The 288,358-nt window shown below is 38.7% G+C and overlaps 3 protein-coding genes, 1 long non-coding RNA gene and 1 other non-coding gene across 13 annotated transcripts; 1 reads left to right on the top strand and 4 right to left on the bottom strand.

Annotated features, from left to right (window-relative positions):
- Window positions 1–20,827: 20,827 nt before the first annotated feature.
- LOC136792084 (uncharacterized) lies at window positions 20,828–39,565 on the bottom strand. The gene is made up of 3 exons (XR_010835246.1): window positions 39,452–39,565; window positions 23,122–23,248; window positions 20,828–20,868 (listed from the first exon to the last, which is right to left on the bottom strand). It is a non-coding gene; the product is annotated as an uncharacterized lncRNA (long non-coding RNA).
- Window positions 39,566–84,867: 45,302 nt separating this feature from the next.
- FAM161A (FAM161 centrosomal protein A) lies at window positions 84,868–113,583 on the bottom strand. 5 transcript variants are annotated; one of them, XM_059079261.2, is made up of 7 exons: window positions 113,284–113,583; window positions 97,780–98,018; window positions 94,394–95,557; window positions 93,883–94,050; window positions 92,170–92,269; window positions 85,899–86,053; window positions 84,868–85,439 (listed from the first exon to the last, which is right to left on the bottom strand). In XM_059079261.2, the coding sequence occupies exons 1-7, from the start codon at window positions 113,497–113,499 to the stop codon at window positions 85,304–85,306; spliced, it is 2,178 nt and encodes a 725-aa protein (XP_058935244.1). In that variant the 5' UTR covers window positions 113,500–113,583; the 3' UTR covers window positions 84,868–85,303. The 5 variants fall into 5 exon arrangements, with proteins under 5 accessions (XP_058935244.1, XP_066863646.1, XP_066863645.1 ...); XM_067007545.1 differs by lacking the exon at window positions 113,284–113,583 and adding an exon at window positions 112,853–112,947; XM_067007544.1 differs by lacking the exon at window positions 113,284–113,583 and adding an exon at window positions 112,160–112,204.
- LOC131766039 (U6 spliceosomal RNA) lies at window positions 109,242–109,348 on the bottom strand. Its single transcript, XR_009338342.1, has one exon. It is a non-coding gene; the product is annotated as a U6 spliceosomal RNA (small nuclear RNA).
- Window positions 113,584–115,720: 2,137 nt separating the features above from the next.
- CCT4 (chaperonin containing TCP1 subunit 4) lies at window positions 115,721–129,476 on the bottom strand. Its single transcript, XM_059079262.2, has 14 exons — window positions 129,071–129,476; window positions 125,530–125,582; window positions 124,964–125,053; window positions 123,734–123,842; window positions 122,984–123,126; window positions 121,577–121,698; window positions 121,099–121,231; window positions 119,958–120,097; window positions 118,828–118,924; window positions 118,636–118,746; window positions 118,411–118,541; window positions 118,037–118,271; window positions 116,160–116,273; window positions 115,721–115,932 (listed from the first exon to the last, which is right to left on the bottom strand). Exons 1-14 carry the CDS (start codon window positions 129,195–129,197, stop codon window positions 115,918–115,920), a joined length of 1,620 nt encoding a protein of 539 aa, XP_058935245.1. The 5' UTR covers window positions 129,198–129,476; the 3' UTR covers window positions 115,721–115,917.
- A 1,139-nt stretch (window positions 129,477–130,615) lies between these two features.
- COMMD1 (copper metabolism domain containing 1) lies at window positions 130,616–285,320 on the top strand. 5 transcript variants are annotated; one of them, XM_067007542.1, is made up of 4 exons: window positions 130,616–130,722; window positions 204,146–204,427; window positions 270,210–270,355; window positions 285,100–285,320. In XM_067007542.1, exons 1-4 carry the CDS (start codon window positions 130,633–130,635, stop codon window positions 285,152–285,154), a joined length of 573 nt encoding a protein of 190 aa, XP_066863643.1. In that variant the 5' UTR covers window positions 130,616–130,632; the 3' UTR covers window positions 285,155–285,320. The 5 variants fall into 5 exon arrangements, with proteins under 5 accessions (XP_066863643.1, XP_066863642.1, XP_066863641.1 ...); XM_067007541.1 differs by lacking the exons at window positions 130,616–130,722; window positions 270,210–270,355 and adding exons at window positions 141,555–141,770; window positions 276,303–276,367; XM_067007540.1 differs by lacking the exon at window positions 130,616–130,722 and adding an exon at window positions 141,555–141,770.
- The last annotated feature ends 3,038 nt before the right edge of the window (window positions 285,321–288,358 follow it).

Raw genomic sequence — 288,358 nt, 5'->3', positions numbered from 1 at the left:
AACTAATGAATAATAATTAATTTTAAAAATGAATGTTGAATGAGGATAAGGCATTTGGGACTAGGGAGTAGTATGAGATGGCTACAGAATTGGCAATGTCATTCATAATGTTATAATCATGTTTCAACTACAGTCTATAAGGTGATGACTCCTGCATCCTTACCTCCTGCCTTTACCTCTTTCATGAGTTTCAGACAAACATTTACAACAGCAAACCTAATGTTGACACCTGGATGTTCCAGAGGCACCTGCAGTGTTCGAGGTTGAAATCATTTTCCCACTAACCCTGTTCCTCCTCTCCTGCTGCTAATGCCACTCAGAACAGAATCATAGAAGTCATCTTGGACTTCATCCTTTCCCTCAGTCTTCACATTCAGTTTGTTAATAAAATGTTGTTATTTCTATTTCTTGAATAATTTTAGAATTTGGATTTTCCTCCCCTCTGGTTTCTTCCCTCTGGCCATTCTTCCTTACTATCCATCTTCTTTGTCATTGTTGATTTTTCTAAAATGCAAATTTAATCATGCTTCTCTCTTCCTTAGGGTTGTCTAATAGCTCTTTGCTGCTGTAGGATAAAACCCGTATTCCCTGGTTAACCTGGCTTACAACGTCTTCCACATCAGGTCCTGTCTACCTCGCATATCTCCCCACGAGGCTTGGAGATCCTGGTGGTGGGGATTATATTCTCTTCATCTTCACCATTCCAGTGCCTAACACAGTTTTAAGAATCCAATAAAGTTTTCCTAAATGAGTGAATGAAGAGATAAGACCTGAAATAGGCTTTGAAGTTTAGGCTGAGTGGATAAAATGTAGATAGAGGATCTAATCTGGATCCTTCAAACAATTATTGGGCTACTAAGTTGAGCTTATTGATCAAAGAGATTTCTTGTCATTAATTTTTGTATCTCCATAGCCTTCCAATGCTTAGCACATAATAGGTATTCAATAAATACTGGATTAACGAATAAATAAATTGATGAATGGCATTATGTATTTAGCCAAGTGAGCATTTCTTTCGGGAAATGTAATGCTCAATTAACTACAGAGCAAGTTATTTGGGGAAGAGATGAAAACTCCATTAATTCTTTGTGACAAGGCTACTATGCCGGCCACATACCTGAGCAAACAGACCAGGCCTGAAGAGCACATTTTTTATTGACCAGAATAGGGACCTGCTGTTGGAGAGGACACCTGTCTTCCTGAGGTCAGCAGCTCCAGCATTAGATTTAATAACTGTAACCAGATCTGGCTACAGGTGCTGCCAGAACAGGGATATCCCAAGGTGTTGTTACTGGATGCTAATTTTGGATAAATACCTCTTGGAGGCTTTAAGTCTTTCAAAATGAAGACTGTATGCTCTAAGAAGTCATAAATATTATTGGACTTTCCATTTTCAGTAGATAGTTCAACTCATATTTTTTATAGTTGGGACATGTAATGGACATGCTGACATTTTAATACTTATATTGAGGTTTAGAAGTCAAATATTTTACAAGGTCCTGGGAACTTGTTTGCAATATAGTGTGTTATGAAAAGTGACCCTTGTGCAATATGATCACTCCCTTCGGAGAACCTGCAAGTAAATTTAGTTAGTTAAAGCTTCTGCCAGCATGATTCTAGCCCAGAGAATAACAAGGATATCTTCAGTTGCCAGTTGCTCTTATCTGCTGCTTCTCCTGCTGCCTAATTTGGAGAAACTCCATTTTGCTACAGGTTCAAGTCTCTGGGTTATCTTACACCTGGACTGTTTTCCTCCATCTGTTTGTTTCTCTGGAGCTTTCGAGGAAACTCAGCGGTCCATGATATAGTGCCTTTTACTCAAAATACAACAGGGTAAGCTGGTTAAAATACCAATAGTCAAGACTTTGTGATGCTTTTTTTTCCCCCCTCGACAGGAGGGGTATTAATCGACCTTATTAGTTAAGTGAAGAGATTAAAATTTAATAATAACCTTGGCTAATCTTCCATCATTAAATTGGAATGTGGCTGAATGCTTTCTACTGTCATGCCAACATGAAATGGCTTTTCTTGCTTCCAGTTTAACTAGCTAGTAACTTCAACAAACAAAGCTTAAATCTTAAATTGAGATGGTTTCCTTTTGGCCCTCTGGGGCAGAAAATGGAGAAACAAAAAGGAAGGAGGCCAACTTATTCATCCTGGTCACCAAGAGGCTTGGAGCTTTAGGGAAAGGTTTCCCCAGAGATGATAGGATGTCATTTACAGTTCTCTAAAAAATTATTAATTTTTCAAAGGCAATTTTATTTTTAATGCTTCTGCAATCTCAGTGTAGTGGTTTTTTTATAGCCCTGAGCTAAGAGTTTAAACACACATCAAAATGTCAAAGTGGCCCTCTATACATCACCCCTTCCTGCTGTTTTAAAAATGGTTTCTTTAATTATTTTCAGACCTACAGCTTCATTTGAAAACAATTTGAAATGCCTCTGAGTAGTTACGAGCAAAGCTGCTCACCTGGTGTCCTCTCAACATTAGTCAGGAGCCAATGCAGTCTTGTTAGAGTTTGGTACCTATGAATATTCATGAGGGACAAGGTATCCTAGTGGTGAAAAGCACAAGCTCTGGAATCTGATAAGCTGGGTTTGAGTCCTGGGTCCACTGCTCACTAGTTATGAGACTTGTGCAAGTTACTTAAACTCTCATTGGTTAAAAGGGAACAATAATAGCCTCTACTGAGCATAACACAGTGCCTGGCACAATAGCAAGTGCTTGGTAAATCTTATTAGCAAAAATAATAATAATAAACAGCAGCAGCAGAAAAACATTATACCTACAAGATTTTGCACTGAGTTCTGAGGATACAACAATGTGTAAGATATGTGTTCCATCCTTCCCAGGCTGATTGGAGAGGAAAGGATACATATACACATATGTTTATTTAGACATATATAATAAGTTGAGATTCACAGCTATGAGTGGGTGAAGGGAAGGTTTGTTGAGGAAGAAATACAGGAGCTTTGCCTTGGAGGAAGGGCAGGATCCAGATATGCCGACTACAAGACTGGGAGCATTCTCAGGGCTGTCACAGTTGCATAATTGACTCTTCTTGTCAATCTCCTTGAGCATCTCAGGTACCTCAAGGCTAATTCATGGGGCCGGGAGGTAGGGGGACTTAAAAGGTCTTTGGCTGTTTTTGGTTTTTTTTAAACTGAATGTTTTCAGTTTGGTCATTTGAAAACAAAGATTTGTTGCTAGTTTAAAAAATACTTCTTTTCCTTAAGTAAAGGAAATATTTTGTACAATGAAGAACAGAAATAATCCTCTCCCACAACAAAATAAAAAATTATTTTTTATAGTAAAAATATTATACTTGCCTACCTTTCTTTGGAGGTACCATAAACAGATATGATACTTGGCCCTGAGATCCAATAAAAACTCTGGACTATCCAAGTTTATATACAGTTTAATAAATAATGCTTAAGGAAAAGTGTGTGGCCCAATTTAGTCCAGGGGAAATATGATAGTGACTTTGATGAGAGTGACGGCAACGAAAAGCAGGGAGAAGTGTATAGATTCAAGATCTTTATAGACAGCCTATTTTATACATGATATATTGTAAGGAGAACCAGCTAGTAAGTAATATTTTCCAAAAAACTCTTCTCTGGAGACAATAAAGGTATTTGGTGCTCTATTATAACCAGAAACTTAATCAAAAGATAGTTAAAAAAAAAAAATCCCAAACACTGACATGCTACTTGTAGAACTATTAGAATGTCTGCCTTGGAACCGTACTCATTCATTTATTCTTTTATTCCTTAAAAAAAATTAATTTATTACGTTTCCTTCTATGTGCCATGCAGTATGTGTTAGGTATCGCGTATATGGTTGTGAATAAAACAGATATGTTTCCTTCTCTCATGGAGTTGGAAGAAGACAGACAATAAAATATCACTGTATAATTATACAGGGCTTCCCTGGTGGCGCAGTTGTTGCGAGTCCGCCTGCCGATGCAGGGCACACGGGTTCGTGCCCCGGTCCGGGAATATCCCACATGCCGGGAGCGGCTGGGCCCATGAGCCATGACCACTGAGCCTGTGAGTCCGGAGCCTGTGCTCCGCAACGGGAGAGGCCGCAACGGTAAATGAGAGGCCCGTGTACCGGAAAAAAATAAATAAATAAAATAATTATACATTCATCCTTTTACTCCAATAACTAATTCTTGAGCACATATTATGTGTTGGGGAATATTTTGGGTTCTGGAGATATAATGATGAGCAAAAATAGACTTGTTCCTGCCTTCATGGAGCCTACATTCTTGAGGGGAGAGGCAACTTAAAGAGTTACTCTAAAGATGGTAAAGTTTTAACTATGTAAGAGCTATGAAGGAATATAGAATAAGGGAAATTTGACCTCACAAGGAGGAAGTGAAGAATGGATGGAGGGACTTCCCTGGTGGCACAGTGGATTGGAATCCACCTGCCAATGCAGGGAACATGGGTTCAATCCCTGGTCCGGGAAGATCCCACATGCCGCAGAGCAACTAAGCCCGTGTGCCACAACTACTGAGCCTGCGCTCTAGAGCCCGCGTGCCACAACTACTGAGCCCGTGCTCTGCAACAAGAGAAGCCGATGCACCTAGAGTCCGTGCACCACAACAAGAGAAGCCACTGCAAGGAGAAGCCCGTGCACCACAACGAAGAGTAGCCCCCACTCGCCACCACTAGAGAAAGCCCATGTGCAGCAATGAAGACCCAACGCAGCCAAAAATAAATAAAATTAAACCTTAAAAAAAAAAAAAGGATGGAGAACTGAAGGGTGAGGAAGAGTTAGCTGGCAAAAGGAGGGAGGGCAGAGCATTCCAGAAAGAGGAAAAAGCATGTTGCTGAGGCCGTGGTATGTCGTAGAGGCTGAAAGATGGTAAGTTTGGCTAGTAGAGGAAGATTAACCCATGAAGGAGACAGAGAGGGAGCAGCTGGAGGTGAAGGAGCAAACCCATAGAAGCCATGGGAAGACTGTTTCAAAAAGGAAGTCACAGAGTCAAATGCTGCTGGGAGGTTAAGTAACATGAGAACTGAAAGTGTCCCCTGGATTTCACAACATGCAGGTCATTGGTGAGTCCAGTGGAATGATGGGCCAGAAGCCAGAATGGAATGGTTTGAGAATGAGTCAAAGGTGAGGAAACATAGGGAGCAAGGTTATAGTTTAGGAATCACATTTGGTCATATGTAATGGAATCTGATGATAGTATCTTAACTAAATAGAGTTATTTTTCTCACATAACAAAAATGACAAAGGGTGACATTCAGGCTGGTGCAGTGCTCCATGATGTCATCAATATCCTAGAACCCTTCTTTCTGCTCTGTCATCCTCAGTATGGGCTTTTTTTCCATTGTGAATACAAGATGGCTGCTCACTCTCAAGCCAGTGCTACAGACAGAAGGAAGAAAGAAACATCAAGGGGAAAGGTCTGGTGTCTATACCAGGAAAGCAAACATTTTCTATAAATCCTCAGCTGACTTCAGCTTACATGTCATATGTCAGAGTTGTGTCATGTGGCCACTCCTAGCTGCAAGAGAGGCTAAGAAATATAACTCTTTAGCTTGACCCATTGCTGCTCTAAAAGAATCAGCTTCTGTGGAAGAATGGGCGACGGATATTGAGAAGGCAACCACTGCAGCTACATAGCACGTATAAATCACACGTTCATAAAGTTTGTCCATAAAGGGAAGGAGAAAATAAGATGATAGTTGGAGGGGGATGTGGGATTGAGTGACTTTTTTTAAAAAATGGGAATGACTGGAATGTATTTAAAACTTGATGAGAAGGGTCTAATCAAGAGAGAGAGTTTAATATATGTGAACAAAAAACTATAATTGACAGTGTAATGTTCCTTAAAAAGAAGGAGGGAATGGAATCTAAATGAGAAGAGGGATTAACATTAAAGAGCAATAAAGACAGGCTCTCTGTTGTAATGACAGGAAGGAGGAAAGTAGGCTAATATGTTTTATATTAAGAAATGGGGCTTCTACTTCCTCTATAATGTAGGAGGTGAGGTTTGCTATTTCCAAAGAGAAGATAGAAGAGAATGATCAGGGTTTTGAGAAGTTTGAGATGTTAAAGTTTGAAATACCTGTTTTAGAGCAAAACTGACTCAAGTATAAAGGGCACAAAGAAACTGCTATTAGGGAATGTTGTTCTCATGTGCCTTTCCTGAGAAATAGGTTAGAGAATGAGCTTCAGACAATCAGAATGAATAGAAAGACATCAACAAAAGGCCTGGTGTTGAGTATTAAATATACAATGACTTATAGAACTACCCATACCCATGCCCATGCTTAGGTGAATATCCTCCCATCCTCATGATTAACATAAACATCATTTATTCAACAAATATTTAATGAATATCCTCTACACGCTAGATAACTATGCATGTCATGTAGCATGCTAGGAGGAGTTGGGGTGGGTGAGAAATAGAGCCAGGGAGAGGGCAGCAGTGGGAAAGCAATTGTTAGAAATGGTGAATGTTCTCTTTTAAAAAAAAAAATTTTTTTTAGCATCTTTATTGGAGTATAAATGCTTTACAATGGTGTGTTAGTTTCTGCTTTATAACAAAGTGAATTAGCTATACATATACCTCCATATCTCCTTCCTCTTGCATCCCTATCCCACCCTTCTAGGTGGTCACAAAGCATCCAGCTGATCTCCCTGTGCTATGCGGCTGCTTCCCACTAGCTGTCTATTTTACATTTGGTAGTGCATACATGTCCATGCCACTCTCTTAACTTCGTCCCAGCTTACCCTTCCCCCTCCCCGTATCCTCAAGTCCATTCTCTATGTCTGCATCTTTGTTCCTGTCCTGCCCCTAGGTTTTTCAGAACCATTTTATTTTAGATTCCGTGTATATGTGTTAGCATACGGTATTTGTTTGTATCTTTCTGACTTACTTCACTGTGTATGACAGACTCTAGGTCCATCCACCTCACTACAAATAACTCAATTTCGTTTCTTTTCATGGCTGAGTAACATTCCATTGTATATATGTGGATGCTGTCTTAACTGGGGAGATTCATAGAAGTCTTAACATTCAGGCCTAGGACGAGTGGCTAAACTCCACCCAGGCCATGGCATGCAAGGGGTGGTCTGATATGAGGGATAAGAAAGGGGTGGTGGCATCTGACTTTGGAAGCTCCAGGCAATTGTCATGGTGCCAGGGGCAGACCTAGAGTCAGATCAATTGGAAATAAGGGCACCTGGAAGAGAGGTCCAGCTGTGAAGCTAGTGGGTGCAAAGTTAGAGGGTGGAATAGGTTTCAAAGTTAGAGGGTGGAATAGGTTTCAGCCTGTTTCCTTCTTGGCTGATTTCTCAAAATGCTAGCCTCAGGAGGCTGCAGGAACTTTAATGTTAGATTGCCCCAAAGTAAAGGAGCCTGAAAGACCGATGCAAGAAAATTTCATCTGAATAACGCTGTCCATGTCAAGAGCTAGGCTACCCTGCGTACGTATCTATCTTAGAATGCCTAGTGCAATAGGATATTACTTATTTCTGCATTCTACTTACCACTATGGATATTTCTATATTCTACTTATTACTATGGAGAGAATATATCATACTCAATTGGGCAGACAGTAATAATAACAACCACCGTTTATTGCACATACTGTCAATACATGTCAGACACTGTTCTAGATACATAATGGGCTGTATTTCATTTTATCCTTACAACAACCCTCTCAGTTAGCTATTACTGTTCCCATTTACAGAAGACGAAGCTGAGCCTGGTCCAATGAGTTTAAGTTATTTTGCCCAAGATCACACGACTGTAAATGGCCAAGCCAGGATTCTTGGCCCATGTGTGACTCCAAACCTACCATTATGTCACGCTGTTCTAGTATGGTGTTGAACCCTTAATGAATGTCACTTAAATGACGATTGAATTGGGCTGCTTCCTTAGTAAGCAAAACTGGGATCACAGCCCATTTCTCAGGATCTGTTGCTAAAAACCACAAGACCATACTGCCCTCTATCAGCTTCAGTGACATCAGCCACTGGTAATTTTCAGGATGAATAAGAATATCTGACATTTATATTGTGATATATACTTACAAAAACATTTTACTCAACCTTACCACATATATTATGAGCATGGAAGCCGACACGCTTATACACACAAAAATGAATGTAAAATTTTTAATGAATATGAATTCAATTTGTAGTAAAGTCTAGTTATACTCATTGTAGCATTCACTCTTCCATAACCTGCCACTTAAAGCTTTATTTCTACTTCTAGAGAAGTAAAAAACAGTGATTTAGGTTTTTCTAACTTTTGTCTGTTTCCTTTTCACTTATTTAATGGAAAATTTTAAAGATATACAAAAGTAGAGACAATAGAACCTCCAAGTATAACTCAGCTTCAACAATGATTATTTTTCCAGCAAGTATGATGACATGATTTCTGACAGTTATCTTTTGAATAATTTTTTTTTTTTTTTTTTTTTTTTTTTGTGGTATGCGGGCCGCGGGCCTCTCACTGTTGTGGCCTCTCTCACTGCGGAGCACAGGCTCCGGACGCACAGGCTCAGCGGCCATGGCTCAGGGGCCCAGCCGCTCTGCGGCATGTGGGATCCCCTCGGACCGGGGCACGAACCCGTGTCCCCTGCATCAGCAGGCGGACTCTCAACCACTGCGCCACCAGGGAAGCCCCTTAAATACTTTCTGATTTAATTACTGCTTCATTCAGATAATATCTTGGTCTTTCCATATTAATGGTATAATTTCTACCTTATACTAATTAATCATGGCTGATGTAATGGACTTTTGATATATTGTTAAATGTTATTGTTGGAGTTAGCTCACTATAGCCCACAAAGTATTTCTGTCTTAACCTGAGAATATGATTGTTTTGTGTTTTAAGTTTTGGCTTAGCTTGGGTATGACAATGAATTTGTTTGGTAACTGTTGGCCCTGTTGTGTTGGTCCATGTTTACCACACTGACCATCCGATCTTAACCCTCTTTCTGTTAACACAGAAACTGAGAAAAAACTTTATTCTATGCAAAGATAATCAGAATAGAAAATGCAGCTGCCTGAATAATGTCAGCGTGCATAATGTGTTTCACAGCTATTTGTAGTAGGTCCACTCAGAGTTATCTGATGCTTATAATCCCCAAAGTTCGATGCCAGTGTGGGCAGGTTGACTTTCCTGGTTCTGATCCTTAGCCAGCCTTCTTCACAATATGACAAAGTGGATCAGGTAAGAGAGCATGAATATTTCAATGAAAAACTATCCTCCTACTGGAAAAAACAAATGAAAACAATAACAACAATAAAACTATACTCAACTCCTGGAATTCTTGAGAGTGGAGCCTTTATATTGTATTTTTATATAAATATGATAAACATATTTCAAGTTTTTTCCCCAGGAATTTTAAGATTGATGTATTTTTTACCCTTCTAGCTAGAAGACAAATACTTCATTAAGATGTAGATTTATTAGAGAATTTTTCTTATATAAAAATTTCAAGTTAAATTCTGACCCTTTTCCAAGGCCTCAAATTATTTTAAAAATAGATTGATCACATATCTTTTTTTTTTTCTGTCATTTTTTCTTTCAGCAATAGTGGGCTGTCAAATCCCTAATAATCTGAAATTGGTTCAGTGTGATCTGATAGTACTATTTGCTCCCACACCTCTTTTTCTTCTGGTCACTTACTCTAAAGTAATTACAATTTTATAGATTCAGATTTAATGAATTGTATTTCAAGCTACCTGGTGAGCTATTTGTTTTAACCCATCCAGTTATATAGTTAATAATTTTTAGTATTTTCTTATAATTGCTTCTTTAAGGTAAGAATCTTGACAGTTATTCACCTTCCTAATCAAAACACTGTTTTACATTTTGATACATTCTTAATTAAATGAAAATATTTTCTATTTACAAGAGACACACAAAACAATATGTCAAAGTTAAAAATAAAGGAATGGAAAAAGATTCACTAGGAAAATGCTAATAAAAGGTGATATAACACTTTTATACTCATTATTCTACTTGGATATTATTTGGTATAGCACTGCATTGTAAATATATAACTTTTATGTACTAAGCAGTCTGAAGCAAACAGGTAATAGTGATGACTTCTTTAATCCTAATGTATCGTTCTTGCCTACCCCACCCCATTACCTGCAGGGTCCCCCACAATTCAGTAGGTGCCCAGTGCCAGTTTCTCCAGTGTTTTTATACTCACTCCCAATGAACTCTAGTTACATCCTTTCATGCCACTCTTTCAAAATCTAGCAATGAATAAACCAACTACACTTGCACCTGGAGCTCAACCAACTTCATAGTCAACAACCTTGATCCTTCCCCATGCCCAGTGATATCTCCACTTCAACTTAGCCTCTTGCAAGCCTGCCCACATCAAATTCTATCACAGGCCCAGCTCAGGCTGAATCTCTATCCAATGAGAAGCTTCCCACGGCCCTGGAGGTCTACCCATTCTGTAAAAACCTCCAGGACTCGACCTCTGGCCTTACAACACAGGCTCTGAGCTTTCCCTCCTCTGTGCATCATTTAAGGGCTGGCCCCACTGTGGTAGTCCTCCCTCCTTTTCTCATCAACCCAAAACAATTACATTTCCGCCCCCGGGTTTATTCCTTCTAAATACATACTATGCTGAATGTTATACTCTTATTCTGTTCTAGGCACTTGGTCACCAACACTAGTTGAAAAAAAAAAAAATTCTGTGGGGAGGGACAATATAGGGGTAGGGGATGAAGAGGTATAAACTATTGGTATAAAATAAGCAACAAGGATATATTGTACAATACAGGGAATATAGCCAATGTTTTATAATAACTATAAATGGAGTATAACTTTTAAAAATTGTGAATCATTATATTGTACACCTGTAACTTACATAATATTGTACATCAACTATACTTCAATTAAAAAATAAAATTAATTAATTAAAAAAATTCTGACCATGATCCACAGTAAAAAATATATTTTAGGGATTTCCCTGGTGGGGCAGTGGTTGAGAATTGCCTGCCAATGCAGGGAACACAGGTTCAAGCCCTGGTCCAGGAAGATCCCACATGCCGCAGAGCAACTAAGCCCATGTGCCACAACTACTGAGCCTGTGAGCCTAGAGCCCATGCTCTGCAGCAAGAGAAGCCACCGCAATGAGAAGCCAGTGCACCGCAATGAAGAACAGCCCCCCACTCGCCATGACTAGAGAAAGCCTGCACATAGCAATGAAGACCTAACACAGCCAAAAATAAATAAAATTTAAAAATATATATATATATATTTTACATTGTGACAAGGTGCATCAAAGTTTTCCCTAAGCAATACTTAGTTTCTTTACCATGTGGCAATGCAATCTGATATTTTCTTTTTTATTCTATTAAAAAAATTCAGCCACTAAATTGATTTCACTAACCACTAATGGGTCAAAACTCTCAGTTTGAAAACCCTTGATCTAAAGAGCCTCCCCACCGCCCCCCACTCCTAATCCCACCGCACCAGCTGCCACAAGACTCTTGGCACCTTTTTTATCAGAACAAGGTCAGGTAACATGAAGGCATATTTAAAACAATCACTGCTTAATTTCCTGGATATTCTAAAGAGGAATTCTTTTCCATTGAAGGACAGCAGTTTCTAGGCTATAAAAGAGGTACTTTTAGTGCTTGGAAATGGTGGAGATTTATTTAAAGCCTTCTTGAAAATATCCATGATCTGAAATCTTATTAAAGAACGCATGATTGAAAGTCAGGCAAACTGAGTCCTTGTTTCGCTCTGCCATTGAGCGTTAGGAGGTAAATCACTCAGCCTCTCGGAACCAAGGGGTCTCAATCTAGAGAATGATATGTAAATCTGATGATATATAAACCTTATAAATCTAATGATTCATTCACTCATTCATTTACTCATTCACTTCACAAATGCTTCATTAAGTATGTGCCAGGTAGGCCTCTCACTGTTCATCTGACAATTCAAACTGGGAAGGCCAATGTTATAAATTTATCACACATCACATGTGATCATATACCAGGGCTCCTTCACATCAAATCTATGCTTCATCAGGCACCACAGGGGAATAAGCTGCTTCATACAAGCATATTACCCAGAAAAATGATGATCATTTATATAAACCACTTAATAAAATCTCTCTAAAATGTATTAGAGATTATACTGTACCTAATTTCATTAATGGTTTAAAATAGTTAATTCTAATAGTAAGGAGCTTAATTTTAAGACTTATGAATTCTTATACAAGTTTAATTTAAAATGTCAAAAATGTTATATTTGCTCTAATTCCCTCTCTTTTCTTTTTCCTTCCCACCACATTTTTACTCTTTAAGTTTAACTGTCACAACACCAGGTGAGTTGGCACAATCAGTGGTTAAGAGAATTACTGAAAGCCATTCCTATACCAACATAGATAGCAATTGCTTAATTGTACACAAACATGATTGTGAACTACATAAAATACACATAAAACTCAGATTAAATATATCCTCCAACCCCCAATTCAGCATGATCCCAAAAATGTCCACAGCCACTCCAGTGCTCCATGATGTGAGGGTAAGTGTGATGGAGGAGGAGTTGGATTGAAGAGACAGCAGTCTTAACTGATTGTTAATTTTAAAAAGACTTATGGTCATGTGAACACATCATCATGGACCCCGACTCCCAAGGCTTTGGAAGGGGCTTGTACAAATGAAAGGGCCTGAAATTTAAGCTTCACTAGGTCATGGTAAACCTGCTTCCACAAGTATCAATCACTGAGTGAAAGTATGAATATGGTGAGCCAGTTATGACCCTGACTCTGTGGTTAAATGGGTTGGCGTTTGATTTTTAACTTCACTTTAACTAGTTTGTGACTGTGAGTAAGTTAATTTCTCCGTGCCTCTGTTTTTCAATCTGTGAAAAGAGGATAATATCTAATACATAGGGCTGTACTGAGATATTGAAAGATATTGACACAATATGTAAAGCACGTGGTTTGGTGCCTGGCAGATGGATAACACTAATGATACTTCCCTGGCAGTCCAGGGGTTAAGACTTTGCTGTCCAATACAAGGGGTGAAGTTTCGATACCTGGTTGGGGAGCTAATATCCCACATGCCTCACTAACAAAAATACAAAACATAAAACAGAAGCAATATTGTAATGAATTTACTAAAGACTTTAAAAAAAATGGTCCTCATAAAAAAATCTTTCAAAAAAAAGAATAGTTATACGATGATGATGATGATGACTACATTGACTATGATAAGGTGGTCAAAGGATGTTGAAGGGTATAATGCTTTTTGATTCTATAATAACTGTTTCCCAAACAACTGTGATTTTTTAATTCCTTTGGTTGACTTGGTTTTAGTTTCCAAAGTTTTGCAAGCTTCTGCAATAAAAGCTGATGAAAAATGACTTAAGGAATTTTCTCATTTAAACTAAGAAGCAGCATAAACAAAAAGGGCATTAAGGCAGAAAAAAAATGGCAAAACTTCGGGAAATATTTTCATATTCCTGGGATCCAGAGATACGACTAATTTTCATACTACTGTCAAGTTATTCCAAGACTCCTGACTTCCTTCAGCTCCCTCTCTGCTCTGTGGCCTCTTATCAGTCTTAGATCAGCTACAGCTGTTCTTTGCACAATTTTAGCTCTAATTTCCATGAGTTTTCCTATTCCATGCCCCTCTGTAAAATCTTTGTTTGTTTTTGTATAACTAAAGGTTATAGCAGCAGGGAAAAGTTTAGGATGGAAAAATATTCTGCCATCCACTTCTTGGCTCCATTTAGGGTCACTCTCTCACTCTTGTGTCAGTTTTACCAGTGTTTGGAAATGACTAGATGCTAGGCTCACACATCCAGGAGCATTAGGAACCTCCAAAGTGCTTGTTCATTGATCCAGAGACTCCTCATCCCCCCTCAATCAAAAGTAAAAGTTCTGTAGAAGGGAGAGTTGCAGATGTATATACACATAACTATATGGAACATCTGCAACAGTCATATATATATATGTTTGTATATATATATATATATTTTTTCAGTGTCCAGTGGACAAGAAAGTTTAGTGTTTTGAGAAGCTGAAGAAATGATATTATAAATGTTCCATCTCTAGAAGCAAAGATGAAAAATCTTTGCTTTGGGGAAGAGTTGCCAAAATGGAACCTGCAAAATGCAAATGACAAGCAGGAATCCATCAATTGCTCTTAGAGACATGGTGAGGATAAACTGCAGGCAATTGTAAAGCATCTGAAAGCTTAAAATGTTAAGCCTTTTATTCAGGGAAACAAATGTTAGCAAGACTATATGCTTTCCAGTAAGAGAGCTGGTTTTGTTTTTTGTTTTTCTAATTGCAACTGTAGACTGGAGTGTCCCTGAAAGTGATCTTCTTGGAAGATGTGTGCGTGTTTTTGTTAAAGCATTTGCTCATGGGAGATTGTAAGGTTAGACCGCAGGCAGGTTACTGTGCAGGTCTGAACTTGTCTTCTCCCCATGCTAGAAAAAAAGCCATGAAAAGGACTTAGAGCGTGTGAAATAATTAGAAAATGTATGTATTGGTCTCTGCCCTTGGTTCCCGGCACAAAGCTCCTAAAACTTGTAATTTTCTAACTGATAGGAGTGTCTTGTTCTAATGAGGCAGTGGTTGGTGGGCTCCTGGATGGGGGCTGGTCACCAGAAAGACCAAGCTGTGATTAGAAGCTTGGAACTTTCAGCTCCACCCCCTATCCTCTAGGAAGGGGAGAGAGGCTGGAAACTGAGTTAATAATCAGTCTTGCCTATGTGATGAAGCCACCACAGAAATCCCAAAAGTACAGGGAACTTCCAGGTGGTTGGACACATGGAGGATGGAGGTACCAGGAGGGTGGCATGCCTGGCAAGGACATGGAAGCTCTGTGTACCTTCCCCCATACCTTGCCTTATGCATCTCTTCCATCTGGATATTCATCTGTATCCTTTATCATATCCTTTTAAAATAAACTGGTAAACATGAGTTAAGTATTTCCTTGAGTTCTGTGAGCCATTGTAGCAAATTATCAAACCCAAGGAGTAGATTGTGAGATGTATAGCTGATCAGTCAGAAACACAGGTGACAACCTGGGACTTGCAATTGGCATCTGAAGGGGGGGGTGTCTTGTGGGACTGAGACCTTAAATTATGGGATCTGATACTATCTCCAATAGTGTCAGAATTGAGTTAAATTATGGGACACCTAGCTGGTGTGACAGAATTTCTAGATGTGTGGAAAACTCGCACATCTGGTGGCAGAAGTGAAGTGTGGTAGTAGTGTGAGAGTACAGGAGACACAGGAAGTATTTTTCCCTTACAGAGTGGTTTGGCCCAGTGTATAGACTACATTGCAGGGTGGGGTAGAAGATGTCCCACACGTGGCATTATTCAAGACTCAGTAATCAGCTTTGGAAATATTCTGTCATCCATGGTGATTGGTTTATCCTGGCCATATGGAGCCAGACTATATCTGAGAATATATAGAATCTATAAAGAACTCTCAAAACTCAATAATAAGAAAACAAACAATACAAACATTTTAAAAATGGGCAAAAGATTTGAAAAGATACTTCATAGAGAAGCTATAAAGATGGCAAATAAGCACATAAAAAGATATGCTACATCATTAGCCATTAGGGAAATATAAATTAAAATCATAGTGAGATTCCACTACCTTTATTAGAATGGCTAAAATAAAAGGCTGACCATACTATTAGCAAAGATATGAATCAACTAGAACTTTCATACATTGCTAGTGGGAATATAAAATGATACAACCACTTTGGAAGACCTGGCAATTTCTTAAAAATTAAATATATACCTACCATCTGACACAGTCATTCTACTTCCAAGTATTCAGCCAAAAGAAATGAAAGCATATGTTCATGCAAAGACTTATATGCAAATGTTCAATGCAGCTTTGTAATAGTTCCAAACTGGAAACAATCCAAATGTCTCTCAACAGTAGAATGGATAAGGAAATTGTAACATATCCATAAAATGGAATACTACTTAGCAAAGAAAAGAACAAACTATTGATACACACAAAATGGATGAATCCCAAAACAACTATGTTGAATAAAAAAAGCCAGACAAAAAGGAGTACATACTGTATGATTACATTTATAGAAAAATTATAGAAAATGCAAACTAATCTATACTGACAGAAGGCAGATCAGTGGTTTCCTTGGGATGGGAGTGAAGGCCAGAATGAGGAATTAACAAAGAGGCATGAGGAAATCTTTGAGTGTGATGGGTCTGTTCATTATCTTGATTTGGTGATGGTTTCTCAGGCTATACATAAGTCAAAACTTACCAAGTTGTATATTTTTTTTTTTTTTTTTTTTTTTTTGCGGTAGGCAGGCCTCTCACTGTCGTGGCCTCTCCCGTTGAGAAGCACAGGCTCCGGACGCGCAGGCTCAGCGGCCATGGCTCACGGCCCAGCCGCTCCGCAGCATGCGGGATCCTCCCGGACCGGGGCATGAACACGTGTGCCCTGCATCGGCAGGCGGACTCTCAACCACTGCGCCACCAGGGAAGCCCTCAAGTTGTACACTTTAAAAATGTACCAGGGAAGCCCTCAAGTTGTACACTTTAAAAATGTGCCTTGGACTTCCCTGGTGGCGCAGTGGTTGAGAGTCCACCTGCCGATGCAGGGGACACGGGCTGGTGCCCCAGTCCGGGAAGATACCGCATGCCGCGGAGCGGCTGGTCCCGTGAGCCATGGCCGCTGAGCCTGCGCATCCGGAGCCTGTGCTCCGCAACGGGAGAGGCTGCGACAGTGAGAGGCCCGCGTACCGCAAAAAAAAAAAAAAAAAAAAAAAAAAAGTGCCTTTATTGTATGTCAATAATATCTGACATTAAACCTGCTAAAAATAGCATATTTCTAACTTAACTTTCTTTTTAAAAAATATTTTTGAGGGACATATACATATAGTATAGTATTTACCTTCCTCCTAGCCAGATCCTACAAAAAGGCCCACAGCTGCTCCAGTACCACACTAGACAGGAGAGTCCAAAGGAGCAGAAGTGGTAGAAAGAGACAAAAGTCAACTGACTGCTATTAAAATATTTACAAATTTTATAAAATCATACACCCATTTGAATACACTGCCAGGGCTTCTCCCAGGGCCTTGGAGGAGGCCCATGCAAGTGATGGACTGATGGAGATGAAAAGCAACTCCTAAACGCTCCTAGGATTTGTGGGAGGTGGGGAGGAATGTGTGGATCCAGCAGAGGAACAGACTTCCCAACTCCAGGGGCTCAGAGCTGCAGTTTGGATATTAAGCTGTGTGGCCTTGTTCTGAGGTCACAAGCTAGTAAGGCCTGAGGACGTATCAATTACTCAAGGAATGAGGCAAGTTTTGAAAGGTCAGTGGCACCATCCTCTGGAGTTTATGCATGATCACCCAGCACAGACCTGCATAATTGCCCAGGAGATATACCAGTGTGCTTAGACACAGGAGTGTAAGACAAGACTTGCGGATTCTATTACTATGCTGCTTTGGCTACTATTTGCTGATTTGTGACTTGAGGCAGTGATATAATCTCTGGGTGTCTATTTCAACACTAGTAAAACAGAAAAACAAGAATTACCTATTTGTGGAATATACTGAGATCTTCCCATTGAATTAATTTTTATCCTTGTTCTGAAATCTGGCTGATCTCTTCTAATATCTAAAATTGCTTTTACAATTGGAAGAAAGAGAAATAGGGAAGCGAAAGAGAATTAGATAGCCTAGGCAGATGACCCTAGGTGGGGCAGCACTACCGCACTGGGCTGGGGCTGCTAACGTCTTCCCCTCACTCTAAGGAGCCTCACTGAGCCTTAGAAGGAGACTGCTGGTGAAGGGTCCTAAAACTTAAGCCTTATTTGCTTAAATCCACTTATACCACACACACACACAAAAAAAATCCACTTCTACCTAGAAGCTTTCTGTTACATTTTCCCCCCAATCTTTTGAAGTTACCATTTATTGGGCACTTAACTTTGTGCCAGCCATATATATGCTTGTCAAATTTTCTCAACCTTGTCAATATATTGGGTTGGCTAAAAAGTGTGTTCGGGTTTTTCTGTAAGATGTTATGGAAAAATCCTAATGAACTTTTTGGCCAACCCACTATTTGAATCACCTGGGAAGTCTGTATTTTTTTTTAATTTATTTTTTTAAATTGGGGTATGGTTACTCTACAATGCTGTGTTAGTTTCTGCTGTACAACGAAGTGAATCAGGTGTATGTATACATATATCCCCTCCCTCTTGGACCTCCCTCCCCCCACTCCAATCCCACCCATCTAGGTCACCACAGAGCACTGAGCTGAGCTCTCTGTGCTATACAGCAGGTTCCCACTATCTATTTTACACATGGTAATGAATATATCTCAATCCCAATCTCCCAGTTCATCCTACTCCCCTTCCCCCTGCAACCATGTCCACACATCTGTTCTCTATGTCTGCATCTCTATTCCTGCCCTGAAAATAGGTTCATCTGTACCATTTTTCTAGATTCCACATATATAATTAAAATATGATATTTGTTTTTCTCTTTCTGACTTACTTCACTCTGTATGACAGACTCGAGGTCCAACCATGTCTCTACAAATGACCCAATTTCATTCTTTTGTATGGCTGAGTAATATTCCATTGAATGTATGAACTACATCTTCTTTACCCATTTATCTGTTGATGGACATTTAGATTGCTTCCATGTCCTGGCTATTGTAAATACTGCTGCAATGAACATTGGTGCATGTGTCTTTTTGAATTATGGTTTTCTTTGGATACATGCCCAATAGTGGGATTGCTGGGTCATATGGTAGTTCTACTTTTAGTTTTTTAAGGAGCCTCCATACTGTTCTCCATAGTGGTTGTATCAATTTACATTCCTACCAACAGTGCAAGAGGGTTCCCTTTTCTCCACAACCCCTCCAGCATTTATTGTTTGTAGTTTTTTTGATGATGGCCATTCTGACCAGTGTGAGGTAATACCTCATTGTAGTTTTGATCTGCATTTCTCTAATAATTAGTGATGTTGAGCATCTTTTCATGTGCCTCTTGGCCATCTGTATGTCTTCTTTGTAGAAATGTCTATTTAGGTCTTGGGAAACTTTTAAAATATACCAACCTGGAACTAATTGAAACCAGATCTCTAGGGGTGGGGCTTGAGCATCTATAGTTTTTAAAAGCCCCCTGGATGATTCTAATATGCAATCAGGGTTGAAACTCTTGGCACACCATGCTACTTTACATATGTTAACTTCTTAAGTCCTTATACAAACCTGAGAGGTAGGTCTGATTATCCTTATGTGTAAATAAACTGCGGTTCAGAGAGGCTAAATATATTTCTCAAGATCAAATCTCAGAGTCATAATTCAAACCCAGATGGGTCTGACATCACAGAACATTTTGCTATACCAGTTCCCATCTTTATATGCCTCTATGAGAAAGAACAACCTTTTAATCCTAACTTTTGCCATTGGCAAAATATGGTGATGCATAAAATATCATGTAATTATTTTCATAGCAAATGTGACTTTCTTAACTCTAACCCTATAAGAAACAATAGAGTAAAGCCATATTCCAGAGTTTAGTTCTGAGTTGGTAGACTCCCTTATAGCCAACAACATTTCTGATTTTATATATATATATATATATATATATATATATATATATTTTTTTTTTTTTTTTTTTTTTTTTTTTTTTGCGGTACATGGGCCTCTCACTGCTGTGGCCTCTCCCGTTGCGGAGCACAGGCTCCGGATGCGCAGGCCCAGCGGCCATGGCTCACGGGCCCAGCCGCTCCGCAGCGCATGTGGGATCTTCCCAGACTGGGGCACGAACCCGTGTCCCCTACATTGGCAGGCGGACTCTCAACCACTGTGCCACCAGGGAAGCCCTCTGATTATATTTTTTGAAGAGAAGCTTATTGGTGATGAAAATCTTAGGTACCATCTAGAATTGGAATGGATCCTATATGGTGTGGTGTTGGAGGTCTAGGATACAAGGTCATTAGTAATAATCCAGAATACCCTGTACCTCAAGCCTACCCAGTCTCCCCCTCACATTAGTTCCTAAATCCTACATCTTCCTTTTCCTTGGATTCATCGTTCATTTGCTAGAGTACATCCCCAAATAATTATTTCAGTGAAGATCTGGGGGGCGAGGGGTAAAATTTCTGAATCTTTGGGTATGCGAAAATATTTTGTACTCTCACTTGAAAGCTAGTTTTTCTCAGTATCGTTTTTCCTCAGATCTTAGAAGATACTGTTATGTTGTCTTTCAGCAGTGTTGCCAGTGAGGAATCTGATGCCACACGGATTCTCATTGCTTTGAGCTTAACCTGTTTTTATTCCTTTGGAAGCCTTTAGGACTTTATCTTTATCCCTAGTGTTCTAAAATTTCACCATGACGAGTCTAAGTGTTGGTTCTGTTTCATTCATCTTGGTTAACATTTTCAATTTAAAGACTTGCATCTTTCTTAAACTCTGAGAAATAAACTTTTATCATTATTTTTTCCTCTGCATTCTCTCTTTCTCTCTTCCTAGTGCCTCTATTACATAAATATTGAACCTTCTAGATCTATTAACTTTTCTTTGTCTTTTTAATAAATTTATTTATTTATTTATTTATTTGGCTGTGTTGGGTCTTCATTTCCATGTGAGGGCTTTCTCTAGTTGTGAGCGGGGGCCACTCTTCATCGCGGTGCGCAGGCCTCTCACTGTCGCGACCTCTCTTGTTGCGGAGCACAGGCTCCAGACGCGCAGGCTCAGTAGCTGTGGCTCACGGGCCCAGTCGCTCCACAGCATGTGGGATCCTCCCAGACCAGGGCCTGAACCCGTGTCCTCTGCACCAGCAGGCAGACTCTCAACCACTGCGCCACCAGGGAAGCCCTCTTTGTCTTTTGAAATGAATAAGGGAAAATTCCTCAGCCTCTATCTTCCACTCATTAATTTATTCTTCAACTGTCTCTCTTCTATTAACAGATCATCTATAAACCCGCTTTTCTTGAGTGTTTAGTCCTTCTGTTTGTTGAGTTCAGTGCTTTTCTTATATGGGGTTGGTTTTTTACAAAATTTTAATGATTCTTATATCTGTTTATCTTTGTATCTGTTAATCCTTAGTTTCCTGCTCAATAAATTCAATATATGTTATACTAGCTTGCCTTTTTTTAACTAAAGGGAAGGGATATGCTACTAGGAAGAGAATCTTAATGACTTCTCTTCCAAGGTCATGAGCTCTCGGTGGTCAGGAGCTGGCTGAGGCAGCATGGCCCTCTCTCTCTGGCTTCAGTGTCCACAATTCTTCTTTAACCAATGAATAAGCATTGCTACCACTTGCTGTTTAGTGGAGGAGTGGGAGACAGTTGGTGGTCAACCAGCCTAGTTACTTCTTTTACATCCCCTCAGTTAATCACTTTTATGAATGTCCAGGGATTGTCCATCTTGCTTGTTTTATCCATTGAGTCTGGAGTTGGTATGATACCAAAGTCCTATCTGTATAACCATCTTCTCCTTAAGTTTTTGGACTGTGGTTTTTGTTTGTTTGTTTGTTTGTTTGTTTGTTTTTTAGTATTTATTTATTTGGCTCTGCTGGGTCTTAGTTGCGGCACGTGGGACCTTCATTGTGGCATGCAGGATCTTTTAGCTGCGGCACGTGAACTCTTAGTCACAGCATGTGAGATCTAGTTCCCTGACCAGGGATTGAACCTGGGCCCCTGGCATTGGGAGTGCAGAGTCTTAGCCACTGGACCACCAGGGAAGTCCCTGTGGTTTTATTTATTTTTGTTCCTAGATATATCTGATTCTGTCTTAGATCTCTTAGAAACGTCTCAATGTTTCTGATAAAGTTCTTTCTTGTATTTCCAAGTTGTTATAAGTTGATATGCACACACACACAGGGGTGTGTGTGTGTGTGTGTGTGTAGCATGTAGAAATGTAAAACAGTCCCATGGAAATAGTAGGTATCCAATAAATACTGTATATTTTGAATGCATGAAAGAATGAATGCATGTATGTATTTTGTGTGTTATACACACACATACACACACCTCTTTCTGGATTTTAGGTGAGAGGTGGGTGTCGATGAATGTTCTCAGACCACTATCCATAATTGTGAATTACTTTTAGATTTGGGCAGTGTGGAGAAGAGGCAAGTTATTTCTTTTCTGTGTTTAAATGAAAAACAAGTAGAATTGAGAAGGGAATAATGCCTTAGATAGCCAAGATAACTAATTTATCTAGACCAATTGGGAGTTATATTTTATTTATTACACATTTGTTTCGTAATTATATCTGAGTGCTTATGTATAAGACATGAGCTTGACGCTGTGGACAGATACCACTATATTTTTCTCGGTCTTTTTCTTCCCCTCTAGCTTACCTTGCCTCCGACAAACACAGCAGCCAGAATAAGGGCGTTTTAGACAGAAAGACCTTGATTAAAATCCTTTCGCTGGGCTTCCCTGGTGGTGCAGTGGTTAAGAATCCACCTGCCAATGCAGGGGACACGGGAAGATCCCACACGCCATGGAGCAACTAAGCCTGTGTGCCACAACTACTGAGCCCGCGTGCTACAACTACTGAAGCCCATGCACTGCAACGAGAAGCCACCACAATGAAGAGTAGCCCCTGCTCGCTGCAACTAGAGAAAGCCTGCATGCAGCAACGAAGACCCAATGCAGCCAAAAATAAATAATAAAAATAAAATAAATAAATTTATTTAAAAAAATCCTTTCTCTGTCACTTATCAGTTATAGAGCAAGTCTGCCTGAGCTTTAGTTTCCTTATTTAAACAACACAAAAATATCAACCTCATAGACTTGTATTAAATGTAATGACACATTCAAAATGCCTCACATAGTGGATAGTACATCCACAGTATAAGGTCGCAACAAACATTAGTAACCTTTCTACACTTCTACCCTTCCCTCCAAAAAGTTTACTGTCTCACATTTCTAACTGCAAACTTTTAAAATGGCATTCTGATTATCATTCAGTTCCTTATGTTTGCTTAACATAAGTTTATAAAATGTGTACTTTTGTATATTAAAAAATGATAAAATTGACAGTAGCTTTATCATATATCTCAGTGACTAAACTTTTCAATTTATTCATAAATCTATTCATTTTGCAAACATTTATTGAACACTTACTTTGAGTCAGACACCATGTTAATCTGTGAAGTAAGTTGACTCCTCGTGGTAGGACCAGGTCTAGGGTGAGGAAGCCTGGCGAGTGAGACATCTGCCCTTAATGCAAAATTTAAGGGATGCCAAAAAACTGAAAAATCAAGATAAATAATATTTAATGCAACATTTTAAAAATCAAAATTAAGGCAAAAAATCCATGATGAACCCATCAAGATTTTAAACAAGGATACAATTAGTTTTAATGATTTTTTTCTCTTATCTCAGGCTACAATATGGTTTACTGATCCTATTATTTTTGTCTGTACATCATCCCTACTTCCTTTGAGGAATGTATCCTCCTTCCCTCCAACTTGTTCGCCTGGTGAGATTATCAAGTAAACTCAGACCCCAAGGCCACACAGATGGACAAGTGAACCAAACCCAACCAAACAAGAGTATCTCATTCTCTTGACCATATTGATTGATCGAAAACAGAATAGGTGACCCAGCATGGCCCAATAAGTATCTTTCTGTAGGAATGAATGAGGTCAACACACAGAGGTAAGCAAAGCCAAGAGTTCTGGAGGGTGAGGGACACAGATAGAAAAAGAAATCTGGAGGATGATTTCATTTGAGCCAAACTATGAGAAGCCACATCCACCTCTTCACTTTCCAGGGACATGAGTCAAAAAATTCCCATTTGTGCTAAAGTTTATTTGAGTTGGGACTCTCTACACTTAAAAATAGAGGGATTCTGACTAACACAAATGTCTAAACAGTATTTCAAACTTTGAGGAGGATTGGTCATCATCCTAAGTTTAGAAAGAGTCTCAAAAGCAGTATGCCTTCAGTATTGTCCAGGGAGATGGTTGCCACAGATATAACCTTATAGTGAAAATGGAATCAGAAGATCCTTAAGATCAGCCAGTAATTCCCCTTGATCTAATTCCAAGCACACCAACAAGCCTTTGATTATAAATTGCCTTCTTAGGTAGAATTGCCTAGAAAGAGCATAATAAACGAACAAGTGTATCCAGTCTACTTGATAGTTATATTGTTCATTGTGAAGCAATAAGATGGCACCTAATGGGTCAATGTCCTAGAATCAGATCACTTTGGTGAATGCAAACGTTAATTTTTCTGAGTCTAGAAAGGTTTAGAGGCAACATAATCTAGTGGCTGAAATACAGACTCTTGAGCCAGACTGCTTGGATTTGAATCCTAGCATTGCCACTTACTAGTTGTGTGACTTTGGATAAGTTACTTAACTTACCTGTACCTTATTTTCTTATCTGTAAAATGGGGATATAATAGTGACTACCTCATAGCATTGTTAAATGAGAATTATATGAGTTAATCTTCATAAAGAAACTAAAACTTATAAATACTATAAAATAAAATAATGTTAAACTGAGAAAGAGACCTGGGATGTAATGTCCACCTTAAGCTGCAGCTACTCCAGGAAACTGGATAACTCTCCAGTACACAAAGAAGTTAGAACTTATTTCAACTATCCGCTTACATTTCTAACTGACCGGTTGGCTTCTAAGCTTCTAGAGGGCAGGGACTGTGCCTTACTCATCTTTGTATTTCTTTTTACTTCTAATGCCTGGGACTTGGCAAGCACAGGAGACAGGACCCTCTTCAAGGAATCCAAAGATTTGGATTTGAATCTTCACTCTACTACCTACTATTTATCCTGGAGCAATTTACTTAACTTCCCAGACCCTCAGTTCCTGCAGCAGTAAAGAGGATAATACCTCTTTCAACTAATATTGTGAGGATTAATGGAGATAATAATTTAGGGAAGTAGTATGTGTTCAATCAACGTGGGTTTCTTTCCAATACTAAAGTTTATAGTTATGTAAATATTTTCAATATTATTTAAATAAAAGAGAATCCACTAATCTAAGTGTTCCATAACAATGCCACTTTGCAGAGCTTATAAGATCTGCTATTAATATATGTGACAGAGGTTCTTTAAGGAAATACATAGAAAATAAACTTAAGTCTTTATTAAAGGAAATTATTTCACTTGCTGGATCCTTGGCCAGGACTTTTTTTTTTTTTTTTTTTTTTTTTTTGCGGTATGCGGGCCTCTCACTGTTGTGGCCTCTCCCGTTGCGGAGCACAGGCTCCGGACGCGCAGGCCTAGCGGCCATGGCTCACGGGCTCAGCCGCTCCGTGGCACGTGGGATCTTCCCGGACCAGGGCACGAACCCGTGTCTCCTGCATCGGCAGGCGGATTCTCAACCACTGCGCCACCAGGGAAGCCCTGGCCAGGACTTTTAAGTTTAAATGAGATAGAATCAGGTGAGATGAAAAAAAATTACTGGTTGATATACAAGTCATTTTAAATGACCTATATGGGACATATGGCAATACATTCAAATTTATTCATTCATTTATACATTCAAAAACTATTGTGATGGGCATTTATTATGAGCTGGGCACTTTGTTAGAGATTTACTCCTCATTTTCTATGTTGAGTCTGCACTAAACATAATTTGCATCTTCTTTTAGCTTTAGTTCTTAACAGATGACACTCTGGTCACTCCATAAACATTTTAAACAGCTTTTTAAGCTATATATGACAACATAATACTCAACGGTGAAAAGCTAAAAGCCTTCTGCTAAAATATGGAACAAGGCAAGGATGCCCACTGTCACCACTTTTATTCAACATAGTATTGGAAGTCCTAGCCATAGCAATCAGACAAGAAGAAATAAAAGTATCCAAATTGGAAGAGAAGAGGTAAAACTGTCATTATATGCAGATGACATGATACTATGTATAGAAAACCCTAAAGACTCCACACAAAAACTACTAGAACTGATAAACAAATTCAGCAAGGTAGCAGGATTCAAATTAACATACAGAAATCTGCTGCATTTCTTTACACCAACAATGAAATATCAGAAAGGGAAAGAAAAAAAATCCCTTTTAAAATCACATAAAAAAAACCAAACAAACTTAGGAACAAACTTGACCAAGGAGATGAAAGAACTATAAAACATTGATAAAGGAAATTGAAGATGATTCAAAGAAATGGAAAGATATCCCATGCTTTTGGATTGGAAAAATTAATATTGTTAAAATGGCCATACTACCCAAAGCAATCTACAGATTTAATGTGATCCCTATCAAATTATCCATGACATTTTTCACAGAATTAGAACAAATAACTCAAAAATTTATATGGAGCCTTAAAAGACACAGAATTGCCAAAGCAATCTTGAGGTAAAAGAGCAAAGCAGGAGGCATAACCCTCCCAGACTTGAAACAATACTACAAAGCTACAGTAATCAAAATAGAGTGGTATTGGCACAAAAACAGAAATATGGATCAATGGAATAGAACAGAGAGCCCAGAAATAAACCACATACCTGTGGTCAATTAATCTTTGACAAAGGAGTCAAGACTATACAACGGAGAAAAGACAGTCTCTTCAGCAAGTGGTGTTGAGAAAGCTGGGTAGCCACATGTAAATCAATAAAGTTGATTTACATGTGGCTGCCCTCACACCCTCACACCAGACACAAAAATAAACTCAAAATGACTTAAAGACTTAAACATAAGACATGACACCATAAAATTCCTAGAAGAGAACATACATAGGCAATACATTCCTAACATAAATCGCACCAATGTTTTGTTAGGTCATCCCCCAAGGCAATAGAAATAAAAGCAAAAATAAGCAAATAGGACCAAATCAAACTTATAAGCTTTTACACAGCAAAGGAAACAAACAAACAAAAAGACAACCTACAGAATGGGAGAAAATATTTGCAGAAGATGCGACTGACAAGGGCTTAATTTCCAAAATACACAAACAGCTCATACAACTCAATAACAACAACAACAAAAAAATTTAAAAATGGGCAGAAGACCTAAATAGACTTTTCTTCAAAGAAGACATACAAAAAAAAAAGACATACAGATGACCAACAGGCACATGAAAAGTTACTCAACGTTGCTAATTATTAGAAAAATGCCAATCAAAACTACAATGAGATACCATCTCACACTGGTCAGAATGGCCACCATTAAAAAGGTCTACAAATATGGGCTTCCCTGGTGGTGCACTGGTTGAGAGTCTGCCTGCCAATGCAGGGGACACGGGTTCGTGCCCTGGTCTGGGAAGATCCCACATGCCGTGGAGCGGCTGGGCCCATGAGCCATGGCCGCTGAGCCTGCGTTTCCGGAGCCTGTGCTCCACAACGGGAGAGGCCACAGCAGTGAGAGGCCCGTGTACCGCAAAAAAAAAAAAAAAAAAAAAAAAAAGTCTACAAATAGCAAATGCTGGAGAAGGTGTGGAGAAAAGGGAACCCTCCTACACTGTTGTTGGGAATGTAAATTGGTGCAGCTACTATGGAAAACAGTATGAAAGTTCCTTAAAAAAAACCTAAAAATCGATGCCATATGATCCAGCAATCCTACTCCTGGGCATACATCTGGAGAAAACTCTAATTCAAAAAGGTACATACACCTCAATGTTCATAGCAGCACTATTTACAATAGCCAAGACATGGAAGCAATCTAAATGCCCACTGACAGATGAATGGATAAAGAAGATGTGGTATATATACACAATGGAATACTGTTCAGCCATGAAAAAGAATGAAATAATGCCATTTACAGCAACATAGGTGGACCTAGAGATTATCATACTGAGTGAAGTAAGTCAGAAAGAGAAAGACAGATACCATATGATATCACTTATATGTGGAATCTAAAATATGACACAAATGAACTTCTTTACAAAACAGAAACAGACTCACAGACATAGAAAATAAACTTATGGTTAGCAAAGGGGAAAGGCAGTGGGGGAGGGATAAATTAGGAGTTTGGAATTAGCAGATACAAACTACTATATATAAAATAGATAAATATCAAGGCCCTACTGTATAGCACAGGGAACTATATTCAATATCCTGTAATAAACCGTAATGGAAAAGAAAAGGAAAAAGAATATGTACATATATGTATTAACTGAATCACTTCGCTGTACACCAGAAACTAACACAACATTGTAAATCAACTATACTTCAATTAAAAAAAAGATTAAACAGCTTTATTGAGGTATAAATGATTTACAATAAACTGCATGTTAAGTTTTGACATATGTATACATCTGTGAAACCAACACCGCCACCAAGATATTAAACATATCAAGCATACCCATCACTCCCAAAAGTTTCCATCAATTTTATGTGTGAACAAAAACCAAATCTTCAGACTCCAAGGCTGGTGCTGCTTCTCTTATACTTAAAGAAAGTTTGTGATTTTGTATGTTATTCATCCATATTGTGTGCTATTGTACATTTATGGAAAAGAACATAATTGAAGATAAAATATTTTATTTGTAGAAGCCCCAAACATATACTGCAGACTCCGTATAAAGTCTGTCATTTGGTAATGAGACATCTTGCCTGCTTCCTGATGAATCACCAGTTCACAGTCCTTCCAGAGACCTTGCCCTTGGATTATGGGAGGTAACCAGGTTTGTTGTGTCTTTATAATAACTTCCATTTTTGCTTTCTGCTTAGGCAAATTTAAGCGGTATTCTTGCAATTTGTTGTCTCAATTTCTTTCTCTTTATCTGCAAGGGTGGTGGTGAAGTTCCTGGGCTCCCGAGGCAGACTGCCTGGGTTTAAATCCTACCTCTCCCACTTACAAACTACAGAGCTTTGGACAGGTTACCTCTCTGCACAGAGCCTGGTAGTTTGACAGTAAATTCTTGGTAAATGTTACATATAACTATTTTCTCTGAAAACTGGTTATATACTATTCAGACCACACAGCAGAAATGTCCAAATCTTCTGTCTTATAGGATTGTCCCCTCCCCCATCTCTAGGTTTCACCTCTCTATATTTTAAGAGACTAGTCCATTAAAAGCAGAATTCCAGCCCACATAATGTTCTAAATTGGGAAACAATTACCAAAACTGAGTTCACTTCTATATTTCTTTCTGGAACCAAGGAATATTTTCATGTAAATCTACATTAAAGAGCTTTAGGAAATATATATATGTAAATATATGAAAGCACTAGATGTGAACTAGTTAGTTGCGAAAGAATTAATAGCTTTGCTTTAAAAAAATCAAATGAGGGCTTCCCTGGTGGTGCAGTGGTTGAGAGTCCGCCTGCTGATGCAGGGAACACGGGTTCGTGCCCCGGTCTGGGAAGATCCCACATGCCGCGGAGCGGCTGGGCCCGTGAGCCATGGCCGCTGAGCCTGCACATCCGGAGCCTGTGCCCCGCAACAGGAGAGGCCAAAACAGTGAGAGGCCCGCATACCACACACACACACACAAAAATCAAATCAGATGTACTTTTTGCTATTGCTCTGTAATAAACCCCTCATGTACATTATTTCATTTAATCCTCACGTCTCCACACTGAGGAGGAAGAGGAGGGGTTGGTCTTGCTGTCTTGTGTGGCCGAAGTGGAGGAGATGGAAGGAGAGGCAAGAGAGGCAGGCATGCTTGGTGTAATTTGAAGGAAATACATTGTAATTTCTGAATGACTTTTTTGCTTTATCATTTCTCTAAAATTGCTTTTATATGGTAGCAAACACCATTTGCTTTAGTTTCAGTGCCCATATCACAGAAGGGCCTAGGTTATAAAAGAAGTCAAAAGTAGTCTTGAATAATCAGAACCCTTCTGCCAGATTGTCTAATGTCAATGTTTCTGCCACTGCTTCTTCTACGTCTTCTTCCTCATTTCCTGGCCCTGGTTCAGAAGCACTCTTCTCCACCAAGTCATCTTCTGTTAATTCCTCTGGTGTGGTGTCTGTTAGCTCTTAGATTTCTCCAAGATCTGTATCTTGAAAATCTTCACCCACCATCCCCACCTTTTTTTTGCTGTGTATCCATAATCTCTTTCATGATCTCCTTGATTGGCTCTGTTGTAAATTCTGTGAAGTCATGCACAACATCTGGACACGGTTTTCTCCAGCACGAATTCATCATTTCAGGCTTGATGGCTTTCAAGGCTTTTTCTATAACAGTGATGGTATATTCAATGGTGTAATCCTTCCAGACTTTAATGATGTTCTTTCTCTTGGGGTTCTCTTCCATAGCATTGACAATCCTTTCCATAAAGTACCATGGCAATGAGGTTTAAAGGTCCTTATGACCCCTGATCTAGAGGTTGAATTAGAGACGTTGTGTTTGGGGGCAAGTGGCCACTTCGACACATTTGGTGTTGAACTCATGGGATTCAAAGTGGCCAAAGACATTGTCCAATATCAAAAGAAATTTAAAAGGCAATCACTTACTGGCAAGGTACTTCCTGACTTTAGGGACAAAGCATTGACGGAACCAATCCAGAAAAATGGTTCTGGTTGTCTAGGCCTTCTAGTTGTAAAACCAAAAGACTGGCAACTGGTGTTTATCTTTTCCCTTCAAAGCTCAGGAATTAGCAGCCTTATAGATAAGGGCAGTCCTGATCATAAACCTGACTGTATTTGCACAAAACAGTAGAGTTAGCCTATCCCTGCCTTAAATGCTTGCTTCTCTTCCTTACTAATAAATGTCCTTTGTGGCATTTTCCCTTCCAGAATAGGGCACTTTTGTCTGCATTAAAAACCTGTTCAGACAGATATCCTTTCTCCTCAATGATTCTCTTAATGGCATCTGGGAACTTTTCTGCTGTCTCTTGGTGAGCAGAAGCTTCTTCTCCTGTTATCTTGACATTTTAAAGCCAAACTTCTTTTTAAAATTATCAGACCATCCTTTGCTGGCATTAACTTTTCCAGCTTTAGATCCTTTACCTTCCTTTTGCTTTAAGTTGTCATATGGCTTCGTTTTTCTCTCGAATCATATAAGAGTCTATAGGTATGCCTTTCTTATAGCAATCCTGCACCCACATAAAAGCTGCATTTTCAATATGAGATAAAAAGGTATTTCGCCAAAAGTACAAATTGCACCAGCTACAAGTTTTCATAATTTTCCTTTTCTTTTTTAACAACGGTCTTTACTCTGGATTTATTTATCTTGAAATGGTGGGTAATCACAGTTGCAGACCTCAATCTATGCTACATATCAAGCAATTCAGTTTTTTCTTGTAATGTCATGACTTTGCTTCTTGGGAGAATTTCCAGGATCACTAGGAGCACTTCATATGGGTCCCTGGTGTTATTCAAAGTTTATGGCATTGCACTAAACACGATGAAAAATACTTGAAAACCATGAGAGATCACTTTTTACTGCAATATGCAATTTACTACGGAGACAAGTGCTCACATGGAGACGATTAGCGTCACACAGCACTGTACTCATACCACGCAACATTTGAGTTCATCATTATAGTAACAGGAGGTGGCTATGAAATTATTACAGTAGTACACTATGTGCTACAGTTAATTTTATGCAGTTATGATTTAATACTGCATCTTTATGTTTGTTTACCTTTTTCTCGACTGGGAATGGTGCCATGTGTGGTCTGTGTGTTTTGATAAATTTTAACTTTTTATAATAGATCTGTGTATATTTTATGGTAGTAAATGAGAAAATAGACTAGTATCTGCATACATTTTATGCATTCATGACATAACTAACTTCTTCTTTTTTAAATTTTTTTGTATTTCTAGGCTACTCAGTCTGTGAGTTACTTTCAGATTGTCACAAATCTCAAAAACTTTTTCCAATATATTTATTGAAAAAATATGTGTATAAATGGCCCTCACAATTCAATCCTAAGTTGTTCAAAGGTCAGCTGTATATATACATGCACACACACACACATATATATACACACAAAGGCATAGAACAAATCTCTTATTACTTAAAACAGACTACCAAAATCTGATATCAAATATTCTTTAAATAGTTATTTATTCACTTTCAATGACATTGTTTCACAGACACAAAATTTAAATGTTAGCTAACATAATCACTCTTTCTGGCATGTAATAGCTAATGAAGACACATTAACAAAGCAGTCGTGTCAAGTATTTTAAACTGTCCTTGAAAGGGTAGACACCAAGAGTTCTTCACGGACTCCCCATTGTTCTTAGGAAAGAGCTACTGACTCTTCTCTTTGCACTTCCTCTTCCCTGATCAAAGCTCTTCCAAAGAATTGTCTATACTTAATTTCCACTGACTCTCCTTTCTCTCTTGAGCCTACTTCAATCAGGTCTTCCTCCCACTGTGTCATCAAAACTGCACTTATCAGAATCACCAATGACCTCCATGCAGTTAAATTTCAAGGACAAATCTCAGCTCTTATCTCATTCCACCTATCAGTAGCATTTGACTTACTGGTTGGTTTCTTCTTCCTGAAAGTTTTTTCACTAGATCTCCAAGACGCCTCTCTCCTTGGTTCTCCTCCTACCTCAATGGCCATTATTTCTCTGCATTCTGCATTCTTTGTTGAGTTCTTCTTTATCTTCCTAACCTCTAAAAATTGGAGTGTCTAGGACTCCTTGTATAGACCTCTTCCTTATCTACATACACTCACTCATTGGAGTTCTCATCCAGTCCGTGACTTTAAATGTTATTTACATGTTATTGCCTCACAAATTCATACACCTAGCCCAACTCCTACACAAACTGCAGACAGGTATACATATCCAACAGGCTATTTGACGTCTCCATTTGGATGTCTACAGGCATCTCAACAAGCCCCAAACTAAACTGCTAATCTTCTGCCCTATTGCTCTTCTTTCATCTTCTCCATTTCATAAAAGTAGTAGCACCATTCTTCCACTTGCTCAGGCCCAAACCCTGGAATCATTCTTGACTTCTCTCCTTCTCTCACACCCCACATCCAGTCCATTAGAACATCTAGTCAGCTGTAAACTTATTCACACTACCAGTCACACTACTTCTCATTACCTTCTGCTCTGCCACCTTAGTCCAAACCTCTATCATCTCATGTCCCCTTCACTTGGTCAGTTTTTTATCTTGTGAAGCAATGCATTTAAAATGTAAGTTAGATTGTTACTTTTTCTGCTTAAAACTTTCCTATGGCTTCCCATTTTACTCAAAATGAAGTCTTTGTGACCTATAAGCCCCCTATGATGTTTCTACCACCAACACCTCCACCAACTCTCTGATCTCATTTCCTACTGCTCTCCCTCTTGCTCAATCCACAGTATCCAGAATAGTGTCCTTGCTGTTCCTCACAGATACCAAGCACACTATCTCAGGGCCTTTGTACTTCTAACATTCTACAAGTATTCCTAACGCTTTACCTTCCTTTGTAACCTAGGCCTTTCTTAACTATCCTGTATAAAATAAGTCCCCTCATCTCTCTTGATACCCTATCCTGATTTATTATTCTTAACACCTTTTTATTTTGAAATAATTGTAGATTCATATGCACTTGCAAGACATAATACAGAGAGATCCTGTGTACACTTTACTCAGTTTCCCCTAATGGTCACATTTTACAAAACTACAGTGCAATAGTGCAACTAGGATACTGACACTGATACAGCCAAGATACAGAACATTTCCACAGTTCTATCACCTCAGGGATTCCAACAACCCTCTAGCCTCTACTCCCTCCTTAACCCCTGACAACCGCTAATCTGTTCTCCATTTCTATAGTTTTGTTATTTCAAGAATGTTATATAAATGTAATCATACAGTATTAACCTTTTGGGATTGGCCTTTTCCACTTAGCATAATTCCCTGGAGATGCATCCAAGTTGTCTTGTAATGGCATTTTTTATCACCTGACATATATACATACATATTTATTTGCTTATTAGGATAAGTTCCCCTAGATCAGGGAATCTATTTTGTATACTGTACTTATAATGTAGGCATAAACATTTGTTGAATAAATGAAGTCCAAACTCTTTAACATGACCTATAAGATCCTAAATGAAGCATGCTTACCTTTCCAACCTCGTCTTTCATTTCCATGGCTCCTCCACCCTGCCACACCACTCCCATCCAGCTACACTAAATAGTGAATAACACCATTCAGTTACACTAAACACCTTGCCATTTATAGCAGATTGCCTATGTGCTCTGATGTGTTGTTTTTTTTTCCCACTTTTGCTGTTTAGAACTGTGGTTCTCAAACTTTAGTGTGCATCAGAATCACCCGGCTGATCAGGCTTATTAAAAGATTGCTAGGGACTTCCCTGGTGGTCCAGTGGTTAAGGCCCCCACTGCAGGGGGGGCATGGGTTCTATCCCTGGTTAAGGAACTAAGATCCCACAGGCTGCTTGGCGCAGCCCAAAACAAAACAAAATAAAATAACCCTTAAAAAAACCAAACAAATTGCTAGGCTCCACTCTCAAAGTTTTAAATTCAGTAGGTCTGGGATAAGTCCTGAGAATCTGCATTTCTGACAAATCCCCAGGTGATGCTGATGCTGCTGTTACATGAACCATACTTGGAAAATCATTGTGTTAGAACATTTTTGTATTTCCCTCCCCATTTCACTTGCCTAATTTCTTATTTAACCTTCAGTCCTTCCCTCACCCCAGAACATGGTGTTCCACGGCACACTGTACTTACTCTATCCCATCACTTATCACAGGATATTATAATGTCCTATTTATATGTGCCTCTCTCCCACCAGACTATATCCTCAGCACTTAGCACAGTCTGACAGAGTAGGCACTCAATATATACAATGACTGAAGAGGTTCCTTAATTTTGATACCTTAAAAGACTCAACTGAAACAATATCTTTACAGTCATATGTTATTTAGAAGGAAGTGCTTCTATGGGCTAAAAATAAAAGATGAAAACACACCAAGGATCCCTTCATCAATAGGCTTAAGGAAAAATAAGGCAATTTTTAATGTTCAGATTTTCTAGGAAGTGTTATTATTTATTACAATTCTTTTCAACCAGAACACCTCACACTGAAATAATGACTGACGACAAAGGTCAAGAATTCAAGTTAAGATACTTTACCCACTACTTTTTCAATAATTACTTCAAAGTCTGTATTTTGTTCTTCTAAAAGTGAACTCTCTTGCCTTCAGACTAAACACCACAAACCACAAGACTATCTAACATAGCCAGGACGTCAAAGAATGCTTTAACTGAACCTGGCCAGATGTTGAAATCAGAACATACTTGCTTGCACAGGTCTATAAACCATTATCTAAAATTCCAAATTCCAAAAAAGCTCTAGATACCTAAAAGTTTTTACCAAGTTTAAGGCAAACTTATTTAGCAGCAAAATCTGACCCAAACAGATATGTAGTTATTATGTTATATAGCTTTATCCAAATTAGTGTTAATACTAATGCATTTTTGTGGCATGAATATTAATATGTTTGATTCTAAGATGCTACTCCAGACCCCACTGAGGTGTTATAGAAAATAAGGTATATGCATATTCCTGTCTAAAATCCCAACAATTCTGAATTCTGAAACACATTTGGCCCAAAGGGATTGGATGAAGGATTATGTGCCTGTATTGAGTGAGATATCAATTTCTCTAATCCCTGTATTTTTGTCTACTGTATTTGAAATATTTATCTAAATAATGCCCCCTATTGTTTTCTCATTTTGTATCTGAAAAATTGGTCTTAATGAAAATAGCTTTTGGGAATTCCCTGGCGGTCCAGTAGTTAGGACTCTGTGCTCTCACTGCTGTGGGCCTAGGTTCAATCCCTGGTCAGGGAACTAAAATCCCACAAGCTTCACGGTGCGGCCAAAAAAAAAAAGCTTTCTTCATTTTATCTGTTATAACATTAGCTAAATATTGTTGGAAACTCAATGTTTCTATTCATATATGATACTTTCTTTTTAAATTAAGGAAATTCTATACTTCTTTGGGATCCTGTGGCTCACGCCCATCAGATGAATCATCATCATCCTCACATGAATCATCACCAGAACAACTGAAAGTATAGAACTAAAAAAAAAAATGTCTAGTGGAAACGTATCATTTTGAAACACATCTGAAAGGCTAATGTCACACTTACAAGCCACTGACATTTGGCAGACTCAACTGATGAAAGTAGAATTTTTGTAGATTAAAATGTAAAGCGGACAAAAGTAACAGATATTATCACTGTAAAGAGCAAAAAACACCTAAGATATATTTAGGAATGAACTGAACAAGAAATGTACAGGATCTATGAAGAAAATGCCACTGGGAAACATTAAAAGAAAACTTGGGTAAATAGAGGGCCACATATTTCTAGACTGCATATTTGGTTTCAAAAGGAAGAGGAATCGGGTGACTTTAAACTGAAAGAGAAGTTTATTTGAAGAGAGGTAACTTGTGCAGGTCCCCAGAAGCAGAAAGGGCAGTAAGACCTTAGTAGGGCAAACAAGGACCTGGAAAGCCCCAGAACGTCCCCACTACCCTCTTTGGGGACCACAGAGCTTCCTAATTCTGCTGCTCTCTGTGCATCTGCTGCTCTCTGCAGGCCTGCTTTCTCTGTACTACCTGCACGTGGGTCAAACATCTCTCCCTGCCTTACCCTTGTGTCATCACTTTCTAGGTCAAGAGCCCCAGGTAAGACTGATTGCAAATTTCTTGAGAGAATCTGATTGGACCAGTTTGAATCAGTTATCGACCTACTCCTGGTCCAAGCATCTATGGCAGGGGAAGGGAGAGGGTTAAGTGGCTATCTGCTTACTAACATGGGATAAGGATGCAGACTGGAACATGAGTGAGTGGTGCAGGCAAATTGAATGACATGTCCGTTATAGATGAGCAGATTCCACATTGTGGAGAGGCAATACAATACAGAGGTTAAGAGCACAGGCTCTGGGACCAAACTGCCTGAGTTTGACTTTGCCAACTTATTAGTTGCTTGACCTTCAACAAGTTATTCAATCTTTTTACGCTTCAGTTTCCTCATCTGTAAAATGAGGGTGATGATAATAGGGTTGTTGCATGGATTAAATGAATTAACACAAATAAAGCACTCAGTAAAAACCACATATTTTATTACTTTTATAAAGATGCCCATTTCCCCTAAATTAATCTATAAAATTAATGCAATTCAAATCAAAATCACAACTCTTAATTTGATAAAATAATTTTAAAGTTACTACGGAAGAAATATCTATGGAGAGAATGGTATAGGTAGAATGGGAAGAGCACATAGATTGATGCAAGTTATTGGTTATGTTCTAGACATTATATTGGTGGTTTGTTTCACATTATGTCCATATATGACAAAATTATTTTATATATATCAAATATATTTTTGAAAGACACTTTTTTTTTCTTGGTAAAACACCAGTAACACCACTTTTCCTATATCAATGATTCTGATTATTCCCTTTTTTCTATGCTTATGAGGGATAATGACTAACACAAACCCCAGTGTCTTTATTTTTAACATCTTGCTTTACAATGGTGTGTTAGTTTCTGCTGCATAACAAAGTGAATCAGCTATACATATACATATATCCCCATATCTCCTCCCTCTTTCAGCACCCTCCCACCCTCCCTATCCCACCCCTCTAGGTGGTCACAAAGCACCAAGCTGTTCTCCATGTGCTATGCGGCTGCTTCCCACTAGCTATCTATTTTACATTTGTTAGTGTATACATGTCCATGCCACTCTCTCACTTCGTCCCAGCTTACCCTTCCCCCTCCCCGTGTCCTCAAGTCCATTCTCTACAAAAAGACACTTCTTCAAGAAATACTCCAAAAAAGAAGACCATTAAGCAGGGATTTACCCTACCAGAAATCTTAAAATAATTTAAAAGTACATTAAAACAATAATATTATTGTCCAGTTAACAAATAAATCAATGGAACAGAAAATAAAGTACATATGGAAATTTAGTACTGTATAAAGGTAGAATTTCAAATCTACAGGGATGGCTGAGCATTCAATAAATGGTATAGGGCAACCATCAAGTCGTTTAGGGAAAAAAAAAAATTGAGCTAGATTCTTCCTTTCCTCCTCCTAAACAAATTTCAGAAGGATTAACTATTGAAATATTTTTAAGAAGATACCTAAAAATGTTAGAAGAAAATACACACTGGTAAGCATGATATTAAAGCTGGAAATGTAAATAAAGGAAAAGACCTACCTAAAAATGAAAAACTTCACAAGAACCCCATCACTTTAAACTTCTTACTCATTTGCACCTATTTATGGGTTCTGATTCAGATTAATTCTATATAAACAGTTTTTACATAATACAAAACTGAACATATATAATTTTATGGTATACATTTTATATAACCGTATCATGTACTTTTCTTGTACTCCTATTGTCTATCTAGCCCACGCATCATGTCAGGATAGTCCATTCTCTACTCTGCTTCTCTCTCCCCTTTTAAAATAACTTTCTTTAAAAGTTATAACCATGTACTTTTTCTTAAGTGAATTTTAGTATTGTTTTCTTGAGATCTATAAAGTATATATATATTTTTTGCATTTTAATTGAAACTGATAATATACAAATAACCTAGAGATGAACTGTATCCTTTGCTAATTGTATTAGTCCATCTGGCATCTATGTTCTTTTTGCTAGACGTCCCTTTTATTCTTCCAATAAAAGTTTTATTGGGTGGAAGTCATATAAAGAAAACAAAGGAAAGAAAAACTTCCTTCGCAAATAAACACCACAGGCTATATGTAAAGATAAATTTAAAAATTGAAAAATACTTGTGATTATGTTTCAGACAAAGGTTAATATTCCTAATTTACAAAAAGCTCCTGTAATTTAAAAAATGTAACTATTTCAAATAGGCAGAAATCATGAACTGGCAATTCACAGAAACAGACCCAATAAATATACAGATGTTCAGTTTTACACTTAGTCAACAAAATGCAAATTAAAACAAGACGATAAAGATGATAAAAGATTTTTTTTTAAAGGTGACAAAGATCACAAAGATTAACAATACTCGACCGGCAAAGAGAGGAAGACCCAGCTGTCATTCACTAGCTACTATGTTGGTGGAAAAATATTCAATACTTTTCAAGGGAAGAGTCTGGTAACAACATCTAGAATCTTACAAATGTGCATTCCCTTTGATCCAGTAATTATATTTGTATGAATTTATAGTAAGGAAATTATCAGGGATATGTACAGGTTTATGTATAAGAACACTCATCTACTTTTGCTTGCACAAGTAAAAAACTGTAAATACCCTAAAAGTCCAACAATTTAGGGATTGGTTGTACATATTATAACCATATAGCCACTAAATGCCATTACATCCACGTAGCCATTAAAAATGATTATGTAACCTACTTTAATTTATCTGGAAAGATATGAGACATTGTTTGGAGAATATAACATGCTCACATTTTCCTATTTTAAAAAAAGCTTTACGTGTATATATGGAAAAGCCTCCAAGTTTATACAGCACTATGTTAATACGGTTATTTCTGGGTGACGAAATCTTGGGTGAGTTTAAGTTTCTTTCATACAGGTTTATGTACTTACTACTGGACAGTTGCAGGGAGTAGGCATTTTTTTAAAAAGCAGTATTCTTCTTACAATCACAAAATACAAGGAAACTGTTAATTTGCGGAGAGAAACGGGCAACGGGTGAGTATCCCGCCGGAGCGCGGGCTGAGAGAAGCGGATGCCGGCCGGCCGAGCCTCGCCCTGCAGCTGCCGCGGGAGCACAGCCACCGGAAACACGCCACGCGAGACCTCGGGGATTATGGGTACGCACGGGCCCTACATTACCTCACAAGGAATAAACTGTTACGTTTAAAAGAAAAACCATCTCTTTCCTTTAACACAACATCATTAGCTCAGTCAAGGGATGTTTCTATACTGAAATGAGTGCGGGGGAGGTCGGGAGGGCGAAAGTTTTTCTTTAAAATTAAAGTCTTCCTTGTCTCCCCCTCCCCTCCACCAGCCTCTTCCCGTCACTCCGCAAGAGCTTCGAGGCCGCCCCGGGGAAGGCTGTTTCTATGGGTGACGACTTGCAGGAACACGGCGAGCTTAAATGCCGCGAGCCGACTATTGTGTGCTAATGCCGCCCGGAAAGGTGGACGGGGCGCGACGGAGCCCGGGGCGCGGAGGCGAGGCACGCTCTGACTGGCCCCCGGTTCCTCAGGCCGATGGAAGGGCGGGGCGGCGCGGCGCGCGGGCGGAGAGGGGTCCTCGCGCTCCTGCCGGTCTCCGTGGTGCCAGTGTGGGTGCTCCAGTCGGGGAACTGGGCGGAGCGAGGGAAGTTATGAAGGCCTGGCCTCGAGAATGTAGGCGGTTAATCTTTCTCACACGCGTAACTAGCAGGGCGCGTGAGTCAATCGAGGCTTTTCTCCGAGGCCGGGCCCGATGCAGGCGAGGAACTGCAGAGGAGGAGGGAGAGGCGAGGCCCAGACCGAAAGGTCGGGTCAGGTGCGGGCCGCTGCCTGCGTAGCGAAGGACGAGGAAGACCTGGGCGGGAAGGCGGGAGTGGAGGGGCCCACAGCCCCGAACCACCCCCCGCCCCCCCCGCTAGACCGCACTGATACAGCGAAGCTGATACGAGCGAGTAGACTATTAGGAGGTGAGGGGCCCGGCAGATGAGCAGGGCCACACCCTCGCGTTAACTCGTGAGGGTCACCGTCCTGGTTACTGGGAACTAGATAGACCTAAACTTGTGTTTGGGGTGGGGGGTTGATAACCAATTTTTGAACGACTGTCATTCAAGATAAATGGCCTTTGGGTTTAGGGTATCAGTAGGATATTTGGGTGGAAATGTTGATGTGAGGTCTTTTAAGGCAGTCTTTGTGAATTGCCTGTGGAAAGTGGTTCCCTGATTTGTCTTTAGAATACTAAAAACAGCCGGTAAATGGCGTTGTAAAATTCATTCCGTTCACTTTGGCTATTATCTAACTTTATGGTGATGAATTAGTAGCTTTTCTAAAAGTCGTTTGGAGCCCCAGAGAGTGGACAAGAATCACATAATGTTTCGAGAGAGTAATACCTACATGGGAGACCTGGCAGACGTGTAAGGCTTCCAGATTTCCAGACAATCTGGTGAATGACGTTTAAAGGAAGAATTGAGAGTGTGCTCATCTGTGAAACTCTTCAGCCTTAAGTACCTGTTTATCTTAAAACAAATTACAAAACTAAGTGATGGAAACTTTATGGTAGGTTATACTGACTCGTTGGCTACTATTTATTATAATTTTAAATTTCTCTTAATTTGTAGGTATCAGAGAGCCTTTTACTATTTTATTCCTGGAATATTGTTTTAAGTGAAAATTTTCATTTCAAACAACTGCAAAAAGAAGACTTTTTATATAATTACACATATTTTAAGGAAGATACTTATAGTTTAACATTATAAGTTTTTTTAAATAAAAAAAGTTCCAAAACATTAGATGTTTATTTGGGCACATTAGAAAATACAGATAAACAAAAAGAAGGGAAAAATCCATTAATCCCACTATCCAGAGTTAACTGTTGTTAATATTTTAATATCTTTCTGTTGTTTTCTCCTATCATATGTTTTATAAGCATAGAATCACTAAACAGTGTATTTGATAGAAACCAACCTGTGACTTTAGGGTTAGAGTATTAGAGACTTTCTCTTTGTTAGATATTTCTGTATTTGGATTATCATAGTGAGCAAGCATTACTTTTCTAATCAGAAAAAAACAAATTGAAAACTGCATCATTGATTTTAAAAATTCATAATTTTGGAAACATATTCCACAAAGTGACTTTTGATTTAATTTGAGAGGTGAAACATGTTATTTTGTTTCCCTGTGAAACCCCACTGAAGTAAGAAAATGTAAAACCCACAAAGACAGAGAGTGCTGAAGAGACAGTAGAGAATGAGAGGTATTAGTGTGTTCTACTGTAACAACTGTACAGAGCATCTCAGCGTCAAGCTGCCATAGTTTTGAACTGTGTCTTTGAGCATCTCGATTTATTTTGTGCATCTGTTAGCAAGATGTGTCCCCAAGGTAATTGTGTCTTCGCTTTATATCATTTCGGTCTAGGAAAGATTTCATGGGAATGCTCTCCTTTCGGATAATGGGGGAGGGAAACTTGTAATTCATACTTCAGAACTCCAGAAAGGCTCTGTAAAGGGAAATTTTATTTTTCTCTTCTAGTCTCAGTACTCCTGACACTAGGTATGTGGGGGTTTATCTCACACCAAGCAGTTCTCCAATTCTTGACAGACGCTGACTAGATGTCCTACACATTTAACTGAATTCTGACACTGTCCCCCTGGAGATAGCATCAGATCACAGAGGTTAAAATGTTATGGCTTATTTTATGTGTCAACTTGACTAGCATAAGGGATGCCCAGTTAGCTGGTAAAACATTATTTCTGGATGTGTCTGTGAGGGTGTTTCTGGAAGAGATTAGCGTTTGACTCATCAGACTGAGAAGAGATCTGCCCTCACCGATGTGGGTGGTCACCATCCAATCTGTTGGGAGCCCCAGTGGAACAAAAAGGCAAAGGAAAGGCAGATTCTCTCTTCTTGAGCTGGGGTGTCTATCTTCTGCCCTCACACAGTGGTGCTCCTTGTTCTCAGGTATTTAGAATCAAGCTGAATTATGCCACCAGCTTTCTGTTTTTCCAGCTTGCAGACAGCAAGCAGTGTATGGGACTTCTTGGCCTCCATAGCCATGTGAGCCAATTCTTGTCATAAAACTCCTCTTATATCTATCTATATACTATTGGTTCAGTTTCTCTGGAGAACCCTGACTCAAGACTACCCCCACTTCAGGTGCCAATTACAAGTCCAGGTTGCGACCTCTACTTCTGACCAACCAGCTATAAATTGACCTTCCCATGACTCCTTCCTCAGGTTCAAGAATTTCCTAGAATGGCTCCCAGAACTCGGAAATGTTTACTTACGTTGGTTGATTTACTATGAAAGAATACACTCAGTAACAGCCACATGGAAGAGATGCATATGGCAGGGTAGGGGGAAGGGGCACAGAGCTTCCATACCCTCTCTTTGTGCACCACCCTCCCAGAACCTCCACATGTTCACTAACCCAGAAGCTCACCAAATCTCCTGTTTAAGAATTTTTTATAGAGCTTAATCTCTAGTCCCCCCCTCCCTTTCCTAGCAATCTGTGGTTGGGGCTGAAAGTTCCAGCCCTCTAATCACCTGGTCTTTCTGGTGACCAGCCCCATCCTGAGGCCATCTAGGAGCTCTCCCCTAAATCACCTCATTAGCATAAAATCATATGTGCTCAAAAGGGGTACCTTCTGAGTAACAAAAGATACTATCAGTCAGGAAATTCCAAAGGTTTTAGGAGCTCTGTGTCAGGAACTGGGGACAAAGACCAGATATATGTCTTATTGTACCACAGGCTCATAAACTGGAAGTACCTCATCAATGGGAAGGTGTGGAAGGAAAGACCAGAGGATTGATTGAAAATCTGTACAAAGTAGTTAGACTTCTAGGTCACCATCCTTAGGACATGTAGCCAAGTTACTAGCTCACCCCTAGTCACTTCTGTGAAATACGAGGATTAGTTGGCGGAGAGTTTGAACCAGAGGGGACAAAATGGTCAGGTCCCTTAGCGCCCTCCCCAAGTTGACAGTAAAGTCCTTTAATTAATAAAATGTCCACATAAACAAATAGTCCAATCAACTTACCCTTTAATTATGAATGGAAAGCCAAGGATCACTAGACATTTAAAGAAATCCAAGATAAATACTGAGGTCCGAAACTATTCCTTTGAATATTTCCAGTGACTACCATTAAACCCAAAGGCTTAATTAGTCCACATTCACCTTTTTATCTCATTTGATGCTGATCACCCACTTTTTTCACCCTTCATCTTCATGATATAATATTATATCTTTTCTAATTTTTTTATTTTAACATTCTTCACTCTTCTTTAACTATGATTATCTGAGCTGATGTCCTAGACTTTCTTTTTCTTTCTACCCTTCTATGAGTTCATCCAACAGGCTGTCATGTCACATGATTAAACTCTGACCAACCTTCAAGTCTCATATTTTCAGGTTTTAGCTGAGTGTATACCTTTTATATGCCACATGAGTAAAAAAAACAAATCCAAACAGCTTTCCAGTATCCCACTTGAATAGGTTGTAGAGTAGATGCTCTCTTCTCTGATGCCATTAGGGCTGGTTAATTGGTTAATTAATTTTAAATCACTAAATCACTAAATCATTACAAAATTATATACACTGGCAGGGCCTGTTAGCTGCCTAAATAATTTTCATTCTTCCCTTCATCCTTACCAGTAAAACTGAGGTTTCATTCTGCGTAGGCAGTGTACTAACCGAAAGACATTTCTCAGCTTCCTCTGCAGTTAGAGCTGGTCAATGAGATATAAGTGGATTCTGTTGAGTGTGACTTCTGGGAAATAACTTTTTCATTCTTCTCCCTTTCCTCTTGCTTCCTATCTGGAATTCATTTATGATGGTCAGAGCCCTGGCAGCCATCTTATATGCCACTAGAGATGGCATAAAAGGAGCCTGATTGCTGATAACTTTGCTGCCAAACTCTCCCTATCTCAGGCCTTCCTTTCAGTGTGAAAATAAGACCTTGTGTGCCTTATTACACAATAAGTGTGGATCTTGGATATTAGTAGTCAAATGCAAATTCTAATTGACACATGTATACTTAAACATTTTATTTTAACTTAAGATGTATGAATAATTATCTTCTAATACTTTGATGTAGGGCCAAGACTTTTTGAATTTGGGTTCTGGTTGGAGTTCCTCAGATAACGTCTATAAACCATAGGCATAACACATTGCCTATTGTTGCAAGTGTTAATTTTTTTTCATGTGAAGAACTTAAGAATACTCACAGAGCAATGAGTGTAGAATTCTAAATTTCTACAGTTGTTTTCTTCTTTTGAACTTATTTTCATCTTTTAAACTTCTCTTGCCCTAACCTAATTTATAGTCATTGTATTAGTCTGCCTTCTGGCCCCCCAAATTCATGTCTTTCTTACATGCAAAATACATTCATTCTGTCCCAACAACCCCAAAAGTCTTATCTTGTTCCAGCATTAACTCTAAAATCTAAATTCCACAGTCTCATCTAAATATCATCTAACTCAGACATGGATGAGACTTGAGGTATGATTCGTCCTGAGGCAAAATTCCTCTCCAGCTGGGAACTTGAGAAACCAGCAGTCATGTGCTTCCAAAATACTGTAGTGGGACAGTTATAAGATAGACATTCCCATTCCAAAAGGGAGAAATAGAAAAGAAGAAAGAGGAATGAGGGGTCTCAAGCAAGTCCAAAACTTAGCAAGGCAAATCCCATTAGATCTTTTTTTTAATTAAAAAAAAGGAGATGTAATTGACATTGTATTAGTTTTAGGTGTACAACATAATGATTTGATATAAGTATATATTGTGAAATGATAACCACAATAAGTTTAGTTACCATTCGTCACCACACTTAGTTACAATTTTTTTTTTCCTCTGCTGAGAACTTTTAAGGTCTACTTTCTTAGCAACTTTCAAATATACAATACAGTATTAACTACAGTCATCATGCTGTACATTACATCCAGGACTTATTTATAATATAATACATTATATATATAATACATATATAATACATATAATATATATATTCCATTTATATATAATTATTATATAACTATATATAATTCCATTAGATCTTAAGGCTTGGGTCCAATGCTCTACAAGGACACCAGTCTGTGAAATCAAGGAGGGAGCAAGCTTGTACCCTGGGCTTGTGATGGGAGTGGCAGTGCTGATGATCTCTGAACCACTTTCAGGGTCATTCTTCCCTTTTCTTGAAGGATGAAGCATGTTTGCTGCAGCATAGCTCTTTCACCCAGGTGTGGATAATCCAGTAAGTCCAGCAGCCTTCCTTCATTTCCTCTCATTTTCTCTGTCCCCTTTCATTCTAACTGACCTTGTCTCTGCTGGTAGAGTCCCATCTCTATTCCTGGCCTGAGGTGGCTGATTAAATTCATGGTTCACATCCATATTAATCTCTTTACCAAATGGTTGTTCGGCCACATCCTTAGTGTTCTATTCAGGACAAGCTTTTTCATCTTTTGCAATATGGATAGGCTGAGAATTTTCCAAATGTTTAAGTTCTGCTTCCTTTGTGTTTAACAATTCCTTATTCAATTCATATGTCTCCTCTTGAATTTCACTATTAGTAGTCATGAGGACCCAGGCTGCACCTTCAACATTTTGCCTAGAAATCTCCTCAGCTAAATATCCAATTTCATTGTTCACAAATTCTGTCTTCCACAAAACATGAGGACACAATTCAAGTTCTTTGCCACTTTATGACAGGGATTGCCTTTTCTCCATCTTTCAATAACTGTTCCTCATTTCCTTCTGAGACCTCACCAGAATGACGTTTAATGTTCATATTTCTACGAACATTCTGTTCATGACTATTTATATATTCTCTAAGAAAATGGAGACTTTCTTTCCAGTTCTCCTTTTTATCTCTCTGAGCTCTCACGATAATTGTCTTTAATCTCTGTATTTCTACCAGCAATTCCTTCATGACAGTCCAGGCTTTTTGTAATATGTACCTCAAAAGTCTTCGAGCCTCTACCCATCATCCAGTTCCAAAGCCACTTCCACATATTTAGGTATTTGGTACAAAAGCAGCAGCCCACTTCTTTGTATCAAAGTCTGTATTCGTTTGCTTGGGCTGCCATAGTAGGATACTACAAACTGGGTGGCTTAACAAAAATTTATTTTCTCACTGGAGGAAATAGATCAGGCTGGAAGTCCTAGATCAGGGAAGCAGCGTAGTAAGTTTCCGGTGAGAACTCTTAGTGGTGTGCAGATGGCAGCATTTTTGCTATGTTCTCACATGGTGGGGAGAAGGAGAGGGAGAGAGAGAGAGAGAGAGAGCTCTCTGGTGTCTCTTGCTTTTTTTATAAGGACACTATTCCTACTGGATTAGGGCCCCCATCCTTATGACCTCAGTGAACCTTAATTGCCTCTGTGAAAGCCCTATCTCCAAACATAGTCACATTGGTGGCTGGGGCTTTGACATATGAATTTGGTACCCCACAAACATTTGTCACCACGCAAACATTTAGTTCATATAAGTTATTTTTGGTGATTCCCTTTCATTTTCATTTTCACAGAAATAATAATTTTTAGTTTATATTAGTTTCCTTTTCTGATATAAATAGAATTGTAATGTGTACTATGTGATAAGCCCTATGCTGAACCCTGAGAATTCAAAGATAAGTAACACATGTTTTCTGTCCTTGAAAATATCAGTATAGTAGTATAATACTTAAAGCTGCACCCAAGGCCTAACTATAGTGTATAAATAAAAATCACCAGGGTACTTGTTAAAAATGCTTATTCTCACTTTACCTCTGTGAACCTCCCTCAAAAAACTTATAATCCCAGTCTAATCATGAGAAAAAGTCAGACAAATTCCAGTAGAGGTGAATGATACAATATACCTGACCAGTATTCCTTAATACTGTGAAGGTCATCAAAAACAAGGCAAGTCTGAGAAAATGTCACAGCTAAGAGGAGCCCAAGGTGACACACCATCTAAATGTAACAAGGCATTCCAGATGGGATCCTTGAACATAAAAAGGACATTTGGTATAAACTAAGGAAATCTGAATAAACTGTGGACTTTAGTTAATAGTAATGTAACGATATTGGCTGATTAATTGTAAGGAATGTCCCATACTAATATAAGATGTTAATAATAATGGAAACTGTGTAGGGGGAAGGATAGGATATGGGACCTATCTGTACTATTGGCTCAGTTTTTCTATGATTCTAAAACAGTTCTAAAAAATAAAGTCTATTAATTAAAAAAAAATACTCCTGTGCTTCTCCCCTGGATTCAGTAATTTTAAGGAGGTTGCTGGGAATAATGGTTCTGCTCCCAATTCCAAACTGCTGGGGGGGATTTCCATACCACCATTGATTCCTGGATACCAGCTGGGTATCCTACAATTCAACTCAGTTCTGAAACTACCCAGAGATAGCATCTGATCCCAGAGGTCAAGGACTCAGTTCTACAAGACTGAACACTAATTCCACCATGGTGGCTCCACCCTCAGAATCTCATCTAAACGCAATTACCTCCCAAAGGCCCATCTCCAGATAACATCACATTGGGGATTAGAGCTTCAACATATGAAATTTGTGGGACACAAATAGTCAGCCCATAGCATCAAGCTTTCAAAATTTCCTAACTAGTACTTGAAAGAGACAAATACAGCTGAAGGTTGAGGATGAAACATATATATTCAATTTACACTAGTGACTCACAGTCATGTAATACAGTAGTTTCTAAATATCTTCTGAATCAGAATCTCTAAGCAGATACACAGGAATCTTTAAATAAACTCATAATGTGATATGGGATCCATTAGAATCATTTTCCTTGTGAGTCTAGAAGAGAATTGAAGGAGGTTTATTTGTTGACATTCTCTTTCTTCAAGTGACCAGATGTTAAAAAATTTTTTACGCTTTCATTTCAAACTTTATAATAGTATTATAGTTATGGAGAATAGAATGAAATTGTTGGGGTTATAATAGATAATTTAAATTGCTTTAAATTTATAAATTTATGTTAAGTATTTACTATAGTCCTGAATAAACTGTGACAGTTAGTCACTGTAGTTACCAGAGGACAATGCTTTCTTTCCTTCTGAGCAATGTGGTATGAGGATGTAAAGCTTATAACTTCTGAAGACTTTTTGCCATAAATAAGCTAACCTTATAATGAAGTTAACAGAGAAGGAAGCTAACCAGAAAAAGGGAAGGAAGTTGAGTCCATCATGACATCAAAATTCTCCTGAATCAAACTCTAAAGCTCCCTCTACCTCTGGTCTTTCCAGTTACATAAGCCTATATCTCTTTTATTATTTATGCTAATTTGAGTTTAGTTTCTGTTTCTTACAACATAAAGTTTTCTTAAGGATACAGTCCTGTCAAAGAATGCTTGTTGGCCCTCAGTATTCATTCTTCCCCTTTCAATGATAATAACTCTTAATTTCTAGGTGGGTATAGCTGCCCAGAATATAACTATATTTCCCAACTTTTCTTGTGACAAAGTGTGGCCCTGTGACTATATTCTGTCCTGAGAGGTATAAACTGAAGTGCTGTGTGCAATTTTCAGGAAGTGTCCTTAAAAGAGAGGAGCCATGTGCCTTCTCCTTTACCTTCCCTTATTCCTGTGATGGCTGGAGCTGTCACAATGAGCTAATAATCATGAGATAATCATGAAGTAATCAAAGTCATGCATGGCAGAGCATCATGAAAGAAGGAACCTGAGTTCCTGACACAGTGAACCACCATATCAACCTTGAACCTTTTACTTCCTACTTTATGTGAGAGCAAAATAGATATATATTATGTAGCTTACTGTTATTTTTGGTTTTGTCATTCATTGCTAAGCCAAATCCTAACTAACACTAAACCTTACATATGTTTCACCGTGTGTTCCCTTGTAAGTCAAATTCTTTGTGTGACTTAAGAATCATAAGTGAATCCCACACCAAAGTTCAGAGTTACTTGAATTTTTATGTGGCATTTTTGATGGGATAAATGAGAAATACTAGTAAATGTGTTACATTGCAAACAGAAACACACAAAAATGGAGGGATGAGCATGAATATATTTTTCTTCTAATACATTGAATGTGGGAGGCATAAACCCTCCAATTACTATAAGAGACAATTATGGATCCAGTAGTTCAAATTATGATATTAATACTTGTGCCCAGAGATTTCTCTGGTGGCACAGTGGGTAAGAATCCACCTGCCAATGCACAGGACATGGGTTTGAGACCTGGTCCAGGAAGATCCCACATTCCGTGGAGCAACTAAGCCCATGAGCCACAACTACTGAGCCCACGTGCCTAGAGCCCGTGCTTCTCTTGCTGCAACAAGAGAAGCCACTGCAATGAGAAGCCCATGCACGGCAATGAAGAGTAGCCCCCGCTCGCCACAACTAGAGAAAGCCTGAGAGCAGCAATGAAGATCCAGTGCAGCCAAAAATATAATAATAATAAAGGGCGTCTCAAACTCAGGGAAGAGAACCTTCCTCTCTGGTCAGAGGAGATGTGCTCCCAAAACTCTGAAGTAGGACAAAACCTTTGCCTTTTTAAAAACCTCTGTTCTCTCACTGCTTAGCCCCAGATACAGGCACCATCATAGGAAGTAAAGAGCTAAATGAGGTATATAAAACCCTAGCTTTCTGATCAGAGTATTGTAATAGGGAGTCCCATAGAACCGGAAAGAACCAAGGAGATTGAGTAGAGAGAGAGAGGAGCTCAGGAGAGCAGAAGTTGTTTATGACTTCTGGGCTAACCTCCAAGCTGTGCATGTGTGAATCTGACCCTCAGCATCATATCAAATGCTTTGAGAACTAAACTACAAGATAGACCACTGCCCAGGAATTTGACTGGCTACTGGGTGGCAAACATACAGGACAGATGCAAGTAATACTGTAACATCTTTGCAAAGACAACTGTTACTGAAATCATGACCTAGAAATTTGTCTTGGAACATACAGTCTAATCCCAGCCAGATAAATTGCCTACTAAAATAAAAATATCAACATTTTTATAGGACCCAGAGTCTCATAGCTTAGTATTCAAAATATCCAAGGTACAATCTAAAATCCAGCCTTCAAAAAACTAGGAAAATCTAAACTGGGAAAAGACAATCAAGAGACACCAATGATAAAATGACACAAATGTTGGAGTAATCTGACAAAGACTTTAGCTATTGTAAAAATATCCCAAAGACACTCTTGAAATGAATGGAAAGATAGCAAGTCTCAGCAAAGAAATAGAAGAATTCCACTTGTGGAAACTGGAGAAAAACACAATAACCAAATTTTAAAGCTCACCAGATGGCTTCAAGGACAGAATGGAGATGGCAGAAGAAAGAGTCAATGACCTTGAAGGTAGAGCAATAAAAATTAATGATCTAAGCAACAGAAAGCAAAAAGGGTAAACCCAAAGAAACCTACACCGAGAAACATCATAATCAAATTGCTTGAAATTAAAGGCAAAGAAAAACTTTTGAAAGAGATTTTTGTCCAGAAATCCAGAAGTGTGTGTGTGTTGGGGGTGGGGGGTGATATGCATTATACAGGGGAATAATTATTCAAAGGATGGTGGATTTTTCATTAAAAAACATAAAAGCCAGAGGAAGAACATTTTTAAAGTGCTGAAAGAAAAAACAAATTCAACTCAGAATTCTATATCCAGCTAAACAATCTGTTAGGATTAAGGTTAAAAAAAATTCTCAGGTAAATGAAAATAAAGAGAATTTGTTTCTAGCAGACTTGCTCTAAAAGCATTGCTAAAGCAAGTTTTTCAGGCAAAGGAAAATGATACTAAAAGGTAACTTAGAACATTGGGAATGAAGGAAGAGCAACAGAAATGGTAGATATAAAATTACTATTCTCCTCTTGTGTTCTTTAAAACATGTTTAATGGTTGAAAGCAAAAATTATAACAATATCTGATGGGGTTTTCATTGTATAGGGGTTTTATACATAAGACAACTACAACATACAATTGGGGTTATATGATGGTAATGTTTTTATAGTCCACTTATAGTAGTAATATATTGATTTTATGTAAGCAGTGAAAAGTATGTATATTATAATCCCTAGAGCAACCACTAAAAATCTGGACAAATAAATATAGTAAAAAAAATCTCAAAATATTAAAATGAAACACTAAAAAATGTACAAATAAAGAGCAAAAGAGGCAGGACAAGGGGAACAAAGGAATGAAAAACAAAGGGATCAAACAGAAAGCAAGTAGTAGAATGGTTGACCTTGGGCTTCCCTGGTGGTGCAGTGGTTGGGAGTCCGCCTGCCGATGCAGGGGACGTGGGTTCGTGCCCTGACCCAGGAGGATCCTGCATGCCGCGGAGTGGCTGGGCCTGTGGGCTGTGGCCACTGGGCCTGCGCATCCGGAGGCTGTGCTCCACGGCGGGAGGGCCCGCGGCGGTGGGAGGCCCGTGTACCGCAAAAAAAAAAAAAAAAAAAAAAAAAAAAAAGTTGACCTAAACTTAAATATATCAGTAATTACATCACATGTAAATGACCTATATATATACCAACTAAAAGACAAAGGTTGTCAAAATGGACCATAACAAAGAGTTATGACCCAACATATGCTGTATATGAGAAACTCGTTTCAAATATGATTTATTTATTAATGAGAATGAAAGATATATTTTAAAAACTCTAATCAAAAGAAAATTGGAATGGCTTTTAGAAAAAGAAAAGCAAAATAAGCCCAAAGCAAAAAGAAAGAAGGGAAAAATAAAGATAGGAGCATAAAAATCAATTAAATTGAAAACAGAAAAATAGAGAAAATCGATAATCAAAAAGCTGTTTCTTTGAAACAATCAATAAAATTGATAAAACTTTAGCAAGACTGACAAAAAAAGAGATGACACAAGTTACCAAGATCCAGACTGAAAGAGTCTACAGACTCTACAAACATTAAAAGGATAATAAGAGAATAGTATGAACAACTCTATACACATAAACTCAACAACTTTGATGAAATGTACCAATTCCTCAAAAACCAAATACTACCAAAACTCATCCAAGAAAAAGTGGAGAGGGACGAAAAAGCAACAAGCCTGAACTCATTTTATGAGGGCATCATTACCCTGATGCTAAAACCAAAGGCATTACAAGAAACGGAAACTACAGATCAATGTCCCTCATGAACTTAGACAGAAAAATCTTCAACAAAATATTTACAAATTGACTTCAGTAATATAAAAAAAGAATAATACATCATGACCAAGCAGGGTTTATTCTGGGAATGCAGGGCTGGCTCAGTATTGAAAAATTAATGTAATCTACCAATTTACTAGTCTAAAGAAGAAAAACAACATAACTGTTTAATTGATGCAGAAGAATATTTTGAAAAAACTAAATGTCAATTCATGATTTAAAAAAACCTCTCAGCAAACTAGGGATAAAAAGGACCCTCTTCAACACGATAAAGAGCATCTTCAAAAAAATGTACAGCTGACATCATACTTAATAAAGAAAGGCTGACTGCTTCCCCCTAAGATCAAGAACAAGGCAAGGCTATCTCTCTCACTACTCCTGGTCAACATTGTACTGGAAATCCTAGCCAGTGGAAACAAGAAAAATAAATTAAAGGTATACAGATTAGAAAGGAAGAAATTTGAAGATGATTGTATACAAAGAAAACCCCAAGGACTCTACCCCCCCACCAAATCTGCTAGAACTAGTGAGTTTAGCAAGGTTACAAGGTCAAGACACAAAAACCAGTTGTATTTCTATATATTAATAATGAATTGAAAAACCAAAAATTTAAAAATAATGTTTATAATAGCTCAAAAAAGTGAAATATTTAGGTATAAATTTATCAATACATAGTCTTATTGCTCTAAAGTGGCAAATATTTTAATTTCTCTCAGTTCCATTACATAAATGATTTTAGGATCATTGAATATTTATGTTTTTATATTCCATTTATGCTTTTCATATACATTTTCTTCTAAAGTGATTGAGTCATCATATTTATCATTTTAAGGGCTGCCCAATATTTTATCATATTGATACAGCAGCTTAATATAGCAAGAGGAATGTGAGCTTTTCAAACAAGACTGAATTCAAACTCTAGTTCCCCAGGGCTTCCCTGGTGGCACAGTGGTTAGGAATCCGCCTGCCCATGCAGGGGACACGGGTTCAAGCCCTGGTCCAGGAGGATCCCACATGCCGCGGAGCAACTGGGCCCGTGCGCCACAGCTGCTGAGCCTGCGCTCTGGAGCCCGCGAGCCACAACTGCTGAGGCCAGTGTGCCACAACTGCTGAGGCCCGCGCACCTGGAGCCTGTGCTCTGCAACAGGAGAAGCCACCACAGTGAGAAGCCTACGGCCCACAACGAGGGGTGGCCCCTGCTCGCTGCAACTAGAGAAAGCCTGCGTGCAGCAGCGAAGATCCAGTGCAGCCAAAACTTAAATAAATGAATAAATAAATAAATTAAAAACAAAACAAAACAAACAAACAAAAAAACTCTAGTTCCCCAAATACTAGCAGTGTGACTAGAGGTAGGTAATTTTTCTCAGCCTCAGTCATAGTAAAACTCCAAATTTTCAGGAGTATTAGAGTTAATAAAATGATATGTGTAAAATACCTGATACATGGTAGGTGCCCAACAAGGTAGCCATTATTAATACCATAATTTTAATCTTTCTCCTAATTTTAGACATTTATGATTGTTTCTTGGCAGAGTCTTTACTCTGGAGTCCAAGAATTATTATTGCTCCCTTTTTCAGGATCTTGATTTTCAGGCTTTTAAATCCCAAAACATTATGCCAGTTCATTAATAAATTGAGCAATAATTGTATTGGTTGCTTAGAATGCATTATCCTTAGTATTTTGCTGAAACCACATTAAGTGATTCTTGCTTTCTGTTTCTTTATTTTAAACACTGTATTCCATTCCCCTTCTGTTTACATCGATCATGAGTGATGTAACCTTGGTCACAAAGTATTCCAAAATCCCAATGCCAGTAGCTCATGTAGGAGGCATGGGAGCTGGGGGATAAATCATCTTATGAGTCATCCTATAGGTATAACCTCCAAGGAGGGGCTAGCAGTCCAAACAGAAAATCCCAGGAGACTCAGTGAATATGATTCCAATCGAGGAACAAGGGTAGTTAATAGAAGAGATTTTGAGACAGATAGTTTTCAGGTTTAGGAACAGGCCAGAGATATGGTGACAAGGAAGTCTATCCTGGTGACATAGGAAGCAACAAGTCACTGAAAGACAATGGGGAAAAAATCTCTGGAGAAAGTATTGGCAAGATTTACAAGTCTGGTGTTCAAGGTCAGGCTCCAGTGTCAGCAGGGAGCCAAATTTGAAAACCAGTAACCAGGACTGAAGGTTAGTCAAACTGATTTGCTACAACTTGAAAGAAAGCTACAGACTCATTTTTTTAAAAAAATAAATTTATTTATTTATTTATTTTTGGCTGCATTGGGTCTTCTTTGCTGCCCATGGGCTTTCTACTCTTCATTGTGGTGCATGGGCTTCTCATTGCAATGGCTTCTCTTGTTGCGGAGCATGGGCTCTAGGCATGAGGGCTTCAAGAGTTGCGGCACGCAGGCTTGGTAGTTGTGGCTCATGGGCTTGGTTGCTCCGCGGCATGTGGGATCTTCCCGGACCAGGGCTCAAACCTGTGTCCCCTGCATTGGCAGGCAGATTCTTAACCACTGTGCCACCAGGGAAGTCCCCAGACTCATTTTTCATAATAGCCCAGCATCTCAGTTTATCCACAGGATGGAAGTGCAGAGAGAGAAAACAGTGTACCTCCAGGATAAGCTTGAGGATTGGGAAGGTTTTAGTTATAAAATATGCCATAATCAAGGAAATACCTGCATAACATGAATGTTATTGTGTAGTTGAATTGCAATGTAGAATTATGTTTCTGAGATTTCTTGTTCAAAATCAATACCATCTGTATCTATCCGGATCCAGGAGACAGATGGTACTACAGACTGGGTAATTAAGGAGAATTTAACAAAGGCAAGGTTTAGAAAAAATAAGGAGAGATGGTGTGGACCCCCTTGCCAGGAATAGCAGAGAGCTATTACTTGAAGGGGTTAGGGGAGGGAATGGTTTCTAAACCCTTGAGGGAGAACTATGTTATGAGGGCCACCTGACAGGAGTAGAAATTTGGCAGAGGGAAAGAGCCAACCTATGGCTATGTGGTAGGGAGGGAGCCAGGAAAAATATCTTTTCTTCTGTCTCTTACCAATTTCCTACCAGTATCAGCCCCTTCCACATTGGCTGAAACCAAGTGGAAGCCAGAGGGCAATGGGGTCCAGTGATGCAGTCCATATAGGTCAGCCTCTCTGAGCATAAAGTAGGCTGGAGAATGAATCTGAAGGGGAAAATAGATTATCTATAGTGTGTAAATTTTCATTAAATTTAATCAAAGTATCACTTTCCAGACCTGAGTATTTCAGCTTTTTCAACCTTTATTTTGCCTCTGTTATCAGTCGCATCTTGGATTTTAGGCTTCCCTTTTTGGAGGGCATATGGCCCTCTGTCTATCAAAGTCACATACCCTGTGGAAGGGTCAAAGTGTAATCATCTCAGCCTCTGAGGTGCCATTCATTTCGATGATAGCCACAGCTGCCCCAGAAAAGGAAAGCTTGTTCCTATAAGTGGGACAAAGCCTGTAACTGGAGCTCTTAACTCCTTTAAGCATGGTTGCCTGTACTTTAGTTGAGGGTATAGGCAAGCCCTGCAAAGACCTGTGAGGAAACAGAAGCATAGCACTATGAGGCAGCCCTCCCCCAACTGGAAAAAGCGAGCATGTGGCAAACCTATCTGAGGGGGTTGTTATCATTCAGCCTTATTCTGCCCAACTAGGTAGAAGCTTCATTCAAATTTCCACTGGAGGGTAACTATCAGAAAAAATTAAAATTGGCCAAATGGAAGTAATACTCCATTGGCAGCTTTCTGCTGTTTTTTTTGTTTTTTCGTTTTGGTTTTGTTTTTACTTTTACCTTCTTGTTTTTTAACACTTTTGCCCTGGCAGAGTAAAAGATGTCCTTTTTTGCAAGATAAATTTTGGTATGGAGAGTTGATCTATAAAGAATAAGCTAAGTATGTTACTAATACATTTAAATTGCTGTTACCAATGCATTCTTTCATTAATATTAAAAACCAACAATTGTATGGTTGTAGAACAAATAATACCAGTGTAATGTAATTTCTTTATATTAATAGCCTATGTGCACGTTTTCAATGAACACAATATACAGCTTTTGTCATTCTTTTCCTTTTTTTCTATGTTATGCTTGTTCTGATTACATTTATTGAAATGTAAAAATAAAAGTCAACAGTTGATGCATAGTACATGAGAATTTAAAGAAAATCCTAAAGTGCTTCTGATACCTCTTGAACATTTTGAGTTGTTTGAAAAAATGTCTAAGAATTTTGATTTACAAAGATAGATTAATATTACAAAGGCAGATTAGAAATAGATAATCTTTAAGATACAGTCTTTCTAGTGATTTTAAGTAAGTTTAAGTAAGGGTAAATTTTTACAGTGCTTAGGAAAAGAATACATTTCTCAAATCGTAAATCAGAAAGATTTACAGCACTATTTAGTGAGTAAAAAATATTTTCATCCTTGAGTTAAGCAAACTGTCCCTATTTGATTAGTCATATTTAAAATCAAACTTGTTAGACAGCTCATTGCTAGACAATGAATCCAGGCTAGAACCTTTTTTGTACAAACAGTTGAATGATATCCAGAAGAAATCATTTTATCCAGAGGACAAAAACAGCATCATCACCCTTTCCATGCTGAGCATTTAATTTCTTTCCCTTTTATGTACTAGCAAAGAGGCAAAGGGGTATTTTACTTGCTGATACTAATGTATGAGTCAAGCTATATTTGAACTTTATATTATCTTCACATATTAATAAAAATCGTTAAAACTCATAGCAGATATTGTCATTTTGAAAAACATTAAATATCACGTCTTTACTTAGGTGGTTTTAAATTATACTATCCCTGTGCACTCAAATGTTTAGCACAAATAGCTCCATGGAGATGACAAAATGCAGCTCAAACACAATTCAATTCCTTTCTTCTCCAGTATGTGTGATCTGTTTCCATGGAAATTTCATGTTGACCAGGAATTGTAAAAATACTATATGCAAACATGTCTCGGAAGCAAACATTTTTGGAGAATAATTGTGATTTAATTTGAGTCACTCCATTAAAATTGTTCAAATAATAGAAAAGAAGACTGTTTTTTTTCTTTAGCAGAGACCATTCTGCAATTTCCCTTAGCTCAATATATTAGTCTAATAGAGTTGGAGATTATAAGGACTTGAATTTGCCTTTTGATGAGAGTAAAATTAGATTTTAATGATTTAGGTAAAAGTATTCATTTGAAAAAGATGACAGACATTATGAGCAAGGTATTGTTGGAGTGCTGAAAGAAATACAAAGATGTATACAACACACTATGGTATAAGATTAAGTGACTGCAGTAAAGCTGACAGTGTGCTTTGGTGTGCAGAGGTGGAAGGGAATGTTTCTAGTTAGAAAGATCAAGGAAATCTTCTTGGATGAAATGGCATTTGAACTGGATCTCGACCAATGAGAAAGTAAGGAGAAGGTCTTCCTGATGTGGGAAACCATCTGAGCAAAGGCACAGAAGTGGGAAAGCAGAGGGCATATATGGGGAATGCTAAGTCCAGCTGACTGAAGTGTAAATGAAACAGGGAGGTAAAATGAAAAGGTAGGCTGCAAATGAAAAGGTAGCTTTTGTAGGGCCTTGAATGCCATGCTAATTTGGATAGTATGCTCAATAGCAGTAGTGTTCATTTGGGCAATAATAATCTGTACTATCAACAATAGTTTAATATTGGGTAATGAGAAAGTAAGGAAGGGAATAGATCATTATTTTGAGAAGAGTGGCACTGAATGGAGTAAGAACAGCAAAGCAGTTTGAAGAACTAGCAGGCTAAAAAATGGTTTGAGAGATATACTAGCTTTAAAACATGTTCACAATTTTTTTTGAAATTCCTTTCTTTATGAGGTGGACACTCGGCAATAGAAATAAAAACAAAAGTAAACAGATGGGACCTAATCAAACTTATAAGCTCTTGCACAACAAAGGAAGCCATGAACAAAATGAAAAGACACCCTATGGAGAGGGAGAAAATATTTGCAAATGATGCGATTGACAAGGGCTTCATTTCCAAAATATACAAACAGCTCATATGACTCAATAACAAAAAAACAAAAAACTCAGTCAAAAAACGGGTAGAAGACCTAAATATACATTTCTCCAAAGAAGACATACAGGTGGCTCACAGGCACATGAAAAGATGTTCAACATCACTAATTATTAGAGAAATGCAAATCAAAACTACAAGGAGATATCAACTCACACCAGTCAGAATGGCCATCATCAAAAAGTCTACAAATAATAAATGCTGGAGAGTGTTTGGAGAAAAGGGAACCCTCCTACACTGTTGGTGGGAATGTAAATTGGTGCAGCCACTATGGAGAACAGTATGGAGTTTCCTTAAAAAACTAAAAATAGAGTTACCACATGATCTAGCAATCCCACTCCTGGGCATATATCCAGAAAAGATGAATACTAATTTGGAAAGATATGTGCACCAAAATGTTCATAGCAACACTGTTTACAATAGCCAAGACAGGGAAGCAACCTAAATGCCTATCGACAGATGAATGGATAAAGAAGATGTGGTGTAGATACACAATGGAATATTACTCAACCATAAAAGAGAATGAAGTAATGCCATTTGCAGGAACATGGATGGATCTAGAGATGATCATACTAAGTAAAGTAAGTCAGGCTAAGACAAATATATGATATCACTTATATGTGGAATCTAAAAAATAGTACAAATGAGCTTATTTACAAAACTGAAACAGACTCACAGACATAGAAAACAAACTTACAGTTACCGAAGGGGAAAGGGACAGGGGAAGGGATAAATTAGGATGTTGGGATTAGCAGATGTATACTACCATATATAAAATAGATAAACAATAAGGATTTACTGTATAGCACAGAGAACTATATTCAATATCTTATAATAAACAATAATGGAAAAGAATAGAAAAAAGAATATAAATACATACATATATACAAATCACTTTGCTGAACACCTGAAACTAACATAATATTGTAAATCAACTATACTTCAAAAAAATAAAATAAAAAAGAGGTGGAGACTAAATCTGCTCCTTTGAGTGTGGGCTAGATTTAGTGACTTGATTCTAGCAAACAGAATTAGGCAGAAGTGATAGTCTGCCACTTCTGAGATTAGGTCGTAAAAGGCATTGGCTTCCTTCTCAGATCTCTTGCCTTCTGGGAGCACTTGCTCTGGGGGAAGCCCCCTGGTGTGCTGTGAGGGAACTCAACCTTGGAAATGGATTCTGCAGCCCCAGCCAAGTTCTGGTTGACATCTTGATTGCAGTCTCCTGAGACTCCCAGGGCCAGAATGACCACCAGCTAAGCAGCTGATCTTATATTCTTGACCTACAGAAACTGTGAGATAATAAGTGTTTGTTGTTTTAATCTGCTAAATTTTGAGGTAATTTGTTATGCAGTAATAGATAACTGATGCAGGAGGTGTCAAAATAGGAGAGTCTTAAACATGTTTGCAGGTTGAGAAGAAGTAGCCAATGGAGACTGAGTGACTGCAGATTCCACAGGAGAGGGGAAATCATGGCTAGGTCAAATTCTGGAAGATGTATGTAGGGGAGAGGATCCTTAGGAAAGGGTGGAGAAATTATTTTTGGAAAGGAAGAATGAGGATCAGAAAAAAATTCAGATTGGAAGGATGGAAGGTGAAATCAAGCCAGATGTCCTTGATTCCTACAGCAAAGGGTGGCAGGTCACCCTCTGAGATGAAGGACCCTCTGGGACCAGGAGCTCCAGGAGAGTAGGAAAGATGGGAAGAGCTACTGTGAGACAGCACAAACAGAATCAGGTAAAGCAAAGAATATAATTCTCTCCAGCTGTGTGTAGCACTCTGGGAGAGTAAATTGAGAAAGCAGACAGCAGAGTTTACCTAAGATTGAAGATTGATAAGGCATATATGAAAAATCAAGTGGGCAAAGGATTCTAAGATGATGATGTAATTACAATGGCTGGGCATAAAGTCTAGAGCGGGTACAAGGGCACGTGAAACTATAAGAGGGTTAATAAACAGAGAATATGAAAGAGTGGGTCTTCTATAGCAACTATAACCTGTACCACACATTTCATATTTTATTTGTAAACTACTTAAATTATCATGTAACTTTTTTGGTGTGTGAGCCTAGTTGCCCCAGTGATATCATAAACTCTGAGTAGTGTTCATGGTTTATGCATTTTGTACCCCCTTAGCAACTAGCACATTGCTTCTTAGGGACTCATACATTTATGGAATTAATGAATAAAATCATTCTAGTATTCTGTGTATTCTCTACTGAGTTTCTTCTTCCTTCACAATAAGCATCTGACTGAGGCTGAAGATCTGCTCCTTTTAGAGAGTTCAATGTGTTCCAGCCTTGTCTCTAAGAGCCAGGATTTCTGGATGCTTTTAAGAAGCATTATATAGTGATAAGAAGGGGGACAATACATGGTTGGCTAAAAATAATAAGCCTCATTATGCCTATGTGAAGCAACTTGAAATAAACCTTGGATGATTTCAATCTGACAAAAATCAGAATAAAAGTGAAAAGGTTTCAGGGTAAAAAAAGAGAGATTAGCATTCTCCTGGAAAATCAGGGGAAGAAGAGCCCTCCGTGAAGAAGAATCTCACAGAAGCTTAGATCTGAAGTGGCTCCCCAGCCGTAGTGGACATTTATGTATTCTTTACCTGGTGCACTCTTCTTTCAATTGTTTTCCTGGAAACAGTAGGCTTGTTAAAGTCTGATAAAACTACTAAGAAAAAATTGCAAATAGGCTTCTAAACCACTGAACAGGGTCACTGATTGCAGTGATTCTAGGTTGTTCTTCATATCTTTACCACCTGCCCTTCTACTCACACCTCAACCCACCTTTCCCTCAGTTCAAGTTTTTCTATATCAGTTAATGAATTAACATTTTGAAATATATGGTGATAGAACCAAGAGTTTCAGTTCAGTTTTGGAAGCCACTACCTTCGTTGATGAGTTTGTTTATGTAATTCTTGGAATGTTTTATTCAAATATTGAAAGTCAAATATTTGAATATTTATTTATTTTTATTAAAATGAGGAGAATCCAAAAATGAATGCGCTGATTCCAGTGAGAGCAAATTTAGGTTTCATATACTTAGCACAATTTAGACAAAGATGGAAATTATTTGACTATCTAAAAGGACCAGAACTTAGCCACAATCAGATGTGCATTGTAAAGAAAAGAAACCAATGAAAGAACACGTATAGAGTGCTGGGACTAAATTACTGAAAATTGTGTCGAAATTGAGGTATAATTAGGGATTTTATAATAATTTTTAGGTCTTATATCATGTTAGTCCTACTTTCAGCCAAATAATATTTGAGGACAAAGAAAAAACTGTCTGTATTGTTTTGTGTTCCAGGAGGCCACATGGAGGTGCCACAGAGGCTAAGGTAAGCAGAGCTGCAGGCTTCCTACCTCTGTATCAGCTTCTGCCAAAATGAAGCTCATTTTCTGATTTACATTCTGGATTCTGAAAAAGATTTCTTTCAAAGAAAGAGTTCCCATGCAACAAAAGTCTGAAAATCACTGCCCTATCCTGATACAGTGTTTATATAAGAACATATATTGATTCGACCTTTTGGACTACTTGGCACTATCTGTTAAAATTTAAGCATTCATACTGTGTGACTCAGCAATTTTCCTCTAGCAATTGATCCTATACAAGTAATCACTCAAGGTTAAAAGGATATATGTACAGGATATTTACTGCAGCGTTGTTCATAATAGCAAAAGATTGAAAACAATGCAGATATTTATACATACGGAATTGGTTAGCATAATGATATTCATGTATTGGGATATTACACAGTCTTTTGAAAGAATGAGATAGAAAGATGTCCAAAATATATTAAGCAGAAAAAGCAAGTTATAAAACAGTATGGTTCCATTTGTAAGTCAAATAATGCCAGTAAAGAAAAGAAAACCATTGCCTTGACATATGCAAATAGATAGCTATTACTTTACTTTTTAAAATTATTACTAAAATTCATAGGTTTAATTGTTTTAGTTTCTGTATCATTGGCATGATCTTTTCTTCTTTAAGTACAAGGTTATCTTTATTCAACTTTGGAACTGTTTTCCATGATTGCTCTGTCTGAAACTAATTTCTTGTTCTGAAAAAGTGAGTAATTAAACTTATAGTATGATGGGTTTTAGAGAGTGAAAAAAATAACGTGTAAAGATTTTTTGTACTTTTACATATTAAGATTCTCAGCATCAACTTATGGAATTTTGTCACAAGATGTGACAAAAAAAAAGTTGAGCCCTCAAGCCCTCACAAACACAATATTTTAATCACATTCAAGAGAGTAATGATTTTTGTATGTTGGTGCAATAGGGATTTCCATAATTCATCTTTAAAAAGCTGTTCTCTCTTCATTTTTCAGTCATTAGTTGGGTAGGCCAAAGATAACAGATTTTGCTCATACAAACATATCACAAGGAATTGTGAAATCATGAGACTTTGTTGTTGTATGTGTGATAAAATCTTTTATGCATTAATTTTGAAGCATGGAAAAGTAAAAAGTGGATTTAACAGTGGAGGGCTTCCTTTCCTCCAGTTGACCTCAGCCTCAATACCTCCATCAGAACAATCCACAGAAAAAGCGTTGTTCAGGGGCTTCCCTGGTGGCGCAGTGGTTGAGAATCCGCCTGCTGATGCAGGGGACACGGGTTCGTGCCCCGGTCTGGGAAGATCCCACATGCTGCAGAGCGGCTGGGCCCGTGAGCCATGGCCGCTAAGCCTGCGCGTCCGGAGCCTGTGCTCCGCAATGGGAGAGGCCACAACAGTGAGAGGCCCGTGTATCACACACACAAAAAAAAAAACAGAGAAAAAGGGTTGTTCAGTACACTGGATGTTTCCATAGACATGTGGGACAGAAAATGTCAAGGTAAATTTTACAAATCAATGAAACCGACAGTGCCAAAAATAAAAACAGAGAAATGAAAATTATAAATTTCTTAAGTCTCATTCCAAATCCTAACAGTGCTTTGTAAGCCCTTTAGAGACAGTCCCCTAGAAAACAGATCACGGTTTTACTTGCCTTCTTCTAAGTAGGAAAATTGCTGTCTCACTCTATACTTTGTTGATCCCCAGAGAGATCACAATGGTGAGACCATGGAAGGCATAAGGAATACTCATCATCTGGAAAGCAACTTAAAGCATAGGTTTTCATGCAACAGAGCTCGGGCAAATTCACAACATCATAGACAAAGGAATGGGCTTAGCTAGGGACTTTACGAGCCAAGAGTCTGCACAGGGGTCGCACAAGGGGCAGGGTTCTCTGTTGGACATGTCATAAGTGAGCATTCCAGTGAAGGGGCATTCTCTCTCTTCTTCTTGTGCCCTCTCTTCTTCAAGACCAAAGTTGTAAACATCCTTGTCAGTGGGGTTCACACAGACTACTTGGTATCAGACTGTTTAGATGTCAACTGTCAAGAATTATCTGAGAGAGCCAGCTGCCTGGGTGTCCATGGGAAGTTGCAACCCCTCCTGATGGGAGGGAGGAAGCCACCTGTGCCAGAGAAAGGGAAATTTGGAAGAAATAGGGAGGCTGTTGGTCACAGTTGGTCTATTGTCCAGGCAACCCAGAGTGATCTCCTGGGGTCATCTACAGACATTCTATTTCACCCCTGGTACTGGTCTGACATCATCTTTTTACATAAAAAGACACAGAATTTAGGGCTCTGTTTTCATTAAAAATTTAAAATGCCTGTTTCTGCCACAGTTGTTTGTTTTTATTTTTATTTTCTTTGGCCGCGCAGTGGGATCTTAATTTCCCGACCAGGGATTGAACCTAGGCCCTCCTTAGTGAGAACTCAGAGTCCTAACCACTGGACCACCAGGGAATTCCCCACAATTGTCTGTAATCCTGAGAACCTTTTGTAGGCCTTTCGTTTTATGCCAATTTAAACAAAATTTAAATATTTTAAAAGTTGGCATTTAATTAAGAATTTTAAATATTCAGTGCCCTTCTGGCTTTGGCTCTGAATGGTTCTCCTTGGGGTTTTGTCACTTACTCATTGCCACCTGCTGGAGAAGAGAAGAAGTGCCGTTGAACACTTGCCTTTCCTGTAAAAGACCCGTTAACCCTTCTCAGCTGTGGAAATCATACCAAGTCCTCAAAGGAGTCGCCCCTTATTGCCCCAGGTGGAAGTCAGAGGAATGTGTGTGGTATGGACTCGGGAAGAAGAAGGTTCTCTGACCTTTCCATTCCTGAGTGTGACCTGCAACCTGCAGTCGCCCCTTCACCCGAGAGGATGGGAGTGAGTAACTTGATGAGCTGGGATAACAGCAGGTGAATTCACGGACTGGTCCTGAGAGCCAGGAGAAGCGCCAGTGGTGATAATACTGGCTGCTTCCATACCTACGCTGTTGGGATCAGAGCAGCTTTGATGCTCTGTGGACAGGTTAGGTTTACTTATTTAGGCTAATGTCAGATGACCTTAGAAATAAAAATTAGAGAAAGCTATTTTCAAGCCTGTTCTTATAGATAGATTAGGCTTAAACAAGAGATTTGAAAACTTGTTCCCCACAGACCACTAAAATTTTTCATGGCTCTATGAACACATCTAACTTTATGTTTCAAGAATATTACTAATGGAAATTATTTTTCCAGTCTGTCCACATCCCCATTGAGCTCCAGTTCAGGTAACCAGAGTGTGTGCCCTCACCCCAGAGTGTCTCTCACCCCAATCTGACAGGTCTCTGCCTCTGTTCTCAGCAACCTCCAATCCACTCTCTCTCTGCAACTAGAACGATCATTATAAAATGCAGACCATTTTATAAACCACTGCCCTGCTTTAGAATCCTTCAGTGGTTTTTGAAGTCCAGACCCTGGGGGCCACTCAGAGGCTGTCCTAGTCTCTTTTAATCCTTTCCTGTCATTCTCAGTTTTTGCTGTGTTAACCCACTTCCATTTCCCAAGCAGTATCCTCTCTCTCATTTCTGGGCCTTCATGCCCACATACACACTGCAGTCTCTTTTTTTGAGCAACTGGCTGACTTTTACTCATTTGTTAGGCCTCAGATACCTTTCACAAGAGGTGTCTGGCCTCCCAAAAGCTGGTGGGGCTCTGCTCCCCCTCCACGTCCTGGCCAGCCCCAGGAAAGCACCATCACACCGTCTGTGAGGAACCGTGTCCTCATCACCATCCCCTTTACACTGCAGGCTTCCTGAGGGTACGGACTGAGTCTTGTCTGCTTTTGTATTCCCATGCCTAGTACTGTGCCTGGCACATAATAGGTGTTAAATAAATATTGCATGAATAAATGAAAGAGTATATTTGAAGCACTTTTAACTCCCAAGAAAAAATATGTATGCTGTCAATTTTACAGGGTAAATAAGAATCAAAATCTTTCTTTAAAACTAAGTTTTCTGATTAAAAAAGAAATTCACAACTTACTCTCATAATTTTACTTAAAAAATAATGATGCAAGAAATAAAAATGTACCATGAATCCATTATAAATAAGATTCATGAGACTCATTCAAATCTGTCTTTCCCAAGACCTGACTTTATCAACAGAATATATTACTTAAGAATGAGATTTTTCACAAGACCAAAATACTATTACGAAAAATAAGGGTGAATTTACACACTGATTAAATTTGGCCGTATTTATGTAATCCATAATATTCATTCCCACTAAAGAAGCTATGAAAATACTTGAATAAACTTTTGAATAATTTTGAATAAAATTGTAGAATACTTGTTTCTTTTCAAGAGGCAAAAAACAGGACAAGTTTAAATTCTGGGCCTCCAAACCAAATTTCAGAAAGGCTTAATAGCATCCAAATGACCTTCTTGTTAGTGATGCCTATTTATTTGGGAGCCCATGTGGGCTCCCAAACACCCCAAATGCTATGGGGCTGCAGCTCTGCCTGTGAAACTGATGCAACTCCATGCACTGGCACATGGCAAGGACCCTGAGGTCACAGCCCGGTTTCACGATGTGGAGATACTCTAAGTGATGAATGGTAAGGATTTTATGTTCTGTTTGCAAATCATGCATGATGGGATCTCATAGTACAAGATATAAAACAATTTGTTCTCAAATATTGCTTTGCCACCTCGACTGCTCATTAACTTAATTTTGTGGGAGTTTCTTGATAGAAGACAAACACTTTTATGAATGAGTCACATATTATTACATTAATTCTTTTTTTGTGTGTGTGTGTGTGTGCTAGGAGGGCCTCTCACTGCTGTGGCCTCTCCCGTGGCGGAGCACAAGCTCTGGACGCGCAGGCTCAGCGGCCATTGCTCACGGGCCCAGCCGCTCCGCGGCATGTGGGATCTTCCTGGACCGGGGCACGAACCCGCCTCCCCTGCATCGGCAGGCGGATTCTCAACCACTGCGCCACCAGGGAAGCCCACATTAATTCTTTAGAAAATATAATTCTATTGTTATATATGAAAATGGTCATTGCTTTTCTTCATTTTCCAGAGATAAATATGTTTTCCCAGGAGGGCAAAGGACAAAAGCAGAAAGAAAAAATACCTCCTGGTATTCTCCTGGTGGGGACTTCCCTCAAGCTACAAGAATGTTAGCGTAGTAGCTTCATGACCGCCCCAGAAATATCAGGTCTAATTCCTGGAACCTGTAAATGTTACCTATTCTGGAAAAAGGGTCTTTGCAGATATGTTTTTTTCTCAGATTTCTTTTCAGAAAGGGGGGTTATCCTGAATTATCTGGTGGGCCTAAATGCCATCACAAACATTCTTTTTTTAAAATTTATATATTTTATTTATTTTTATTTTTGGCTGTGTTGGGTCTCCGTTGCTGCACGCGGGCTTTCTCTAGTTGCAGCGAGCAAGGGCTACCCTTCATTGCGGTGCGTGGGCTTCTCATTGCGGTGGCTTCTCTTGTTGTGGAGCACGGGCTCTAGGCGTGCAGGCTTCAGTAGTTGTGGTACGTGGGCTCAGTAGTTGTGGCACACGGGCTTAGTTGCTCTGTGGCATGTGGGATCTTCCCGGACCAGGGCTCGAACACGTGTCTCCTGCATTGGCAGGCAAATTCTTAACCACTGCACCACCAGGGAAGTCCTTTTTTTTAAACATACTGATTCACAATTTTTAAAATGTTTATTTATTTATTTATTTAGGCTGCTTTGGGTCTTCGTTGCTGCACACCGGCTTTCTCTAGTTTCAGCGAATGGGGGCTACCCTTCATTGCGGTGCGCGGGCTTCTCATTGCAGTGGCTTCTCTTGTTGTGGAGCACGGGCTCTAGGCACATGGGCTTCAGTAGTTGTGGCCTGTGGGCTCAGTAGTTGTGGCTCACTGGCTCTATAGTGCAGGCTCAGTAGTTGTGGCACACGGGCTTAGTTGCTCCATGGCATGTGGGATCTTCCCGGACCAGGGCTCGAACCTGTGTCCCCTGCACTGGCAGGTGGATTATTAACCACTGCACCACCAGGGAAGCCCCCATCACATATATTCTTGTAAGAGAGAGGCAGACAGAGATTTGACAGAGACATAGTGGAGGAGGTGAAGACGGAGGCAGAGATTGGAGTGATGTCACCACAGCAAGGAAGGCCAGTAGCCACCAGAAGTTGGAAGAGGCAAAGAATGAATCCTCCCCTAAAGCCACCAGAGCAAGAAGGCCCTGCTGACACCTTGATTTTGACCCAGTGACACTGATTTCATACTTCTGGCCTCCAGAACTGTGAGAGAATAAATTTTTGGTTTTTTAAGCCACCCAGTTTATAGTAATTTGTTACACAGCCACAGGAAACTGATACAACTAGGGTGATGTTAATATCCATTATAATGAGTTTATGGGGCAAAATGTTTATTTTAGTGGAATTTGATTACAATCTTGAGGATTCAGTCAATAAATATTTATCAAACACTTACTATGTGTCATGAGACTATAAGCTCCATTGGGCAAAGATTTTTGTTTTGTTCACTACTATATGCTCAGCATCTAGAACAGTGTTTGGCACATAGCATCTGCTCAGTAAATATTTTGGAATGATATTTGCTTGCCGCTCTTCTAGGCCCTAGGATACAGCAGTGAACAACGTAGATGACGTCTCTGCACTTGCGGAGCTTACATGCTAGTGGAGAAGAGATAATAAATACACAATAAATATATTACTTATGCCTAGTAATGATCAATGCTCTATGGGAAAAGCAGAGTGAAAGAGACTGGGAATGTGAGGTGGTGGCTTTTTAGAGTTAGAAAAGGCTTCTCTGAGGTGACATTCGAAGAGAGGCCTGAATGAGGTGAGAGAATGTCTGGTGACAATCTGGGGAAAGACTGTTCTAGGCATAGGGAAAGGCATGTGCAAAGGCACTGTGGTGGGAAGAGTCTTGGTATGTTGGAGGAACAGGAGAGCCAGCAAAACAGTCAGTGTGGGTTTGGAGTGGAATGTGTAACAGTGGGACTCTGGGAAATTAGATCAGAGAGGTGGGCAGGGCAGGAGGCAGATCATAAAGGACCTTGTTGGTTAGGACTTGAAGTAGGAGGGAAAAAAGCTATACCTAGTTCTCTACAAAGAATTTATAAGTGATCACAAATTTTCTGAACTTTAGTTAAGAGAAAAAGTTTCATGCATCTGCTTGTCTCCTCACCCTTCTTCCAGGCTCTAATTTTTAAGTTTGTTGTTTGGCTTAATGGGTGGGTGGTGAGTTTAGATTGTCTCTTCTAGTGGGAGCAGAGATCGGATTTACACAGGTTGTTGATGGTATTGTCTTTGAGTGAGTAGCACTGTTGTTCATCATGACACATTAAAGGTGCATGAAAGATTCTGCTCAGACCCTGCTTGGTGAGACAGGAATTAGAAAAGACTTGCTCTGTGGGATAAATTGTTTCCAGAATTCATTGCAAATAGAACATATGATTACTTGCAAAGGTTAAAATGACTTCCCTTATATAGAAAACAGTACTATACACAAGACTTTTCTCTATAGCTAAGTCATTCATGTCATAGTATTATTTTCATTACTCAGTACATTTTTTTAAAGTTCTAATGAGACAGGTTTTATTTTTTGGTTTCATTTGTTTTTTTGGCCATGCTGAGCAGCTTGTGGGATCTCAGTTCCCTGGCCAGGGATTGAACCCGGGCCATGGTAGTGAAAGCCCAGAATCCTAACCACTAGACCACCAGGGAACTCCAAGACAGGTTTTTTTTTTGTTCTGTTTTGTTTTGTTTTTTAAATCTACCCAGGCTCTTCATGGCAGTCCTGGCAAGGGTTAATATCTGTTTCTAGGAATCAGACATTTCTGCTTTCATGGATATATGCATTCCTTTTTTAAAAAATTGAATTTTGCAAAATCGTGCTCTAAAATCAACTGCACTTGGGGGAAATGCAGCTGGTGCAAACTGTTTAAATTCTATGCAATGTTGTAACCAGAGCACTACAAAAACAATTATAATTCTGATAAAAATATTAGCACATTCAATCTGCACGTGCATCTGCACCCACCTTCAGAGCATCAGTCTTGGCAGCACTAAGACCGAGGGCTCGCACTACCTCCTTTGAGATGTAGACACGTGACAGAATTACAGATCACTTTCATTGGGGGAAAAACATCTTCTGGAATTAAATGAATCATATGTACACCCAGCTTCTCAGCTGCCCTTCAGTTGCCTTTTGCCAGATAGCTTAATGTTGGGGGAAGACTGGTAGTTCTTGAAGCCACTAAATAGCCACTACCTGCACTAAAGGAAGGTATTTTTGCAGGATTTTCAGTTTTTTCCTCTAAGATCTTCATATAGTATTTCAAAATATTAATATGCTGTGAAAAATAGCATATAAACCAATGCAACTTCCATGTTATGCTGTCCTCGTAATCCTATGTGCCAATTGCATATGAGCTAACCATTGTCGCAGAAACACATCATAGAAGAATGAATTGTATTCATTAGGTTAGGAAGGGGAGGATTTTGTGTAGCAGTGGTCCTGTTATCAGTCTTCTTCTTGGAGCTTTAAAGAATGCAAAAATGGAAATGCTGAATGTGTCAGTCAGGCATTGCATCTGGATGCATGTAAATAGAAACCCAACTACCATGGCTTTACCAAATACAGATTTGTTTTTCACATGGTAGGAGTTGAAAACTGGGCAGTCCAGGCTGCTGCAGCTTCTCAAGGAAGTCAGGCCCAGGTCCCTCCTAGCTCTCCAGTCCTCCATCCTTAGGATGTTTCTTCCATCTTCATGCTGGCAAGATGGCTCCTCCACCGTCAAGCATCATGTCCATGAGTCAGGCCAGAAGGAGAGGGGAAGGGCAATGTGCATGTTCCCAGAAGCCCCACCAGCCCACTGTTAAGAGAATTGAGAACTGGCCAGAACTATGCTATATGGTACTGTGAATGAAAAATGTCGCCTGCCATATCAGGAAATAAAGGATGTTGCAGCCCTCAAGCCACTGCAGCCACCCACAGTTGTGCACCCTGAGGGGACTCAGGATGGGAAAGCACAGGAAACTGGCCCTAGACAGCTAAGGTGCCTATCAAAGGAATGATTTCAATAAACCCAGACTCTTGCAGCTTCCCATATACAGGAAAGTACTAAATTCATTAACCTGAGCTGTCTGGTTTTCTTTAATTGACAGTAATCTTTTGAAGTTCTGACTCCCTGGTCTTTGTTGTGAAAACTCCTGTATATCCTGGCTCCTCTCTGACCTCTTTGGAGCTGTCCCTCAGAGCATCTGAGAGGCCGCATCCTGGGCTCAAGTCCTCAGTTTTGTCTGCCAAATAAAACATCATTCTCAACTTGTAGGTTGTGCTTTTTTTTTTCAGTCGACAGTACCCACAAGAATAAGAGACGCTGAGAATTCAATATTTTAACCGGGCACTCTGTGCCCAGAATAGTTCTGTGAGTAAAGACAACAGGGAGAATGGCTATTGGGCCACCTGCAAGATCTGTGACACTGGAATAGTATGCACCTTAAGGATGCTAATTATAAATCTGATATTTTTTGAACTCTGGAATTTCTTAGGAGGATTTAGGATAGAAGCTCATAGGAAACATTGATTCTTCTCTGTGGAAGAATATTAAAGACCACCACTTCAAAAATTACTGGAATACATCCTGCAGACTCTCTTAAATTTTGTTAATAAAGGACTTAGAATAATGCTACCAGAAGGACTCTAGGAATGTAGTACCACTTTAAATTAAGAAACAAAGCAATAAACAGAAATGTGCATGATTTGCATTCTCTCCACAACTTTTTATTTGTGAAATGTATTAAACTGAATCAAAACACATAAGATGCAGAAATTTAACTTTCATCCAGAATAAAACTGCTGATATATTCTCTGGATAAAATTTGTTAATCCCTAAAAACTTGCTGTAAGATGAACTGTTCGTTACAGCATGTTCCCTTAAAACAAAAGCATTTGACTTCAGGAGAGCTAGGTTTGAGTGCCATTCCTTCTAGTTATTAGTTGTGACTGTGGGGACACAGTATCCATCTGGGATCCACTCCCATCTGCCCCCTTCCCAGTAACACCCCAATCTTGCTCAGGCATCCACCCTGCCCCATACACCCTAGCACTTTACGAGAAGCCAGCTCCATCCCCAGTGCCATGGGTAATCCCCTGCCTTTTCCCAGTGGTTTTGTCAGAAATGGGCATTAATCAGTATAAGTTAGGATTTCCATTATTACTGGCCAAACATATTCTAACTAATAGCACTAATGTTGGACAAATTACTTAACTGTCCAGTATCCCAGTGCTCTAATCTATAAAACAGAGGTGATTCTGTTTACCCTATCTACCCAACATACTCACTGTAAAAGTGTTTTTCTTTTTTTGCAAAATGGACTATATCCTAAGACGGTATTATGTCAAAAGAAAGAAAATTAAGTTGAGTAGCTTGGGGCATTTCCTATAAACCGTCAGATTATAGTTAAATTTGCAAATTATGGAAGCTATTTTCTTTCAAAAAACAACTATTTCAAATATATGCATTCAACGAGTATCATAGAATTAGCACCATTGTCAGTTTATCCGTTTATTCATTCAGTCTTTCAACCGGTATTTATTGAGCACCCACAATGCACCAGCCACTATAGTAGATGCTGGGGGTCCAGTAATTGGCAAAATGGTCACAGGCCCTGCCCTCAGGGAGCTGCAGCTGCCAGGAATGCTGCTGCAGCGCCCAAACACTTATAGACCCATCTCAGAGGCAATTTCTGAGCAAGGCAAGAACACCAGTCTCATTATATTACTGCTAGGCTTGTTTGTGAAACCAATGCCACTAGTTTGACTACTTATCTTATTCACTAGTCTTGTTGCCAAATTACTTTTGTCAGTTTTTGTGTGTGTGTGTGGTATGCAGGCCTCTCACTGCTGTGGCCTCTCCCGTTGCGGAGCACAGGCTCCAGACGCGCAGGCTCAGCGGCCATGGCTCAAGGGCCCAGCCGCTCCGCGGCATGTGGGGTCTTCCCGGACCGGGGCACGAACCCGTGTCCCCTACATCGGCAGGCGGATTCTCAACCACTGCGCCACCAGGGAAGCCCCTTTTGTCATTTTTTAAAAAGATTAACTTGTTCTCGAAGAAGAAATACTTGGCACCATTGAGGTACTCAAAAGAATACACCCTAAGCTCAGAAATCAATTTCAACCCAAAAGGATGAAACTGGTTCTACGTATGTTTGATCCACGGTGATTCAAAATATATTTAGAACCATTCTTTTGAAGGAGCCATCACTTTTTAAATAAATGCATGTTGAGGTTCTATTTTAAAACTCACCTCATTTTTAGCCCCAGCTTAAGAACTTGGCATTACCTTACAAAGAAGAGGCTTCAGATGTGGCAGTGACTGCAGTTGCTCCTTATGATTCTATCATTGTGATTGTGAAACCTTCACTTTAAACACCTGGGGAATGGGAACATGAACCATGACTTAAAATCAAATAAAAGACTAATGGTCTTAAAATGTTAATACTAATTCTCAGTTTTTATTTAGAAGTAAATCTAGGGAAAGAAAGTTTTATGAGTAATTGATATGAAAAAGGTTAAATTATGTGTATCTTTCACATGAAAGCAATCTTGCTTTCCATGTCTTTATTTGAAAGAATCAAATCTCACATTTGTCAGTTGAAATTCCTGCTAAATTATCTAAGATGATTTTCACATTCTTCTATGGAAATCAAATTTTGTGAGGTTGTAGAATTAATTTAGAAATGACAGTGGCATGTTCTTTCTTCCAGGAGAGCTTGCTAATTGGAGTTGAAGCATTAAATGTCCTCCTGAAAGCACTCAAGCTAATGAAGTAACCAAAACCCAAAGGACAAAAGATTAAGCAAAGCAAATTAGCAAATTCTTGAAACTCTTGAAATCCCAAGTTAAGAAAATAAAGAACCAGAAAAAGAAAAATTCAGAAAAAAGAAAAAAAAAGGCAGAATATGAGAATAACAGAATAGTTATTAAAGGAAGTTATTTTTGTTTAATAATATATTTAGTTTTTCAATTACATGCATGGCATAGATTATACTATAGTTTCAAAGTGTGTCTGTTCATTGTGTCTCTTCTCTCACTGCTTGAAAGGAGAACTTCCCATGCCTGGACCTTACATATGCAGGGCTGCAAACTGAGATGCCTCCTTGGCCAATCCCAGGGAGGGCTATCCAAACCTGCGGGTGGGGAGGCACAGGACACATGTCGCCATGAAAGCCAGCTGCCTCTGGCTTCACCCTTTGTTGCCAGGTGAAGTTGTTTGGGCCCAATGCTGCTAGACATTCCAGGTGTTCAGAAGACCACTGTCTTGGCTTGGGCTCCCCTCAAAGCAGGCCCTGAGACATGGATTTGGGTGCAAGTGTTTATTTGGGAGGTGATCCCAGGATGCTCATTGAAGGAGGGGGGCAGTTGCCATCTGGCAACCACTGCATGGAGAGAGAAGGAAAATTGCCTTATCTTTTCAAAAGAAGTATTTTGAGATTTTAGTTATTAACAGTAAACATATTTAAAGCTTCTTAGTAACTGTTTACAGGGAATGGAAAAAATTTTCTAGTTATGAGCGGAACCCAGGTTTTAAGGTAGGCTCTTTTTCTTTCTTTTAGGCATAGGATGTACTATCCAGGAAATTATAGCATTACTATACTTGGGATGCATGACAAGTAAAAGTTCAGGAAGGCTTGGAGGGGAAAGGTAAGTTGCTACTCCTGGGGGAGGGGAGGGGACCAAACCATTAAAATGAGACGTGAAAGGGAATTCCCTGGCAGTCCAGTGGTTAGGATTGGCACTTTCACTGCCAGGCTGGGTTCTAAGATCCTGCAAGCCCCAAGGTGCTGCCCAAAAAAAAAGCGTGAAGAGCACAACAGGGTAGATTGGTCTGGTGGGAGGCTGGATAATGCCTGATCACAATCTAATTGTAAATAAACGATATCATGTTGACTTCCTTTAAAATATAATTTTTTTTTTTGGCCACGCTGTGTGGCATGTGGGATCTTACCTCCCCAACCAGGAATCGAACCTGTGCCCCCTTCAGTGGGAGCGCGGAGTCTTAACCAATGGACCACAAGGGAAGTCCCATTAAATATGAATTTATAAATGGCTGATCCTCTGGTTCCTTTGTAAGAACCATGGTAACTCCTATATCCAGGTCTAAACTGTATAAAAATCGTGAAAACTCCCCAGGGTTGCAGAGACTGGTTAACCTTGTTAGTGTGCTGAATCTGAGGGCCGTTGCCTCTCCTTAGCTTCCTTCTCAGCATCTTCCGTGTTAAAAGACCCACCCAGGGCTTCCCTGGTGGCGCAGTGGTTGAGAGTCCACCAGCCAAAGCAGGGGACACGGGTTCGTGCCCCGGTCCGGGAAGATCCCACATGCCGCGGAGCTGCTGGGCCCGTGAGCCATGGCCGCTGAGCCTGCGCGTCCGGAGCCTGTGCTCCGCAACGGGAGGGGCCACGGCAGTGAGAGGCCCGCACACCATAAAAAAAAAAATAAATAAAATAAATAAAAGACCCACTCAACAGTAAATGTTTTACTTACCTCTGCCTTTGAGTTGTAAAATAATTCTTACAAGTGAATTAATGAGAAAACAATTAAGATGATTACAAAATGCTGGCACATATGAAGCAATGATCTCCATATCACTTTACCTGGAGAGTATAGGGAATGCTCTTCCCTGTCAGCTTATCACTCTTGGTCTCCAGGACACCACGGTCACCCCAGGACTGCACTGACGGCTCCTTGTCAGTGTCCTTTGCTGGCTCCTCTTCCTCTCCTTGACCTCTCAGCACTAGAGTGGGCCAGAGCTCAGGCTTCTGACCTCTTCTCTCTCCACACCCATTCTGTATGTGCTCGGATCCACGCTAACTACTTTACATACCTAGGTATATTTCCCCGACTCCCAAATGGAGTATCTCTAGCCCAGACCTCGGTTCTGAATTGCAGTCTCCTATCCCACTGCTAATTCAAAATCCCTCCTTGGAGTTCTCCAATAAGCAACTCAGACTTTGCATGTCCAAACCAGAGCCTTGATTCCCAGCCACCCCGATCTTAGTTTATAACTACAGTTATACAAATGAAAGATTCTTATTTTTACTTGCTGCTTTTAAACTCTCCTCCTTTCCCCTTTTCTTAAAATTCATACTATCCTAATGGTTCCAGAAGTGATGGCAGGTCAGAGAGCCTTCTGAGCTAGTCCAGCTACCCAGCTGGTCTGAGATAAGAAACTGGGGAAGTTGGAGAGCAGTAGAACTAACAGCGGAGCACAGAAGAACTAACAAGGAAATACTGGTTCAGAGTCTCTTTGTGAGAGAAAGAAAAACTGAGGCAAAATGCAATTTCTCTTCACTCCTATAAGAGTAAAACAAATTTACAAGATCTCATTAAAACAATGAGAGACAAGTTCTGAAAATTTCTTGGTGAGTAAGGAATAACAAAGAAAATGAATTGTATGGCACTCATTATTAATTATGTATATGTATGTCCATAATGTCATTGATATGACCTTTATTTAGTGAGCTTGTTACTGAGTCCAAACTCATACTGCTCACCCCACAACAGGCCAATAAACCAAGAGATGAGGTGCTGGGGCAAGGAATAGTGCCCTTATTCGGAAAGACAGCAGACCAAGAAGATGGTGGACTAGTGTCCCAAAGAACCATCTTACCTGACTTAGAATTCATGCACCTTTTATACTAGAAGGGGAGGGGGTGTGGCTGTTTGTTGTAAACTTCTTGGTGCAGGAATCCTTTGTTCTTGCAGCTGTCCATGTAGGCCTGGTCACAATGTTCCTATAAACCTCCAAGACAAATGTTATTCACTGTTCTGCAACTTTTTATCTTGAAATGATTGAAAAAGTGTTATACCTTTAAAGGTCAGAGCCTTGAGAATGGGCTATCATTTCCAGCTATAGGCAACATTCTTTTACAAAGGTGCAGAGCCAGCATGACTAAGCAGAGGCAACAGAGCACCAGGGTTAGAACTAAAGGAATAGGTCCAATAGGAAGTCAGGTTTGTTCTTCTCTGTTACAGGCTGTTTTATATTAGTGAACATTTTTTAAAATGTACTTTTTTGAGCTTCCCTGGTGGCACAGTGGTTAAGAATCTGCCTGCCAATGCAGGGGACATGGGTTCGATCCCTGGTCCGGGAAGATCCCACATGCCACAGAACAACTAAGCCTGTGTGCCACAACTACTGAGCCTGCGCTCTAGAGTCCATGCTCGGCAACAAGAGAAGCCACCACAAGGAGAAGCGTTCACACTGCACTGAAGACCCAATGCAGCCAAAAATAAAATAAATAAAATTTTTTTTAAATGTACTTTTTTCGGCTTCCTCCTGCCATATTTTTGTTCCTGCCTCCACATTCCTCATGAAGTGTTTCAGTTCGTCAGCCACATGTTCTCTTGGCATGGTTTTCAGGAACATAACTTTTAAGGTTGGCAAAAGGATACTGTACCACACCCTATCCATCTGAACATGACTATGATGCCACAATATCACTTATTTTCATAATAAAATGTACCATGCTTCTTTTTATTAATAATTCAAGATGAACAGAAATATTGTTATTTGTTTGAGTAGAGCTCCACTGTTGTTTTTCTTTAGAATGTTAATTTCCTATCTTACATTTCCTTCCTTATAGATAAATACAAGAAATATTTTTCTTCTTGGAAAAAGTGAGCATTCTTCAAAGACAAGTAAAAGATAGACCTCAGTGTACATGTTTAGCATAACAGGCACATGTAGTCTGTGAAAATTCAGAAATGTTACTTCTTTCCAAAGTATGTTTAATGATGGGTTGCATAGATCTCTTGAATTAGAAACTGTGTTTTCCTACATTTAATAAAAACTCAAATGGCTGAGGCTTAAACAAGATAACACTGAGTCTGGAGGTTGGCAGTTTCTGGTATTATTTCTGTGGCTCAAAGGTGCGAGGGCCAAAGTTTCTCAGATTTTTCTTGGCCTTTCTCTCATGATTATAAGATGAATGCTGTGACTCTAACCATCACATTCAAGTTCCAGGAAGGATGAAGGAGGAAAAGAGAAAAGGCAAAGACCAAAAGGCCAAGCCAGTCAAATCTTTCCTTTCTAAAGACCTTTCCTGAAAACCCCACTTACTTCTCTCTGGGCAGGATGGTATCACGTGACCTCCTAGCTGCAAGGAAATTGGGAAATACAGGTTTTTGTTTTTGTTTTTGTTTTCAGCTGGATATATTGCCACCTCCAGCAAAAGCAGGAAGGAAGAAAGGAAAAATAGTTACTGGTCAAACAACTGGCAGTCTCTACCACATCCTTTTCTTGGAAAAATATTACTTTATTTCAAGATCATGTCTGCAATCCAATAGTTATTTTTTAATTATAAAATCAATAAAGAAGAACCTTTACAAAATTGCCCCACTGCTGCTTTCAGTCCCTAATGGACTGAGTCATAAGTGCTGGTTTGAATTTCTCAATGGTATTATATTACTAAAGCTAGTCAGTTTTTCTTCTCTTGGGGGAATAGCTTCTAATGGAAAAATAAAAAGAACTTAAGACACTACATATGCAAAACTGTAGTGAGTGGGTCTTAAGATGATGTTTTTAAAGTATATTTTCATGGCTCATTTGTAATATAGCAGTTTTGGGGAAAAAATAACTACTAATACATTAGAAGTTAATCACCCTTATGACGACTTCAGTGCATAAGGTATAGTGGTAGGAGAACTGGCTTTGAAATTAGACACACCTGTATTTGCAATATGGGTAATTTAAAGTCTCTGAAGTGACCTGCCTGCTTTTGCCCTTGCCATTTACAGACCATTCTCACCCAGCTGCAGAAAGACACTAAGTGATGTCAGATCACATCACCCTTCTCAAAACCCCCAGTGGCTCCCCATCTCAGTCAAAGAAGCCGAAATCCTTACAATGGCCTCCAAGATCCTCTCCTTCTCTGTACCCACCTCCCCCAGCCATGTCTTTCTGACCTCATTCCTGTGTCTTTTCCTCCTCTTCTCTCTGTTCCAGCCACCCGGGCCTCCTTGCTGTTCCTCAAACCTCTGAGCACACTCCCCCCAGAGAACTCAGCACTGGCTCTTCTCTGCCTGTAGCCCTTCCCCCTTGATATCCACAGGGCCCACCCTCATCCTTTCAGGGCTTTTTTGAAGGTCACCTTTTCTAACCAGGTCCTTTAAATTAGCAGCACAAGCTTTCTCTCAACTCCCTTAATTTTCTGTATCAGCTGCATTTATCACCACCATCTTATTTCATTTCATTTCGGTGGTAGAAGGGGAGTAAAATCTTTACTCCTAGTCCAATATTTTCTTTTAAATTATTTTTCTAAATAATACGGTAAAAAAAAAATTCAAACAGTTCAAAAAGTACACAGGAAAAACTAAGTCTTGAGAATTTTCTGGGAAGATGGTAGTGGTAGCAGTCTAGTGTTTGAATCATCCTGTATCCTCCCATTTAATGACAAGAACAAAACTCAAAACCCTCAGCTAACATCTATAATAAAATCAGGCCATATAAAGAGCCACAGATTCCAAAATGAGAAAACAAGACCCTCGTGGTGTCAGGAAGAATATGAAAGGAAGTACAGAAGCCAAAGGCAATTTTGAAGGCCCTGGGAATCCGAGAACCCTAAAACAACCATCAGGTGTTCTGAGAATTGACAATTGAGCAGGCTGTTCTGAGAACAGTAGCAGAAATCAAGACAGACTCTGCAGGCTCCAATATGCAATTGAGTATGATGAGACTACAGAAAGGTCTGATAATGCTGATGTGGTCTGGGGTTCCTGAAATGACCAAAGCACCCTCCTCCCAAAAAAGTCCCACCTTCCCTGGTGGTCCAGTGGTAAAGAATCCGCCTTCCAATGCAAGGGAATGCAGGTTCGATCCCTGGTTCGGGAACTAAGATCCCACATGCTATGGGGCGACTAAGCCCACGCGCCACGAATACTGAGCCACACACCTCAACTAGAGAGTCTGTGTGCAGCAAACGATAGAGCCCACGCACTCCAGAGCCTGCGCACCACAACTAGAGAGAGAAAACCCACACACCACAACCAGAGAGAAGCCTGCATACCGCAATGAAAGATCCTGCGTGATGCAATGAAGATCCCACATACCACAACTAAGACACAGCCAAAAAATAAAAATAAATAAATAAAATAAATATTTTTTTAAAAGTCCCACTTTGAGGAGAAACTTCCATGAGTAGGGATAGTAGGGATAACAGAGGCAAAGGAAATAGGAGATACAGAAAAAAGGTGGTGGGTGAGCAACATAGAAAATCTCAGAAAGTTCAAGCCCATATTTTTTAAAAATCACATCATACAAACAACAGAGTTGAAAGCTGTTGGGGGAGGCCATCTGACCCAGGCCCTGAGAGTCCATGCACATTCTTGTTAGGTAGGCCAGAAGGCAACGTACTGACCACTCTTTACCTGGGCCATTTTCTCAGGGTTTTGTTTGCAGCAAGCAACCTTGAGGGGTGAAGTAATGTCTTCCCCACCTGTACCCCAAATTACAGTCTTGTTCCCAAATACTGTGAAAGTGGGGACTCCCCCAAGCTCAGTGTTTCCCTCCTATAACATAGCCCACTGGGTGTGAAGGTATCCATGGAGGTCCCTCTGCATCTCCAAGGAACTTGGGGGAAATAGGGAGCCAGCACAAATGAAGAACATGCTGACACTTCAACTACTGCTTTTACCATCAGTAACAAAGTCCTATGTCTTTGATATAGGAGTCTCATGTCTTCTGTCAACATCCATGAAACTGTGGCATGCTAACTTGTTAACTTATAAATATGGTAAAATCCTAGACCCTGCACAGTTCTTGACAGAGTCTAGAAAATCTGTCCTGGGTTGCTTCTCCCTTGTAGGAGTACAGTACAACTCATTGCACTTAAAATATGAGCAAAGAAAAAGGATCACAATTAAATCTCATTCAAAGTGTTTTTCTTGCTTGTTTTGTTTTGTTTTTTAAATAGGAGAACCAGAGAAGAATAATATCTGTTTGGACAGTGAAACCATATCAGAGAAACATACCCACAAAAGGAAAGAAAACTATAGCTATCATAATACTTCAGAATTAGCTAAAAGAAAATGATAAAAACTGTAAGGGGAAATGTAAATTACAATGTGAAAAACTCTGAAATAAAGTGATTTGAAAAAAGATTTTAAAAGAGGAGTAAAAAACCCAGGAAAGATCAGAAAGAAAAAGTCATCTGAAAAATGAAGACTAGAGTGAATAAATACAACAAATAATGTCTTAAAATGAGGAAAATGTGAGCAATAAAAAAGAACTGGAGGGACCTCCCTGGTGGTGTAGTGGTTAAGAATCCGCCTGCCAATGCAGGGGACATGGGCTAGAGCCCTGGTCCCGGAAGATCCCACATGCCTCAAAGCAACTAAGCCCGTGCACCACAACTACTGAGCCTGCACTCTAGAGCCCACAAGCCACAACTACTGAGCCCGCATGTCACAACTACTGAAGCCCACGTACCTAGAGCCCGTGCTCCACAACAAGAGAAGCCACCACAATGAGAAGCCTGCGCACCGCAACGAAGAGTGACCCCCGCTCGCTGCAACTAGAGAAAGCCCGTGTGCAGCAATGAAGACCCAACAGAGCCAAACATAAATAAATAAATAAATTTATAAAATAAATAAATAAATAAGCAACAAGGATATACTGTATAGCACAGGGAAATATAGCCATTATTTTGTAATAACTTTAAATGGAGTATAATCTATAAAAATATTGAATTATTACATTGTATACTGAAATGAGTATAATATTATAAATTGACTATAATTTTAAAAATAATAAATTAGTAGTAATATAAGTAGTAAATAAGTAGTTCAAATATTATTATTATTTTTTTTTACGGTATGTGGGCCTCTCACTGCTGTGGTCTCTCCTGTTGCGGAGCACAGGCTCCGGACGCGCAGGCTCAGTGGCCGTGGCTCACGGGCCTAGCCGCTCCACGGCATGTGGGATCTTCCCGGACTGGGGCACGAACCTATGTCCCCTGCATTGGCAGGCGGATTCTCAACCACCGTGCCACCAGGGAAGCCCCAAATATTATTTCTAACAAAATAATATTTAAATCATTTCATATCTCACTTAAATAAAAGAATGTTTAAAGTTACTTGAGTAATATCCTGTCCTCTGACACTATCACTTGAATACCCTAGTTTACAAAGAGCTTTTCCATATACGATTACACCAGTCCTTCCTACAGCCACCCAAGATGGGTACTATTCCCATTTTTAAAGAAAACTGAAGACTGGTCCTGAAAGCAAGTCCCACACACTGCCCATGAAACTGAGAAGAAACAGAACGGGGAGTAGATCCTTAGGAAGCAAGTTAACTTTTTTTTTTTTTTGCGGTATGCGGGCCTCTCACTGTTGTGGCCTCTCCCCCGTTGTGGAGCACAGTCTCTGGACGCGCAGGCTCAGCGGCCGTGGCTCACGGGCCCAAGCCGCTCCGCGGCATGTGGGATCTTCCCGGACCGGGGCACGAACCCGCGTCCCCTGCATCGGCAGGCGTACTCTCAACCACTGCACCACCAGGGAAGCCCGCAAGTTACGTTTTGAACGTTACAATTTGTGGATTGTGTTCACAGGTTCTCAATAAATTGGAAGGGAAATGTTTTTAATCCCTGTGTACTCATTTTGAAGTAATTATAAGTAAAATTAAAAACCATATTCATCTACTTACTCATCCAAGTCTTTATTAAATACCTACTGCATGTACAATCCTGTGCAAAATATTAAGGAATAAAAAGATGAATTTTTAAGTGGTGCCAACTCTCAAGGAGTTTACAATCTAATGATAGTGACAGTTTAACACAAACTTAGGAAAGGAGTTTATGATTGAACATTTGCTCTTGAGAAAAATCACCTCATTTTTAAATTTAAGGCATAAATTGCCAGTTGGAAAACACTGCTATTATATACACCTTTATTAGTTTATCATTTTTTGTTTTATGTTTTTAAACTTTTATTACCAAGCTTCATTTCCGATAAATCCTACTTGATGCTTTTCTCCTGTTTCCCACCGTCTTAAATTTATTTATTTATTTATTTATTTATTTATTTATTTATTTATTTATTTATTTATGGCTGTGTTGGGTCTTCGTTTCTGTGCGAGGGCTTTCTCCAGTTGTGGTAAGCGGAGGTCACTCTTCATCACGGTGAGCGGCCCTCTTCCTACGCGGTCTCTCTTGTTGCGGAGCACAGACTCCAGACACGCAGGCTCAGTAATTGTGGCTCACATGCCCAGTTGCTCCGCGGCATGTGGGATCTTCCCAGACTAGGGCTCGAACCCGTGTTCCCTGCATTGGCAGGCAGATTTTCAACCACTGCGCCACCAGGGAAGCCCCTAGTTCATCGTTTTTAAAGGAGGTTTATTGTTTTTAGGAAAAAAGAAGTCTTACCCAATTACATCTTTATGACTGGTTTGCATTTTTAAAACAAAAATTTGCTCAAAGAGCAAAATGATGGATTCATATAATCAAATTAACATCATGCACAGAAAGACAAGTGTGTCTGCAATAATGTGTAAAAAGTTGAGCACAACTGGGTCCCGTATTAAAGGGTCAAATCTGAATTACTCTGGAGACTTGCCTTGAACAAGTTATTATACACAATTTCATCATATATAAAACAGGGGTGATATTTAATTCCAATTAAGGTTAAAACTCAGATGCTATAATTATTTCCACCTGTCTTAATACACAGGGTTAAAAAAACAGTATAAAAACTTTTCTCATAATTTATGTATCAAAAATAAATTGTATTTTTGTTTGTTTGTTTGTTTTCTGTACGTGGGCCTTTCACTGCTGTGGCCTCTCCGGTTGTGGAGCAGAGGCTCCGGACGCGCAGGCTCAGCGGCCATGGCTCACGGGCCCAGCCGCTCCGCGGCATGTGGGATCCTCCCAGACAGGGGCACGAACCCGTATCCCCCGCATCGGCAGGCGGACTCTCAACCACTGCGCCACCAGGGAAGCCCTCAAAAATAAATTGGAATAAAAGTAGGGATAAAAGAGTAAAAGAGATGATGATGTGGCTAATTTAACAGTAACTCTCTCTTTGGCCTTGGAATTGCCACTTAGAGATTAATTTTTCTCCATTTAAAAATGGGCTTTGGGACTTCCCTGGCAGTCCAATGGTTAGGACTCTACCCTCCCAATGCAGGGGGCATGAGTTCAATCCCTGGTCGGGGAACTAAGATCCTACATGCTGCACAGCGTGGCCTAAATAAATAAATAATAAAATGGACTTTGAAGCATGTGCCCTCCCTGGGTTCTGCATACCTTTCACAACTGGCTTCTGACTGGTGCAGCAGGTCTGGTGTTGCTTTAAGGGTTGCAGACCAGGCTTGGGGTTTCTTTATCAGTCCAGTCCCATCAAACCTTTAGAAGCCTTCAGATGTATATTTATCCACACTCAATCTGATGTTAAACTTACCCAAATAACAACTTTTCTTCTTTTTCTTTTTTCTTTTTACATTTGAAAACTCTTGACTTTTATTCGTTGGCCTCTATATTCTGACATCCTCCGTTATTTAGCTTAATGGCAGCTCCCTAAGGGCATATGAAACTTGGATTTTTCAAAAAAAAACCCCACCCAGTAACTCTCAGTGCATAAATGAATGTAAATGTGCAAGTTATCTATTTTTTTCCTGTTTTATTACTTTTAAAAAATGGCTCAGATAAGAAACTTAAAATACCTAGTAAAATAAGTTTGAGGATTCATTTTGTGAGATGTACTGCAGAGAAAAAGAAGGAGCAAGTAGTATAATTTAAAAATATTTATTGATTCATGCTTTCCAGAACTTTTTTTCAAACCAAAGGCCGATACTCCCCTCTGCTCTCAATGCTAAGCAATTTTTTCCACCCAAAATGATAAAATTATGTATATTTTTATACCTAATCAGTTTGACAGCTGTGATTCTCAAACACTTTTTAAAAATAGAAGTAAGATCAAAGTTGCAAACAGACCATATGCAGTGATTTTAAAAACTGAATAGGCAAAGCCTGACTCTCACTGACCAAATGACCCATCAGCTGGATTTGGCCTTTTCAGGCTACACGAGGACTTTGCTCAAGAGACCTGCACGTATCAGACGGGTTCCCATGGAGGTCCTTAACACCACAAGTGCGGCTTCTGACACCCAATGCTGCCAACAACAGCAGGGGAACAGAGAGGAGACCCTGCCGACTGATTCAGTTTTATTCTTCAACACAATTCTCTTCTCCACTCTCTTCAGCTTTACCAGTTTCCTTGCAAGAATCTTGGCTGTTGGTATCAGTAAGATAATTTTCTTCCCCATTCTCTCTTTCTTCTATTTTTTCTTCTTCATTAAAGCTAGAGGAAGAAATTTATCAATCTTTCAAAGGAAAAATGATTTGGTTTAAAGGTAAACAAACCCTCTGTAATACACGCCATCCTGCAGTTAGTCTTCCTCAAGTGTATAAGCTCCGATTTATCAAGAGAAGTCTATAAAAGTACCAATTGGGAAAGATATTCTTCTGAGAAGTAATTTATTTCAAAACTTGATTGACTCAAACTTCATTTGAAAGCATGTTATTATTTTCATTATTTATGTCAGAAATTTAAATTATTTTACTTTAAAAACAAAATACTTCATCACCGTGTAATATTTTGAAGTGTCAAACATGTTAAAATGTCAGTATGTTTTACAATAGTTCACATGTATTCCATTAGGTAAAAGACCTTTTAAAATATTATAGAACAGAATTTTAGCTTTCTTGCAAGTAAGAATTTTTTCAAAGGTAGACCATCCAGACATCTTATATATGTTACCTTTCTTTATCTTCAGTGAAACTTTTCATCTCTTGATTGCTGAAGTACTCAAATATTTTTCCACTTTGGCCTTTTTTTGAAACAAACTCATCAGATATTCCTAGTGCTTTTAAGGTGTTAGAATAATGCTTTTCTGCTGCCATTCTTGCATTTTTCTATAGGAAAGACAAACCTTTTTAGATAAGAACAAAAGACTTTAAGTTTCCATTACAAATGTACGGGTTAAAAGTGAAAATTAAATTCAATAATCACAGTTGGTTGAGAAATATGCATACCCTCTGACCAGCAATTCCACTCCTAGGTATATGCCCAGAGAAACTCCTACATATCTGTCCAAGGAGACATACCAAAATGTTCAGAATAGTACTGTTTGTAACAACCCCAAACTGGAAACAACCTAAATATCTATCAGCAGTAGGATGGATAAATAAATTGTGGCATATTCATATAACAGACTAAAATACAGCAATGAAAATGAACTCTAGCTATATGCCACAACATGGACGGATCTCACAAGCAGCATACCACAGAAGAGTATACGTAGTATGATTCATTTACATAAAGTCCAAAAACAGGCAAAACTAAACTATGTTGTTTAGGGATAGGTACATCAGTGGTAAAACTGTAAAGAAGAACAAGGAAATGCTTATCTCAAAAGTTAGAAGGGTGGCTACCTCTAGGTGAGAAGGGTTTGATCTGGGAGGGGCACACAGGGTTGCTGGGGTACTGGCAATGCTCTAATGCTTTTAACCTGGGTAGTGGCCACATGAGTTTTGATCTATAATTATTCTTTACTTTATACTGTTTCATGACTGTTCAAGGATATCTGAAAAAAATCAGTAAGAAAATAAGTTCCTGTGATAGCTGTCAGAGAGTTCTTTATGTGTCTACTGTAAATTTTACTCTTTACAAGCCATATCTCTAATCCAACAAAGATGATAAATTCATCAATGTTGTTACCTTTATTCTGTAGAGGAAGCCAGGGATACAGCAAGAAAAACATGAATTTAGAACTGGGTTCAACTCTCCAGAATGTTACTTCCTGGCTTTGGGACCCGTGGGAGTTGTGATGACACTCTCATACCTAAAGTAAGTCAGTTGTCACAGTTCCTGAGACCACAGGATTTACAGAGACATAAGATGACTGGGGTTCTCATTAGTGCCTTGGCTTTAGTCCAATTTTATCTCCTATGAGTGGACATGAACTAGTATAGGGCCAAAAATCGTCATCTGGACCTCAAACTAAAGGAAAGTCCCGAGGAATGGCCCAGACCCAATGTACCAATGGCATCCCATCCTGGAAAGGGTGTGGAAGAGCACCCAGTCTCACCCCAAATTTAACAGATAAGTAAGATACTCCCTCCACTTTTGCTGAGGTTAAGCAGTTCGCTTAAGGTCACAGGATATAGTGAGAGGGAAAACCAAGTCTCTTAATCCTTTCCTGAGTTTTCTCCACTCCACCATGCTGCTTTCTAAGTGGTAGCGGTTATCCTGGAGTTTGAAGGTAGCCTAAAGCCTGACTTCAGCAAATCAGCGTCAGATATTTTCCTAACCCAGGGATTCCGGCATAAGGAAGGACCATGGAGTCTAGTGTTCCATGGGAGAAACCAAAATGGCAAAGACTGATTACAATGGATAAAACGATCACCAGTGCATTTCCTGACATGCTAGAAAAAAGAAGCACTCAAACTGCTCCTAAAATGCACCCACTGTGAATAATAATAATTTTTAGAAAAGTAAGTAAAGATGCAACCAGAGGCTATGAACACCAACAGACAAGACTTGGGGAACTGAAAGGCACAGCAAAGTGAGATGAGAACTATGCCCCAAAGACTGTAAAGCAGAATAAAGAAACCCCAAACGTAACCCAATGTGTTAAGAAAAATATATTCTAATTTTAAGCAAATGAAATATAAAAGATTTAAATGATACTAATCAATGTTAGTGCTTGTAAGCCCAAGCACTCACGGGAGGTAGAGGGTATATGGGGAGAGAGAACAGCATATGTGGGCCAAAGGTTGTGGAAGAAATATCAGCTATGAAACTAACCTATGTTTTCAATATTTAACATTTCTTTATGGGTTTAATTTCACACACACCACTTATTTTACCACATTTTCTCTGGTGCTTAGAAAGAGTGGGAATTCACAGCACGGTAAAACTGCTTGTTAATACTGAGACTCATCACTAGTAGTAGTGCTCTCAGCCTGGACTAATCCCAGGAAGAAACAGTTCAGTTTGGGTTCAACAAATGTTTTTCAACATCCCCTTTATGCCATACATTGTCTTAGGCTTTAAGTGCTAGGAATACAAAGATTTGACCAACACCTTTAAAAGTAACTAGCTGAGGGCTTCCCTGGTGGCGCAGTGGTTGAGAGTCCGCCTGCAGATGCAGGGGACTCGGGTTCGTGCCCCGGTCCGGGAAGATCCCACATGCCGCGGAGCGGCTGGGCCCGTGAGCCATGGCCGCTGAGCCTGCGCGTCCAGAGCCTGTGCTCCGCAACGGGAGAGGCCACAACAGTGAGAGGCCCGCGTACCGCGAAAAAAAAAAAAAGTAACTAGCTGAAAGAGAAGAGAGCATTGAACAGATTATTTCCACACAACATGTAGGAGCGAAGAGAGAGATGCACAAAAGGGTAATAAAAGAACACAGAGGAGGACGTCCCTGGTCCCTGGTGGCGCAGTGGTTAAGAATCCGTCTGCCAATGCAGGGGACTCGGGTTCAGTCCCTGGTCCGGGAAGATCCCACATGCCGCGGATCCACTAAGTCCGTGCGCCACAACTACTGAGCCCGCGCACCTAGAGCCCGTGCTCTGCAACAAGAGAAGCCACTGCAATGAGGAGCCCGTGCACCGCAACAAAGAGCAGCCCCTGCTTGTCACAACTAGAGAAAGCCCGTGCACAGCAACAAAGACCCAACGCAGCCAAAAATAAATAAATAAAAAGACTAAAATACTTCCTTTAAAAAAAAGAAAAAGAACAGAGGAAATGGCACACAACCCAACATGGGGAAACAATGCAAGAAGCGATTTTACAGTAAGCCTTGAAAGAGTAAGAGGAAAGATAGGAAGAAGCTCTAAGGGTGTTGAGAAACAGCATAAATAATGATTTCAAGTGTGAAACTAATAGTCTGGTATGGTCGGAAAGTAAAGGGTGTACAGAGTGGGGACTGGGGGCGTGCAGTGGTTGATGAACTAAAGAGGTCAACAGGGATCAGATAATAGAGGATTCTGTACACCATGCTAAGACTCGTGGACTTTCTCCCAGGAGAAAGTAGGACAGCTTAATGTTAAGTGTTTGGAAGCAGACTGACTTGGGTTCCAATCCTAGTTCCATTATTTACTAACTATAAACCTTATGAGTTACTTACTTTCTTTCAACTTCAGTTTCTTCCTCTGCAATACAGGAATACCCACCTTGCAGCATTGTTTGGAGAAGTCAATGTCAAGATCCCTTGATACCATTCAATGAAAATGAGAACGAATGGCATCAGTGAAATGGATGATTGCCACTGTTATCGGGGTTATTAACTACCTACTCAGGGTGCACGTGGTGGCAAGGGAATGGGAATAGCAAAGCCAAGACAGAATGCTTTGCCAAGACAGAATGCAAAGCAGGAAAACCAGTCAAACCATTATAACTCAGATAGGAAATAACAGAGGTTTCACCTAGCATTTCACATTAGAAATGGAGAAAGGTAGATGCAAAAGTTATTTAGAAAGGAACTTGTCACATCTCTCAGTGACAACTGAATGGAGAGAAAAAGAGGTTCCCAGTTATCTAAATTGCGGCCCAACAGAAACATGAACTCAAAGAGGAAGATCTAGTTTGGGGCAAGATGAATGTAAGACGCCTGTGGGAAACCTGGGTAGATACATCCAGACAAGTGGACATAAAACCTGCAGTTGGGTGCTGGAGATAACTACTTAGAGGCGAAAGTCAATCACTTTATGCTGAGTAACACAGAAGAGCTTAATATAATTTTTTTCCCCTAAAGTTGAAACTGAGATATGAAAAACAAAAAACCCATCCCTTAAAATGAAAAGCATTACATAAAATTATACCCAAATCAGTCAGTAAAGGGTTCCCATAACTTTGAGAGGCTGTAATATGTAGATTTACCCATAACACATGTCCTTTGTCCTCAGTGAGTCACTGACACAGGCGGTCCTATAAGGACACTCATCTGTCCCAGACACTTGCTGGCAGGAAGCTCCAAATGCAACAGCTTGAAATTCACAACACAGCACCTGTAACCTCCAGGGATTTTGTCCATTGTTAAAGCATGTCGCCCATAGGAGCCCCTCCCTTATGGATACAAAGGGGAAGAGCATCTGAAATTGACAAATCTCTCTTAAGGGAAAGACTGTAAAACTGAGTATAAATCTAGTAAAATCAGAATTCATTGTCCATAGGATCAAAGTATTTTTTCTGATAAAAAGGAAGTGCTTCTCACAGACATAGAAAACAAACTATGGTTACCAAATTGGGGGAGGAGGGATAAGTCAGGAAGTGAGATTAACAGATACACACTACTTTATATAAAACAGATAAACAACAAGGTCCTACTGTATAGCACAGGGAACTATATTCAATATCTTGTAATTACCTATAATGGAAAAGAATCTGAAAAAGAATATACATATACACACGCATATACATATATAACTGAATCACTTTGCTATATACCAGAAACTAAAACCACATTGTAAATCAACTATACTTCAATTTTTTTAAAAAGGAAGTCCTTTCGGTAATTGTAGATAAGACTAAAAATTATAGACTCACTTAAAAAAACTGATCAACAAAATGAAAAGGCAAAAAAAAAAAAAAGAAAAAAAAAGAAAAGGCAACCTAAAACAAATAATCAAACTTTAAAATGGGCAAGAGATCTGAATAGACATTTTTTCAAAGAGGATATTCAAATGACCAACAGGCACATGAAAAGGTGCTCAGCATCACTAACCATTAGGGAAATGAAATCAAAACCACAGTGAGATATCACCTCATACCTGTTACAATGGCTAGTCTCAAAAGACAAGACATAACAAATTCTGGTCAGGATGTAGAGAAAAGGGAACCCTTGTGTGCTGTTCATGGGAAAGTAAATTGGTGCAGCCATTACGGAAAACAGTATAGAGGTTCCTCAAAAACTTAAAAATAGAACTACTACACAGTCCAGCAATTCTACTCCCAGGTATTTATCTAAAGAAAATGAAATCACTATGTTGATTCACTGCAGCATTATAGACAATAGTTAAGATGTGGCAACAACCCAAATGGCCGTCAAAAGATGAATGGATAAAGAAAATGTGGAATCTATATATATATACACACACACACACAAACACACACACACACACACACACACACACACACACAATGGAATATTATTCGGCCATAAAAAAGGAAAACCTGCTATTTGTGACAATACAGATGGACCTTGAGGGCATTATGCTAAGGGAAGTAAGTCAGACAGAGAAGGACAAATACTATATGATCTGATTTATGCCTGGAATCTAAATACACACACACACAACTCATAGAAAAGGAGATCAGATTTGTGGTTACTGGAGGAATTGGATGAAGGTGTCAAAAGGTACAAACTTCCAGTTATAAGATAAATAAGTGCTGGGGGTGTGACGTACAGCATGGTGACTACAGCTAACACTGCTGTGTGGCATATTTGAAAGTTGCTAAGAGAGTAGGTCCTAAAAGTTCTCATCACAAGGAAAAGAAATTTTTTTGGTAACAATATGAGGTGATAGATGTTAACTAAACATACTGTAGCAATCATTTCCTAATATACGTATGTCATTATGCTGTATACCTTAAACTTATACCTGTTCTATGTCAATTTTATCCCAAGAAAACTGAAAAAAAAAACTGGCAGAAATAAATCTGATTCAATTAGCCATTTTGTTTCATTTTTTAATTTTTCAAAGACTTCCAAAACTCACCTTAATATTTGGCCAAGTTGGTAGTGAAAAAAGACTAGCCATTAAAAACAGGTTGTGAAATTATTATTTTGAAAATGATTCGATTAGCAGCATGTTCTTTATCAAGCTTACGAGCCTCATCAAGATTCAATGTTCAGATTTAAGCAAAACTACTTACTTGACTGATGTGATGAAGCTGTCACAGAAATAATACTGTCTCAGTAAATTATATAACACATAAGAAAAATGGACTATAAAAATTAGGAGATAGAGATGTTAAAAAAAAAAAGGAAAGAAGCTGACAATAGTTCTCAAATTCCAACAAACACAACCTGAGCAACTCTTTCAAATAGCAGTGGCCTGTTTTTTAATTTTTCTTCTCTTTCTTCTAGTTCTTGTCGGTATTCTCTCATCCTTTCTTTTTCACTCTTTCTAAAATCAAATAAAAGGAATGGAATTTTTAAAAGAAATAAGAACTTGCACATATAACATTTAGCGTAGATGACAAATCAGAAATTAAGTCATGAGCACAGTTTATCACTTTCTTTTCTAGACTGGTAAATTTTTATGGAATGGAAAGTAAAAATTCTAGGTTCTGAGAGCACACATTTTACATCCCGGGAACAGTCTGGGTACTTTGAGGTTCCTGAAATCTTCAAAGCATAATGGATTCAGTGGCTTCAAACTGGCTTGAGGAGATAAATGAATGTCCCCTTATCTCATTTATAAGTATTTATAAACCAAAAAAGTTTGGTCCAAATTTGGTATCTTCTCTTTAAGGAATTTCTTCTGAAAACAAGACCTTGCTCTTCTTTTTTCCCCTAAATGATATCTCCTATAGGTTGATGGCACAGTTAATTAAATGGGAGCAGGGCAGGGGAGAAATGGGGAGTATGGGAATACTGCATAGAGAGGAACAGGAAGCAAAATACATAAATTCACAGTAAGTATACTTACTATTTGAACCAGATCCTATAATAAATTAAATTATGCTACTTTCTCTATGTAAAATACACTAATTCTACCAAGATCATAAGACTTCATGGATTAGAAAAAATAATTATACCATAAAATGATAATTATGCTTAACTATACACAATTTAGCATTATGGAAAATCCCGTTTACTTTCTAAGGTTGACCAGTATATTTCTAACGAATATTTTGCTCAAGTTCATCAAATCAAGCTCCTTCTATCAATGAATTACATTGATACACATTATAAGGAATGTATACATAACATCTGTTACAAAGGAATATAATAATTATTATACATAATATACATTTTAAAAGGAACACTCAATTAAAAGCAAATATAGATTTGGGGGTACTTATAAATCAGATTAAAAATTAATAAATCATATTACTTACCCAGCTTTGAGGGAGATATTTTACTACTTAAACATGAACATTTTTATGTTGCAACATAAAAATGTTCCTCTGGAACACTGATTTTCAAACTTTGTACTGCAGAATTGCAGCATGTAATACATACTACTAAACCTTAACACACATGTTAACTGACACACCACATAACTGATGTTAACATCAATGTGTTAATTTGTGCTATCAAATTTCATGCAGACCTTAGAACAAAGCTCTCTGACATATCTGTTTATTGAAGAATATTCTGAGATTACATGGCAAGCTGTTAAAAAGAGCTTTATCTGTGTGAATCAAGATTTTTCTCAATATTGCACTGTGCAATAAGAAATAATAAGAAAAAGTTTAGATGCTGATGTAAGATTACAGCTGAACCATGGCCACAATATGTTTCTGTTCATCAACATGGCGTCATGGTCCTGGAGTCAGTATACATGTTGGTTCTCACCACAAAGTGAGTGAGTAAGTATGAGTGTGTGTGTGTGTGTGTGTGTGTGTGTGTGTGTGCGCGCGTGTAAGTTAACTATAAGTAACTGATAGTAACTTGAATCCAGAAACTGAAATACTAATACTATTATTAATTTGTTCATATATTGGGGGTCCACTGATTAAAAAAAAAGTTTGAAAACCAATGATCTGGAGGGTCAGGATTCTCTCATGATACCTGAGAGATTTTATTCTGGATTTAGACATTTGAGCTAAACTCTGATGTGAGTCATAAGCCTTAGCCCGGGTTGTCAAGAGTTTCTGCAATTCTTTCATTCTTTGCTTCTGCTTAGTTAGGATCCGATTTCTCTCTTCTTCCAACATTTTCTTTTCCTCAAGTGATCTCCTGAGGGCAACAAACTAAGGCTTAATTCACTTTAAGCCAATGAGAATGTTGTTTAGCAAAGACTTAACACGGGATAATTCAACTGTTGAAAAAAAGGGGCAACCTTCTGATAAGGATCTGAGTTGTAATTAGAAAATCAATAGGGTGACTGTAACCTTTTCTAGCCCCAAAGATTCATAAAATGGAAAATACATTCATTCCTTAGAAGAACACCCCCTGGCAAAATGTTCTATATTATATAGTAAAATATGTTACCAGATAAAATAACATCATATTTTCAAATTCCCAAATACAAAATCAATGGAGCAACCATGAGTCAATCAGTGCTGTATCAGTTATTCACCTTGTGGCTTGTTCTCTTCCCCTGGAGGACACCGTGGGCATGGGAGGGTTGCAGCTACAAGGCACAGGTTTTCCATTTGTACTTCTTACTGGTGACCTGCGCCTTGGAGACAGATAAGGCCAACGTGTTTCTTTTAAATTCTCTTCATCTGCTTCAATATCTGCCAAGATTTTCTCTCTTTTAGTGGATGCATGTGAGGCTGCATGAAGGTCAGATGGTTCACAGACTGTCAGGGATTTTGGACACTTCTGTTCTGAGTGATGTTTCTGATATCTCTCAGGAAGGTCTTCAGAATCAGCAGTCTGGCACCTAACCTTGTGTTTACACTTGGACTTTTCAGCCTGTTCAGGACACTTGGGCTTCCTTGTAGCATAACTTCTGTGAGCTGGACTACAAGGCAGAGGGGATGAATTCTGTAAAAAGTCTTGGGTTCTCTGCTGCGTCCTAATGTTTCTATAGAGCTCTTCTGTTAACTTGTCATTGATAGTTGTACCATAAGTAGATCGAGGTATCGGTCTGGCTTTAAATTGGTTTGTTTTCTTTTTAGACTTAAAAAAGTCTTTCAGCTGCTTTTCCCGAATTTGCTTCTGTTCCTCCCTTGCAATAAACTGAAACGGCTTTTGCGAGGCCAAAAGGGCTTCTTTGTTTTTCTCCTTCATAGACCTCCTCCGTTCTTCATTTTGCTTGACTATATCATGATAAAGGGGGAGAAAGACGAATGCAGGAACTGGGTTGGCTCGGAATTTTTTCTTACACTCTGATTCTTCTTCTTGTTTCTTGAGCAGTTTGCGTGCCATTTCAATATCTGATTTAGATTTCATGTTCTCTTCTTTTTTCTTCTGCTCTCTAATCATCATTTGAAAAGGCTCAGGTACTGTAATCTTTGGCACCCATTCTTTTGGCTTCTTTTTTTTTTTTTTGAGTGCTGGCAAGTCAGCATCTTCAACCTGAATATAATCTTCAACAGAGAAGTTTGTCCACATGTTGCTGATGAGCTCCTTAGCATAGGTCATCATTCTGCTTTTCTCAGAATACTCTTTTTCTACGTTGGGCAACTCATCTTCAGAGAAAGACACAATCAAGGAGGAAGACTGACCTAAATCAGGTTCTGAAATTGATGTCATTAATGAAACAGGATGATGAGAGCTCTTTTCTGATACAGACCTAAGTAAATGAGAAGAATAATTAGGTTACTCTTTCAGCTGCATGTGACCAAATATAAAAATTAAGAACTACATAATTTCTAAGATCAAGTCAAAATCAGTTAGAAAATAGGAGCTGGATAGGGCTTGTGGAAATTATCAATTTTTTTTTAGAACAGAGCCTGGGAGATGCCTATAAATGATCTAGTTTTACTCCCTCATTTTACAGGGCAGGAACCTAAGACAGCAGAGGCTCCTTGGGTCTAATCACTATTGAATTCTCCACACATTTTCCAGAGTCACCATCTTAAAACATATATCTGATCACATCACTCTCCTTCCTGAAACTTTCCCATGATTTGTCATTATTACAAAGTCTAGATTATAGGGACTTCCCTGGTGGCACAGTGGTTAAGAATCCGCCTGCCAATGCAGGGGACACGGGTTCGAGCCCTGGTCCGGGAAGATCCCATATGCCGCGGAGCAACTAAGCCTGTGAGCCACAACTACTGAAGCTTGTGTGCCACAACTACTGAGCCTGCGCTCTAGAGCCCATGAGTCACAACTACTGATCCCATGTGCCACAACTACTGAAGCCAACATGCCCTAGAGCCTGTGCTCCACAACAAGAGAAGCCACTGCAATGAGAAGCCCATGCACCGCAACGAAGACTAGCCCCTGCTCGCTGCAACTAGAGAAAGCCTGTGCGCAGCAATGAAGACCCAATGCAGCCCCCCCACATTTTATTAATTGAAAAAAGAAAAGTCTGGATTTTAAAGCCCTTCAAGACTAGCCCCTGCCTTCCTTTCCAGTTTCACCTCTTGCCTCTCCCTACCCCGTCACCATTCTTAAGTGAGATCCAATCACAGGGGGCTTCCCTGGTGGTGCAGTGGTTAAGAATCCACCTGCCAATGCAGGAGACACAGGTTTGAGCCCTGGTCTGGGAAGATCCCACATGCCATGGAGCAACTAAGCCTGTGTGCCACAACTACTGAGCCTGCACTCTAGAGCCCACGAGCCACAACTACTGAGCCTACGCATCTAGAGACTGTGCTCCGAAACAAGAGAAGCCACCACAATGAGAAGCCTGCGCAACGCAACGAAGAGTAGCCCCCACTCGCCGCAAATAGAGAAAGCCTGTGTGCAGCAATGAAGACCCAACGCAGCCAAAAAAAATAAATAAATAAAATCCAATCACAGGGGACTTCCCTGGTGGTCCAGTGGTTAAGAATCTGCCTTCCAATACAGGGGGATGCGAATTTGATCCCTGGTGGGGGAACTAAGACCCCACATGCCTCGGGGCAACTAAGCCTACGCACTGCAACTAGGGAACCCGTGCACCGCAACTACTGAGCTCACGAGCTCTGGAACCCCTGCGCCATACCTAGAAAAGCCTGCACACCTGCCACGAAGAAGAACCTGTGCGCCACAACGGAGACACAGCACAAGGAAAAAAAAGATCCAATCATGGGAAGTTCCTCACACACACGGTGATTTCTCACGGCACCATGCCTTGGCACACGTGGTTCCTGCTGCCTAGAAGGCCACTCCTTGCTTCCTACATCTGCTTCAGCTATTTCTCCTTCAAGACTGAACTCAGATACAACACTCGATGTGCCTGTATCCCTCCACTGACACCTTGACATGATCAACTGCTCTTCCTCTGTCTCCATGACACTCTGTTACACCATGTTGTGTGTTTGGATCTCAGCTAGTCTTTGACCTCCTTGAGGGCATCTTGATTTTGACTCCTCGGTGCCCAGACAAGGTCTGGCACACAGGAGATGCACAATCAGAGCTGACCAACTCAAGTTTCAAAAGAAGCAAGTTTATGGCAAAAATGACTATTTTGAAAACTTAAATCAGATCTATGTCTTAGCTCTGAACCTTCTGTACTATATCTTTACTGAGCTCATATTAATCCACATATTATAAAAAAAGGGCTTTTAAAGTTAAATTTTAATATTCATCATTTGAAAATGGCCCAGACTAAATATTCTGATACATGTCTAAGAATGGTGGGTCAGAGAGAAAAGAACAAAGGGCCACCAAATGACCCTCAAGGCAAGAAGCCACCTAATAGGTTGATAAGCCATCAAACAATCTGAATAAAATCTCAGCTCTGTATATCATTAAAAGCACAAAGGGATATTTGAGAGAAAATATTCTGAAATAATTTTGTTCTGCACTTTTAAGTATACATTTTACTTTACAGTCCACAAATAACATTATGTACAAACTTACCTGGAAGAGACACTAGCAGCTTCTTCCATGGTGATCGCTGGCTGAACTTCCTTTAAATTTAACTTATTCTGGTACATTTTCTCTAACTTTGCCATAGTTTCCATGTGGGCTGCCTTCAGCTCTTCTAGTTTCCTGAAGTACTCTTCATTAGAGTGGTAAATATCAGAAAAGTCCACAAAATCCTCACAGCTTATACGTTTTTGTTCATTTACCCCAGAAATGTTCGTGTTAAAATCAGCCTGGTAGGAGGAAAAAACCTGTTATATGATGTCTGGAATTGAAAGACAAATTAAGTTGACACCGGTTCCCAATGCTGCTTTTTAAAAAGTCCACTTAAGTAGGTTATATGTTACTTGTGGACTATGTACATGTAACAGATTATAAGTTACTTGTGGGCTATGCACATTTTCTCCTAATAACATTTTATGAAGAACAAGAGAGAGAGACCAAGTTGCCAGAAAATAAATGTTATTTAATACATTTTATAAAGGATGGTTAGATTCCCAGATCATGTACTAACCCATACACTATAGTAGGATCAAGCCAAACCACCCTTTATAAAGAGCCTCCTTCTGGAGGAGCTTCAAGATGGCAGAAGAGTAAGACGCAGAGATCACCTTCCTCCCCACAAATACATCAGAAATACATCTACATGTGTAATAGCTCCTACAGAACACCTATTGAACGCTGGCAGAAGGCCTCAGTCCTCCGAAAAGGCAAGAAACTCCCCAGGTACCTGGGTAGAGCAAAAGAAAAAAGAAAAAACAGAGACAAAAGAATAGGGACAGGACCTGCACCTCGGGGAGGGAGCTGTGAAGGAGGAAAAGTTTCCATACACTAGAAGTCCCTTCGCGGGTGGAGACTGCGGGTGGCGGAGGGGGGAGCTTCGGAGCCATGGAGGAGAGCGAGCAATAGGGGTGTGGAGGGCAAAGCGAAGAGATTCCCGCACAGAGGACAGATGCCGACCGGCACTCACCGGACCGAGAGGCTTGTCTGCTCACCCGCCGGGGTGGGCGGGGGCTGGGAGCTGAGGCTCGGGCTTCGGTCGGATCCCAGGGAGATGACTGGGGTTGGCAGCATGAACACAGCCTGAAGGGGTTAGTGCGCCACAGCTAGCTGGGAGGGAGTCTGGGAAAAAATCTGGAGCTGCCGAAGAGGCAAGAGACTTTTTCTTGCCTCTTTGTTTCCTGGTGCATGAGGAGAGGGGATTAAGAGCGCCCGCCGCTTAAAGGAGCTCCACAGACGGGCGCAAGCCACGCTCTGAGCGCGGACCCCAGAGACGGACATGAGATGCTAAGCCTGCTGCTGCCGCCACCAAGAAGCCTGTGTGCAAGCACACTTACCCATGCCTCCCCTCCCAGGAACCTGTGCAGCCCGCCACTGCCAGGGTCCCATGATCCAGGGACAACTTCCCCGAGAGAATGCATGGTGCGCCTCAGGCTGGTGCAACGTCACGCCGGCCTCTGCAGCAGCAAGCTCGCCCCACATCCATACCCCTCCCTCTCCCCAGCCTGAGTGAGCCAGAGCCCCCGAAGCAGCTGCTCCTTTAACCCTGTCCTGTCTGAGTGAAGAACAGACGCCCTCAGGCGACCGACACACAGAGGCGGGTCCAAATCCAAAGCTGAACACCGGGAGCTGTAAGAACAAAGAAGAGAAAGGAGAATCTCTCCCAGCAGCCTCAGGAGCAGCGGATTAAATCTCCACAATCAACCTGATGTACCCTGCATCTGTGGAATACCTGAATAGACAACGAATCATCCCAAATTGAGGAGGTGGACTTTGGGAGCAAAGATATATATATTTTTTAACCTTTTTCTCTTTTTGTGAGTGTGTAAGTGAATGCTTCTGTGTTTGATTTTGTCTTTATAGCTTTACTTTTACCATTTGTCCTAGGGTTCTGTCTTTCCATTTACTGTGTTTTTTTTTAAATTACTTAAAAAATTTTTTTTCTTAATAATCATTTTTTATCTTAATAACTTTATTTTACTTTATTTTATTTTATCTTCTTTCTCTCTTTCTTTCTATTTTTTCTCTCTTTTATTCTGAGCCGTGCGGATGAAAGGCTCTTGGTGCTCCAGCCAGGCATCAGGGCTGTGCCTCTGAGGTGGGAGAGCCAAGTTCAGGACACTGGTCCACAACAGACCTCCCAGTTCCACGTAATATCAAACGGCGAAAATCTCCCAGAGATCTCCATCTCAACGCCAAGACCCAGCTTCACTCAACGACCAGCAAACTACAGTGCTGGACACCCAATGCCAAACAACTAGCAAGAAAGGAACACATCCCCATCCATTAGCAGAGAGGCTGCCTGATATCATAATAAGGCCACAGACACTCCAAAACATACCACCAGACGTGGACCTGCCCACCAGAAAGACAAGATCCAGCTTCATCCACCAGAACAGAGGCACTAGTCCCCTCCACCAGGAAGCCTACACAACCTACTGAACCAACCTTAGCCACTGGGGACAGACACCAAAAACAACGGGAACTACGAACCTGCAGCCTGCGAAAAGGAGACCCCAAACACAGTAAGTTAAGCAAAATGAGAAGACAGAAAAATACACAGCAGATGGAAGGAGCAAGGCAAAAACCCACCAGACTTAACAAATGAAAGGAAATAGGCAGTCTACCTGAAAAAGAATTCAGAATAATGATAGTAAAGATGATCCAAAATCTTGGAAATAGAATAGAGAAATTACAAGAAATGTTTAACAAGGACCTAGAAGAACTAAAGAGCAAACAAACAGTGATGAACAACACAATAAATGAAATTAAAAATTCTCTAGAGGGGATCAATAGCAGAATGACTGAGGCAGAAGAACGGATAAGTGACCTGGAAGATAAAATAGTGGAAATAACTACTGCAGAGCAGAATAAAGAAAAAAGAATGAAAATAATTGAGGACAGTCTCAGACCTCTGGGACAATATTAAACATGCCAATATTTGAATTATAGGGGTCCCAGAAGAAAAAGAGAAAAAGAAAGGGACTGAGAAAATATTTGAAGAGATTATAGTTGAAGATTTCCCTAATATGGGAAAGGAAATAGTTAATCAAGTCCAGGAAGCACAGAGAGTCCCATACAGGATAAACACGCCAAGACGCATATTAATCAAACTATCAAAAATTAAATACAAAGAAAAAATATTAAAAGCAGCAAGGGAAAAACAACAAATAACACACAAGGGAATCCCCATAAGTTTAACAGCTGATCTTTCAGCAGAAACTCTACAAGCCAGAAGGAAGTGGCAGGACATATTTAAAGTGATGAAGGAGAAAAACCTACAACCAAGATTACTCTACCCAGCAAGGATCTCATTCAGATTTGATGGAGAAATTAAAACCTTTACAGACAAGCAAAATCTAAGAGAATTCAGCACCACCAAACAAGCTTTACAACAACTGCTAAAGGAACTTCTCTAGGCAGGAAACACAAGAGAAGAAAAAGACCTACAATAACAAACCCAAAACAATTAAGAAAATGGTAATAGGAATATACATATCGATAATTAGCTTAAATGTAAATGGATTAAATTTTCCAACCAAAAGGCATAGACTGGCTGAATGGATACACAAACAAGACCTGTATATATGCTGTCTACAAGACACCCACTTCAAACCTAGGGACACATACAGACTGAAAGTGAGGGGATGGAAAAAGATATTCCATGCAAATGGAAATCAAAATAAACCTAGAGTAGCAATTCTTATATCAGACAAAATAGACTTTAAAACAAAGACTATTACAAGAGAGAAAGAAGGACACTACATAATGATCAAAGGATCAATCCAAGAAGATATAATAATTGTAAATATTTATGCACCCAACATAGGAGCACCTCAATACATGAGGCAAATACTAACAGCCATAAAAGGGGAAATCGACAGTAACACAATCACAGTAGGGGACTGTAATACCCCACTTTCACCAATGGACAGATCATCCAAAATGAAAATAAATAAGGAAACACAAGCTTTAAATGATACATTAAACAAGATGCACTTAATTGACATTTATAGGACATTTCATCCAAAAACAACAGAATACACATTCTTCTCAAGTTCTCATGGAATATTCTCCAGGATAGATCATATCTTGGGTCACAAATCAAGCCTTGGTAAATTTTAGAAAATTGAACATACCAGGCATCTTTTCCGACCACAATGCTATGAGGTTAGATATCAATTACAGGAAGAAATCTGTAAAAAATACAAACACATGGAGGCTAAACAATACACTACTTAGTAACCAACAGATCACTGAAGAAATCAAAGAGAAAATCAAAAAATACCTAGAAACAAATGACAATGAAAACACGACAACCCAAAACCTTTGGGATGCAGCAAAAGCAGTTCTAAGAGGGAAGTTTATAGCAATACAATCCTACCTTAAAAAACATCTCAAATAAACAGACTAACCTTACACCTAAAGCAACTAGAGAAAGAAGAACAAAAAAAGCCAAAGTTAGCAGAAGGAAAGAAATCATAAAGATCAGATCAGAAATAAATGAAAAAGAAATGAAGGAAACGATAGCAAAGATCAATAAAACTAAAAGCTGGTTCTTTGAGCAGATAAACAAAATTGATAAACCATTAGCCAGCCTCATCAAGAATAAAAGGGAGAAGACTCAAATCAATAGAATTAGAAATGAAAAAGGAGAGAAATAACAACTGACACTGCAGAAATACAAAGGATCATCAGAGATTACTACAAGCAACTCTATGGCAATAAAATGGACAACCTGGAAGAAATGGACAAATTCTTAAAAATGCACAACCTTCTGAGACCGAACCAGAAAGAAATAGAATATATGAACAGTCCAATCACAAGCACTGAAATTGAAACTGTGATTAAAAATCTTCCAACAAACAAAAGCCCAGGACCAGATGGATTCACAGGAAAATTCTATTAAACATTTAGAGAAGAGCTAATACCTATCCTTCTCAAACTTCCAAAATATAGCAGAGGGAGGAACACTCCCAAGCTCACTATACAAGGCCACCATCACCCTGATACCAAAAGCAGACAAATATGTCACAAAGAAAGAAAACTACAGGTCAATATCGCTTATGAACATAGATGCAAAAATCCTCAACAAAACTAGCAAACAGAATCCAACAGCACATTAAAAGGATCATATACCATGATCAAGTGGGGTTTATCCCAGGAATGCAAGGATTCTTCAATATACGTAAATTAATCAATGTGATACACCATATTAACAAACTGAAGGAGAAAAACGATATGATCGTCTCAATAGATGCAGAAAAAGCTTTGACAAAATTCAACACCCATTTATGATAAAAACCCTCCAGAACGTAGGCATAGAGGGAACTTTCCTCAACATAATAAAGGCCACATATGACAAACCCACAGCCAACATCGTCCTCAATGGTGAAAAACTGAAACCATTTCCACTAAGATCAGGAACAAGACATGGTTGCCCATTCTCACCACTCTTATTCAACATAGTTTTGGAAGTTTTAGCCACAGCAATCAGAGAAGAAAAAGAAATAAAAGGAATCCAAATCGGAAAAGAAGAAGTAAAGCTGTCATGTTTGCAGGTGACATGATACTATACATAGAGAATCCTAGAGAAGCTACCAGAAAACTACTAGAGCTAATCAATGAATTTGGTAAAGTATCAGGATACAAAATTAATGCACAGAAATCTCTTGCATTCCTATACACTAATGATGAAATATCTGAAAGTGAAATTAAGGAAACACTCCCATTTACCATTGCAACAAAAAGAATAAAATACCTAGGAATAAACCTACCTAAGGAGACAAAAGACCTGTATGCAGGAAATTATAAGACACTGATGAAAGAAATTAAAGATGATACAAATAGATGGAGAGATATACCATGTTCTTGGATTGGAAGAATCAACATTGTGAAAATGACTCTACTGCCCAAAGCAATCTATAGATTCAATGCAATCCCTATCAAACTACTACTGGTATTTTTCACAGAACTAGAACAAAAAATTTCACAATTTGTATGGAAACACAAAAGACCCCGTATAGCCAAAGCAAGCTTGAGAAAGAAAAACGGAGCTGGAGGAATCAGGCTCCCTAACTTCAGACTATACTACAAAGCTACAGTAATCAAGATAGTATGGTACTGGCACAAAAACAGAAATATAGATCAATGGAACAGGATAGAAAGCCCAGATATAAACCCATGCACATATGTTCACCTTATCTTTGATAAAGGAGGCAGGAATATACAGTGGAGAAAAGATAGCCTCTTCAATAAGGGGTGCTGGGAAAACTGGACAGGTACATATAAAAGTATGAAATTAGAACACTCCCTAACACCATACACAAAAATAAACTCAAAATGGATTAAAGGCCTAAATGTAAGGCCAGACACTATCAAATTCTCAGAGGAAAACATAGGCAGAACACTCTATGACATAAAACACAGCAAGATCCTTTTTGATTCACCTCCTAGAGAAATGGAAATAAAAACAAAAATAAACAAATGGGACCTAATGAAACTTAAAAGCTTTTGCACAACAAAGGAAACCCATAAACAAGACAAAAAGACAACCCTCAGAACGGGAGAAAACATTTGCAAATGAAGCAACTGACAAAGAATTAATCTCCAAAATTTACAAGCAGTTCATGCAGCTCAATATCAAAAAAACAAACAACCCGGGCTTCCCTGGTGGCACAGTGGTTGAGACTCTGCTGATGCAGGGGACACGGGTTTGTGCCCTGGTCCGGGAGGATCCCACATGCCGTAGAGCGGCTGGGCCCGTGAGCCATGGCCGCTGAGCCTGCGCGTCTGGAGCCTGTGCTCCACAATGGGAGAGGCCACAACAGTGAGAGGCCCACGTACCGCAAAAAAAACAAAACAAAACAACCCAATCCAAAAATGGGCAGAAGAACTAAATAGACATTTCTCCAAAGAAGATATACAGATTGCCAACAAACACATGAAAGGATGCTCAACATCATTAATCATTAGAGAAATGCAAATCAAAACTACAATGAGATATCATCTCACACTGGTCAGAATGGCCATCATCAAAAAATCTACAAATAATAAATGCTGGAGAGGGTGTGGAGAAAAGGGAACCCTCTTGCACTGTTGGTGGGAATGTAAATTGATACAGTCACTATGGAGAACAGTATGGAGGTTCCTTAAAAAACTAAAAATAGAGCTACCATACAACCCAGCAATCCCACAACTGGGCATATACCCTGAGAAAACCATAATTCAAAAAGGGTCATGTACCAAAATGTTCATTGCTGCTCTATTTACAATAGCCAGGACATGGAAGCAACCTAAGTGTCCATCAACAGATGAATGGATAAAGAAGATGTGGCACATATATACAATAGAATATTACTCTGCCATAAAAAGAAATGAATTGAGTTATTTGTAGTGAGGTGGATGGACCTAGAGACTGTCATACAGAGTGAAGTAAGTCAGAAGGAGAAAAACAAATACCGTATGCTAACACATATATATGGAATCTAAGGGGAAAAAAAAGTCTGAGTGGGAGAGGGGAATAGGGCATATGGAGCACAGAGGAGGATGGGAAACAAGGTGAAAAAGGCAAGTCAAGAGCCCCAACCAAGGAACTTCCTTGGTGGTCCAGTGGTCGAGAATCTGCCTTCCAATGCAGGGGATGTGGGTTCGATCCCTGGTTGAACTAAGATCCCACATGCCATGGGGCAACTAAGCCTGGGCACCACAACTAGTAAGCCCACGTGCCACAACTACTGAGCCTGTGCCACACTACAACTAGAGAGAAGCACACGTGCCACAACGAAGAGCCTGTGCACTGCAACGAAAGATCCCGCGTGCTGCAACAAAGACCTGACACAGCCCTAAATAAATAAATAAAAAAAAAAAAAAAAAAAAAAAAGCCCCAACCAAGAGTACCAAGAGTCCAGGGGGCCAAGCCACAGGCAACAGGAGCCTTAAAGGATGTGAGCAGAGGAGAGGCATGGTCAGTAACACTCAGAAGGACTCTCTGGTAGCAAGTGAGGTGGAGTGAAGGGAAGCAAGGTTGGTGGCAATTGATGGGCTACTGCAAGGGTCCGAGTTAGAGGTATTAAGGGCAGAATTAGGGAACAGCACCAGGAACACGAGAAAGGAGGCTGCCTTGGGAGATTTAAGAAGCTGAATCATCAACTTGATAATAGCCTGGACTGTGGGCAAGAAATTGAAAGGTTTCTGTTTGGAGTGCTCTATGTCTAGGTAGATGATGGGGCTTCCATTCATTAATATAGGGGATATAGGGAGGAAGAGCATTTTGGGGAAAGGAAACTAATCTTTGTTTTAGACACACTAAGTGTGAGAGGATAGTAGGGCAGCCAAATGTACAGGAAACAGGGAAAATAGGTCTGGAGACCTGGTAAGAAGGCTGGGCTGGAGATGGAGATATGGCAGCCAGCAATGCACACAGAAGTGCAGGTGCAGCCTTGGGTGTGGATAAGGCTGCCTGTGGGCAGTGAGAGGCAAGAAGCTGAGGATGGAAATGTTGGCAAACACCAGCATCTAAATAAGCAGTGACAGGAGGACTAACATGAAATGGACAGTGGTTATGAGAGATACAAAGATCTAGTTGAAACTGAGCAGAAGCCTGTGGGGTCCTCCTGGGCACAGAAGTCTTTCTGTGTCCCCATTTCAAAGGGCAGATTCAAACAGTTACTAATTCAAGGAGTGAGGGAATGCAGAAACAAAGGAAAAGCAGTCAAGAAACAGTAGTGGAGGAAAGCGGAGCGTCCTGGCTTCTCCTCAAGGGATATATATAACAATCTGATATGAATCTCTGAGTTCTTCAACAGGAACTAAGACCCCCACCCAGGTGGAGGATGGTAACTTTAGGCTGAACCTAAGCACATGGACCCCAGACTGGCTGGAACCAGAAGGCTGATGACTGAGATTCCTGGAACACCACCCTGTTACCTCCCAATCAACCAATCAGAGGAAGGTTACACACTCTGCAGCCCTCCCCCCTAATTCTGCCTATAAAAACTCTTCCCTATCAGGGGAGTTTGGGCTTTTTGAGCACAAGCTTCCTATTCTCCTTGCTTGGGGCTGCAATAAACCTTTCTCTGCTCCAAACTCCACTACTTTGGTTTGTTTGGCTTCACTGTGCATTGGGCACACAAACTTGAGTTCAGCAACAAAGTGATAAGGGTATTTAAAAGAAGGGAGCTTTGGTTTGGTTTGAGTTTGGAAGATAAGGGAAGGCTTCCTAGAGGAGGTGATATTTGGGCTGAGTCAACAAATGGAAGAATCTGGAGGATCATGGAAAGTATTATATATGGGGAAAGAGGGAACAGCTACTCCAAAGGAAATGACGTTAGCAAAAGTGGCGGGGATGGGGGTGGTGGTGTGTGGTGGAAAGCAACGTGCACACAGCTGCAGGCTAAAAGGAAAGTAAAAATGCATAAAGCAATTTTGGGAAGCAAGCCTGGAAAGGGAGGTTAGGGCAAGCAGGCGGTGGTTTCTGTTTCTTGTCTACCACTGGCTCCTGACCACTCACGGGTCACCTGGTTTCAGCCCCTTTACAACCCTTTAAAGCTGAAAGGGTTGTATGAAAGTTAAGCAGCTTTTCAGTTTGGAGTGTTCTCGTGGCGTGGGTTAAAGATTACAGACGTGGTGTCAGCATTCTCATTCATGCCTAGGTTCTGCACTTCTTAGCCATGTGACGTGGGCCCTAGGCTTTTGAACTTCAGTTTTACGATACATAAAGTTATGTGAGGCAGGTGTTAAACCGTTGTCTCAGCTCCAGAGCCGTGCTATGTGATGCTGGGCTTGGGACTCTGCAAACCACATTTCCGCTTTGCCAGCTGCTTCCCGCTAGACTCTACTAACAGTGGGGCTACAGGGAGACTGCAAGGCTGGAGGAGGAAGCAGGGACTTATTCCTTCCTGTTAGTTCTCCATCTGCTAATCCGCTTGTACCGCCCCAGCAGGGATCCTTGTCCGTCTGGGCAGCAGGAGCTCGTTCTAGCAGAAGCAGCCGATTCCAGTTTGCAGTTTTTCTGAAGCTCAGAGGATCAGCAAGATCACCTCGAGGGCTTACTGTTCCCCCTCCCTGCCTCCAGATATCTGAACAGCCCACCTGCTCATTCCTTCAGACCTTCACTCAAAATGTCATCTCAGCAAGGCCTACATTGACTACCCTGTTTGAAATTACAACCTCTCCCCTGACTCACTGTCAGCCTCCCTTTACTGCTTTCTCTTATAAGTACTCACCACCAACTGATAACCTCTGCTGATTTGTGTACTGGATGCCTGCCCCCACCAAAAAGTGAGCATCACAAAAGCAAGCGTTTGTGTGCTTCGTTCAGTTGTGTCCCCAGTGCCTAGAAAAGTGCCTGGCCAATGGCAGATGCTCAATAAGTATTTGTTGGATGAGCGAATGTCCAGCTAAAACAATATTAAGTTTCTCCCAAGGGAAGAGGACAGGTATTCCCTCATAAAGACTGAATCAAAGAAATATTGGCTACTCAAGAGTGATATCCTACTGAGTATTAACGAAAGGGCTCATTTTCCAAAAACTACCATTGAAACAGAGTGGATATTCCAAAGACTCGCTTTTAGGCAAAAGCATCCACGTACTCTCCATTCATTCTTTTAGAACATTACTTAAAAGAAGGCCTTATAACAATCATTTTCACAGAAAGGATGAAGTTTATTTGAACCTGGAAAAACTGTTTGAAAAAGATAAAGAAGGATGAGTAGCTTCTGAAGAGATGCAGCAAACTATAATTATACTTATGCACTGACTTTTGCACAGTATCCATTCCATTTCAGCTTAATACTGGTAATACTAGCCTGAACTTTTTGGATAAACTGGTATCAGTGTTTTACCTAAAACAGATAAATGGTTAATAAGCAACTTCCAACTCTAATTTCATCTTAAATTGTCTCCACACAGAAGGAAACATTTAGTAGTTCAAATAATCTAGGCCAAGGACATTATTTTCCAAGAGCCTAAAATAGCACCCTTTCCCTTTAATTGTTGAGCTTTCTGTGGAATGTTGTTGTACATGCAGCCACTAGATTAGAGGATAATCTTCCCTAGATTGGCTTGACCCATTTAGATGACGTCTCCTTCCAACACATGTTGCTTCATTAGTAATCAGCACTCATAATTATTTGTGTTAGAGTCGATCTACTATCATCTACAATTATGGAATTTTTATTTAAAAAATTTTTTGCATTAAAGGGATTTGTAAGGAATGAGGCAGATCTAAATGTACATAAGAGAAAAAAAGCAAGTGGCAGAACAATATGTATCTATAAAATGCTACCATATATTAAAATATTTGTGTACACAGGAGACAGGAAAAAGCCCAGGATATATATCAGTTTCAAAACAGTGGCTACTGATGAGGAGGGAGGGGGAACCAGATTTTCTTTTTGAGAGAAGTGTTAAAAGGGCTTAAGCCTTATTTATAACATTCTTTTTAACATCTTTATAAAAATATGGAACACTTCACTAATTTGCGTGTCATCCTTGCACAGGAGCCGTGCTAATCTTCTCTGTATTGTTCCAATTTTAGTATATGTGCTGCCGAAGCAAGCACGATATAACATTTGAAATTTTAAAAGGAGAATGTGTTCATGTATTACTTCTATAATTAAAATGTAACTCAAAAAGAAAAAGAATGTTTTGTGAATATTAATACTAAATTTAAAAATGAACAATTTCTCATGGCTACTTGGTCTGCCTGGCACCTCCCGTGCTCCTTCTGGAAGTGGCTCTCACACTGCCCCAGAGATCCTGCCTACCTGTCCCTTGCTCTTCCACCTGCTCCCACCCCAACTCCCAACTGCCCATGATAATCCCTTTATTTCTTCAGTAAAAAAAAAAACCCATCAGAGGGAAGTTCCCTCATCTTCCCATCTACGAAACTGCCTGCCTTTGTGCCCCTTTGCTCTTTCCCTCCTGCTTCGGGGATGAAATGTCCTCCTCCTAGCAGCATTTGCCCCTTTCCCTTAGCATTGAAACCAATGAATTGGAAACTTCCACACCCCTGCAATAATTCTTCTACCACTGTAGCTGGTCTTAATCTCTTTTGCCCCCTTTTTCTCTACCTGACTGTTAAATGTCAAGGGTTTTAAGAGTTCTATACTAGGCCCCTTCTTTTCTTTCTCTGAACTCTCCCCTTAAGTGACTTAACCCAGTGCTTCAAAAATGCTGAAAACTCCCAGATGGAGATTCTTCATCCCACTCCCAACAGGACTACAGTTTCATAGGCCCAACTGCTTCCTACATCTTTCCACTTGGTAGTTTCACAGGTATCTCAAATTTACCATGTTCACAACGGAAACCTTGATTCCCACCCAGCCCCTGAATCTATTCCTCCCCAAGTTACCGACAATTCAGTAAATGACGTTATCTTCTATGCAGCTGGTCAAACCAGAAACGTGGGAAAGAGCATTCTTGACTTCTTCTTCCTTGGCCTTCACATCCAATCTAATCTAAGTCCTATGTAATCTGTCCACTTCTTGCCATCTCCCCTGGGCTCTAGGTCCAAGCCACCACTTCTGGCACCTGAATTACTGCAAGAGCCTCCTACCCAGTCTCCTTTCTTTGTCAAACCCTCCAATCATTCTCCACAAAGCCATCAGTCATCGTTTTAAAATGTAAATAGGAACATATCAGATCTCTTAAAAGTCTTCAAGGACCTCTCACTGCACCTGCAATAAACGCTAAACTCCTTACCTTGGTCTACAATGCCCTCCTTACCGCTCCAACCTCATCCTCTCCCCCTCCCCCTCTCTCTTCTCCAGTCCCATTGGCTTTCTTTCAGACCCTTAATCACACAAAACTCTCTCTCCTCCTATCTTTGGGCCTCTGAATATGCCATTCCCTCATCCTGGAATGCTTTTCCCACCACCACTCTTTAAATGGCTGTTCTTTCTCATCGATCAGGCATTGGCTTAAATGTTAACTCACTGAAATAGGTTCCTTCCTATTTCTTTTTTAAATTATAGTAACCTGTTCATTTCTTTCCTAACACTTCCTGTCTTATAATCATCTGACTGTTCATTTTTTATTGTCTAACTTCCCCATCAGAATGGAAGCACTGTGATGACATGAGCTATGCCTGCTTCATTCACTACTGAATAGTCTGTGACTGGCACTTAATAAATGCTCAATATTTGTAGAAAAAGAGAAGGCCATCCCATTAGGAAAGTCAGTGAAATTTTAACTGTGAATTATAGAATAGTGCTTTACCCATGTCATCATCAACCCCATAGCAAGGTCTATGAACTGATATCTCCAACCGAGGCTAAGAAATATGACTTAGTGCCCTATATGGGCACGGAGTCCTGCAAGGGGTGTGCATGGAGCTGGCGGTGGGGCATGGGTTGCTTTGGCAAACCAAAGGACTTAAAGGGGCCTACTGTGACAGTTGGTTCTCTAATCAATTTTTTTGTGGTGATTCTGGTAAGCTGAGTTTACTCCATCTTATAGATGACGAAGTTAAGACAAACTAACCTTTAAAAAACCAAGGTGGAGGGACTTCCCTAGTGGTGCAGTGGTTAAGACTCTGCGCTCCCAATGCAGGGGACACGGGTTCGAGCCCTGGTCTGGGAAGATCCCACATGCCGTGGAGCAACTAAGCCCATGCGCCACAACTACTGAGCCCACGTGCTGCAACTACTGAAGCCCGCGCACCTAGAGCCTGTGCTCTGCAACAAGAGAAGCCACCACAATGAGAAGCCCACACACCGCAACAAAGACCCAATGCAGCCAAAATAAATAAAACAAATAAATAGAAAAATAAAAAACCCAAGGTGGAGACCAAGCCAAACTGAAAAAGGCAAAGCTTGGCTCCTGCACTCTCTTTTTTAGCTTTTCAGTGCTTTGTCTGCCAACCCCATGTCCTCTGACCATCAGGCCTACTACAGTGGCAGCTTATCCAGATTTGCTTTTGGATCCTTCAAGTACACTGGTCTCAAAACAGTGTCAAACTCCAAACTTATCTTCCTTTTTTTTTTTTTTTTTCAGTAGGACCATGCCCCTTGGAAATTAGCTCATTAAACTAACCTCTCCTAAGGTGATGTTTCTCATACAAATCTGCAGTTTACCAGGGCACTCTGGAAGTATACCTGTGACTACAGAACTGACTGCTTCCTCCACCACAGCAAGCCAAAGTAGAACTTAATCTTTGTGAGAGTTGTTCAAATAACAGTCCCACTGGCAGTTATTATTATTACAAATTTATACAAACTGTCCTTTAGCTATGACATACTCTCTCATTTGGTTCTCTTAATAGCCCAGTGAGACAAGAAAGACAGACAGTTATAGTTCTTTTACAGATAAGGAAACTGAGATTGAAGGAAGTTACTTCTGAATATCAACTAGCAAATGAACAGATCCTAACCTGGGACTCCAAATCCTTTTTCTCCATTCAAATCTTTTTCCAACATCAGTTAGCCTCCATCGTTGGCTCCTGAAATTTGTGTTGAGGGGAAGCTTTATCATGAATGAATCTGGTCCTAGGTCACTGACCCTGGTTCATGTTCAGGGTCTCAATCTGCCTTACTCTGGATAACCTCAAGTAGTTTATCTGTTGGTAAAATACTGCCCATAAAAGGTGTTGCTACAGATTTTCTCATTAACAGTTTTAGTGTAGATTAAAGAGATTAGAATTCCAAAATATCCAGTAATTTCTATTAGCCCTAGACCACGATGATTTGAATCTGAGCAGCTTTGTACAAATGGTATCAAGAATCTTTAACTGGGGTTAAGGAGGTTTATGTCTGCAGATTGCTAGTTAAAATTCAAGGTTCCCATCTTTTAAGTGAATAGAGCAGATGGCAGACTTGACCCTCTACCTGGTAGACAGGTGGTCACAACACATTTGACAATGAAAATTGATCAGTGAAAAAGCTGTCTCACGCCACCCTTAAGAGCCGTGTGGAAACGTTGGAACCTCAGTAATTTGTTTCTCTGGAGGCTTAACTATATCTGTCTGATTTACCCAGCGAACTCTTGCTGGTTTTAAACATCATCTCTCATGTACTGTATTAAAATGCACTAATAACCAAGATATCAAGATGACAACAAAACACACCTGACAGCACAGCTGATTCACTTGCGTTTTATGGGTTATCCTCTATTGGATAGAACAGTTTTCCTCAAGTTGAAAAGAAAACGAAAAAAAAGAAAAGCAAATATCTATTCCCAACAGATGCTGGAGCAAAAGGAGTAAAGTTCTGTACTTTTCACTCTCTGGAAACAGACTAATTTCTTGGAGAGCATTTGCTCTCCAAGAAAGTTTTACAACAATCTCTTTAGATAAAATTAAAAGACTTTTTAAAGCCTTGTTTTTTGAGTATTTTCCGTGGGAGCACAGAGAACGTGGTGGGCCAGGCTCACTGGTAGGGAGGGATCTGGACAGGGCGCGCGTTTCCCAGACCGCGCCTCACCAGCGGGGTCGCCGACCAGCCTCCAGCTGCACCCCGCCGGGGCCTAGCCCCAGCCCACTTCCCGCCTCTGCATTACCGGCGCCCGCGCCGGCCCCGCTGCCTCTTCCTCCTCCTCCTCCTCCTCCTTCTCCTCCTGCTCCTCTTCCTCCTCCTCCAAGGCCGCCGCCGCCGCTGACAGGGACTGTATGGGGTCTTTGCGTTCGTAATGGGTGACCCGCGCTCCGGTGCTGGGATTGACCGGGGTTTGGAGACTGTTGGCCGCCAGCTTCGCTGCTCGGTGCGAGGCGGCCATCACCACGCCACCGAGGCCTGAGCGCCCGCGCTGGCCCGGGGCGTGGAAGCCGGCGCGGCCGTAAGCGCCCGAATGGCTCCTTGCTTGGGGAGGTGGTTACTAGGGGTCCGGTAACTAGGGACGCTACAGGTGCCGCAAGGGGCCAAACATCACTCAAAACCGGCGCACGCTGCGGGAGGCCCGAATTGAGGTCCTCCTGGATAGCGGGGATCAGTATTGAATCTTGGCTGGTTTCGAGGGTTGGTGGACAGAATAGGGCACTTCTTCCCCTCCTTCGCGCTTCACCGCCTAAACGCAGTCTTCTCACATTATACTAATGAAACGATACGTTTTGTGAGTGAAAAAGCGCGTTTTTATTCATTGAAATAACCTGTATGGAGAAGACGGCGGCGGCAGAGGAAAGCTGGGGATGTTATTACGTTGCGGTCTCAGGACTGGAAGGTTTGCATGCCGCTACCCAACATGGCTACCACGGAAGCCAGAGAATGGGAGTCCAGTATATTCTGCTCTGATTGACTTGAGAGCTAGCAGAAACCGACCAATCCGGAGGAAGCTGCTAGCTATCCCTCTCGGCTGACCAATAAAAGCCCAGAGTTTGGTGGAGCCTGGTCCACCCACCAGTGAATGACAGTGCAAGTGTATGAACCGCGTGTTTGCTTCTTGGGTTCCTCAGCTTTATAGTGGTGGGGGTCGGAAGGCGAGAGCGCCCAGCAGTAGCCACAGACAAGTGTCATCTCCATCTCACCCCCATCAATATCTCCCATCTGGGATGTGGGTGCTTCAAATGACGCCTTCCCTCTACACCACGCGCCTGAAAATGAGGCCTAGCCTTAAAATAGCAGGCGTGGTGCAGTCCAGCCACCTGCTACCTAAGCCCCTACCTCTTGAGGCTGAGGCTGCAGCAACCTTCCCCTCTCTATTCTTCAGCTCCCTCCCACTCCCTGCCCTACAACCTGCCACCGCCACCACAAAGGTAGAGTATGCAGCGCGATGTCTAGAACCCTTCTCTGAGATCTGAGCCCTTTATACCAAGTCTTTCTTGTTCGCTGGTCTGGAGTGTGAGCACTTGCAAATTCCCCTATTCCCGCACCTTCTTCAGGGTGCTCTGTTTTGGTTTTTTTTTTTTCTTTTTGCGGTACGCGGGCCTCTAGCTGTTGTGGCCTCTCCCGTTGCGGAGCACAGGCTCCGGACGCGCAGGCTCCAGGGGCCATGGCTCACGGACCCAACCGCTCCACGGGATGTGGGATCTTCCCGGACCGGGGCACGAACCCGCGTCCCCTGCATCGGCAGGCGGACTCTCAACCACTGCACCACCAGGGAAGCCCTAAAACAATTTTTTTAAACAGCAAGCTCCTAATACCCACTAAAATGATAATCACTGAATTATTAAATTCCAGACTATGCAAAGACTTATCTGAATTTTTAAAATTAACTACCGGAGTTGTCAGACACAACCTTAAAGCTGGTCTGCTGAAGTTCTCCAGATGTGAAGGAGCTCCCCCCAGCTGCTTTCATAACACTTTTGTGAAATACACAAAAGAAAGATGGTTGAGTGTGATACCAGATTAGAGGCCCAATTTGTGGTCCACCTTAAGGGTTTGGCCTTTCTGCAAAAGCAATCAGAAGTCATGAAAGCTTTTATAAAGGAATGCCTGACAAGTTTTAAAAAGATCACTGGCTATATATATAGTGTATGCAGAATTGACTGGAAGGTGGTTAAAACAAGGACGGACACTAGTTAGATTTTACACCATTCATGGTGTAAGACGATGCTTGTTGATCAGGGTAGAGGCAGTAAAGACGTTTTAAACCACTGGAAAAAGACTTACTAGTTATGAATCCTTTTTGTACAAATAAGATTTGCTACATTTTTATTTTTAGAAGGAATCCCAATTAACACAACAGTGGTTTTTCTTGGAGAAAGGGATTAGCATGAGAAACTTTCATTTTTCACTTTTCTTCTGTATTGTTAACTTTTCAAACAGCATATATATTATTGTAAGCAGGGATTTATCAGGGTGATGAGCTTATTGGGCCATTTTTCCTTCCCAATACTTCTGTCAGAAAACTTAAAAGTACCCAGGATTAAGCCCGTAAGAAGTTAACAGGTAAGTGCGAACTCTTCTATCCCTTCCTATACAGATTTCTCAAGATGATCAGAGGTAACAGAGGTTGTGAAGGCAGGGCAGTGGGGGTAATGCAGGAGCGCAATCAGTTAATCTGCCCTTTGAAACCATATATTTAATGTTTTCATCGAACTGTGTCAATACAATTTGAAGCAAATGCCAGCTGGAAGACCAGGCCCAGAAATTCATAAAGGAAACAATCTTCCAAACAACAAGGAATGCCAAGGTGCTCTTCCACTCCAGCTGCACTATTAGTGGCTATGATGATGCCAGTCAGCCAGTGTTATCCATGTTACCGACTGTTTACCTGAAAAGAGAAAAACTTAGATTTCAAAACCTGTAAGGAGAAAATTTTAAGGATGGAAGATGTTTAAGGTGGTTATCCAAATCTCCCTATTTTTATAGGTGAAAAAAGACTGGAAGTATGAACTGTTTTCACCCTGATGACTAGCAAACTAACAACATTTACTGCCCCCCACCCCAGCTCTTCAAAAATATGCCTTGTAGGGAAATTCACGACCTGTATATACTTACCACATCATCAATTTTCAGAATGCTCCGGACAGTTTCAGTTGCTAGAGTCAGTGCACTGACTGAAACCAACAGAGGCTGGACAACCAGTTCCTCCAGTATGTTGGAAATACCACCCTGCAAAACAGTACAAGTTGCTTTTAGTGTTTGTAACTGATACATATCACCAACTATACAGTTACCAGTAAACCTCAAGGCCTCTCAAGCTTAGTTTTCCCTTAGTCTAATCAAGAGTAAGATACTGTCTACTAAGCTATTCTCTATGCTGTAGCTTGTATTTCAACTAAAATTTGGAAAAATTGAATTCCAAGCCTAACTCTAAAACTCCTTGTAAGCATCTTTTAGTTAAAAATACCCTGGCAAAGGGCCTTCCCTGGTGGTGCAGTGGTTAAGAATCTGCCTGCCATTGCAGGGGACATGGGTTCAATCCCTGGTCCAGAAAGATCCCACACGCCGGCCTGTGCACTACAACTACTGAGACTGCACTCTAGAGCCCGCGAGCCACAACTACTGAGCCCACGAACTGCAATTGCTGAGGCCCACGCGCCTAGAGCCCATGCTGCGCAATGAGAAGCCACCGCAATGAGCCCGCGCACTGCAACAAAGAATAGCCTTCACTTGCCACAACTAGAGAAAGCCCACGTGCAGCAATGAAGACCCAACGCAGGCAAAAATAAATAAGTAAATAATAGATTTATTAAAAAATAAAGAGTATCCTGGCAAAAATTACGTAGATGATCATAGTTATTAAAAATTATGAGATTTGTTTGCTGTACACCTGAAACTAACACAATATTATATATCAACTATACTTCAATTAAAGAAAAAAGTTATAAGATTTTAAATCATCTGATTCCCAATTCTGAATTTGGCCATGTCTGCTCTACCCTGCCTTTACATCATTCTCACTTCCCACTTTTAGATTCCTACTGCCACTATCCTAGTCACCTTTATCCTAGGATTACTGGTGATGGTCCTAACAGGTGATCGATCCTGTCTCCATTCTTCCCTCCTTAGAATACTCTTTTCAGCACCTTAGCCTCTTGGTTAAAAAAACTTTAGTGGCTCCCAACTACTGGAATTAAAACACACAAAAAACTAACACCCATGCCTGTCTCAACAACTCAAAGGACTCCTCATTCTAGCTTTTATCTGATCTTTCCAATCGTAAAGTCCACTGTATGACCACCATATAACCTCTGCTCTAGACAAAATGAGTAACTTCTTGGTCCCTCTTAACTGTAAACCACTGCTTCCCCATCTGAAACTTTTTCATTCCCTACCAACCAAGGCTGCAGCTTCATGAAACTTTCCCTAACCAGGTAGTGCCCTCCTTTGAGTTCTGTAACCATTCAAAAAATATCATCTTGGATTGTCAATTTTTTCCCATTACATATTATTTGTCTTCTCAATAAAAGGAGACATAAAACATTAATACAAAAGGGGAAATTATTATTGTTCTATGTGTTTACCCTATACAACTACACTAGGCTGGTGCTCACAACAGCAGCAATGGTTGACTACACACCAGGCATCTTTATAACAACTTTCTAATTAGTAATCCATTTAATCCTTACAGGCCTATGAGGGAACTATTAATAGTCCCTGTTTTCACAACCAAGAAAACTGAAGCACAGACTAAGTAACTTGCTAAAAGTTGTACAACCATTAGATGGCAGACTTAATGAACAATACTTCTCACTTAAGGCATCATATTCATTCTCACTAGATGGCATACATTAATTAACCTGCAGGTCTTATACTTAAATCCAAGGTTAACTCTATTTTTAATTACAAAGCCTTTCATTTGACAATTATGAAGCTTTTAGTATTTTATAATAATCAACATTTTCTGCAGTAACTAAAGATTAAATTATTACCTTTCGGACATTAATGCCTGTAGTTTTTTCTCCTTGGGCATGCCTGTTTCTTAGTTCTGTTACTGTAGAAATGGGATTCAGGCCAGCATTTTCAGCTAGTGTAGATGGAATGACCTCCATAGCATCTGCAAAAGCACGAATGCAGTAGGATTCCATACCACTCAACGTTCGTGAGTATTCAGTTAACCGCAAGGCCAACTCTATTTCTGGAGCACCACCTCCTGCAATAAGAGCCCTGAAATTCACAAATATATTTTTAGCTTACTTTATCCAACAGAAAGCTATTTTTTAAATAATAACTTAGTATTTATACCTTAATAATAAAAATACGCAAGTTTTTATGTTCAAAATGTTACTTAGTAATTTAATGTTACCTCTTCTTCACTAAACAGCGAATAACACATAGGGCATCATGAATGGAACGCTCAGCTTCTTCAATCACCAATTTGTTAGAACCACGAACAACGATTGTAACTGTTTTTCCAGGGCTTGCACAGCCTGTAATCTTTAGTACACAAACTCCTAATTAGGTATTTGAAGGATTAAAACAAATAAAAAAAAAAAACAGGCAAATAGAAGCTTAATTTTAATACTGTTACCTTGATCAGTTTGCCAGAACCATTTAAGTTGACCTCCTCAGCTAACTCAGCCGATCCCAGCATGTCAACAGTGAACTGGTCAACATGAGCAACTGGTTTGGTTCCAATAGTCTGCAAAAAATAGTGATTCCACAAATTGAGAAGTCTGAATAGTGAACATTTTCACATATACAGATACTAACAATATTTTACCTTACAAATGAATTCAATGTCTTCTCTTTCAATATCCTTAACCACCATAATCTTCATTTTGTTCAGGAAATGTAATGCAAGATCACTAAGAGCATCTCTAAAATACAAAATCAGTGATTATGTCAATACTAGGTTAGAAAATAACTTTGCTGTTCAACTCCTTTTTTACGGTTTTAGTAATTTTACTGTTGTTTAAATAGCCAATGATTTAACAAATTATTTGTGAAGGAAGATGCTTTAAACAGCTTACCAAGTTTATGACCTCAAAATTCTTAAATAAGATTTCTAATGGATAATATTTAAAACGAACCCCAACGACACGATTTGTAAAACACACAATAAACATAATTATGTCATCGTTTTTCTTAATACTAAATAACTCTGATAATTAACAATCGATGCTTTATGAATTTAGAAATTAAGTATGATGTAATTCAAGACTCCACAAATTTATACTTTTACACAAATTACCTGGAATGATCTTCCTGACAACCCTTGATACTGAAGGGCAGATATTACTATCCGTGTTTTACAAATAAGCACACTGAGCTTTGAGAGCAGTTTATTCAAGGTTACTAGCTATTACATAACTTGTATTTAGAACCAGGTATTCCAACTCTTCATCAAGGTTTCTGTATCAAGAACATCCATAATACTTTCTGGCATAACATATTAATATAGTACATGAGAATGTGTCTACCTATTAGAAGAAAACACTGAAAACAAACAAAAAAGGGATCAGTTCAAACTTTGGAGAATTCTTCCAATCCATGGACTATCCAGCATTCCCCCCCAAAAGAACTTCTAAAATTTCAAGGCAAGCTATTGCATGGACCTTTAAATAAATGCCTCCAAAATTTTAGCTAGCTAATTAATTTTAGACTAAAGTTAGCTTTTTACTTGACAGTGAGGATCTTGGTCTAGAAGGATAATATATCCCACATTTAAATGATCATAACAGGAAGAGAACTCACTTTAGATCATTTACCAGAATACAACAATACCCTAAAATGCAGATTCATTCCAGATTTCTAGTGGTTTACCCACCTCAAATGTTTCTTAAAAAATTGCTAGAAGGGATCCTAAAATCAATTATCATTAAGAGGTGAACAAAATAAATAGCCCCACACCTTAGAATAGACTTCTGTATGAGAAGAACATTACATCCTGTTTTCTTAATTTGCTTCACTAAATTTAGAATATAGGCTCTCTCCTCTCGAAGCACTCGGTCCATCTGGACGTAGTCAGAAACCACTATTTGATTGTCCATCTGTTCAGAAAAAGGACATATTAATAATTTTCATTTTAAGAGTCCTTAAGCAAAAAAGTGAATTTTTAATGAAAATATTATATATAGTACACATTCTACCAAAATCATACAAGAAATTATATAGACACGCACAGAAAAAATTTAGAAAAAGGAATATACACAAAACTTAACTCAGATTTTTTACTTTCATCTATACAAACTGCTGTCTTATTTTTTACAAGTACATTTTTGGTGATCATAAAAAATAAGAATGATTATCCTATTTCGTGAATGTCAGTTCTTTTCATATAAATTTACGTATTACTGAAATATCAATAATTTCAGTTGTAACCTTTTTACTCTATGGATTGTTAAAAAAAACTGGTATGCTGAAAGGAACTACAGAGGACAAATATTGTTATACAAAGACCTACAAAACGTTTTTATGTGGGTTAAAATCTGGGAAACAAACAACTCAACAGGAAACTTGTATGCCAACACAATGTAAAATGAGAGCAAACCTGAATGAGATGACAAAGATCAACCCCTCCCTTCAGGGGATGGGACTTATGACTGATAGATATGGGAATAATAAAAAATCGTGTTTTTCAGAGTATGGGTAATAAACTGGTTTTAAAGTTCCATTGTACAAACATAAAGACAAAAGATCTGCCTGCTAGGGAAGGATGGGTGAAAGTTTCTGTTCTCAGAAAGCTAGAAAGAATCTGTAAAGTCCATTTATACTATTACTTTCATATAACCTATTTTTATTGTTTCATAGACATCCCTATCATTATTTGTCTTCATTTGTGAAGTGAACACTCAATTTCAATAGCCAACTGAGATTATAGATTTATCATGTGTGGCATCCAACATTTTCTACTTTTATCTAAATTTTACTAATTATTTTTAAATCCTTGCTTTTTATCACTAGTATCAGCATTTTCTATTTTTATAAAAAGAAAAATTTCATTATCAGAAAGTCAAACACCTAAGGAATCATTTCATTTGGTTTTACTTACATCTGTTTTGGGAGCAGATAAACAGAACTGAATAAGCCCAATCTTAGCCTTTTCAACCCTGGTTATGCCAGAATTTGCCACCTTTTGAGTAAGAACCAGACCTTCCACCAACTCACAGTCATCAATTGTCCCACTAAGAAAAAAGAAAACGAGATAGTTATGAAGGGGCGGAAATCTGCAAGTTTAATAGATTGCTAACAGATTAAAAATCATCAGTCTGATAAAATGTGCCTCAGCCTCACTCACATTTATTAGTGTCCCATTCCTGAACCTCTCCGATCATACCACTGCCCTGCCATCATTAGGGAATATAAACAAATTCTCGAAATTCCCACATTAACACAAGTTGTCATGAAAACAAAACAACCAAATGTATGTGACTTTCACCTATGTATTTTTCATTTAACTTATTTTTGGCAAGAGCTTATGTTTACTTTCAAAATTAATTTTTATTAAAGTTATAATTAGAGATGCTTACCCAAGTTTCTTAACTATTTTAACATCTCTAAGATCTACACTAGTAGCTGTGGCTGGGTCAATCACTTTCATCACTGCATTTACAGTCATTGGAGAAAGGAGACTTGAATATTGAGAGACAACCTAGAATTATTAAAAAAGGAAATAAAGTCATTGTCGTAACACAGAAAGTCCTAGTTTTTAAATGATAAAGATATTCAAGAAGTAATCTCAATCGTTTTTTTGGCTGGGGTGGAGAGCATATTAGAAAACACTCCATATAAACTGTCTTTTCCACTCAGGTTTGTCAGTCACCATATAAAAACATATGCTTGTGTTCCTCTTTTATTAATATAGTAGTAAGGACTGACCAAATTACTAGTAATTCTACAGGAAATCCAAAAGAACAAATTAATTTTATGCTGAGGTTTCCTATCTAAAATGAATTTATGATCAGATGTTATATATGTGCACCCCTATTACTGAGGGGCTGACAAAAATAGCTAACGGTTGACATTTATTGAGCACGTATTATATATCAGGCAGTGGTTTTAGCACTGTACATTCATATATTCATTCAACCTTCAGACGAAAAATCTGAAACAGCTGAATTAAATGGAGCCAGCATTAAACCCAAGCAGTCTAGGTTCTATGACCAATGCTTGTAACCACTATGATATTCTGTCTATATTAGTTCTGGGGACATTTATCAATATTACTTAGTATCACTAATACTATTTAGCTTTCCACTTAATATACAAATAATGCTGATGAAAAGGAAAAAGAATGGGGTGGGGGTGTGACACACAACATAACAGAAAACAGGTGACATGAGTTCCCAAGAAATTTAAACTAACATCACTTCAAGTTTGATGAGAAATGCAGCATAGATATTAGTAAGAGATGGACCATGATGGGCAGCCCTATCTTGGGTTCAAATCACAGCTCTACCTCTTATTAGTGGGTGTTGGATAAGCTATATAACTTCACTAGACCTCTTTTCCCATCTGTAAAATGAGGATACTACAACTTAACTGAAAGCCTTGAAGGAGTAAATTTTATTTGAACTAATTCAGTTACACAAATTAGCTACCTACTCACTCTTGAGAGTTAACATTTATGAACTGTACAGCATCAAAAATCAGTATAGGGACTTCCCTGGTGGCGCAGTGGTTAACTGAGCCCACGTGCTGCAACTGTTGAAGCCTACGCACCTAGAGCCCGCTCTCCTCCGCAAGAGAAGCCACCGTAATGAGAAGCCCGTGCACTGCAAAGAAGAGTAGCCCCTGCTCGTTGCAACTAGAGAAAGCCCGCAAGCAGCAATGACAACCCAACGCAAAATAAATAAATAAATAAATAAAAATCGCAGCTTGCTTCTTAATGAACCTTAAACTGTAATTTTACAATGATCCCACAGTGCTTGTCTCACCTTTGAGTTCAATGAAGTGGCTGCACTATTTAACAAAGTTTCCCTGTCACTTAGTTCCACAGGTCGAGACATGTCAGTCAAGATTTCAATACCCTTTTCCAAAGCCTTCTGGAACGACTCAGAAATGATGGTGGGATGAATCCCTGTCATTTGTGAAAGGTTAGTTATTTAATTGTAACAGATAAACTTCATATTTGATGGGACTTAAAATTTCTCTGTTCATTAAAATTTCAAAGTAGTCATAAATTTTAAATTAATCTTAAATAATAATGGTTTGAATAACCTTAACCACTAATATGTCTAATAATTTATTTCCATTTAATTTGGAATAGATCAATTACATATTCCTGTGACATTTAAGACTAAAACCAATTTTTCACTTTTCAAAACTCTACAAATAAGTGACTGGGGAGTCACTACGACATTTAGGCACTATTTACCAAGCAGGAACCCATACTTTCTCTCCTAAATCACAGTTCTCATCTATATCTTAAGTTTAGTACACCACCAACCAGTCATTTTTGAAAAGCAAAATTTTATCAAGTTCCATTCAAAAGGAAACCTAGCCAGAACAAAAACCCCCCCAAAACCAAAAAGAAAAAAATTTCTTATTCATATGGTAAATATAGCAAAATTTAATCTAAAAATTCCTGCTTAAAAAATTCTGCTCCAAATTAAATTGTAAATCTCATATTATTTAATATGTTTTGCCTTTATTCAGTAATAAAGCATGTCCTATGTCCTACCCACCTTTCTGAAGAAGCTTGGTACAGCAATCTAAGAGAGAGCCAGCAATAATGACCACTGATGTCGTGCCATCTCCTGCTTCTATATCCTGAGCCTTAGAGAGCTCCACCAGCTAAGTGAACAGAACATGTCAAGTTGCTCAATGAGAACTATGAGAACCCAGTAACATCTAATTCAAATATAACATCAATGACCTTCACCATGAGGTTCACATATAAAATTTGATTATCATCAACAATGTAAGATTCAATATACTTGACTTCTGATTCGCTGTCCACCTTGGTCTCATTTTAAAATGACCTATATAGTTGTGGCATGCAAAATTCTACTTACATACTTTCTAACAAGCTATATTATGATTTCCATTTCAGACTAAGGGTTGTAAATTTTTTCTTCCCAGTACTTAAAAGAACTTTGGGTACCCTGTAGACTCAGAAGCTATGAAATGCAGCATACAGATGAGAATACTGTCAATTTGAAACCCCTGGCCAAGTTTATCTAAACTGACCCTGCATGAAGCATAATCTGATTCATTTTCAGTCATCTTTAACTAATTAAAAGAGACTTTTTAACAGATAGGAACTTCTAAGGAATTTGTTTTTGCTGATACGGTGACTTCTCACTTGACACTGCAATCACCATTATGATCTGTAGTTGAATTAGAAACTTTTTAAAAATAAATGTCAGTGCAAGTTCAAACACAAGATTTATTTTGCAAACAATTAAAATTATTTTGCTCTCTTTCAGTTAACACCCATTGAACTAATAATTTGTACAATTTCATGTTTTTCCCTTTTCCTTCCTCATGTGTGGCACATTGCTGTGAACAAAGACAAGGAGATTCATGTTTTTTTTGTTTTGTTTTGTTTTGTTTTGGTTTTTTTGCGCAGGCTCAGTGGCCATGGCTCACGGGCCCAGCCGCTCTGCGGCATGTGGGATCTTCCCGGACCGGGGCACGAACCCGTGTCCCCTGCATCGGCAGGCGGATTCTCAACCACTGCGCCACCAGGGAAGCCCGAGATTCATGTTTTATTACAACTTGCAATGGAGAACATAATGCTAGACATACAACATATCCTAAAAATATGCCTGATTAGCATAAAAAAGGAAAAAAATTTCACCATGCTTTAAGCAATATCATGTGATCAAATAAAAAAATTTTAACTGTTTGCCAAATATCAAACAATACACTTAAAAACCCCCACAAAACCCTCACCTAAAAATTATACTTACCATTCTGGCTGCTGGATGTAACACCTGCATTTGTTTCAGAATGGTGGCACCATCATTTGTAATGGTCACATCACCTTTTCCATCTTGAATCTACAAAGTTTGGTTTTTTAAAAAGAAAGTTATATTTCAAAAATTTTGTTTTCTTCACCCAGTATTGGTGTGAAATCCTAAACTTTCTACTAATTTTAATACTTCTTTTACAGAAGTTAACTTATGTTTGCATAGTGCTTAATTTCAAATTGTTTTCCCTTACATTGGTATAATGATTTAAGAATATGCAGTAATAGTCCAGCTTTGCAAATGAAATAGCTGGGTTTTTTCCTACTTAAAAGTGAAGGAACTGAGCACCAAAAAAGGGATAGAAAAGATATTGTGAAGAATCATTATCATAAACAAAATATGAATTATAGTTAGGTCCCATCCATCCCAAAGTAATCTATCCCTTTCTGAACTCTCAAAGCGTTTCTAACACTTTAGTTTTTAAACAGCACATCTTAACCCTCTATACAGTGCTTGCAGTATGAACAGCAGCACTCAGTTAAGAAATCAATGATTGAGCCTTTTACCATTTTATCCATTCCTTTCGGTCCAAGGCTTGTTCTAATAGCATCAGCAACGGCTATAAACAGAAGAAAAAAAGAAATCAAGACTCTTAAGTATCAAAATGGTATAACCTAGTTATACACTCTGAATGAGTACTATATTATTTTCTCCATTCCTTAAAACAAGCCGCAATAATAGGACAACTATATAATTTGCTTATTTGTTTACTCTGTCTCTCCCAACTATAGTGTAATTTCTGAGGGCAAAGACTTTTGTTTACTAATGTGAAGCTGGTATATGGATGGACCACAGTTTAAAAAACAGTAACAAAAACCCTCTTTGAACCCAAAACCAAATCAAACAAAAACTCCACAAAAAAACAAAACCTCAAAACCTTAACTAAAAAATCAAATCTAAAATCATAGTATTTTTTAAAAATTGTATTTATTTAAAAAATTTTTACCATGCTGTGTGGCACACAGGATCTTAGTTCTCTGAGCAGGGATCGAACCTATAGTGGGAGCACGGAATTTTAACCACTGGACCGTCAGGGAAGTCCCTAAAATCATAGTCTTTAATCATCATTATTATGTTATGAACCATCTCTGGACATATAGTCTACCACTCCATTCTTATTACTTGTCCATGAGAATGTTTCTATTTTATTGATCCACTTATTATTTTCTAAGAGAAGTTGTAATTGATGTACTTGATCACCTTTACTGCGACAGGTCCAGGACAAATGATTAAATCTCCCCACCCTTTTTTTAAAAAAGATTTAATTTTATTTATTTTTGGCTTATTTATTTTTGGCTACTTTGGGTTTTCATCGCTGCGCGTGGGCTTTCTCTAGTTGTGGCGAGCGGGGGCCACACTTTGTTGTGGCGCGCGGGCTTCTTGTTGTGGTGGCTTCTCTTTGTTGCGGAGCATGGGCTCTAGGCCCGTGGGCTCAGTAGCTGTGGCGCACGGGTTTAGTTGCTCCGCAGCATGTGGGATCTTCCCGGACCAAGGCTCGAACCCGTATCCCCTGCACTGGCAGGTGGATTTTTAACCACTGCACCACCAGGAAAGTCCACCTTACCCTTTCTCATATTCCATTTCACCCCATATACAAAGGGCTAAGATAGTGCCCTATTTTTGTATATTCCACAACTAGCATAATGCTTCCCTTTCATTGTGTAAACAATACATAATCTGGACTTCCCTGGTGGTGCAGTGGTAAAGAATCCATCTGCCAATGCAGGGGAAATGGTATCTATCCCTGGTCCAGGAAGATCCCACATGCTGAGGACCAACTAAGCCCGTGCGCCACAACTACTGAAGCCCGCACACCCTAGAGCCTGCTCACCGCAAGTACTGAAGCCTGCGCGCCTAGAGCCCATGCTCTGCAACAAAGACAAGCCACCACAAAGAGAAGCCTGTGCGACGCAATGAAGAGTAGCCCTGGCTCGCTGCAACTAGAGAAAAGCCAGAAAAGCCTGCGCACAGCAATGAAGACCCAATGCATCCAAAACAAAAAATAGTAATAATTTTAAAAAATACATAAACTTAAAGAGGGTAAGAGAAAATATTTGGTATAGTTTAAGAATTATATTCTACTTAATTATTTCATAATTTGGGGCTGCATTTCCTAATTATTCAGCCATCCTTACCCTTTCAGGTGATTTTAGCGGACGCACATGGCCAAAATTCTACAAGCAGACCAATTTATTTTAAGAATGCGCCCTTATATTCATCTATGTGAAGACTCTAGAAAGACACATTGTGCAAAAAATAAAAAATTCTAGACGATTACATCTCTGAAAGTGTTTGAAGTTTAACATACTGTGTAGTACACAATTACATGTTAAATGACTCGTGCTGAATAGTACTAAACGACCACCACTACTTTTGTGTGTGTGGTTTTGATATCGTCAACCATTGGTACTTAATATACTTTTTGGTTATCAGCAAAATAAAAAAACTGGTTCCATGAATTACGCTAAAGATGCATCCAGCAAAAGCTTTTCTCAACCAGTTTGTAGGGTTTTGCCTGACTTGGACAGACTACAAGTGCCCCTTTGTTCCACGAGCTCTCCTCACTTAAGACGTAAGGGTCATGTTTATAGCTAAATAGGTGGCCTTTTCTTCCTATATGTGTACCTCCCTCGTCCAGTTTTAATTCTCTGTGCACTGATGTTTCAAAAGCTACCAAAGTAAACGTCCCATCTTGTATCCTCCGTTTGTTGAAAATCTACCGTATTATATAGCATTCTTGCCCACCCCACTCCAACAGCCCCAGAATTGATCTAACAACTTGTTTCTAATGTAATAAATCTAAGCTTCAACTATGCTCCCTAGATAACTATCCACCAACTTTTATTTCCAGGTAAATATTCTCTCTTGAACTTCCAAATGACTCCTAAATTTACCCATCTGGTCATTCTGACCTCCTCAACTCATTTAGGCTCAAACGAGCACCTATTCTTTTTTCTTTCACCATCCTCCCTTCAGTGCACCTGTTTCTTTCAGCAGCAGCATCACACCCTCAGTCACCTAGACAAATAACCTCAAATATTTGTAAGGCTGTACTTTATACACATCTGGCTCTTCATATGTTTTCTCATTTAATTCTCTCAGCAACCCTCCAAGTTAGGTACTATCTCATTACACTGAAGAACACATCTGTAGCTGCGCGAGTTGTTTTAAACCCTTTCCAAGACACCAGGCCCTTCCAGATTCGGACCGACTTCACCTTTCCGATCTCACCTCTCATTTCTTCATGCACCTTATGCTCTAACCCGAATGAAATACTCACTGTAGCCAATAAACATGAACGGCAAGATCTCTAAGCATTTGTTCTCACTTTTCCTTCCAGACTCTTCCATCTCAACCCGACTTATCTTAATCCTCACAATTCCCTTTTTTAAAAAAAGGGCAACTTTCCCTCCCCGATTTTATAAGTAAGGAAACCTTGGTTAAAGGTCACAAAGCCACGAAGTACGTAACTGAATGAAACCCAGGACTTCTTAAATTCCACCAAAGGCCAAACTGTTCTCCATTTGCTCGTTGCACGTGCAGAGAGGACATCAAAGCACATGCAGCCTCATAATTATTCTCAAACAAGATGGGTCGGTTGGTTCCCCACATCCCAGTACAATGGGGCCCCGCCCCAATTTAAGGCGCGGAGAGTTCACCCGAATTCGTTTCAATAGCTGTACCAAAAAAAGTTTTTTAATAAGAACAAGAAAACCGAAAAGTATTGTTCAAACATTCTATCAGTGGACCGCTGCATGCGGGCCTCGGCCCCTTTCTTAAATAGGATGAATGAATGCAGCACGGCCCGGCAAGAAAAATTATGGGCGTCTAAGACGCAGAATGGGGCAAGTCCAAAGGTCTCCATACTCCGGGTCGGAAATCACGGGCAGAGGACAGACAGGAGGATCCCTGCACTGAGCTCATTCTATGGGAGGCCCACAGGGGATCATCTGAAGGAACAGAAAACGAAATCATGCCCATCCAAGACTGGGAGTGAGAATGCACAGCTAAGCCCGGAGGGCCACGGCTTAGGCCGGGCAGCGATACCTTTGGCCGCGGAGATGTTGCTGAAGCGGATCTGGGCCGGCTTATCGCGGTCCTGATAGGCGCTCTTCCCGTGGCCGCTAGCAGTCCCGGAGGGCGCCCCGCTCCGGGGTACTACGTTCTCCGGCATGGCAAGCTTGAACGGGTCTGCGTGAGCTCTGGAAGGACGGATGGACGCGGATTCCGGCTGGCCCGGGACTAACGGTAAACGCCTACCACCTTCTCGAAGCTTCCAGAAAGTGGCGCCGGCGCCGGCGCCGGGAGGAGGAGGCGGGGAAAGGGGCCTCCCTGGAGGCCCGGCGCCGCCTTGACGTAGAAGGCTGCCCGCTGCATGCCGGGCGCGGGGGCCGCGCCGCGGATCTTGGGGATGTTGGGAGATGTTGGCCTGCGGCCCAGTGGGCGGGCTCCTGGGAGGCAGAAAGGACCGCCTGCGATTGTAAAGGCTGGTGTTGGGACATCTCATCACCTTGGCCCTGAGGTCCCTTCTGTTTACTCAAGCTGGACCTGTCCGCTAGGTGTTGTAGCCGCCGGGAGTTACTCCTGGGTGGGTGGGGCAGGGCTGAGTCGGTTTTTACTGCCGGTAGACGTGTATTTTATTCAGTTTTATATATTTTGAAAGCGAGTTGGAAGAGAGGTTGGCAGGGGTGACTTCTTTTCCCCCCTTTCTTGTTTTAATTGAGGTATTGTTGATTTACAACACTGTATGAGTTTCAGGTGTACAACTCAGTGATTAAAAATTTTCATGGATTATACTCCGTTTAAAGTTATAGGGAATTCCCTGGTGTTCCAGTGGTTAGGACTCAGTGCTTCCACTTGAGGGGGCACGGGTTACATCCCTATTCTGGGAACTGAGAGCCTGCAAGCCGTGTGGCGCAGACAAAAAAAAAAAAAAAAGTTATAAAATACTGACTATATTTCCTGAGCTGTACAATACATATATCCCTGTAGCTTATTTATCTTATACGTCCTAGCTTCTACCTCTTAATCCCCATCCCTGTTTTGCCTCTCCCCCCCTTCCCTGTCTCCACTGGTAAACACTAGTTTTTTTAAATTATGTATCTGTGAGTCTTTTTCTTGTTCATTCATTTGTTTTAGTTTTTAGATTCTACATATAAGTGATAACATATAGTATTTGTCTTTCTCTGACTCGTTTCACTTAGCATAATATCCTCTAGGTCCATGCATGTTGTTTCAGATGGCAGAATTTCATTCTTCCTATAGCTGGGTAGTACTCCATTGTGTGTATCTACCACATCTTCTTAATCCATTCATCTGTTGATGGACACTTACGTTGCTTCCATATATATATATATTTTTTAAAGCACATTTGTTTATTTTTAGAATTTTGGCTATGTTGGGTCTTCGTTGCTGCACGCGGGCTTTCTCTAGTTGCGGGAGCTGGGGCTACTTTTCGTTGCGGTGCGTCGGCTTCCATTGCAGTGGCTTCTCTTGTTGCGGAGCACGGGCTCTAGGGGCGCGGGCTTCCGGGCTTCCGTAGTTGTGGCTCGTGGGCTCTAGAGCGCAGACTCAGTAGTTGTGGCGTACCGGCTTCTTTGCTCCGCGGCATGTGGGATCTTACCGGACCCGTGTCCCCTGCATTGGCAGGCGGATTCTTAAGCACTGTCCCACCAGGGAAGCCGGATATCTTGACTAATGTAAATAATGCTGCTATGAACATTGGGGCGCATGTATCTTTTGGAATTAGTGATTTCATTTTCATCAGATACATGCGGAGAAATGGAATTGCTGAGTCATGTGGTAGTTCTATTTTTAGTCTTTTGAGAAACCTCAATGCAGTCTTCCACAGTGGCTGCACCAATTTACATTCATCCCTTACAATATTTCTGTTTTTTGATGCTAGCCATTCTGACAGGTGTGAGGTGATATCTCATTGTGGTTTTTTTTTTTTTTTTTTTTTTTTTTTTTTTTTTTTTGTGGTATGCGGGCCTCACTGTTGTGGCCTCTCCCGTTGCGGAGCACAGGCTCCGGACGCACAGGCTCAGCGGCCATGGCTCACGGGCCCAGCCGCTCCGCGGCACGTGGAATCTTCCCGGACCGGGGCACGAACCCGTGTCCCCTGCATCGGCAGGCGGACTCTCAACCACTGCGCCACCAGGGAAGCCCCCCTCATTGTGGTTTTGATATGCATTTCTCTGATGATTTGCGATGTTGAGCATCTTTTCACAAGAAGAATGTCGTCTATTCAGGTCTTCCGCCCACTTTTTAATTGGGTTCCTTTTTTTTTTTTTTTTTTTTTGGTACCGAATTGTATGAGCCGTTTATATTATAATTTTGGATATTAACCCCATGTTGGTCATATCATATCATTTGCAAATATTTTCTTCCATTCAATAGATCGTCTTTTCATTTTGTCAGTGGTTTCCTTTGCTGTGCAAAAAAGCTTTTAAGTTTAATTAGGTCCCATTTGTTTATTTTTGCTTTTGTTTCCTTGTGACTGCTTTTCTTTGATTTAGATGTTGGAGTTGGTTGTTGAATATTGATTGATACTAGGTGGTAGTTAGAAATTTAAATATACACTGGTTCAATACCAGAGAATCTTAAAAGTTTTGGACCTATGATTGCCTACCAAATCAGGACTGCCTGTCTAGTTAGTACAGTGCCTTAGTTTTACAGGATTTTCTCCTGCATAACATAGCCACTGACTCTTAGGGAGCCTGAACATTTTCATAATCATTTAGTTCAGTTATGTGCTAGTTGCAGTGCTAAACCCTTTACACGTTTCATCTCATTTAATACTCTCAACAATCCTATGAAGTAGGTGTCTATCTTTTTTGGTAGGAGATAAGGGAATGAAGCACAGAGAGAACTGAAGCCCAAGGTAAACCTGTAAATAAATGGAAGAAGTATTCCAATAGAGTAATGACTTCAGAGGTCATGAGCTAAACTGCTGGGCTTTTTTTACTCCTATATTTTAATATGATAATAATGCAGGTGAGGTTCTTTTGATATTCATTCACAAATAGTTACTTAGCATCCATAAAATGATGGATGCCTGGGATAAGTTCAAGGACAATTGTTCATAGTACTTAATCCTTTGATCCTTAGGAGCTTTTACACTCACTCAGATTACTGGCTGTAGAAGATGAAGCTTCTTGGGTGCTCTGAGATCCATAAGTCTAGGGCTGATTTCTCTTCAAAGGAGCAGATTACTTCAATGCAGCCCACAAACATGCTATGATTATTTGTTAAAACAACTAGTGTAGTATGATGGAAACAAGTGTGATGATGATGGAAATAGCATTAATTTGGGGGCTCAAAGTTCTGGCTTGAGTTCCACTTCTGCTACATATTAGCTATGTAATCTTGGGCGAGTCATTTAAGTTCTCTGGGTCTCATTTTCCTCATCTATAAAATAGGAGGGTTGAATTAGATGGCTTCTAAAGGCTTATTAAACTACTAGTTTTATCAGTGTGAGGAGTAGACCTGTCAGCCAGAAAGGGCAAAGCAGAATTTGGAAGATGCCATTATTGGCTTTTGGGGACAATCTCCATAGGTATGACAATTGCTTTAACTATCTGAGAGGTTTCAAGTTATAAATACATATTTTTCTTTTTCTGTGACAACTGATATTGGAATTATTTTTCTTCCTAGGATTAAGCAATGATAAATGCTGAACATTTGATTGCTTAAAAGTATTGATGTACACTAATTCTCCATTAGAATGGGATTTCAATAAGTATTAAAACATACAACTTCGGGCTTCCCTGGTGGCACAGTGGTTGAGTCCGCCTGCTGATGCAGGGGACACGGGTTCGTGCCCCAGTCCTGGAAGAGCCCACGTGCTGCGGAGCGGCTGGGCCCGTGAGCCATGGCCGCTGTGCCTGCGCGTCCGGAGCCTGTGCTCCGCAACGGGAGAGGCCACAACAGTGAGAGGCCCGCGTACTGCAAAACAAACAAACAAAAACATACAACTTTTGTAGGATACTTTATAGGTACAAAGCACTGTTGCTAGTGAAGGATAGACATGTTGGAAAAATTCCTATTGTATCAGATCCAAGCAGAGTTAAGACATATGTGGGAATGTTGGCAATAACAGTAGCCTTATAGAATTTCTCTAATGATTTGTAAAATAGTTTTTATAAAACAATAATATTTGGCCAATCATCCAATTGAGGGTTCTCCTCTCTAGGATGGATGATGTGCTAAGCCCTCAATAATAAGACCAAGCCGGGCACCGTTTTGGATTGGAAAAGGAGGCAGGGATGTGTTTAACTTTTCTCTCTTAGGTTTTCACTCCATCTCAAAGACAGTTTTTTAATTGTTATTTTTATTATCCATATTTCTTATGTTCCGAATCAGTTTATGTTGTTGAGACCACCATTAAGCTCTGTTTTCCTAAACCATATTGTTTGCATCATTCTTTTTTAAAGTTTGGCTTGCAATATGTTAACATGAAGCAGGGGCCTGTTTTCCTTAAATACATTTTGATTTTTCTAATTTTGTCTGAAAGGTTTCTAGTTCACATTTTTATCACTTTCTAACTCTCCCAATTATAAGATTTCTGTCTGAAAATGGGAGAAGGGAAAACCAAAGGAGGTGCTGGAAAACTTAGAAGTTTTGTGACCTATTATAAGTAAACAAGTAACCAGATGTCCTATCTAAAAACAGAAATGAATTAATATTTAATTATTGTAGTACTGTCCAGAGCCATAGAAGTTGCAAATTTGTGGACAAAATAGATGACTGTTATTTTGGAGGTCTAGGGTGTGGAGGGACACAACACAAAACCAGAGGCAGGAGACACTAGATAACCTCCTTATGGAACACGAAACAAGCTGAACCTGAGTCTAATCAAGTTCCTAGATCTAACTACAAATTTACAGATTTGAGGGACATACAAGGATAGAAGAATATATTTTAAAAAAATGGTACCATGAGGTTATAATCAATAAAATCTAAATCGTGGGAAACTCATTAGGGCAAATGACCTACAAATGAATTGCAAGAAAATGAAAACAAAAAACAATGAAGTTGGAAGGGGAACCTATAGGTAATTGCATTTGGCTGGCTAATCAACTACTTAAATATTCAGACAAACAGTTAAAAAATATGAAGTTTGTAAGACAATCGGAAATTTGAATACTGATTGATATTCAATGATTGATTATTAAGAAAGTATTTTTTTAATGTAGAATATGGAAAAATGTATTATGGTTTTATTTAAGAGCCTTTATCTTTTAGAGAAGCATACTGAAATATTTAGATAAACTGCTATGATATCTGGGATTTTCCAAATAAAAGAGAAGGGTGAAGTGGATGGGAGTAGAAAGGAAACAAGATAGGCAGTGTTGTTGGTATTCATTGAAGTTGGTGGTAGGGACATGGGAGCTCGTTATACTATTGTTTTTACTTTTTATGTGTTTGAAATTTTCAATGAGAAAATGTTTTTTAAAAATGTTTGGCTGTTCAAAAAGAAAACAAGACTAGATTTCTCCATGTATTTTCCATCTTTCTAAATTCAATCCCATTTAAATCTTTGAGTCTGAATTTGAATTAAAATACTTTAAAATGCAGAATGAGAGTTTTGTTCTGTGGCAGTTACATTCCAAATGCTTGCTGTGATAATTATCTTGATTAACACAGCTCATTAAAGGATAAAATAACACACAAGATACATAGAGAGGTAGCCCACAAATAAATGAGCCCCCATATGCTCTGAACCATCATCTATTCTGTCACCTAAACCAGAAACCTGGGAGTCATTCCTTTCCCTCTTCCCTCATCCAAACTCTGCTAATTTTACCTCCTTTATGTCAAAAATCCATCTCATATTCTCCATCCTAAGTGCAGTTCCCTTAGATCAGACCCACATCATCATCAATTTGATTACTGTGATAGTCTAGCTTTTGGCCTCCCTTGCTCCTTCAGTTCATTGCCACACCACTACCACAAAGGAATCTTAAAAGCTCAAATCTGATCTTGTTATTACTCTTCTGCTTAAAACCTTTCAGTGACTCTTCAAGGACCAGATATAAAAGTCAGCATTACATGTAAGCTTTCCATCTCTATGACCAAGGCCCTGTCTATCTTTCCAGGTTTATTATCCTAGGATCCTGTTCCACTTTGCTACTGTAGGGGAGGAAGCTATATCTTTCTTTCAGCTCTTCTAGGTGCTTGGCTGGGGCTCTGTAACAAAAGATAGATAACAAGAGAAAAGCATACAGATTTATTTAATGTAAGTTTTATGTGGCAGGAGAGCCTTGATAAGGAAATTAAGACTTGAAGAAGTGGTTAAAACTGAATGTTGCTGTGATTTGATGAAGAGTGGAAAGTTGTGGGAAAATATGATGGGACAAAAGGATATGAGCTAAGGGTAGTCAACTAGGAAAACTTAGTAAAGCCTGTTCTTCCCTCTGTCTTTGGAGGTAAGAATGCTCTGGGTATAGGGAGGGAACCTCTCACATGAGGGTCTTATGACCTGCTTCAGGGGAGAAGGGGGAGGTCAGAGAATCCTTCTTGCACCTGTTGTTTCTCAAGTTCCTTCAAATATTCAATATGCCAAGGTGCCATATTTTGGGGTAGTGTGTCCTGAATCCTATCATTACACTATGGGGTTCCTAGTGTGCCTAATACACCACTATGTTTTGTGCTTGTATATACAGGGACATGCTATTTCACCTGCAACATACCTGGCTATTCACATTAAGCCTTTCTTTGACTGATTTAAACTGAGTTAATAATTATTTTCTTTCTTTCTCCACCAATTCTGATAGCTACTTCTAGGTACTAAGTAGTAACAACCCTTAGTTCATTGCATTTTAATAATTTATTGATATATAGGAGGAAAAAATAATTTTTCCTCCCACTTTTCTGTTCTGGCTGGGACTGCTGTATCAAAAGACAGATTAATGAGAAAAATAGAGGTTTATTAATGTGTATACCTCATGTATACATGTGACATACCCAGGGAAAAATGAGTAACTCAAAGCAGTGGTTTAGAACTCCTGTTTGAATACCATCTTCAGCCAAAGACAAAAGAAAGGACCATGTCCAGGAGCTCATTTATGGAGAGATGACAGGGAAAAGCATGGTAAACGAGTAAGTTATTGCAGATTTAAGTCGGTGCATTCTCCATTGATAAGGGTCTAAAGTTGTCATCTGGGATTGGTTTTTGTACTTTCTGGTAAACAGGGAAGGAGGGACACCTTTGAAAATGTATGTCCTGCTTTTAGGTGAATAGGAGAAGGGCTGTGAGCTTTCCTTGTATCTGCTTATTCTCAGTTGCCTTCAGCTTAAAAGAATCCTTATGCCAAAGTGGTATATTTTGGGGTGGCATATTCTGCTGCCCTTCATTTACATATTATTTTCCTTTACCAGAATGTAAGATTTTAGAGCAGAGTGTCTTATTCATTCTGTATCCCCTGGAGCCTAGCAGAATGATTGGCACAAAGCTCTCAACCAATATCTGTTGAGTGGAGAGTGAATGGAGATTAAAGTAGAACTGGAAAAGGCAGAGGAGAGACAGGGAGCAAGGAGAGTTTATTGCAAAACTTAGGGGCTCCTGTATTTCCACATTATTTCAGTTCACATTTAAAATTTTAACATTTTGCAGAGCTGGAAAATCTTATAAAAACATGTATTGCTGGCCTGAGACCAAACAGCCTGTAAGCCATAATAGGAGCAGTTTAATAGGGGAAGCGACTCGTTGCTTAATGAGACTTAGAATGGGAACCTATCTGACCACAATGAAAAGGAAACCTGTTTAGCAGAAGGGCTGCTCGTTAGATGCTTATAATTTCCTTTGAGCTAAGGCTCAGGGTATTTTCCTTGCTGTTTGTTGTCTCACAGCAATTAGACAATTCTTTTAATAGGCCTGCGTCCAGGTTTATCATCTGCGAAACAGGTTGTGTTTTGAAATTTAATAAAATAAATCTTGTGCTTTGATCCTTTTGTTTGAAACGCTTTCTAAAAATGAGGCTGTTACCAGCCTTGAACAGTTACATTGGCAACAGCAGCCCCTGGTGGCACGGGGATGATTTTCTTTTATTGGTCACCTTGGTGTTTTGGAACTTGTAGGCTCAGGCAGGCCCTGTGTTAAAAAACAAAATTCAACTGAGTAAATTGTAAAGATTTTACTGGCTTTATTCAGTGATTCATGAATCAGGCAACATCCAATCTAGCAAGTAGAAAGTAGCTCCAAGGAGCTGTACAAAATGAAATACTTTTATAATAAGACAGAAGGGAGCGGGAACATGGAAGTTACACTAGACAAAAAAGAAGGTTGGTTATTACAAGGTCACCTTCGTTTAGCGGTGGCAGGGATCTATCAGTTTACCTAACTGGTGTTGATTAGGAGAGTCCCAATTGGTAATTAAGTTGCAGTTTGGTGATGTGGAGCTTAGTGTAAGTGACTCCATCTTGGGCCTCCTTTCTTATTTTTAAAAAGTGATATGTCCAGGTATAACATAGATTGGAATAAAAGTTGAATAATGATAGTGTTATGCAGAATTTCCCCCTGCTTCTAATAAAAGAGCAATCTATTTATTGTAAGGATTAATTAGAACTGGGAGTACTAAGAGAGAGTTCTTAGAACCAGTGGAAAACAAGCAGGCTTACAGAAACTTCAGAGGGGTAAATTAACCCCTAGATATTGTAGACTACATTTGGTGTGTATTTGCATTTTGGGGAGAAAATATCTGAGGCTTCGATAAGATTTTGAAAGTATCTAATTTTATCAAAATGGTTACGAAACACTATATAAGGTGTGTGGCTTTTCTCAGTAATGTAGAACACATGTTCTTTAAAGCTTTTCACTAAAAGAATTCTGATTTTAGGACACACATCTTTTTTTAAAACTGAAATATAGTTGATTTACGGTATTGTGTTAGTTTCAGGTATATAACAAAGTGAATCAGATATATATATATTTTTCCAGATTATTTTCCATTATAGGTTATTATGAGATATTGAATATGGTTCCCTGTGCTATACAGTAAATCCTTATCGCTTATCTATTTTATGTATAGTAGTTTATACCTGTTAATCCCATATTCCTAATTTCTCTCTCCCTTCCTTTCCTCTTTGGTAACCGTAAGTTTGTTTTCTGTCTGTGGGTCTGTTTCTGTTTTGTATATAAGTTCATTTGTATCATTTCTTTTTAGATTCACATATAAGCAATACCATATGATATTTGTCTTTCTCTGTCTGGCTTACTTTACTTAGTATGATATTCTCTAGGTCCATCCGTGTTGCTGTAAATGGCAATATTTCATTTTTTATGGCTGAGTAATATTCCATTATTCCAATATTCCAGAATATTCCAATATGTGTCTGTGTACATATATACCACATCTTCTTAAACCAATTGTCTGTTGATGGGCACTTTATTTATTTATTTTTATTGGCTGCGCAGTGTGGCTTATGGGATCTCACTCAGTTCCCCCACCAGAGATTGAACCTGGGCCACGTCAGGTTCAATGTGAAAGCCCGGAATCCTAACCACTAGGCCACCAGGCAACTCCTGATGGGCACTTTATCTTTTCATTAAATAACTTTTTATTACAACAGTATTATATGTACACTGTAGACATTTAGAAAAATCAGGTAAGCAGAAAGAAGCAAATAAAAGCCATCTGCTCAGAGATATACTTCATAACCATGTTGGTAAATAACTTTCCAGACTTTTTTTAGGCGGGTTGATAGATTCAACTATATAAACCTAAGGAACATATTGCAATGTAAGTGACAAACATTAGTATTACTAATATATAAAGAGCTGTTAGAAATCACTGAAGTGACAAACCTCTATAGAAGGTGGACAAGGAAATGGGAAGAAATACAAGCAGTCAATAACTATATATTTAAAAGTCCTCACTTAAAGTTGGTTGTTTCAAACAAGACAGCAGGCCCCAAATGGAGTCACTTATGCTAAACCAGCCCCACATCACCAAATCGAGAATTACAGTTTCACCTTTCCCAGAAATGGAATCTTAAACCAGCCAATCAGGAACCGCCTAATCAGCACTAGTTAGGTAATCTGCTGATAGATCCCTGACGTCCCCTAAAGGAAGGTGACCTTGTAATAACTAACCTGCTTTTTTGTTTTGAGGTACAACTTCCTGATTCTCACTCCTTTCTGCCTATAAAAGTCTTTCATTTTGTATAGCTCCTTGGAGCACCTTTCTAGCTGAGATTGAATGCTTCCCTATTCATGAATTGTTGAATAAAGCCAATAAGACCTTTAAAATTTACAGAGTTGAATTTTGTTTTTTTAACAGTTCAAAAGGTATAAACTTCCAATTTTAAAATAAATAAGTCCTGGGGATGTAATGTACAGCATGTTAATTATAGTTAATAATAGTGTATTGTCTTTTTTTTTTGGACGAGCTGTGTGGCTTGTGGGATCTTAGTTCCCCAACCAGGGATTTGAACCCAGGCCCTCGCAGTGAAAGCGAAGAGTCCTAACCACTGGACAGCCAGGGAATTCCTGAAAGTTGTTAAGAGAGTTAATCTTTTTTTTTTTTTTTTTTTTTGTGGTACGCGGGCCTCTCACCGCTGTGGCCTCTCCCGTTGCGGAGCACAGGCTCTGGACGCACAGGCTCAGCGGCCATGGCTCAGGGGCCCAGCTGCCCCGCGGCATGTGGGATTTTCCCGGACCAGGGCACGAACCCGTGTCCCCTGAATCGGCAGGCGGACTCCCAACCACTGAGCCACCAGGGAAGCCCGAGAGTTAATCTTAAAAGCTGTCACCACAAGGAAAAAAAAAATGTAGCTGTGTGGTGATGGTTGTTAACTAGACTTATTGTAGCAATCATTTGCAATATATACAAATATGGAATCATGCTGTACACTTGAAACTAACATAATGTTATATTGTCAATTATATAAATTAAAAAAATTCACTCTCAAAATTTAAGAAATACATATTAAAACAATAAGATAGTATTTCTCATGTATCAGCAAAGATTCTAAAGAATAATAGCAGTCAGTGTTAGTAAGGTTTCATGGAAATAAATGGGTACAGCCTTTCTGGTGGGTAATTTGGAAGTCATGTACTTAATAGTGCTTTCTATCCACTCACTACCCTTATATTACTTTTTCCCTTACATGGACCATTCTCTGCAACTCCTGCAGGCACACTTAACAGGATGTATAGTTTATCTCTAGGTTTGTTTTTCTTGGAGTTCTGAAAGCATCTCTGAATTTGCTTCTTAGAAAATTAATTCCTTTAGGGAAAGAAATATATCTTTTCTAGTATAAAGAATACCTCCTGACTTCAGGCAAATGCTGGATAAATATTAGTTAAAGTAGTCTAGATCAGTGATTCTCAGCAGGGTGGCACTACTTCGAAAGGGGTATTTCAGTTGTCACAGTAATGGAGGGGGAGGAATGGCCGAGGCTGGACAGGCACCAAGGATAGAAGACATCTTGCCATGCAGGGGACATTCGTATAGGTGAAAAACCTACCTGCTTATTATTGTCCGAGTCTGAAATGTAACATTTATACATTGAAATGCATATATTAGAACTTTCTTTCCTTTTATTTTTATCCTAAATTACAGTTAGGTCATTATATTGATTTTTAAATTGAGATATAATTCACATACTGTGAAGTTCATTTTCTTTTAAAGTGTACAAGTGGATTTAGTATATTCACAAAGGTGTACAATCATAGCCACTATCTAATTCTAAAACACTTTCATCATCCCCAAAAGAAACCCATTAACAGTCATTCTCCATTCCCCACTCCTCCAGTTGCTGGCAACTGTTAATCTACTTTCTGTGTCTATAAATTTGACTGTTCTGCACATTTCATATCAATGGGATCATACAATATCTGGCCCTTTATTTTTGTCTTCTTTCACTTAGCATGTTTTTAAGGCTCATCCATGTTACAGCAGGTATCAGTAACATTCCTTTTTATTGGTGGATAATATATTGATTTTTGGAAATTATATGGGTAAGAAGTTATATTATCTATGCAGTTTATATCAGGATAGTAAAGAAAGTTAACAAAATATTTGTTATAGAAAGGAACATTGGATCAGAGCCACTAATCTAGCTGTAAAGACAAGACATACGTATGTAAAAAGGCAATTAACAACCCAAGAAAACATATTACCAGGGTATTGTTAAATTTTTGGTGGACAAAGGTGCACAGGTAAGGATCAGGCAGAAGTCAGATTTGAGTGATAGATCCTATTCAGTTAATGGATTGGCAAAGCTTGCAGTGAGATACAGCCATCCGAAAGTTAAACTGCCACCCACATAGGATGCTACTCCATCTAAAGTAATCTCCATTGAGCAATTTTTTCTTCGACAAGCCTCTGGAGTGATGAAGGAAATCAGCGGAAGTAAAGGGAGCGGTCTGGAACTTAATGGATTGATAGCTCCGCGGTGGCAAACCTAAGGGTTGGGTTTTGCAGAGCTAGGAGGGCCCAACACCGACCCCTGCTGGAACTCCGCCGCCACTTTCCTCTCGCGCCTTTGTCCAGCTGTTTAGGCCCATATCGGCTGCCGTGGCGGGGCCACGCTCAGCTGTTGGGGGGCGGGGCCTCCGCCAACTATGGCGGGCGAGCTTGAGGTGTCTAAGCCGCTGAGCGGGTTGCTGAGCGGCCTGGCTCAGGACGCTTTCCATGGGCACCCGGGCATCACGGAGGAGCTGCTGCGGAGTCAGCTGTATCCGGAGGTGCCACCAGAGGAGTTCCGCCCCTTTATGGCGAAGATGAAGGGGATTCTTAAGGTACCGCTACTCTCTGTAGCCTCCGCCGCGGAGCCGAATCTCTTCCCCGCCGCCCTCCGACTCGTCCCCCCAGAACCTGAAAGGCTTACCTCCTCAGACCTCCGCTCCAGGGGCTCCACATTAACGCTCCTTCAGATCCCCTGCCCTCGCTCTGTCCCTTTTCTCACTTTCTTAGGGGTCTTCGTAAAAGTGCTGACTGACATCCACTGGAGAAAACTCTTGGGTTTTGTCTCCAGACACTTCTTGTGTAGGTCACGATTTCGAGTTGCCTCGGCGGATCTGTGCGCTCCATACTTTTTAAAATTAAGAGTGATCAAGCTATCAGCTTTCCCAGGCCGTGGAAGTGTTCAAGAATGTTAAAGTGATCATGTGTATGCCGGGATAAGGGGTGGGTTAGCTGGAGTGAACCCCAGTCAAGCAGTCCACACTGTATGGTTAAGAGAGCACGTTCACCAGCTTGAAGTCAAACCGTAGCTCAGCCAGTCCAATAGAAATGTAATGAGAGCCAAACATGTAATTTTTACAATTTCTAGTAGCCACATTAAAAAAGTAAAAAGAAAAAAGTGAAATTAATTTTAACATTTTGTTTAACCTAGTATAGCCAAAGTATTATCTCTTCACGTATAATCAGTATACAAAATATTAATGAGATGTTTTATATTATTTTTTTCAGTCTTTGAAATCTGGTGAGCGTTTTACACTTAAAGCACATGTCAGTTTGGACTAGTCACATTCCAAGTGCTCACCAGTCACTTGTGGCTAATGGCTACCATATTGGACAACACTGATTTATACTAAGAACTAGTAATAGGATTGAATCTAGTAATTAAGTGTACTCTAGAGATAATCTGTAAAAATTATTTTTGTGGGCCTATGTGTTAGGAACTCTGTTAGACATGTTATATTTTATTTAATTTGTTTCTTGCAAAAACCTTATTGTGGTGTACACCCATTTTAAAGATTAGGAAACAGGCTCAAGGAGTCTAAGCATTTAGCCTAAGCATTATACTTTGATTAAAGTCAGTGTTGAAATTTCATCTGTTATCCTTTTGCAGTTACTGTGTTTCAGAACTGCTTATGATACCTTAAAAAGGCAGTTATGTTTTTTTTTAAAGATTTTGTTGTTGTTATGGACCATTGTTAAAGTCTTTATTGAATATGTTACAATATATATATATATTTACATCTTTTTTGGAGTATAATTGCTTTACAATGCTGTGTTAGTTTCTGCTGTATAACAAAGGGAATCAGCTATATGTATACATATATCCCATGTGCCCTCCCTCTTGAACCTCCCTCCCACCCTCCCTATTCCACCCTTCTAGGTGGTCACAAAGCACCGAGCTGATCTCCCTGTGCTATGCAGCTACTTCCCACTAGCTATTTTACATTTGGTAGTGTATATATGTCCATGCCACTCTCTCACTTTGTCCCAGCTTCCCCTCCTGCCCCTCACCCCCGAGTCCTCAAGTCCATTCTCTACGTCTGCGTCTTTATTCCTGTCCTGCCCCTAGGTTCATCAGAACCATTTTTTTTTAGATTCCATATATATGTGTTAGCATACGGTATTTGTTTTTCTCTTTCTGACTTACTTCACTCTGTATGACAGACTCTAGGTCCATCCACCTCACTACAAATAACTCAGTTTCGTTTCTTTTTTATGGCTGAGTAATATTCCATTGTATATATGTGCCACATCTACTTTATCCATTCGTCTGTCAGTGGACCCTTAGGTTGCTTCCATGTCCTGGCTATTGTAAATAGTGCTGCAGTGAACATTGTAGTACATGTCTCTTTTTGAATTATGGTTATGAATTTGATACAATATTGCTTCTGTTTTATGTTTTGGTTTTTTGGCCATGAGGCATGTGGGATCTTAGCTCCTCAACCAGGAACCCTCACCCCCTCCATTAGAAGGTGAAGTCTTAGCCACTGGACTGCCAGGGAAGTCCCCTATGTTTCTTTTTTTAAAACTGCTTTTGCTTAGAGGATTTGAATCTGGAAAAAAAACAACAAAGCAGTTATTTCACAGAAAGTAAATGGATTGTCTCATAGAAATGTAAGGAGTAATATCTCATATGTGATTCTAGACATTCTAAGTAACTTTAGTTGATACCATAAATCACTAGTGAATACCTTGTATTTCTATCAAATATTACCCTTTGAGTGGTCAGAAAAGGTTTCCTAGAGAATTTGACATCTTACCTGAGTTTCTGAAGTGTTTGCTAGGCCTACAGGGGATGAGGATAAGGGACTGCAGGCCAAAAAGTAAGAACAGCACTTGTGTAGGCAATGTCTTAGGATTTCTAAATATTGGGGGCTACTTCTCTCTAGGTGGCCCATATTTTGATTCTTTTGTTTCGTTATGAGATAAAAATTGCAGTATACTGCGAGAAAAGATTGTCTAGAAACTCTCTCTCTTATTTTCTTTGAAATACATTGCTAAATAATATCTAGGTCTTGGTCTTACTATTCTCAGTCCTCTACCGGAGGGTAGAATACTTAAGTTTTCTGAGTGGTTTTTGAGTATCATGGTTCTTTTGGTATTGGGAGTAGAATAGAAGATTTGCCTATGCCTGGCAGCACAGCCTCTGCACAGCTGCTGGTCTGAGGTACCAAGGGAAATAGCCTTTGATTGTTTGACTTAGGGCTGAAACTATGGGCTCAAGATAACATCTAGTTCCAATCTTCATTTACCTTATAAGCAACACTGAGGGATAAAACATCTCTCTAATTCTTATGGAAACATGAAAAGCAAACATGATTTTTAAACAAAAAGGCTTTGAGCAGAGATGGAATGCCTAGCTGCAATAAAAGAGAACATACACAAATAAACATGATGCAAGGATGCTGTAGTATTTGGAAATAGAGGTCTGAGTGGACTACTGTGGACAGAAAAGAGATATTAGTTCCTTCTGGCAGATTTCTTGGAGATGCCATTTTTGTTGGGTTTTTTCCCCCCCAAATAATTATTTATTTCTTTAAAGCTGCATTGGGTCTTCGTTGTTGCACGCAGGCTTTCTCTAGCTGCGGCAAGTGGGGCCTACGCTTCGTTGCGGTGCACGGGCTTCTCCCTGCAGTGGCTTCTCTTGTTGCGGAGCGTGGGCTCTAGGCGCGTTGGCTTCAGTGGTTGTGGCATGCAGGCTCAGTAATTGTGGCTTGTGGGCTCTAGAGTGCAGGCTCTGTAGTTGTGGTGCATGGGCTTAGTTGCTTCGCGGCATGTGGGATCTTCCCGGACCAGGGATCGAACCCTTGTCCCCTGCATTGGCAGGAGGATTCTTAACCACTGCGCCACCACGGAAGTCCTGAAATATTTGTATTTTAAATACCTGATTTTATCTCTTCTCTTGAAGCTATGAAAATTTATAATTTTTTTGAGAATTAGATTGACTGGAAAGGAAAGAACTGTGGTCATACAGTTTTTGTATATTTTATAATGGGGATAGGTCATGTGATGTATGCTGGATTTAATTTAATTTTTAATTTTGTAAACATTCAGCTACCTATATGCTTTCTCTTAATAATTTGTATTGTAAATATTATTTAACTTTATTAAAGAAAGTATAAAAATTTGAAATGTGTAAAAACACACTCACCATTGTGTTTAATGTGTTCATTTAAAATTAGAGCTAGTAAGCAACTCAATGAAAGGAACATCACCAACTAAATGGTTCACTTAACTCCACTGTAGTAAAATTTTCAGTACATCTTGGTTGTCCTTTTTACAAATCCTCCAGAAACTCACGAGGTGCTTGACCCGTGGTGGACAGTAGTAAATCCATCTTCATTAAGCAGCAAGTATTAAAAAATAATTGAAATTCTGTTAGAGGTACTAATTGAAGGTATTCTATATTTACTTCACCTGACTCCTAAAATGTAAAGCAAAAGACAGTGTACAGATACTTAGGCCTGTGTAACAGTGAAGAAAACTCAGCTTGGAAAGAGTTGGTCATTGGCCAACAAGAAATTTCAACAAATTTACACTTGATGGGATTCAGTGGCCTCTGGGAGATGGGGGGGCGGGTGAGTGCCCAACCCGGGCACCACCTGGCTTCCCTAAGCATCTTAATTATATACCGTGCACTATGCTTGGGATACAGCAATAAACATCACAGCTATAGTCCCTGCCTCAGTGGATCAGTTAGCTCCTGGAGAATATAGGCATTAAGCTAATGGTTAGGGGTATTTGGAGAAGGCAGTCACAGAGTACTCTGTGTCAACTTAAGTAAATTATAGGCAGTTTAGAGTAGCTCCTAGCCCACTTGACAGCATGAACAAAGAAAGAGAAAAGGGGGGAAAAGTCCTACTTTTTAAAATTTTTTGGCTGCATCAGGTCTTCGTTGTGGCATGTGGGCTCTTTGTTGTGGTGTGCAGGCTCCTTTCTAGTTGTGGCGCATGGGGTCCATAGTGTGTGGGCTCTGTAGTTGCGGCACTCAGGCTCTCTAGTTGTGGCACGTGGGCTTAGTTGCCCCATGGCATGTGGGATCTTATTTCCCCGACCAGGGATCAAACTGGTGTCCCCTTCATTGCAAGATGGATTCTTAACCATTGGAAAACCAGGGAAGTCCCAGTCTTACTTTTTAGATATAGTGGACTAAAAAGAAAAGATAGAAACAGCACAGAACTAACTTCCCCTAGTTCTCTAGCCCTGGTCCCAAGGTTGAGGTTTCTCATGAATATGGCTGATGACAGTCATGATAATGTCTTTCCTGGATGAGTATATGGCTGCTCTGGGACCTCATTTTCAGTTTCTTGCCTCGATCTTTGGGACCGTATTGGCTGTCACAGTGTCTCTTGACCAGACCAAGATGTGTGCTGTAATAGCTCCATCTTCTCACTGGGGCTTAGCTTACTTACTGTGCCTCTTCTCAGATCCTGAAGGATGTTCTCAAGTAGCTCCTTAATTTATTCTAATCTCACACTTAATTGCTAGTTTGGCTGAGAAGATATTTCTAGGTTGTGAATAATTGAGTCACAGTTTTGAAGGCATTGTTTCATTGAATGTGACCTGTCTTTTTCTCTCTCTGGAAGCTTTTAGGATTTTCTCTTTATCCTTTATTTCCTCGAATGTCGTTGATGTATGATTTTCTTTCATTTCATTCTTTGGGCTACTGTGTGCCCTTTCAATCTGGAGACTCATGACCTTTTAGTTCTTGGAGAAGTTGTATTTCTACTTTATTTTCTTTTTTCTTTCTTTTTAAAAATTGAAGTGCAGTTGTTTTTCAGTGTTGTGTTAATTTCTGCTGTACAGCAAAGTGACTCAGTTATACATACATATATGTGTGTGTGTATATATATATATATACACATTCTTTTTTAAAATAAATTTATTTATTTTATTTTTGGTGGTGAGCGTGGGCTATTCTTCGTTGCGGTGAGCGGGCATCTCATTGCGGTGGCTTCTCTTATTGTGGAGCACAGGGTCTAGGCATGCAGGTTTCAGTAGTTGCAGCACACTGGCTCAGTAGTTGCGGCACACGGGCCCTAGAGCATGTGGGCTTCAGTAGTTGTGGCGTGTGGGCTCAGTAGTTGCAGCGCGAGGACTCTAGGCCGTATGGTCTTCGGTAGTTGTGGCACAGGCTTCAGTAGTTGTGGCTCGTAGGCTCTAGAGTGCAGGCTCAGTAGTTGTGGTGCACGGCCTTAGTTGCACCGCAGCATCTGGGATCTTCCCGGACCAGGGCTCGAACCCGTGTCCCCTGCATTGACAGGCGGATTCTTAACCAGTGTGCCACCAGGGAAGCCCCAATAACCTGGAAACTTTTGTGGAAAGTACTTGTGGTAAAAGCAGGGGCTTAAAAGTGAATCTGGTATCAAGTTTACAAAATGACTCGAGGTCACGATTTTGTTCTTTTTTTTTTTTTTTTTTTTTTTGTGTGTGTGTGTGTGTGTGTGGTACGCGGGCCTCTCACCGTTGTGGCCTCTCCCGTCGTGGAGCACAGGCTCCGGACGCACAGGCTCAGCGGCCATGGCTCACGGACCCAGCCGCTCCGCGGCACGTGGGACCTTCCCAGACCGGGGCACGAACCCGTGTCCCCTGCGTCCGCAGGCAGACTCCCAACCACTGCGCCACCAGGGAAGCCCCACGATTTTGTTCTTGTTGTCAAAGAATGGTTTTACCAGCTTCTCTTTTGAAATTTATCTTGTGGCATATATGCTGTGAAAAAGCCATAATGCTTTTAAATATTGAGCTTTCTTGTCTCTGCAGTAGGGTTTTTGGATTTATTATATAATGTTAAAAGATTTTACAGTGTAAGATATTTTAAAATCTGGTATTGGCCTTTCTTTACAAATGAAGAAAAGTATGTAAAGCAGTATCTTTTTGATACTTGAGTCAGTTTAAGAACAAACTTCACCCATATACGTTTTGGACAGTAAATATTAAGTAATAAGGAATTAACTTGAGTATAAAAAATGGATGCAAAATATCTGGTCTTAAAATGTTTAGATCACGAGACATGAATAGGAGAGACTGAAAACATTTGACTTATTCTGTCATATTTTCATGATTCATTTGTCTTCTGTCTTAACTATAAGCAGTAATTCTCTTTTTCTGCTTTAGATGGCAGTAGAATATTGGCTTGCTAGTAACACTGATAAGATGTTGGAAGCAACGTAATGTTTAAAATGTTCTTTCTCTTGAATTGTTCTAGTTCAGAAAACAAAGTTGGCTACTCAACAATAAGAATTTCTTATCCAAAAGAAGTCTGAATATTTGGTTTGATATTTTGAGTTTAGTAATATCATTTTCTGGAAAACTTAAAGCTCTGTAAACAGATTCCTTTTGCTATAGTTCTTTAGGTTTTGCGTAAGTAAATTTTGTTAATTTCATTGATGACTTTTAAAAATATAATTTTATTTTTATAATATATTTTTAACTGAGATATAGTTGATGTACAGCATTATATAAGTTACAGGTGTACAACATAATGATTCACAATTTTTAAAGGTTATACTCTATTTATAGTTATTATAAAATATTAGCTATATTCTCTGTGTTGTACAATATATCCTGTAACTTACTTATTTTATACATAATAGTTTGTACCTATTAATCCCCAACCCCTATCTTTCCCCTCCCTCACTTTTGGGAATTAAGATAATAACTCATGAGATCTATTCCTACTTCTCTGAAGGATTGGCAAACAACTGTTTGATGTTATGTTTTTTATGTCACTGGACATCACATGATAAAGCAGCAACTACAGATTACCAGCTAGAATTTGCAGACTATGTAAATAGGCTCAAATGACCTGTAATGAGGTGTTCTGTAAGGTTTTTTCCTTTCTTTCTTCGTTTAGAGTAAAATGCATATTAATTGAAGACCTTTTTTTTTTTTTTTTTTTTTTTTGTGGTACGTGGGCCTCTCACTGTTGTGGTCTCTCCCATTGCGGAGCACAGGCTCCGGATGCGCAGGCTCAGCGGCCATGGCTCACGGGTCTAGCCGCTCCACGGCATGTGGGATCTTCCCGGACCGGGGCACGAACCCGTGTCCCGTGCATTGGCAGGCGGACTCTCAACCACTGCGCCACCAGGGAAGCCCGAGTAGGAATATTTTTAAAGAAAATTTCTATCTTTGATTTACCTATCAAATACAGTCAGTCCTGCTTATTCATGGCTTCTGCATCAGAGGATACAGAAGGACAACTGTACTATGCCATTTCATATAAGAAACTTGAGCATCTGTGATCTGTGGACACCAAGGGACAACTGTATTTATTGAGTCCCTAATGTGCTATACCCTGCTCTGTACACAAAGGTGAATGTGATAGTCCATGTTTTAAAGAATCCTGTATTATATGGTAAATGCCTTAAGAAAGGCATAAATAGGGCTTCCCTGGTGGCTCAGTGGTTGAGAGTCCGCCTGCCGATGCAGGGAACACGGGTTCATGCCCCGGTCCGGGAAGAGCCCACATGCTGCGGAGCGGCTGGGCCCGTGAGCCATGGCCGCTGAGCCTGCGCGTCCGGAGCCTGTGCTCCGCAATGGGAGAGGCCACAACAGTGAGAGGCCCGCGTACCGCAAAAAAAAAAAAAAAAAAAAAAAAAAAAAGAAAGGCATAAATAATGTGTTCTGCTAGAATGGATCCTAATTTATAATCCTTATAAACTACAGAAAGATAAAAAGTCAGGGGGTTTTGGTCATAATAAAACACCTACTTTTTTGGCTTTGTTTTAACTTAGAATGTAATTTTTATAAATTTTAACTTCCATTATGGTTCATCTTTAATAAAAATTTATGTTTTCAACTAGTTTCTTTTTTTAAAAAAAGTCATATGATACTAAATTGTAGAAATTTTGGTATGGGTTGTGTTATGTGTGCTGTATATATGATTAAATTTAATGTTTTTATATGCCAGTATGGGATTATCTCTGAAAGATACTGTTCTCTGTCATGACATCTGATTTCTTCCACAATTTTCTATAGAGTTCTTCCTTCCTTCCTTCCTCCCTCCCTTCCTTCCTTCCTTCCTTTCGGCTGTGACGGGTCTTAGTTGAGGCACGTGGGATCCTCATTGCCACGTGCGGGCTTTTCGTTGCAGCGTGCGGGGTCCAGAGCACGTGGGCTCTGTAGTTGAGGTACACGAGCTCAGTAGTTGTGGCTCATGGGCTTAGTTTCCCCGTGGCATGTGGGATCGTAGTTCCCTGACCAGGGATCGAACCTGCGTCCCCTGCATTGGAAGGTGGATTCTTTACCACTGGACCGTCAGGGAAGTCCCTATAGACCTATTCTATACAAAGAAGCTACCATTTATGAAATCCTTAAATTTCCATTATGTTTTTCCTGAGCATATATTACTTAAGAAATAAACATTTACAAGTCATTTATCATTTATTTAAAATGTTTGTTTATTCAAACAAACATTTATTGAGTACCTGCTATGTACCAGGTCCTGTGCCTGGCACTGGAAATATGAATGAACCAAACTGACAATTTTCCTGCCTCCTGAACCTTACACTGAAGGGGGGCTGTGATTTCCTGACAGTAAACAAGAATATGTGCATAAAAGAATGGTGGCAGAAAATTTATTCATTTTTTACGTACTTCCTCCTCTTCACCTCTAATAATCTCTTTTGATCCATTAAAGTCAATGACAGACACTTCCCTGGGATAATTAATCTTAAATCATTAGTATCTTTGATTTTCTTTTAAGAAAACCACTAGATTTTACTTAAAATCAAGGGGATAGATGTTAACATATTAATCTTATATAAATTTCATGTTTAAAATGAAATCTCCTAGTATGTTATTTTTTTACCATCCAGATTTGCTTGGTATATAATAAATTTCTTGGTATAGAGATATAAAGTGACTTAATTTTTCTATTGAGGATTCCACTCCTATATATATATCATACATGAGATGTACTCTTCATTAGATCTCTTTAATTATCTGTCCCTAAAGTCAGTGGATCTTTGTATCTTTTCTGGCTTTTCAGCTAGTTCTCTAGAAAGAACACTTAAATTTTATTTTCAGACACTTGTTAATTGAATATAGCATACATTAGAAAAAGGTACACAAATCACATGTGTGCAGCTTAATGAATTTTCACACTGAACATACCCATATAACCAGCACCCTGATCAAGAAACCAAATACTGCTAGCACTCTGGAGCCCTCCTTATGCCCTCTTCCTGTCACTAGGCACCCACCTCCAAGGGAAGCACTTTCCTAACTTGTAATACCATAGTTTCGTTTTGACTGTTTATGAACTTTATATAAATGGAATCTTATAGTACATACTCTTGTGTCTGGTTTCTTTCACTCAACATGTTCATGAGATTCAGCATTATTGCATGTAGTTGTAGAGTCATTCATTCTTATTGCTGTAAAGGAGGGGTCAGTAAACTATGCCCCATAGGCTAAATCTGGTCCCCTGCCTCTTTTTGTACAGCTAGTGAGCTAAGAATAGTTTCTACTTTTTTTAATGGTTTAAGAAAAAGAATTTGTTGCGGCACATGAAAATTATATGAAATTCAAGTTTCCGTGTCCATAATAAAGTGTATGGTTGCTTTTGCTCTACAAGGGCAGGGTTAAATAATTGCAATAGAGACGGGATGATTGGCAAAACCTAAAATACTTACTGTCTGCCCTTTATAGGAAAAATTTGCCAACTCCTGCTGAATACACCAGTGTTTGAATATATCATGATATGCTTATCCATTCTACTGTTGTTGGGGATTTGAGAAGTTTCCAGTTTTTGCCTTATTATGGATAGAAGATACTACTTTTCTTTTTATAAATTTAATTATTTATTTTATTTTTATTTTTGGCTGTGTTGGGTCTTTGTTGCTGCACAAGGGCTTTCTCTAGCTGCGGCGAGTGGGGGCCACTCTCCTTTGCAGTGGGAAGGCTTCTCACTGTGGTGGCTTCTCTTGTTACGGAGCACGGGCTCTAGGCACATGGGCCTCAGCAGTTGTGGCTGCTGGCTCTAGAGCCCAGGCTCAAGAGTTGTGGCGCACGGGCTTAGTTGCTCCACGGCATGTGGGATCTTCCCAGACCAGGGTTCGAACCTGTGTTCGATGCATTGGCAAGTGGATTCTTAATCACTGCGCCACCAGGGAAGTCCCTGAGTTGTATTTCTTTTGAACTACTTTATAACTGACATGTGTTCTGCTATGAAGCTACAAATAATTAAATATGTTTGTATATTCTTTTCCTCAAGTTTTATAACTCTGTTATCTCTCATCGTACATTTTACAGCCTTTCCAATAGTTCTTTAATGGTCTTATGACCTAGTACACCTAGTGCAGTATTTATCTTCTCTCTAGTTCTTTTTTAAAAATTTTTAAATTTTATTTAACTTATTTTTTTATATAGCAAGCTCTTATTAGTTATTTATTTTATACATATTAGTGTATATATGTCAATCCCAATCTCCCAGTTCATCCCACCACCACCACCACCACTCCCGCCATTCTCCCCCTCTTGGTGTCCATATATTTGTTCTCTACATCTGTATCTCTATTTCTGCCCTGCAAACTGGTTCATCTGTACCATTTTTCTAGGTTCCACATATATGCATTAATATATGATATTTGTTTTTTCTCTTTCTGACTTACTTCACTCTGTGTGACAGTCTCTAGATCCATCCATGTCTCTACAAATGACCCAGTTTCATTCCTTTTTATGGCTGAGTAATATTCCATTGTATATATGTAGCACATCTTCTTTATCCATTCATCTGTCGATGGGCATTTAGGTAGCTTCCATGACCTGGCTATTGTAAATAGTGCTGCAGTGAACACTGGGGTGCATGTGTCTTTTTGGAGTATGGTTTTCTGTGGGTATATGCCCAGTAGTGGGATTGCTGCGTTATATGGTAATTCTACTTTTACTTTCTTAAGGAACCTCCATACTGTTCTCCATAGTGGCTGTATCAATTTACATTCCCACCAACAGTGCAAGAGGGGTCTCATTTCTCCACACCCTCTCCAGCATTTGTTGTTTGTAGATTTTCTGATGATGCCCATTCTAACTGGTGTGAGGTGATACCTCATTGTAGTTTTGATTTGCATTTCTCTAATAATTAGTGATGGTGAGCAGCTTTTCATGTGCCTCTTGGCTATCTGTATGTCTTCTTTGGAGAAGTGTCTATTCAGGTCTTCTGCCCATTTCTGGATTGGGTTGTTCGTGTTTTTAATATTGAGCTACATGAGCTGTTTATATATTTTGCAGATTAATCCTTTGTCCGTTGATTCATTGCAAATATTTCCTCCCATTCTGAGGGCTGTCTTTTCGTCTTGTTTGTAGTTTCCTTTGCTTTGCAAAAGATTTTAAGTTTCATTAGGTCCCATTTGTTTGTTTTTATTTCCATTACTCTAGGAGGTGGATCAAAAAAGATCTTGCTGTGATTTATGTCAAAGAGTGTTCTTCCTATGTTTTCCTCTAAGAGTTTTATAGTGTCTGGTCTTACATTTAGGTCTCTAAGCCTTTTGAGTTTATTTTTGTATATGGTGTTAGGGTGTGTTCTAATTTCATTCTTTTACATGTAGCTGTCCAATTTTCCCAGCACCACTTATTGAAGAAACTGTCTTTTCTCCATTGTATATCCTTGCCTCCTTTGTCATAGATTAGTTGACCATAGGTGTGTGGGTTTATCTCTGGGCTTTGTATCCTATTGCATTGATCTATATTTCTGCTTTTGTGCCAGTACCATATTGTGTTGATTACTGTAGCTTTGTAGTATAGTATGAGGTCAGGGAGTCTGATTCCTCCAGGTCCATTTTTTTTCCCTCAACGATGCTTCGGCTATTTGGGGTCTTTTGTGTCTCCATACAAATTTTAAGATTTTTGTTCTAATTCTATAAAAAATGCCACTGGTAATTTGATAGGGATAGCATTGAATCTGTAGATTGCTTTGGGTAGTATAGTCATTTTCACTATATTGATTCTTTCAATCCAAGAATGTGGTATATCTCTCCATCTGTTTGTGTCACCTTTGATTTCTTTCATCAGTGTCTTATAGTTTTCGGAGTACAGGTCTTTTGTCTCCCAGGTAGGTTTATTCCTACGTGTTGTATTCTTTTTGTTGCAATGGTGAATGGGATTGTTTCCTTAATTTCTCTTTCTGATCTTTCGTTGTTAGTGTATACTAATGCAAGAGATTTCTGTGCATTAATTTTGTATCCTGAAACTTTACCAAATTCAGTGATTAGCTCTAGTAGTTTTCTGGTGGCATCTTTAGGATTCTTTTTGTGTAGTATCATGTCATCTGCGGTGACAGTTTTACTTCCTCTTTTCCAATTTGTATTCCTTTTCTTTCTTTTTCTTCTCTGATTGCTGTGGCTAGGACTTCCAAAACTATGTTGAATCATAGTGGTTAGAGTGGACATCCTTGTCTTGTTCCTAATCTTAGAGGAAATGCTTTCAGTTTTTCACCATTGAGAGTGATGTTTCCTGTGGGTTTGTCATATATGGCCTTTATTATGTTGAGGTAGGTTCCCTCTGTGCCTACTTTCTGGAGAGTTGGTTTTTTTTTTTTTTTTTTTTTTTTGTGGTACGAGGGACTCTCACTGCTGTGGCCTCTCCCATTGTGGAGCACAGGCTCCGGACGTGCAGGCTCAGTGGCCATGGCTCACGGGCCCAGCCGTTCCGCGGCATGTGGGATCTTCCCAGACCGGGGCATGAACCCGCGTCCTCTGCATCGGCAGGCGGACTCTCAACCACTGCGCCACCAGGGAAGCCCTCTGGAGAGTTTTTATCATAAATGGGTGTTGAATTTTGTCAAAAGCTGTTTCTGCATCTATTGAGATGATCATATGGTTTTTATTCTTCAATTTGTTAATATGGTATATCACATTGATTGATGTGCGTATATTGCAGAATCCTTGTATCCCTGGGATAAATCCCATTTAATCATGGTGTAGGATCCTTTTAATGTGTTGTTGGATTCTGTTTGCTAGTATTTTGTTGGGGATTTTTGCATCCATATTCATCAATGATATTGGTCTGTAATTTTCTTTTTTTGTAGTATCTTTGTCTGGTTTTGGTATCAGGGTGATGATGGTGGCCTCATAGAATGAGTTTGGGAGTATTCCTTCCTCTGCAGTTTTTTGGAAGAGTTTGAGAAAGATGGGTGTTAGCTCTTCTCTAAATGTTTGATAGAATTCACCTGTGAAGCCATCTGGTCCTGGACTTTTGCTTGTTGGACGATTTTTAATCACAGTTTCGATTTCATTACTTGTGATTGGTCTGTTCATATTTTCTGTTTCTTCCTGGTTCAGTCTTGGAAGGTTATACCTTTCTAAGAATTTGTCCACTTCTTCCAGGTTGTCCATTTTATTAGCATAGAGTTGCTTGTAGTAGTCTCTTATGATCCTTTGTATTTCTGCAGTGTCAGTTGTAATTTCTCCTTTTTCATTTCTAACTTCATTGATTTGAGTCCTCTCCCTTTTTTTTTCTTGATGAGTCTGGTTAAAGGTTTATCAATTTTATCTTCTCAAAGAACCAGCTTTTATTTCATTGATTTATGCTATTGTTTTCTTCATCTCTATTTCCTTTATTTCTGCTCTGATCTTTATGATTTCATTCCTTCTACTAACTTTGGGTTTTGTTTGTTATTCTTTCTCTAGTTGCTTAGATGTAAGGTTAGGTTGTTTATTTGAGATTTTTCTTGTTTCTTGAGCTAGGCTTATATTGCCAGAAACTTCCCTCTTAGAACTGCTTTTGCTGCATCTCATAGGTTTTGGATCAGCGTGTTTTCGTTGTAATTTTTGTCTAGGAATTTTTTGATTTCCTCTTTGATTTCTTCAGTGATCTCTTGGTTTTTTAGTAATGAATTGTTTAGCCTCCTTGTGTTTGTGTTTTTTACATTTTTTCGCCTGTAATTGATTTCTAATCTCATAGTGTTATGGTCGGAAATGATGCTTGATATGATTTCACTTTTCTTAAATTTACTGAGGCTTGATTTGTGACCCAAGATGTGATCTATCCTGGAGAATGTTTTGTGTGCACTTGAGAAGGAAGTGTAATCTGCTGTTTTGGATGGAATGTCCCATAAATATCAATTAAATCTATCTCGTCTATTGTGTCATTTAAAGCTTGTGTTTCCTTATTAATTTTCTGTTTGGATGATCTATCCATTGGTGTAAGTGAGGTGTTAAAGTCTCCCACTATTATTGTGTTACTCTTGATTTCCTCTTTTATAGCTGTTAGCAGTTGCCTTTTATATAGAGGTGCTCCTGTGTTGGGTGCATATATATTTATAATTGTTATGTCTTCTTCTTGGGTTGATCCCTTCATCATTATGTAGCATCCTTCCTTGTCTCTTGTAACATTCTTTATTTTAAAGTCTATTTTACCTGATATGAGTGTTGCTACTCCAGCTATCTTTTGATTTCCATTTGCATGGAATATCTTTTTATATCCCCTCACTTTTCAGTCTGTATATGTCCCTGGGTCTGAAGTGGCTCTCTTGTAGACAGCATATATATGGGTCTTGTTTTTGTATTCAGCAAGCCTGTGTCTTTTGGTTGGAGCAATTAATCCATTCACGTGTAAGGTAATTATCAATATGTATGTTCCTATTACCATTTTCTCAATTGTTATGGGTTTGTTTTTGTAGGTCCTTTTCTTCTCTTGTGTTTCCCACTTAGAGAAATTCCTTTAGCATTTGTTGTAGAGCTGGTTTGGTGATGCTAAATTCTCTTAGTTTTTGCTTGTCTGTAGAGCTTTTGATTTCTCTGTCGAATCTGAATGAGATCCTTGCCGGGGTAGAGTAATCTTGGTTGTAGGTTCTTCCCTTTCATCACTTTAAATATGTCCTGCCACTCCCTCTGGCTTGTAGAGTTTCTGCTGAGAAATCAGCTGTTAACCTTATGGGAGTTCCCTTGTATGTTATTTGTCGTTTTTCCCTTGCTGCTTTCAGTAATTTTTCTTTGTCTTTAATTTTTTCCAATTTGATTACTATCTGTCTCGGCATGTTTCTCTTTGGGTTTATCCTGTATGGGACTCTGTGCTTCCTGGACTTAGGTGGCTATTTCCTTTCCCATGTTAGGGAGGTTTTCGACTGTAATCTCTTCAGATATTTTCTTGGGTCCTTTCTCTCTCTTCTCCTTCTGGGACCCCTATACGGCAAATGTTGCGTTTAATGTTGTCCCAGAGGTCTCTGAGGCTGTCTTCATTTCTTTTCATTCTTTTTTCTATATTCTGTTCCACAGCAGTGAATTCCACCATCTGTCTTCCAGGTTACTATGTGTTCTTCTGCCTCAGTCATTCTGCTATTGATTCCTTCTAGTGTATTTTTCATTTCAATTATTGTATTGTTCATCTCTGTTTGCTCTTTAATTCTTCAAGGTGTTTGTTCTTTAATTCTTCTAGGTCTTTGTTAAACATTTTTCGCATCTTGATCTTTGCCTCCATTCTTTCTCTGAGGTCCTGGATCATCTTTACTAGCATTATTTCTGAATCCTTTTTCTGGGAAGTTGCCTATCTCCACTTCATCTAGTTGTTTTTCTGGGGTTTTATCTTGTTCCTTCATCTGGTACAAAGTCCTCTGCCTTTTCATTTTATCTATCTTTCTGTGAATGTGGTTTTCCTTCCACAGGCTGCAGAATTGTAGTTTTTCTTGCTTCTGCTGTCTGTCCTCTAGTGGATGAGGCTATTTAAGAGGCTTGTGCAAGCTTCCTGATGGAAGGGACTTGTGGTGGGTAGAGCTGGGTGTTGCTCTGGTGGGCAGAGCTCAGTAAAACTGTTATCCACTTGTCTGCTGATGGGTGGGGCTGAGTTCCCTAATTGATGGTTGTTTGGCCTGAGGCGACCCAGCACTGGAGCCTATGCTTCTCTTTGGGGGGCTAATGGCAGACTCAGGGAGGGCTCATGCCAAGGAGTACTTCTGAGAACTTCTGCTGCCAGTGTCCTTGTCCCCACAGTGAGCCACAGCCACCCCCTGCCTCTGCAGGTGACCCTCCAACACTAGCAGGTAGGTCTTGTTCAGTCTCCTGTGGGGTCACTCCTCCTTCCCCTGGGTCCCAATGCACACACTACTTTGTGTGTGTCCTCCAAGAGTGGAGTCTCTGTTTCCCCCAGTCCTGTCGAAGTCCAGCAATCAAATCCCTCTAGCCTTCAAAGTCCAGCTCTCTAGGTATTCCTCTCCTGTTGCCAGACCCCCAGGTTGGGATGCCTGATGTGGGGCTCAGGACCTTCACTCCAGTGGGTGGACTTCTGTGGTATAAGTGTTCTCCAGTTTGTGAGTCACGCACCCAGCAGCTATAGGATTTGATTTTACTGTGATTGCATCCCTCCTACCTTCTCGTTGTGGCTTCTCTTCTGTCTTTGGATGTGGGGTATCTTTTTTGGTGAGTTCCATTGTCTTCCTGTTGATTATTGTTCAGCAGTTAGCTGTGATTCCAGTGCTCTCACAAGAGGGAGTGAGTACATGTCCTTTTCCACCATCTTGAACCAATCTCTTTTCTCTTGTTATTATTTTTCCTGTATTATTGTCATTTATATTTCCACAGGGTCAGGACTTTGTCTCCTATTGCAGACCTATGAACTTCATCTGGTAGTGGGGCTCTGGTTATATTAAAAGATGACCTCTAAGCAATTCTGTTTCTTTTTTCTTTTTTTTGGCTGCATTGGGTCTTTGTTGCTGCACACGGGCTTTCTCTAGTTTCAGTGAGCAAGGACTACTGTTTTTTGTGGTGCACGGGCTCTCATTGTGGTGGCTTCTCTTGTTGCAAGCACAGGTTTAGGCACGCAGGCTTCAGTAGTTACAGCATGTGGGCTCAGTAGTTGTGGCTCACGGGCTCTGGAGCACAAGTTCAGTAGTTGTTGCACACAGGCTTAGTTACTATGTGGCACGTGGGATCTTCCCGGACCAGGGATCGAACCTGTGTTTGATGCATTGGCAGGTGGATTCTTTTTTTTTTTTTTTTTTTTTTTTTTTGCGGTATGCGGGCCTCTCACTGTTGTGGCCTCTCCCGTTGCGGAGCACAGGCTCCGGACGCGCAGGCCTAGCAGCCATGGCTCACGGGCTTAGTTGCTCCGCGGCATGTGGGATCTTCCCGGACCAGGGCACGAACCCGTGTCTCCTGCATCGGCAGGCGGATTCTCAACCACTGTGCCACCAGGGAAGCCCGGCAGGTGGATTCTTAATCACTGCGCCACTAGGGAAGTCCCACAATTCTGTTTCTTGTATGGTATTTTTTAAAAAATAAATATTAATTTAGGCACTTGGGTTGGATACTACACTAATCGTGCTCTTTCCCACGAGAAGGCTTTATGGCCTGTCAAGAGAAAAGGAAGAAGGGGTATTTTTTAAATTTTGTAATTGCTTCTGGAGACTTTCCCACACTTACATCCCTGAGCTGGCCACAAAATGTTCTTTTTGAAAAGGTAAAATTCTTTCTCCATGAAGTTAGAGGCTAATGTCTTCCTTGGAGTGTTTAATAGGAGGAAACTTTCATTGTACCTCATCATGGATTTTTTTTTTTTCTGCTTGCTGACAGAGACAGAAGCCCTACCCAAAACGGGAAAAACATAGAAGATGAGTAAGTTATTGGGTAAAAGTAACCTGGCAGAATGAAAGCCAGTTAGTAACCATGAACTTCTAGTAGTAAAGAGTGTAATTTGGAAGCACCCTGAACATTAGGTGCTCTCCTTGTGGCATAAATAGCCACTTAACAACAGATCCAAATCACTCTTTGCTTCTCCAGTGAATAGAGGGAATCCTAAGCCTAAAAGATTTTTAGTAGAGAAAATCCTGGGTTTACTCAGAAATATATTTTCTATCTTTATTTATAATACTCGAGATAAACATTTGTAATCATTTAAAATGTGCTAAATTCTTGAGTTTAGTCATTTATAGAAGCATTAAAGCATTAAGTAAATATATCCAATTGGTCATTGTTTCTTAGAATTAAACCAACCTAGCCTTATTTTGAGGGGAGGGGTGATTGATGAGTTTGCTTTACTTTTCTTTACCTACCTGGTTTGTGTGTGTGTGTGTGTGTGTGTGTGTGTGTGTGTGTATACACACGCACATACATATATACCACATCTTCTTTATCCATTCATCTGTTGATGGGCACTTAGGTTGCTTCCATACCTTGCCAATTATAAATAATGCTGCTGTGAACATTGGTTTACCTACCTGTTTTGCATGAATTTTTTTCATCTTGGTATCTAAGAAGCAGTCCAAAATTGGCAATGCTACTGCTTCCTTTGTTTCTTTTATTAACTTACTATGTTTTCTTCATTATATAGGTACAAACTGGAAAAATAGTTTCTTTGGAACCCTTATTTAACTTTACAACTTTTTTCTTATAATGTGTTCTGTAGAGTGTTTGGACTTGAAAATTATATTTGTTACCACTTTAATAACAGACTGCACAAGAAGAAATGTAGGCGATAATAATTAGGTTTATAGCCTTTTAAAAAAAATATTTATTTATTTATTTATTTGGTTTTGCTGGGTCTTTGTTGTGGCAGGTGAGCTCCTTAGTTGTAGCTCGTGGGCTCCTCAGCTGTGGCGTGCGAACTCTTAGCTTTGGCATGCATGTGATAACTAGTTCCCTGACCAGGGATCGAACCTGGGCCCCCTGCTTTGGGAATGCGGAATGTTATCCACTGCGCCACCAGAGAAGTCCCGATAGCCTTTTTAATACAGAAAATGACCAGGTCTTGGCTTATAATGTTTCATATTATGACATTAGAAAACTTGGTAATTTTTGGTGTTTAACAATGACATGGGATTATTTTTTTGGAGGAATCTGGGCCAATGCAGGAAATATTCTAAAGATTTGCCCTGAAGACAGAATCTTAAATTCTTAGTCTGTTTTTTTGGTTCTGTTTCCCTCCTATTTTTTATAGCTTTGTGGCTATTTTATTATCTTTCAGAAGTTTGTGAAGTTTAATTTTTTTCCCCTTTTGCAGTTTTATACAACTTGAATTTGATTAAAATAAACAAATGTGGAACAATTCCAGAGATACTATTAACTATAATTACTTTTAAAGATCTCTTATAGACATTTGGCCAAAGATTGTATATTGCCTATGTAGGAGAAGGTTAAGGTGGGGGTAAACATTTGTTTGGAGGAAAATGATTAGAATCAAATTCATAGAATCACTATTGACTTTGCATGATTTATGAATTAACCATCTTAATTTGTTCCAGAATCACTAAAATTGTAGATCTTTTTGTTGAGTAACTGTAATTTAATGTAATCCTAATATAATGTTCTGAAGTTAAACTAGGGTAATATAGAAAGCAGCAAATTGCTTCCAAGATATCTAGCCTCAAGAGATCTTTGCAGAAGCAGATACTAGGCTGTTCTTTCAGGTATTTAGAATACTAAGATTTGAAAGCTGGCTTGATTAGTGGATTTGAAAACAGAAAACACCACTTTTCATAGAATATCTGTCAAGATTTTTTCATTATTAAATTGTAAACCCTTTTAACACTCCATCAGGTTAGTCATAGTCATTAATTTTCTCTGACTAGGTAGGTAGACTGGATGATAGGTAATGCAGAATTGAAGTGTTTATTTATTTATTTTTTTTATTTATTTTTTTGTGTGCTAGGCGGGCCTCTCACTGTTGTGGCCTCTCCCGTTGCGGAGCACAGGCTCCGGACGCGCAGGCTCAGCGGCCATGGCTCACGGGCCCAGTCGCTCCGCGGCATGTGGGATCTTCCCGGACCGGGGCATGAACCCGTGTCCCCCGCATCGGCAGGCGGATTCTCAACCACTGCGCCACCAGGGAAGCCCCTACTATTTTTTTTTTTTTTTTTTGAAGTGTTTATTTTAATCAGGTCATGAAACAAGTATGGTGGTAGACATTTTTCTTTCGTTCATTCCTATATTCATTTAACTGTGTGCAAAGTATCCTGCTAAGTACTGGGGGATCATGAATCGTGTAAGACACTGTGAATTTCACACGGAGCTTGAAGTTTATTAGTTTAAAACACCCGACCCACCAAATGATAAGGCTTCATTTTCATCATTAAAGTTGTTTAGAAGGGTCAAATTTAATCTGTTTGAATTTCACAACATTCTGTTGCTACTTACTCAGCTCAGACTTTCAGTAAACAACAAAATGGTCATATGAGTGCAGCAGAAGGAAGCAAAGTAAGCTGTATGATCCACAAGATGGGAGATGGATCCTGAATTATAAAGATTTTTCCACAGTATGAAATAAGGAATTTTGATTCCCATAGTGTACTACCCTTTGCTTTAATTTTCTCTCCTATTGTGAATTTGTATTCATTGATAGTAAACTTACTTAAAAAAATAATGGGGGGACTTCCCTGGTGGCACAGTGGTTAAGAATCTGCCTGCCAATGCAGGGGGACACGGGTTTGAGCCCTGGTCCAGGAAGATCCCACATGCTGCGGAGCAGCTAAGCTTGTGTGGCACAACTACTGAGCCTGCGCCCTAGAGCCTAAGAGCCACAATACTGAGTCCATGTACCACAACCACTGAAGTCCACATGCCTAGAGCCAGTGCTCCACAACAGGAGAAGCCACCACAATGAGAAGCCCGTGCACCACAACAAAGAGTAACCCCCACTCGCTGCAACTAGAGAAAAAAGTCCACGCGCAGCAATGAAGACCCAACGCAGCCAAAAATAAATTTAAAAATTAAAAAAAAAAAATTAATGGGTATAAATCTGGAAGTATTGGGCCTGAGTCATTGGTTTGGATTAGGCTCTAATTGGGGTAAGCCATTAGAATTGCTTTTAGCTTCCACTGTGTCTTAGCCTGCTTTGGCTGCCATAACAAAATACCATAAACTGGTAGGCTTAAACAATAGAAATGTATTTCTCACAGTTCTGGAGCCTGGGAAGTCTAAGATCAAGGTGCCAGCAAGGTAGGTTTCATTCTGAGTCCTCTTTTGGCTAATAGGCACTGCCATTTCACTGTGTGCTCACATAAACTGTTCTTTGTGCATGTATGCAGGGAGAGAGAGGATAAACTCTCTGGTGTCTTGTCTTATAAAGGCACTAATCCCATTATGAGGGCCCTTTCCTCATCACCTCATCTAACCCTTAATTACCTCCCAAAGGCCCCATCTGCAGATCATCGTATTGGAGGTTAGGGCTTCAACATATGAATTTAGGGGAGGCATAAATTGTTATTCATGTTTGAAGAGGAAATTAATCTTCATGCTTACTGTTTAGTTTATGTATAAACTGCTTCTTGAGAAATTAATAGCCATCAGAATCTTTTAGCTAATGAATTTGACATTTTCAGATTCACATAATCAAAACCTGTGGAATGTCCTCATTCTGAAGTCTACCAAATCCAAGTTGTTTTTTGCACAGGGAGAGCAAGCAGTAAACAGAACGGAAGTTGGACATGTGTTTGAGTGGTGATACTGGCTTATTCTTATCTTTTGACTAAAGAAGTAGGTAACAGTGTCCACTCCGGCGAAACAACTCTGTCTCCTGTTCCCCTTAAAAAAACAAGACTGGGCTTCCCTGGTGGCGCAGTGGTTGAGAGTCCGCCTGCCGATGCAGGGGACACGGGTTCGTGCCCCGGTCCGGGAGGATCCCACGTGCCGCGGAGCGGCTGGGCCCGTGAGCCATGGCCGCTGAGCCTGCGCGTTCAGAGCCTGTGTGCCGCAGTGGGAGAGGCCACAATAGTGAGAGGCCCGCGTACCACAAAAAAAAAAAAAAAAAAAAAAAAAAAAAACAAGACTAAGGGACTTCTCTGGTGGCTCAGTGGTTAAGAATCCGCCTGCCAATGCAGGGGTCATGGGTTCGAGCCCTGGTCTGGGAAGATCCACATCCCGTGGAGCAACTAAGCCCGTGCACCACAACTACTGAGCCTGCACTCTAGAACCTGAGAGCCACAACTGCTGAAGCCCACGCACGTAGGGCCCATGCTCTGCGACAAGAGAAGCCACTGCGATGAGAAGCCCGCGTACCACAATGAAGAGTAGCCCCCGCTTGCTGCAACTAGAGGAAGAAAAAGCCCGTGTGCAGCAACAAAGACCCCCCAAAAAAAGAGACTAAAATTTTTCTTTTGACCACGTATGTCTTCTGATATGAAAACGTGCGTTTAATTTTCTTTATAGTAGCTAAGATCACTGAAACACAGTACTGTTACTTTTTAAAAAATGTAAATAGACTTAATTTTTTAGAGCAGGTTTTTTTTTTTTTTTCCTTTTTTTGCGGTACACGGGCCTCTCCCATTGCAGAGCACAGGCTCTGTATGTGCAGGCCCAGCGGCCATGGCTCACGGGCCCAGCCGCTCCGCGGCACGTGGGATCCTCCCGGATAGGGGCACGAACCCGTGTCTCCGGCATCGGCAGGCAGACTACCAACCACTGTGCCACCAGGGAAGCCCTTAGAGCAGTTTTAAGTTTATAGCAGAAAGTACAGAGAGTTCTCATATACTTCCTGCTCCCACATAGGCACAGCCTCCTTTATTCTCCATATCCCCTCCAGAACGGTACATTTGTTACAATAGATGAACCTACACTGGCACATCATTATCACCCAGAGACCATAGTTTACATTAGGGCTCACTTGTTCATCTCTCCCTCCCTCTTCTCCTTGGCAGCCACTGTTTTTAAATTTTATTTATTTATTTATTTTTGTCTCCATGGTTTTGCCTTTTCTAGAATGTCTTATAATTGGAATCATAGAGTGTATAGCCTTTTCAGATTGGCTTGTTTCACTTAGTAATATTCATTTAAGTTTCCTCCATGTCTTTTCACGGCTTGAAAGCTCATTTCTTTTTTGTATTGAATAATATTGCATTGTGTGGCTGTGCCACAGTTTATCCATTCAGCTGCTGAAGGACATATTTGTTGCTTCCAAGTTTTGGCAATTATGAATAAAGCTACTATAAATATCCTTGTGCAGTTTTCTGTGTGGACATAAGTTTTCAGCTCATTTGGGTAAATACCAAGGAGTGCAGTTGCTGGATCGTATGGTTAAAAGTATGTTTTTGTTTGTTTGTTTGTTTGTTTTGGAGTATGTTTGGTATTGTAAGAAACCGCCAAACTGTCTTTCAGAGAGGCTGTAGTATTTTGCATTCCCAACAGCAATGACTGAAATTTTACATCACTTCACATCTTTGCCAGCATTTGATGTGTCAGTGTTCTGGATTTTGTCCATTGTAATGGGTGCATTGCTGTTACTTTTTGATTTGGTGGTTTATTTCTGAAAATTCTAGGGACTGCTTGATTGTGTGAAAGTGTTACTAAATGTCTTTCATGACAGACAATATATCAGAATAGAATCTAATTGCAAAATTGCCAAAGAGTCTTAAGTGTCTAAATGTTTACTTTGCTTTAATATATATTTATACTCTGACTATAACCAGAATCACAAATCATATATGCATATAAAGAAGAGCTAGAAGGAAACTTTATAAATTTATTTATTTTTATTTTTGGCTGAGTTGGGTCTCTGTTGCTGCACATGGGCTTTCTCTAGTTGCGGCCAGCGGGGGCTACTCTTCTTTGCCAGCCTTTTCTTGTTGTGGAGCATGGTCTCTAGGTACATGGGCTTCAGTAGTTGTGGCACTCAGGCTCAGTAGTTGTGGCTTGTGGGCTCTAGGGTGCAGGCTCAGTAGTTGTGGCTCACGGGCTTAGTTGCTCCAAGGCATGTGAGATCTTCACGGACCAGGGCTCAAACCCATGTCCCTTGCGTTGGCAGATGGATTCTTAACCACTGTGCCACCAGGGAAGCCCAGGAGGGCTTTTCTTAAACTGAAGGTCAATGTAGCCATCGTCTGTATTGGAGAACCTGTATTTCACTTTACTACTGGGGATTCCAGTATCCAGGTTGGTACGAGACGGCATCATAACACGCTGACACAGCTATAGTAGGAGCCCCGGCCAGGCCACCCGCATACTGACAGCTCCAGGATGTGTGTTAAATATTTAATATTTGAGTTGATTTTTGTTATAATCCAGGCCTTTGGTATGTCTTTGTGACATTTGTTTTTGTTAGGTACACATTTATAAAACCTTTTCTTAAACTTGGTCATTTTTTTCTGTATGTTTGATTATATTTCATAAATGTGGCAATTTGATAAGAAGTAGAATGTGGGCTACCATGGATTTTAATGACTTTGTATATTTAAAACATTAATGATTCTTAAAATACCTAAAATACTATACCCATGGGTCAGTAATTCAGATTGCTAAATGACTTCTCACCTTAAAATTCTTAAATTCCACTCTTACATGTATTCTGTTGAAATTTGACAGATGTTCTCCTTGATTATGTTTTTCTTCAAACAAAGCAAAAAATAAGACTTGAAAACAAATTATATCAACAGCAAACAAAATATATAACACATTATATATCACTTATGTGCTAAGTCATGTTGCAAGAGAAAAAGATTCAAAATTTAAAATAAAGATTTTGCTTTTATAAGAACTGCATTGCAGAAAGTAAGGAGAGGAATGCTCACCAGTTAGATGGTGAGGATTGCCATCTCATTTTCTTAGTACATCAAAATTATATTTTTCTTTTTTATAAGAGACCTGTTTTGTGTGGGGAGAGGAGAGGGGAGTGGACTGACTTATCAGCAGGGAGGAGAGTTCTCATGGTGCACAAGTAGGAAAGAGAAGACTTGAATCTCAGGTAGAGGACATGAGATCTCATGATACTCAACCTTGGAGAGGGACATAGATGGAGCCAGTAGTCATACATGTTAGCAAACTTCAGAAGACTGTTTGTTAGGCATACTGATAACAAACATTTGAAAGTGAACATTGTGTTTGTCCAGGAAAATGTTACGGGTTTATCATTTGATTCTTTTTCTCTAACCATTGAAATAAAATGTTGCCTTATTGTGGAGAACCTGATTTCTTCATTGTAAATCAGGGAATCCTAAAGCTTGTCCCACAGAATATCAGTACCTCAGGTTATTTCTTTGGAAGAAAAAAAGCATTTAGTGATCAATTAGAATTGGAAAATGCCACATACTAGATTTCTTTCTTGGAAATGGGTGTTAACATATTAAAGACACAAAGACATTCTGCACAGAGAAACATGTTTGACTTTCTTTGACTTAGGGTTTCTCAAACTTATTCAGTCCATGGAAGCTCTTCTCCCCGACCCCCCACACCGTAGCAACCGTAATAGTTTTCTGTGGAACAGGTGGTCTATAATAGTTAACACTTACATAGTTCTTACTATATGCCAGGCACTGTTTTAAGTGCTTTACATATATTAATTTGTTAATCTCTGCTGTGCCTCTATCTTCTTTTTTCCTCCACCCCAAGTACTTGTGGCTCACAAACTGTGATCCATGGAACAAGAGACAGTGTAGCACAGAAGCTGAGGGCCCGGACTTGGAGCTTTGACTGGGTTAGAATCCTAGTTGATTAAATCCCATTTATAGCTTGTGATCTTGAGCCAGTCACTTAATCTGTGCTTCAGTTTTTTTTAAAGATAGAAACAAAACTTTGAGTTATTATGAAAATATTCAAACGTAAGAAAAGTAGAGAATAGTAACCCTTCACCTAATTTATCAATTGTTAATATTTTTTTATATTTTCTTTCCTTTTTTTTTTTTTCTGGAGTACTTTAAAGTATATGCCATGATATTTCACTTTAACTTTAGTGTGTGTCTCTAAACTACATAACACAATATGATTATATGACCAACACAAGTAACAATAATTCCTTAATATTCAATGGTCCCTTAATTGCCCCCAGAAATGTCTTTTATTGCTGGTTTATTCAAACCAGGATCTGATCATAGACCACAACATTGCATTTGGTTGTTATATCTGTAAAGAAAATCAGAAGTAGAGATGAGGTTGAGGGAGTCATTTTTGGATTTTAGTAATGAAGTAGGACATAGATTCCCTGCAGAGACTGAGGGGTAGGAAGGAGGATTTGGAATCTGGAGAGGCTAGAAAAGATTTGTGATAAATATAGTCAGAGGTGGAGAAATAGACGCTAGATAGCTTTGGTGGATGAGAATGCCCAGCAACAGAAGCATTGAGAGTCAATAATGGATACCACCTTAATCAAATGATCAAACTCAGCATCGTCAGTAGACAAATTGACATCTCTGCCTCATATATGATATTTCTGCCCCAAAATCATAAACCTACTCTAATGAATAATTTTGCAAAACAGCCACCCTAGACTCTTCAAATACTTGAGAGACAGGATCATTGCAGGTCATCTTAGAGACTGGCTACTTACTATAAGGAGGAACAAGTTTTCTAAGTAAAGAAAACCATTTATTGGGACATTCAAGTGAATATTCTAGTGGGCTTGAATATAAGGAATATGGAGTTTAGAAAAGATCAAGATTGGGAGTTGTCGTGATGATGATAGTACTGTTAAAATGTAATTTTCCAAAAAAGTCAAATTGTTATCCTCCTATAGGAACAAAAACGAACACAAATTACAGAATTAATTTTACTCATATTATGTGAGACAACCAGGCAGATACAACCCATTCAAAGGAAAAATCAAAGCAGCACAAATTAATGTGATGTAAAGGCATGATATGAATTGTAAATTGAGACTAGGCAAAACTAGATTTTTCCCCATTCCCCTAGGAAGAAGGGGGGATGTCAATTAAATTACTATTTGACAGGACATAATTTACATATCCATCAGTAGTATACCACTTATGAAGAGTTGCTAAGTAGCTCCAAGTCATTTAACTGGACTAGAATCTGATAGCCTGGAAAAGTGTGCTATAGAGGATAGATAGGATATTTTGTTCCAAGTTCCTCATTTAATCCTCACTACAATCCAGCAGGGGAGATCATCTTATCTCTATACCAGAAATGACAAAATTGATGCTTAGAGTGGATGACTAACTTGCCCAAGATCTTACTTAGGGAAGTGGAGAGTTAGTACTAAACACAGGTTATTTTGACTCCTTAATCTGTAGTTTTAATCACCGATAACAGATATAAAAATGGTACTATGTAGATAAACAGGAAGAAACCACTAGTTTCCTGCGCTGTGTTCTAAAGGAGTTGGAGAAAAGATGGGGTTGTAGAGGATATCACAACCAGAAGCACCTTGAGCCAGAGCATTGAGATGTAAAAGATCATGGGATATTTGGGGAACAATAAGTACAAAGAAATGTCAGCAATTCCCATCTTCCTGCTTAAAAGAAGAAATCATTCTGTTGGTTACTGAAAATGAGGTTTGGACCATTTTAGTGAGTTTGTGCATTTTAGGAGACAGTTTATTACTCTGGAAATAATAGGATTTTAGGAGGCAGAAAGGCTTTAGTTAAAATTCCCAGTATTACATGTTACTAGTTAAGTTGGGTGAGTTGCTTAATCTTTCTGAGCCTCAGTTTCTTCATGTACAGAATAAGAAAAATATTTATAATTCAGCTAGAATTAGTAATATAATATATGTGATACTATATGTAAAACTCCTAAATAGTGCTTGGCATATGGTTTGTATTTAATAATTATAGCTATTATTATATTAAAATCCTGCTATGTGGTAAAGTGTTAATTCTCTTTATTCCTTCAGGAAAGTCATTTACTTCAGAGATCTGTATTTAGATCCAGTGGATACAGAATATATTACAAGGGTCCTCCACAGCTAAAAGAAGAGACCAGTTACAGAGTTAGTGTTTTTTTAATTAAACATAAACATTTGCATAAGTAATATACAAGTAAGAATTTCCTCTTTATAAAGTTAGGTTTTAGTTATTTGTCTTTGAGAGCCATGTCCATCTGCAGTGGAATAAGCTTTTAGACACAGTGATAACAGTCTTGTAAGAAGCTAAGTCATATGCAGCTGGGGGCTTTTAAATATCTTTTTTCAATATCCTAAAGCGCTAACTGAAATTTTCAGTTTTGGAAAAGGAATTTGTCATGTATTGGCTTTTTCACGGATACCACCTTATCTATATAAGCGTGACTACATGTTATTAAAATTCCACGTGGCTGCTATTGGAGTTCAAGAAAAATAGGAGTTATAGAGAAAACCAGCCAACTCCCAGGACAGTCCTCTTTACAGAATTTGGAGAGTGACTAGGATTCAGCGTTGATGCTATACAGATGCTTTCTCTTTTGTCCTGGCATTTGGAACTGGTCAGTCTCTCAGAGAACAATCTAAGTAGACTTCTAAGAGACTGCTGTATAATCCAGAAAGCTTTTTTTTTTTTTTTTTGTCACCTTATGGTTGAGCTCACCTCTTCATTGACCAAAATATTCGTATCCATCATTCAAGATACTTCTTTCTAAGAGGTGTTACCTGGAGACTTAAGTTATCTACAGAGTTAATAATTGGTTCATTGCTTTAATTGGGGCAGAGTGAGTTGAGGGGATGTGTGTCTTTGTGTTCTTTGGAGAAGAACGAAGTTTCAAGTATGCTAAGGGTGTAGGAGACTTGATTAGCAACTGGATAAATTCCAGAAGGCGTGGTGAAAAGCATTGTTAGCTTAAGTTAGGAAAGGCAACCTGGGGAATTAAAATTTGGGGAAGATATGTGCTAAAGGAACTTGACATATGGGGATGTAGCTGAACACTGCAGGATTTCTATCCCAGTTGTGTCTAAGACCCCATGGTCTTTATTATCAAGTTCTCTGGCTTGAACAACAGGGGTGCTGAAGCACTTGATAAATGAATAACTAAACATTTAAATTTGTAATGTAGATAAGTGAAATACTCATAGCTTTGGGGTCTTTGTTTTGTCAGATACCCCTCTTTTTGTCTTCTTTCTGTTCTATGTCAATATCTTGGGGCCTACTGGTAGGGTTCCAGAGGCAGACTACATGTCTGGATCCCCAAAATTAGCCTCTTCGTTTTCCTGGAATAAAGCCCTAGATTTCAGTGTGAATAATCACATTTGATTATGTTGTTATTTTCAAGTTCAAGTTTAGTAGATTATAAATAAAACAAATCATCCCTTTAACAGAAAGCACCTTTCTCCATTTGTTGATGATTTAAGATTTTCTTTTATCCATTATATATAGAAACTCCAGGCAACCTTTGTGTTTCTCTTACTATTTAACTTCGGGAATTTGACATTGATGGGAATTAAAACCACCCTTTCAGCAAACCCTGCCAACTTTGGAGGCCTTGTCCTCTTTTTCAAATTGGCTACAAATCTCTCTTTCTTTCTCTGCCGACATCTTTAATTCTTCTCTGACAGTAATGTCTACATCTGGAAAGGTCTTTGGATAAAATGTATATGAAGGCCACAAGTGGATTTCTATAAAACAGTACTCTTATTCCTGGCATTTCCTTGCTGTTATTTCAGTTGTCTGAATGGCCAGGAGATTCAGATACCACCCATGTTTTACAGACCCTTCAATAGTAAAACAGGCAGCTATATTCCATGCATGGAGCACAAGTGAGACAGACAAATAAAAGACCTATTGGCTTTATGTTCTCTGCTCCCTCTTTTCAGTCCTTAGTTCACCATAAACTTTGCAGAGATTGGCAGTACGTCTAAGGAGCAAAGAAAAACAAGGGAACAAACGTTCATTTTTCTTTTTTGGTAAAATGCTAAAATACCTAAGTCCTGTTTAAACATCAGCAACTACACGTAAAAACAAAATGGATATGAGATGTGTGTGTGTGTGTGTGTGTGTGTGTGTGTGTGTGCGCGTGCGCGCGCGCGCGTGTGGCACATGGAAGGAAGCAGAGAATGAAAAATAAGTTTTATTTATTAGTAGGCTTATCCCCTAGGTGGGACCGTTGGGAAAGCTGCCCTGGAGGGACCATGGGAGTTGATGCTTTATGAAGAGAGAATCTGGGGATACCTGTACCACACACCCTAAATGAGTTTTGCCTCAGGCTTGTGCCCTTCTGGGCTATCAGCATGAAGGAATAAGATCGTAAATAAAATCTGTTTTTCTCTTTTAAAAGGCTTTACAAGTTCATGTTGTGGATTGAAATTTTCAGTTAAAGGAGAAAGCTAAAGATATGAAATTGAGAAGTAAACAAAATGGATGACAAATGGCTAGGGTAGTGAAGCATTCACTGGTTTGTCAGTTAGGCTCTTTAGTGAAGAGCCAACTAGAGCCGAATATTACTCTCCAGGGTGTTCGTTGTCTTCAGAGTGTTGAGGTTATTTTTATTAACTAGACTGTATTAAGATCCTTTCTGTTTCATTGGTTTTATTTTTTAATTTTGTTCCTGTTTCATTGCTTGATGTTGAAAGAAAACTTTTCCAACTTGGGTCCAGTGGTTGGTGCCTACAGATTGTGACAGTAGACAGATTAAGAGGAGAAAAGACAAAGTTTATTTAAGCTTGCATGGTATACATGAGAGAGTGCTCAATAGCCAGTGATAAAAGGTTTATATACCAAATTTAACAAGGGTAGTGGTGGTCAGTTTAGGGCTTCAGTGGGAAGGTATGGAATGTTCTATTGGGCTTTTTTTTTTTTTTTTTTTTTTTTTTTTTGCGGTACGCGGGCCTGTCACTGTTGTGGCCTCTCCTGTTGCGGAGCACAGGCTCCAGACGCGCAGGCTCAGCGGCCATGGCTCACGGGCCTAGCCACTCCGTGGCATGTGGGATCTTCCCGGACCAGGGCATGAACCCGTGTCCCTTGCATCGGCAGGCGGACTCTCAACCACTGCGCCACCAGGGAAGCCCTATTGGGCTTTTAAAATAAATTTTATGTGTTTATTTATTTATTTATGGCTGTGTTGGGTCTTCATTTCTGCACGTGGGCTTTTTCTAGTTGTGGTGACCAGGGGCTACTCTTCGTTGTGGTGCATGGGCTTCTCATTGCAGTGGCTTCTCTTGTGGTGGAGCACGGGCTCTAGTCGGATGGGCTTCAGTAGTTGTGGCTCATGAGCTCAGTAGTTGTGGCTTGTGGGCTCTAGAGCGCAGGCTCAGTAGTTGTGGCACACGGGCTTAGTTGCTCCACGGCATGTGGGAATCTTCCCGGACCAGGGATCGAACCTGTGTCCCCTGCATTGGCAGGCAGATTCTTAACCACTGTGCCACCAAGGAAGGTCCTGGGTTGTAGTTTTCTATTGAAAAAACTTTCTCTCTGCAATCATAAAATTTCTCTCTACAGTCACCCCCATTTTGATCAATGATAGCAAAGTAAGATTATCCTTATTTATAAAATAAGTCTAATATAATTAAATTTGGCCTAATTATTTATATAAAGGCAGCAAGAATGATAACTGACCACATAGACCTTTTCAATTTTTCTTTGCTGGACTTAAAACTCTCCTGAGGCCAGAAGGCCAAGCCAAGAACTCACCACTAGACTTCACCTGCAGTAATCTATTGGTTTGGGTGAATTCCTCTCTTCTTGAGGTCCCCTAAATGTCTTAAAGTTCCTGAGCTTGCCACCAGTGACCTTCCTTAGTCACCTGTAAGGCTGGTAACCTGTAAGTTAAGTTCCAGGCTAACTTCCAAGAGGGCTTTGTAAACACTGGCTCTTTATATCAAGCATCTAGTTCCTTAACTGTCTGGTTGTAACTAATTCTATGCACATCATTCTCAAATGTGGCATTTCAGTCCAAGCCTTGATAATATAACCAATGTTTCCAGTTGTGTCCTGATACAAAGAGAACTTATGAGAATAACTGTATTGCCATGAAAATAAGAACATGAAATAAGAGTTTCCAAAATCTAGAGGGTTCAGGCAGGGAGAAAAAGATATATGTTTTATTTTTGTTTACAAAGGTATAATCTACGAAGTTGTTTGAGTTATAGATAGCTTAAGAGAAGAGAGAAAGGGGGTACGTTATCTCCAGAAAATAGAACATTAAAGAACCAGCAATGTTCCAAACAAAGAAAAAAACTATTAAAATCATAATTATTCTTCATCAGTTGATTTGGTCATGTGTAATTAATTCTCTTTCTCCTTGATCTTGGGTTATCCATTTTATGAATCCATCAGCCTCTTCCCTAGAGTTCTGGACTCCTTGCTCAGTCCAGTGGTATGACCTTGAAGTTATTTAGGCAATGCCATCAGAAGCTTGTATCTCAGATTACTTGTCATAGTCCTCTCTATGGGTCTCTAAAACAGTCCCTTTGTTGAAGATGAAGCATTCTGGTTTGTAGCTGATTGTAAGAGCTTTCAAGAAAGCATGAGAGTAAGACAATAACTATTTGTGAATGACAAAATACTTAAAATGGCCATGGTTAAAGATCTGATGAGAGTTCATTATAAAAATAATACAATTGATGAGAAATTTGGTTTGTGTGACATAAAACATTTTAAGATAATAACTGGAATTATGATTCATAACATTGTATCAGGACATATCAAAAACTTCAGGGGCATTGACAAATTTCTAGGAACTGTGTATATTGGGTTGCAAAAAAGTTCATTCGGGTTTTTCCATAATATATTATGGAAAAACCCAAATGAACCTTCTGGCCAACCCAATAATTTCTGAAGTACTTATATTAATAACATTTACTTATACAAATATAATCTAGGGAAGGTTAAGCATCACTTCTTATTTGACAGTGTTTCCCATAAAGTTTAACGTGTCAAATAAACTTAATTATCTCAAACATCTCTCTTTTTAAAAGATGAAAGAACAGATCCTTTGAGATTTTCAAGATCAAGATTTTATTTAGGATTTCATTTGGGGAAGGCAAAATATCAAAAGTTGTCAAAAGGTCTGAATACTTGATTAAATAGATCACAGGTCACTTTTTTAAAAAGGAAGACTCAGTTCTCTTAAATAAAGACACGGTAAAGCACCAGAAATTATTCCAATGGACACAGAATTTTTGTTTTCTTAGGTGGATTACTTAAAAGGTAAAGAAAAATCTGTTACAGCCTCTTAAGAGCAGACCAATAGTCCAATAATCTTTGTTCTTTTAAGAGAGAAAAGAACCTAGTTCTAGTTGCATGTGTACACTCTTGATATTAAAGCTCATTTTAGGACTTCCTTGGTGGCACAGTGGTTAAGAATCCGCCTGCCAATGCAGGGAACACGGGTTCAATCCCTGGTCCAGGAAGATCCCACATGCCATGGAGCAACTAAGCCCATGTGCCACAACTACTGAGCCTGCGCTCTAGAGCCCGCAAGCCACAGCTACTGAGCCCGCGAGCTGCAACTACTGAAGCCCGTGCACCTAGAGCCTGCATGCTGCAACAAGAGAAGCCAGTGCAATGAGAAGCCTGCACACTGCAACGAAGACCCAACGCAGCCAAAACTAAATACATTAATTTAAATAAATAAATAAATAAAGCTCATTTAAAAACCTTACAATAACTCCATTCAATCTTAACTACCTTCACCACATGAGATAAATTTCTCTCACTCTTTGTTTCCCCCACAGACCCTTTACAATTTTCTATATCAATTCACCTTTTTTTCCTTTCACTTTCCTCTTTCTCTGGAACAATCTTTAAATGACCTCCAAACAACTACTTTAGGACAAAATTACTCTTTTTTCTTCCCCCTCAATAAAAACATATCCTACATTCCTTGAATATTTTTCATACAGAGATGTTTCCCTTAACCCTTATTTATTTCTAGTAGTTTTGGTTACATATAAAATGATGATAATTTTTAAATTATTTATTTATTTATTTATTTGGCTGCATTGGGTCTTAGTTGCAGCATGCAGGATCTTCATGCGGGATCTTTCGTTGTGGCATGTGGGCTTCTCTCTAGATGTGCCGTGTGAGCTCTAGAGCACGCAGGCTCAGTAGTTGCAGTGTGTGTGCTCTCTAGTTGTGGGGCACAGGCTCTTCATTGCAGCGCACAGGCTTCTTTCTAGTTGTGGCGCGCAGGCTCCAGTGTGCGCGGGCTCATAGTTGCAGCACGTGGGCTCTCTAGTTGTGTCACGCAGGCTCTAGAGCATGCAGGCTTAGTTGATCTGTGGCATGTGGGATCTTAGTTCCCCCACGAGGGTTTGAACCCATGTCCCCTGCATTGGAAGGCAGATCCTTGACCCTGAACCACCAGGGAAGTCAGAAAATGGTGATAGTTTTTTTTTTTTTGAATTTTATTTTATTTATTTTTTTACACAACACTTTCTTATTAGTTATCCATTTTATGCACATTAGTGTATATATATCAATCCCAATCTCCCAGTTCATCACAACACCACCCCACCCCGCCACCGCTTTCCTCTCTTGGTGTCCATATGTTTGTTCTCTACATTTGTGTCTTAATTTCTGCCCTGCAAACTGGTTCATCTGTACCATTTTTCTAGGTTCCACATATATGTGTTAATATATGATATCTGTATTTCTCTTCCTGACTTACTTCACTCTGTATGACAGTCTCTAGATTCATCCATGTCTCTACAGATGACCCAATTTTGTTCCTTTTTATCGCTGAGTAATATTCCATTGTATATAGGTACCACATGTTCTTTTTTTTTTTTTTTTTTTTTTTTTTTTTTTTTTTTTTATGGTACGTGGGCCTCCCACTGTTGGGGCCTCTCCTGTTGTGGAGCACAGGCTCCGGACGCGCAGGCTCTGTGGCCATGGCTCACGGGCCCAGCCGCTCCGCGGCATGTGGGATCCTCCCGGACCGGGGCATGAACCCGCGTCCCCTGCATCGGCAGGCGGACTCTCAACCACTGCGCCACCAGGGAAGCCCGGTACCACATGTTCTTTATCCATTCATCTGTCCGTGGGCATTTAGGTAGCTTCCATAACCTGGCTATTGTAAATAGTGCTGCAGTGAACATTGGGGTGCATGCATCTTTTTGAGTTATGGTTTCCTCTGGGTATATGCCCAGTAGTGGGATTGATGGGTCATATGGTAATTCTGTTTTCAGTTTTTTAAGGAACCTCCATACTGTTCTCCATAGTGGCTGTATCAATTTACATTCCTACCAACAGTGCAAGAGGGTTCCCTTTTCTCCACACCCTCTCCAGCATTTGTTGTTTGTAGATTTTCTGATGATGCCCATTCTAACTGGTGTGAGGTGATACCTCATTGTAGTTTTGATTTGCATTTCTCTAATAATTAGTGATGTTGAGCAGCTTTTCGTGTGCTTCTTGGCTATCTGTATGTCTTCTTTGGATAAATGTCTATTTAGGTCTTCTACCCATTTCTGGATTGGGTTGTTTGTTTTTTTAATATTGAGCTACATGAGCTGTTTATATATTTTGCAGATTAATCCTTTGTCCATTGATTCATTTGCAAATATTTTCTCCCATTCTGAGGGTTGTCTTCGTCTTGTTTATAGTTTCCTTTGCTTTGCAAAAGCTTTTAAGTTTCATTAGGTCCCATTTGTTTATTTTTGTTTTTATTTCCATTACTCTAGGAGGTGGATCAAAAAAGATCTTGCTGTGATTTATGTCAAAGAGTGTTCTTCCTATGTTTTACTCTAAGCCTTTTATAGTGTCAGGTCTTACATTTAGGTCTCTCTAAGCCATTTTGAGTTTATTTTTGTGTATGGTGTTAGGGTGTGTTCTAATTTCATTCTTTTACATGTAGCTGTCCAGTTTTCCCAGCACCACTTACTGAAGAGACTGTCTTTTCTCCATTGTATATCCTTGCCTCCTTTGTCATAGATTAGTTGACCATAGGTGTGTGGGTTTATCTCTGGGCTTTGTATCCTATTGCATTGATCTATATTTCTGCTTTTGTGCCAGTACCATATTGTCTTGATTACTGTAGCTTTGTAGTATAGTATGAGGTCAGGGAGTCTGATTCCTCCAGGTCCATTTTTTTTTCCCTCAAGACTGCTTTGGCTATTTGGGGTCTTTTGTGTCTCCATTACAAATTTTAAGATTTTTTGTTCTAGTTCTGTAAAAAATGCCGTTGGTAATTGGATAGGGATTGTATTGAATCTGCAGATTGCTTTGGGTAGTATAGTCATTTTCACAATATTGATTCTTTGAATCCAAGAACATGGTATATCTCTCCATCTGTTGGTATCTTTAATTTCTTTCATCAGTGTCTTATAGTTTTCTGCATACATGTCTTTTGTCTCCCTAGGTAGGTTTATTCCTAGGTATTTTATTCTTTTTATTGCAATGGTAAATGGGAGTGTGTCCTTAATTTCTCTTTCAGATTTTTCATCATTAGTGTGTAGGAATGCAAGAGATTTCTGTGCATTAATTTTGTATCCTGCAACTTTACCAAATTCATTGATTAGCTCTAGTAGTTTTCTGGTGGCATCTTTAGGATTCTCTATGTATAGTATCATGTCATTTGCAAACAGTGACAGTTTTACTTCTTCTTTTCCAATTTGTATTCCTTTTATTTCTTTTTCTTCTCTGATTGCCATGGCTAGGACTTCCAAAGCTATGTTGAATAAGAGTGGTGAGAGTGGACATCCTTGTCTTCTTCCTGATCTTAGAGGAAATGCTTTCAGTTTTTCACCATTGAGAATGGTGTTTCCTGTGGGTTTATCATATATGGCCTTTATTATATTGAGGTAGTTTCCCTCTATGCCCACTTTCTGGAGAGTTTTTATCATAAATGGGTGTTGAATTTTGTCAAAAACGTTTTCTGCATCTATTGAGATGATCATATGGTTTTTATTCTCCAAAATGATGATAATTTTTAACCATTAGTAACCTTTATAGAGAAAACTAGTTAGTAGACAACAGAATTGCCTGTCATGTACTAGCATTTTGTAGCAGATTAGCACATTTGATTAATATATTATCTCATAACTTCTAGACATATATGCTTATTCATAGTATACCTTCTCATTGTGACAAGAACTTGTTTATTAACAGACCTAAATATCTTTAATCTCTTTGTAAGAATAAGAAAACAAAACTATATGCACTTAAACTTATATTCAGTAATAATGTTTCAATGTTTTATCTTATTTAGGAATGACCCACATATTCAATAAATATCTATTATTTAACATAGTATAACTTGAAGGTTCAAGTTACCAAAAAGATTTTGGAAAGTACTTCAAAGCAGTCACATTTTATTTTATTTTATTTATTTATTTTTTTTTTCAAACTTATAACAGCTTTAATTACCTTTAAACTATGGCCGGCCAGTAAAGTCCCTTGTCCTCCTACATATACTTCAACACAAAAATAGTATCTTTGCCAGTCTCATTCTTTCCATTTTTGTTATTGTTGCCCTGTGAAATCATTATTTCTAGAACAGCAAGAAGATGTAAAGCTTTCTCAGCTTGGTAGGTTAATATATACAGGTCTACGAACAAAAAACACACTGCTTGGGCAAATTTTTCTTCAAAAGGTTCTATGAACTGATAAAGTTTTTCACCAACGGATATGGCTTCTGTATACTGTCGGACATGATACAGGATGACTGCTTGATTGTAATACAACATACTGTTTTCAAGATCATGTAGTCCATCCATTTCTTCAACAGCCGAGTGCACCTGATTCTTCAGTTGGTTAAGTGTCTGTCTTAAACTATCTGTTGTTGTCTGGTTACTTTTGAAAAACTCAGCTACTGCCGTATTCAAAATTATTTTATAATCGTCTTTGTTTATATCTTGTAGGCAGGCAAGATGTTGCAGACAGACATCATAATTTCCAGCTGTAAAAGCCTGGAAAGCACTGGTGGACAACTCCTTCTCTTGATCAGTGATCTCAGGTCGCTTCTTGGATACTTTTTGTCCCATATTTTTTTACTTCTGACTATTGCCCCGAGTTACTATCAACTTTACTATGTGGCCACACTTTCACTCTTCACTCCGGGGATTCACCTACCGAGATTCAGATGTCCCTCTTGTCAGGTCCCTGTTCAGGCGCCACTTGCCGCCAGCCGCGGCGGGTCCTCAAAGTGCAGCAACAATCGACGAGAGGGGGGTAGGGAACTGAACGCACCGAGGTATGGGATCAGAAGGGCACAGACAACTGATGGTTGCAAGGCCAGCAGTCACATTTTAAAACACAATTATTGTTGAAATAAAGTTTGTCAGAATAATGATTCGATTTGATTAAAATCAAACCTGTAAATTTTATAATCTTAAGCATCTAGTAAATATAATATTAGCTTATTTGACTAGTAAGTCCAAATAGAATAAAATATACGTATCTATTAAATTTAATACTGACAAGTTTGAGGACCTTCCTGTTTTATTAAACCAACAATACTAAAGTTTTGTTTTTTACCAAATCACATTATTTTCAAATCATGTGAACTTGAAAAATATTTTGGTTAGTTCCTATATTTCTGAGAGTTTTAGGAATATTTACAGTAAGTCCCCTACATACGAACAAGTTCCATTCCGAGAGTACGTTCATAAGTCCAATTTGTTCGTAAGTCCAACAAAGTTAGCCTAGGTACCCGACTGACACAATCGGCTATATAGTACTGTAATGTAAAAGGTGTATAATAGTTTTTGCACAAATAATACATAAAGAACAAACAAAAAATAAACATTTTTAATCTTGCAGTACAGTACCTTGAAAAATACAGTAGTACAGTACAACCGCTGGCATACAGGGGCTGGCATTGAGTGGACAGGGAAGAAGAGTTACTGACTGGAGCAGGGAGAGGAGTTGGGAGATGGTAGAGCTGAAGGATCATCAGCAATAGGAGACGGAGAGCAAGCTGCAGTTTCACTCATGCCTGACGTTGATGGCACAGGTTCTGGTTCCTTGCTGGTTTCAGTTCTATCTACCCTCTTGAAAAAATGATCCAGTGATGTCTGGGTAGTAGCTCTTTTTTTTCTCAGCATAGAGGACATGGTAGCAATGGATTGCATTCTGAACTGCTGCTGCAGCCTTCGTGTACCATTCTACGTTCTGGTCCTGTCTCAAAAACTAACAGTGCCTCAAATAAAGAAAATTCCCTTGCCATATTCTGCGTTGTGAATCTCTTCAGTTCTTTAGTTACTTCTTCCTCTTGTCGCTCCACTCTCTCAATTATTTTCACTCTTGTTTCCCTCATTATTGCTTGGCGCTTCTTAGCAGTACCAGCTACATCACTGCTGCTTTTACACTTGCTTCCGGACATCCTGGGCTTGAAATAAAGGTACAACTATCTTTACTGTACTACTGTACTCTATACAGTACTGTACAGTAAAGTACACAAAAGCATACCCACTTGTAGAGGATGCATGCACATGACAGTGTACTCCAGACATGCTAACTAACTTATGTGATTGGACCTTTTTATCTAAGTGGTTGCTTTTGTGTGTTCCTTGAGTCCTTAGAGGGAGTTGGCAGGGGGTCTGGAATTCCAATGATTGTAGGAAGTTGAGGGGCTGGAGTGCAATGGGGAAGCCTTAGAGGAGCCAGCTTGGGAAATAGTAAGTTTTTCCAAAGGAGCCTTGAAAGTTCTAAATTATTCTTAGTAAAATCTTGTCAACAAGGGAGAAAGTAGAGTTAGTGCCATAGTGGCAGAGCGTATAGTCAGCAGGAGTTTGAGAAGGAGGATTTCAGTTGACTAAGTTTCCATGACAGGAGCAGGATCAAGTAGGGAGAACAGAGAGGCCTTGAAACAAAAATCCAAGAACTTGCAGCCTGAGAAAACAGAGGCTTCAAAGCAAAGAACAGAGAGGCCTTGAAACCAAAGCCAGGAATAACTTACAGCCCAAGGTGTACCTTAAAAAAGAAGCCTGGGACTCTAACCCAGCTTCAGAGAATATGCTAATTCAAAATATGACTCAAACCATTCGCCTTTTTATGGCTTAGGCATGGATCCAAGAGATATCTGCCCCAAAAGCTACAGAAGTGACATGTCTATTTAAATCTTTTGCCCATTTTAAAATTCAGTCATTTTGTGTTATTAGTGAGTTACAAGAACTTTAAAAATATATATTCTGGGTACAAGTTTGTTATCAGAAATATGATTGGCAAGTATTTTCTCCCAGTCTGTGGCTTGTCATTTAATTGTCTTTTGAACTACAAAAGTAATTTGGTTTGGATAAAGACCAGCTTATGAATTTGTTTCTTTATGGGTTATCCTTTAGCTGTTGTATTAAAGAGCTGTTTGTATAATCAAAAGTTCTCAAAGATGTTCTTTTCTGGTTTTTTTTCCAAGAAGCTTTATAATTTTAGGTTTTACATTTTTGTATATGATCCGTTTTGAGTTAATTTTTGTATTTGTGAGCTAATGTTCTCATACATTCTCAATGGAGGAGAGAATTGGTTCTTTAAGAATGAACCAATTTTTTTTTTGTTGTTGTTGTTGTTGTTTTTTGTTTTTGTGGTACGGGGGCCTTTCACTGCTGTGGGCTCTACCGTTGTGGAGCACAGGCTCCGGACGCGCAGGCTCAGCGGCCATGGCTCACGGGCCCAGCCGCTCCGCGGCACGTGGGATCCTCCCGGACCGGGGCACGAACCCGTGTCCCCTGCATCGGCAGGCGGACTCTCAACCACTGCGCCACCAGGGAAGTCCCTGAACCAATTTTTTATGTATAAAGCAGAGATCTATAGTACATAAACAGATAAACAGGATATTTGTGGCATTAAAGTTTTTTGAGGGTAGAGCACAATTAAGTTTAAAATGTCTAGAGGCACTTCTTAGGAGTGTGATAATGAAAACTTAAGGAACACAGTCTAAATTAAACTTTATGCATGTGGGTGCACAGTTATCCCAGCCCCATTTGTTGAAAAGACTATCCTTTTTGCATTGAATTGCCTTTTCACCTTTCTTGAAAATCAATTGACCGTGAATATAATGGTTTATTTTTGAACTCTCAATTTTGTTGCACTGATCTGTGTCAGATAACTTGGTTTTAAGATCACATATAATAGGTAGAATAATTTTTTTTCAGGTGCTTTAAAAATTAGTATCTCGGGCTTCCCTGGTGGCGCAGCGGTTGAGAATCCGCCTGCCGATGCAGGAGACACGGGTTCGTGCCCTGGTCCGGGAAGATCCCACATGCCGCGGAGCAACTAAGCCCGTGAGCCATGGCCACTAGGCCTGCGCGTCCGGAGCCTGTGCTCCGCAATGGGAGAGGCCACAACAGTGAGAGGCCCGCATACCGCAAAAAAAAAAAACAAAAAACCAAAAATTAGTATCTCAAGATTATTTCCTTATAATTTTTATGTGAAAGAAATGCATAATTTTTCGTTGAAGGAAGATGCATGTTTATATTTTTCCCCCAAGTAAAAATTTGCATCTGAAATTTTTATTTCATAGTGAAATGGATGGGAAAAGATGGCTTTCAGAAATTTTAGTTCAAATATATTTTGCAAGGTCAGGGAACTATTTGATTTTTCTTTAAGAATGAAATTATTTAGATTTCTTCCAAACACCTGTTTGTTTAACTTAAAACATTAAAGAACCAGCAATGTTTCAAACAAAAAGTCATAAAATACAATCATTCTCATCAGTTCACTAAATCCCATGTTACTAATTCTTATTCTGCTTGAGTCCTGTTTTTCCATTAGAGTTCTGGAAATTCTTATCCATTTCAGTGGTATGAGTTTAAAGTTATCAAAACCTGTATTCTAGAGTACTTGTCAGTCCTTTCCATGAATCTTTCTGAAGATGAAGTACTTTTGCAAATGTATCAGAGTTAAATAGTAAGTGTCTAAAAATGACAAAAGATTGGGGCTTCCCTGGTGGCGCAGTGGTTGAGAATCCGCCTGCCGATGCAGGGGACACGGGTTCGTGCCCTGGTCCGGGAAGATCCCACATGCCGCGGAGTGGCTGGGACCGTAAGCCATGGCCGCTGAGCCTGCGCATCTGGAGCCTGTGCTCCGCAATGGGAGAGGCCACAACAGTGAGAGGCCCAAGTACCGGGAAAAAAAAAAAAAAAAAAGAATAAAAATGACAAAAGACTTTAAAAAATGGCCATGGTTAAAGATCTGATGGACTTTTAATAAGAAAACCTAGTTATTTCTGTGACACAACAATTTAAGATAGGGACTTCCCTGGTGGTCCAGTGGTAAAGAATCTGCCTTCCAATGCAGGGGATGCAGGTTTGATCCCTGATCAGGGAACTAAGATCCCACATGCCGCGGGGCAGTTAAGCCCATGTGCCACAACTACGAAGCTCTTGCATCTCAACTAGATAGACTGTGTGCCGCAAACTCCAGGACCCTGTGCTCTGGACCTTGCCTACCACAACTACAGAGCCCATATGCCCTGGTGCCCACATGCCACAACTAGAGAGAGAAAACCCACATGCCACACCTAGAGGGAAGCCTGCATGCCACAACAAAGAGCTCTTCCTGCAGCAAAAGATCCTGCATGACTCAGCGAAGACCCCGCATGTCACAACTAAGACCTGATGCAGCCAAAAAATATATATATATATATTTTTTAAGATAATAATTGGACAACAAGTATATTGACAAATTCTATGATCTTCAAACAATTTCTGGAATACCTGTATTAGTAACATATGTCCCCACACATATAATCTAAAAGGCTTATCATCCATCTGACAGAGGTGAAAGACCTGTGTATTGAAAAACTACAAGACGTTAATGAAAGCAATAGAAGAAGACAATTAAGTGGAAAGATAACCTGTACTATTGATTGGAAGAATTAATATTGTTAAAATGTCCATACTACCTACATCTACAGATTTAATGCAATCCCTATCAAAATTCCAATGGTATTTTTCACAGAAGTAGAGTCAACAATCCTAAAATGTGTATGGAACCACCAAAGACACTGAGTAGCCAAGGCAGTCTTGAGAAAGAACAACAAAGCTGGAGGCATCACACTCCCTGATTAATTTAAATGATATTACAAAGCTCTAGTAATTAAAACAGTATGGTTTGGGCATAAAAACAGACACATAGATCAATGGAACAGAATAGAGAGTCCAGAAATAAACCCAAACATATATGATCAATTAATTTACCACAAAGGAGGCTAGAATATACAATGGGGAAATTACAGTTTCTTCCATAAATGGTATTGGGAAAATTGGACGGCCAGATGCAAAAGAAGTAAACTGGATCACTATCATACACCATACACAAAAATTAACTCAAAATGGATTAAAGACTTGAACATAGACCTGAAACCATAAAAGTCCTAGAAGAAAATATAAGTGGTAAGCTCCTTGACATAGGTCTTGGCCATAATATTTTGAATCTGACACCAAAAGCAAAAGCAATAAAAGCAAAAATAAGTAAGTGGGAGACTACATTAAAGTAAAATGCTTCTGCACAACAAAGGAAACCATCAACAAAATGAAAATGCAACCTACTGAATGGGAGGAAATAATTGCAAATCATATTTCTGATAAGGGGCTAATATCCAAAATATACAAAGCATTTATACAACTCAGTAGCAAAAGAAACAAACAAAAGTCATGCCTATGTAATGAAACCCCAATAAAAACTGGAATTTTTACCCTGGCTGTGTTTTTCTGACAAACAATACTCTGTATTGTTATGCATTGATGTGCCAGGAGGGTGATACATCCTGACCCTCTGGGGAGGGACATGGAAACTTTGCATTCAGGACCCTCTCAGACTTTGCCCTATGCATATCTTATTTTGGCTGATCCTGATTTATGTACCTTTTTGCTATAATAATACTGTAATTGTAAGTGTAGTGTTTTTCTGAGTTTTGTGACTTGTTCTACTAAATTATTGAGCTTAACGGGGTAGTTGGAACCCCAAATTTATAGCCACTTGGTCATAAGTATGGGTGGGTTGGAATCCCTCAGCTCCATGGCTGGTTTCTGAGGTGATATCCTCTTTGTGAAGGAATTTGCCCTAACTTATGAAGACTGGCTCAACTCTGGGTCAGTCATGTCCCAATTGCATTGCAGGGTCGATGGTGGAAGGGGACTAGGTAGCCCATCATTCAGTAAGTAGACCTACACTTTATCTCCCAGTTTTCAGAATGAGTTATCTTCCAGTTTTCAGAGTCAATCCCTTACCTTGAGATGTGCCTCGAGTTCTTGAGCCCAGAGCCCTCTAGTTTACTCCGTAGAATAGAAACCCACAGTCTTTCACCAGGGGAAGTGATGGGGTAGTAGTTGGGTTAAGTAAGCAGATTTTCAACCAGTTCTTTGGTTTCCAACTTCTCTTTCACTCAGAAGTAGCTAGTGCTTTCCATTTCTTTGTCTTTCTGGAATTCTACAATGGGAATTGCTTCTTAGCTGTACCAGAGAAATTTATATACCCAGAAGTCCTAACATTCGTTTCTTACTATTTTCTGTTATTTCTGCCATCTTCTTTGTTATATTTTTCAGTTTTGTGTTTGTGATAAACAATTGAGAGATTGAGCAATTTTTCTTTACCTATTATTACCTGAATTTAATTTTTTTAGATAGTTGACTTTAGAGTGTTTGATATATAAATAAATGTTTTGTGAATATTTAGAATAGCAGGTATATTTATTTTGCTGTAGATGAATATAATTAAAAATTCTAAAATTACTGTGGTCAGTTTTTTATTAATATGGAAGCATAAACATGGAAATAAAATTTCATGTAAAATGTGCTGAACTATTTTTAATTTCTGTAATTTCAAGCTGACAATTTCTGATAAATTGCATATCTTATTTAATGGAGAAGACTATCTGGATTAGCAGTGTGATTTATCTTCTAGGCCTAGCTACCAAGTGGACTATTTCAAAAACCAGAGCCGAAACTACTTCAAGAGAAAATTATAGATGTGATCAGTAGTCTCCCTACTAAACTGTAAACATAGTGTGAGCAGGTGTTTCAACATGGTGTCGCGTTTTGTGAACACTTAATAAATATTTGGTGATCAACTGACCAATTCTGGCTAAAGTATGTGAAATCTTATAAATGACTAAGAAAGATCTTGAAAAAACAAGTGTAATCTGAGATAGGGATAGATGTTTACAAATCCACCAGAGTAGTTACAAAATGTGAAAAAAATGGCTGCTTCAAGGGGTTGAGTTATCTTTAAGGGCACGATAAATCTCAAGGACAGGAGTTGGAGCTTCAAAGTTCAGCTACCCTTCTCACATGAGACTCCTTTACCTTTTTTTCCCTAAGTATTTTATTTGTTTTGCCTTAAAAAAAACTTCTAAGAATTTTCAAACATACAAAAGGGTAAATAAGTATTTACCTTTATTGAAGTATCAAGATTTGATATCCTTAAGGAAACAAGTTCCATGAAGCTGCCCTGAAAATTCTGGGAAGTTGGGTAGGTATGCTTACTAGCTAAGCATACCTCCTAGAACACATGATTAAAATTTGTTAGAGCACATACCAAATAAACTATGAAAAACCTAACAAACTTTTTATCTTAGGTATTGGCATATCCCAATGACCTGTACTGTTCTAGGGTGTGATGGCTTAGAAGTGAATATGATTTGAACCTAATACATTTTTAGAGGGTATCAAATTCAGAACCAGGCAGATCCATCTCCTGACCCTAAACATGGTCCTAAAGTAAATCGCTTGAGGAAATTGGATCACAAAGATTACAGGTGGGGAATTTTGAAGTGTGTCCATATTTCATTGGAGATCAAAGAAGCCTAACTAAATTGTGGGCTGACTTATATGAGAACTTCTTTTTGAAAGAGCTGTTTTATCTTGAAGATTATGAGTTTGGAGGAACTAAGGTGATTGGCAGTGGAAAGAATCAGAACATGTGAAATTCCTTAAAAATTTATTGAGTTAAATAACTTTGTGTTAATACATATTTTTTTTAAAAAACCCTTTACACTTAAAAAAATGTGTTAGAGCACAATGACTAATTGCTGTATACCAAAGACTTCCCAATTGCTTGAGGCTGTTTTATTTATTTATTTATTTATTTATTTATTTATTTATTAGAGGCTGTTTTTAAATTGTTGATGTTCCGGCTTCAGTTTTCACTGTTGTGCTGCTACCTGGTATGAATATGTTTAACCAGATTCATCACTCTGTTAGAGTGTATACTTTTTTTTTTTCTCACTCCCACCTAGGTATCACCAGATTTTGGGCTTGGTTAACTTTTCACCTGTCTGCCCTTAATTGGATGTTAAAGCAGCCAGGAAACTGGAAAGTTCCTGGCGTAGCGACTGTTACATAGTAGTTGTGTAAGTCACTGGACTTTGGAATGTGTCCAGAGGTACTCTAGGTGAGTCTGTCATTGACCAAATTTTTGTCTTACGAAACCAAATTAGTTTCTTTTTTAATGTGTAAATTTGTTAAATTAGAATGCAGAATATGGCAGTAGTACTCAACAGACACGCTAGTCAGTTGTGTATTAAATCTAATAATGGGAAATATGAATTTGCCTTTGAAATATTTGATTGCACTTCTGTGTTTACCTGTGCCAAATGAAACATGATTGTATTTTGTTTACAAAGGCTCCAGTAACTTCCCAGGCATGGAGACATCAGATAAACAGAGACTTTATTATTTTATCACAGGTGGCAAGAAACAGGACTAATTACACAGATGTGAGAGGAATGAATTCTCCTATCCACTCCATAGCTCTTCTTTTTGCTGAAGTTTCCTTCTATTGGTAATTTTCAATTCTGAATTGTGTAAGTTGAGAAGTTCAAATGATGATAGCTTTTTTTTTTTTTCCTGTAAGAAGGACTAGGCATAGACAACAGTGATTTATAAAATTTGCTGTCAACTTGAAATATTTTCCTTTCTCCCCAGTGAAAAGTAAAAGCATTTTTCTCTTTTTTTATTTTTAGCTTTGACTTAATCTTTCCAAGCTGTCCATAGCCAGCACCTTATTTTCTTCTTGGTAACCTTTTTTCCCCCTGTTTAAATGTAGCCAGGATTTTTATTATAGTGGAAATGGGACCAATTAGCTATGAGTTGTTGAAGACTGATGAGATGAGTGTTTTTACTTTAAAATGCAGCTGACCTAAATTGCAAAAACAATAAACTCCTCAACACCAGTGCTTCTTAAATGAGGACCAGATTTGTAGTGTGTGTGTGTGTGTGTGTGTGTGTGTGTGTTGTGTTGTGTTATTAGAATTTTCAGTCTCTCACCAAAAATGCATAAAAAGGTTCAATTATTTTGTTAGAATAATCAACATAAAAATACTGTCACATTGCCACAAAAGTTTCTGAATGTTTACTCTCAGTCTCTACAGCCACCTCATAGTGGACTTGTAATGAAGTATGTGGACTGGCATTGGTCTGCAGACTGTACTTTGGGTTGTACTGCTCTAGATTTCCTGGCAAATGAGGAAAGCCAGGGATGCTGCATTGTGCTTTTGGTTACACACCAGATTGTATGCTTTTCAAAGTCATGTTCATGTTATTCATCTTTTTTGAGAGCTTAGGACAGGGCCTGATAGGAAAGTGGTTGAAATTCGGTGATGAAGTTTATATGGTGATAACAAGTGGAGTCAAAACTGAGTGGGCTAGAACAAATTCTGCAAATATTCAAAACTGAATTGTGAAGTAGTAACATAGGAGGATTTCCATATCAGATTATCAACTTTTTCTTCAGGGATAAAATAGGCCTTACAAAAATTTTCTAATAAAGTACATTCAATCCTGAATGGCAGTTGAGAGCCAGCTTTCATCATTTTGGTCTACTTTAAGAATACAAAAGCTCACACTACCTATTATATAAAATAGATAAACAACAAGGATTTACTGTATAGCACAGGGAACCATATTCAATATCTTATAATAACCTATAATGAGAAGTGAAAAAATGTAGATATATACATATATATGTATAACCAAATCGCTGTAACCTGAAACTAACGCAATATTGTAAATCAACTATACTTCAAAAAAAAAAAAGAATACAAAAGCTGAGTTATGCCAAAGATAGTTTATAGGAGGGAATAAAGCTTTGGAAATTTAGCAAGGTTGAATGACTTCAATTTACCATTTTTGTAAGTCAAAAACAGTTGCATACTGGCAATTTTGTGTAGCTCAGTGTATAGATACAGCAACATGGAATGTTAATACTGGGGTCGGAGTACATAGACATCATTTAGCAAATCCCCTTCATTTAATTTTAGGGAAACTAAAGCCCAGAGAAATGTTTCAAACAGCAAAACCATTTTCTAACTGTAAGTACAGTAAACCAGATTTTACGAATTTACTGAAGGTAAATAAAAGGCAAAACTGAGTTGCGGGACTTGCCAGGTCGTCCAGTGGTTAAGACTCTATGCTTCCAATGCAGGGGGACTGGGTTTGATCCCTGGTTAAGGAACTAAATCACACATGCATGCTGCAACGAAGATCCTGCACACACGCCACAACGAAGATCCCATGTGTGGCAACTAAGACCCGGCACAGCCAAATAAAGACAACAACAACAACAAAAAACACACAAAAACTGAGTTGCTTTTCTTTTGGACTATTTCTGCTTATGTTTTAGACTATGTTCTACTTAAAATAATATCATAAGCAATTTCAAGGGAAATATTTAATTTTTTTAAAACAAGAAACCTGAGGACTTCCTTGGTGGGGCAGTGAATAAGACTCCACACTCCCAGTGCAGGGGGCCCGGATTTTATCCCTGGCCAGGGAACTAGATCCCACATGCATGCTGCAACTGAGAGTTCGCATGCCACAACTAAGGAGCCCGCCTGCCACAACTAAGACCTGGTGCAACCAAATAAATAAAATAAATAAATAAATACAAATTTTTTTAAAAAACAAAAAAACAAGAAAATTTTTAAGAGCATTAGAAAACACTAGTTTACCTAAACCATTTTTTGGACAGTTTCACTTGCTTTAGCTCATCATATGATTTTTTTTATTCCAAGAAGCTATAGAAATGCAACTAAGATCTTTTGACCTGGTATTTGATCTTTAATTGTGTAAATATATATATTTTTGTCAGAAAATGTTCTGGTGAAATAAATCATAAAAAAATTCTCTTTATTACCCTTTATTAACAAGCTAATATTAATAGTCACTAGAGGCAAATTGCTTTTGCTTTCTCAAGGTCTTAATTTCTTTGTGTTGACAGCTGGTAGCATTCTGTAGTTTATAGGCTTGACTAAGGGAATGTGTGCACATTATGGCATAGCATATTCTTGGAACCTTCACAGAACTGTTGACAAGTAAAGATTTGTTTTTGGTTACCATGAGTAGTTTCTATGGGGGTTGAACTGTTGTTAGTTCTTGGTTAGCCTCTATGCTTGTCAGTCTGTTTTCTTCAGAAATGATGAATTTAAATCTGCGTGATGTGTTCCAGTTCACTTACTTAATGGAAATTAGGGGAGTGAATAACTTTCTGAAATTCTTAATTACTGTTCCCTTTAAGGAGTTGGAGAAGCAAATATTTATATCTCATGCATTATCTTCCTTAATTCCTAATCATTCTTTCTCCTTGGATATAACTTACTCACTAAAGAAATAGCTATCCATTCAAACAACTGCCTTGGCATATTCCAGCAATATTTTTTTTCTTACGATATTAAAAACCCCACATATAACTAGAAAAAGAAAGTTATTTCCAAGCAGGATGAGATTGATGGTAAGTATATTATTTGTGGATGAGAATTTTCTGCTTTTTAAAAAAAATTATATATATGAGTTACTAGCAATACTGACCATGATAAAGAATATTTCTTGTTTCTTTCTTGGAAAAATAGAATTACCTAAATTCAAGGTCATCTTATATTTGAGTCAATAAGATACTTATCCTAGAAGTTTATTATTTATCTTTGACAATATTTTATTGAGTTGATTAAAAAGAGCTACAGGTTATTAGATTGCATTGATTTATCACTTATATTTGATACACTTTTAAGCAATAGTACTTTTGGGTTGTTGAAATTATGTCCCCAGTATTTATTCTTGGTCATAAGAACCAAGATTTTTCACATTTATTTATATTTATTATATTAGACTAGCAAGTTTGCTTTCCTCTTTTGATATGGAGTAAAATTAGATTAGTGATTCTTATATGGTAGTTCTATTTTTAATTTTTTGAGGACTCTCCATACTGTTTTCCATAGCGGCTGCACCCATTTATATTCCCACCAACAGTGCATGAGGGTTCCCTTTTCTCCATGTCCTTGCCAGCGTTTATTATTCATTGACTTTTGATAATAGCCTTTCTGACAACTGTGAGGTGATATCTTATTGTGGCTTTGATTTGCATTTCCCTGATGATTAGTGATGTTGAGTATCTTTTTATGTGTCTGTTGGCCATCTGTATGTCTTTGGAAAAATGTCTGTTTAGGTCTTCTGCCCATTAAAAAATTTTTTTTTTTGATACTGAGTTGTATGAATTCTTTGGATATTTTGGATATTAACTGCTTACCAGATATATTGTTTGAAAACACCTCCTCCCATTCAGTAGGTGGTCTTTTAGAACAAATTTTAGAATTATTTGTTCTAGTTCTGTGAAAAATATTGGTTTTTTTTTTTTTTTTTTTTTTTGGCTGTGTTGGGTGTTCGTGGCCCCTAACAGGCTTTCTCTAGTTGCGGCGAGTGGGGACTACTCTTCATTGTGGTGTGCGGGCTTATATCGGTGGCTTCTCTTGTTGTGGAGTATGGTCTCTAGAGCGTGCGGACTTCAGTAGTTGTGGTTCATGGGCTCAGTAGTTGTGGCGCATGGGCTTAGTTGTGCCACGGCATGTGGGATCTTCCCAGACCAGGGCTTGAAACCGTGTCCCTTGCATTGGCAGGTGAATTCTTAACCACTGCGCCACCAGGGAAGTCCCTGCTGTTGGTATTTTGGTAGGTATTGCATTGCATCTTAAATTGCCTTGGGTAATATGGTCATTTTAGCAATGTTAATTCTTCCAACTTGTGAGCACAGTATATCTTTCCACTTGTCTGTGTTGTCTTTGGTTTCTTTCATTAGTGTCATGGTTTTTCGAGTACAGGTCTGTTACTTCCTTAGTTAGATTTGTTCCTAGGTGTCTTATTCTTCTGTAAATGATATTATTTTTAAAATTTCTCTTCTGATAGTTCTCTGTTAGTGTATAGAAATGCAACAGATTTCTGTATGCTAATTTTGTATCCTGCAACTTACTGAATTAAGTTATTAGTTCTAATAGTTTCTTGGTGGTATCTTTAGGATTTTCTATATATAGTATATCATTTGCAAACAGTGACAGTTTTACTTCTTCCCTTCTAATTCGGATTCCTTTTATTTTTTTTTTCTTGTTTGATTTCTGTGGCTGGGACTCCCAGTACAATGTTGAATAACAGTGATGAGAGTGGGCATCCTTGTCTTGTTCCTGATCTTAGAGGAAATGCTTTCAGCTTTTCACTGTTGAGTATGATGTTGGCTGCAGGTTTGTCACATGTGACTTTTATTATGTTCAGGTATGTTCCCTCTGTACCCACTTTGTTGAGAGTTTTTATCATAAATGGATGTTGAATTTTGTCAAAAGCTTTTAATGCATCTTTTGAGATGATCATAGGATTTTTATTCTCCAATTTGTTGATGTGGTGTATCACATTAATTGATTTTTGGATTTGAACCATACTTGCATCCCTGGGATAAATCCCACTTGATCATGATATATGATCCTTTAAATGTATTGTTGAATTTGGTTTGCTAATATTTGTTGAGAATTTTTGCATCTACATTTATTAGTGATACTGGCCTGTAATTTTCTTTTTTTTGTAGTGTCTTTGTCTGGTTTTGTATCAGGGTGATGCTGGCCTCAGAAAATGAGTTCAAAAGCATTCCTTCCTCTTCAATCTATTTTGGAATAGTTTGAGGATAGGCATTAACTCTTCTTTAAATGTTTAGTAGATTTCACCTATGAAGGCTTCTGGTCCTAGACTTTTATTTATTGGGAGTATTTTTGCTTGTTTTGTTTTTGTTTTTTAATTACTGATTCAATTTCATTACTGGTAATTGATCTGTACATATTTTATATTTTTTCCTAATTCAGTCTTGGGAGATTATACATTTCTAGGACTTTATCCATTTCTTCTAAGTTGTTCATTTTATTGGTATATACTTGTTTGTTGTAATCTCTTATGATCCTTTGTAACTTCTCCTTGTTCATTTCTGATTTTATTTATTTAGGCCCTTTCTCATTTTTTTCCTGATGAGTCTGGCTAAAGGTTTATCAATTTTGTATATCTTTTCAAAGAACCAGCTCCCAGTTTCACTGATCGTTTTGTTTTGTTTTAGTCTCTATTTCATTTATTTCTGCTCTGATCTTTATTATTTCTTTCTTTTTGGGGTATTTAAAAACATTATTGACCTACACAGAAGAATTCCAAATAATTTATATAGATACTTTGCCTCCAAGGAGGTGGAGCATAACTTCCTATTCTTTAAGTGTGGGCTGCTCATGGTGACTTCCCACCAAAGAGTAGATTATAGAAAAGGGGGAGAAAAGAGTTATTTTACAGTGGAGAAACCTGAAAAACACTACCTCAGCTAGGTTCCATTAACAGTGGTAAGCCATTTTGATAGCATGTACCCTTGATGTGGTATGATGAGAATGGCAGTTCACCTCTGGTCTTTCTCCCCAAACCTATAACCCCAGTCTAACCATGAGAAAAACATGAGGCATATCCAAACTGAGGGACATTCTACAAAGTACCTGACCAGTACTCCTCAAAACTGTCAAGGTTATCAAAAACAAGGAAAGTTTGGGAAACCGTCATAGCCGAGGGAAGCTTAAGGAGACATGATGACTAAATGTAGTGTAACTTGGATGGGATACTGGAACATAAAAAGCACATTAGGTAAAAACTAAGGAAATATGAATAACATATAGACTGTGGTTAATAATAATGTTATCAGTATTGATTCACTAATTGTCACAAGTGTGACTTTACTAATGTAAGATATTAATAGCCTAGGAAATTGAGTGTGTGGTATATTGAATCTGTAGTATCTTCATAATTTTTCTGTACATCTGTTCTAAAGTTAGTTTTATTAAAAATATTTTTAAAATTGTAGATACTACTAGAGCCCTCTATATGCCTCTCAGATTTCATTCTCCTTGGCCTTTGAAGTAACCTCTGGCCTGCATTAGATGTTTATCAGTCTCATGCATAATTTTACATTTTTACTACATACGTATTTTAAATTTATAGTATTTTTTTCTCTTATAAAATTTCATATAAATAGTATCATACTTTATGTATTTGTGTGCCTGTTTTGTTATTGTTGTTTGGCATTATGTGTTTGTGCTTTATCCATGTTGATAGATATAATTCTAATTCATTTACTGTGTATTAGTCCATGGTTTGAATGTCACTAACCATTTTTGTTGTTGTTATTCCGGACATTGGGGTTGATTCTAATTTGTTACTATTACCAACATTGTTGCAATTACCATTCCTGCATAGGACTCCCAGTGCATAGGTATAAGAGTTCCTCTAAGTTTTTTCCATTGCAGAAGAGTTGCTGAGTTCTAGAATACCTACATCTTAAATTTTGACAGATAATGCAAAATTGCTCTTCAAAAATGTTCTGTTCCCACAACAATATATGAGAATTGTTGGTGAGGAAGTGAAGAAACAGTTTTTAATATTGTGGGGCATTTTACTTTTTGCCAGTTTAATGGAAGGGAAATGGTATTAGTTTACATTTTCTTTATTATTAGTTATGTTGAACATATTTTTATTGATTGATTTATTATTAAGTTTCCCTTTCTATGAATAGTCTGCTCATATTTTTGGTCAAGTTTTTAGCTGGTAGGTCTTTTTGATTTCAAGGAATTCTTTATATATTCTGCATACTACTCTTCTGTCAGTTATATACTTTACAAAATCTCAATATTTCATTTGAATTTGTAACTTTAAAAAATGGCATCTTTTTTGTAAGAAGTTATTTTTTGCTTTTTAAAAAATTGAGTATAATTTATATGATAGTACTTAAGTATTCAGTTTGAGTTTTTGAGAAAAGTATATACCTGTGTAATCCACACTTCTATCATCATCTTATCATCCTATCATCACCACAGAAAGTTCCCTCATTCCTCTTCCCAGTCAGCCCCATCTCTGCCTCAGGTAACCACTTTTCTGGTTTCTGTTATCATAGATTAGTTTTGCTTGTTCTAGAACTTAACATAAATGGAATCATACAGTATATACTCAATGTATCTAACTTTTAAAATTCAGCATATCTGATATTTATGCATATTTTTGTATCTATCACTAGTTTTTGTGTTTTTTTAATAGACTTTATTTTAAGAATGGCTTTTGGTTTACAGAAGAATTGAATGGAAAGTGCAGAGAGTTAACATATACTCCCTTGCTCTCTGCTCCCAAGCAATTTCCCCTATTATGAACATCTTGCATTAGTGTGGTACATTTGTTACAGTTGAGGAGCCTGTGTTGATAATATTATTAACTAAAATCCACGGTTTACATTAGAATTCACTCTTTGTCTTGTACATTCTGTTTGTATATTCTTTCTACACAAATGTTTAAGTTATGTGTGTCCACCATTTAGTATCAGATTTTGTACACTATACAGAATTGTTTCACTGCCTGAAAAATCCTTTGTGTTCCACCTATTCTTCTCTCCCTTCCTCCCTCTGAACTGGCAACCACTGATCTTTTTACTGTCTCCATAGTTTTGACTTTTCCAGAATGTCATGTAGTTGGAATTGCCATGATCAAACACTCACACAGCCTATATTCTAGGGAATAGGACATAGACCCTTAACTCTTCGTGGGAGAAGGGTCAAAGAATTTTGGAGCCAAGTTTTAAAATAACCATATTCTATATTATAGCTACATATGATAAATGAGGAAATTGAGGTACAACAAGACTAAAAGAATTTCCCAAGATCAAGTGAGTACAGGACTAGTTTTTTTGGGGGGGGGAATTCCAGATTTCATGCTCATCCAACTATTCACTCATTCAGTATATATTTGCTGATCACCTACTATATGCTAGTCACTGTGCGAGGCTCCAGGGGTTAAATATTAAACAAGAGAGGCAAGACCTCTGCCCTCTTAAAGAACTTAAATTTAAAGCAAGAAATAGGCCTGATGTAGGTTTCTTTTTTTAATTAAGATTTTTATTTAGAGATAATTGTAGCTTCACATGCAGCTATAAGAAATAATACAAAGAGATACCATTGTATTTTTTATTGATTCCCCCTAATGATAACGTACTGCAAAACTGTAGTATAATATTACAACCACTATATTAACATTGGTACAGTCAAGATACAGAACTTTCCATCACCACATCCCTCATGTTGCAGTTTTATAGCCACATCTACTTTCCTCCCACCCACCCTTGCTCCTTCCTTTTTCTTCCCCCTTTAAACAGCTGATAATCAATTTATTAAAATAGTTGATTTAAGCATCTGCAGTAGTGACTCAGCCTCGACTCCCAGCTAAATACTGATGGAAGTAATCTGTTTAACAATCTCAGAAAGACTGTTCAAGTCAATGAGTTTCTTGTATATCCTCATCTGAAAAAGAGACCAAATCTTTCAGCAGAAGGAGTTTTTCTTGTAGTGATTCTCAGAGTCCTGTTAGGCCTCCAAACTGGTCTTTTCATTTTAAGATTCTTTTCCTTTGCACCTCTCATCAAGTCTGCACAAACCTTCTCCAGAGGTTTTACATTGTAACTGGATAGGGTGATTATAATTTGGTGAAATTGCCACCTCTGGTTCCACGGGTATCTTTCTGTTATCTTTCAAAGCCATGGTTGTGATGTACCTCCCTGACTGACTTGTTCCTGGGTGAGAATAGACAGTGGCGAGTCAAGAGCAGGAGCGGGTGGACCCGAGCTCAGCTGCAGCTGCAACCACATATTCCTCAAAGAGCCCCCACCCCTTCCTTAATCACTAGCAACTACTAATCTGTCTTCCATTTCTGTAATTTTGCCATTTCAAGTATATGATATAAATGGATAGTACAATGTGTAACTTTTCCTGATTGGGTTTTTTCACTCAGCATAATTCTCTGAGAATTTATGCAAGTTGTAGTATCAATGGCCCATTTCCTTTTTACTGTAGAGAAATAGTCCATGGTATGGATATACCACAGTTTATTTAACCATTCACCAGTTGAAGGATGTCTGGTTTGTTTCTAATTTTTGGCTATTACAAATAAAACTGCCATAAACATTTGTGTATAGCTTTTTGTATGGGTGTAAGTTCTCCTTTCTCTGGGATAAATGCCCAGGAATGCTATTGCTGGGTCATATGGAAGTTGCATGTTTAGTTTTCTAATAAATAGCCAAAATGTTTTGCAGTGTGAGTGTGCCATTTTACATTCCCCCCAACAAAGTATGAGTGATCCAGAGCCTCTGTATCCTGTCTTGTCACTATTTTTACATTTTAGCCATTCTGATAAGTGTATAGTGACATTTCATTGTGGTTTTAATTTGCATTTCTCTGGTGGCTAATGATGTTTAGCAGTTTTCATTGTACTTATTTACCATCTGTATATCTGCTTTGGTGAAATGTCTCTCATATGTTTTATCCAGTTTCTAATGGGATTGTTTATTTTTTAATATTGCATTTTGAAAGTTCTTTTTGTTTTGTCTTTTGGCCGCACCGTGTGGCATGCGGGATCTTAAAGAGTTCCCTGACCAGGGATGGAACCCGTGCCCGCTGCAGTGGAAGTGTGCAGCCTTAACCGTTGGCCCTCCAGGGAAGACCCTGAAACGTCTTTATATATTCTAGATACTAGTCCTTGGTTAGATATGGGGCTTGAAATATTTTCTCCCAATTTGAAGTATGTCTTTATCCCCTTCACAGGGTTTTGCACATGGTGAAGGTTAATTTTGATGAGGTCGAATTTAACAGTTTTTGGTTTTATGGATCATGCTTTTGGTGTCAAGTCTAAGAATGCTTTGATTAGTCCTAGATCCCAAAGATTTTCTTTTTCTTTCTAAGATTTACAGTTTTTCATTATATCTAAGCCCGTGATCCACTTAAAATTTACTTTTATATGTTATGAGACTAAGGTTGAGGTTCTCTTTTTTAACCTATGGATATCTACTTGCTTGAGTACCTTTTGCTGAAAATGCTAGCTTTCTTTCCTTCATTGAATTGCTTTTGCACCTTTGTCAAAGATGAGTTGCCCAGGGGCTTCCCTGGTGGCGCAGTGGTTGAGAGTCTTCCTGCCAATGCAGGGGACATGGGTTCGTGCCCCGATCCAGGAAGATCCCACATGCCGCGGAGCGGCTGGGCCCGTGAGCCATGGCTGCTGAGCCTGCGCGTCCGGAGCCTGTGCTCTGCAATGGGAGAGGCCACAACAGTGAGAGGCCCTGCGTACTGCAAAAAAAAAAAAAAAAAAAAGAAAAAAAGATGCCCATTTTGTGGGGGTCTTTTTCTGTGTTTTTTATTGGTCTGTGTATTCCATTGGTCTATGTATCTGTCTCTCTGCAGATATCACAGTATCTTGATTACTGTAGCGGTGAATTAAATCTTGAAATGTGGAAGACCAATTCCTCCCACTTTATTGTTCTTATTCAAAATTGTTTTATCTATTCCACTTCCTTTGCCTTTCCATTTAAATTTTACAATACTTTTGTCTATACCTACAAAAAATCTTGCTAGGATTTTGATCGGAACTGCATACATAGCAGTCTGTTTCTTTTCTCTGAAATAGAACAACTTGGCATGTTTTTACATCTCTTCTGTTTTCCTTGTCTCCTACTACCTCACTTTTTTTGTTCATTTGAAATTTCAGTTTCAAACTGATAATTATTAATTTTTAACATTTAAAGGTTGTAATTGGGTCATCATATTTCAGTCAAATTCATTTTTAGCATATTGCTGATCTGTGTTGACTAGGTGACCAGTGGTTCCTCCAGCTGCCCACCAGCAGCCACATCATGTGGGGTCGTTCTATGATTATATTCTAGCAGCACAACATTATCAATAACATTAATATGATGGTTTGCATTTTTATCTTTCAATCAGATTCTTCCTTTCTCCTGATTTCCTAGCCTAAATATCCTTTAGCTCTGAGCCCCTTGCTAATTTGCAAGGCTAGATTAGGCAAACAGATATCAACACCATGGGATTATTTTCTACTTTATCTAGGAGTTTATAGTTTGTGATATACATGGTAAGATTTTGTAGAGCAAGGAGTTGGTAACAGTAGATACTTCTAGACTTAATCTGCAACATTTATTACTTTTGGTTTAAAAAGTTGTTGATACAGTTGTGCTTGTTAGAACATAAATTCAAAAAGTTGTGTTAGATCCTATATTTGCAGAGATACATAAGTTAGACTCTGTCAATTGGGTAAAATAGACTTGTAAACAGAAAGCTTCATTACATTGAGGTAAGTGCTATGATAGAGATATTAGGGCATTTTTGGAATAGAGAGGCACCCTTACCTTACTAGGGGAGGAGGAATATTGGGGGAGTCATGCTTGAACTGAGTCTTGAATGGTGAATAGAAGTTAATCTGGTGAAGGTGGTGATGAAAGGACATTTCAGGCAGTTAGAATAGCATGAACAGAAGCACATAGAAAGAAGCAGCTAGCATATTGGGATTGTTAGCAGGGGCATTATGAACAAGTTAGTGCTGTTTGAGTGGCAAGTGTGGGAGGCAGGGAGTAAAATAAGATAGGAGGATAATGTTACCAGAAAACTGGGTTTGCCCAGGAGTGGTGGGCATTGAGCCAATAGCCACAACCAAGCCAGAGATTGAGAGAAGGAAGGATTTATTACTTGCAGCAAGTAAGGAGAACACTGGGGCTCTTTCTCAAAGCAGTGTCTTCCTGAACAGCAAAATTAGGGAAGTTTTAAACTAAGGGTACATGTATATTCATGAGGGGGCTTGAGCAGAGGAGAATTCAGCATAGAATTGGGACAAAGGTTGGCAGAGTCCAAGCTTTAGTTGATTAAAGTCTAGACTATCAACATCTTCATTCCATCTGCCACCTGGTGGTGACCTTAGTTCCTGCAGAACTCAAAGATATATTATGTATATCCCTTGAGGAATCAGGACCCTGCCCCAAGGCTGCACTGTTGTTTCTTGACTGCTTCTCCCTAGTTTCTGTGTTCCCTCCCTTAAGATCATTAATTACTGAGATCTGTTCAAGGGCAAGCATGGCAGCCAGACTTAGATCACAAAATGGCTTAGGCCTAAATGGGTTCTCTTATGTCAAGAGAGCCATTCTTGGTTCTCTTTCTCCAAGGACCCTCTAGCCTATCTGCTTATAATAAGTCAGCTCACATTTTGAAGGGCCTGTTGTGTTAGGTTTGGACTTGATCCTCAGTGGCTCTCAAACCTATAAGACCGAGGGTTTCCTTTTTATAGTAAATATTTTCCAGTGTCCCTGTTGGGCTGCACTTGCCCAGCTTCAAGATCGAAGAAAGAGCTCAGAGTCAGCAACAGAGACATCAGGTGTTTAATGGATGGGGGAGCTTACACATCTGAAGCAAGGTCCTGGAGCAACACCCCACCATGTGTGACAGACAGCAGGCAGGACATGGTGGCAGGCTTCGCTCCTGGGTGGAAGGGGAGATTACCAGTTATAGGGGGAATTATGTCAGGTTGGCTCATAAGTTACCAGGGAAACCAGCAGAGGGGCACACCCCTCACTGCCCTTTTGATAAGAACAGTCACTAGCTGGGGTCTGGGGCAAGTTTGTAGGAAGGTCAGTCATAGTGTAGGGTATAGGTGAAGCAGGCACTGGTCAGGCAGGGGATGTACAGAGAGCAAGAGAACAGCCATCTTGAGTAGTCTGACCATACACTTCCTTTATTAACCTTAAAAGAAATGCATGTATAATTGTAATTCACATGTAATCAAATTAATGTACAATTTCTAATAATATGATGACATACATGTAATATAAAGGAAAGTTATAAGGAAAATAAAATAATACAGTAATTTAAAATATATATACTTAACAATGTAAATGTTGAAGCATTACTGCATTAGAACATGTAATGAATTAATCAATACTCGCACCTGTGTAGAATCACTGTGAATGTGCAGCAGTAAATGCAGACATATATAGATGTGTTGTTTTGGTAGTTCAGATATCAAAATATGAATGGTATTGCCAATGGTAATGAGATTTTCCAAAATGCTCAACAACCTATTTGTAAAGTTCTGACCAAACCAAAGTATTGATACAAGCTGTATTAGTTGCATTCCTGGAAAATTTAGAGCTTATTAAAACTGTGCCAAAAAATAATTTTTTATGTAAAAAGAAAAAGATTAATTTCTAGGCCCAGGTAATTATAAACAGGTTCCACATGGTATTAGATGGGACATTGCCAAGTCATGTAGGACACGTGTCAGTTTGTTTTGTAGGATGTTCTTGAGCAGGGGTTGGCAAACTGCATCCTTCAGGACACACTATTTTTGTATAGCCCATTAGCTAAGAATGGTTTTTACATTTTTAAAGAGTTGGGCAAGTAAAAAGAAGAAAATAACATCTTTTTTGGATGAATTGACCCCAGTTCAAGATATTATTGACTGGAACCCAACCAAAATAACTTCTGTCACAAGTGAAGTTAAATCAGAATAGATTTCTTAATACGCTTTGAGGAAAAGAATGATACACATCACCTGTGTTGTGATGTGATAGTGTGAAGCAAAGTGCTGGTGGAAATAATTTTATTTAATTGTAGTATATTATACAAATTAATGTTTCTGTTGAGTGGCACAGCCAGAGATTTTGGGTCCTCCTAGCTGGTAAATAGGCAGATATTCAGTAAACATTTGTTGAATTGTAATGTGAAATATCTTTAATCTATGTTGTAATATTTATCATACAACTTTTTCATATTAACGGAGGAATGAAAGACAGCATGTTTGTCTTTCAGCCTCTGTTCCACCTATTCTACCTATACTCCACCTGTACACTGTCTACCTTTACATTCCTCTGTTCTCACTGCTACTGCTCAAGTGTAGACAGGACTCTTGGTTCCAAATGATAGGAATACAGCTTAAACTATCTTGAATAGTAAATGGGAGTTTTTGGTGCCTACAGGTGGAAAAGGTGCCGAGATAACATACAGAGTTGAAGAAAGGTCTGCAGGAACCAAGGCCTTGGGTATTACAGAACAGGATATCACTCCATTAGAACCCACTCTCGTCTCTGCTTGGCTTCATTCTATTTGATTGCAATCAGGCTTTTGCCAAAAGATCAAAGATGTCTGTCTGCAACCCTCCAGTCTCATGTTCTTCTGGTACCATGACCCCAGGAGGCAAGACAACTTCTCCTCCTAAATTGGGAGATTAATTTGGATCAATCATTGTGCCCAGAGAAAGGAGATACTATGATATTTTGGTTTGGAGCTCATGCCAATCCTCATGGCCAGACAGCGGAAAGCTTGTTCTAAGACCAAATCATTAACCATCACTGACCTAGTCAGGGCTCCATTGCCCCAGCCTTTTGATGATTTCCCACTTAGCTGCTTACTGTTCTCAGAACAGCAATGGCAATTAAGGTTTGAAAATTTATGGAAAAGAATAAAGTAGTATACAGTTTCAGAGTAGTATTATTGGATATGAGCTATTTGGTTGAAGAGGGGCTATAAAACTAAACTAATTCATTCACTTAACAAAATTTACTTAGTACTTCGTATGGACAGGGCATTACCCTGTTATAGTGTATCAAACCAAGCCTGGCTATAAGGCACTGTGAAATTATGTAAGATTTCATCAGGGCACTAATTCATTTTATTCTCTTGTTTTATTATTATTACATTTTAATTTTATTTATATTTTATTATTTCCTCATCATGGAACTGGATATTTATAGATTCTAGGTGTTTTTTTGTTTGTTTGTTTGTTTTTTGTGGTACACGGGCCTCTCACTGTTGTGGCCTCTCCCACTGCGGAACACAGGCTCTGGACGCACAGGCTCAGCGGCCATGGCTCATGGGCCCAGCCGCTCCGCAGCATGTGGGATCTTCCCGGACCAGGGCAGGGACCCGTGTCCCCTGCATCGGCAGGCGGATTCTCAACCACTGCGCCACCAGGGAAGCCCGATTCTAGTTACTGATAGAGAATTTGAGTGACATGGATTTTTTTTTTTTTTTTTTTTTTGGCCATGCCACGTGTCTTGTGGGATCTTAGTTCCCCTACTGTGGATTGAACCTGGGCCCTCCGCAGTGAGAGCATGGAGTCCTGTCCACTGGACCGCCAGGGAATTCCCAACATGGAATTTTTCACAATAGCTTTTCTGATATTCAGTATTTTCAAAGGGAATATTTTTGTATTTATGAAGCGCTTATTCTCATTCCTGTCTTTTGATGACCCTTTTTGAAAGCTTATTCAGTGATTAAGAATCACTCAAAATGTTATCTGTAGTTAAGATTCATCTTTGTCTAGTTATCTACCAAATTCATATTTGTTATTTTTTCTGTCGTTATAGTCTATTGCATCTGCAGACATGGATTTCAACCAGCTGGAGGCATTCTTGACTGCTCAAACCAAAAAGCAAGGCGGGATCACATCTGACCAAGCTGCTGTCATTTCCAAATTCTGGAAGAGCCATAAGACAAAAATCCGAGAGAGCCTCATGAACCAGAGCCGCTGGGACAGTGGTCTTCGGGGCTTGAGCTGGAGAGTTGATGGCAAATCGCAGTCAAGACACTCAGCTCAAATGCACACTCCTGTTGCCATAATGGAGCTGGAAATAGGGAAAAGTGGACAGGTGAGTTCAATTTCCATTTCCCTTTGTAAACTGTATTTTCCATTACATATTAGCCATACATTCAGAATGATTTTATGTAACAGTCTTTGTTTGCAGAGATAATGATAACAGGAAAGGATTCTGGTTTTCAGAATCCCTTTTCAAAGATAGAGTCATCTGAAAGTTTGGATATTCCCAACTATGGATAGAGTCTGAAAACCAGCCTCCGGCAGCTATCTCAAAAGAACAAAGTGGGTCAGTAAGGTGATTGCACAGAAGTTAGCCACTGTTCCCTTTTGGTTAGATCTGAGATCGTGGCGTTTGGTCAGAATCTCCAAGGCAATGATAAAGATGCTAAGTAAAGACCAGTAATTGATATTAAACAACATAGAACAAACCTATCTCACAAAAGTCATCTTTATAGACATTCAGGTATCGGAGGCAATGTATTTTTTAAAATAACTTTATTTATTTTTGGCTGCATTGGCTCTTCATTGCTGCGTGCGGGCTTTTTCTAGTTGCAGTGAGCGGGAGCTACTCTTCATTGCGGTGTGCGGGCTTCTCATTGTGGTGGCTTCTCTTGTTGCGGAGCACGGGCTCTAGGCATGCGGGCTTCAGTAGTTGTGGCTCGCAGGCTCAGTTGCTCTGCGGCATGTGGGATCTTCCTGGACCAGGGCTCGAACCCGTGTCCCCTGCCCTGGCAGGTGGATTCTTAACCACTGTACCACCAGGGAAGTCCCAGCAATGTATTTTAATTACAACATTGTGTTGTTCCTAAAGACCCTAAAGTATACTATTTCTGTCCTTGAGCCAACAAATTGTTTTTAATTGATCTTGATTATTTACAAAATGGTACTGCTTTCCTTGCAGTTTCCAATGTCATTATAGCAGACATCTACATGGTTTTTCTTTGAAGTCTTCAGTTTGTACTCCAGATGACTGCCAGATCAGACTTTTAATGACCTGGTATATGTCTTTTGGGAAAAAAAAAAAAGCAGCAACTTGTAATTAAGAAGAGAAAACCCAGATCACTGAATTAGCTAACCAGATTTATTTTCAGATAAATAATCAAATAAGTGGTTCTATTACATCCTATAATAGAAATTTATATCTTCTAATGATGAGTGCATTTTTTTAGCTGGCAGGTTTCCTCACATAATCCCTTCTTGAGTTTCTTAAGGTTTTTCCAGTATTTGTAGTTCCCTAATGACTTTAATTTTAATTTAAAAGATAATTCCTTTTAAAAAATTGTTCTCTTTCAAAATATATTTTGAGGACCTTTTATTCAGTTATTTTACAGTAGTGCTAATTGCCTTTACTGACTTTGGTTTCTCTGATCCTAAAGTCCATTTTCTTAACCACTCACTGTGTTATACAGCCTTCCTCCTATTATTCCTAGACCAAAAATCTGACAGAAAGGTGCAGAAAGTATTCTTGGATATCTAAGTTTCACCAGCCATTTTTATAGGCTGTTCATTTTTTATTCTGGCAGTAAGGATTATTTCATTTTGTCAAGTATTTATCATTTGGGCAGGAGTATGAAAACATACATATCTATTTTGACTTTCCTAGAAAACTATTATAGTATTGCTTTAACTCCATATTTTCCTCATATTTCTTGAACTGGGGTTTATAATGTGCCTTTTGATTTTAGTAACTTATGTACCATCTGAATTTATTGGGTACTGACACGGGGATTTTAAAAATCTATTTTTAAGTTCCTATGGTTTTTCTTTCATTTTTTTAGCTAATGTAACAAGAAACAACATTTTTTTTAGAACAGTAGAATGTGTTTTTGTCAATCAGTAAATCTAAACATCACTACACATGATTTTTTAGCTAGGTTCAGGAACATTTCATGATTACTTAGAAAAAGTTGGTAAACGTTTTTTTGAGAGGACAGATATTTTATGCTTGACAGCTATACAGTTTCTGTCACAAGTACTCATCATTCTTGGTGCAGCTCAAAAGCAGCCCCAGACAGTATATAAGCAAATGGGCACTCCTATCTTTCTAGAAAGTTTACCTATTTCAATTGATTCAATAGAATCAATAGGTCTTAGAAGTCAGAGAGTCCTTAAGTACTCATCTAAGGTGAATTACATAGGTGAGGTGGTATATCCTCATTTTCCAGAGAAGGTGTATGTGACAGATAAGTGACTTGCTTCAAACATAGCTGATAAGTGGTAAAGTGAGAACTAAATGGGGATCAGGGTTTCCCTGGTGGCGCAGTGGTTGGGAATCTGCCTGCCAATGCAGGGGGACACGGGTTCGAGCCCCGGTCCGGGAAGATCCCACATGCCACGGAGTAACTAAGCCTGTGCTCCACAGCTACTGAGTCTGTGCTCTAGAGCCCGCGAGCCACAACTACTGAAGCCCGCATGCCTAGAGTCTGTGCTCTGCAACAAGAGAAGCCACCACAGTGAGAGGCCCATCCACCACAATGAAGAGTAGCCCCCGCTCTCTGCAACTAGAGAAAGCCCGAGCGCAGCAACAAAGACCCAATGCAGCCATAAATAAATAAATACAATAAAATAAAATGGGGATCACCAGACTTAGTTTTTCCAAAAACCATTGACACCAACATCTAGGAGCTTTTGTTAGCTTCTCACAATAGTCTGTGCCAAGAAAACATGTTGGTTATAAAACATGTTGGTTATACAATGCGGTAATCATGAGCGTTGATAGGAATATCACTCAGCAATAAGAAGGAAAGAACTTTTGATATACGCAACAAAATGGTTGAATCTCAAAATCATTTGCTGAGTGAAGTAAGCCAGATAAAAACTTTTTTTAACATAATGTATGAGTCTACTCATATAAAATCCTAGAAAATGCAACATAATCTGTAGTGACAGAAAGCAGATGCCTGGTCATAAGAGTAGAGGGAGGGATAGATCAGATTACAGAGGGGTGCATGAAAATTTTTAAGTGTGAAAAAAATGTTTATGTTCATTGTGGCAGCTGTTTTATGGATGTAAATATATGTATGTCAAAACTTACGAAATTGCATGCTTTAGATATGCAGTTTATTGTACATTACTTTTACTTCAAAGTTGTAAAGAAAATGGTCACTGTGAAAATGATTGAAAATGCACTTTAACCCACAAAATCCTTTGAACGCAAATATATTCTTAAATCAAGAAAAGTTGTAAAGGAAGAAGTAAACTGTAAAAGAACCTAGGCTGGCAGTAAAATATACAACCCAGATCCTACCAGAAATGTTTTTGTGAGGCCTGGATCCTTGGTTAGTACTTCTGTCAGCTTCTAGGTGAATGTTATTTATGAAATACTCTACTAAATCAACTTACCAGTTTTTAGAACACGTATAGGCAACAAAGGCAAAGTTATTTTTACACTGCTGTCATTGGATGAGCTTGTGAGAGAATTAATGATTCTAGGATATTAAGAGGTTGCTTCTAAGAAGAATGACTAAGTTTTTTGAACTCTGGGGTGTATGTATCCATGTACTCCAACAACTAAATTACTGTCTTCAATTTATGTTATTTTATTTTTATTTATTTATTTTTTTTTGTGGTACGCGGGCCTCTCACTGTTGTGGCCTCTCCCGTTGCGGAGCACAGGCTCCGGACGCACAGGCTCAGTGGCCATGGCTCACGGACCCAGCTGCCCCGGGGCATGTGGGATCTTCCCGGACCAGGGCACGAACCCGTGTCCCCTGCATTGGCAGGTGGATTCTCAACCACTGCGCCACCAGGGAGGCCCTATTTATGTTATTTTAAATCAGTGGTTCTCAATCATGGCTGCACATAAGAATCACTTTTGGAGCTTTAAAAATTTTCATGCTCTGGACATACTTAAGACCAATTAAGTAAGAATCTGTGGGGATGGGACCTGGGCATCAGTATTCTTTAAAACTGGTGACTAAACAAAAAAACAAGGGTGAGGGTACTTACCTGGTGGTCCAGTGGTTAAGACTCCACGCTTCTACTGCAGGGGGCATGGGTTCGATCCCTGGTTGGGGAACTAAGATCCCGCATGCCACACGGTGTGGCAAAAAAAAAAAAACACGACAACTAAAAACTGGTGATTTCAGTATTCATCCAAGGTTGAGAACCACTGTGTTAAAGGTGCCAACTACTCTGATTTGAAATGTTAATATAGCTTGGTATTAAATTTTTACAGTGAGAATTCAGTATATGTTGGCATATTACTTCTACTTGCCATAATTTGTAAAGTGCTTGGGGACTATTTATTCAGACACTAGATGTGGTAGGTTTTTTCTGTCTTTCCCTCTCTATTTAAATTTCTCTCTCCTGCTCAGTTTGTCTGCATTACTGCTTTCTTTGGTCCAAAAACTGCATTTGACAATTGGCAGCCAAGTGCATGCATTAACTTTTTTTTCCTATTAACCACGATATATAATGCCTTTGGGATATGAGGAAGCCAAAGTACTAGAGAAGTAACTAAGGCAGTATATATTTATGGAAATATGTAAAGCTAGAGAAAATGACTATGCACTAGTGACCTAAATACCTTTCTTGTAGTGAATGTTTTTCTTCAACAGAAATAAAATTTTTGCAAGAATAAAACATGAATTCAGTTATGAAAGTACACAGAAAACTCTGCAGTGAACATTTCATGTCCAAAGAGAAGAACATCAGTGTTTTACTCGTATAATTGAGATCCTTTCATATTTGATCATAAATCACTGAGGGACCTAAGCCTTGAGGACTGTTGGAATCTGGCATGTGTCTTTGGGAAAGTTTTATTGTTCTGCTTACTTCATTAATACCATTGTTGTGTTTTCCTTTCCTGGAACTTAAATAGAAATTCTCATAGAGTGTTTTCTTTTTTTAAACAGTAACTTTTGGGGAGATAATTTATATGCTTAGTAGAGTCTCATACATGGTTATTTCTCTTTTTTTGAGACTGAATTTTGGTATTTTATAAAGACATGTTGGTTTTTCTTTTGTGACTTCTTGTTTTTCAAAACCAATGAGATGTTTTGTGAGAAACATTTAGCCACAGCTTCCATGCTAAACCATTTAGTAGTAAATTATTTCTTCTTTCTTCTGCTCAATTGTTCTTTCATAAGCATTTAGAGATTCCCTGCCTGTAGAGATCCTGAAATATAAATCTCTGTTTCTTTATTGTCTTTTTTATTTTTATTTTTTTAAATATTTATTTATTTTTGGCTGCACTGGTCTTAGTTGCGGCACGCAGGATCTTTAATTGTGGCATACAAACTCGTAGTTGTGGCATGCATATGGGATCTAGTTCCCCAACCAGGGATCGAACCCAGGCCCCCTGCATTGGGAGTGCAGAGTCTTACCCACTGGACCACCAGGGAAGTCCATATTGTCTTTTTAAAACAATGAATAATGTTACTGCCTTTTCTAGACTTAAGTTTTAGGGTACCAAAACTCCTCTAGTTTGGGGTTGTGTTCTCAGCAGACACAAGGAAGAAGATAGAATCTACCTTTACTGATATAATTTTTTTCTGGCCAACTCATCATATGCTCAATTTTGTCATTTTCAAGCAGTTAGATAAGAGAATATCACATATCAAGAGACTGTATACAATGGTTTTTTTAAAAAAAGAGTATGTACAATGGTAGACACACTCTGACTTCTAGGATCAAGACAGGTTAGGCTCTGGATTAAAAGGCCAGCATTTTGTCCAAAACATAGGTAAACATCTAATCTCAAAAGAAAGTAATCACTTATTTTTAATTTCCACAATTCCTTCTACAACAAGGTACACTGATCTCCTTGTATAATTCTGGTGGTAAGGAGTAAGAACCTGCTAAAACCTGTGATTAATAATCAGTTTATGCTGAGCTGTCTTACGTAGCATTGTAGCTTCATAAGCCGGAGCAGAGCCACCACAACTCCCTGCTTTGTGTCATAGAAGAAGCAAAATTTAAAGCACATTCTCTTTCTCATTCCCTTTCTTTCTTATACATACATACATTTACATGTGTACCAATATATGGGAAAATTTGTAAAGATGGGATATAGAGAGTAAATAAAATGCTATTTTATTTTATTAACACTTACCATTTTGAGATCATGTTGCTTTATTCTCAGTAGCTATGGAGGAAAGTTTAGAAAATCTTATTTGGTTATACATACTGTAATGCTTGGTCTATTTCTGATAATTCTTGTTTTTAAGGTTGGATTTTCACTTTTAACAATGTAATAAAGGAAAGCCTCCAGAGAAATTAGTCAAGCTAATCTAATAAACAAACCACCCTTTGTCAGTATGGATTGATAAAATTTAACAGCTTGAGGATACTTAAATCAGTTTAGAATACTTTTTTTAAAAATTTATTTATTTATTTGGTTGCACCGGTTGCTGCAGGTTGGACTCCTAAGCTGCGGCATGCAAACTCTTAGTTGCAGCATGCATGTGGGATCTAGTTCCCTGACCAGGGATCAAACCCAGGCCCCCTGCATTGGGAGCATGGAGTCCTAGCCACTGTGCCACCCGGGAAGTCCCACATTTTTTTTAAATAAAGGAATTTTCCATTTTATATTTTATATCACGTTTTGAACATTGAGTTTATTTAAGCTTTAATTCTGAATGGGTCATTTTATATTTTATATCACGTTTTGAACATTGAGTTTATTTAAGCTTTAATTCTGAATGGGTCAACGCTTTTTTGTAGCTCAAAGATGTGTTTCATAATAGTTTGTTTTCTAAAGTTGTGGTCCTAAACTTAAAGTTCCAAGATATAATTTGTAGAAGGACAGTGCATAAAGTCTATAACAACACAGAAAATAAATAGAATAAAAAATTTGGTCCTCCTCGAAAGCCATTGTCATTTTCATTATGTTCATTTTTGCTAAAAAACAAACATGGAGATCCACAATTTAAAATTTAAATTCTGACTAACTCTGAATTAGCTATTTACAAAAAATACCTTGTACAGAAGGAAATGTTTTACAAAAGAAAAAAAGATGCTAAAAAACTTTTAACGTTACTAATTAGAATGAATATTTACATAACAGAATAGGTAATAGCTAGTGGGGAAAAAAATGTAAGTGGTCATCTAGTTTTGAAACAATTAAAATCAGAACTTTTCAGTAGTTGATAATTTACCCATTAAAAAGTAGACATTTGGGGGTATGTTTATGTAAGAATTATGTAATAATAAGTGGTACTTAATATTTTTGATGTATTAAGATTAGAATGCTCTACTATTAATATGCTTGGTTTTCTTAACCAATCTGTTCAAAAATTTATATAATGATTTTGCATTTATTTTGGTCTTAAATGACAGCCTTTTGAGACTTGATCCATGAGCAACATTTGACATACTTGACTTCTCTTTACTTTGAAACACTTGTCTTCCAGGACATCACATTTGCCTAATTTTCCCCCTAATTTTCTAGTCCGTTCCTTTTTTTTCCCTTTTCATATCTTTTTTTTTGCTGGTTCTTTCTCATTTACCCCACTTCTCAATGTTGGAGTGTCCCTGGGCTTGAGTTTTTGGTCCTGTTTTCTTCCCTATCTCCAGCACACTTCCTAGGTGATCTCATTTAGTTTTTTGTTTGTTGGTTTTAATTTATTTATTTTTGGCTACATTGGGTCTTCATTGCTGTGTGTGGGCTTTCTCTAGTTGCGTCAAGTGGGGGCTACTCTTTGTTGTGGTGCATGGGCTTCTCATTGCGGTGGCTTCTCTTGTAGTGGAGCATGGGCTGTAGGTGCATGGGCTTCAGTAGTTGTGGCCCTCGGGTTCTAGAGCGCAGGTTCAGTAGTTGTGGCACATGGGCTTAATTGCTCTGCGGCATGTGGGATCTTCCCAGACTAGGGCTCGAACCTGTGTTCCCTGCATCGGGAGGCGGATTCTTAACCACTGCGCCACCAGGGAAGTCCCAGTTCTATGGATTTAAATACTATCTATAGCCTAACAACTCCCAAATTTATATCTCCAAACTGGATTTCTCCCTTAAATTCCAGGTATATACTTATGACATACTTGAGAACTCTATTTAAATGTGAAAAAAGGTATCAAAAAATTGAATATGCCCCAGGCTAAGTTCCTTCTTTGCCTCCCATATTTGTTCCTCCTCTATTTTTTATCATCTCAGTCAGTGGTACCTCCATTCTTCCGCTTCATAATCTCTTTTTCTCATGCCCACATCTAGTCCGTCATCAAATCTTGTTGGGTTTAATTTGATTACTTTTCACTACTCCCCTCTACTCTGTTCAGATCACCATTACTTCTCTCCTAGATTATAATTACATCCTCCTAACTGACCTCTCTGCATCTGCTCTTTAGCCTATTCTCAACACACAGCAGTGTGTCAATAGAGTGACTGTTAAAGCCTAAATCAGTTAATGTATTCATGGCTCTCATCTCACTCTAGGGGCTTCCTTTCACAATCAGATTAATAGCTTTCTCCCTTGCTCAGTCTGCTGTAGCTAGACCCATGCTGATTGCTGATTCATGGATTGTGCTAAGCGTGCTCCCTCTTTAGGGTCTGTGCATTTGCTGTTCCCTCTCTCTGGATTGGTCTTCACTCAGATATTTATAGAGTTAGCCTTTTCACTTTCCTGAGGTCTTTTTAAAAAAATTCATCTTCTCAGTAACGCTTTCACTGACCACCTCTCTAAAAGTTTAGTCCTCCACTTTCTGCTTTAATTTTTGAAAACTTTATTGAGCTATAATTTCCATACAATAAACTGTATGCATTTGAACTTTCCAGTTTGATTAATTTTGGCTGGTATATACACTTGTGAAACCACCATGGCAGTCAAGTGACAGAATGTGTTCATCATCCCTTAAAAGTCTCCTTCTTCCCCTGTACAATCCATCTCTCTCTCTCCAGCACAGTTCCTAGACAACCACTGATCTACCTTTTATCATCATAGATTAGTTTTTTCTACTTTGTTTTTTCTTCTTGGCACTTATTACTATCTACCATGCTGTATATTTTATTGTAATTATTAATCTTGTCTGTGCTCCACATTAGCATGTAATGGAGTGAGGATTATTGCTGTTTTGTTCACAGCTGTATTCTCAAAGTCTAGGATGCTGCTTGGCACATGATATTCAGGAAATAGTTGTTGAATGAATAGATGAATCATATAATTCACTATTTTACTAAGCATCTACCATGTATCATGCACTGTGTAGGTGTTGAGGATGTATCAGTGAACAATACGGCCAAGTCTCTTATCCTAAGGAGCTGACAGTAAACAAAAAATATTAGTAATTAGTATAAGAAAGTGTATCAGAGACTGAAGAGCCTTACCAAAGCTCAGAAGAGGAAATGGCTCTCTACCCAGGAAGCTGAGGAAGGCAACTCTAAGGAGGTACATTTGCATTTGGTTTCTCTGATTTCAACTCTGATTCAGAGTTAAATGTCATGAACTAAGAAAAACAAAAAAGTTGGTACAGGTAGTATGACTTCTCTAGAATTTATGAACATAACCCTTGCGTTTATTAGCACATAGGTGTGACGTTTGGCACTGGATTAGTACAGGTTGTCCTTCCCTTCCTCCCTTCTTTCCTTCCTTCCTTCCTTCCCTCCCTCCCTTCGTTCGTTCCTTCCTTCCTTTCTTCTTCCCTTCTTTCCTCCCTTCCTCCTCCCTGTCTCCCTCTCTTTCTTTCTTTCTCTCCTTCTCTCTCTTTCTTCCTCCCACCCTCCCTCCTTCCCTCCCTCTCCCCCTCTCTCCTTCCCTCTCTTTCCCCCTCTCCTTCCCTCCCTCTCCTTCCCTCCCTTCCTCTCTTCCTCTCTCTCTCTTTCTCCACCCTCCCTCCTTCCCTCCCTCCCTCCCTTCTTTCTTTCCTTCCTCCACTTCCTACATGTTGGTTTTCCAGTTTCTTAAACCACAGGTGGTAACAGGTACCAAGAAGTAAATTGGCAGAAAAATCATTGTAAGCAAAAGCAAGACTCATTTACTACAGTGGTTCTCAGCATCACTGGGTATCAGACTCACTGGAGGAGCTTTTAAAAATTATTTAAAAGCCTTTAAAAAAGGGCTTTTCCTTTCGTTTGAGAGAGGGAAGTCTTCTCTAAGGAGGCAAGCTGATCTGAGAGCTCAAAATACATGCAGAGGGAACAGCAAAGGCAAGAAGTAGGCCTTGGTAGGAAATCTGAACTTTTATTCTAAGTATAATAGGAAACCATTGGAGGGCTTCAAACAAGGGACTGATACAATGTGATTTATGTCCTCATAGGACCCCTGATACATGTGTGAAGGATGAATAATATAATCAAGAGTGAAGCCATGATACCGAGAACTCATTAAAAAATATCACTATGGTTGGAACTGGTTTTTTGCACATTAAAAGCTATTCTCTTTTGCTTACAAATCTCTGTGTGGTAATAGTTAGGTAAAATGTGGTCTCAAAGTAAAAACAGAAAAACCCCAAAACTTCATCCTTCATTCTGTTAGCAAGGTTAGGTATACAGAATGAACAGAGCCAAAATTAATACTCCACTTCAAAATGGAGTTACGTGGACTTCTGACAATCTTCATTCCACATTTTTACCTCTTTTCCACAATTATGACAATCTCCTTCCTTTTTAAATTTTATTGTAACATGTTTCAAAATTTGGCAAGCCCGGGGGCTTCCCTGGTGACGCAGTGGTTAAGAATCTGCCTGCCAATGCAGGGGACATGGGTTCAATCCCTGGTCTGGGAAGATCCCACATGCCACGGAGCAACTAAGCCCATGCGCCACAACTACTGAGCCTGTGCTCTGGAGCTTGTGTGCCACAACTACTGAAGCCCGCACACCAAGAGCCCATGCTCCGCAACAAGAGAAGCCACTGCAATGAGAGAAGCCCATGCACTGCAAGGAAGAGTAGCCCCCGCTCACCGCAACTAGAGAAAGCCCACGCACAGCAATGCAGCCAAAAATAAATAAATACAATAAATTAAAAAAAAAATTTTGGCAAGCCCAGAGATAATACAAACCATTATTGTGCCAAAAGGGAAGAAAGTGAAGCCAAGAGAACACTTAGAGGGCGCTATGATACTGGTCCAGGTAATATAATATTAGCCAGGAAGATGGAGATATAATTTTAATAGTCGGTGTGGAGAGAAGTGAGCAGAAAGGAGAAACATTTTAATGTATTGTAGATGAGTTGCTTTGGGATGGGTTGGAAGGGATGTAGAAAATGAAAGAAAGTGAGGAATTGGGGATAACTCTTTTTTGCATGAATATGTTAGTGTAAATTGGTAACTCTAGTCTTTGTTTGAGTCTTATTGATAAATTGGCCATCTTATACACAACTTGAGTTTTTCCCCAGCCCTTCCACTGGGGAAAAAAGTAAATCAAAAGCAATTAACATTTGGCAGTTAAGAAAATGCTTTTGTGCTGAAGTAATTTTATTTAAAACCCCCCAGTTTATGAAGAGATGCATTTGAGATTATTGAGCTTAAATTTTACCTAACAGGCTTTTAAAAAAAAAGTCATTGTTTCTTATGATGTACCCTTTTCTGTATGTATATTATGCTTCAGTATAAAGATTTAAAGAGGTAGAGATATGAGTGTTTGTGTTTGTAAACTCATTGCACCTGTGAGAACAGGGCTTTAGCACAGCTGCAGTCCTTGGCTTCTGACTGATATCCTGCCAATAGGCAGCCCCTGGTGTTGGACTTCTTTCAGATTGTTACCATTCATGCTTTTTGGTTCTATTCTTGTGGACAGTTGGGGTGCTTGAGAGGAAGTCATGAAATCAAGCCTTAAGAGGATTTGGAAACAATTTTTTTGCTAAACTCAGGGTGACAGCGTATCCTGCCCAGAAATGTTGAAACTGCTTGTGTTTGTCTAGTATTTGTGTACTGGCTGGTGGGCTGTGGGCTTCATTCCATGTATGCTGCTGCTCTACTGCCAAGATGAAGGCCTCTGACCCAAGCCCATTCTTAGCACTTTTTAAAATTATGTAAACTATACATACATAAAATTTACCATTTAACCATTTTTAAGTGTATAGTTCAGTGGTATAAAGTATATGGTTACAGTGTTGTGTAACCATCACCACTCTCTATGTCTAGAACTTTTTTATTATCCCAAACAGGAACTCTGCACCTACTAAACAATAACTCTCCATTGTCACCTCTCTCTGGCCCCTGGTAATCTCTGTCTACCTTCTGTGTCTTTGAATTTGCCTGTTCTACTAGGTACCTCATGTAAGTGGAATCACATAATAATTGCTGTTTTGTGTCTGGCTTATTTCGCGTTGCATAATGTCTTAAGATTCATCCATTTTGTAGCATTGTCTCAGAATTTCAATGCTTTTTAAGGCTGAATAATACTTCACTGTATGTATACCACACTTTATTTATCCATTAATCTGTTGATGGACATATGAGTTGTTTCCATCTTTTGGTTTTTGTGAATAATGTTACTGTGGACGTGGTGTACAAATATCAGTTTGAGTCCCTGCATAGGGTGTATACCTAGGAGTAGAATTGTGAGAGCATATGATAATTTTATGTTTAAGTTTTTGAGGAACTGCAAAACTGTTTTCCACAGTGGCTGCAACCACTTTATATCCTTTCCAGCAATGTGTGTTCTAATTTCTGCACATCCTCATCAACATCTGTTATTTCCTTCCTTCCTTTTTTTTTTTTTAATTGCCATCCTAATGGATGTCATTCCCTAATGATTAGTGATGTTGAGCATCTTTTCATGTGCTTATTGGTAATTTGTGTATCTTCTTTGGAGAAATGTCTACTCAAGTCGTTTGCCCACTTTTTAATCTGGTGGTTGTTGTTGTTGAGTTATAGGAGTTCTTTATATATTCTGGATATCAATCACTTATCAGATATATGATTTACAAATATTCTCTTGCGTTCTGTGGGTTGTCTTTTCACTCTCTAGATAATATCCTTGGATGCACAAAAAATTTTAATTTTGATGTAGTCCAATATATCTATTTTTTCTTTAGTTTCCTGTGCTTTTAGTGTCATGACCAAGAAATAATGACCAAATCCAGGGTCATGAAACTTTTCCCCTGTTTTCTTCTAAGAGTTTTATAGTTTTAGCTCTTATGTTTAGGTCTTTGATCCATTTTGATTTAATTTTTATATATGGTGTAAGGCCTTTCTTAACACTTCTGAATGGATTTTTAAACAATGATTTCTCAATTGGGGAACAGAAAGTGGGACATTTGAATTTAGAAGCTAAGTTTCAGTTTTATCATGTTTCTGAACTTTCTAGATAGCTCTGTCTGTAATTAATCAAAGAGCGCTCAGTAGTATCACCCAAGTTACAGGTGGCACTTAATAATGAGTGGTAGTCACTAGGAATGAGCTCAGATTAACTGCCAAATAAGTTCAACATCCTTTTCATTGTCAGGGTTATTAACTTAAGTAGATTAGAGGAAGTCAATAATTGTGGAAGTATATCTGAATTTTAATAAGTCATTTAATAGTCTGTGGTTGTAGTAGAGAAACAAGAACTGAATTATGATGATAAAGCTCATGAGTGCATAGCTAATTGAGTGGTGACATCCAAACAACATTGATCACAAAGTGAGTTTGGGACTTCCCTGGTGGTTAAGAATCCACCTGCCAATGCAGGGGACACAGGTTCGAGCCCTGGTCCAGGAAGATCCCACAGGCTGCAGAGCAACTAAGCCCGTGCACCAGAACTACTGAGCCTGCACTCTAGAGCCCACAAGCCAGAAGTACTGAACCCGCATGCCACAACTACTGAAGCCCGCATGCCACAACTACTGAAGCCTGCGTGCCTAGAGCCCATGCTCCGCGACAAGAGAAGCCACTGCAACGAGAAGCCTGCACACTGCAATGAAGAGTAGCCCCTGCTCCCAGCAACTAGAGAAAGCCCGTGCGCAGCAACAAAGACCCGATGCAGCCAAAAATAAATAAAAATAAAAATAAATAAATTAAACAAAAAAACAAAGTGAGTTTGACCAGTTATCCTATGATAGATAACTCCCCCTCACACATTCCCTTAGTCTAGAAAAAACAGCTTAGCCCTCTAGGAATAGAATTTAAGGTTTCCATGCTCTATCACCTATTTATATTGTACAGTCCTACCAAGAGGGACTGTATTTTCCATACATGCATATCCTTTTCTGTTGCTACTTGGAATGTTCTTTATCCATCCCCATTTTCACTTGGTTAAATCCTCTCTCTTCTTTAGAGTTCATATTACTGACTATCTCTGCCATGAATTCCTCCCTAGTTATCTCAGCTGGATCAGATAATCTGAATTCTCAGGATATTTGAACCTTTCTTTGGCATTTCATACAACTTAGATTTAAAATGAAAAACAAAGCACCTATATTAGTGTCTAACTTAAGCAAAAAAAAGGAGGTTAGCAGGTTATGTACTTAGGAAGCCCAAAAGTGGTTCTTGGCTTCAGATACCTCTTGGCTCTCTCTGGCTCTGTTCATGTCATTCTGTAAACAAACTTATTCCCTGTGGAGGTAAAATGATGGCTGTCAAGCCCAGACTTATCTTTTCAGCTTTGCAATACCAGTGCAAAGAGGTACTTCTCTCTTCTCAATGTATATATATTGACTAAAGGCTGAAATTCTTATTTACCCTGCTTAGGTCACATAGCTACCCATGGAGAAGTCACTGTTTACAGGAATTAGGGTAATTGAAACTTGCAGTATTTGCCCAGCTCTTTAACCAGGGGTAAGGTAAGGTACAGATTGACAGCCAGTGCCTTGTTAGTTTATGCCTTCAAGAAACCGATATATTTATATGTGTGTGTGTGTGTATGTGTATATGTATATATGTATGTATTTTTTTGTCTGCACTGCGCAGCAGGTTAGTTCCCCAACCAGGGATCAAACGCATGCCCCCTGCAGTGGAAGCGTGGGAGCTCTAACCACTGGACCACCAGGGGATTCCCAAGAAGCCTACAATTTATCATTAATATATGTATCCATTATAGCCTCAAAATATTAAAGTAGGTGTTTGATAAATTTTTGGATGAATTGATAAGGGAGAGAATCCATGTGTTAGTTATCTGCTACTGCATAACAAATTACCCCTGACATTAGGGGCTTAAAAAACAACGAACATTTATTACCTCACATAGGAATTTGGGAGCAGCTTAGGTAAGTGATTCTAGCTTAGGGTCCCCTGTGAGCTGCACTAGGTGTCGGCTAAGGTGTAGCCCTCCCACAGCTTGACTGGGACTGGAGGATCTGCCTCCAGGCTCACTCATGGCTGTTGGAAGAGGCCTGAATTCCTTTCTTGTTTTTGGCCACTAAGTAACATAGCAACTGGTTTTTTCCACAGTGGGTGATCCAAGAGAGAAAAAGTAAGCAGGAAGCCACAGTGCCTTGTATGACCTAGTCTCTGACTTAAACACCATTACTTCTGCTTTAAAAAAAAAAAAGTAAATATATGTCACAGTTTATTTTTGCTGGGAAATAATGAGGGATAGACCAGTATATCAAGTATGAAATTAATGAAGTTAGCTCTTGTTGGCTTGTTATTGTATGTTTTAGTTTTCATCTGTTTAGCAAATATCTGCTGAGTGTTTAATAGCAGAATAACTATAGCTATTATTTATTATATCCTCACCATGTTCCAGGTACTGTTCTAAACATATTTTATGCATTGACTCATTCAGTTCTCTTACCAGCTCTCTGAAATAGGTATGATTTTTTTTTCTGGCTTTAGGTTAACTTTATTTTTGAATAATGTTAGATTTACACAGATGTTGCGAAGATAGTACAGTGAGTTCCCTTGTACTCATCCAGTTTTCCCTGTTAACATTTTACATTATCATGGTACATGTGTAAAAATAAGAAACTAACACTGATATATTGTTACTAACCAAACTACAGATTTTATTTGTATTTCACTAGTTTTTCCATTTATTTTTCCTCTCTGTTCTAGGATCCAATCCAGAGTAGCGCTGAATTGCTAAATAAACTAAATTGCATTTAGTTGTCATATCTCCCCAGTTTCCTCTGATCTGTGACAGTCTCTCATCTTTCCTTCTTTTTCATGACCATAACAATCTTGAAGAGTACTGACCAGATATCCTGTATAATTTCCCTCAATCTGGGCTTCTTTGTTGTTTTTCTCATGGTTAGACTGGGGTTGTGGGTTTTGGGAAAGAATTCAGCAGAGGTGAAGTGCATTTCTTGTCACACCATATTAGGGGATAAATGCAGTACACATGGCATCACTGTTGATGTTAACCTTTATCACACGTTAAGGTAGTAGCATTTACGAGCTTTCTCCATTGTAAAGTTAATATTTTTCCCTTTCCCTACTCTATTCTTTGGAAGTTACTTTTTTTTTTTTTTTTTTTTTTTGGTTAGAAGTGAGTCACACTCCAGGGGAGGGGAATTAGGCTCTACCTTTTGAGGGAGGTGTCAAAGAATTTGTGAACATATTTCAAACCACCACAGTTCACTCTCTAGCAAAAATTATTGACACTCCTCTCACCTGTAAAATACACTCACCCTCTCCCAATATCTTGCAAAAGTCTCTCCTTTATAGCATCAGCTTATAGGCCAGGATGTTGTCATCTAAATCAAGTCTAGGTTTGGATGAGGCTTCTTAGATCTAGTTCCTTAATTTTAGCCCTTTGGGTCCATTGCCTCTGTCTGAAGACCTGTGAAACTAAGGAGGCAAATTATCTGCTCTGCAAACACCCAAAATGCAATGGTTGAGTAAGAAGAAGGTAACTACTATAGATACTCTTGTTCAAGGAGAGGGAAGTTGTTGGCACAAAGGTACCATTACTTCATACCACTTCTAAAATTCATAGGGCATAGGCTGGTAATTCCTTGATTAGAATTTAAAGTTTGGGAGTAACTCTCCATGGCTCTTAGCTCCATCTCTTGGGCTTTTACTTCTACACTCTGCATTCTCTTTTCCTTTTCTATGAAAGGTAGCCTGCATTTGCAGCTGTGTAGTTTCTTCTACCTATTTCCTGCTTGTAGATGTTTGGACACCTAAAGGACTCTTCATTTTGTACTGTTTCTGCTCCTTTCAGTCCAAATGGGTGATTTTTCTGCCTGTATAATTCTCTTAACAACTTTATGGCACTCCTGTAAATCTTATTTGAACTCACTCCATTAGGTAAAAGCCACATCTAAAACTCTCTATCTGAGATAAGCCATTTTCTGTTTTAGGATTCTGCTAAGGGACAGTGAGTGGCTTTTAGCATGTTAGAAACTCTAGTGTTTGATTAAAAGACTCTGTGAGTCATACTTTTTAATTCTTTAGAAGATCGTTTGTCTAACTGAATAGTACTCAGAGTCACCATCTTAGAGCTTTCTGAGGCTGTAACAAAGAATTTTATAGCTATACTCTCAACCTTGTCTTTTAGACCATGTATTCTTGGCAATGCCTTGGATTTGAACTTTTCTTGGAAGCCATTCCTTACTTTAATATTGTTTGCATCTGGAAAGACTGAGAATCTTCAAAACCAACAAATTCTGGCTCCTTTTGTTAAACCATTCTTGAGATGTTTATTAGGAATTTGGACATTTGGGTCTGGGTTTCAGTGGTGTAGGCTTGGCAAAAAGAAAGGTCTAGGAGTCATGAACATTTATTCAGCGGCCATTGAATTTAAGAAGTTATTGAGGAGCAGAATGAAGGCCAGGAGTAGAACTTTGAGAATTGTGGACCTTTAGTGGGCAAGTGAATAAAGAGTGTGAGGGAGGCAGGCTGGCAGGGAGTCAGTGATAGATTGGAGAAATGAAGAGTACAAGATTGGAGAAGTATTGACGATAGCACTGCCTCACTTACTTTACATGCTGAATTCAGTGGAAAGTTTCCAGTTTCCTCTTCATATAAACTCTTTGAGTCAAGGAGATCAGTACCTTTATATCATAAAGTTTATGACATTAGCCTTTCTATTAAGCTGAAGGATGAAAACACCACCATGGAAGCAAAGTTGAAGAACATATCTATATAGCTTGCCCTCTGTGGCCATAAAGTGTGAGTGTAGAAATAACTCCTGTAGAAAAGAATGCTAGAGACTTCGCTGGTGGTCCAGTTGTAAAGAATCTGCCTTCCGATGCAGGGGATGCAGGTTCAATACCTGGTCGGGGAACTAAGATTCCACATGCTGTGGGGCAACCAAGCTCGCACGCTGCAACTACAGAGCCTGTGTGCTCTGGAGCACGCATGCCACAACTAGAGAATCCCATGCTCTGCAACTAGAGAGAAGCCTGCAATGGAGAGCTTGTGTGCTGCACCGAAGACCCAGCACAGCAAAAAAAGAAAAGAATGCTATATGCTTAAAGTCATTCATACTTTAAAAAACTATAGGTTGTCTTTTTTGTTGTTGAGTTTTAAGAGTTCTTTATATATTATTTTTTTTTAATTTGTTTTATTTATTTATTTTTGGCTGCGTTGGTTCTTTGTTACTGTGCGCGGACTTTCTCTAGTTGCGGTGAGCAGGGGCTACTCTTTGTTGCGGTGTGGAGGCTTCTTATTGTGGTGGCTTCTCTTGTCCCAGAGCATGGGCTCTAGGTGCATGGGCTTCAGTAATTGCATCACACAGGCTCAGTAGTTGTGGCTTGCAGGCTCTAGAGCGCAGGCTCAGTAGTTGTGGCACATGGGCTTAGTTGCTCTGCGGCATGTGAGATCTTCCCAGACCAGGGCTGAAACCTGTGTCCCCTGCATTGGCAGGCGGATTCTTAACCACTGTGCCACCAGGGAAGTCCCTGTATATTCTTGATACTAAACTTTTATCAGATGTATGATTCAAATATTTTCTCCTATATGATGTCTTTTCATGTACTTGGTAATGTCCTTTGATGCACAGAAGTTTTAAATTTTTATGAAGTCCAATTTATCTGTTTTTTCTTTTGTTGTTCATGCTTTTAATGTGAAGTCTAAGAATCCATTGCCAAATCTGAGTCATAAAGATTCACCCCTATTTAGCTTAAGAGAAATAGGTCAGTGTAAGTATTGAGGTCATTGATCCATCTTGAGTTAATTTTTATATATGGAGTGAAGTAGGGGTTGAATGAATTTTTCTTTTTGACGTTATATTTTCTTTAGACATTATATTTTTGAGTGAAAGAACCCCATCCCATAATGTAGTTTTTAATTCTTCTATGAGACTCTAAGCAAGTTGCTAACTCATAGTTTTCGAAATTTTTTTTGCTTTTTTTTAACCTTTTGAATATTGATAATGAAGGAGGATAGCTGTAGCAACTGTAAATTAGATATTCTAAGATCAGTCTTCTAATGTTATTTATACCAAGTGCTTCCTTTTCCTTTTCATGAAGTGGGGACCAGTGTAAGTTGAGTTACTTGGTGAACAAATTATGAGGGTAAAGTATTTTTAGCAGTCTGTTTAAATATTTTTTTAGAATGTGTTTTAATTCTAGTTTCACATTTTTATTTGCTTTTAACAATTGAGTATGTGGGTACTTCTGAATAACATGATTCTTGTAAATTCATACTTTGCACTCTCTCTGCTCTAGTGCAAATGATAATATTAATAAAAAAATAGAAACTCAAAAGGCTTAGCCACATTAATAAATGATAAACTTGTCTGTGAACCTGAAATGGAATCAAAGAGCAAAGTGATGAATGAGTTTGAAACTGTGGCTCTTCAGTCTCCACAGTAAGTATTGGTAGCTGAGTTTGATTCCTGTGCAGTCAAAGGAAGGAAATGCATTTCACATATACCATTTATTAAAAGTTTTTTAAAATATCCAGATCACTCAGAGGTACCTGTGAGGAGTGAAGAGAGGAAAATGAGATAAGGGAAGAAAACAGTGGCACAGCGTAAACTTTTATTACTTAAAAAATATCCAAAAACAAAAAGAAAATTTGAGTGTGTGTGTGTTGTGGGGAAGAAGGGGTACTCATAGGAATTTAGCCTAAGGAAACAACCTGAGATTCTACAAATATTTATTTATGTAAATATTATGCTATTTATGTGATGGAAAATTAGAAACAACTGAATGTCCAATAATAGGTGAATGAATGGGGGCCAGTGAGGGAGAATAAGTGAATAACCATACAAATGTTTAGATCCACTCTATGAAATACTCTACAATCACTATTTTTTTAAAAATCAATGTTTTTACAGATTTTTTGATGATATTAGAAAATGAGATAATGTTCAGTGTGGGGGGGATAAAACAAATTACAGAACTGTATATGTAGTATATGTAGTATAATCCAAATTAAAACATTTCCTTTTATTCTTGTAAAATATATATAACATAAAATCCACTTTTAAAAAACTTTATTTATTTATTTAAAAAACTTTTTTTGGCTACGTTGGGTCTTCATTGTTGCGAGTGGGCTTTCTCTAGTTGTGGCGAGTAGGGGCTACTCTTCATTGCAGTGCACGGGCTTCTCATTGCAGTGGCTTCTCTTGTTGCGGAGCACAGGCTTTAGGTGTGCGGGCTTCAGTAGTTGCAGCATGTGGGCTCAGTAGTTGTGGCGCACAGGCTTAGTTGCTCTGTAGCATGTGGGATCTTCCCAGACCAGGGCTTAAACCCGTGTCCCCTGCATTGGCAGGTGGATTCTTAACCAGAGCGCCACCAGGGAAGTCCATAAAATCCACTTTTAATGACAGTACATTCACAGTGTGCAACCATCATAATCCAAGTTTTAGAAATATATATTAACTTGCATAGGAAAAAATACCCCTCCACGCCAAAATATACAAGAAGCATTCTCAGAGATTATTTTTATGTGTTGGAGATATCTGTATTTCTTATTTTTCATCAGTTTTAGTATTTTCCACGTTTTTACATGCTTTGTTTGTTTGTTTTCCTATCCTAAAGTCATTCTAAGCTTGAAAGTAGTAATGTTTATTTCTTTTATTTTTACTCATTTAAATAAAATGTTTATTTTCTCTTTGTTTGCTTTGAAATGTCATACAAAAGGCTGAAGGGCTTGAATGATTCGTTTTTGTCATATGTCCAAGAAAATGCTATACTGCATCAGGTTAATAATAAGGAAAAAGGTTAATTAAGAAATTGAATGAGGTTTAAAATTAAACTCCTTGGGCTTCCCTGGTGGCGCAGTGGTGGAGAGTCCGCCTGCCGATGCAGAGGACACGGGTTCGTGCTCCGATCTGGGAAGATCCCACATGCCGCAGAGCGGCTGGGCCCGTGAGCCATGGCCGCTGAGCCTGCACGTCCAGAGCCTGTTCTCCGCAACAGGAGAGGCACAACAGTGAGAGTCCCGCGTACTGAAAAAAAAAAAAAAAAAAAAAAATTAAACTCTTTGATAATATTTTAGGTTCTTTCTTATTATTGGACACCATTCTAGAAAGTTAAGATCATCATTTCATTGAGGATTTAAAATTTATTAATAAATATTTGTGTTAATATTTTCTGGTCAAAAATGCTCTCCATATATATTTTAAACCATAATTAGCAGTATTTGGGTAATGAAGTTGTAGAAGAAATCTTTGCACTGTGTTTGGATTTAAATCTGCTAGAGACAATATTTTACTTGCAATCTGCACAAGAAAAAGCTAGACCTAGGTAGGATCTTTTTCACCTAAAGGAAATATGTACAAGACTTTTAGTGTTAATTATAAGCCTAGTGAATTTCTTTATAGCATATGTGATTGTGCTCTATGGATAAGTAAATTATACCTGTATCTTTTCTGTTGATGGTTACATTCCAGGGAGGTTAAATAGGAATTTTGTATTGAACCTGTCGGGAAGAACTTTAAAGTTATCTATGACTATCTCAGAGAATCTTGCTTTTTTCAGGACCTGTATAAATTCAAATTTAAACAAGACCTTTCCCTACCTATCTAGTCTGTTAAGAGTGTTCTTTGTTTATAGGCTCCTGTAAGTATGTAATGTGATGTTACCTTATCTAACTAATGTGAATTACCTTATCAGCATGGTATTTTGAAAATTCAGAATATTTACCATAATATTATTTTCTACCCAAACTTATCTAATACCATTCTGACCTGTAATTTCTTTTCCTCTCAACCAAGTGTAGACTGAAAAAAAACACACAACATGAGAGCTGTGAGTTCAGTTTTATTTGGGAACTTACTGAGGACTGTAGCCTGGGAGACAGCCTCTCAGATAGGACTGGGGAACTGTTCTGAAGAGGTAGCAGGGGAGGTCAGTAGATATATGATTTTGGTGAAGGGGGTGCAAGCAATCAAGCACACATCTCGATAGAAGTTTGCTGCTAGTTACGAGGAGCAGATGTCTCTGTTCATGATTTTAATGCTTTTCTAGGTATACGATGCAAAAAATTGGATTCATAAAATTTTCTCCTGAAAACATCTATCTGAAGACCTGTTCTGCCAGTTTTTCCCACAGCACAGAGTGCCTCATTCCTCATCTCCACCTTGAGCTCCTTTCAGGGTGTGTGAAAGGTTGGCGTCCACAGTGGCTAGTGACTTAATTCTTGAAGAACCAGATGGCAAGCGACATTTTTTAGTTGACAGTAGAAAAGGGTGCTAGGCCAATAATAAAAAAAAAGATATCATTTGCTTTCTGACAGGTAAGCAAAAGGCCAGTGGTGATGTACTGTTCTTATCCCTACTTTGCACATAGGAAAACTTGGGCGTGGAGAGGTGATGTAACTTGCCCAGGATCACAGAACTAACTAGTAGAAGATAGAACTAGAATTCAGACCACAGGCCTGTTTGAGTTCAATCAGACCTTATGTCATAACTCAGCAACCCATCTAGTTACCTGTTGCTGTGTGATTGGTGCTCTCCCTCACTGTTAGCCACTTAGGGCTAGTCTCTCGTGGGGGTATACCTCACCCTTTGATGCCAAGGCCTCTGTGTTTCCTAAGGAGGTGATGTTGTCATGAAAGGTATAGGGGAAAGATTGTAGATTCTGGGTACTACCATTCCTGGACTTAAATTCCATCTCTGATACTTATTGGCCAAGTCACTTAACCATTATGGTCCTCAGCTTTCTCATTCATAAAAATGGGCACAGTAACATATTCTTTTAAATGTTATTTTGAAGGTTAAAGATAATGTATATTATGTGTATGAATATATAAGGTATATGATATGTATATGTTTCGTGGTGCCTGTCACACTTAAAAAAATAACTAAATGGGGCTTCCCTGGTGGCACAGTGGTTGAGAATCCGCCTGCCAATGCAGGAGACACAGGTTCGAGCCCTAGTCCAGGAAGATCCCACATGCCGTGGAGCATCTAAGCCCGTGTGCCACAACTACTGAGCCTGTGCTCTAGAGCCTGTGAGCCACAACTACTGAGTCCATGTGCCACAACTACTGAAGCCTGCACGCCTAGAGCTCGTGCTCTGCAACAAGAGAAGCCACCACAATGAGAAGCCCTCGCACTACCGCAACTAGAGAAAGCCGGCGCACAGCCAGCAACAAAGACCGAACACAGCCAAAAATAAAATTAATTAATTAATTAATTGGAAAAAAAATCTTGGTGATAAAGAAGCATAATTCTCATTGGTAGGTTACAAACCAAAACACACTACTTGTCCCTAAATGTGCTTCACCAGTGAGTTGTTGGTAATTAAAATTTATTAACATATCTGTTTTTCCATTTTACTTCAAACTGAGGAGCCAGGGTATCTTTCACTGGGTTCATCTTTTCTTTGGGAACCTATTGCCATTTATGTTAAACTAAATTTTGTTTGGTTACTTACTTTAGTGATGGCACACTTGCATTGAATTTTATTTTCAAAGACCTTCACTCTGATTTTTGGTGACTTAAAAATGGTTTTGCATTCTGAGAAAGAGTTAGAATTTGATCTCTAATTGAATCATGAAGAAAAGGCTTGTATGGTGGGATTCTGGTGACCTTTACTTAGATTTTCTGTGTTTGAAATAGATAGAAACTGAGTTGTTTTAGCTTCCTTTACATGTGCTTTTGAGGGACTTCCCTGGTGGTCCAGCGGTTAAGACTTCACGCTCCCAATGAACGGGGCCCAGGTTTGATCCCTGCTCAGGGAACTAGGTCCCGCATGCCGCAACTAAGACCCAGTGCAGCCAAATAAATAAATAAATATTTTTTTAAAAATTGCTTTTGAGAACATCTGCTATCACGTTGACAGCAACACTTAGTTGATTATTGTTTCTGTGAAACAACCTTTTCTACTACATGGTCAACCTTTCCTTTATAGTCTTCTGGCACTTTAGTTTGTGTAATACAGTCTAACAATTATCAATACATGTCCCTTTATACTTTGCAAGTTCTTCTACCATATGGTTTCTTATTTTTCTAGTTGAATTTAATTTTTTTTTGAGTACAGGAACTGTCTGATATATATTTTACACTGAACATATAGAAAATACTCAGAATATGCCTGTGATTGATTGTCAAATGATTATAAACTGCCCAGAATGTGCGGATTTTGTGAATTGTTCTTAGGAAGAATTACTTCAAATTTGATTGTTCTAGAAACCACTGACTCATAGGAGTTAAAAGCCATATATCTGTTTTTCGAAGTCCAACCTATGTTCTTTGAAATTGAGAATTGTTTACTTTAGTGGAACCTAATCCACTCATATAAACTTCCCCTTGCTGCTCTTTTTCTACTGGTTTAACCTCTTTAAAACAGGGTGGAAATAAAAGTATATTACCTTAAATTTTATTTTTTGGATTCCTGGGCCATTTATGACTACTCTGTATTTAGTTACTATTTCTTACTAACTTTAAGTTAGTAAATTACATGAATATTACAGGACCTGATTTACTTCCCTGATTCTTTGAAAGCAAGAATATCTGGTATAAGGAGTAATTTACCAGAGTTGAGTGAAGAAACTATAGTTCTTAGATGATTTCTGCTGATAGGATTTGCTTTAATTACACTTCTACTCACCTTTCTCCTCAGTTACTGAACAAAGGCAAGTGTGGCATATTTTTTGGAGTGAAAATGTTGAATTAAGAGAGCTTTGGGAGGGAAAATCAGAAAAATATCTTCTTTAAAAGTTACTTCTTGGGCTTCCCTGGTGGCGCAGTGAGTGTTTAAGAATCTGCCTGCCAAGGCAGGGGACATGGGTTCGAGCCCTGGTCCGGGAGGGTCCTACATGCCACGGAGCGGCTAGACCCGTGCGCCACAACTGCTGAGCCTGCAGGCCACGGCTGCTGAGGCCCACACGCCTAGAGCCGGTGCTCCACAACAAGCGCAACAAGAGAGTCCACCGCAGTGAGGTGCCCGCGCACCGCGACGGGGAGTGGCACCCACTCGCCGCAGCTGGAGGAAGCCCGCGCGTAGCAACGAAGACCCAACACAGACAAAAATAAATTAATTAATTAATAAATTAATTAATAATTTTTTTTAAAAAAGTTACTTTTTAAAAAGAAATACCTTTATGGGATTAACAGATACAAACTACTAGTCATAAAACAGGTAAACAAGGATTTATTGTATAGCACAGGGAACTATATTCACTATCTTGAAATAACCTATAATGGAAAATAATCTGAAAAAAAATGTATATAACTGAATGACTTTGCTGTATACCTGAAACACAATGTTGTAAACCAACTATACTTCAAGGAAAAAGAAAAGAAAAAAAAGGAAAAAGAAATGCCTTGCATAGTAAGAATTCAAATATTTGATTGTTTGAATTGCCCTGCTCTCAAGTGACTACATTTAGTTGTTAAATTTGAATCATAGATGGTCAGCTAGTAGATACCACCTTATAGGAGGGATACCCATAAAAGGGTGTGATGGCCTACCTCTACAATTTATGATGAAAGCTTAAGTTAGAAAATGTATCAAAAGAGATCATGAATTTAGAAATTCAGCCTGTTGGAGTGGAAATGTCAGGTAGGAGACTGTGATTTAGTTGGGTCCTTTTGGTTTCCATTAACTATCACACTCAAATTATGTCGAAGAAAGGAGGATGTATTATAAGGGTGCATGTTCCAGGACTCAGTCCCTCTCTGACCCTCTGTTTTTTCTCTCTCTCTTTCCCCTCCTTAACTCCCCTTTCTGCATGGTCACTTTCAGCCTTTCTCTGTATGCTTAATCTATTCTCTTCTCCCTTTGGACTGGCTGCTTTTGGTTGCTTCATCATAGCTGCTGTATGTGTAATTCTCATGTCTTTTCTAGCCCTTCTCTCCTTCACAACCTTTTAGTTTAACCTTTCATTCATAGCTAACAAACTCTCCTTTAATATTTCCTAAACGTTTCCAGATGTTCAGGGCTCAGCTCATCATTTTATAATTGGGCCATATCTACCTTGACCAGGAAGTTGTTATAGTATAAAATATACAACAGTTGCATTATAACGGCCAGTCACCAGATACATGTTTAATGGGTTACTGGTAAGTTTCTCAATGTACGTAATATCAGAAGTATCTTTGACCTTTTAGAAATAGTTAAAAAAAAAAAAAAAAAAAGAAGCCTCAGCCTGTGTGTTTGAATGCTAGACTGTTAGAGCTTCAGTTTAGTTACATACGAAATAGGAAAACCAAGTGATACCTGACACAGTTAGCACATGAGGCCCAAATCACATGCTTTATCATCAGCATCTTTGATGATGAAACAGCCAGAAACTGTCACTGAGTTATTTCACATGTTTAATTCTTTCAGTTCTTCCATTAAGCAGCAAGCTTAGAACAAGATTTCAGTATTTGATTTAGATAGAAATTTTGTTAAAGTGCCTATAGGTCCAGGCCTCTACAGCACAAACTTATGCAGCAAAGAGCCTTGGACAAAGTAGAGTAGGGGTTCACTACATGTTTAAGTGAATCGTATCATTTTTGTATATTGACATATTTTCTTTCAAAAAATTGGCACCTCTCACTTAATGCTTTCTCTAAACGTTTACACAAAATATCTCTCCACTCTTATTTTAATACATAACTTTTATGATGAAATTCAAAGCTCAAGTGAAAAATTGCTCAGGCCATTGAATAAGTTTTTATTGACTGTGATCTCTGATTGGTGAAGATTCTCAGTTCTGTATCTGTAAGGTTGAGAGAGACCCAGAGCTTGTGTATAATCTGTGGCTGTCAAGGTAGGATGGTTTTCCAGCATATAGGTATAGGGATTTTTCTTCTTCAGTCAACAGTGGATAAAAACAGCAAAGATAAATTAACCTTCTATTTACTATAACTGATTGGTAAATAGATACATCTCATAGTGTACTAGTTACATGGTATTTAGTACTTTAAATCATGCTTTGATGTATATTATTTTATCAGATAATTACAACTATTGTGAGGTAAGTAGGGTAGCTGTTAGAATCCCATTTTAACAAATGAAAAGGCTGAGAGAAAAATTATTTGCTTTAGCTCACATGGTTAATATGTAGCACAGGCAAAGAAGAAAACAAAGTCACCTCCCAGTATGCTTTCATTTTCAGAAGACCACATAGTCTTTAAATTATCATGTGTTACAATTTCAGGATATATTTTTAGGTACAACAGCTAGTTTATTTGATATAATGTGTTTGGTGGTGAGAAAGTAGTGGAGCTGATATTGGCTTCTCTGGAGCTGATACAAGGGTTATTGGTTTGTTTGGGTTTTTTTCTGACCTTGTATGATTTAAACTTTGAGATCAGCTCTGACTTTCCTGATGCTTTTTGTAGTTGCAGTCTCTCATTGTTTGGTGGTTTTGTATTTACTCTATCAATCATCTTCATCCTGGTTCTCTTCCGAATTTAAGGTTTATTTTCAAAGGTAAATTAAGTTTGAGGTTTGCTCTATATTTGGCACTTGGGATTAATAAACTTGGCCTGCTAGTTGATAACTGCTCTAACCCTGCAAAGTTTGTGCTGGTATTTTAAGAAATAATACTTCTTTGATCTATGAGTCTTGTGTGTGCCTCTGTCAATAGTCCTTTTGCAGAGCATACAGAGTTATTATATAATGGTTACTCACGTGGGTGTGGACTAGAAGTTTATGCCGTACTTTGCACTCAAGTCCATTTATTTATGTCTAAAAATCAAGCGCTGTTGCCTCTGCTTCTACTTCAGGTGTCAGTCCATCAACAGTGTATGCTGTTCACCATTTATATTTCAGAAACTGCTTGGAAATCTTGAAATAATCCTTTACTTTGGCCAGCTGTTCTTCCATTTTAGTGTTCCTAGAGTCTGCAGCAGTTTTGGAGAGGCTTGGCTGACTTTTTGGCACTGCCCCACCCCGTTCCACCCCATTTAACTAGAATAGCTTATAATTTCAATTTAAGATTTTAGTTAAATTTTATTTGAAGAAAGGTGGCTATATTCAACGTTGGAAACAAATGACTTAACCAGTCTTTATGTCAGCATTGTAAATGAGGTGACAGTATTGCCAAAGAATGAAATGCTCCTCCTTCCTTCCTGTTATATCACACAATATCATGGGAGCAGTTCAGTAATTAGTAAATTCTATGTTTTCATTATGTTTGGAACGCTACATATCAGATGTAACTTTTACTTTTACTCCCATCAATATATGTTTGTGGTAACTGTGAAAAGTTATTTTATTAGTCTTGTTCATATTTAGATTAGATTAACTTTATGGATTTCCCATAGGGAATGAGTCAGAAATATGAACTTTGGTGGTGATGTTTTATGCTATGTTTTGTTGTTGTTGTTGTTTTTGAGTCATGATCCCCAGAAATGCCTCGAAGTCCATCATGGGGGAGGAAGGGTGGAGCATAGGTGTACCGGGCTCTGGCCCCAGTATCCACTTCAGTCAGAGCAGGTGTAATTTTACCTATTGAATTAGTGGAGCTCCACAAAATATTTAGTTTGAAAGAGAATTCTGGGGCTAAACTTTGAAACTACCAGATTAGTAGAAAGACCTAGGAGTTAGGAAACCTAGGTACCAGTTCTGGCTATCCATTTAACTAGTTTTGTAGTGTTAGGAAAGTCACTTAACATATCTTTCTCAGTTTTTCTTATGTAAAATAGAACAAATTCTGTCTAACAGAGTTGTTTTCAGATAGTGGTTTTAAAAACTGATGAATCAAAAAGTATAATAAAGATATTGTTATTAATAGGTATAATTCCCAATAACTGAGAAATTCAAAATGGTTTTGAATTTTGCTGTAGAATTTATCATAATAATAGCTATGGTTTTTTCTCCTAATTTTCTGTGATCTAGGGCATTGTTATTTCTTCTTCTTTTTTAAAAAATAAGTTTTATTGGTAGCCTTCCTTAAAACTTGATTTCTGATGGAAGCCAATGACTTTATAAACACAAAGATACGTATATTTATTTTTAAATTTTTATATTAATTTTATTCCACTGTTTCTAATAACATAAGTAGATAAATGAAGCTTAGCTTGGAGAAAATTTTAACTGTCTCTGCATTCCCAAGAGAAATCAAGTCTGGGATGCTTGCATTAATTTCCAGTCTTTGAAGGGCCAGAAAACTGTGTCTGAAATTGGGTTAGCACATTTCTGAAACTGCTGTTAACGTTACTCTGCTTAGTAGGGTTGAGTGCCATTTCCTCTCTTCTTTCCTTGAAGCAGCGAATACAAGCTTCATGTTTTCTTTAGGAAACCATCCCAAGCCTGTAAATTTATTTAAATGCCACAGCTTGTGAAATCACAGGGACATGCATAAAGAATAGATCTTATTCAGAAAAGGCTCAGTAGTTGTGTTCCAGCCTTAAAGAGAACAAGTCTATGCTCTTCTCTTTTACCTGATGGAGTATTAGAATGGCCTCTTGTTAAAGGAGTTGATTAGCTAATTTGATTCAGAAAGAAGTGAGAATAACATTGTAGGGTTAGGTGGTGCTGGCTGATTTTCTAGCTCTTGCATAGCATATACATTTTAAATGTCGGAGGGATTAACCTGTTCCTTGCATCATACCACCAGAATGGGATAGCCCAGGTTACAATTTTGAGCAAAGCTGGCCAGTTTCTGCTGGTTGTTATGGATGTATGGGAAAGCACAGTCCTATCTGACAAAGGAATGTATCTGCCTATGGGGTATTAAATGTGAGGTATGCCAGAAGGGTAGTATGTCCTATCTTCTGGAAGTTAACAAAATAAAATATCTGAAAAGATATGTTCTTTTTCCTTATTTAAAACTCTACTGAACAAAAAAGAAGTCCTTAGAACCAGGAATTCCAAAGGAATTAAGGAATTTTTAACTGGTCGGGTATTTTCTAGCATAGTAACATGCAGTTTTGTTGATCAGAAGTCTTCCTGGGAAAAATATAACAATTCCATAATAATTCTAATAATAGTCACTTTTTGAGTGCCTCTTATGTGCCAGTTCTTAAAATATTATTTTAAGGTACGTAATTGAGGAAAAAGGTTTTGCGATGTTGAACAATGTACTCAAGGTCGTACAACTCAAGTACGAGGATTAGAGGGTTGAGCACAATTTTCCCCTGGCTGTAAAACTCATTCTCTTTCCCTAACCATGCTCTTTCTCAGTGAAAAATCATTCATGAAATCTCTCTTTTAGTTTTCAGTGTATTCTTTCCCTTTACGTCAATTTATGTCAAGTGAATCCTACTTTAGTTTTATTTTTCATGGTGAAATTAGATATAATATACCTAAAAATTAAAATCCAAAAGACTAAATGAAAGTTAAGTTTGGACTCCTTGGGATTATGTATTACCAACATTGATTTGCCTTGCTGGGGCTTTTAGTACACCTCTATCAGCTTGCTTTTTGTTTGTGTTATGTTTTTTAGTACAGAATTTTTCCTTGACCATTGATCACCATTTTCCTCTTCACACTGCTGTACTCCCTACTCCTAAGAGATTGTGGGGATCTTTTAGGTCCACACTACCAGAAACTTTGTTCTTCCTTCAGGTATTCATGACTAATATAGGGATGCAATATTACATTTAGTCAGTAGGTGCCATCATCTAACATCATGTGCTTCAGCCTGAAACTTCTTTCATTCATGGCTTTAGTTTATTTTAAATGAATCCGTTTCTACTTTCGGGATCAACAATTTTGGATATCTGTTTTGTTTATAATGAAAAATACTTCTAGTTTTCTTTGCTTGATAAATTACATTTATAAAGTTGATTTGTATTTTCTGCTGTCTGTTTTATTAATAAAAGAAATTGAGTAATAACTGCACTGTTTTTATGTATTTTATATGCTGACACTGAGGTAATGGTGCCACTGGTAAAAACAACCCTTTGATAAAGATGAGGTATCAGGCTAGTTCATGCTTTTACCTTCCAAAGGTGTTTACAAGAAATTGAAATACCTTGTTTTATTTTTAAGGCCAAACAATACTTCAAAACTATTTTTCTGTGCAGATTTAGACACTTGAGAAGATTGTCAAGTATCTTCTAACTTTGGAGTAAGGAACACTGAGTGTACATTCTTTCAGCCACTAAACGCACATTGTTTTATTCAAAGAGGCTAAGCCCTATCATCATCTTGAGATTTGTCAGTGAGTCAGAGCCTTTGGAAATAACCAGCTAAGCCAGTGATTCTGGGTATGGCTTTAGGCAAAGGGAATAGCTTATACCTTGGCCCTTGGCTGGTTGGAGATTAAATAAGAATAGCAGTTGTGTTCACTAAGGATGTCTCTACTTAATAATGGCTAGGTGGTCTAAGGTGTCTCTTTAAATTCTCAGACTTTCACTGCCTTTATTACATGCCTTCTCTTCATTTCCCTCTCTCCCTCTCTAAATATATATATCTATACATATATATGTATATATCTATACATAGAAAAATATATATATTTATTCTTTAAGGACCAAATCTCTTTAGAATTGGTTTTCAATCCCACAAGGAAAGGTTTAAAAAAATTTTTTTTTTGTCATTTAGTGGTATCTCATATGCAGAAAGTATGTCCCTATTTGCTCTGTCCTTACGTGTAAATTTGAGTTAACTTGAACTTTACTTCTGGAAGTTAGGTCCAACTAAGTCTTCCTGCCAAATGATTGGGAACAGTGGCAGAATAGACTTTTCTGTAGTGTTCTACTTCCTGCTTGTATACAAAGCTATTCAGGATGAACCTGAAACAAAGATGGCAAACTGGTATAAGAGAGAAGGTGAAGGAGTACTATTCTTCATATGAATAGCAAGGAGGAAGTTTAGGTGCTTACCCTGGGAAACTTAACCTAACCAATTCCTTTTCATCCTCCGTGTCTCAAATATTCGTTAATTGTGGAGATTTTTCCTTGACTTCCCTGTCTTAGTCCCCCCTGTTACATACCTTCCATAGCTTTTCCTTTTCCCTTGTTACAATACTTTATCCCAGTTGTAGTTGCTTGTTTAACTATCCATCTCACGAGATTGTAAGGGCCATGAAAGTAGGAATTAGCTATTCTTATTGCTTGTTGAGTCACAGGTGCTTATGATAATACCAAGCATAGTGATGCCAAATATAAACTTGTTGCGTTAATGAGCAAATTAATGGTCATATGTTATGAGAGATTAATAATTCTGGGTGAGGACTTGCCTAACTCATTCTCCCCAGAGTTTTAGTTCTCTGAAGTAAGAACTCCCCTCTAAAATCTTTGAACTACCTTGTCTAAGTAGAGGTAGAGAGAAGAACATTAAGGATGAATATGGAGTAAGTTAGTTGTTTTAAGGGAGGTCCTATATAATTTTACCAGGTGGGTAGTAACTTATTTTTTAATAACCACAGGTGCACTTAGCATTTGTTTCTAAATTTATTGTTCTGGGCTTTTCGGGTATGTGTATTTTATTTTTCTACTTCTTCCTGGTTAGGCTCTATATAAATTTTTTCTTGGATATTCATGTCAGCTTATGATTTTTGTCTGAGCGTTCATTGGTTTGATTTATAAAGGGGATTACAGATACATAGGTTTTTACCATAGTAACTACCGGAGTGTACATTTGTGTGGGAGTAGAGCCTGAAAGATGGGGAATAAAATAATTATTTGAATGACCCTTTAAACCGTGCCCTAAATAATAAGGATTATTGTTCATAATAGCTCTGTATCACTCACTGTGTCATTTAGGAATATTTGTTGTATCATTTGTAGAATGTTTCTGTGTCTCTAGGGGGAAGGGGGCATCAAAACATTTCCCACAGAAAAACCATGATCCTTAAGGAGTAAAGTTTTGTTCTTTGCTGTTTTATGGCCTTCCTGCTGCTAACCTGCAGGTATTCTTTTGCTCTTTGGCTTCCCCCTTGTTTGTATTAAATATACCAATAATTAAATTCCAAAATTTTTGCAAATTTTGGCAGCAAATTTGTAATCCATTTGTTTATTCTTTTCCTGCATTGTGATTAACCAAGACTAGATTTTAATTTGTAGATTTACTTGAATTTGTGGTATACGTAACAAACTTCACTCTCTCCAATTAATCTTTGTAACATTAGGTTGAAGAGATGTCATTTTGAAGGGAGAGGTATTTATCTTATTTCTCATAACCTTCTAGTCTACCTCTTGGTTCATCTCTTACTTTTGTTTTTTGTTGATTTCATCCTACTTTGATCCTTTTAACTGATTTCTATGTTGACCTTTTTAAAACTACCAATTTAAATTGGAAATTAGGCACAGAATTTAGAAATGTGAAAGTAGCTCTTTAATATAGTTTGTTTGCATAGTGCCTTCCCTGGTTCTATAAGTGTCTTATTTGTCTTCTTGGCATTTTACCAAATAGATTTAAAAGGACTGGAATTATTCTGGTTGGGTTTTTTTTTATATTCTTTTTCTCAAAGGGTGAACCAAGTACTGTGGACTAGCAGGCAGTGTCAAGGAAAAGCAAAAAGAAGTAACAGAACAGGACTTTAGGGACCAGGGTTCTATTCCTTCTATCAACTATCAAAGAAACAGTCTGGTGAGAATTGGCTTCTGCTTATTTATATGTAGGATCTCCAAGGAACAGGCTTCTGACCATGAGACGAATGGCCTATTTTCTCCCTGTATAAACTATTAGGGGCCTTCTGTCACCGCATTCACATTACTTTGATCAGTGATACAGACATTTGGGGAACTGGGATTATTAGTATTGTTTTTATAGAAGAAGAAAATGAGTCCTGGGTAAGTCATGTAACTTCATTCTATTTCAGCTATCCTTTAGCAAGTGCTAAATGTATAGCTAAATCTGTGCTGCACAAATATGTTACACAGAATTTGATCTGGATAAGGAGATAAGACAGGCACTTATGTATGCAATTCTGACCAATAAAGTTTATGATAATATGATCTGAAGGACTGTGGACAAAAATGCTAGGCAACTCAAAGTCAAGGGAAAAGAGTTTGTGAAAAGGTGATATGAGTTGGATTCCAAAAAAAGGTAGGATTTATCCAGAGTCCCTTGGCTTTTAACAGAGCTGGGGTTTGTTGTCCATTATGGTATCCATTACATGCCATAACTTTTTGCCTGAAAATTAAAATTAGTGTAGAACTCACCATGAAACATTCCTTGAAGAAGTTAAGCAAAGAGAAGAGCTTAGACATACTACCTCTTGGCTTGATCCTCAAAACAGTTCATTTTCTTTGCAGTGAATATTGACAACATGATTCAAAGGATTTAGCAGATGACAGTTTTAAGGAAAGAAACTTGATTGATTTCTTTTTTCTCTTTGTCTCCAATTCATGATTTACAAAGCCTTCATTTTTTCAAATGTTTACCTCTCTACCATAGCTATAGCACTGGAGTAGGTGAGTAGGTGAACTAATACATGACTTACAAAGATAGGACTAGGCAAGTGACATTCTTGTGAAGCAAATAAAGTGTTTGGTCTCTCTGTATTATCTTTGGATGCAGGTTAGAGGTAATTACTGCCACCGCCACCCTCAACTCTGGAAATAAGCCAGAGTTTCTTGCTTGAGATAGACATTAAGAAACAATCATTCAGTTTTACTGGACACCAAAAAATATTCAAGAGGGTTAAAATATACAGTCCCTACTCTCAAGTTCTTTATAATCTGGTTGGAGAGACAGAAATGAAGAACATAACCTAAGGCTATGTATTGTTAGTACTTTACAGTTCATAAGCACTTTTCTCACATATTCTGTTTTAAGAGATTCTCAGAATCATCATACCAGCTGCCCAGTTGACAGACTAGAAGCTATATGATTAAAGTTACTTGGATGAGAAACTAAATTTCACCACTTACTTGAATTGCTAAGATGTATGGTATGGACAATAAATACTAAAGGTCATGGAGGAGTGAGAGAAACCATTGTCCATCAGTAGATTTTAGGCAGTTCACAAACTCCCTCACATTTCATGGTAAAGTTTGTATGCAAGTGCATTTTTCTAGGAAGAAGGTTCATAGTTTTCATCAGATTTTTTTCCTCCTTTTTTTCAATTGATGTGTAATTGCCATTTATTTTGAAAGCGAGTCTGTGGCTCCAAAAAAAAGTTTAAAAACTACTTGTCTAGAGTATTTGGCAAACAGAGAGTGAGGCCTTAGGTGAGTTTTGAACAATAAGCCAAGCGAAGAGAGAACAATCTGAACAGAAAAATGACAGCACCTAAAATTTCTTCTATTTTCTCCAAATAGTGCCCTGAGCTGCTAGATCTTCAGCACAGATTCCTGATGAGGTATACTTTCTTTCTTGTGCTAATTTTCCTACTTCCCATTGCTATCCCCCATGTTCCAAGAGTGTACAGGTAATTGGTTTGGATATAGTGGTTACATCATAGGTCTTAATAATTTATTTTAGATATGATTTAACTAGTAGAAGTTTTTTTTTTTAGGTAAAATGGGTGAGAGAAATACATCTAAGCAATGACAGTATATGTAGTAGAAATCATGATAGTTTATTCTGAAAATTGAATAATAATTGACTGCCCAATACGAAGGGTAGAATATCTATATATTTTAGCTCATTTAACAGATATTGTTACACACGACATGGGCCAGAAACTGCTGTGAATACAATAGCCAGAAAAAAAAAAGACCTAGCCCTTGTTCTTATAGAGCTTTCAAAACAAATTTCGCAAATGTGTCTATAACTTATGAACTCAGTTGTACTCTTAGGTTTGTCTTTTTGGGAAAATCCCAAATAAGATCATTGATATTGAGAGGACCCCTTTCTGATGGTTGTTCTCTTCCTAGATCAGTGGTTCTCATCAGGGCTTGCAAGGAAAGGGTTGCCCCCAGAGTACGTTTGGCAATGTCAGGAAACATTTTTGGTTGTTCCAGCTAGGGAGATAATACTGATATTTAGTACATAGAAGCCAGGGTTGCTGTTAAATCTCCTACAATGCACAGGACAGTCTCCACAACAAAGAATTATTCAGCCCAAACTGTCAGCAGTGCCAAGATTGAGAAACCCTGCCTTAGATGGATGTTTCAAAGTAACTGAATGAAATTGCCTTCATAAGGTAGAGTCAGGACTTACTCAGGCATTTCAATACTGCAGTGTCATGCCACTCTAAGGTTCTAGTGTTTCCTCATTAATGAGTTTTGGGCTTTATTTAAAGACTCCTTGATGTACTCATATTCTGCTTTTGGTTCATTTCAGTGGGTATGGTTAAAGTAGTAGGGGATGGTGGCTTGGGTTTGAAGTTTGGAACTATGCTTTCTTTTAAAAAATTACCCAAACTGTAGTGGTATGATTAATATATTCCTATTATTATCTCTTATTGTCAGTATTTACTGAATTAATGACTATATCTAATAGGTAAATCCCAGAACATGATCATTATAGATTAACAGATAGGAAGAACTTAGAAAGGAATCAACATAGGTGTTTATTTCTAGGTGAATACTCTAGAACAGTGTTTCACTAGCTTAATGTGCCCCTAGACATCTTACTAAGATGTAGCCTCAGTACATCTGAGGTGAGGCCTGAGATTCTGCATTTCTGTCAAGCTTCTGGGTGGGAAGGCTAGGTGAAGCATTAGATCATAGCACAAAATAAGTATGCTTGAAGTATCACTATTCTCCAACCAGAGAGAAGAAGATTAAAAGGCTTTTTCTGCTTTTAACTTATTTTTAATTTTCACTTTCTGGTTTTAATAGTGATAAAATTAATGTCAGAGAACATTTGAAAAACAGAAAAAAAAAAAGGGAAATCTCTAGTACTAATCTCTGCCACCCCAATAAAGTTACTATATTTTGTGTATTTTATTTCTGTTATTTTGTCTTAAGGGCTTTAAAATATGTATCCTTAAATACAATATATGCATTATACAATTATGTATCTGCTTTTGTTGAAAAAAAGAAGAAAAAAATTCCCCCTTTTTTTTTTCTCATTTTCTTTGTCCTCTCTACTACTGCATTTTATTGTTCAGCTTTGAATAATTTAGTTTAGGAAAGAATTTATCACTTAGGAAGAGGCCTGTTGAGAGGGATAAAGGATCACATGCCTTGCTGTAAAGACTTCATTTTGTAAGCTCACTTATATCATGTGGCAGTTAAAAATATATTTCTCATCATTGGGAAAAACAAAGCTGAGAAAATTCTGTTCCTTTAAATTTGATTTTCTTTCTCCTTGGAGAGTGCATAACTGATATTCTGGAACTTGACCTAGGCAAGGAACATGTCATTGCTATTTGAAATTGAACAGTTTTTTTCTCACAGGACTAACATTTATTCCTCATAATAGGAAGCTCAGTGATAAATGTGAGATTAAAGTACAGGCTTACATTGATATATGCAGGTACTGAAAGTCTGTGAGTGAGTTGAATATTTGTGATTGTGAATCTTATTTTCCACTTACAGATCTTCCTCGACTTACGATGGGGTTATGTCCCAGTAAATTACAAACCATCCATTGTTAAGTTGAAAATATCATAAATCAAAAATCATTTAATGCACCTAACTACCTAACATCATAGCTTAGCCTAGCCTACCTTAGAAGTGCTTCAGAACACTTACATTAGCCTACAGTTGGGCAAAATCATCTAATACAAAACCTGTTTTATAGTTTTTATAGTAAGTGTTGAATATCTCAGTAATTTATTGAATACTATACTGAAAGTGAAAAACAGAATGGTTGTCTGGGTACAGAATGGTTGTGAATGTATTGATTGTTTACCCTTGTGGTTGTGTGGCTGACTGGAAGCTGTGGTGCTCTGCCTGGTCCAAGAAAAGATCAAAATTCAAAATTCGAAGTACAGTTGTTATTGAATGCGGATCTCTGCACCATTGTAAGGCTGAAAAATCGTGAGTTGAACCATTGTTAAGTCTGGGACTGTATATATATTAGTGCCCTCTAATGAGAAGATTGTAAAGAAATTTACAGGTTGTTAGAGAAAATTACCCTTTGCTCTATGCTTTTGATGCAGCTTGTTTGTCTTATCACCTACCCACCTTAGTTAGGCTCAGTATGTCTCATGAAAGGCTTCTAGATTGACAAGCAATTAGCATATACTCTGGACTTTTTGGTTATCTTAAAAGTCCATTTAACTTTTAAGCCACCTGAGGTCTCTGAAGTTTTAGTGAACCATGTGCACTTCTCTAACTCAACCCATAATTTGTAGAAAGCATCAATTTAAAAAAATTGTAGTCATTTTATAGTTGATTCAGAACTTTTATTGCTGTGCTGAAAGGTTTACCATTTTTTCATATTGCATCATAATTGTCAATCTAAGTGATTTATAACAAACTTTCTTCTGCTCTCTTTGATCTTTCAAGCCTCTTGATACTTTTTTGTTTTGTTTTGTTTTTTGTGGCCATTTGGCATGTGGGATCTTAGTTCCCCAACTTGGGCTGCCAGCAGTGAAACTTGGGCTGCCAGCAGTGAAAGCAATGAGTCCCAACCATTGGACTGCCTGGGAATTCCTGATACTTTGTTTAAGTTAACAGATTTCTGAGAGTGATTATATAATGTATCCTATTGGTTATTTGGCCCTGTTAATGCTGTTGAGACTGACTCTTTTACAGATCTTCTCAGGTGTGACTCTTTTAGGAATTGATTTTTTTAAGTCTTCTATAGTTATATCATAATTGGTTCCACTTGGGCCTCCCAGAATTGGTTGAAAGCAACGCTGTAAATAGTCCAAAGGTTTTTAAAGCCATATGTTCAGTAAAGCATGTTAATGGTTCAGTAAGCTCATGTACTCTGTCAAGTCATCAACATGATTAGGCTTCATAGCAACTATCAGCATTCTGTGAATATGCCAAAGACTTAGCTGATCCACTCAGCTGAGTTCACTCTTTAAAAGACTCTTATTTATGCCATACAAACAACCTTTCAGACCTGCCTCACTATATTGGAGGAATAGTAATTAAAAGTTGCTCATCTCCTTTCTCAAAGAATGTATCATCCTCTTCGAGTCTGCTTTAGAGGGATGACTCTCCGACTGAATCAAAAGGAATCTCTTTACCATCCTATTTTGCTTTACTTATTGAATTAGTTAGGATTAAGTTCAGCTGTCAGTCACAAAGATCCAAATTAACAACGACTTTAAAAAGATAGTTCAGGGCTTCACTGGTGGTGCAGTGGTTGAGAGTCCACCTGCCAATGCAGGGGACACAGGTTCGTGCCCCGGTCCAGGAAGATCCCACATGCCGTGGAGTGGCTGGGCCCGTGAGCCATGGCCACTGAGCCTGCGCATCCGGAGCCTGTGCTCTGCAACGGGAGAGGCCACAACAGTGAGAGGCCCGTGTACCACACACACACAAAAAAAGAAACATAGTTTATTTCTCTTTCAAGTGAAAGCCCAGAGTTGTTTCTGTACCACACAGCCTTCAAAGTTCCAGACTTTTCCATCAGATGGCTCTATTGTTCCGTGGGTATAATCCTTGTCCTTGTGTCTGAAGAGGCCATTTTTTAAAATTTAATTTTATTTATTTTTTTATACAGCACCTTCTTATTAGTTATCCATTTTATACATATTAGTATATATATGTCAATCCCAATCTCCCAATTCATCTCACCACCACCCCCCCCACTTTTCCCCCTTGGTGTCCATACATTTGTTCTCTACATCTGTGTCTCTGTTTCTGCCCTGCAGAGCAGTACATCTGTACCATTTTTCTAGATTCCACATATATGCATTAATATATATTTGTTTTTATCTTTCTGACTTACTTCACTCTGTATGACAGTTTCTAGATCCATCCCCATCCCTACAAATGACCCAATTTTGTTCCTTTTTATGGCTGAGTAATATTCCATTGTAAATATGTAGCATATCTTCTGTATCCATTCATCTGTTGATGGGCATTTAGGTTGCTTCCATGACCTGGCTGTTATAAATAGTGCTGCAATGAACATTGGGGTGCATGTATCTTTTTTTTTTTTTTTTTTTTTTCTGTGGTACGCAGGCCTCTCACTGTTGTGGCCTCTCCCGTTGCAGAGCACAGGCTCCGGACGCACAGGCTCAGCAGCCATGGCTCAAGGGCCCAGCCGCTCTGTGGCATGTGGGATCTTCTTGGACTGGGGCATGAACCTGTGTCCCCTGCATTGGCAGGCAGACTCTCAACCACTGCGCCACCAGGGAAGCCCGCATGTATCTTTTTGAATTATGGTTTTCTCTGGGTATATGCCCAGTAGTGGGATTGCTGGATCATATGGTAATTCTATTTTTAGTTTTTTAAGGAACCTCCATACTGTTCTCCATAGTGGCTGTATCAATTTACATTCCCACCAACACTGCAAGAGAGTTCCCTTTTCTCCACACCCACTCCAGCATTCGTTGTTTGTAGATTTTCTGATGATCCCCATTCTAAATGGTGTGAGGTGATACCTCATTGTAGTTTTGATTTGCATTTCTCTAATAATCAGTGATGTTGAGCAGTTTTTCATATGCTTCTTGGCCATCTGTGTGTCTCCTTTGGAGAAATGTCTATTTAGGTCTTCTGCCCATTTTTGGATTGGGTTGTTTGCTTTTTTAATATTGAACTGCATGAGCTGTTTATATATTTTGGAGATTAATCCTTTGTCCGTTGATTTGTTTGCAAATATTTTCTCCCATTCTGAGGGCTGTCTTTTCGTCTTGTTGGTAGTTTCCTTTGCTGTGCAAAAGCCTTTACGTTTCATTAGGTCCCATTTGTTTATTTTTGTTTTTATTTCCATTACTCTAGGAGGTGGATCAAAAAAGATCTTGCTGTGATTTATGTCAAAGAGTGTTCTTCCTATGTTTTCCTTGAAGAGTTTTATAGTATCCAGTCTTACATTTAGGTCTCGAATCCATTTTGAGTTTATTTTTGTGTATGGTGTTAGTGAGTGTTCTAATTTCATTCTTTTACATGTAGCTGTCCAGTTTTCCCAGCACCACTTATTGAAGAGACTGTCTTTTCTCCATCATATATCCTTACTTTCTTTGTATAGATTAGTTGACCATAGGTGTGTGGATTTATCTCTGGGCTTTCTATTCTGTTCCATTAATCTATATTCCTGTTTTTGTTCCAGTACCATATTGTCTTGATTACTGTAGCTTTGTAGTATAGTATGAGGTCAGGGAGTCTGATTCCTCCAGGTCCGTTTTTTTCCCTCAAGACTGCTTTGGCTATTTGGGGTTTTTTGTGTCTCCATACAAATTTTAAGATTTTTTGTTCTAGTTCTGTAAAAAATGCCACTGGTAATTTTTTTTTTTTTTTTTTGGTGGTACGTGGGCCTCTCACTGTTGTGGCCTCTCCCGTTGCAGAGCACAGGCTCTGGACGCGCAGGCTCAGCAGCCATGGCTCACGGGCAGCTGCTCCAGGGCATGTGGGATCTTCCCAGACTGGGGTATGAACCTGTGTCCCCTGCATCGCCAGGTGGACTCAACCGCTGCGCCACCAGGGAAGCCCTGCCACTGGTAATTTGATAGGGGTGGCACTGAATCTGTAGATTGCTTTGGGTAACATAGTCATTTCCGCAATATTGATTCTTCCAATCCAGGAACATGGTATATCTCTCCATCTGTTTGTGTCATCTTTAATATCTTTCATCAGTGTCTTATAGTTTTCTGTATGCAGGTCTTTTGTCTCCCTAGGTAGGTTTATTCCTAGGTACTTTATTCTTTTTGTTGCAGTGGTAAATGGGAGTGTTTCCTTAATTTCTCTTTCTGATTTTTCTTCATTAGTGTATAGGAATGCAAGAGATTTCTGTGCATTAATTTTGTATCCTGCAACCTTACCAAATTCATTGATTAGCTCTAGTAGTTTTCTGGTGGCATCTTTAGAATTCTCTATGTATAGTATCATGTCATCTGCAAACAGTGACAGTTTTACTTCTTCTTTTCCAATTTGTATTCCTTTTATTTCTTTTTCTTCTCTGATTGCCATGGCTAGGACTTCCAAAACTATGTTGAATCATAGTGGTGAGAGTGGACATCCTTGTCTTGTTCCTGATCTTAGAGGAAATGCTTTCAGTTTTTCACCATTGAGTATGATGTTTGCTGTGGGTTTGTCATATATGGCCTTTATTATGTTGAGGTAGGTTCCCTCTATGCCCACTTTCTGGAGAGTTTTTATCATAACTGGGTGTTGAATTTTGTCAAAAGCTTTTTCTGCATCTATTGAGATGATCATATGGTTTTTATTCTTCAATTTGTTAATATGGTGTATCACCTTGCTTGATTTGTGTATATTGAAGAATCCTTGCATCCCTGGGATAATCCCACTTGATTGTGGTGTATGACCCTTTTAATGTGTTGTTGGATTCTGTTTGCTAGTATTTTGTTGAGGATTTTTGCATCTATATTCATCAGTGATATTGGTCTATAATTTTCTTTTTTTGTGATATCTTTTTCTGGTTTTGGTAACAGGTCTCTTGTAGACAGCATATATATGGGTCTTGTTTTTGTATCCATTCAGTCAGTCTGTGTCTTTTGGTTGGGGCATTTAATCCATTTACCTTCAAGATTATTATTGATATTTATGTTCCTATTACCATTTTCTTAGTTGTTTCGGGTTTGTTTTTGTGGGTCTTTTCCTTCTCTTGTGTTTCCTGCCTAGAGAAGTTTCTTTAGCATTTGTTGTAAAGCTGGTTTGGTGGTGCTAAATTCTCTTAGCTTTTGCTTGTCTGAAAAGTTTTTGATTTCTCAGTCAAATCTGAATGAGATCCTTGCTAGGTAGAGTAATCTTGGTTGTAGGTTTTTCTCTTTCATCACTTTAAGTATATCCTGCCACTCCCTTCTGGCCTGCAGAGTTTCTGCTGAAAAATCAGCTGATAACCTTATGGGGATTCCTTTGTATGTTATTTTTTGTTTTTCCCTTGCTGCTTTTAATATTTTTCTTTGAATTTAATTTTTATTAGTTTGATTAATATGTGTCTTGGTGTGATTTTCCTCGGGTTTATCCTGTATGGGATTCTCTGTGCTTCCTGGACTTGGGTGACTATTTCCTTTCCTATGTTAGGGAAGTTTTTGACTCTAATCTCTTCAAATATTTTCTCAGACCCTTTCTTTTTCTCTTCTTCTTCTGGGAGTACTATAATTCGAATGTTGGTGTGTTTAGTGTTGTCCCAGAAATCTCTGAGATTGTCTTCAATTCCTTTCATTCTTTTTTCCTTACTCTGCTCCTCAGCAGTTATTTCCACCATTTTGTCTTCCAGCTCACTTATTCGTTCTTCTGCCTCAGTTATTCTGTTATTGATTCCTTCTAGTGTATTTTTCATTTCAGTTATTATGTTGTTCATCTCTGTTTGTTTGTTTTTTAGTTCTTCTAGATTTTTGTTAAACATTTCTTGTATCTTCTCAATCTGTGCCTCCATTCTATTTCCGAGATTCTGGATAATCTGTACTATTGTTACTCTGAATTCTTTTTCAGGTGCTTGCCTATTTCCTCTTCATTTAATTAGTCCTGTAGGTTTTTACCTTGCTTCATCTGTGACATATTTTTTTGCCATCTCATTTTTTCTTTTTATGAGTGGGATTGTGTTCCTTTCTTACTGGTTATTTAGCCTGAGGCTTCCAACACTGGAGTTTGTCATCTGTTGGGTAGAGCTGGGTCTTGGTGCTGAGATGAGGACCTCCGTGAGACCTCACTCCGATGATTATTCCCTGAGGTCGGAGGTTCTCTGTTAGTCTAGTGGTTCAGACTTGGAGCTCCCACTGCAGGAGCTTCAGCTCAACCCCCAGCTCATGAACCAAGATCCCACAAGCCATGTGGGTTGGAAAAAAAAAAAGAAAATGAAAAGAGAGAGAACAATAACAACGTAAAAAATAGAATTAGACTAGGAAACTAACAGATATGTTAGTAAGAATATAAAAATAAAAATATAGATGAATCAATAACTGGAAGGTACAGCAGTACTACATAATAAAAAAGAGGAGAAGAGAAAAGAAAAGAAAAGGGCGGGTGGGAGGTCTTGGCTGTGGAGGGTAGGACTTCAGCAAGGGTGAGGTTTGGGTGGTGGGTGGGGCCTATGCTTAGGACCCACAGGGTTGGAAAAGGCCCTGGGGGCTGTTGGGGGTGGGGGTGGGGCTTAGGCTCAACAGAACAGAAGGGGTCCAGGCATGCCCCCCACCCCTGGTCTCAGAGGGTGGGGGACCTCACCTGGGAAGTCACCAGGCTCCCTCGGCTCGAGTGGGCAGGGAAAATGCCCTCTGCTCCTTTCCTGCTCCTCCCAGAGAGCCCCTCCCCACCTGCCTCTCCTGTTCTCCCCTCAGCCTCCTTCCTATGCCCCCAGGACCAATGCGGCCAGGGAGGATGGGGGGCCTTGGAGGGCAGGGGACCGGCCTGGGAGCTCAGCAGGCTCCCCAGCCCCAGTGGGCAAGGCAAACGCCCTCCACTCCTCTCCCGCTCCCTCTGGTGGGCCCCTCCTGATCTCCCCAGCCTCAGGGGGCGCAGATCCTGTCTGGCCTCCACTTCTTCTCCTGCCTCAGTCCTCCCACATCCTACCAGTTCACTTGGGGGTTCCTCCCATCTTCTTGGGTGTCAGGGTCCCCACCAGCAGCCAGCAGGTGCCCTGGTTGTGGAGAGATGCTAACTTGGTTTCTTCCCACACTGCCATCTTGACTCCACCCCCAACAAAAATTTTCATAATTTGTATTTTCATTATTATACAGTTCAGAATGCTTTCTAATTAACCTTGTGGGGTTTTGTGCGTTTTTTTGACCCATGGTTGATTTTAAAATATTATGTTTAATTTCCAAATAATTTGGGTTGTTCTAGATATCATGTTAATAGTTACTATTTAGTTTGATTGTATTGAGAGAAAATATTCTGTATTAAGTTTTCAATAAATTCTTTTGAGATTTATTGAGATTTATCTTCTGACTTAGCATTTGATCTATATTGTTTAATAGACCATGCACACTTGAAAATAGTACATAGTCTGGAATTGTTGGGTGTAGTACTTTACAAACATCAATTAGATTATGTTGGTTAATAGGCCTGTTCACATTATCTATGTTCCTACTGATTTTTTTGTGTAGTCATTATTTCAGTTACCATGAGAAAGGTGTTAAATCTGCAGTCATGGAGATTTTTTTAAAAATCTATTTCTCCCTTTAATTCTCTAAAATTTTCTCCTTGTAGGTTGCATCTCTTTATCAGGCCTATACACATTTAAGATTATATCTTTGTGATGAATTGTCCATTTTATCATTATGAAATAGCACTCTTTATCTTTGGTAATACTCGTATTGGAGTCTATTTTATCTGATAATAATATAGCCACTCTAGCCTATTTAATATCTTTTTCTAAGCATTGCTTTCAACCTGAGTTCATATGTGAAATGCATCTATTGTAGGTAACGTTTAGTTTAGTTTAGTCTTGCTTTTGAAGTACTTTGCCCATTTATGTTTAGTGTAAATCTTAATATTTTTGGATTTAGTCTGCTGTTTTGCTTTCTTTCCCAGTTTGTTCCATCGTAGGCTTGTGTTTCTTTGTTTGTTTATTTTAATTCCTATTTATCCTTTCTGACCTTTTTGACTTGACACATTTTTTTTGAGAATTCTATTTTAATTTATCAATTGGCTTTTTGCTATATCTCTTTATAGAGTTTCACTAGAGATTGCATTGTACATCCTTAACTTTTCACAGTATACTTAAAATTAAAACTGTAGCATTTTGTGTAAAATATAAGATTCTTAAAACTATCAAATTCTGTTCATGTTACATCTTTTAAGTAATAGTTGTCATAACTTTTTATTTTTATATGTGTTAAACCCCATATTTCAATTATAATTTTTGCTTTAAGTAATCATATCCATTTTTAAGAAATTAAGAGAGAATAAAACATGGCCTTATATACTTAGCCATATTTTTACCACTTCCACTGCTTTTTGGTTCTTTTTAAATTTATTTTTATTATTTTTAAGTTCCACTGATTTATTTTCTTATGTCTGTGCAAATAATGCAGTGTTTAACATCTTTTTATTTTTTTAAATTTATTTATTTTATTGAACTATTCATTTCTTTTTGAATATCTGTTTCTCCATCTGGTTTTGTTTCTCATCAGTGTGAAGAATTTCCTATAGCATTTCTTACTGTGCAGGTATGTTGGGAATGAGTGGGCTTAGTTTTCATTGATCTGAAAATATCTTTATTTCACCTTTTGTCTTGATGGATATTTTTGCTGAATTTGAAATTCTGTGTTTTTCTTTCAGTACTTTACATATATTGTTCCACTGTTTTCAGGTTTCCATTGTTTCCAGTCTAACATTGGTTATCATGGGTATTATTCTGTATATAATGTGCCATTTTTAATTGGCTGCTTTCAAGATTTTCTGTTTATTAAAGTTTGCCTTTCAGCAGTTTGAATATGACATGCCTCGGTATGGGTTTCTTTGTATTTATCTTCCTTGGTATTTATTGTTCTTCTCAAATTTGTACATTTATGTCTTCTATCAACTTTGGGAAACTTTTGGCTATTATGTATTTCAAGTCCCTTTTTTTCCTCACTCCCTCTCCCCACTTTTTCTTATGGAAGTCCAATTACACATACCATGAATCTTTTATTTTTTTAATTAAAAAAATTTTTTTTTAATTTTATTTTTAATTTTTGGCTGCGTTGGGTCTTTGTTGCGCATGGGCTTTCACTAGTTGCAGCAAGCAGGGACTACTCTTCATTGCGGCACATGGGCTTCTCATTGGGGTGGCTTCTCTTGTTGTGGAGCACAGACTTTAGGCACACGGGCTTCAGCAGTTGCAGCATGCGGGCTCAGTAGTTGCAGCACATGGGCCCTAGAGCTCAGGCTCAGTAGTTGTGGCACACAGGCTTAGTTGCTCCACGGCATGTGGGATCTTTCCGGACCAGGGCATGAACCCATGTCCCATGCATTGGCAGGAGGATTCTTAACTACTGCGCCACCAGGGAAGTCCCACATATCTTGAATGTTTTAATATTGTCCCACCTGTTCCTCAGGCTCTGTTCTCCCCAACCCCCACTTCAGTCTTTTTTTCTTTATTCTCGAAACTGCATAATTTGTCTGTCTTCAAGTTCAGTGACTCCTCTGTTATCTCCAGTCTTGTTTTTCCTATTTATTGAATTTTTTACTTCAGGTATTATATTTTTTAGTTTTAAAATTTTCATTTGGTTATTTTATAGTGTCTGTTTCTTTGCCAGTATTTCCTATCTGTGCCTTTAGTTCAAACGTCTTTTCCTTTACATCTTTAAATATGGGTATCATAGCTATATTTGCTAATTCCTACAACTGGGTCATTTCAGGTTTAGTCTCTATCCATTTAAGTATATGTCACATTTTCCTGTTTTTTCATATGTTTAAGAATTTCATGTTGTATAATAGACATTATGAATAATGCATTGTAGATACTGTGGGTTCTGCTATGATCCTCTGAGGATTGTTGATTTTTTTGTTTGTGTTCTTAGGCAATTAACTTGGCTGAATCCAGCACTGAATTGCAGTGGGTAGCTGCTGAAACTTCTGTTCAGATCTTTTAGCTTTATCTGGGCTGCTTAGAATCTGTCCCAAGCGTGCAGCGTTTACTTGTCCAAAGTCAGATATTTCAGTAAAGTTCATATACAGAATATGGAGTTTCTTCACTATGTCTCTCTCTCTCTTTCTCTCTCATTTTTTTTTTTTTTTTTTTTTTGCGGTCCGCGCACCTCTCACTGTTGTGGCCTCTCCCATTGCCGAGCACAGGCTCCAGACGCGCAGGCTCAGCAGCCATGGCTCACGGGCCCAGCTGCTCTGTGGCATGTAGGATCTTCCCGGACTGGGGCACGAACCCATGTCCCCTGCATCAGCAGGCAGACTCTCAACCACTGCGCCACCAGGGAAGCCCTCTTTTTTTTTTAAAGGATTTTTCGTTAATTTCTGGATGTTGTGATAGCTTCAAACTCTGTCTTCTTGGTTCCTCAAGCCAGAAGGACTGCAGATTTCAGAATTTTAGCTGTCAACCCAACACTCAGTGGGGCCTGTCCTCAGTAAAAAGCTGTTTAAATTTAAAATGAGGACAGAGGGGCAGCAAACTCACTCAGCCAGTACCATTCCTAGATGTTGACTCTCCAGCAATTTCAGTCTGCTGTTGTTTTTCTTTGCCTTCAGATAGTTTTTGTTTTTGTTGTTCTGTGGGATGGTAGGCTAAATACAAGTTACTCCACCATTAGTGGAAGTAGAACATTTTTGTTTGGTTTAAAGAAGAAGAAAAAAACTGAGTCACCTCAAGCTGTTTTTAGAAAAGAGCATGGGGAAAGAGGCCTTCAAACAGTGACTTAAGGTTCTTCTCTTTGGCCATTCTAGACATCAGGGCCATTCTAAACATCGGGGACATAGTTTTATTGATATTTTATATCCATTATCAAAAATTTGAAATAAGAAAGCAACATCATATAGGGGGAAACCCTTAGTGTGGATGGGGTGTCAAGAGACCTAAACTATAGTTTGGCTCTTGCATTGGTTTTCTATTATTCTAAAATTAATTTTTTATTTACTTCAAAAAACTGAGAAACAAATGTCTCTATTCATTTATACAGTATTTTAAGTTTTATCAGTATCCTAATTTGGCCTTGCCTAGATCTTCTAGTGTTGTGGGATGTGTTTTTTAAATGTTGTATGCAACTAATGTTAGTATTTGGAACATCTTTTTGAGTCCATAGAATTTGAGTTGTGAGAATAGAAAAGTAACATAGCTTAGTGAAAAATAAAAAATAGTACTTAATGGAAAATAGAGACTACTCCTTGAACAAGGAGAAAAGTAGAACAGCATGCTAGTTGCTAATAGTCTCACCTTTCTAAACACACATTTAGACACTCTATTAATATCAGTAAAATTCATCTCTGTATAATTAATTCTTAAACTTAAATTACTTGAGTCTTGGGCTTCCCTGGTGGCGCAGTGGTTGAGAGTCCGCCTGCCGATGCAGGGGACACGGGTTCATGCCCCGGTTCGGGAAGATCCCACATGCCACGCTGCGGCTGGGCCTGTGAGCCATGGCCGCTGGGCCTGTGCGTCCGGAGCCTGTGCTCCGCAACGGGAGAGGCCACAGCAGTGAGAGGCCCGCGTACCACCAAAAAAAACAAACAAACAAAAAGAGTAAAGGAAATCCAGAGATGAGGAATTTAAATCTTAAATATTTTCTATTCATAACGAAATAATGACTGTGGGGTTGGTCCTACTGAAGAGCTCTGATAGGCCCATAATACTGAGTTAGAAGGCCACTGAAGACCATTTTGGAGCAGAAGAATACACATATTTGAATAAATTGTTTGCTGTGACAACAACATTGGGTTGTTACAGAGTTAGTGAACTCTAAACAATGTATCTCCATTTACTCAGAGTGCTGTGCTGACTAAAGAATAAAGATCAATTGCTTTGTTTCTTGTCTCTCAAGAACTGTGAAGAGTCTGAGATTTTACCCTGCTTGTAAGCTAACAGACTAATCTGCCACCATTTTATGAATGCTGGCAGATTCCTGGGTCAAAGACAAAGGACTTTATTACTCCTGGTGGTGGTGGTAGTGGTGGTGGTGGTAGTAGTGGTAGTAGTAGTAGTAGTAGTAGTAGTAGTAGTAGTAGTAGTAGCAGCCAGAGCAGCAGCATTTGCATTATTTGCCCAAGCCCCAGTTTTACTAGAGTGACGCAAAGAGGGACAGTGAACCCTGCCTGGGTGGAGACATTATCATACTAGACAATAAACAAACCTACCCTCTGATCCACAGGGTGACTGTCTATCTTCCAAAGCTGCTTGTTATACTAACGTTTTTGAAAATATAGTCTGGGACAAATACAGTCAGTGCTTCAGCTCACAAAACATCCAGAAATGTGAGAGACCTATGGAAAATTGTTGCCCAATGGTGTCCTCTAAGATTTTATTTTAAAACATAATATGTGGATGAACCGATAAAAAACAAACCACATGAATAAGTTTTTTTCCTTTTAAAGTATTATTTGATCAATACCTTCTATCTATACAGCGCATTTAAAGCCTATTCACATCTATTATTGTCTTATTCTTACAATCTGTCTATGAAGTTAGTAGAGCAAAGGAAGTCAGCATTTAAGAGATGAGAAATTGACACCAGTATATTAGCTGCAAAAGTATTCTGATTGCTAATTATACATTATTTATTAAGTAACCTACTAATGAAAGTCTCTACAATCTTCACGTATTTCTTGGTCATTTAGTCTTATTTGAAGCTTGACATAAAAATCAAAAAATTTTTAACAACCATAAACCAAGTATCACCTCATTTTCTTACTGAGAGATGTTAAATCTTCCTTAATTTTATTTATATGTGCCTAGCACATAGGAGGTGCTCAAAAAATATTTCTTAAATGATTGAATGAATGAACAAGACAGCTTTTCTTATAGTAAGACCAAAATATCAGGTTCCAGAGCACAGGACTATATTCCTTAAAGCAATGTTACTACATTAACTACTCTAAATATTTTTGGGTAAAGGATTTGGCCTACATGCTTGCTAGAATTTTCTATACACACGTATGTTAAGAATCTCTTTGGTATAAATTCTGACATCACTATAGGCATTTTTAGTATTTTCCTTCGAAATTAGAGGAATCACTTTAATTTAGTGATTATATTTTCATTCCTAGAAATTCTTTTTGTCTCTTTTTCAAATCTGTCTGGTCATTTAAAATGATATGTTGTTCTTCATCTGTATCTTATGATTCCATTTTGTGACGTTCTTGAAGGTATGAATTCTGCAGTTTTTCTGCTTACTGTCACTCATGGTGAATGTATTAGTTAGTGTTCTCCAGAGCAACAGAACCAATAGGATAATATATAGATATATAGATAAGGGAAAATTCATTATAGGCATTGGCTTACACAATTATGGAGGCCTAGAAGCCCCGTGATTTGCCATCTGCAAGCTGCAGAACCAGGAAAGCCTGTGGTATAAAAATTTAGTCCAAGTGCAAAGACCGGAGAACCAGGGGAGCCAGTGGTATTATTCCCAGTCTGAGGCTAAAGGCTTAAGAACTAGGAGCTGCCATGTCCAAGGGCAGAAGGATGTCCCAGCTCAGGAAGAAAGAGAATTATCCTTTCCTCCTCCTTTTTGTACTATTGGGCCCTCAGTGGATTAGATGATACCCACCACCATGTTGAGGGCAGATCTTCTTTACTCGTTCTACCCATTTAAATGCTAATATATTCTGGAAACACCCTCACAAACACAACCAGAAATAATGTTTTACCAGCTATCTGGGCATCCCTTAGCCCAGTCAAGCTGACACATAAAATTAACCATTGCAGTGACTTTTCTCTTCTTGTGTTTTATAATCTAGGGTTGAGATCTCATGTAATTTCTTTCTTGCCTTCTCTTATTGGAAAGATTTTTTGGCTTATTCACCCTTTGCTGAGGAGCAAGAGCTCTGAAGGTTGCAACTTTATCCAGGAGTCTCAGTTCCCTCTTTGCTTCATATGGACCTAAGGCTTTATCTTCTATATTGACTGATCATAAAAATCACCGATTTTCAGCTCCCTCTTTGTATTTTGCCCTCTTGCTTTTTTGTGAGCTTAGCTATTTATTTAAAAGGATATGTATTATATTTACCTAACATTTTTACCTGTTTTTAAGGGAGATATTATGTCTTTTAAGTGAGATTGTCCACTGTGTTCTCAGAAACTCAACTTGCTAGTTACTTTAACCCATATAGTATTATTGAAGTTACTCTACACTGGATGGATGCAAATATATAATTCAGAGGGGCACAATCAGCCTTATTATATCCATATTGTCATTGTGAAAATATATGCTATTTTTACAAGGCAAGTAGGTGACGAAGCTTGAAATACTATCAGTAGGATGCAGAGATTCAAAATATATGAATCAATAAAATACCTAGGAATAAACCTGCCTAAGGAGGCAAAAGAACTGTACTCCTAAAACTCTAAGACACTGATGAAAAAAGTTGAAGATGACACAAACAGATGGAAAGATATACTGTGTTCTTGGATTTGAAGAATCAGTATTGTTAAAATGAGCTTACTACCTCAGTCAATCTACATATTCAGTGCAGTCCCTATCAAAATACCAATGACATTTTTCACAGAACTAGAACAAATAATTTTAAAATTTATGTGGAACCATAAAAGACCCCAAATAGCCAAAGCAGTCTTGAGAAGGAAGAAAAGAAATGAAGTAATCACCCTCCCTGACTTCAGACTATACTACAAAGCTACAGTAATCAAAACAGTATGGTACTGGACTTCCAGTGTTGCAGGGGTTAAGAATCTGCCTGCCAATGCAAGGATTGAACAGTGTGCGTTCTCTCCCTGGTCCAGGAAGATCCCACATGCCATGGAGCAACTATGCTCACGAGCCACAACTACTGAGCCTGTGCTCCACAACTACTGAAGACCGTGCACTCTGGGGCCCATGTGCCGCAACTACTGAGCCTGCATGCCGCAACTACTGAAGCCCACGCACCTAGAGCCTGTGCTCTGCAACAAGAGAAGCCACCGCAATGAAAAGCCTGCACACTGCAACGAAGAGTAGCCCCTGCTTGTCGCGACTAGAGAAAAGCCCGTGTGCAGCAACAAAGACCCAGTGCAGCCAAAAAAAAAAAAAAAAACAGTATGGTACTAGCACAAAAACAGACATGTGGAACAGGATAGAGAGCCCAGAAATAAACCCACACACTTATGGTCAGTTAATCTGTGACAAAGGAGGTAAGAATATACAATGGAGAAAAGACCATCTTCAGTAAGTGGTACTGGGAAAACTGGACAACTGCATGTAAAAGACTGAAATTAGAACATTCTGTAACACTATATACAAAAATAAACTCAAAATGGATTAAATACCTAAATGTAAGACTGGATACTATAAAACTGCTAGACAAGAACATAGAACGCTCTTTGACATAAATTGTAGTAAGTTTTTTTTGATCTATCTCCTAAAGTAAAGGAAGTAAAAGCAAAAATAAACAAATGGGACCTAATTAAACTTAAAATCTTTTGCACAGCAAAAACCCATCAAAACAAAAAGACAAGCTACCAAATGGGAGAAAATATTTGCAAATGATATGACTGATAAGGGATTAATATCCAACATATATAAACAGCTCATACAACTCAACATCAAAAAAAAAAAAAAACTGATTTAAAAATGGTCAGGGGCTTCCCTGGTGGCACAGTGGTTGAGAGTCCACCTGCTGATGCAGGGGACACGGGTTCATGCCCCGGTCTGGGAAGATCCCACATGCACGGAGTGGCTAGACCCGTGAGCCATGGCTGTTGAGCCTGCACGTCCGGAGCCTGTGCTCCACAACGGGAGAGGCCACAACAGTGAGAGGCCTGCGTACCGCAAAAAAAAAAGTATTTTTCAGGTAATGAGGATATGTTTATTATAACTGTTAATTTCTTTTTAATAAAAGTCCCCTGAGTAAAACTTTTGATAGATTATAGCTCAAGGGAAAAATTAACCTGGATGTTTCTGTATAATTGAGGAGAAACTATTTAACTGGAAAATTCTTTGTGATTATTTAAATTCTGTAATGCAGTGTGATTATTAAATTAGAATTAGAAAAGCTGTGAAAGAAAATAAGAGAAATAAGAATGGGAAGTAGCTAGTCACCATGGAGGGAGTACGTGACAAACCCTGTGGGTTGGTATGGTGGTTGGGTCTTCCCAATTACCACTTTAGAAGTACAGCAGAATTAGCAGGGATATTTCCCACTTAATTTTATCTGGTTATAGGCAGTGAAACTGACATTATTCAGACTTAATTTGAATTTACTAAGGCTTGTCCCCATTTTTTTTTGAAAGATAAAGTTGGAGGGAAGACAACTGGATTCATTGAATTATCATTTCTAATCTCACAATTACTTCCTGAAACTACAAGTAGAAAAAAACTCACCACCCCACCCTCTCTTTTTTCTTTACTGTTGTTGTGCTCTAACTCTTGTGGTGAAATTTGTTTAGTGTTTCAATACTTATACTATAGTTTGAGGGAGGAGAAGAGGGCAAAATATCTGTATGAAAGTGATTATGAAAATACCTAAATTCCCAGAGGACAATGAGAGGAAATATTTACTACAGCTGCTTCACTCCTATAGTGACTGATCAGGGATGCAAATCAAGACAAATTTGTACAGTTTTGATAGGCTGTTTGTTATTGCTAAAGTCCTAGGTTCAAGTTTTGATATTCAGTTGTGGAGAAAAGGATGGAAATTCATGAGTACTTAAAATTAGACTCCTAAATGAAAAATTAGAAAAAAATATTTTAGTTGTGTGGCTCACTTAAGGCATTTTTCTGTTTGTTTTCTCACTTGACCTTCACTGATCCCATGTAATAGGTATCATTATCCCCAAGCCACATGGAGTCTTCAGTTCATTGTTGATAGGACTTGTACGAGAATTAATTTCTATTGATTCTTAGTCCTGTATTCTATTTATAGTTTGCTGCTTACTGTCTCAAGTCCTGTTTAATGAAGAAACACACTGATCATAATGTAGACATCAAATTGAAGTCATTTGGTTTGAGGTCCTAGATTAGAAAGACCAGAAGTAGACTCCTATATACATGGTCAAGTGATTTCAGCAAAAATGCAAAGGTATTTAATGAGGAAACGGTAGTCTTTTTAAGAAATAGGAGCAAAGAAACATTTGGAATTAAAAGTGACTCCCAGAAGTTAGTGCAAGTATAGTGGTTAACTCCAAGGGGAAGATTAGAGAATGCAATAGGGAAGGGGGGCATACAGCGGTTTCAAATATGTTGACGTTGTGTTAATTTTTCAGCTGCATCATTGGGTACCATGTGTTTTTATTATTTTTAGAGCCCTACATACATGTTGTATAAATTCTTTAGTACATGACTAAATCATTAAGAAATGAAATTTAATTAACTTTGAAAGGATACTAAAGACCTTTTTGGAAAATAGACAACCACTGTCAAAATCAGTCAGTCCCACTTTATTAAACAGTTTTTGTTTAGAGCTGTAATACTTGGAATTTAGGGGAAAAATGGCTTTGTATAACACAGGACAGATATTTTATATTCTGGCTTTATTTTTACTTTTTCTGGTATTAACATGATATTAACTCTGTATTTTTGGACTAGGCAGAACAAGAACAGAGGCAGATATGGGAGATTGGAAGGTTTTCAGCAAGACAGGCAAAATAATTTAACAATCTGATAGTAAATAATATACGATAGAAGGTGAGCCTTCATCAATTAAGGCCAAGGAGCTTATTTGGCTTTAGAAAATAATTAGAGCTCAGGTTGTGTTTGTTAGGAGTAGAAACTCAGGTGGGAGACCTGCCTGTGAAGGGGAAGGGGGCTGGTGGGAGTGGTGGGAAAGGCAAAGATTTAAAGTTGAATGAAAATAAATAATCATACATATTGCTGGGGCCTGAAAGACAAACTCTCATTGGTTGTATTTCTTTCTGGCAGACTTTTGACAAGTTTTCAAGGGGGAATAAATGTCAGTTTTCTATTTTGTTTTAAGAAAGAGATCATTTCCAATTTGACTTTGTCTTCTTAACGTAACATTTGGTACTTGCTTTGCTAACATTATCACTTGTGGCTGAAATACAAGCTCTTGAGTTTAGGCTATAATTGAATTTAGGCTCCTGATTATTCCTGAGACTAGAATCCTCTCTGGCACCAACACTTTAGATCTATCAAAATGTGTTAATAGTGTTAAATCTTACAATTAAAGGATATACTCTTATAATACTGCAGTATTCAATTCTGATGTTAACCACCCAAAGTTAGTGCAGATCTCCCAGTTAAAGGCATGGTCCTTCAAACAGACTGCCCTCACTTCAGACTCTGGTTGCAAGTTTGGGTGTCCCAGAACACCCACACTTTTGACCAACTGGATGCAAATATAGAAGCTTCCTGCAACCCCCCCCTCAGGTTTGATAATTACCTAGAACAACTCACAGAACTCAGGAAAGTTATGATTTCAATTTAATTATAAAGGATACAAATCAGGACCAGCCAGATGAAGAGATACATAGGGTAAAGTCTAAGAGGGTTCCAAACACAGAACTTTCATGCCCTCTCCCCTTGGAATCTGAATTCATCTTCCTCCTAGCACACAGATACATTCATCAACCAGGAATCTCAACTGAGCTTCTGTGTTCAGAGTTTTTGTTGGGGTCACATTACTGAGCCATGATTGATTGTATCATTGGTCACATAATTGAACTCAATCTCCAGCCCTCCTGCCCTCATCAGATGTTGGGTTGATATTAAGTGGCTCAGAGTCAACCCTCTGATCACATGGTTGGTCTTTCCTGCTTGGTCTGACCCCATCCTGAGTCATCTTTTTAGTATAAGCTATCTAGGGGCCCACAATGAGTCACCTCTTCAGTGTAAACTATCAGAGCCCACCCTGAATAATAAGACATTCCTATCAGTGGGGAAATCCCAAGGGTCTAGATGCTCTCTCAGGAACCAGGTGCAAAGACCAGGCAAATCTGTATTATATAACACTCTTGATCCAGAGAGTTAAATGGTATTCAAGGCCTTTGCTGTCTATTTCTGGTATTTTCTATCAACAGTAGTATCTAATTTGTCTTCTCTATTTTGTCTCTTATCATTTTCTCAGCACAGGGAAAACTAAGAACCAAGTAATGAAACCAAAAGCATTACATCCCACTCTCACCAAGTCTTTGAATCTTCTAGCAAGGGAACTAATATGCAGCTTCTCCCTTCCCTCTGAGCCATTAAGGCATAGATTGCAAATTGGTGACTTACAGTTTTTAGCAGATATTATATTGGTGCACCCTTTAAAATTTTTTTTTATTACATGACAATGTTTTTTTAAAAAAAATATGGAGAGTTCACGTTAATGTGAACTTCCTGACTCATCTTAAAATTAAAAAGTACGTATCACTGGCCTGTGTTCCTACATAGCAATATTTGGCTGCAGTCCCCTTTAAAAAGCAGTTTAGAAATCTCAACAATTTAACACAATCCTTACCCCCTTCCCCAATCCCTCTACCTCCATTGTGCAACTTGATCTTTAAGGAATCTCTGAGTTAAAAAGAAAAAAATGTCCAGAGCCCTTTGTTTATGCCATCTCAGTTAGTTCTGGATAAAATCAGGTGAGGTAAGCATTGTAACTCCCATTTTGTAGTTGAACAAAATGAAACTGGCTAAATGAATTTTCCACATAAATTTCCCAAGGCTTCATAATACATGGAAGAGCTAGAATTCATATCCCGTTCTTTATTGGTTATAGTTCTGCTCACCTGGCCTCATACTTGTGACTCCTAGTCCATTCTTAAAGGCAGGTTCTATGCCTTCTTTTAAATAAATAAATAAATTTGTTTATTTATGGCTGCATTGGGTTTTCATTGCTGCATGTGGACTTTTCTCTAGTTGCGGTGAGCAGGGGCTACTCTTCCTTGTGGTGCGCAGGCTTCTCATTGTGGTGGCTTCTCTTGTTGAGGAGCATGGGCTCTAGGCGCACAGGCTTCAGTAGTTGTGGCACACGGGCTCAGTAGTTGTGGCTCATGGGCTCTAGAGTGCAGGCTCAGTAGTTGTGGCACACGGGCTTATTTGCTCTGTGGCGTATGGGATCTTCCCGGACCAGGACTTGAACCCATGTCTCCTGCATTGGCAGGCGGATTCTTAACCACTGTGCCACCAGGGAAGCCCAGGTTCTATGTCTTACTCTTACCCCATACACATTTGCCTGTAAACATAGTGGGCATTCCATAAATGTTTGTTGATTTCAATTGGATTTTGGGGGGCAGAATTGAAATATTTGACAATTAATTGGATGTTAGCCACAAGAAAAAGGAAGCTGTCAAAGGGGAGCATGGGAATTTGAGGTTGGGACTGGAAGGGTAATGATACTATTTGGAGAAATAAAATAAAACAGGGTGAAGAGCAAATTTGAGAGAGAAAATGACTAGTGTATTTTGAGTAATTTCTGTGTGTCAGGCATTGTGCTTATGTCTTTACATGCATTACTTTATTTAGACATAGTAACAAGCCTTTGCTGAAGGAACTACTCATATCTGCATATTACAGGGGAGAAAACAGGCTTGGAGAATTTAAGTAATTTACCCATGGTCTCATAGCTAGTAAGTGGTAGAGTTAGGATTTCAAATCAGGATTCTGTGACATCAGAATTCATTTTGGGGCACATATTAGATTTAAGGCACTAGCAGGAAGGCTTTGTGGCAATGCCTAGCATATAGTTGGAAATATAGGAACTGTGCTCAGGAGATGTTTCAGGGCAAAATTATTAATCTGAAAGTAATCTACAGAGAGTTGATTGTCATGGAGATGAGTTGGTTCACATTTACCCAGAGAGGGAGTAAGGAGATAAGAAATCAAAAGCCAGAAAATAGAGGAACATCTGTGTACTGAGTGAGAAGAAGAGCTAAGATCTTTTTTACCTTTGGAGAATAAAAATAATTTTGTGTGTACTGTTTGCTAAGAATAATTCTTATTAGGCAAGTTCAGTTTCATGTTGTTTAAACACTAGCTAGCCATACATATTTAATTTGGTTTAAGATGAGGAAAATATCCATTGTTCCAATTTTGTAATAAAATTACAAAATTTTTTAACTTTGTTAGGTATACTTGTTAGAGTTAATATTATAAAAGAAATAGTGAATTTTAAAAATTGACATATAATTGACATATAACATGTAAATTTACAGGTATAATATATTGATTTGTTACATTTATATATTGTAATATGATTACCATTGTAGTGCTAATTAGCACCTCTATCACATCACATAATTATCATTTCTTTTTAGTAGTTGGAATAATTGAGATTTAGTCTCTTAGCAAGCTTGATGATTATAATACAGTATTGTTTTCTGTATTTCCTCTCCTCTCCCCTTCCCTTCCCTTCCCTTCCCTTTTCCTTCCTAAGCCAGTGCTCTTGTAGAATGTCTCACTTTCTATATATCTTACTGTTGATACTTCCTCATGTGTCATTTACCTTGTTCTTTTTGTTCCTGTGTTCCTGTAAAATGATAATTAAGTCTAGAGATTTGATTAGATTTAGACTGGACATTTTTGTCAAGTTCATAGGTGAGTTTTTATTTTATTTATTTATTTTTTTTTCATAGGTGAGTTTTTAAACAGAAATTTTTCTCAAAGGGAGGAATGAGAGACGATTTTTAGGGTGTAGAGTGTTGTGGAGGGAAAGGTGCGGCCAGAAAGGAGGGAGTGACAGAATAGTCCCAGGTACTGGAAACAAAGAGGTTTTTAGTTTTCATGAAGCCATTCCTATCTGTTGATCATTCATTAGTGGACACATTGCCCTCAAAGTATTCAGTTTGATTGGCTACTGAAATTCTGACTTTTAAAATTTAATTAAATATCTCTTTATTCTGTCCTAAATAAAACAAAATTTAAAACTTTGAATGGTTTCTGGATTGGTTTTGTTTTGTTTTTCTTTATAGGATCAGCTCTAAACACAGCTTCCGTTGTCATAAGTCAGAAGAGCAGGTAGCTTATGCAGTGACCTCCTAATTCCTTATTAAAATATTCAGTTTTATGACATCTCAAAAAGGCTCATTTTATCTTTTTTGTAACTAGTTGAAAATATACCACTATCAGTTGTTTTCTAAATGGTTTTCTTTTCTTTAGATGGCAGCCATTATTTTTATATGCATGTCTTATCTGACTAGTATTCTTTTAAGTGTTCTACACAGGCTCTATAATTGTTGTAACTAGCCTAAATCTGTAATAGATCAGATAAGCCAAGATGTATATCTAAAGTATTTTTAAAATTTTTATAGCCTTATACAAGCACAGACTTTAGGCAAACCTGAAGTAGGAAAAATGACATCAGAATAATCCCACTGATCATTGATAATTAAGGCTTTTGATCTGTGCAGTTCAGAGAACTACAAGAACATTATCTCATAATTCTCAAATGTTCTCTGAAGTAGGAAGGCAATTACTATTACCCTAATTTACAGATGTAGTTTGTGGTCTTTAACAGGTTAGAGAGCTATTCCATGTGGAGCTAAAGGCAAAAGTAGGGATGAATTGTAAAAACTGTTTCTTAATCTTTCTAGACCACTCTGAGTCCACAATTGTTCTTTTCAGAGGTATAAAGATTATTATAATGTAGTTTGAAATTTTTTCTAGTTCAAAAAATAAAAGGCTGAAATGAAAATTTTAATCTGGTCTGTTTAGTGCATTTCATCCTCAACCAAACATTGCTGGGATGCTTAATAAATAGTTAAGGATGGTCCCTCTTATCAAAAATATTTAAGACATTACAAAGAACAATGGACACACTATCATTTATTATTTATCACCTAAATGTTTTCAGTGTGAATAACATTTTGTTCTCAAATGTTCTCCAGGGCTAGATAGTATATCTAGCATCCAAAACCTATTTGGGGTGATTATTAATATTAACTTTTGAATAAAGAAATTTCTACATATGAATGTGTGTTATTCTTACTTTCAACATGTTTCTGTCACTTATTTCCTTTTTCAGTTAATGGCATCACCATACTACTTACATACCAGGCTGGAAGTATTAGTGATCTTCATTACTTTTCTCTCCCTTACCTCCAGTCCATTTGGTTACCTAGTCCTGTATGTCCTGTAGTTTTTTGTGTACCCATCTATCCATTTATTCCCATGGGCACTGTCTGAGATCAGGCCCTCTTCACCTGATCTCTAATGTTTTGCATCTCTAGTCTTTCACACTGCTTCCTGAAATATACGCCTGACCATTTCACTCCTCTTGAATGGCTTTCATTCCTAATGGAATTAGGCATTAAGTCCTAATGCCTTACTGTGAAATCTCATCATGGCTGTATCACATCCTGACTCTTCTTCCATCAGACTAGACTTTAAAACTTTATACAGAAACTCTGCACTATTTTTGTACTTTTGCTTTTCCCTCTACTTTGAAATAGCCCTGTTTCTTCCTGTAGAAATCCTAATACACATGCCATTTTCTTCATGAATCTCTTTAATTCTTCCAGTCAGACTTAATATCCCTCTTGTATATACATTCATAACACCTGGGCTAAACCTTTTTCTTTTACATCCTTGACATTTTATTTTGAATTGTAGTTCATTGTGTATATACATTTCTTTCGCACGATCATGACTTGTCAGTGGAGACTGTATATAGAACACAGTCACACCTTAATAACTTTGCATGTAATAGTCTTAGCTTTCAACTTTTACTGGAATTTTATAATTCATTGAGCAAGTCAGTTTCATAAATAGATTCATCTTCCTACTACAACTAAAAAAATGACTAGAAAGAATAATTTTGTTTCATAGGTGGTAAAAACTCAGGAAAAAGTTGCTATCTTTGGATGTATTTCCTGAAATCAGCAATGTAGATAGACATGGATTCTTCTATTGTCCATAGTAAACTATTCTAAACATTTAAAATTTTAAAGTATGTGTTCTACCTGTATTCTTTCCTATGAAACTGTTGTAGGACATTAATAAAGGCTGACAGAATTCAAAACTTCCCTTAGTTTGTTCCATTCTTCTAGCCTTCCCACCGACTGGTCTTTATAATTTAGAAGTGCCTGCTCTGTGTCAGGCACAATTCTAGGTGCTAGAGATACAACTGTAAACAAACATAGTTTGTTTTCTAATTTCAGGAAACAGTCATGTAAAGAAAGCAAATATATACAGTATAGCAGATTAAGAATTATACAAAATACTAAAAAATACAGAAAATCTATTTCTATATGATTGTCAAGAGTGTGGGCTAAATTGCTTGCTTTGAGTTTAAATATCTATTTAAATCCTTGCTTTTCTATCACATTCCTTGCCTATGCTAATTTTATTTAGGGTTTGTACTGAATATTTTAGGTTCCAAATTACATAGTAATATATAAATATTAAACCTAAATAGAACTTATTAAACTTAGGTATAATTTTTGAAGTAAATGTTACTCATGCTAAATAATATATAAGTTCTTAGAAGATCATACAAATCAACTTTTTAAAATTTTAATAATTTTTCAGCATTAGGGAATTATATTTAAATGCTAATTTAAAAAACTTTAGAAAATGAACCATCATTTTTCACTTGTGTGAAACTAAGTTTTTTTTACATATATGGTAGTTTACTTAAATCAGGGTACACACATACACAAGCATCATATTTAGTCAAATGAACAATTTGTTTCCATCGGGTACCAGTTAATCTTACATGTTTGCTAATCTTAAATGACTGTCACATCCACTTGGCTTTAAAAGTTCTCTGTGCTCTCCCTAGGGTAGCTTATTTTCTGCTCTTCCCAAGCTATAGCAAAAAATGTCTATCATTGCCTGTGCTACCCTGCCAACTGACCTAAGAGAAACTCCTTTCCCTATAGTCCTTGCTATGTGAGTAGTAAACCATGCCAGCTTTTTGTCCCTACCCACTGATCCCCAGTTAATTAGATCAGAGGGAACCCTGAACAATGATTGCCCATCCATAGGCTAAACAGGTATTTGTGACATGGTTTGGTGTAATAGGCTCTGCTCAAGCAGAGACTGTGGTTTTGGGTTGAGATAGATTCTTTTCAGGATTTTCAACTTATTGATGTAGAGAAGCTGCCAGATGGTGATGAGCATTGTAGCTGAGAGGTCACATAGAGCTTGCATTAGAGTAGTAATTATGTGTATCATGTGTATATTGCAGAATTGGTTTTCTGGGAAGAAGAGACTAGAACTAAGGTGTTGGGGGGGTTGGGGGGGGTGCACATGTGTCTGTGTGTGAGTTTGCATGTATGTGAGCGAGAATAATAACAGTTCCTGATGGTTTTATAAGCCCTGAAAGGCCCAACCTGGCCTCCTCACTGTCCTATAGACCTACCATGCTCATTCCCAACTCTGTGCATTTGCCTAAGTTAGTCTCCCTATTTTTGGTCTTTCTCCCTACTTCAGGCCACCTTGAATAGTACCACCAGGTTAGTGTTCCTTAAAATCTCCTGATAGTGATATTTAATGGGCCAAAAATCATTAATGGTTTCTGCATTACCTTTGTGATAAAGTTTAAGTTCCTTACTTATGTATATATGATCTTTTTAACTCTGCTTTCTAGGATGTTTTGTCTAAAAGAACAAAGCCCATTTAGTTTGGTATTTTAGTATAACAGGTCATGGTGAAAGTCCATAGCTCTATTCTTTTGGTCATTTGTCTCTCGGAACTTTACTGAGAATATCAGTTGTACTGGGAGCCCCATAGTCATTTGTTGCAGAAGAAAAGAGAAATGGTTCTTGGGTTGAAACATGAGCTGCCAGAGGCGTGTCTCTACATTTTGAATGTAGGTCAATAGTGGTGCATTCAGGGGCTAGTGCCCCTGGTGGAAGAATTTTATGAGTCCAGCCTTCCCTATCCAGCTTCTTGCCAGCTGACAGGCAGTGTGTCTGATGCTTAACCTGACAGTGTTGCCAAACTGTCCAGTAACCCTTTCTTTGAGTTTTAAACTCTAAACGTTTTTATTGATCAGAAAGAAATAGCCCTTTAGAGATCATTTAATTTTTGCTTTGAAAGCCTTGACTACCACAGTGCCAACAGAATTGACTTATAGTGTGGTTGGTTAAACTGGCATTCATTTGGGAATTTTTCAGAACTTCATGTTTTATGGGTCAGCATTCAGCCTTATCCTCTATTTTGAAAAAGATGTGAAGAATAGCAACATATAACTCAGCAAGATACGAAATGCAATGATTTCCCCTCCTTATCATGGCCTTTATCTTTTAAAGGTTATCTAATAAAATCTTAACTCTTTACTCTAGAATTCAAGGTCTTTCACAATTTTTTCCCATCTGCATCCCATTCCTTCTCTAAAGGAATTCTCTTTTTTAGCTAAGCAAGTCTATCCATTCTCCTTCCTCCCCACAACATGCCAGGCATATTTCTCCCTCAATGTCTTTGCACACAACGTTTGCGTAGCCTTAAATATCCTCTCTCCTATCTCTAGCTTGCAAGGCCCAGCATAATATTTACTTCCTCAAATCAAAATAATGTAAATTATATATCAGCATCAATAAATACTTTAAAAATAAATGACTCCTCTTTTCACTGACAGAAGGCATATACACTGTGAATTTATAGTTATCCTAGGTGACTGAGCATTTTGCAAATAAAAATTTCAGGGGTGTCACACAAAAATGAAGTTTCTAGAATTTTTTGAAATAACAGAGATTGGTCAACACCGGGCCCACTTTTCTACAATTAAGAGGTTGGCACTGAGAAATTATTATCCCTTTAAATGATACTTGTATTCACCACTTTAATCCCACCACTCCTTACTCTCTCCCCATATTGCCCCAGCCTGCTTTGGGTCTCTACTTGGCCCTCTGCCCCATAGGCAATTGAATTTAAGATGATGGCTATGGAGATACCCAAGGAAAATGAAAGGATAGTCTTCCAAGAAGAAAGGAGAGATTATCAATGTCTTTGATAGTCTCTGTCTTATTAACAGCTAGGAAGGTCACTTCATATTTACTTCCTACCTCCTAATTGACAATAATCAGCGAAAATAACTCAGAAGGTAAGGATATTTAATCATGGGAAAGTTACCAAGAAATGAAATACCTTTCAGAAAGTAATGTTCTGACCTTAGCTCAGAATAGGGAGTAATCACTAAGAAGGCTGTCTGAGACTTGACATCACTTTTAGGATCCATTTGCTCCAAAGGGTGAGCCCTTTGGGACAACAGAATGGAAGCAAAGCTTTCAAAACAGCTAATATACAGGAGTAGGGATTCATTTTGGCCTTAAATGTAGTTACTGTCCCTTTTCTCATCTGCCTTCCTATAAACATTTTGATTAGGCAATAATAGTTGGTATTTGTCCAATGTTTTAAATAAGCTCTTTTATTATGTTGCCTCATTTAAATTTCCTAAAACCCCTACAAAGTGGGATACAATGGATGAAGAAAGTCAGGCTCCAGGAGTTTAACTGAATTACCTAAGTTCACATGAATATTAAGTGGTAGAATTGGAAGTAGATCCTAGATCTTGAGATTTCTGGTCTTGTGCTCTATAATTTTATACTGTCTAGGTCTTCATTATCTTCCTGTGAATGATTTCATCCTGCTTTTGTATGTGTTACCAAAGGACGGGGAAATGACGCTAAGTCCATAGCAAGGAGACAATGATGTAAGAAATGAATTTTAGAACTGAGACAGCCTCTTATAATTTATTCAGTCTTCTTTACCTCCTTGAGTAAACTACCTGGAAAGTGGCTAATGGATTTCTCAGAACGTCAAAAGTCTTTTTTTTTTTTTTTGACCATACTGCGCGGCTCATAGGATCTTAGTTCCCTGACCAGGGATTGAACCCGGGCCCTCATTAGTGAAAGCACAGAGTCCTAACCACTAGACCTCCAGGGAATTCCTGAGTGTCAAAAGTCTTGATCTACATGTCCACTGTAGATCAAAAATATTGATCTACATGATCTAGTGAAATTGCCTTTTAAATTGTTTTAATTTATTGCCTTTTTTTTCTGTTAGAATGTTAGCTCCTCAACGGCAGAGACTCCATCTTGCTTACCACTGAATCCTCAGTGTTTAGAACTATACCTAGCAGATATAAGACAGTCAATAAGTATCTCATGCCTAATTCACTGACTTAGTGTTTTAATGTCTTTACATTGAGAACCTGCTGCCCCCAGTCAAATGTTGGTTGTTTTTCTGAAATCCACTTTTTCATTTAGATCTGACATGGGTGGTCAGCCCTGTGAAGGAGTGTGGACATTGACCTAGAGCAGCTTGGAGTTGAAACAATTATGTTTATGTGATAAAATCTCTGAGTCACATGGCAAATAGGTTTATCTTTGTATAACTTCTCTCTCAATGCTGCTTGTATTTGATCCTTTGTAGCCATCAATACTTTCAAGCCCCTTCAGTTCAGAAGTGTCCTGTGTTGTCTCTCTATACCATGAAGTGGGAGAGGTTGGGAAGCATTGCTTTATTGGATTACAAGCAGAGTCTAAGATTCTGGACTTCAGCAAGAGGTCTTCTACATGGTAAGAGTTTTGTGATAATGCAGGCAAGGGAAATACACAGACATGTTTGTAACAGAGCATCAGCAAGTCTGCTATTTCCAAGAACAGAAAGCACAAAAATCCAGATTCTGAAAGGTTAAGAAGGGCTTACTGTTTAGTCCTGAGACTTTGCCAGTTTCTTCATGGTTGAGCCTAGCCTTTTCTAATTCCTAATATTTGAATCCGTTGGGTGGTCTTGTTTAATAAAGACTTCTATTAAGAAGGGAAGAGAGGGCAAATAATGTGTCTGATCCTTGCAGGGAGAAAAAAAGTGAGTTGCAAGAGCACAGAGCTCTCAGGATGTTAAGTAACACTGTAAAAACATGCAGGAGTTGATTTACTGTTTGGGGCTTGTCATAGCCTGAAGCAGTTGGTGCTGTTTCCCAATTTGAGCTCTTTTTTGTTTCACCAGGACAATGTTAGGTCCCAGGAGTCTTTCACGTGACTGTCACTATTAAGAGCCAAGTGCCTGTTCTGAAGAAAACAGAGCTGTAGTTAAAGTGTTCAGAACTCCTTTTGAAGTGTCAGGGGACAGGATGTGTGTAACAGGGTAGGAAGAGAGACTAACATTTATTGAGAGTCTGTTTCACACAAGACAGTGCTGGGTACTTGCATATGTGCTATCTTATTTAATCTTTATAACAGTCCTATAAGATAAATACTTTTATTTGGAAAATCAAAATTAAAAAAAAAATTTTCCATTTTCTAGATTTGGAAACCAAAACTTAAGAAAATTAGATAACTTTCCCAATGTTACACAGCTTTTAATAGTGGAGCCATATCTAAATCTAAATTGTCAACTCTCAAACCAATGATATTTTTCCCCTTCATAATATTGCATGTGTAATGATGGAGAAGTCTCATTTCTTGATCTTCCTATAGAGAGAGAGGGAAACAGTATAAAATAGCGGAGTTTACATGCATTAACATACTCCTTTCTAACCTTAACTTTCAAAATGTTTTAAATATACTGAACTTTTAAACATAATACTGAGTAAGATCTTAATGGGTGATGCAGTGGAGTGGCTGAGAAGTACTTTTCTCCCTAAATTTAAAGATGTTTGCAAAAGTATATATTACTTTCTGGAAATTTCCAATTATGAGCCATTATGTCCTAAAGAACAGAGGTTAATAGTGACCTTCAGGGTATAGCATCATCATTGTCATATGTTTAAGCTTAACCTCCGGTTGAGAATTCCCATTTCTAAAACAGTTCATTTTAATCTAAGTATTTCTTGAAGGCACACTCAGACTTAGGACCTCTGTCCTATAGATGACAGAATTACTGGAAGTTCTGTCTTAATGTTCATACTGTATATTTTTACTCTTCACTGATGAAAATAAAGACTTCGCATTAAAATTTTCTTTTGAGACTTCCCTGGCAGTCCATCGGTTAGACTTCACTCTTCCACTGCACAGGCTGTGGATTTGATCCCTGGTCGAGGAGGTAAGATCCCACATGCCATGCGGTACTGTCAAAAGAAAATAAATAAATAAAATAAAATTTTCTTTTATCTTTTCAGACTACAAATGTAAACCCTCATTTCGGCACAGTGATGAGAACCTAATTTTCCGTTTGCTTTGCTAGAGGTCCCTCCTCACAGGTTGAAATGTGGTACACAGAAATTTACTTGTTTGTTTCATTTTATTTTTCTTCCCTCTAGGGATCATTTGACTTTCATTTGAAGTTCTAATTGACAGAGGGGGGAAAACAGAAAAATGATTAAATACTTGAGATAGTAACATAGAAAAATACCAATTAAATTCAATTCCAAATCTCAAAAGTGGATTTGTATTTCTGTACTTTGAAGAATTGGTTCAGCCACTATAATCCTTTTTGTTGTTGTTTTGTTTTAATCTCTGACATAGAGTGATTTAACATAAATAGAATAATTTTATTGGTGTCTTCTAAGAGAAGGTGGGGAGAATGAGATTATCATACTAAAACAATATATTGGAAATACTCTGCTCACAAGCTCCCTTGCCCTCTTGCTATGGGCAAGGGAATTACGGAAATGAAGTAAGAATGGCATCTTAACTGTGGGCTTCCTGATTGTTCAGTGTTATTGTTGAAGATTAAAATTTGACTATAGGGCTTCCCTGGTGGCGCAGTGGTTGAGAATCCGCCTGCCGATGCAGGGGACACGGTTTCGTACCCCGATCTGGGAAGATCCCACATGCCGCGGAGCGGCTGGGCGCAGGAGCCATGGCCACTGAGCCTGTGCGTCTGGAGCCTGTGCTCCGCAACGGGAGAGGCCACAACAGTGAGAGGCCCGTGTACCACAAAAAAAGAAAAAATTTGACTATAAGAAAATTGCTTGATTTGGCTGTTCTCTTTTTTCTTAGAACTGACAGTGATGAGTTGACAGGAAGGGATAGGCTTTGCACCTGAGCTCCTGACCCTGCTTTTAGTCACGGTATTCATTAGCACTCCCCTAAACAAGTTCACATTCTTGGCAGCTCTAACCTGGAGTCAATAGAGATGCTGCTTAATCAACCAATATTATTTTAATGTTGCTGGGGTATGAGATATTGTGGTAAAATCAGAGAACGTAAGATACAGTTTACCCCACTCCATCTGTGTTAAGTTGCCTTGGATGCATTATCTCATTAATTCTTCACAGCAACCCTATCCGTTAAATCTGTTAAAAATCATCATTTTACAGATTAGGAGTTTAAAACTTAGCCAGCCACACAGCTAGAAAGTAGTGAAGTTTTAATTTAGGTTTGGATTTAGGCTTGTATGACTTCAGAACCCATGTTCACTAATCACAGGGGGTAGGAACTAGGGAATAGATAGGCATTTGCACGTACATAGAATCTCATTATGAGGAAACATCAGACAAACCCAAATTAACATTCCATAAAATAACTAACATATTCTTCAAAAATGTCAAGATCAAGAAACACAAGACAGGTTGACTGAGAAACTATTCTAGATTAAAGGAGACTAAAGATGCATGACATCTAAATGCAATCAATGTGTGATTGTGGGTTTGATTTGGAAGCAGGAAAAAAACACTTCATAAAGGACATTACTGGGGTGTTTGATAAAATTTGAATGTAGACTGGGTTAGATAGTAGTGTTTATCAATATTATATAACCATGACTATATACGAAAATGTCTTGTCTTTAGGAAATATACACTAAAATTTTTAGGATAAAAGGGCATGACATTCCCTACTTACTCTCACGTGGTTGTGAGAGAGAGAGAATGACAAAGCAAATGTGGCAAAGTATAAATAATTGAATAAATGGTGAATCTGGGGAAAGAGTATAGGAGAGTCATTCTTTTGTCATTTTTGGTATACTTGAAATGATGTAATGAAAAATTTTAAATGCCTTATATTCTATAAATGTGGCTAAAATTCTTCAAAAACCTTCAAAGCACAACTGGGGCCAGGAGATGAGGACCATATTCTATTCACGCTTCCTCCATTGGCAAAGAACTTGCCAAACCAAGTTGAGGAGGTAAACATAGACTGTTATTTTGAAGAGGAAACATAAGTCATACTGTCAAGATGTTTTTCTTATATCTCCTTTGGGGACATACCTCTCTTTTCTTCAAAATAGTTCATTGTTTTCGCTGATATTTTTGTCCCATTTCTTTGGCCCCTCTTAGATAGTTCATATTTCTGACTTACTGACATAATCTTGGATAGAGTGCTAAGTATGTTCTTTTTTTTTTTTTTTTTTTTTTTTTTTTTTGCGGTATGCGGGCCTCTCACTGTTGTGGCCTCTCCCGTTGCGGAGCACAGGCTCTGGACGCGCAGGCCTAGCGGCCATGGCTCACGGGCTTAGTTGCTCCGCGGCATGTGGGATCTTCCCAGACCAGGGCACGAACCCGTGTCTCCTGCATCGGCAGGCGGATTCTCAACCACTGCGCCACCAGGGAAGCCCTAAGTATGTTCTTTTTAACAAAAGAATGAACTACAAAGTAGAGTAAGCACTATTTTTACTAATTATTTATGTTTGTTTATTTTTAACAGCATATATGCCACCTACATTCTCTCAGTTTTAGGTGGTTTTCAGTCAAGGTTTGATTACATATGAGTGAACTATGCTGTTTCAGGCATTATCAAGGGCACTCTTTTCCTTCAGTCCACCCAGTCCTGTTTACCCTTGCCTTGGCCAGAGAACAGATGTGGGCCAAATATGAAGGATGTTAAAGGTTTAAACACATAATTTAATATATTTTCCTCTTTTTCCCAATACTTTTCCATTCTCTTTCCTTTTTTAAAAAATTGAGATATGACATATAACATTATATCAGTTTCAGACGTACAACATAATGATTTGTTATTTTTATATATTGCAAAATGATCATATTTATCTTTTTGTATTCCGAAAGTGCTTTTATATGCTGATGTGAGTTTTTTCAAGATGAATAATTTGGTGTTCCTGGGTTAGATAACAAGGCAGAACTGGGAATTCCTTCTGATTATAGATGGAAAGAACCCCAGGGGTAAGCAGGTATTTTGGTTCTACTGACTGTGATCTGGGAGAAGCAGTCTCAGTCAAGGAGGTCCACATGTTAGTCAATAGAACAACAAAAACAAATGTCACCTCCCACTTCTGGTGATGGGCACAAATAACTATATATACTGTTGAATCCTCCTTCCCTCCCCCTGCTGCCACACACACACAGAAAGAGAGAGGGACTAAAAGGCTATCTTGCTTCAGAATACGAACTCAGTCTCTTTAAAATATGTCTCTGCATAGTAACTTTGGGTTATCGTACTATCAACACTCAGCTTTCCTTTGAGTCTGTTAAAGTTAACTTAATCATAGACTAACTTTCACATGTGGGTACTTAGTGACTATAAATAATGGTGTTTATGTTATTATATATGAATGTGAGTCAGGATTGTGAAATGGTAAGTGCTTGGACTCTGAAGCCAGACAGACCTGGGTTTAAAACTGGCTCTGCCACTTATTACCTGTGTGGCCTTAAACAAGTTGCTCATCTTTCCTTATCTGTAAAATGGGATAAAATTCTCTTCACCAATGTGAAATAATACATGTAAAGCACTTAGTGTGATGCCTGGCATTTTTATATCTTTGATAAATGTTAGCCATTGTTAGTTATCATTGCTATTAATATTATTATCATTAGTATAATATCAGTATACGCTTACATTTGCTAATGTCTTCAGATTTATCACATTTTTTCCATAATCTCTCCTACTCCTGCCTTCCAGGCTGACTTCTTTTTAATTGAGGCATTTCATTTTTTAGGCGTTTCAGTTTCCCCCAGGGTTCAGAGATGATCCTTGTATCCCCCTCAATCTCTTCTATTCCCTCCACTACTTCCAAAGCCTGCTGAATAAATGGTGACAAAGTAAGAAATTCTCTATGTTCGCCAGTTAGGACCTGACTACCTGTTCTGTCTTTTACAAAGGGCTGAACTTTTAATCCTAGTTTCTAGAACTGTGGGCAATATTAAGCAAATGAGGCCTTACTTTCTTTTCCTCCATAAGTTGGATCAGAAGTATATCAAAACCCATAAAATCCATTCCATTATCTGATGAAGTCTTCCTGCTGAATATAGCCAAAAATATGATTTTGGGTCAGATGGACAAGGTCTGTCACTTCTACAGTTGTTCAAAGTATCTTACTTCTGGCTTGGTCTCTACTTAGTTACAGGGTCGTTCTAAGGATCAGATGAGGTAGGTCATGCATGTGAAAGGGCTTTCTAAACTGTAAAACACCATGTTAATATGAGGGATGATTATTGTGTTTGAACAAAGGCACCAGCAACCTAAGTGATGCCAGAATTCAACCCTAGACAATAAAGATGCAATCTCCTCTCTTTCTGCCACCTCCAGAAGTTTGCAGTAAACTATTTGAGCTAGAGAGGCTAGTGACTAACTTCATGCAGTGACTACAAATCCTTTCTTCTTCCCTCATCCCCATATTCTCTTACAGAATGTTACGCCAGATTCTGAGTCAGTCTTCAGAGCTGGACTTTGGGATACAGCGTGGCAAGCAAGGTACTTAATAGGATCTGGGAGTGAGGATTAGGAAAGATTTCTTTTGTGCCATTTTCCAACCCCCTTCCTGGCAGCCCCTATTGATTAAATGACATTTCAAAGTTGAGTTCAGTAAGGATGAGGACAGATATGGCTTCTGCCAAACTGGGCTGGCAGATCTGAGCAGTCAGCAGATAGCTTTTGTGTGTGTGTGTGTTTCTTTTTTCTGGACTATTAGAAATTCTCTGCTGTACGATATGAACAGCAAGCCTAGACTCGTGTGAGATCATCATCATCATCATCATAACCGCACTTAGGGGATGCCTGATAACACAGTACACTCCAAGCACTGGGGATTATTATGGACTGAATTGTGTCCCCCACAAATTCAAATGTTAAAATGAAGGTTCCAACCTCCAGTGCCTCAGAGTGTTACTGTATTTGGAGTTAGTTGGAAATCCGACAAAATTAATCCCCATTCTCCACAACATTGGCAAAAAAAAAAAAAAAAAAAAAAATTCATCCAAAACTTCTTCACCCTAAGTCAGCGTTTTCTGAATTCAAAATTCCTCTTATCCTTAGTCATATCAGTCTTTGCCCTCCTTACATAAAGAAGGGCCAAGGGACATGCTGCTTTATAACTATGCCTATTTCTGCTTAATTGTGCTATCATGAATGACTTAAAAGAAACCACATTGAGAAAGCTGGGAATAGATAGATGGTGTTATTGGCAGAGCAATGGCATTGGCCTCTAACTAGACGTCCTCTAGTTGTCCTCTAGTTGTCTTCTTCCCCTGCCGAGGATTTTGTCATTCATTGCCACACTCTTTTTATTGGACGTATTAAGGTATTTCCCCCATCTTAATCTCTAGGTTATCAAGAACCCCTTAGAAAGCAAGTGCCATTGCATACTTTGTTCCTGCCTAACTAATGGTAGCCTAAATGAGCTACTCTGGATGAGGTGGCGGTTTATGTTTGTTTCTGTTTTTTAATCTTCTCTGTTCCTTTCATGTAAATATATTTTAGTTTGTTTGTCAAAGTTGTTTGCAAATGAGTTTTCTCTGGAATGTACCTCATCAGGAATGATGAAGGTCCCCAATGTGGACTTCAAACTAAAATTAGCAACACTCTTTCTCATGTGCTAAAGAGTTTTGTCATTTGGTTTCTCTAAAATTTAAGTGGAATTTCTCCTTCCTTCAGCGTGATTTGCCTTTTCACCTGTCTAGCAGTTGTTGCTCTGGTTCTTTGTCCATTGTCACATGGAAACTAGTTCTACTTAGCCAGAATTCTGTATTATTTCCTAAAGATCAAACCAGAGCACCTAAAACTAGTTTATTACCCAAATATTTTTCAGCCACAGTTTTTCAAAATACAGAAAATCTTAACAGCTAAATATTAAATCCTGCTGAAAATGAAAAGTTGTAAAATGAAGTAGAGCACAATATTTTGTAGAAATCAGCCAGTGATCTAATTGTATTGAGCTTTTAGTGTTTATATAACTTGGCTCCATTTTATTTTCCTTTTTGGATATTTCTAAAATACTAAATGCATAAGTCTTGATGCTTATGTAAATCAGTTACAAAATTGGGTATTTCTAATTAGTTCCCATTCTACACTGTTAAATCTACACTAATCAGGTTTCAAAGTGTCCATATTGAGGGTCAGATGTAGGTGTTAGTGGGCAATGGATTGAATCAAAGAGCTGGGAATTCTGGGCTTCATGTAAGTGGGGCTAGTCTCTGGGTTTCTTTTGGTTTGAGTGGTAAAATGAAGATTGATGGTACCTTTACCTTTCACTATACACTGAAGAGGAGCAGATATGTGTCAGCCAGGTTTGAAATCTTTGGGGGAAGAAGGATAGTGATAGTCTTGGTTTAGCAGTACAGAATTTGGCCAATGAAAGAACCACTCATTCTTGCAAGGTCAAAACTATTTTCTCCCTTTCAGAAACAAGTCAGGTTGCCTGGGCCAAAATACATTTTCCTTTTGACCACACATTGGCAGAACAGGCATGTCCAGTTTACTTATAGGTCATAGCTCTAGATTTTTTCCAGCTAAGAAATATTCAACCAAAAGAATCTCAGGGTCCTGTTCTTGGCCTATTCCCACTTCCTCTATTCTTAGAAATTCAAACAGCTTTGAGTGGACAGTGTTCTTGGGATCTCATTGCCTTGTTGGGTCATAGGCCTTGAGCCTGCAGATGAAAATGAAAGCACCCCAGCAGAAGGATGTGTGTGTGTTTGTGTAAATTCACCCTTTGGATTTCATTGAGATTATCTTGCTAATGCCCCTTTATAAGGTTCACTAGGTTTTCCTGGTGCCTAGTGACCGTGGTGATCAGGTGATTAGAAAGGCACAGAGAGTATGGATCTGGGATCTGACTAGCTTAAGATACTTCATCTATGGATCTATGCATCTGATATGGGTTATGTGATAAGAGAAGGATTTGCCTTTGGTACTTTCCTACTTTTATGTTTTGTGCCCTACCTATTCATCCCACTTCCCTCTGTCTCTCTTAATAGTGGGTACCCTATATTTTAGGGCAGGCTACTTGGGTTCATCCTTTCTGGAGGAAAATAAATCTCCTGATTTAAGTTGTAGAAAGCTGTTAATGACTTTTCTGTATTACCTCTCCTGGGAGTATTTCTGTTTTAAAGACATCATCTAGGCTGAGAATAGTAGTCCTCATTACTAAAGGAAGGGAAATATTTGGGATAAGAAGACCTTTCTGGCTTAAATTGCTACCATATGGGTATGATTTTCAAAAGTAGTTATGTGAAGTTAAAGTTCCTCTAATTTCCTTTTCTATAAAACTTTTTGCAGAGCTGCTGTGATTTAGTCATACTAACCAGTTTAAATTTCACTTCCTTTTCCCATCTTGTAGATATACTTAAAAGATGGACCAAAAAGGAGGAGGAAGTCAAGCAGCAGAGACCCAGATAATAGGTTTCTGAATAATGAAGATCTGATGTTATTTTATTTAAAAATTTTGCCACTTTATATAAAACCTGTGTGTGCCACTTGGAAAGTTGAAGTTAGGTGCCTTAGATTTGTTTAGCAGTAACTTATATCTGTGGTAGATCTGAAACTCCCTGGATACCTAATGTCTGTTTTCTCTAGTTAACTGATTAAAAATTCATGTTTTCTCTTAAAGTTTATCTTTTTTTTTTTTAAACAAAGACTTTTTTAAAAAATTCATTTTATTTACTTATTTATGGCTGTGTTGGGTCTTCGTTTCTGGGCGAGGGCTTTCTCTAGTTGTGGCAAGTGGGGTCCACTCTTCATCGCGGTGCGCAGGCCTCTCACTATCCTGGCCTCTCTTGTTGCGGAGCACAGGCTCCAGACGCGCAGGCTCAGTAATTGTGGCTCACGGGCCCAGTTGCCCTGCGGCATGTGGGATCTTCCCAGACCAGGGCTCGAACCCATGTCCCCTGCATTGGCAGGCAGATTCTCAACCACTGCGCCACCAGGGAAGCCCCAAAGTTTATCTTTTAATGTAATAAGAATTTGTGAGAGTGGGGACTTTTTAATTTTTTTAAGCACTTTAAACTCCTATTGTCAAGTTGTCCTCACAAAGGTGTTTTGAAATGCCTAAATGACATCACCAGAAAACTCAGTAATTGTTATCCAGTGATGGTTAATGCTTTTATACTACACTGGTAATACTCTCTCTTCTTCTAGGAGATTTCAGGAATATGGATAAATACTTCCTCTAGAAGCTGCTGCAGCTCTGAAAGTACCATGTCTTAGTCCCACTTATGGTCTTAGCACATTATGGACATCTGTTGAGTTTTGGGGTGAATCATTTTAATTTAGTTGCTTGGTCATTAAGTTTCAGTCATAGCTTCCAAAAGAATCTCATTTTAGTATTTTCTGATCTTCAGGAGCATAATTTGCTTTGTGATTTACAGTATAATTTTTTTCCCTTTTGGAAAATTGCTTTATCATGCTTTTTACACAGTAGATGTAGGACTTGTCAGCTATTATATTTGAAATGAGGATTTCCTCAGGATTAAAAATGGCCTGAGTAAGGACCATTGGTTGTAATTATGTATTGCTAAAAATGTTTGTTGAAAGATTAAAAAACACTATAAATCACAAGTTTTCTTTAGGAAAGTATTGTTTTAAGCTACAGCATAAGCTATCCATTGCTTTAGATATAGGGTATAAGAACAGGTTGTAGAGATGAGGCCATGTATCTGGTATCAAGACCCTTGGTGCAAATTCTTTATGAAATGTCATCTCGCACAGTTGTTGTTACTATTATTCTTTTTCTTCTTTTTTAATATCAAAATGCTGTTATAATTTTAATATCAAATAATAATAGAAAAAATTACTGGTTCTGGTTCATACTGTCATATTTATCACTTAGAGGGCAGCCTTTCTGCCAACTTAGGCATGATAAAAATTCTTTCTGTGCTCATCTTTGGAGTTTGTATTTGGTGATTATGTACTTTCACAGTCTGAAGAAACTTATGTTTATACTGAAGTAGTGATTGAGGCCAGAAGTAAAGTAGGAAATGAAGAAATGATACCCTTACATAGAAAATACTGGAAATGGCAGAGGAGAAGGAGTTGGGGGTAAGAGAATAAATATCCTGACCTCTCTCTTCTCTTGTCAGAACCTAACTGTAAGCCAGAGAACAAAGGAATTACACAATCTTATAGGACCTGGAACAAGGCAGAGAAAGGTGGAGAATGGTTATGAAAAGACAAGTGGAGAATAAACAGCACAGTTTTCAGGGAACTATAAAATCTTAATTTTGGATAAGTGGTCCCTTATGAAGTAACTTGGAGGATTCTTTGCCACAGAGAAGCTATTCTGAGGTCTCCTGAAGGAGTTAGGGAGCAGTATTGGTATAATTCTGAGAAAGCTGCAGAAAGTATGGGATTGAGTGGCGAACACAGATTTACTTATGAAGCTGTTTTAAACTTTTCTTGTGGGCAATGTTCAAAGCCTTTGGGTATCTTATTTATTATGTCATTGATCTTCAGGACACTATTGCCAATTTTGACCTTTGCCATATGTTCTCTTTCTCTCTCCAGAAGACACAAAGTGGCAGAGCTGCAGCTCAGAGGGTTAATTTAAGTTTAGGAAAGGACAGCCCAGAGGGATAGGCTTCATGGCTAAAAGTTTGTGCTCAGCCAAGAGTCCCTTTGTGTCAATAAATGAAGCCAGAAGAAAAATTGGAATAGCCTTATGAAAGCTGGTCACCTGTATGTGGCCTTCTGAATCAGTATTGGTTAGCAGGATCCTAAGGCATCCTTTCCCACTCTCATCCTCCATCCCCCAACTTTAGAATTTTTTTTTTTTTTTACGCGGGCCTCTCACTGTTGTGGCCCCTCCCGTTGCAGAGCGCAGGCTCCGGACGCACAGGCCCAGCGGCCATGGCCCACAGGCCTAGCCGCTCCGCGGCATGTGGGATCCTCCCAGACCGGGGCACGAACCCGTGTCACCCGCATTGACAGGCAGACTCTCAACCACCGCGCCACCAGGGAAGCCCTAGAATTTCTAAGAGACCACAACATGTTAGAATTTGCCAAAGTTGTATTCTAATGCTAAATATGACCAATAATTTGGGAATAAAGCTTTGTGGAAACTTTGCATGGGAAATAATGCAGAAGATAGGCTATAAGATTTCTATTTTTTCTTATGTTCAGTTTATTCTAAATGGTTCTATTTAGGTATTTATTAAGTCATAGTCCTTTTTATTTTCTATTTTTAGCATTTTGTCACTGTAGTATTGTTTTGCCAAAGAATTGGTCAGGGTATGCTTCTGGACCTAGATAAGGAAGTCATTTAAATGGACAGTACACACAGAGAGGTTATTTAATAGTATGTAGATGGAGAAACCAAACATTTGCTTAATAACAGCCTTCAATTTTTATATAAAATAATAATCAATTATACTCTCTGACCCTGTTGGGAAACGAGTTTAAGCTAAAACATTAAAGATTTAGGTTTGACAAGTAAGAGTTTCCTGAAGAATGTCAGAGTGGTTACCTGGGAAAGGAATTCCTTAGGAACATGTAAGATGTCCTTCTCTAGAAGTCATTAAAAGCTAGCTTGGTTTTTTTGTTGTTAGTTTGGAGAGGGTGGCCTCTCAAAGATCTCTTCTTAGGATTTTATTAATTTTTAGCTTTTGTATTTGGAAAGAATATTTGAATATTTGACCTTTGCTTTCTTTTCTAATTTGGAATAGTTACTTAAACCCTTGAATTTAGTACACTGCCATACTCACTGTGATCACAAAGTACATATACTTAATAATGATGCACCTGCTTATTCACCTGCTAACCATTTTCTGGCTCTATCCCATGATGTATCTACATTCTGCTAAGAAGCAGGTTCTAACTCTTGACTCAGATATTTAAATACAGGAATTTAGTCTTATCATCGCTCAGTATGACCAGATCAAGGTGGATGACTTTGAGAAAAAAATCAAGTGCTTCAGATTGCTCTTGTACTTTCTGTGTCTGGCTTGAAAAGCATCACCTGCATTTCTAAAGATATTTTCAAGTGTTTTAGATGTATTTTCTGTAGGGCACCCCAGCCAAATGCAAAATTTGAACAAAGCTCCATGTTTTAAGCCCCAGTTTAAAGGCCCCTGAATTCCTGATAAAATATTTTGATGACGTAACTAGATGAAGCTAGACCTTGATAATACAGTTTCAGGTAAACTGTTTCTTCAAGAGTCATGTATGGTTACATGTGTCTTTCTAAGACTGTTAGTGTGCATTGTTTTCCAGGGGAGAGAGTAGAAGGTTGGGAGTGTGTGAAAAATATTTGTTTAACTTTGGACTCTGTTTAGCCTGCTTTTTCTCTCTAGTATTCCATTCCCCTTAAAAGTAAACCAAGCTTCATTAATACTTAGAGGTCCAATCAAAGATAATTTGAATACTGAAACTTATAACAAATTAATGACCTTCATTCAAAAAAGATCCTGGCTATTTATTAAAAACTTTGCTCAGGTTTTCCTATCTCTATGCACATTGTCCTTGATAGGCTCTTCCCATATAAATGGAAAATGAGGTGATTTATGATTGTAACTGACTTTATCTCACTGAGGTGAAACATGGATTACATCATCTTTTCTGCCAGTTTCCTAAATATATATGTTAGACTCTGGTAATTATTAGTTTTTAGACCATTGTTCCAAAAGCCAAATATTTTTAAATGTTTTAAAGTCAGGCTAAAGAGCTCAATAAAACTGAATGAAGAATAAGAAGCTTTCAAATCTGAGACCTGTTCTTAATTTAGCCAAGTGAAGTACCTAATTTGCCATACATTTGCTTTTATTTCCAAAAGGAGATAACCCTGCCTGTAGCTCAAACACAGGAGCATCTTTCTTTTTTTTAAATTGGTTTTTGCTTTCGACTAAATGAAAACCTGGCAGTTTCTAAGCTCACATATGAGACTATACCCCTTTCTTATTTATATACATGTTTGAGGAAAAAGTTCCTTGTAGCCAGGGAAAGCTGCCTTTCCTCCCTTTGAAAGACTCTCATTTGAGAGGCCCCTTCTTCCCCCTCTGTACTTGTTTCTCCTGGGTGATGTTCAGTGCCATCAGTATAGACACAGCACAGCAGCTCACCAACAGCAAAGGTACTTTTACAAAATCAGATCCTGAAGGTTCTTCTAGCTGATGACAGAGTGACTCCCTCCCTCTGAAGAGGCTTATTGGTCTTCCTTTGCCTGCCACTTTGAATGGGGGTGGGAAATGCCATGTATTTAGAAAGGAAAATATAGAGAAAAGAACATTGATCTGGTGGCTGTGCCATCAACAAACAGGAATAATAGGCATGTCATTTAACATGCCTGGGGCCTCAATTTCATAACCTGAAAAACAAGGTAGTTGGGTTATATGGTCTCTAAGAATTCATACTGCTCTAAAATTACATGGTTATTGTTCTTTGGGATCTTGAATATGGTCACTCTTAAAATGCTATACTTTTCCCTTGTCTCTCAAAACAGTGTGGACCTAGCATTTGTCCAGTGTACATGAAATTTCTGTCACCACATTTCAAAGGCCTTTTTCTTTGATTTCTACCTAATTTGAGGTTGATTGATCCTAACAGTTATTGAGAGGAACGTGTTTGAGGGAAATCTTGGGAGAGTTGGCTTGTAGCAAGTGGAAAGGCCTCAGAAATGTTTAAGGCTGTTTCAAGATCTGGTTATCTTTCAGTTATCTGGTTGATGTTTCCCAAGCAACTTGTTCACAGCTTGTCACAATTTCTAGTATAACCACTAAATCCAAGGAAGCCCAATTCCCAGGCAAACACAGAGCCAGTCTAAATCCTCCTTCCACTGTTTTTTTTACAGGGTGCTATGGAGACAGCATGGACTTTGGAGTCAGCCAGAGCTGGGAGTTCACAATCTGACTCTGCCTTTTTCTGATTTTGTGATACAGGTTAACCTCCCTGTGTCTCAGAGTCATCATCTATAAAACAGCAATACTTAAGTACTTACCTTAAAAATTATTATGGGATTAAATATGATGACAGACTAGAAGAGCTTCTCATGTGCCTCTTAAAGAGAACACCAGACATTTGTATACCTCTTTAGCATTTATGAAACACCTCAGAGAAGTAGTTTCGTTTAGGACGTTGTGTGGATAAAATATCATTTAGGTATTGAGGCCTGAGTCAGGCTTGCTGGGTAGGGGCCCTGGGCTTTGGAGCTAGGTCACACCAGATCCAGAGCCTTGGCCATCTTGAGGGTCTTGTCTAAAATATCCTTTTATATTTTCCAGGAATCTGAATTTCTGTGTTTGGAGTTTGATGAGGTCAAGGTCACCCAAGTCCTGAAGAAGCTCTCAGAGGTAGAAGAAAGTATCAGCACACTGATGCAGCCAGCCTAGCTGAAGATGGAGCTGTTGAAGCAAAGGTGTTCATGATCCCTCCCCAGGGACCTGCTTTTTTTAAAAAAAAATCTTATTCCCCCAATAGTATTAAATCCCCAAGTTCAAATCTTGCCTGCCTCAGCTTGCTGTGATTTCTTTCTCTCTTCCTTTCATTTACTCTTATAGTTGATCTACTGCAGACGTTCTTATACTTCAGCATACAGAGGCACTCATAAAAGCATTTTTTTTAAAAAAAGGCCTTAAGGACCCTATCCACAGAGACTTGGATTCAGTAGGACCGGGGTGGGGTCAGCTTTAGAAACCCTTGCTGTGGTGGCTTATTCCTGGGTAGGATTATAGGAATTTATACATGATAAATCATGCAAGAATTAGAAAAGGGGGAGAAAACATTTTACTCATGCAAATACAAGGCTGACCAAATATGGCCTGAGCTGAGGCCTAGAGGAGCCTGCCTAACCTAGAAGAGGTTTACTGACCTTAGTAAGACATGAGATGCTTCTGGAACTGATTGAGCATTGTATTAGTTCTGCCTAAATCTGGGGGGAGGGGGGGTCTGGTTTGATCTGAGCTACTGAGAAACTTGGGCTTTTTTGGAACCTAGAACTAAATTGGCCTCATCATAAAGGGTCTCCCTTCACTTAAGTCAGGATTGTGGGAAGGGAAAATGTCTCTTGAAGTGATGTGAGGTCTTTACCTCAGAAAATTTTACCTAAGTCATCAAATAAAACTTAAGACAATTTTTTCAAGAAAACTAGCATAAAAACTAGGTCCTGGGACTTCCCTGGTGGTGCAGTGGTTAAGGATCCGCCTGCCAACGCAGGGGACATGGGTTCAATCCCTGGTCCAGAAAGATCCCACATGCTGTGGAACAACCAAGCCCATATGCCACAACTACTGAACCTGAGCTCTAGAGCCTGTGAGCCACAACTACTGAGCCTGCAAGCCACAACTACTGAAGCCCGAGCCCCTAGAGCCCTTGCTCTGCAACAAAGAGAAGCCACTGCAGTGAGAAGCCTGTGCACTGCAACAAAGAATAGTCCCCGCTTGCTGCAACTAGAGAAAGCCCGCGTGCAGCAACAAAGACCCAACGTACCCAATAAATAAATAAATAAACAAACAAACTAGGTCCTGGTAGAGAAATTATACCAAACACCAAGAATATTCTAAGAGGAGGAACTGTCATCTAGTACATTGAGGCTGTGGTCCTTGTTGAACAGGTTTTGTCATCTGACACTGATAACATTTAGAAACTTCAGTTGCCTTTGGGATGTAATGTGTCCCAAAAATGTAGTGCTCTTGGTCTGTGGTTACAGCATATGTCAGTTCTAATGAGTTTATTCCAGGGCAGTAATAATTCCTCTTCTGTTAAGCATTTTCTCCTAAATCAGTTTAAAGACATTTTAGGAGCTTTTCCAAAACCCAAGCAGAAAATTTGGCTTCCTCCCTGATAAAAACCATCCCAGCAGTTAGCAGACAATGACCAGAAAGTTTTAAATGTAGCCCCTGTGGACCCTTCAGAAAACATCTTGAAACAGTATGGTAAATAGATTCAGAAACGGCGCGTGGTTTGGCAAAAGAACTATTAAAACTTGCTTTCTGTTCTGAGGGCTACTGTCACGTGATCCAGGAGAATTTAGATAATGTCTCCTGCTGTAAAATGGAGGAAAAGAATATCTCATCAGATAATGGGATTCCAGATGTCACTGTGAAAGGAAGAACTGTAGCTACCATGTTAGTATTGAGTCACATTTCCAATGAAAGTCTATGGAAGCCTGAAGGAACAGTCCATGGGCCCACAGGGAGAGGGCATCGTTGTGTTTTGAAGCTCTATTTAGGTCATTCTGTGAACGTAATAGCCACAAAAGTGGACATGGACTTTTTTTATTATATCCCCAAACCCTAGGTCATTGGTAAAACTGTTAATGTATACTGAATTTTTCAGAATAATGATAATAATAATGAAAGAAACTGGTTGCTGAAGGTGGGCCCCACATTTAACACTAAACACTTTTGAATGCAAGTGGTTTCAGACAGGGTGTGTTTGTGTGTGTTTTATGTTTATTGGTGATTTTTTTACTTTCTGATTGCCAAGGGAGTATTATGTTTATTATAGTCTATTGTGAAAATATAGTACTCACTAAGAAGAGTTAAATGACCCATCAACCTAATATACAGAGATAACAAAAAGAAGGCTAGGACTAGAAGAAGAGTTGACTTTCCCTGAATAAATTCCTGGAAGTGGAGCACATGGGTTTTTTCGGGTTGTTTTGGGTTTTTTTTATTGAGGTATAGTTGATGTACAGAGCACACAGTTTTTAAGACTTTGATAAACATTACAAATTGCTCTCCAAAAAGGTTAATATCGGTTTGTATTACCTCTAAGAAAGTATGCAACTAAATCATTCCCTTTCTTGCCTATTGGATATTATGTGGGTTTTGTATTTCCTGGTACTGACCTGTTTTTGTAAATTTTTGCGAGGGGTGCTTACTTATACTAGTACATCTTCCTGGGGATGGTGCAAGCATGGAGAAAGGACCAGGAAAGGAGAAAACTGGCATAAGGATCCCAGCAAACCCCACTAGGTTTCCTACCTCTATAATCCTAGGTTAAAACCACTTTATTTTGAGTTCAGGAAATGTGGAGCAAAATAAAAATAATCCTCAGCCTGAATTGGGCCTTGTAGAAATTGTCCCTGCTTAAACCATAAGCACTGTAACTTCAGTCTGTTTAGAAACAGTACAGACAAGCCAAACGTTGCTTTCAAAATAAAGTCAGAAAGAATCTCCAGACTTTAGCAGTTTCATGTTGATAGCGAACAAAGGATTTGGCCTTATTCTCAGGACTGCCTTTTCTTGGAAGCTCTGGTTCCAATCACCTTCATCAGTGGAGGCTTAAATTCAACTGTTATAGCCTCCTCTTTCCTTTAAATAACCTCTCTTCCCCCAGTCTTGCTTTAACGATGATTCAAAAGGAATTGCAGCATTTTAAAGTTTAGTTTAACTTAGTCTTTCCCAAATGCAAGCAGGTGGTGAAAAGCAAACGATCACATTGAGTATCTGAAATTTTAAATAGCTGACATTGTGTCAAGCTAGTAATTATTGAAGTTCTTTTTTTAGACCTGAGTGAAAATTTGGAAAACAATATAAT

This window comes from Kogia breviceps, chromosome 11 (genome assembly GCF_026419965.1).
Source record: "Kogia breviceps isolate mKogBre1 chromosome 11, mKogBre1 haplotype 1, whole genome shotgun sequence".
NCBI lineage: Eukaryota > Metazoa > Chordata > Mammalia > Artiodactyla > Physeteridae > Kogia > Kogia breviceps.
Note: the sequence above shows the minus strand (reverse complement) of the source record. Positions and strands in the feature narration are given on the sequence as shown.

Coding starts and splice junctions, on each gene's coding strand:
- FAM161A (XM_059079261.2), bottom strand. CDS start 113,499: ATGGCCGCCTCGCACCGAGCAGCGAAGCTGGCGGCCAACAGTCTCCAA. Junction 98,019..113,283: donor CGGGGCCGGCGCGGGCGCCG/GTAATGCAGAGG, acceptor TCCTCCTACCAG/GCTGATTTTAACACGAACAT. Junction 95,558..97,779: donor GCTGCTAGTGTCTCTTCCAG/GTAAGTTTGTAC, acceptor TCATTTACTTAG/GTCTGTATCAGAAAAGAGCT.
- CCT4 (XM_059079262.2), bottom strand. CDS start 129,197: ATGCCGGAGAACGTAGTACCCCGGAGCGGGGCGCCCTCCGGGACTGCT. Junction 118,925..119,957: donor ATACAGAAGTCTATTCTAAG/GTGTGGGGCTAT, acceptor TTTGTATTTTAG/AGATGCTCTTAGTGATCTTG. Junction 118,542..118,635: donor GTTCTGGCAAACTGATCAAG/GTAACAGTATTA, acceptor TGTGTACTAAAG/ATTACAGGCTGTGCAAGCCC.
- COMMD1 (XM_067007540.1), top strand. CDS start 141,594: ATGGCGGGCGAGCTTGAGGTGTCTAAGCCGCTGAGCGGGTTGCTGAGC. Junction 141,771..204,145: donor AGATGAAGGGGATTCTTAAG/GTACCGCTACTC, acceptor CTGTCGTTATAG/TCTATTGCATCTGCAGACAT. Junction 270,356..285,099: donor AGCAAGAGGTCTTCTACATG/GTAAGAGTTTTG, acceptor TATATTTTCCAG/GAATCTGAATTTCTGTGTTT.